Source organism: Euprymna scolopes, chromosome 8 (assembly GCF_053919585.1).
Source record: "Euprymna scolopes isolate OS-2025 chromosome 8, ASM5391958v1, whole genome shotgun sequence".
Lineage (NCBI taxonomy): Eukaryota > Metazoa > Mollusca > Cephalopoda > Sepiida > Sepiolidae > Euprymna > Euprymna scolopes.
The window spans coordinates 93,620,301-93,870,300 of NC_136489.1; the positions used below are offsets into that span (position 1 = coordinate 93,620,301).

The following is a 250,000-nucleotide window of genomic DNA, read 5'->3' on the forward strand; positions in this document are numbered from 1 at the left end:
TCTAGATTCCCAGTACTTTCTACCTATTTCGATAACTATTGCAAATGGCTGACAAATGGCCTTGCCTCCACTGGTCTGATTTTTGGTATGAACCCCAAAGTGTTATAAGAGATGTTTGATTCAGTGCATCGTATTCTAAAAGATTTGAGTATACACAAACTCTACACTTGCTCGTTTATGCATAAAATTTTCTGCCAAACTTTCACCCCATGATATGTACAGAAGTCTGCTTGTACTAAAAATGTTATCACTGATCAGCACTTTACCTGTAACTAAGACAAAACATATCAGTCAGAATTAACAAACCTTATTTTACATTGCTGATATAATTTGTGATAAAAGATTATGTTTATGTCTGTAGTGGAATGGTCTACTAACAGAAAGAATTAGAGGAAAATACACACCAGCAAAACAAATATTTGGAAAATGTTGAATTGCCAATTTCATTTAGATACAAAAAAATTCATACACGGTTTGTATCATGTAGAGTTGTAGTAACTATGGAGTGAAATTTACATTTAATAGTTTGTAAAAACATTATTGAGAAGAACTTGTCATTAAGTATTTTGATGTAGTATGTTATATACGGCATAATCACATTGATACACCGGTTCTCCTTGCATTACCAAAGTAAAGCAATGATGAGCCTAGCCAGTATCAGATAGGCGACCAGTTGGGAGTACTAGGCACTATATAGAGCAGTGGGACAGCATTACTGTCAAAGGAAAAGTAAGGCACCTCCTTCCAACCGCTTGTCTGTGGGAGGACCTTGAGCAAGGTCAAAAATCCACTTCAGCCCCTGGTCATGGAAAGCAGATGACTGACATCATATGGAAGCAATCAAGAATAATTTTGTTCATGGTTTTATATCTTGTTGTACTGGGCAGAAGATTCCTTTAGGTACAATAGTCAGAACAATCATCCAGTGTGGGTAATTCTTGAACAGAAAGAAACTGCAGCCTCCGGTTTATATAACTGCAAAGAAAGCTATAGCAATACATCAAACACTTTAGATAAATAGCATGAATGAGGTTGTGAATGATGAGCAACAATGAATCCATGAATGCTTTGAGGGAGAGAGATAGATGAAGTCATAGTCGTACCAGGCAGGGCACTACTTGAATAAATGAATACTGTTTGTTAGTCTCTGCTGCTGATGGTACTCGATTGAGAAATATCTGTATTGCTGAATGAAGACATTTTTGTGAGGATTTTGCTAATTTTTTGGTTGTCGCTGTTATGTTATAAGCCTCCTTCATTGATTTTGAATGGATTAGATGATTATTGTTGGCATTTGTTTCCCTGGTATCTTTCTAGTTAGAATTCTTTCTAGAAAGACGTTGGGTACTTACGAGAGCGACGTCTGTCGTTATGATTCAATTGGCACTTTACTTCCAGGCACCTCTCCTTGTGTTAAGAATGGCTTTTCTAAATAATGTTATTATTTAGAAAAAAAATCTTAACATGGGGAAGGATGAAGATTATTGAAATACTGACATCAAGTGTCTTAGACATTTATCTGACACTTTCATGTTGGTTTGTTCAGCCACTGCTTTCAAATGTTTATTGTCAATAATGTATGACCATCCACATCTTTATCTTCCAGTCTTCTATTACCATTATATAATTTCTGAAACCTCTTTAATATATCTAATTACTTGTGGATCTTTCTTTCCATGCTCTGTTGATATTTGTGACTGTTCAGGAAGCATTATGACAGAGTTTGAACTCTTGCAAGAAATACATTTTTTTTTCATCTAATTCAATTCAATTTCAAAATTGTATTCCAACAGAAATTATTGGAAATTAAAGAGTAATTATTAATTATAATTAAGTAATCTAATTATTAAGCATGTACAATTTTGAGGAAGATCAGAATTTATATTGGAAAAAACGTAAGAATAACATCCAAGATTAGAACTGTAGTACAAAAAATCCATATAATACAACAGTTATAGTCAAGATTATTTGCTCTTGTTTACTTCTGGTTTCTGCTCCACAGACAGGATGACAGCGAATGATCCCTTATGACTAATCCTTTCAGATAACGTAAAGGTACCCCTTTCTCCATGTTAAGAATGACTTTCTTATCTGCTTAAACATGTCTAATTATCCAGCCAAATGGACAACAGAAACCGAAAGTCACAAAGAGCAGACAATCTTAACTATAAACAATACAGCTTATTAATCCTCTCCTCAAAAACTTTAAAACAAAACTTCAGAATTTTATTCCGAAAGAAATTATTTAAAATTGATTAAAGAGTGGACATCAATTTTTAAGCATGTCACATTTTGTATAAAACAATGTAAAAATATTAACCTAAATCGACATTTTAAAAGTGAGTCAAAGCATCAGCCAGTATTTCTGAACAATCTTAATATATTTTGTAAATTTTAATTGAATAATAATTTTTTTTTTTTTAAAGGTTGGAATTATAACAACGATAGCAATTTTGCTGCATGAAATTCCACATGAAGTTGGAGATTTTGCAATTTTGCTTCGAGCCGGTTTTGATCGATGGAAAGCTGCGAAAGCTCAGGTAAAAGACACAATACTTTCTCTGATATGTTTCCTCATTTTTTACTTTTCTAGCACACGTACATCTTTTTTTTTATTCTTGCATTTTATCAAATTTTATGGTCCATAAACTCTTGAGTTTATCTTTCTATGCTACTTTTGTTAAACTTGGATTGTTTTAGCTTCTATAGCGGTAGCACAAACTTTTGTTAAACTTGGATTGTTTTAGCTTCTATAGCGGTAGCACAAAGAGTAACAATGAGGAGTAAGAGTATGACGTTTTGGAATGTTTGAGATGAGGATTGACAAAATCAGATTATCAAAAATCGGACTACTATTCACATCTTGGATGTTATTCTCTTAACATATATTAGTTGATGTAATCCTCCAATCTTCTTCAGATGTGTCTTGTTGAATTCAGGAATCTATACAGAATTTTTAATTCACAGGCATAGATTGTCCAAATAGAAGTTTTTTTTTGTTTTCTTGTTTTTTTTTTTTTAGTTAATATTGCTTGTAGAGAGGAGTGAACCTTTATTGTCACTTAAAACAATGCCTTATACTGTGTGCCAATTCTATATGATAGTCTTGTCAAGGTTGAAGGTTCAATCCTCACTGCATTTAAATACTAAGAATAAAATAAGAATTACTTAAGACTTCCGTCTCCACGAAACAAGAACAATCTACTCTCTGCAAATTAAATAAACAGTTAAGTTCAAAATTCCATATATATTCCAGAGTTTGGCAAGACACACCTGAAAAAGATTGGAGGTTACATTGGCTGAAACGTTGTGAAAATATATTTATGCATGCAGATATATCTGTTGAAAGTTTTAATCCAATAATTTTTTTAACATGAAAACTAAAATTAACACAGATGAATTTCTATAAGAATTGCTAAAGATAATTTGAATGTAATTCAATTGAGGAGAGTTTCCATGTGCTTACCTCTTTTGCTTCAAATTTAGCATGGCTGCATGTACTACTATGAGCTATGACACACCATGCTGACCATTTGAATAATCTGGTGTAGATGGTATATATACTCTCATTAATCTATATCGGCGAACAATAGAGGAAGCAGTTTGAATCCATTTATGCCTCCTATAAAGTAAACATTCAAAAACTCAAGTAATCACTAATAAAAATATTGATTACTTTTGTTAAAGTTGAAGAATAGAACTTAGTTACAATCTATATTATAATACGTTAAAGCACTTCATGTTCATACATACATTATCACCTTTTACACACATTTAAAAAAATTACATTTTTCTATTAGCAAATATGGTGATTGCTGATCTATCTGATGTTGCTATGGTAAAAAATATTCCATTTTTACTCATTTTAAAATGAATTGTTCCAAAGTCAAATTGTTGTCTTCTCAACTAAAACAGTAAAATAAAGTGGCATTCATTTTATTAATTTGAAAAATATTGGATTCTCACTCCCTATCACAAATGGTTACGTTTCCAACCCGTTTCCCTGATCAGCAAGAATAACACGCATCACTTCTAGATCTGTTTTTGACCACAGTTCCCAATGATTGTATAACAAATGCTGACAGCCCACTCGGGAATGCTGATCATGCAGTGATAATGGTCGGAATCGCCCTAAACTCTAGACCCAAAACTGAAGAGCCAGAGCTCAAAACAACGAGATAGTATAAAAAGGCTGACTGGCAAGCCATCAGAGATCTTATCAGAGATGCCCAATGGGGAAATATTTTTTCTCTTCCTGCTGAACAGTGAGCAAATGGTTCAAAATGGCAATTGAAGCATATGTTCCCATGTGGAAATTTTATAGAAAGCCCCACTCTCCCCAATGGTTTACTTCTACTTGCGCAACTGCCATTGCTCAAAGGCAGCATGCATACCGCAAATTTAACCGACATAAGTCCAGTTCAAACAGACAGAAGTATATAGAAGTTAGAAGTAACGTTAAGAAAGAAATAGCGACAGTTAAAAGAGAATTTACTGAAACTATTAAAAAATGCATCGAAGCACAAAAATTAGGAACTCGAGACTTCTAGAAAATCTACAACAGTGTAGTAAATAATGGGCAATCAACAATTCCCCCACTAACCAACAATCATGAGGTTGTTTGCTCAGCAACCGACAAGGCTAACATGCTTGCCAGTCGGTTTGCCTCAAACTCCACACTGGACCCTTCTAACCACCCCCTACCTGACTTTCCTTTGCAGACAGACGCCATGCTAGACGATCTGAAAATCACTCCTGCTCAGGTGCATGCTATCATAAAAACCTTGACACTTCAAAAGCATGTGGACCCGATTTCATCCCAGCTGTGCTATTAAAAAAGTGCTCAGCCGAAGTAGCTCCAGTTCTCTCCAAACTCTACAACAAATGCCTTAATGAATCTTGCTTTCCAGGCTGTTGGAAAACTGCTTCTGTGGTACCAGTATTCAAGAATTCTGGCAAAAGAACTGACCCATCAAATTATCGCCCCATTAGATGGGCAGAAATCAGAAGCTCATAGTATTAATGCTGGAGTCCCTTAGGGGTCCATCCTGAGACCAACTCTCTTCCTGATCTATATTAATGATCTTCCAAATCATATCCTTAGATTATTCATAGACATTTTTGCAGACGACACTACCATCTATGGTAGCACATCAAAAGTCGTAAATGACCAAGTTCTCTCTGATTCTCTCTTTTCTGATCTTCAGCATGTGATACAATGGGGAAAAAAATTGTTGGTTACTTTTAATGCATTTAAAACCAAGCTTCTATCTTTGCATCATCAACGTTCTGATCCTCATCTGGCAACAATTGAAATGAATGGCTCTAGTCTTGGGGAGGCTCCATGTTTTGACAAGCTTCTGGGCTTGACTTTTACTCCTGATTTAAAATGGAATACATACATCAAATCCGTTGCCAAAGTCGCTGGAAAAATGATGGGATCCTTCTATCAATCCAATAGATATCTACCTGCTGATGCAATTCTCTACCTATATAAGAGCCAGGTACATCCAAGGATGGAGTATTGCTGTCACATCTGGGCAGGAGCCGCTAGGAAGACCTTATCCTGCCTTGACAGAGTTCAGAATAAACTTTGTAGCCTAGTGGGGGATGCCTTTTCTCTTCCCTAAAACCTTTTTCTCACAGAAGAGATGTTGCGAGCCTGTCTCTGCTTTATTGTTATTTTCATGGCAAGTGCTCGTCTGAGCTCCAATCTATGCCCCCCCCCTTGCCAAACATTCACGAGAAACACTTGTCTGGCTGTAAACCCTATCAATAATTTCCCCCACTCTTTATCTGTGCCTAAATCTAAATGTAGATTCCATGAACAAAGTTTCTTTCTAAGAACTGTACACTTGTGGAACAAAGTTTCTTTCTAAGAACTGTACACTTGTGGAACTCTCTTCTGTTTACCTGCTTTCCAGCTGACTACTATATGGTTGTCCTCAAGTCCAATGTAAACAAGTTCTTGATGAGCTGTTCCCCTTAAGTAATCCAATTTACCAAATTTACACTTCTAACGATTATTATGATATTGTCCTTTTGACCACTGTACACTCTGTAACCCTTATCTTCAAGTGGCCTCTGGGCCTTGATAAGTGGTGATTTCTTTGTAAAAGAAAAAATAATAGTAAAAAATAAATTGTTCCCACAATGCAATTTAGTATCTATGTACTAGTTCATAAATTTCCGGTCAGAAATTTGCAATCATTTATACAATTACCAAATTTTATGACTATGCAAGGGAATTACATTTCTGAATTTCTTTTTAGATAAGAATTGATTATGCATATAATTTGGATTTTTTAGACTACTGTCTCCTTTTGAATGTTATTTTCACAGCATCTCAGACAATGTAACCTCTGGCCTCCTTCAGGTGTATCTTGTCAATCTTCTAAATCTTTCTGTTGGAATCTTTCTGCCAAACTCACAAGGACCCGTGGCATAATGGATAGAGTACTTGTTAAAATTCAATTGTAAAAGTTACCCTTCTGGAGGTTGGAGGTTCAATCCTCAGTGTGGGCAGCACTCAAAAATACAATTGCAAATTGCTTAGGACTTCTACCTGGTCATAGCTGATAGAACGAGAGCATGCTATCTCTACAAATTAAATAAAGTGTTAAGTTCAAAATTCCATACAGATTCCTGAGTTTAAAAGAAAGATTCCAGAGTTCAACAAAATACATCTGAAGAAGGTTTGAGGTTGCATTGACTGAAACATTGTGAAAATAAAACTCAAGACATGAGAACAGTAGTCTGAAGAATGCAAATAATATGAGAGGAAATTATTATTATTATTATTATTATTATTATTATTATTATTATTATTATTATTATTATTTTTTTTTTTTTGCCTTTATATTTACTGCTGCGGTTAAAAGTGTCATGAATGACTTCTAACTTTTATTGCCTGTTTCAATTTCACTTGTCTTAAACAGCTACTACATGGGCTTTGGCCATCAATATCTATGTGGGACACAGTTTTGAGCATTACCGATGACTGACAGCAGGTGACGTGGCCATACCAGTTAAGACAATGTTGTGTAATGTAATTTCTTATGGAAGCTCTTATAGCAAGGCTGGCAGTTCTGGAATCTGATGTGCTGCAGTCAAGATCATGCTATTTTGACATTTCGTAGTTTATCTTGCAGTCATAAAAGAGTACATACCAGGCATGTTTGTGCTAATACTCATTTCTGATCTCTACTCTTGAAATAATTGAAACTAAATTCTAATTGTTTTTTAATTGTTAAAATATTGCAGACATCTTGGAAGTGCCTTCTTTAGTTTAAATCAATAACATTTAAATAATTCGTGATCACAGAAACACTGTATGACTTGAGAAAAACAGGCAGACGTATGAAATTATCTAAAATGAACATTTCTAGATATAAATGTCGCTTAAATAGTGAAATTAAAACCAAATCCTCTTGTGGTAAGAGATTACATCTTTTGCATTTTCATCAATGTTTGAAGTACAAAAGAAATACAAGCATTCAATTTTAGTAAATACTAGCATGTCGCACAGCATTGCCTGGTCGTAAAATACACTAAAATATGATATTTTAATGTGTGCAGATTTCATATTTATTATTATAGAGCCAATTATCTATTGATTATTATATTGTACCCAATATATAGTAGTGATGTTAAAAAATATGACTTGAGTGTGATTAGCTAGAATCAAAATATATAACTCTTCAACGTTATTTGTAATCATTTGCACTAAGTGCATATGCATTACAAATGGTCCAAATGACTTATATTTTCTGAGATGCTAAACCAACAGTAACAATAAGAATATTGGCATGAAATATAGATTTGAATAAGTGTCACTAAGATGAGTGTCCATAAATGAATAAAAAAAAGAAGCAAAATGGAAAAACAGTGTTGAAAATAAGCCGAAGGAAACAAAGATAAAAATGGTGTGAAAGGGTTAGAATGGAGCATTAGAAAAAAAGATTAAAAAATGAGACATTGAGAAAAAGATTAAAAAATGGGACATTCAGAAAAAGATTAAAAAATGGGACATTCAGAAAAAGATTGGATATAGGACTTACAAAAACATATTAAATACGGGACATTGAAAAAGTATTAAATATGGGACATTAAAAAAGGATTAAATATGGAACATTGAGAAAAAGATTAAATATGAGACATTGAGAAAAGGACTAAAATGGGACATTGAGAAAAGAGTTAAGATAGGACACTGAGAAAAGGATTAATATGGAACATTGAAAAAAGGATTAATATGGGACATTGAGAAAAAGATTATCTTGGGACATTGAAAAAAAGATTAATATGGGACATTAAAAAAAGGATTAGTATGGGACATTGAGAAAAGGATTAATATGGGACATTGAGAAAAGTATTAAAATGGGACATTGAGAAAAGAATTAATATGGGACATTGAGAAAAGTATTAAAATGGGACACTGAGAAAAGGATTAATATGGCACGTTGAGAAAAGTATTAAAATGGGACATTGAGAAAAGTATTAATATAGGACATTGAGAAAAGTATTAAAATGGGACATTGAGAAAAGGATTAATATGGGACATTGAAAAAAGGATTAAAATGGGACATTGAGAAAAGTATTAAAATTAAACATTATGAAAGAGATTATTTTTTAATAACTAAATAAACAAGAAAATTTTTTCATTTTATTTAATTAAAAAGTATTTAGTTGAGTATAATTATTTTATGGAAGAATAAAAAGTAATTTTTACTTAATAGTTTGGATTTTATTTCAGAACGAATATTTTTATTATCCTAAAAAGTGAATCATATAGATTAATATAGAAAGTCTATGTTAGTCATATATAATTTTGATATATATTATGATAATTACAATAATATCAATTGCCTAAGTTTTAACTTACTTTACGAACATAAACCTGCTTTTATTATCTCTTTTTAAAAGTCGTACCTGTTACTATTGATTTAACCAACTTTAAGCAAAGAATCTTTTAGGAGTAGTAGCACATCTATAAAATTGGTTATATCTGTTGGTTGATGGATTAGTCCTAATTTAATTTGGCCTTGAAATTTAATTGGCTATTTCAATGAGATCAACATACATGCATCAACTGTTTGCATTCTGTTTTGTTTGTTTGTTTTACAGTAACTTGGAAAATATTCCAATTATATTAGTGTCATGGCCTTCTTGGATGGATAATATACACCTGTCCAATTATATGCATATTCTTTTAGTCCAGCTGAAGAGTTCTCATTATTGAGAAAAAGATTAGAATTAGACATTGCAAAAAAAAATCTGCTTGATTTCTCTCTTACAACCAGGTAAAAAAAAAAAAAAACACTGAGTGTGATGCTGAAAAGGATAGGTTCTGATCTAATATAATATTAAATAGGTTAATTTATGTGTCTGGTTAAGAATAAGATAATGAAAGATCAACACACTCCAGTTTCTCAGGTTCATGGCTTTGTACCTAATCATATATTCATAATAAATAAAATGACCTTGTTTTTCTATTTTCCTATTTTATAAAATTGTAACATAGATTAGATGTTCTTCCATCCCAGACTCCAAAAGAAAAAGAAAAAGAAAAGTCTCTCACTCTTATCTGAAGTTGTCTTCTGTCATCACATTACAAATTATTTTGTAAATACAAGGGTCATTCCAAAAGTAAAGCCTCCTATTTTTTTTTAACTCAAAAAGTTGAAAAGCTTTGAAGATGGAAGAGTTATCATTAAAACGAGTGACCGTTTGTGCTCCAGTATTTATTTTTCTACATTGATGCACCTTTGCCAAGAATTCAATGACAAATCTCTGCTCTGACACATATCCATGACAAGGGTTATTTTCTTAGAGTCTCATACCGTCAATATCTGCAACAGGTCATGAATGTATAAGTTCGATCATCATAATAATGCAATTTGCAGTACCCTCTGATTCATTCAGGCAGAACAAAAAATAGGAGGCATTACTTTTGGGATGCCTCTCATATTTATGTCTTTGAGTTTCTTTTTCTTTCTTTCTGATACCTATTACAGTTAATGAGTGGGAAGTGGGGTAAAAAAAAGACAACAGCAAATGTTCTTATTTGCTTCTGTGGTTTAGCTTACTTACTTCTTTCAACAATTTACAGCAAGATAAGCTGCAAGTTTTCAATCCACCTCCATAAAGGTGCTGAGCCTTGGAAAAAAAAAATGTTCGGTCACTTTGATATTGTACATTCAACAAGGCAGAAACGATCTCCTTTCTCTGTCACATACTGTAACTTTGTAATATTGTATGTTAAATTTTAACACGGACGTTGTGTATGAAAGTCTCACAAAGGAACAAAAGAAAGAAATTTGACACAAGTAATTTTTTTCCATTGAAAGAAAGTGCATTTATTAACGGTAGTTTGATCATCAACACATGCTTTTTTCTTTTTTTGTTTTTTCTTTCTATTCCTCCACTGTAACGTCACCTCATGCCACGTCTTGGTCATTTGCATATGTGAGATAGCGCTGTTGCTACTTATGTGCCTATGGCTTCGTTACAATATTTCCTCCAATGACATCATGTCCTGCAACATAGTTATAACTCTAGTCTGTTAACTTTTTTTCTTTTTTACTGGGAAATACTTTCTTTTCCTGATTTTTTTTAAATAGAAAATTTAATTGTCACAATTATAAAAGGAAGATTTATTTATTTTATTATTCATGATTAAAAAAAAAGTCAGCCAACCAGTTTCACTCTCACTAAGAGCTTTATCAAGAGATTTTTGGGGTTTTTTTTTTGCATTTTCACCCCAAACAAGGCATATTGCCACTTTGTTGTAGGGGGCTATTATCAGGGACATGGGCATCAGGGGTACTGTGTAGGGAGTTGGGCAGCAAGATGTCGGTTCACTTGAACTTCTGCATGTCAGTACAGTTGGGGAAGCAGGGACTCGGCAGGGAATTCCAAAGTTTAGCTGTCTTGGGGAAGAAACTACTGGAGTAGAAGGCTCTCTTACATCTAGGGATCTCTACTGTGAAGGGGTGGGATTTAGCTGCTTGTCGGGTTATCGGGGGCATTTACGTCGAGGAGGCACAAGTGCTTGCAGTTCGTCAGAGCATTCACCGTTAAAGTACTTGTAGAAAAGGCAGAGGGATGCAACATTTCGTCGATGGGACAGGAGCTGAAGTTTAGATGACAGTTCAGGACCTATCAGATTGGTGACTCTTTTGAACCTTGTCTAGGAGCGAGAGAATAGTGGTAGACGCACCAGCCCAAATATGACAACAATACTCCATACATGGGCGAATGGTGGCCTTATAGAGGTATACTTTCAGGCGTTAGTATCTTTCTAGCATGGTAGAGAGAGACTACCTTCTTCGCAGCAGTCTTGGTGATACTCTCGATGTAATTGTTCCAACTCATGTTTCCTGAGAGCATTAAGCCGAGGAGTTTAAAGGATGTACTCTCAGATAAAGAGCCATTGGCCATTGCTATTGGTGGTAGAGAAGGTTTCTTGTAATTATTGAAGGAAACGAGTTTTGTCTTAGCAGCATTGAATGTGACCATCCATTTATGTCTCCATTCCACTACAGATTGAAGGTCATCCTCTAGTGCTTCTGCCATTTCTTTAGATATGTGTTCATTTGTTTTCCTGTCGTGCCTGTTATAGAGTGTGGTATCATCAGCATACATACCCATCTCACAGGCAATTTTGTCAGGGAGGTAATTTATGAATATTAGGAATAACAGAGGTCCCAGGATAGACCCCTGAGGTACTCCCGCATTTATATCATATTGTTTAGATATACGACCATCAAGGACAACCTGGATTTTTCTCTTATCTAAGAAGGATTTAATTATGTCATGTATTCTTCCAGTGATACCATATGATCTGATTTTCCTGAGAAGACTTTCATGCCATACCCTGTCAAAAGCCTTAGATATATCTAGAGCTACCGCTCTACCCTCCGCCGCTTTGTCCAGTGATTGGTATATATGTTCTGAGATTATAGTTAGGATGTCTGCTGTTGAACAGGCTTGTCTAAATCCATGTTGTTGGTCAGTCAGAAGTTTAGCATCTGTAAGGTGATGTACTAGAGCTTGGTTAATTATTGTCTCAAATATTTTGGCGAAAAGTGGGGGAGGCTAATGGGGGCGATAATTTAGTGGGTGAGTTCTTTCGCCAGAATTCTTAAAAACTGGTACTACAGAAGCAGTTTTACAGCAGGCAGGAAAGCAAGATTCATTAAGAATGATGCATATTTAAAATAAAAATAGCATTATGGTATCTGGGGGATGTATGTAAGAGACTAATTATATCTAAACCTAACTGACACTCTGTGTATTTAGAAAAGGAGAGTCGTTTAAAATGAACATAGATAGTCTCCAAGATCTTTAAATAATATTAAGAGTGAGCATGACTTGGGATGGAAAATTTGTCAATATTCATTGCACATGTTGGGTTTTTTAAAACCTGACATGCACAAGTAGGTTTAGACATGATTAGTCTGTAAGATGCATCCCTCATTTTATATATATATATATATATATATATATATATATATATATATATATATATACCATAACATATACGCAGTTCCTTTTTTTTCATCCTTTAAAATATCCTTAGATACAGGGAGGATAAAACTAGTCAGCTGACTTTTTTCTTCTTTTGATATTATCATGGAGATAATAAAAAGATAGGTCTTCCCTTCATAATTAAAGAAATGCTTAAACTTTCTTTCTGCTATTTAATTTTTTTTTTTCCAGCTTCTCACTGCAACTGGTGGATTACTTGGTGCAGTCACAGCACTAATGGCCGAATCTGCTGAAGAGGCAGGTAAGCACCATGTCCTTTTCATCATTTACTATATTCTTTTTGTAAAAAAAAACAAGCTTGGATTAAATCCTGTTAATAAATACATGAAAAAACTTATTTGCTGATCATAAACAAAAATTAAAAACAATCAAGGATCCAAAAATTCACTATCTAATACATAAAGAAAAGTCCATTTTCGGCCAGAAATTTGGCTGTTAAGGGGTCAAAGTTCAACGATTTGACCTTTGAGAACTTTACCAAACTCCTCCGCCAATTTTGGATCTAGACACTTGAAATTTTAGATATAGGTTCTTTGGGCATGGATCTAACTTAATAACTTGATTTGAGCCCCAAACAATAAATGTTAAGGGGTCATAATAGGGGTCAAAGTTTTAAAAAATTGACCGCTTTTTTTTTTTTTTTTTTTTTTTTTTTTGCTCAACATACACCTCCAAACAATCGGGCAACGGCAGGCTGAAATGCTAGTATACAGTAAAAATGGCAAATTAAAAATCATGTATGTCGTTTATAAAGGGTCATCAGATGTGCTAGATCCAGCTCACTAGATGCTCATATCTAGCCTGTGAATTAAAAAAATTTCCTTTCTTCCTCCATGTGTCTAGTGTCAGTCGTAAACAGACTTTCTTTGCAAGGTCTGCAGAACACGTAACCATGAGACTAATTCTCTACAGATTATAACAGGGTCACCTGCAAATTCAATATCAATAGATTTGTGTTATGAATTGTATAATACAAACTTTGTTCATCTCATCAATATTTTCCAATCTTTTCATAGGTTTTTCATCTCTCCATTGACAAGATTTTATCTTGTTTAACACTTGTCCTTAAGTGGCTTTTGGCTTTGATAAGTGGTGATCCACCAGTAGAAAAAATTGTTTTAAGGCCGGATGCATCCATTCAATTTATTAACTATGCAATTTTAATTTTTGGTTTAATTCAATAAATTGAAATATTCAATTTTTTTTTTGTTTTTTTAAGGGATGCTCTAACGTCTTCTACTTAAACAATTTCTTTCCACAAACCAATAGACTTTAGAATTTCCTCTCTGTTTCCTACTTTCCTGACTGTAATGACATCCAGAAATTTAAATGTAATGTGGACAGACATCTTCTTGCCTGACCCCCTACATAGTGCCCCTGTAAACATGGTCTCAAATAGTAGCCTCTTGTATCCAAATGGCAATGTGCTTTGATTGGGAGGTGAATAAGAATTTTAAAAAATGAATAGAATAAAAAATAAATCATAAAATTATAAATAGATTTTATCATAAAAACAAAACTACTTATGACTATAATTTGCATATCACTAGCGAGGGTGTTTGTAGGTGTAAACAAAAAAAAATGTATCCAAACTTGCGACGCAAAGGCGGAAAAGAAAGTGAAAGAAAACATGACATTTTACCGTTACATGATGATGCAAGCAGAAGTGTAAAGCGTTCAAATTTAGTGATGTCAACCATTACGCCATAGTGGATAGCGAAATGACTGGCTTTAGGCCAGTTAAGCTTTCAGCTTTTTTTTTTTTTTTTACACAGTGATTACCACTTATCAAGGCCCGGAAGTCACTCAGGGATAAGGGTTATTGCAAGTACATTACGTTAGTGTGGAGATTTGATAAAGTGTTTACTTAAGGGGGTGGTTCATTAGGAATTTGTTAACGTTGGACTTGAACACATCCAAGTTGTAGTCGGGTGGGAAGCAGGCAGACGGAACAGAGTTCCACAGGCGTGCAGTTCTAAGAAAGAAGCTTTGTTCATGGAATCCATGTTTTGATTTAGGCACAGATAAAGAGTGGGGGAAGTTTTTCACAGTGGATTCAGCTAGGTGTTTTTCGTGAAAGATTGGCGAGGGGGGACCAGAGATTGGAGTTCTGCCATATTTGTTTACCCATGATGTTGGAGAAAACTAACTCCCCCCAAAAAGGGGGAGCTTTGGCAGTGTCTTAATGAATAGCAGTTGTTTGATATGAAGGGTTTCCACCACATTGATCAAAGCTAATTGCCTTCAAGACGTCTCGGCCAGGAAGGCTGGGCATATGGCTTTGCTTCGATCAGTTTTGCTTTATTTATATGAAAAAGACAAACAAACACTGGAAACCAGGGATTTTTTTAAAACTCGATCAAATAAAAGATAGAGATGACATCCGTTCACTAATCGGAGGTATTATGATCTAGGGAATATAAGGAAAGTTCTCCAAAATAGTAACCTTGTCAAGAACCCCCACAAAAAAAAGGCTTTCGCAGACATACACAAATGTGCATACCCATTTTGCCTTTTATATATTAGACTAGCGGAAGTGCCCGGCATTGCCCGGGTGTTTGGAGGTGTGTGTGTGTGTGGGGGGGGGGGTATATCAAAACAAAATGGGCGAAGTAATAACCCTGTTTAAATATTATAAAATAAAAAAAACGATGTTAAACTTCTTCAAAAAATCAGAAAAACAAAAAAAATAACTTGAGGGTACTTGGCATCGCCCATTTGGTAAAAGTAAAAAAAAAGTCATGGTAGGTAGGATCGAACCCGGAACCTTTAGGCAAAGGTGGAAAAGAAAGTGTGAAAAATCCTGACAAGTTACCCACTGAGCCAGAATGGCAGAGTAACAGAAAAGCGTTTCAATTTAACAATCAAACAATTAACAGGTGAGTGAATTAAATGAGATCAGACATCATGCCATAGAGTGAATGAAAAATTAAATTTTGTTGCGAGGCAGTTTTTTTGGTTTTCGTTCCTCAACTTTGGTTGTTTGTTTCCCCAAGATGGGGGGGGGGCAGCTCCATCTAAAAAGAGGAGTATCCAATTGAATAGCAATTGTCTGATATAAGGGTTTTCCCTGCATTGATCAAACCTCATTGCTTCTGGATGTTCCTGGCATGAAGGCCGGGAAAGTTATTTTCGCTTCAGATTAGTTTCGCTTTTATACGAAAAAGCCAAATGAACACAAAAGAAGCTGAAATAGCAAGAATTTTGTAAAAGTTGATGTAAATAGATCTAGATGCAACGTACATTTGCAAATCCTAGATATTACGATCTAGACGGTATATAAAAAGTTCTAAAACATAGTAACCTCAAGGAGACCCCCCCCCCTCCGAAAAAAAACCTTTGCTGGACATACAAAAAATGTGCACACACATTTTGTCTTTATATATATATATAAATTAGACTAGCCAGGGTACTCGGTGTTGCCCGGGTGTTTGGAGGTGTAAAAGAAAAAAGAAGTGTTAGTAGTCAGGCAGGCTCGAACTCATGACGCAGTGATGCGAAGGTGAAAAAGTGAAGGAAAATGTGACGTCTTACTGCTACGCTACACGGCCATAGGAAGTGAAAAGCATTCAAATTTAGCGATGGCAACCAAAAAGTTGACTTTCTAAGTGAATATGCAGGTGCAGAAATAAACGTTGGCTCACTGTTTCATTTATTTGTTTTCTCCACGGTGTTGAGGAAACCAAGCTCCACCAAAAAAGGGGAGCTCTCAAATGAATAGCAATTATATGAAAGGTATTCGTCACATTGATCAAAGCTGATTGCCTTCAACACATGCCGGCCACGAAGGCCAGCGAGTTGATTTGATTCGATTCAGTTTCACTTTATTTATATGAAAAAGACAAACAAACACTGGAAACCAGGTCGTTTTTAAAACCTCGCTTAAAATAAATGCACAGACTACGACAGGTTTTAAATAATGATTTTTCTCCAGAAGTGATCTGATGTTTTTCTGATGACCTGCATGAATGAAACATCCTGATAATTGTATGTTTATTTCCGGTTGCTGTTTGTGCTCGAAACATTTGTCATGTTACATTGAATTACTTAATCAAGAAAAAAATGAATAAACACTTGGTCATTGGAGTTTAAAATACCATTGATTTTTTTTTTTTTTTTTTTCCAAAGAAGTCACCACTTATAAGGCCCAGAGGTCACTCCAGGATAAGGGTTAATGTGTGTACAGTAGTCAATGGAACAATATCGTAGTAATCATTAGTAGTGGAAATTTTGTAAATTAGATTACTTCAGAGGACAGTTCATCAAGAACTTGTTTATATTGGACTTGAAGACGACCAAATTATAGTCAGCTGGAAAGCAGACAAACGGAAGAGAGTTCTACAGACATGCAGTTCTAAGAAAGAAGCATTGTTCACGAAATCTACGTTTAGGTTTAGGCACAGTGCTTACTTGTATATATATGTTTTGTTGTTGAATTTTAACATTTATCAATCTTTTACATTGAACAGTTCTGATAAATTTTCTATATATATATATATATATATATATATACATTTTGGTAATGTTTGTTTTTTTACTGTTTTTACAAAAAGGTGCTCAATATTTAAAACAGCTTCATTTAATCTGTTGACCGGAATAAAATCGCATAAAACATGAAACTAATTCTCACCATTCCTCTCTCCTCATACATTTTATAATGTCACTTAACTTTATGCCTGTTCATTTCAGGATATTGTTCTCCTATCTCGTTCAAATTCTGCCTCTCTTCCCTCCATTGCATATTTTGCAGGATTTTCTTGACAAGCCCTGTCGATTGTGTGATGTGCCTGTGCCACTTCAGTTTGCATCTTTTTACTTTAGTCAAAACTGTCTTAAATAGATTATTCACCTTTGTCTATTAAATTGTCTTAGATTATTCCCCTTTGTCTAATGAATTACCTCCCTTCTATTCTAAAATAGTCCCATCTGATTGGGGAAAATTATTCACTTTGACCAATCAACAAGCACCTACTTTTGGCATCATGAAAGCAAAAAAACTTTCAGTCTTTATTGAATGTGGCTTCAGCTTGACAAGATGCTAAGGAAACTTGCTTTTTTTTTTAATTTTAATTTTAAATCGGACGCATTCATAAGGTCATTTAGTTCAGACATTAAAGTGATATATTTTCTCAATAATTGTCTTTTATTTAAGCTGCAAACACACTTAATTTTACAAAGACATGCCTTGTATCATCTATAAATATAAAAGCGAAAATGTGTGTATGTGTGTTCGCTTTTTCTGTATGTCTACAAAAGGCTTTTTTCAGAGAAGCGGTCGGTCACTTCAAAACTTTTTAAAACTTTTTATATCATATATAAATCGTAATATCTCAGAGTTAACAACGAAGCTCACCTGTCTATTTAATTTGCTCGATTTCGGGAAGATAAATATTCAACATTCGTCGCTCGCTGAATGTGGGTTAGTCTTTTTCCTATAACATCTTGGGAAAATACTATCCCCACAGTCAAACTTGACCTCATTAACTCATTAAAACGGGCACCTGCCAAATCCAAGTAATTAAATAAATTCAAACATGTTTCCGTTAGCATCTCGCAGTGGGGCAATCATTAACGTCGCACTTTTTTTTTTTCACACTTTAATTTACAACTTTGCCTCAACAGTTTGGGTTTGATCCTCATACTGACTTCTTTTTTTTAACTCCACCCCACCCCCGGAGTTTCCACACACACCTCCAAACACCTGGGCAACGCCGGGTACCCCTCGCTAGTAATTTAATAGATATATTATCATTTATCATGGTTTTTTATGCTTTCTTTATGCTCTACTTAATCATGTTTTTAAAATACAGCAGATAACAATCAAATCATTCTTTTGCTACACATCATGTCAAGATTTTTTCATAGAACCCAATCACATAATGTACCCTGTTCATTATTTCTTCACTGTTTCCTGCAGCATCTAGAATTACACTGATTCTGCATTTTGTCTTAATATTCCCATTGATTTATTTTATGCCAATAAGTGTCTCAGAAAATTATCATTAAAAAGACAATATGTTGCAAGTTCTTATTGATTTCATTGGTACATATGTCACCTTGTAATCAAAAATGTGTCAAGATACTTGATTCTTGGTTCATTTTTATGATGGGGATTTCAAGAAATTCAGTAATTTCTCCCATTTATTTATTTTGTTAGCTATTCTCATGAAACTTGGTACACTTATGTAAAATTATATGATCTTTCTGATTATGCAGGGAGATTTTATGTATCTCTTGTAAATAATGAATTATAAATTAAAATGTGTAAGTTTCAAAGATTTTAAAACTAACACATTGTATCATACAGATTGTGAATCTATTCATGAATATCTCATATTATTCACTTGGTTGAACCATGACCTACTATACATATTATAGTAGGCCATGGTTGAACACACAAGAAAGATTCTTTTTGACATTATCCTTTAAAGATGATCATAGAAGAAACGTGAACCAAAGAATCACAGGTCTTTTAATAGAATAGGAATCTTATTTAAAGAAATATTTTTTAAACATAGAAAGTTATTAGAATTTTATTTTAATCTATATAAGACTTAATTATATATGTTCACTTATCAATTTCGAAATATTCTTTATCAATTTTGCTCGTTGTAACTTTGTTTCTAGTGGTTATCTATAATGTAAATCTCACCTGTCTGTTTAAATGTATGTATGCATGTTTGTATGTCTGCCTAAAACTTTCAACAGAGGCGACGGATTTTCACGAGATCGGTATCGTTTTGAAGCCCAACCCTTCGGACGACAAATATCGAAAAATTGACTAAAAACATTAATTCCTTCACCTTCAACTGGGCACCTTTCTACAGGGAGGGGTCGCTTTTTTCGCTGATATTTTTTAAAGTCTTCCCCTCTTTTTAATTGACTAGCCTTAATTTAAACATTCGTCACTTCCAGTTTGCCGATGGACACAACAGTAAAGACGTCACGTTTTTGTTTTTGTTTTTTTTCGTGTTCTTTTCCTCCTTCGCATTACAGGTTCGAGCCTGCCTGTCTGCCTGCCTACTGCAATTTTTATTTATTTATCCTTTTTTTGCTCAACACACACCTCCAAACACCCTGGAACCCATACTAGTAGAAATATAAATCAAAATTTAGTAGAATTAGTCATCTAAGTTTAAATAGCCCTTGAAATCTCAGCAATATTCAATCAAATTTAACTTCACACATTTTAATTGAATGTAGCGTATGAAATTTTAAATTTCAAAAACAGTTTGCAATTCTGTTATCCTCAGTTTTGATCATATTTTCATTTTTCTGTTGGAGTGTAAAAATATTCAATGTATAATGACACACGGAATCAACATCATTGGAATGTTTATTTTATTCTTTTAGCATCCATATAATTGTTTTTAAAAATTGCTTTACAAATAAGAGAGATCTGGCTTACTTAAGCACATGAGGCATGGGATTTTGCAGATGTCCAATGAAATACACTACTGTCTAGTAATGTTATAAGAATTAAGAAGTTTTAAGAAGAAATTCAGAAAATCTTGTTTAATTGATGTCTGATATATATTAAATTTAATGCAAATCTGAAATATTTAATTTTTCAAATGAAAGGTTGTGTGTATATTATACACCCAGTATCCCTTTAAAATACTCTAAAGAAACTGAAATTTGAGAAATATTTATTGATGTTTAATTATTGTTAAAGTTTCACAAAAATCAAAGGCATTTGAATTTTCATGAAATGCCCCCCCCACTTTGCCCCTTTACATAAAACTAAATTAAACTAAATTCAGCTTACATTACCCACCCTTATCCTTGGCAGATGTGTCTTAAAAGTAATAATGATTGGTTAATTAGTTTAGAAGTGAATCCTATCCATACAAACATATACACATTCATAACTCCTTGATTCTCCAGAGTCATAGGGTGCTGCATTGTTGAACATTGCATCAGTTGCCTTCATACATACACATATCTAACCTTACATAAATAGATATGTATGGTTGATAATTGATATTGTATTTTGATATGTTATTCCATAATACAAACTACCTTACATCAACTATCTTTTTCTCACAGTTCATGAACATATTTTTTTCTTATTTTAAATTTCTTTTCTTTTTCTTTTGTTGGATATCTAGGCCATCTGTTGCAAGAAATCATTTTGACAAAAGCGTATGCCTGGCGACAAATTTAAGAAGCAACAAAATAATTAACAAACATACCATACATAACATTTGAATAAAATTATAAACTTCACATCTTGTTTAACACCTAGGCCATGTGTAATAAGAAATCATTTCGATAAAAATTTGCACCTGTCCGATTGAAAAGTACAATAAAACATTTATCAAATGCGCCAAAAGTTATTTGAATAAAAATTATCAACCTAACACAGTCATATGCTGTGAAGAAGCAATAAATTTGATCAGTTTTCAAAAAGAAAATAAGTTAGAAGTATGATGTTTGAAAGGTCATTTTTGGCGAAAGATTACACAGTTGTAATCAAAGTCAGGTCAATTCAGTGAAACAATAATGGCTGAATAAAACGTCATTGGGGCATGGCTACAATGATAATGTCATCCCAAATAGGCATTTCAGGTGGTCACAAATTATTTATAATAACAACTAAAAAGGATATTGTTGTTGGTTGATGGTTTGGACCCAAAAAGAATCAACTCGTCAAATTCCCATGCATGCATCTCCCTCCTAACAACCAACCACTCATAACTGTCACTGACAATAAAGATATATTATTATGTTTTCATATATCAGTGTGTTTTTACTCTTTTAAACACAATAGAAATGTTACACATTTTATAACTGTGCTCTCTTTTAAAGACATTTTATCATTTTTGTCTTTTTTTTTTTTTTTTTTTTTTTTTTGCAGGGATTAAAACAGCTTGGATTTTACCATTTACTGCTGGTGGTTTTATTTATATCGCCTTAGTTACAATTGTTCCTGAACTTGTAAAAGAAGAAAAACCAAGGTAAGTATTTGTGAAAGAAAAAAAATGGTATAAATAAAATGAATAAAAGTGCAATTACATGTTTGCAAGAGTAAAACAAGCGATAAAAATTTGATAATTATGAAAACAATCTAAAAAAAAAAAAAGGAATTGAAACTAAAAATATGAATGTAAATCCACGTTAGGGTTTTTAAAAACACTTAGCCTTAACCCCAAAAAGTAAAGTTAAAAAAACTTTCTAAAATTTTTTTTAATAAATAAAAATCTTTCACTTAACGATTTAAAGAACATTATTAACCCATTCTTAACATAGAAGGGGTAGGAAGATAATTGACCCTAATCTTAATTAAAAATTAAAAACATTGCCTTCTTCTTGACAAACGGGATAGAAATTGATGCTTATCCAGAATTCCCCCTATGAAAAAAAAAAAAAAAAAACTAAGAAAAACCTGTATGATGTAATGGAATGAAAATATTATACACCAAAAGTCGTGTAAATTGATTTAGTAGTTTTATTTTTAGATAAGAAAATTAATTAATTTTTTTGGCTAAACGAACAGTTATGATCTCACGAGTCCATCTTGAAAATAGTCTGAAGGAACAAGGGAAATAACTCCAATTATGTCCAACTTGCAAGATTTTAGAAAGCCATACTTAACATGACGAGAGGGATATTGGAAACTCCAATTCGGTTTAAAATAATAATTTTTATAAAGATAAAACTATTTAATCAATTGATGTGATTTTTAGTGTACAATATTTTCTTTCTACCGCAGGTACTTACATTATCCAGATTTTTCTTTATTTTTGCTTTTCCATGGGGGAAATTTGTGTCCTGACCTCGACACATTTGGTACAAAAGTTCTCTCATGCATAGAACTGATGCAAGTCCCATTTCTCTGGACAATTGGAACTTTATTCAGTTTCACAGTAGTAGTAGTTTTTTTTTTTTGTTTTCTTTTACATATTCATAGTTGATTTTAGCAGGTGCCTCTTTATTATTATGTTAGATTATCTCCCTTTCATGTGTATCTCTTCTTTTTTACTTTGTGATTTACTCATTGTAAACACAGTAAAAATTCCATTGTTTTTCTTTGTAACAAGCGTCATCTTTTTCTTAAAATATAAAAACAAAAAAATATTATTTTGTATATTACATGAATTGCGTAGCAGTTATTGAATTTAGCAGGTGAATTTAGACTTATCTCCCTTGTTCATGTACTGTCTTTTATAATGGAAACGATATTTTCAGTCAGGTTTGAAAAAAAATCATTGTAAAATTTACACTGAATTCTATATGTTTTGTCTGATGAACTTTAAAGTATACACTGTCGCGTGATCCCTGTCTTAGGTAGAGTCATTTTGGATGCCGATAGCGTCTTTGAGTATTGTCAAGAACCACTTTGACAATCAATATAAATTGCATATAAAAGTGTTATGTTTTAGCAAAGGAAGAAAATGAAGGATATATACAAACATGCATAATAAAAGGGAAAAATAGAAGGGTCACCAGTGCAAGTAAGCAAGAGGTCTACAAATGAAAAATTAAGGAAAACAAAATTTTATAACAAAACATTTTTATATAAGAGATAAGAATATAAAAGTTACTTTTAATCATGAAAATGTTCATTTAGCCAAATTTGTGTTTGGTCAAGAAAGTTGGGTAAGTAGTCACAAATCAAAATATTCACAGTGTGAATAATATGCATATATAAGTAATATATGTATATAAGTATTTGACAACATGGCACTGTGTATGTGTGTTCGTTTACCTTGTTCTTGTTTGTAGCAGTTCGTTTCTGTTTGCCTGGCTGTCACCAATGTGTAAGAATGTGTGCACAAGAAGAAGGCCGGTATGTGAGTTATTGAGTCCTTTTTGTCTTGCCTCCTCCGGCCAAAGTAAGGGTGGGGGGGTAGAGGATACGTTTTTGTGGTTCTGTTTAATACGTCTAACTGATGAAACCTATAGGAAATTGATTTTCTTGATTAGGTCTTATAGGAGTTTCTAAGTTTGCACTCACTTATTACTTTTGCATAGACTTAGGACTTTTTGAAGTTTTAAACGATTTTCATTGGTTGAAAATATTTGGAGTTAACAGGTTCCTGTGAAAACTTACTTGCTTTTTGGAGTGGTGGCAAAGTGGGCAAATCCAAATGAAGCAGAAAAAGAAAGAGCATTGCATTTTATCATTTATTTGAATGACTTTGCAATTCAGTCGCCTCAACACTTGACAAACAATTGATCTGTAGATTTAAAGTTTGCTATGTTTTGTCTATGTAATAACTTTCCTTGTTTTTTTTTGTTTTTTTTTTTAGGAAGGTTCTATGTACATTGCAAATACCTATGTATGTAAGACTATATTATACAATAATTATATTTAACTTTCAAAACTAAAAACAATTCTTTTTTTTTTTTTTTGCTTATTGTTTTTTCACATTTTTGCAAACTATTGTTAAGTCTATTACATTAACTTTTCTACTATATCACACTAGCATGGATACCCGGCGTTGCCCACGTGGGCATGAAGTCCGGTTTGGACACAGCTGCTATACTAAGGATATTGAGCACTTTCATCAATACCCCCACAACAATTTCAAAAATAAAAGAACAGAATCGCCCCCTAAAAAGAACAACAACCTTCCCACTAGAAGAAGCTATTCTCTGGATATTGAGCACTTTTTGTTGTCTGTGCACTGGAATCCTCTTCTAAAAAAAAGAAAAATAACTGAATCAAAATAACTTTTCTTTCAATCAAAATAGCAGTGAGCACCCTGCAACCAAAAAAAAAAATAAATGAGTCATGGCAGCTGGGTTCGAACCTGAAACATGAAAGAGGAAAAGAAGGGAAAAGGTTACTTGCTAACGCGCCACGGCTGCTTATGACCTCATGACCCTGCAAAATAACGTTTTTAAACTTAGTTTCAGTTTGATATGCATGCGTGACTTGCAAAAACTGACCCCCCCCCCTTCTAAAAAATGGTCCAGTTAATCACCACAAAATTAATCTTTTTTTTTCTAATTTTCACATATTATGTATCCGAGGGATTGATCTTTCAGATGCTACTGGTTTCGACCCTGTCCAATGCGGCTGATGAAAGTTTTTAGAAGGGAGAGAACTTGAATGCCTACAAGACATTATCCTCAAGTGTCTAAGGTCTCTCTGTACAGGGGTTTGTCAGAACAATCTGGCATGAGGATATATTCCCTAGAAGTAAATCCTAACCAAATATTCAAAATCGCATGGTATTCGCTATTCACTGCCTAAATAAGATCTCCTCACTATGGCTAACTTACATTAGCTTTTACGAGGAATGGTGCATCTTCTCCAAGTGATGTTACCTTAAGTAATAACACGAAGCTGGATACTCCACCAGGCTAGATATATTCTTGTCCTGGAATCCAGTAAGACCAAGAGACCAAAATGAAAGATATAATACAATATATGAAAATAGTTAATTGGGGAGAAGAAGATTATGTTCTCCATTTCTTACTAACTCAGTGTTTGAGAGATAAAGAACATTAATGGAACATTCAAATATCTATATATCTCATAGAGTTCAAGTGTTAGCCCCAGGTAGTGGGCCCCTTGACTTCTGAGAACTTCGACTGAAGGAAAATAACACACAGATGACTTTCTTTAATATAAAAGAAGATAATGAAAGTTATAAAATAAATCTCTCTTTTTATTGAAGTTCTGGTGAAAACATGCACATTGCTTCCTATTTACTGGGAAAAGGGATGCATAATTGCAATGCATTTAGATGGTAGGCTTCTGATGGGAAAACCCCAAAATTTGATTTTTCTACTTGCGAAAGTAAATCTATTGGGTGGTGTCCTTTTCTCCTTTCTACTACCTCTTTCTCACAGAAGAGACGTAGCAAACTTATCTCTGCTCTAACGTTATTTTCATGGCAAGTGCTCAACTGAGCTTCACTCTATGGTTCTCCCCTCCATTGTAAGGCATTCACAGCAAACACTCGATTGGCAGCTACAACCACTATCAGCCTAAAACTAAATGAAAAGTCCATGAGTTTTTTTCCCTAGAACTGCTCATTTGTGGAACACAATACCATGGAGCTGCTTCCATTCCTATTTTTATTCCACCCAAATGGATCAGAGGGGATTGCAAATTGTATTGGTATGATGACTGAACTACTGAAAGTTTCATCTCTATCCGATATCGACGGTGTGAGACCCTAGAATGCTACCACTAACACGGACATGCATCAGAAGCAGAAATGCGTCATTGAATTCCTGCCAAAAGTGCATTGAGAATGGTGGTGACTATGTTGAAAAATAAATTCTGGAGCACAAAAGGTTGCTCGTTTTAATTGTATTACTTCTGTCTTCACAGCTCTTCAATTTTTTAGTTAAATAGCAGGCTTTACTTTTGGAATGACCCTCGTGTGTGTGTGTGTGTGTGTGTGTGTGTGTGTGTGTGTGAGAGAGAGAGAGAGAAAGGGGGACAGATAGAAACTCAGATTAAAATAGCTTGGTCAATGAAACTGTACATCCGGTTTTCAAAAATTCTGCGCATGCATAGATTTCCAGCATCTTTCAATCTTTGGCATTTTATGAATCGTTCTTTTTCGTATTTCATTTGTTTTACTTATATTTTAGTATTATCTATTAAGAATTCTAATATAAACAAAACGAATATACATAAATAAATAAAACCAAGGATAATAAAAAAAATCTTTCCGGTTTCAAAAGTTCGTCTGATTAAAAAAAAGAGCATGATCATTTATTTTTATTAATACCAATATTATTTTTGTAGGTTACACTAATGTCTATATTTTTCATTTTTATTTCTGTCACTAATATTTTTTTCTAATTTTACTTGACGATCAACTGTTTTTCTTTTGTAGATAGTTTTGAGAAATCGTTTTGTTCTTTTTTTTTTTTTTTTTTTTTTTCAAAATAGACATACCCCGCTTTCCAATTCGCTCTACCCTCTCAGGTTTAACTTTGTTTTACAATTTTAAAATTGGGAAATGGTTACAGATCTAGCGAAGGACGATTGCTAGAAATTTATGATTTGATAAAAAAGAACGTTGTCAGTTTTTAACGTCCCAAATTATTTCAGATGATTATTTTATTTGTATTTTCATTGCAATTTCAGATGCAAATCATTGCAGGTTAACAAATAAAGATTTACTTAATATTCTTTACAAGTCACAATAATAATAATACTAATAAGTTAGTTATCGCTAGTCAGTGTTTGGTCAGTGCAGATCACAACAATAATAATATTAATAAATTAGTTATTGCAACCCAGTGTTTAGTCGGTGCAGATCACAATATTAGTAAGTTAGTTATCATCAACTATCGTTTGGTCGGTGTAGATCACAACAATAATAATACAACTTAATCAGTCAAAATACGTTTTTATAGATTAAGTTATGGTTGAAGAAAGAATTCCCATTTTGATTGTTATAACCAATTTGAAACATCTTATTAACTCTATATCTTTTACTATCACTCTTTTACTTTGTGATTTTGTAGTTGCTAAATAAAAATTGTATTGATCGAAACAAGCACCATCACAATCAACACACTTTTGCAAACGCAAAGCAAGTGCATTTATGCCAGTAACATAAAAATATTGCATTTTAGTGGTGATATCGCTGAAGGCGTTTTTGATATCGCTTAGGTTTTTAGAAGCATTTCTCATGGAGAAAGTTGTTGAGATGCTTAAAAACGTAGTAGTCAGTAGGTGATAGGTCTAGAGAGTATGGCAGATGAGGCAGTTTCGTAGCCCAATTCGTTCAACTTCCGCAGGGTAAGTTTAGCAACATGTGGTCGGGCATTGTCATAGAGGAGAATTGTGCCTTTTCTGTTGACTAATGGTGAGTGTTGTTGTCGAAGTTTCTGATGTATTTCATCCATTTGTTGACAGTACGTCACTCCCGTAATGATTTCACCTGCATTCAAAAAAATGTAATGGATGAGATTGGTCGCAGACCACCAAACATTCAGCATGACCTTCTTTTGGTGCAACTCTGGCTTCAGGAAGTGTCGTGGATCTTCGTTGGCATCTAACCATTGAGCTGCGCATTGTCAGTTATCATAAAGAATCCATTTTTCATCACAAATCACAACCCGGTCGAGAAAAAGATTGCTCTTGTTGTATAAAAGAAACGAAAATGACACCTTATAATGGCGTTTCTTTTGGTTGTCATTCAATTTGTGAGGCACCCATTTATCAAGTTTTTCTGTCTTTCCAATCTCTCTCGATGGTTGGAAATCATCTATGTTACGCCTAATTCAGAAGCAAGTTCTTGAACAGGTTCTTAATTGATCATTGTCAACATCTGATAGCCGACCACTACACTCATCATCTTCAAAACTATAATCACTTTCACAAAATTTTTTAAACCACAATTGTGGTATTGTGAACTGTCTCAGCAGCTTTTCAGTCTAGCCTGAATTGAAATAAGAAAATTGTGCGAAATTGATTTTTTTCATCTTGTACTCAACATTCTAAAAGGAAGACATAATTGCTTTAAAACGATTGTATTTTAAACGATTAGATAGAGCGAAAAACGCTCTTTAAAATGATATATAAAGTAAAGGTATTATAACAAAACTTATTTGAAAATACATCATTTGAAATCAAAATTAAAAATTCCACAAGAACTTTCCTGTTCATCTAGTATAAGTTCACACTGGGCAATGCCAGATCGGAGCAGCTAGTTTCATATAAAATATTCGTCTGGCACCATGCGTCATCTTCTTAAAATCATTCAAACTTTAAAATGCTTTTAGTTCTCATTTTATAAGTCGATGGTGGTGTGATACAATGTGGGACTTTAGGTGCTAATAACCATTTTACTTCATTTACTGTGTTGTTCCGCCCTTTAATAGCTGTTAAATATTAATTTATTTCTGAAAATTTGTAATCAGTACACTATTCAGGAATTGCTGACATCAGGTAAACATAAATGTTGGCTTCCCTATGTTCAGATAATAACGTCTAGCATTTGAGGGCAAAAAAAAAACATTGATATGTTATCATTTTAACAATTTACTTAATAACCAATTGATTTGAAGAATTTACATGGAACTGATTTTGGTGAAATGACAGGAAACCAACTGTTTGATATTTATAAATTAGACATATAACATATAATTATAATGGAATACAAAAACGTTATTACTGTAATACTATATTAATCGGTTGTTATGATTGTGCAGTTTTTATGAAATTCAAATGCAACAGTTGCAACAATTTTAATAGCTGAAAAAATATGTATAAAATCAACAGTTCTTTTCAGGTGGATTAATAGTTTCTACAGCAATGGATCAACATGCGGTTTGCTTTTGATGAATTATTTCTAATGAATCGTTTATAAAAATCTAACATATAAAGTTTATCATATCAGATTTTTAATGTCAGATTCAAATAGCATTTAAGCTGACAAATTAAAATTTGTTTTTTGTTTAACCAATTTTCATTTGTTATTGTTGTACCATGTTATTGGCAATATAATAACATACTTCGTTACAATTTATTTTTTAAACTATTTAGTCCAGCCTAGACAACTGCTAATATGAAACATTTTTAAATTTTCATCTAAAAATAAAAATCAGTTAAAAGGATAACTTATTTTAAATTGAAGAATCTAATAGTTGTCTACCTAGTTTAAAATGTGCAAACAAATAAAAATGAGAAACGAAAATAACTTCAATGCATCCTAGGCAATGCTGGGTAAGTGCAACTAGTTGAAGATAAAAAGTTTCATTTTTATCTGGTTTACAACACTAACCTGTTTCAGATTAATTTTTAATGCCGAAACACAACTGGAAAATTTTGTTGCCTACCCAGTACTTAAAAATACTGCTGATCAGTTTTCTGCATCTCAGTAAAAATAGATCAGTCTTCTGTGCGTTATGAATAAGTTTGAATCTGGGATAAATCAAGACGTTTTCAATCATCTAAATAAAAGTAATATACTTAATGACAATCAATATGGATTTCGTTCTGCAAAATCAACTGCTCACGTATTGACTGTAAGTTCACATTAAATCAGTGAATCTAATGATGGGGGTTTTGTTTCAAGTGTGATAGCTCTTAACACATCAAAGGCCATTAACAGGATCTGACACAAAGATTTCCTTCACAAACTATGGAATATCTGGAAATGTCTTCTCAACCATCATATTCTCTCTGATTAAAAATAATTGTTGATGAGCATAAGTCTGAAACACAATGTATCGATCTCGTCTAAGCCTAACCTGCTTCCTGATTTTCATCAATGATTTTCTAAATAATATTTGTTGACATTTCTGCAAATAAGACAATTATCTGTCGCAGCATTTTGAAGAGCATTGATGATAAAGATCTTACTGATGCTCTTTCTCTTCTAACCTGGAGCGCATGATATAACGTGAGAAAAAAATGGTTTGTTACTTTTAACACTTCTAAAATGAACCTCATCTCCTTTTGCCACCAATGCTCAGATATTCATTTTGTCAACGTTTAAATGAATGAGTCACTCCTTGAAGGAGTCCTCTTGCTTTGGACTGACTTTCACTCCAGATCTGAAATCAAAAAATGACATCAAATCTCTTGCTAAAGTCACTGAGAAAGTGGTTAGATCATTATACCACTCCAGAAAGCAGCCGACTCCTGATGCAATCCTAAGAGTCAGATATGTTCTCAGATAAAGTACTTCTGTGACACCTAGCAAGGTGCTGCTCAAAGTACTCCTTCTTGCCTTAATGATCTTTTTTCTTTCCTACAACCACTTTTCAACAAGAGATGTTGCTGGTCTTTTTCTGCCCTACAGTTATTTCCATAGACGGTGGTCGACTGAGCTCGGCTGAGCTTCAGTAAAACATTCATGTCAAAAACTCTTTTAACTACCATCACAGCAAAAAAATTTCTTTCTTCCTTTTTGTACCTAGAAACAAACGGAATTTCCTTGAACAGTGTTTATTTCCAGGAATCTTTCATCGGTGGAACACACTACCATGAGGCTGCTTCCTTGCACACTACAGCTTGGTCATCTACAAGTTCAATGTCAGCAAATACTTGTTGAGCCATCCTCTCAAGTAATCAAATTTTGTCCATTCCATACTCCATTTTCAATTCTTTCATAGTATTTTTCATCATTCAACTGAAACTTTCATTAATCCTTATTGTCGAGTGGCTTTTGACTTTGATAAATGATGACTCATTAGTATAGAAAATATTTTTCGAAAACTTATTTTAAATGATTCATAAAACTCAAATTGATATCAATAACCAGGGATGGAATATGGACTCATACCTTTCTCAATGATATTTATTGAACATGATATAATTTTTTCCTATTGGATTTCAACTCAGCATTGCCGGTTTTATAATCCGGGATGACATGAGGCATCTCCTCAACCTCTCTACTTTCACAAATTATCTGCTAAGATATTCATTCAGTTTTGTATCTATCAACGTATATTCAAATTATGTACATACTATCAGTATTGTGTGTCGGTATTACATATCCCATAAAACGGTTTAATATTCAGAAGATCTGTTACACTTAAGTTTGAAATAACATTTTCCATGATTTTTTATGCTAAAGTTTAAAAGGTAAAACCGCAGTTTAGTGACCTGAACATAATGCTATGGAAAGTTGTGTAAAGGCGATAAATATTGTTTCATTTTGTTATTTTTGTTTAATATTAGTAAATGGGTAACTATTTTGACTTAAAGAGAAACTAGCAACTATTTCAGCAATATTTACGCATTTCAAGCATGTTGGACTTAATATTATAAGTGTCATACTAAATAAATTTTAACTTGAAATGGTTACTCGTTTACTAATATTTAATAAAAACAAGATAAAACAATATTGTTTGTATACAAATTTTTACCGCATTATGTTTAGGTCACTAACCTGATGTTTTGCTGTTCGAAATAATATTTTCCATGATATGTTATGCTTAAGTTTCAAATAGCATTTTCGTCAATCAATACACGGATTGAATTTTGTGATATTATTGTAAGGACATAATATTGTTTTATTTTATTAATATGTATTATATGTTATTGTTCTAGAGTTAATCTGTTGTTTTTTAAATTTTTTTCAGAGAATCCGTCAACCAAACCGTGTGTATCTGTGCTGGAATTTTATGTATGCTTTTAGTGACACTAGTATTTGAATGAAAAACCAAAAATGACTTTTTTCTGCTGCTGCCATTCTATCTGTTGATTGAACTTTGACCAGATTCTGACTGTGATATCAACTGTCGCAAGTTGAATTTATAGACAAGAGTTTAAAAAAAAAAACAGACATTTTTTTCTCTGTGTTTTTTTAAATTATTATTTAAAAAAAAAGATGGATTTGCAAAAATGGGAAGATGTGAACTCTTTTTATTCTTTTTTTTTTTCAGTTTGTCTGAGGTTGACCAATTAATAATTGATCAAAATTCAAATTTTTATACAAAGTTTATTTTTCCAACTGTGTGTATTTCTTCTAAAAATCTACTTTGTCAAAAAAAAGTTTTCTCCAAATCTCAAAAGATCTTTCTTAAATAACAGATTAGAAATGCACATAGACTGTTAACTAGTGCACCAAGGGTGGATCAGAGAATGGGAATTTAAATTTATGAAAATGTTAATTCTTTTTTTTTCTTTGAATAGTTTTCTTTTCTTTTTTATTTGCTTTCGAATCATTTTCATTTTAATCTCCAATTGACTAATTTAAGATATTTTTAAAGCAAGAAAGAAAAGAAAAAAAATCCATCCATCAAGTTAAATGATTTTGTTATTTCTTTTTAACTTTCAAAAAAGCATTGACCTAAAATAGATATTAAAAAAAAAATTTCTTATCTTACTTCTTCCTACTCCTCCTTCCCCTCGGTGTTTCGTCTCTTATAAACTATATCCCTCTATCCTTTTATCCCTAGAGATAACCAACATTCATGCCATTCAATTTTATTTGCACCTTTGAGCCATTATTCCCACCCATGACAAATGAGTAATTTATAATTACTTTCTCTCTTAATTATTTTGTCTCTTAGGAAGAAGCTTGACCGAGGGGGTAGGAGGGAGAAAAATAATTTTTAATCATGATTGATTACTCTTTCTTTCTATTGGCAATATTCTATTAAAATTAATCACAAACACAAGATTTATTTAATCTCTTTTAATAGAAATGAAAGACATTATTGTTAAAAGAAGAAAAATAGATTTTTTTTTCAGTTGTTCAGTTGAAAACTTTTGAACAAAGTGACAGTATTTAATTAATTTGTTATACCTGCAAATTAATAAAAAACAAAACAACTTGTGCATACATTTAAAAAAAAATAAGTTTAAAATATTTCAGATAAAAGGGTTTGATAAAAGGTTCATTTGTGTAAATGTTAAAAAAAAATGACAACAAAAAATGTTTTAACATATTTAATGATTTTGTGCTGTCGTCCTAAGGCTAGTCTTATTTTTCCATTATCCTTCAATTTCTCCTTGAATTTTGTTTAAATAGAGTAAGTGGCTACACAAATGTAATCATATTTTAATCATATATCCCATCATGATATCTATGTGGTTTATTTATTATGAAAAAATTGAATTCTTTTATTTTGATAGAAATCAGTTTTTGCTCCCTCGATACATTTTTTTTTTTTTTAGATTTTTATGAATGACAAAAAAGTTGTAAAAATGTTAAACTATTTTAAAATCTGTGATCGGTTGCACACAAAAAGATGAAAGAAAAACATTCTTATTTTCACATTTAGGATTTTTTTGGTTCTTCCAAAAAAATATGTTGGTTTGGAAACAAAAGTGTCAAAAAAAATTCTGATATTTGTTGATCTGTGACTATTACAGTAAGAGTTTTTACATCATAAGAAAAAAAACCTTGGGAGCAAAATATCCCAATTCTTTTATGAGTTATTTTCATGTATGTTTTAAAAAACATGCACTGTATGAATATTCTGATTTTTGATTCCAGAAGTATTTTTGGATTTTTTATCACACTTTATATCTTCAGTCCAAAAAAATAAAAATATTTAAAAAGCTGAGCAAGTGGATTTTTATTAAGTTATAATCATATTTACTCAGATCAATATTTAACTATCCTTTAGTCAATAAAAGTAGGTTCATTCTACTAAATTGTCTCCTAAGATAGTTTTCATCTAATGTTAGTAATGGAAGTTAAAATGAGGAAAACAGCAACATAGCCTTTCAGTTAGGAGCAAAGTGTAGTATATGTTCTGATTCTACATTTAATCTTTTCTGTCATTGATCGGTGAAGGAGAAATCCTTCTGGATTGAGGTAATTTCTGTTTTTTGTTTCAATCCAGGATGCCCCTTTTTTGAGGAACTGGATTTTCCCCAACATTAAAAAAAACGACTTTGCTGCCATAGAGTGGCAAGTAAATGTAACAGGTCTAGCAAACATGATTATTGTATTACTGAGAAATAAATATTTTCTTCAACATCTGTAAAGTAAAGCCAAATGCCCATAATGCATACGACAAAAAAAAAAAATCACAAGATAATTTGTAAATATTATCTAAATTTATTTTCTGTGACTTCTACAGATGAGCTTCACCCCACACACCTAAAAAATGTCAGTCATTGAATCGTTAATAACATTCACAATCATTTCTACAATCTAACATTCACAATTTCTAATATCGATGAAACCTGGTAAACATTCATAACTGAAACTTAATATATGAGTCAGTTGTAGACTGAAGTTTATTTGCATCAAATATGGTTGGATGGCAGAAAGTATTGTTGATTTTATTAATGATTCCATGACGGGGGAGTGGGGTCACTCTATATATTCAAGGAAAACGTTTGTAAAAGATAAATAGAATGAACAAATTCTCTGCATTTAGACAAAAAATTATAAATAGTAAGAATTATTTGTTCATGCTTTGAATCTTTTATAAAGATTGTGGATTTTATTGGTTCAATTTGACTAAAATTCTAATCTTAGTTGAAAGATGATTTTCATAGCAAAAATATTTACTAAAGATGAACTCACTTTCATTGATTATTTTTAAATTGTTTGCCTCTCATAAATGTTAGGGGAAAGATCTACTTGGCAGACAATTTGGATACTGAGTGATCTAAAAAAAAAATGCTAACCATGAAAACATTAATAAAATTCGCAATCCTTTCTGCAATCCAACCATATTTGGTAAGAATAAAAAACTGATTCCAGTGTGTCTCTGGCTGAATTGTCCACCAAGATTTATGCATGAATCAATAGTTTTACTCTATTGTCATTCAATATTGGGGATGCTTTGTCGTTTGTTTTATCAGTAAGAGATATTATCTTGAATGGGCTTCACATTTACTGAACCTTACTCTTCCCACCTCCATTGACTTTTATTTGTGAGATCATCTAAAAAATGATGTCTATCAAAACAATTTCTGTAATATTACTGAACTAAAAAAGTGTTACCAATGCTAAAATCAGGAGTGTACCAAGAGTAGAGTGTGTCAGAGTTATTGACAATTTTGAACATCATACCATGTGCTTATCATTGAATAATAAAACAAAGACTGTTGGACATCCATAACTGAAACTTGTGTAGACAAGTCAGGCATATACTGAAGTTTATTTTTACTAAATATGGTTGGATTTTAAAAAAAGGTTATGAATTTTATTAACGATTCTATGGGTGGCATTTTGGAGGAGTCACACCACAAAATGAACTTATAAATATTGTCCTCAACTTATGTTTAATTATTTAAAAAAGAAAACCACTTTGATTTCCTCTCACATCCTCGTTTTATTTTCGGTTATTCTTGAGCAATAAACTCTTTAAACATTTAAACCATTTGCCTTACTAAAACAAACAAATAAATCAACTCTGAATCCTCAGTTTTTTTTTAAATCTTTTATGATATTCACATATGAAATGAATCATATGAACTAATAAAAAAAGTGACCAAATGATTTTATTATTCAAATAAATTGATAACAATTAATAAATGAAATAATGAAATAATTTATTGAATATTTAATCATTGTACTATAAGAATTTCTCTACAAAATCTAGCTAAATGGTACTTTTTACTTGGGTATTAAATTATCAAAAAAGTAGTAATAATTTTATATCAATAAACAATATCTAATGTTTTCAATACTATTGAATAACATCATAGTAAATTAATAATACTGTAGCAATACTATATAGCAATTGTGAAGAATCATTTAAAACAAGTGGTTAGTAAATCAAAAACATACAAATATTTATTGATAATATTCTCAGAATTCATCTTATTTGTGCAGACAGTGTTGTTACTTGAACTGATTAGTGGTCACAATGGATGGTTAGTTAGAATTTCCTTTTTACAGCATTTTTCTTCTTTTTTTTATGTTATCTCTGGGATAATTTTGATCCTGCAAAAACTGATTCCAGTGTGTCCTAATATTATGTAAGGATTATTATAATTAAAGTAACTTTTTTTTTTTTCAATCTTGTATTTGACATAAGCTTATTTATTTACATCGTTTGTGAAACGCTATGGACGTGTATTTGATATCAGGTCTCATCCTGATTGACACCAAGTTCAAAGTTAAAACATAGCATCATGACTAATATGAAGACATCAAATAGTTATACAGCAAATGGAGAGGTAGAGGGAGGGTTACAATAAGATAGTTATATATATATATATAAATAATGAAATCAAAAGGATGTACTGTTTACCTGATATACACAAAGATAAAATTCAATCTAATATAAATAATAGTATTTATATATAGATAATTTAATCCCAACCGAATAAAAAAGCTCAATACGCAATAGAGAGTAGAGCTTATTATAAGAGAAAGAAAATGAAAGATGAGTTATATATAACTTTATTATATCATTAGAACATTAAGGAAAAGTTAAGGCGAAAATTAATTCAAAACGTCTTTAAGCCATGACATTTCGAAGCTAAATACTTCTCATTAAAAAAAGGAGATAGGCCAGAATTATGTAAATACAGAAAAAACTGGCTTATTAAAAACTATATCTATCTATCAATATATATATTTATAAAAGAGTCAAAGGTAATAAAGAAAGGAAAGAATAAAAAGATTGGAATAGTCCTGTATAACCAACTAGCCTACTCGTGTCCTGACACTGCTCAGGAAGTCATAGTAATGAAATTTCAATGCCCAAGTTCAAGCTAGAATCAATGATGAATAACAGTAAATGGTCACGATGATAGCAATGAAAGTAATGCTAATAACATCAACAGAAAAGTTTAAAAACCTACTAAAGATAATGTTAAGAAATGAAACAACAACAATATTCATACTAATATAACAGAGATAGTGATAGAAACGGGAATGATAGTGATGAATAATAGTGAGGGGGTCAGATAAGAGAAATAGAGGGTGAAAATGATAGATAGAAAGTTAATTAAAGATGAGTCCTTTGATTAGTTATTTACAAATTGTTACCGATTAGAACAATTAAAATGATTTTCTTTTTCAAACATAACCCAGTTCCAAATCTGGGGAATATTTTAGCATGTATTTTGTGTGATTAAAATATATGACACAAAAAGAAAACATTTATTAACTTGATTTTAGTATAAAGTATGGGTAATAATATACAGTGAAAATTTGATTGGATATTAATTGACATGAAAGAAATATTTTTATACTTTTCACATCATACGCCCTGAGTGCAATATGCAAATAAATGCAAATAATAGTTTTAATATTTCTTCCTTTTTTTTCTAATAAGCAATATCCTTATATCTCAGAACATTTTAAATTGTACTCATCTAAAGTAAATATAAAGTTTAGCGTCTTTACCTTATTTCTGTAATTATATAGTTATCTCCCTTTAAATTAAAAAAGAAAGAAAAAAGTGATATATATGAAGAAAGAGAATGAGGTTATTATTTTTATTGTATTTTTTATCTTTTTTAATGTAAAGTAAGCTTTAAATATAAGATTAGATTATTTTAAATCTTTTTATGGCATATTATTAAGTATTTGAAAAATTAATATCATGACTATCTAGACAGGAGATATTGAGATTTTCAGATCATTTATCCAAAGACAATATCTTAAGAATTTGATTATTGTTTTAATTTGTTTAAAAGATAAACACAAATGTAAAAGTAACTCATTTTTCATTTGAAAATTTATTCATACACCAAAGATGTTACAAGAAAATGATTCAGCAGACGTGTACAATGCCTCCCTTCCATTAAATTCTATTACTATTTTCAATTCTTTGGGATATTATCAATTAAGAAATGCTCATAGTTTTAAAAACAAAAGTTTGAAAATAAGATACTTGTTTAATATTTAGCAATAATTTTAATAAAAATAATTACCTAATTTATTGTTCAACAATGCCTTTTGAAAATTTTGAGCAAATATCTTGTCGGTTTGAAATTTCAAAAAGTATTTATAAATGAGATGTTTTGAAAGATTTTTATGCACACACACACACACACACACACACACACACACAAATATTAATACAATGTCAGGGACATATATATAATTATTCACACAATCAATGTTCATTAGCACCATGACAGTCAAAGAGTTTCTGTCTCCTTGGAGCTCTTCAATAGAACACATAAGAAAGGTGGGATTGAAGTCTGGAACTTCCTGTCTCTGACTGGTGTGGTGTGTGTGAGCTTTGATGTAATCTTTGATTCTAGGAATCTACATCAGAACGCTTTTTTAAAAGAAATCCCTAATAAATTGAAGATTTGGTCAGTCTGTAGATGTTTTATATGACTTTAAATTATTTTTATATGATTTGAATGAATGTCAGAAATAGTTGAAGAAATCAACTCCAAGTGGATCATTTTATATCACACTTTTAGAGCAAACTGACAAAACGACCAATTTTATTTTGTTTGTAATTTGAAAATTTGTTTCTTAATCAATAATAGTCCAAGTATATATATATATATATATATATATATATATATATATATATATATATATATATATATATATATAGTTTTAAACAGGGATTAGGGATTTACATGATTATCAAGAATTCTAATTTAAAAGAAGCTGGTTCTGTATTTAAAATTTACTGAATTCGAATTGTCTAAAGAAAATGAGGACTGAAGAGTGAGAGTGATCACTTTGTTAAATCCATTGTTAGTAGCCATCTTGAGAAAAAGTTCCCATTTAAACAAGATTCAAGTTTATTCGTTGATTCAAAAGAAGAAATAAGGAATTCAGTGCTTCCCAGTCATTCGGATTTATTAAATATGATTCCTCCTCGTCTGATCTTTATGGTACAAAGATCTTATCATGAGGAGCACCAATTTTGTGCTAGATTCTTTCAGAGTTGTAAATAGTCTATTTATTTTCGTGATTATAAGGCTTTATAAATAAACACACAAAAAAAGAAAAACTATTTTTTCATGTTAGTATGAATAACCCTGTATTATATTAATGATTGTAAGAAGATGAATTTTATTTTAAAACATTTTTGCCAAAAAGAAACATTTATTTTTCAAACTGATTATATCTGATTATCAAATTAAAAAGAAAAATTTGAAAATGAAAAATATTCACAGGAGAACACGTCTATCATTTGAACTGTATTAAAGTCAAAACTTCTCTTGAAAGAAATGACTTTTTTGTTTTTTTAATAAAATAAAGAAGCATAATGATTGGTGTTATTCTTTTGTATTTTCATTATCTATTTTGCATGTTTTCTACTCTAAAGCCACAATTTTCTCATGTCATAGCATGCTGCCTCTTCTTTAATTTGACCATAGCACAGCATCCTCTATCCTCTCTTAATTTGGCTATTTAGAATAACATTCTCCCTCCTCTTTAATTTAGCCCTAGCACTGCATCCTCCTTCCTCTCTAATTTCGCCATAGTGCAACATCCTCTGTACTCTCAAATTTGGTGATAGCACAACACCTTTCTACTCTCTGATTTTTTTCTTCCTCTCTAATTTGGCTATAATATAACATCCCTTTTTTCTAAAAGCTAGACTTTCTAAATTTTATTAAATTAAATTTGATAACTAAAGCTTAAGCAGTAAACTACAAGATTAACACTTCCACCAAAAAAAAAAATATGATTTTTTTGTTTCATAATTACTGTAATACATTGAAACAAGGCTGAAATCTGGAATTAAGAGATGACATGTGATGTTCACTATTTGTGTTTTATATTTCTAAACTGAATGCCATACATGAAGAAAAATAGGAAGTCTCATTTCTATTTCTGGAGCGACGTCGGTGAAGAAATCTAATAAAAACGTAACTTTTTAATAACTGTTTCATTTACAAATAAGGTTCTGTTTGCCATGTAAATGTTTTGTAAAATGGACACTGAAAGCAGAGAATTGTTCATTTTGTTTCTACATTTACCACAAAATTTTAATAAATAGGCATAATTTTATATTCATGGTTTCCAATTTATTTTGATAAACACATTTTACAACATATTTATATGGAGGAAAAAAACTTTCTTTTGATAATCTTGTAGTTTGTTGCTTAGTATTTAGTCGACAAAAGGAATCATTTAAAACATTTAGATCAGTACCAGATGGGTGACTATTTCGGAATACGAAATGCTGTGGATGACAGGATAGCAAAATCTTCCTGCAAAGACAAAAGTATAGTTGTTATAAATTGTAGCCCTACACTGGTAGGTAAAGATTGAGTCAGCTAGTATGAATTTTGAGAGCATGTCATTTAGGTGAATTTACGGTGTGGCCTTACATCAAGCAAAATGTACTTGATGTACCTGACAGGTCAGGAAATAAAATTCAAGAGTTAAACAAGTTAGATGCAGGCATTTATGACATAAGAAGTTGGATTACGTGTTCAACAGATTTGAGTTTGAAAGAGTGACTTTTTGTGCTTAGAGGAGCCACAAAACAGACATGTGACAATGATATAGAAATCTTATGAATCTTGCTCGAGTTTGTCTATCAACAAATTAATTAAATAAGAAATAATTCATTATAGTTATCTATTATATAAAGAGCAAATATTTGTGTGTTTGTATGTCTGCTAAAAACTTTTGTCATGCATATCATACAGGCACCAACATGGCATCGTTAGAAAGAGTGATCTCTTGGATAAAAAATATTGAAAAATTGTTTGAAGGGGGAGGGGTCAGATAAAAATCTTGCTTTTGACATGATTTGCAAACTGCGCATGTGCGAATTGTCGATACGTTCTTTCATTTTAAATAGCTAAATTTGCGATATTATAGCATCTGTGTTCTCATAGGCATATTGATAAAATTTCGCTTCTGGCTGATGGCTCCCAAATCCCGTTTTTCTTTTTTTTACGACCAGATAACACTGGGCACCCCCACCCCACTAGTCTATTAAATAAATCTCAAACGTCTATGTATGTCTGCTAAAAACTTGTCATTCGCACCGTACAGTGCATTGTTAGAAAGAGCGATCTCTCAGACAAAAAATTGGAAAAAATCATCCATTATTTCATGTAGAAATGTCGTTTTGTTTGAAAAGGAGGGGGTCAGATCAAACTTTGCTTTCAATGCAGTTTGCAAACTGTGCATGTGCTAACCATCGTTATGTTCTTGTGTTTTAAACAGCTAAATTTGCGGCATTATAACATGTGTCCTCTCTAAATTTGTGACATTATAACATGTGGCCCATCAATAAGGCATTCGCTTATTAACTTAAGTTATGTGAGTTTGCGGCCAGCGCAGGTCAATTTTTTTTATTTTCCTTAAAAAATTTTCCTTTCAGTTTCGCTTCTGGTTGATGCCACCCAAGTCCTGTTTTTTTATTCATTTTTTTTTTACGAGCAGGCAACGCTGGGCGCCCCACCCCTCTTCCCCACCCCTGTTATCACAATTTTATTTATTTTTTTTTTTTTACAATTTGGCAACGGTGGGCGCCCCCCCCCCCATTAATATATTACATGTTAGAAAATTAATTTACAAATAATAATTTTATGTCTCTCCCTCCTGCTTTGAAGAACATTCTCTATCTAAATGAAACCTTTAAACTGCCAGCAGTCTTCTTGTGTTTTCGGGCATAAAGTGCGTTCGTCCCAAGAAACAGAATCAAATCACTGGACAATCCAGCAAGCAAATGTACATTGGAGCAATGCTCAAAGAATGAAGATCAAGCACGTATGTAGAAAGATTTTATTTAATCAAATTGTGTTCCTTGATCGCTCACTGTCAATAACACATAAGTAGGCATTTGTTGAATGCACAAGCAGCATACACAAGTGAAAAGGCTACAGGCTCCCATGTGCATCCTCTTGTAAAACGTCCGTTTAATGTCATTGAACTTTCTTCATCACATTTGTTATTGAAATGTTACATAGCTATGAAGATGCCTTTAGCAACTATTTCAGTATGATCTGTTTATCTATTTATGTGTTGACACAACAGAACAACTGAGAGTAAGTGTAAGTTTTGTTCTCAATCATGTGGTAAAGCTCTTAGAGGGCGTGTACTATCGTTTTTAGTTTGTTTTTTTGTTAATCTCTAGTGATGCACGGATAACCATATGGCCACCCTGTGACACTCAAGTAATGTTTTAAATTGCTCCATATGCAGGTGACTCCACACAGAATTTCCAGTAAAATGAATAAATACAAAAATGCTATTTTTAACCCGATTTAAAGTGTTTCAAGTCCATGAGATTTCATCAAGATTATAAAAGAACGAAAATCCAGAAATCAAATAAACAGGATTGATAAGGTCAATATTGATCTTGTATAAAGTATTTGTGGCTTCTTCAAAAACACTTTGTTTTGTATGATTGTGGCATAATGGTAAGAGCTGAAGTTCTTCTTACATTTGGAGGGTCTCATGGAGAGACATTTAAAATCATTTTGTTATTATGGCATTGAAACATGGCCAAGACAGCAACCTCTCACTCAACTATAGTTTAAAATTTATAGTTTGATGACAAAAAGTAATGGTTACTGAACCTGTGAGGAGCATGCATTAGAGTGCTCAAGAATTGTATGCTAATGTCTAAGTCGGGCCTACCTATGGCAAAAATGAGTTCGTCCAAAGCTTATAAAAAAAGATAACAGTCATTCGACAAGTAATTCCCAAGGTTGCTCTGGTAACGTATCGTGTTGAGTCATTGCGTTCGGGATCATGTCGAATCGTCAGATGTGTTCAGATTCAAATTGATGGAGTTGTTTTTTTTTTTTTTTTTTTTTTTTTCATTTTCTTTCTTCAAAGATTGTAATGCTTGGTATGGGGCAGGCAAACCAGCTGCCAACATTGCCCTGCTTTTTATTGAAACCAACTCAAAGCTCTTTTTAGTCTCCTCGTTGTTCCCTTAAGTGCAATTGTCTGGATCACTTTTGCACTTGGTTCACTAGGAATATTAGTTAGGTAGGACTTCAGGTTCTTCTTCATAAGTCCTGTGGCACCTATAATAACTGGTATGATTGATATCTAAGATTCCAGTTTCTTTTCATATCATACATGAGACCTTGATATTTGGTCTGTTTCTTCCTTTCAGCTCTGTTCAGACCTCCATCATTAGGAACACTCACTTCAACCAAGGTTACTACACTTTCTGACTTATTCCATATAACTATGTCAGGTTTGACAGCAGCATTTTCAAGTGTTATGTCGTGTCAAATCGTCAGAGGTGTTTGGGTTCGAATTGACAGTGTTGGTCAGAATCGTGTCATGTTGAATCGACGGAGGTGTTTGGGTTTAAATTGATGGAGTTGTGTAGGATCGTGTCGGGTTGCTTGGACGAAATTGTTCGGGACCGTGTTGTCGCATGTGATGTATTATTTCTTTTTGTTCTCTTCCCTCGGGAATCATCAGAACCAAAGGTCAAATCAGTATTAGCTCACACTGGCTTCACTAAAGGTTAAAACTCAGAACTACTGGCAAACTTAATAACGATATTTCTGTCTCTTTTCTTTCGATGTGTATACGTATTCTATCTCCTTTATTTGTGCTCTTCTCCCTCTCCTCTCTCTCTCTCTCTCTCTCTCTCTCTCTCTCTCTCTCTCTCTCTCTCAGTTTTGTCACTACAAGAGAGAAAATTTTGCAGTTGGAATCTTGACTTCACAGCAGTCAGTTATATAAGCTAGTTCAAACAGTTCTCAAGTTTTATATGTTTCTTCAGAATGTAACGGACGCGTCACGCGCATCACGTTGTAACGGGACATCTCACGTGCATCACGTTGTAACGAGAACGAATGTCCCGGGCCTGCGTCGTCTAGTGGTGGACCCCTCCAGCGTGACCAGACTCGTACTGGTCCCTGGAAAACATACCTCCGCTGCTCAAGGCACGTTAAACGTGCATGACCCCAAGTCCGTGTGGCAACATTGTTCTCTTCGGCCGTCAATCTGGTTTCGTGTCAGTGTCTTCGTTGTCTGGCGTCAGGGCATACCTGAAATAAACTGCATCTTCACTTATGCCGGCAATCGAAAAACAAAGAAAAAACTCTGAGGTCATTTTCGTTTAAACCAAATAAAATAATTATTTGCAATCATTCTACATTTGTTTAAAGTCATGTTTTCGTTATCCGCGCTTCGTGATGCAGGTACTTGAGATTTCAGGTTAATTCTCTAGCTAAGAACAAGATCTTTTTAAGTTAGTCCTTACTGAGATTTCTGCCCCTGCCTCTCACCCCAGGCGGGGCGAGAGCCGATGTGTACGCTTCGCTCGCTGACCAAAGACTGCCAAAAACCCTTCTATATCTTTTTCGAGTAGGCGATCGTCGTTTATATCAAAAGCATCTTCCTTCCTTTTCTCCATTATCTTCTATTCCCCCCTCTTTCTTCTCTTGTGAATTTCTTTTTCTATCCTTCTATTTTCTTATTCTTTTCCCTTTCTCTATTGTTTTGTGAACATATCTGTCAAACTAGCTTGGTGGTCTCTGAGTTAAAACACCACGGGTCCCCGACTCCGAGTAGACATTTTGGAACCCAATTCTCGAGACTGTCCGAATCAATTACGTTAGTTAAAACTCATTCTCACCAGATCCAACTAGAAAAATAATCTCCTTTTTTTTCCGCCATTAAAACAGATATGTCTCCCGAGGATCTCATAAACACTTGTCTTAATCTTTGACACAGTATCAGCACGCCCCCCCCCCCGGCCATAAGCATTCTTATCTTCACCTAGCTGAACGGGACACGCGGCATCGTCCGGTGTCCCGTCACAAGAAGCTGAAATGCAAAAACACACTATATATTTTTATATATAAGAATATGGCTTGTTTGCTCCTTTTATACAAGCATTTAATTTCAATTGATGATCTCAGCTAAGATAATTAATTCTATGGAGAAAATTGATGACGCCAAAAACACAATCCAACACCCATCAAACTTACAGACATGAAGGTTCACTTTATTATATAAATATAACATATAATGATCTTCCACTTCCTGGCCTATACAGATCGTCTATATGGACAGTGATTACATCTATATACTATTCTGTAGCTCTTGCTTGTTTGTTGTATTTATTATAATTACATATAATTAGACACAAGGCCATTAAATTAGAGATAATAGTAATTTACTGTATCCATTTCCTTTCACAATATGTTAAATACTGTATACTTTGGGTGTGATCAACTACAAATGCAGCTTTAATAATTTTCTATACATTAGTGGTTTACTTTCAATCTTGAGAAAGAGTGAATACCCCTTGTAAGAGTGCCCAAGCAGGTAGTTTATAGTGAATTATGGGTTGCACAAACTCCAACAGCATTCTCTCCTGAACCAGCATTACTTTAGTTCGGTAACAAGAAGTCCAAAACGACTGGAAACAATGCCAGGATAAACAGAAAGAGACTGATGATATTTTAAAGTTTTCCTTCTCATAAACTAGTTGCACAACCAAGACTTGAGAGACTCTCCAACGTAAACCCCTACTACCATGTCTCCTTCTCCAACATCAGAGGTCTACGTTCCAACCTTCCAGAGGTTGAAACCCAATTACAGTAGACGGAACCGGTCTTACTCTTTCTAAGCGAAACTGGCATAGGGCCGACCACTTCCCTAGATGAGTTCATAATAAAAAGATACTCTAACTTAACATCTAAATCTGACCCCCAAGATCACCATGGACATGGGATATGCGCCTATATTAAAGATGGCTTCCTGTGTGGTAGAGATATCTCCAGAGAAGACCTTAATTTACCTTATATGTGCTTCCGGGTTGCACTTGCTTACACCACCACATTCATATTTGCCCTCTATCACCCCCACGACAGCGGGGTTACTGTCCTTAAGAGTATATCTGAGAAAATAATCCTCATCCTGTCTGCTCATCCTTCGGCTACCATTCACATTTGCGGTGACTTCAATGTCCATAATGTGGAATGGCTGACCCACTCAAATAAGACAGATGATGAGGGGAGGTTCTGTCATGATTTTGCCATTTCCTATGACCTCACTCAGATTGTTCACGAACCCACCGTGTGCCCGATACTACTGGTCAGTATGCAAGCCTCCTAGACCTTTTTTTCACAACTTCCCTTGAGCTATGTTCATGTTCCGTTCTATCTCCCCTGGGATCCTCTGATCACACAGTTGTATCAGTTAAGATAAAAATGAAATGCAATAAGTCTTCAGATGTACCTCTCCACCATACTGTATATTGATACTCTATGGCTGACTGGGATAGCTTCTGTACATTCATATCTGATCTACCTCTGCATTCCATGTTTAAAAAGGATGTATCCTCTATAGTATCAGACCTGACGGAATGGTTAATTGTAGGCATAGACCAATTCATACCATCCAAATAATTCCAACAAAAACCTAACAGCCAGCCAGGGTTCTCCCCAGAATATGCTGCTGCCATTGTGCACAGAAATCACTTTTTCCATAGCTACCAACGTAATAGATGTAGTGAGACTAAAGCTGCCTTCAGGACTGCCAGCAACCACTGTAAAAGAGTAATAAAAAATGCAAGAGAGCTATATGCTCAGTCCATCAAATCCAAAGTAGCTGAGCAGCAGCTTGGTTCCCACCAGTTTTGGCAAATAGCAAACAGGATCCTGAACAGATGCGTGCATTCTATCCCAACCATTATCAATGGACCAGAGGTCATCTACTCAGCATCAGACAAAGCCAAACTATTTGCCAAGAACTTTTCAGCTAACTCTACCCTCTGCGACGAAGGTCATCAACTCCTCGTATTTCCTCCTACAACAGACAACACACTATCCAACATACAAATATCTGTGCATGAGGTCGCCAAACGAATCAAGAACCTTGATTCCAGTAAAGCAACTGGCTCAGACAGCATTCCAATTAACGTGTTGAAAAAGCTTCGACCAGAACTTGCCCCCATACTTACAAAACTGTTTAAGTGTTGCCTTAAGGAGAAGTGCTTTCCAACACCCTGAAAAACCTTGTCACTATGCCCTGTATTTAAGAACTCAGGTGATAAGTCATCTCCCTCTCAGTACAGACCAATAAGTTTCTTGTGTGTCATGAGTAAGTTACTGGAATCCATATTAAATAAAGAAGTAGTCAACCGCCTCAGCAGAAATAACCTCCTTAGTGACAGGCAATATGGTTTCCATTCTGCTAGATCTACAGCTGATGTGCTAACAGTTATATCTCATAGGATTAGTGAATCTCTCGACAAAGGCTTCCCTTCTAGGGCAATTGCTCTTGACATATCAAAGGCCTTCGATAAAGTTTGGCATAAGGGCCTACTTCACAAGATTTCCAGCTACGGTATTACTGGAAATGTTTTCTCAATAATTAAATCATTTCTCTCTGATAGATTCATAAAAGTAGTGGTTGATGGGCAGCAATCAGAGGCCCACAGTGTTAATGCTGGAGTCCCCCAGGGGTCCATACTGGGCCCAACTCTCTTCCTGATCTACATCAATGATCTCCCAAAACGCATACTTAAATCATTCGCTGACATCTATGCTGATGACACGACCATCTACAGCAACACATCAAAGGCTGTAAATGACAAAGCTCTCTCTGATTCCCTTTCCTCTGATCTTGAGCGCGTGGTTCAGTGGGGGAAGAGATGGCTGGTTACTTTTAATGCATCTAAAACCAAGCTCCTAACTTTACATCATCAATGCTCTGTTCCTCATCTAACATCAATTGAAATGAATGGCTCTCGTCTTGGGGAGGCTTCATGTTTTGACAACCTCCTGGGTTTTACCATTACTCCTGATCTGAAATGGAACACGTATATCAAGTCTGTTACCTGAGAAAATGGTGAGATCCTTCTACAGCTCCAGAAGATATCTCACTACTGATGCAATTCTCTATCTCTATAAAAGCGATATACGTCCAAAGATGGAGTACTGCTGCCACAACTGGGCTGGAGCTTCAAAAAACAGCCTATCCTGCCTTGATAAAGTACAAAATAGACTTGGTGGCTTGGGGGGGGTGCTCTCTTCTCTTCCCTGCAACCTCTCTCCCACAGAAGAAACGTTGCAAGCCTGTCTTTGTTTTATTGTTATTTCCATGGCAAGTGCTTGTCCGAGCTCCAATCTCTTGTCCCCCCCTCGCCAATCCTTCATGATAAACACCCGTCTAGCTAAAACCACTATCAGTAATTTCCCCCACTCTTTATCTGTGCCTAAATCAAAACGTAGATTCCATGATCATAGCTTTTTCTGAGAAGTGCACACCTGTGGAATTCTCTTCCGCTTGCCTGTTTCCCATCTGGCTACAACTTGGATGTCTTCAAGTCCAACATAAACAAATTCCTGATTAATCGCCCCCTTAAGTAAGACATTTTATCAAATCTCCAATACCAACTATTACTACGATATTATCCCATTGATTATTATACACAAAATAACCCTTATCCCCGAGTGGCTTCCGGGCCTTGATAAGTGGTGATCCCCATGTAAATATATATATATATATATATATATATATATATATATATATATATATACCTTTCTCAAATGTTGTATCAAATATTAGACACTGTCAACACATGCATGGATTAACAAATTATACTGAAGTGCTTGTTTGCTCTGGCAAAATTTGAACCCACCATTCCCAGCAGCTTACAAGTTTAAACTTGTAACTATTAACCTATTACTGCCTTTATAACAACCCAGATACTGTTGTGTAGCCGTTCAGGTCTCCACTATTCTCATGGTTTGTGTTGACAGGGATAGCAATCGATGATCTCAACATCTTATGAGAGGAAGCAAATTCAATATGACATATGTTTGTCTAATCACATAGTATGCCTCATAGCATTCCGATTAAAAAACAAAAACTGAAATTTCAACAGAGTTCACTCAAAGAAACACAAGCTGCTTGTCTTGTATTTCTGGCAAAAATATATTTTATATCCATAGGAAGCTTGAATGAAGGGTGTTGACCGAAGTTCTGGATGCTAAATGCAAGTCTCCAACAAGTTCAATTTGTGACTTTTTTCTTTTGCAGTGGTAAATTATTAACATGACATAATTCTAGCTACAACTGGAATGTGTAAAGAAAAGCAGAAGAAAGGGGGGGGGGCTACATAGCTTGGCTGACTGCCTAAACTGTTAACTTCTGCAAACTCACTCCAAACTCTGGAAACTCAAAATATCTCTAAAAATTTATAATTTCACACTGTGCATTCACTTTTATACACAAGCAGTGTCACCCGGCTATGTCTGGGATAAATTCTTACATCATGGCCAGTACTCATGCTGATTGCCTCTCTCAACCTCGGTGTGAATTTTACTAATAAGTTCCCAGAGACTTGGCTAGGACTCCAACCAGATCTTGTTTATACACGTATCATAGCCTGTTCATAGACAAAAAAATAATTTCTGTTATATTTCTCAAATATTTTCCCTCGACTCATGTAAATTGTAAATGCATAATTCTTTGATTTTAGATGTATTTCCCAAAATATGCACTAATACAGGGTGGAACGATAAAATTGTTGCCCTAGAAAAGACGACATGATTCCATTTCTGTTAGTTGAAAACCAGTTTTCTTTTTTTTTGCTACAGACTATCTACAAATCCCAAGTGTGATAGGAGCCTTCTATCATGTTTGAAAGTGACACAATGTTCAATGAGTAAGATCAGAAATGCGGTGCTGTACAACTCATGCTCTCTATTGACCCAAATTATGACAACAGGACCATTGTCAGCACCCTCAAAATGCACCGCTGGACACAAATAACAGTCTAGAGTAATGAAAACAGAGTTTTTGGCCATGGTTATGGTCTTTGGTGTGGTTTCAAGTGAGGGGCACATTATGACACCTCACATCTTCGAAGTCGGCTTGAAAGTCAACACCAAAATGTACCTGAATGTGCTGAAGAGTGTGGTGATCCCCTGGTGCAATCAGGTGGCTGTTGGCAGATCCTGGATGCAGCAGCAGGACAAGGCACTGGCCCACAAGTCCAAACAGACTCAGGCTTAGCTTCAGGAGTGTTACGTCTTTGTACCCTCCTCTTACAAGCCCTTTCCTTCCTGAACCCACTGGAATACTTCGTTTGGTCATGCGTTGAGAGCATCACCAACATGACCTCCCACAATGCCAAAGCCAGCTTGATCACCGCCATCCACCAAGTATTCGCTGAGCTCCCACTGGCGCTTGTGGAAATGGTATGCTCCCAATTCTGGATTTGTATTGAGGCAGTGATTGAAGCTGAATGCGGCTACATTAAATAGATGTCAGCTCTTCTACACAATCAAGTTACCTGAATTGATTTTTTTTTCAATAAAATTTTTTTAAATATAGCCGTAGTGTTTTCTTTAGGGCGACAACTTTATCGTTCCAACTCAATTACATTTCTGAATTTTTTAGATATTGGTTATTTGTATTATTTGGATTCATCAGACTACTGTTCTCATCTTGAGTGTGATTTTCATGTTTCGATCGTTGTAAAGGTTACATCGACTGAAACGTTGTGAAAATGATACTCAAACCAGTAGTCTGATGAATCCAAATAATATGAACCACACCAATTACTTTGTAGCCTCCCCACCCAGCACATTTTCATATAACCACCACACCACTACTTTTTGTACATAGCCATTCATAAATCAACACTATTTTGAACATCAATAAGAAGTTTCCTTTTTTTACCATCTCCCTAAGGGTTAGATGTGACGCACAGCTAGTACAATGTGGTAGACATCTAGTGTTGCAATATTTTTTATTAATAATGGAGTATGCTCCCTCATAGTTGGGAGATTCAATTTATAAACGATACTGATAGGAACTGACGAATCGAATTAATTCACGTTCTGCTACCAACCAATCAGAAACCAGAATTGCTCCATAAAAATGAAGCCTTTTCTTTAGCAACTTTGCATGTGTTTTCTTCGTGTCAACACGGGAAGAATCTTTTGCTCTGTGGCTTCCAACTCAAGAACTGTCTACTAAGAACCAGGACTTGTATAGAACAACTAACCATCGGAAACTTCTGAAACTGAACATAGCTTACAACTCAAGATCCAGCTTCCTAAAGAGAGGCACTCTGAGTGCAACAAAACTAAAACTATCCCAATAGAGAACTATGATATTATTTAATTGGAATTCATTATTGAGATGAGTATTATTTATTAATCTTATTTATTGCAGACTATTATCCTCATCTTTCTTAGTTGTTTCACAACGTTTCGGCCAACTATTCCTCTGGCCTCCGTCATGACGGATAGGAACTCTGAATCTCCTGACTGCATTCACTGCAATTACTGCCTTCTGTAGTTGCTGTCGTCTCATCACTACGGAAGGCATTAATTGCAGTGAATGCAGTCAGGAGATTCAGAGTTCCTATCCATCACGGTTACCACCTGACAAAGGCCAGAGCAATAGTTGGCCAAAACGTCATGAAACAACTAAGAAAGATAAGGATAATAGCCCGCAATAAATAAAATAAATAAATAATACTCATCTCAATAATGAATTCCAATTAAATAATATATACCATTCGGTACGGATCCGACCATGGAAGATCAGATAATAAATAAACATGAATTTATAAGACCAAAAATTCAACCTTGATCGCCTTCGGGGCCCGTGGCGCAGTTGATAGAGACGTTGAATCTGTACGGTTCCAGGTGAGAATTGTCTGAAGATAGCGGTTTCAATCCTACCCAAAGCCAGCCAAAGACTTACTTGGGCAAAACATGGTGATACGACAACAACTACGGAAGGCAGTAATTGCAGTGAATGCAGTCAGGGGGTTCAGAGTTCCTATCCGTCGCGGTTACCATCTGATGAAGGCCAGAGGAATAGTTGGCCGAAACGTTGTGAAACAACTAAGAAAAGATGAGGATAATAGTCCGCAATAAATAAAATTAATAGAGAACTATGACATAAAAAAACTGAATAAGATCAATAAAGGGAAAATGATAGATATTGAGAGAAGGCGGATGATGTAAATAACTAAGGTTCATTATATAATCCCCATGCTGGCACCCTTACAAGGGTTATCCATTGTCTTTCAGGTCAAAAGGAAACTGCTAATGAATAGAAAATTGAAGAATAAAAGAAATATATTTACTTGAAAATGTTTGTTCAAAAGATATCATTCATACTTTATGACATCATCTGTTTTCTAGTTAAATACTTTCTTGTAAAAAGATTGATTATCAACTAATGTCAAAGTTAATAAATTATACATTGAACTAGACGTTTTATCAGGCCATTAAAAACAGGCAAAAGTTTGTTTGTTTGTTTTACACAAAGACGTCACCACTTATTAAGGCCTAGAGGCCACTAGAGGATAAGGGTTAAAGAGTGTGTAGTAGTCAATGGGACAATATCATAGTAATCGTTAGTAGTGTAAATTAAAGGGAAACGACTCAGCAAGAACTTGTTTACGTTGGACTTGAAGACGACCATATTGTAGTCAGCTGGAAAGCAGGCAAATGGAAGGGGGTTCCACAGGTGTGCAGTTCTAAGAAAGAAGCTTTATTCATGGAATCGTTGAATTAAAATAAGTGACTTATGTCAAACTTTTAGAGTAAATGTGGTATTGTGGTGACTAATCCCTATTAATTCTTAACTGTTCATCAGACGGATACCATAATACTTAGTTCGCTGCACCTTATCATAACAAGGGTTCATGCAAAATTTAAGCTAGATCGACTCAGTAGTTTCCAAGAAAAAAATGGAATAGACAGACAGACTAAAAGAAATATAATACAGATAAAAATAATAATTATAATACTGGACAATCCGTGACACATTGGGTCAGAATTTCTTATATATCTATCTCTAGAATCTAATGTACATACTTCTAAAACTCTATGGATCTTATTTGTCTCCGTGTGCACTGGATGACATCACAAAAGTATACTGTCAGCTTCTAAAATAAATGGAAAACATAGAGAAGGTCACTGATGACGTCATCCATTAATCTTGTTTGTTCGTTTGTTCCTGTGCAAAATGGATTTTTAGCATTTATATACATTTACATTTCTTTCCTTAACTTATTTTAAGGTGTTAAAAAGCAGTTTAAAGTTTGTTGAGTTAAAAAAAAAAAAAAAAGGAATGAATGGGTGATTATGCAGTGCACTTATGTTACCGTGCTATATTTTAAATCATATTTTCAATGTAAATTCGAGTTTTACGATATCTATTTTTTTTTTTCTTTATTGTTAGGTGAAAGTTACAAAACTCCCTCTCCTCCCATGTTAAGAATGACTGACTAAATAATAAAGTTATTATTTTAGCACGGTCACATATGTGCATACCAAAAAATAGTGGTCTCGTTAGCTGTGCCTCATAATCGCTCAAAAATCGCAAATTAAATAAAATGGTGCTAGAGACTTTAATATATATCACCGATCATACGAAAATGTAATGTTCTAACAGTATTTTGTTTAATTTTCAGTTTTTGAGCGATTATTCCGGCTCGACTACAACTTAATGAGACCACCATTTTTCTTTCGCTCGACAGGCTTTAGACTACTTTTATTTTTAAGTAAAATAACACCTTAAAATAAGTTAAAACACACAAAAAAATTGTCCAGGTAAGTAGACGAGTAACTTATCTGGTCTTTGGTAACATTTATTTGTAGTATTTTTTTTTTTTCACCAGTTTTTTGTTTTGTTGGCTATTCTAATAAATGCCCGTAGTTTAACCGCGTAAATTATTTGACAGACAAAAAATTATAAAGACAGATTTTTATTGTCAAAAAGATGTGGTTGGTGTGGCCCGTTTATAGACTTGAACCATTATTTATTTTATATAAAACACATTATTTAGACCCAAAGGCTGAAATAAAACCCGAATAAAATTCATTTATTTTTCATCATTTTTATTAGACTAAATGTACGACAATCGAAGCTTTTAAAATTTAGCCTTTATAAGGTTTGATAGAGTGGTCTTTTTTTTTAGTCTAATAAAAATGATGAAAAAATGATGAAAAAATGAATGAATTTTATTCGGGTTTTATTTCAGCCTTAGGGTCTAATAATATGTTTTATATAAAATAAATAGTTTTTATAATTTTTTGTCTGTCAAATAATTTACGCGGCTAATGACCGGTTTTAGTAAATGTACGTACGCAGGCAGAATGTACCTATTTACTATGCCTCCCCACGGGACAGAGTTAGACATCAGGGTCGTTTTTTAACGTGGAGGAAAGGTACAAAAATAAAAATTGTCTCAGTCGTCTTGTCCCGAAGGCCAAGAAGATGACTGCAGATGTATACGGCGCTTTTTTTTTTTCATTCATTAGTAGATTTTTTTTTTTTTTTTTGAGACGAAGAAAATCTTAATTATTTCCCTTTGCAATCCAAGGGGGATCACTCTGTTTAACTTTGTCACTTAGCAACCAACAGCTAACAGAATCGTAAAAGAAAATTATGTCAACAACACAGCGAATGCATTTATTTCTTTAAGGTATGTTATTGATTGATTTTTCTTTATCACGTAGTCGCCAATTTCTAGCTACTATTATAAAGATTATTACATTTCAATCATTATTGCATCGAAATGGATTCCAAAGTAAAATCGTTACTGGATGAAGTTTGTCAAACGCAAGAAAATGAAGAAAAAAATCGTCTGTTACGCTTGGTTTTACAAATATTCCACGAAATTGACAACTCCCAGTTCAGTAGCGACCTTCCCGAGTCCGTGTCGAGTGATATGTACATTAGATGTGCCCAACTGGCCATCGACATCGGCAACAATGACCTCGCTTCGCAAAGTATCACCTTATACTTTACAAAGGCTCCAGCAGCCGATCTGCAGAAGTGCAACGCCTACTTGTGTCTGGCAAAACTCTCTGCGCCAAGGAGCAACACGGATTTACCAAACTTAAAAGAAGCAGGTGAAAATATCTTACGAGCAATCAAAATGGCGCTAAAGATTCCAGTTCTAGCAGGTAAAGTCTACGAGGCATCTATACTTTTCTGGCGTTTTTGTTATTTCTTTCTCAGACCTGGTTATTATGATTATGTAGCCGAAATTCTTGCAAAAATCGTCGATGCTCTAACCGAAATCAACGACGCAAATTCAAATTGGAGAGCTTTTCTTTCTATCATGTTAGTTAAATGCTACATCAAATCAAAACAGAAATCTCTCGCAATTGCAGCAGTAACAAAAGTTTCCTCCTTCATCAAGGAATACGCCCCATCTCAGTACAGGAAGCTTGTCTATTTGATAGTCAAGCATGAGCTGAAGGATCCTGCTTTCATTCAAAGCGAAGCCAGTTCCTCTGTTGAGCTTTCTGTCTTTTATAACATATGCCAAATTAAGGAAGACTTAGAAAACAATGAGGGTAAAAAGGATTATGAAAATGAAATAAAAGCGTTATTGATAGCTTTACAAGTGCCTATATGTAATCAACTTGAAGATGACTGTTCAGTTGAGAAAAAACAAATGAACACACAAAGTAGTAAAGGTGCGCTCAAATCTCCAGTACAAAAATTGGAAATGAAAAACCCAAACAGGCCGCATTTCCTGCTGGAATTAGCCCATTTATGTTTAAAGGTGGATTTGGGTGATTTTGCCCAGAGATGTATCCATGCTGCCAAAATGTCTACATCGGACAACACGTTTCGTATCCAGCTCGAGTTCGTCAGCTCTGAACTTTTGGTTCATTCTCTTGGCAGTAAAAAAGAGTCCTACGGAAAGAAAGCTATTCAAACACGGCTAACTGCCATTAAAGACTGCCACGACAACCTTGTCAAAGCCATCAGACAAAATGACAACCCTTCAATCCAAGTTGGTTGCATCACAATATGGAATCTATCACTGCCACTTTTAATGTGGAATTTAAGAAGCCATTTGCACAAACCTCTGACTCTTGTAGCTCAGGCCCTTGAAGATATTCAATGTCTGCTCACACAGCTTCGATGCCAAGTGCATTTCGAGTTAGCTCTATGTGAAGAGGAAAACGACCATATTCGCATGGCGACCAAGCATTTGCATAAGGCTATAGCATTAGACGACTCTGGCATGTATATGGAGAAAATTAAAAGAAAGCTTTGTCGACTCACTCTGCGTTCGGAACTCTACAAGCAGCCTAAACGAAACGAGGATATAGCTGCCATGATTATTGAACAAGCGAGTACAGCAAATAACACCGGATCCGGTGAAAAGAAAAGAGCACTCTTTTTGAAGGCTGGTTTAGCTCTGGCGCCTCGCACATTCAACTTAGTTTTGGACAGCGAAAAATTATTTTACGACACTCACATCAAACTGATGCCACGAAATAGTAAGCAACTTGCCCTGTGTGTGCATCACTACAATGCCAACATTAGTAAAAGTGAAAGTCATTTGAGACGAGTTGGTGATCAAGCAGATAGCATTGAACAACTACATCTGTGGGCAGATTTAGCGAAAATCGCTAGAAAGCAGGAAGTTTGGGACATTTGTCGAACGGCCACTCAATTTTGTCTTCTCTATGACAATGATCAGTGGTTGGCATGGAGGGAAAAAGAGAAAGCGATCTCTTCCAAAAGTGTAGATACTCAGGGAAAAACTGACGAGCCTACCAATGAGAAGAAACTAAGTGACATAGAATTTGAAAAAACTTCATTGGCAGAACGAGAAAGGGTTCGCTTGTTGGCAGAAATCAATTTCATCAGGGGAGAAGCTTTGATCCAGTTACTCCGAAAGGAAAACATTGAACTGAATGACGAACCAGTTTTCCCAATGGAGATAAGCAAGCGATCTAAAAATTACACCTGTGTCAGTCCCAGTGACGACAAGAACTGGAAGATTTACACGGAATGGGTGAGTCAGTTAAATTCTAAGATTACTGCCTGTTTTCTTCGTGGTCTTGATCATGGTATCAGCTTAGAAGAGACATGGCTGATTGGAAACGCTGCTGTCTATTTGTGGAACTACAACACACACATTATTAGGCAGAGCCGCTATTCAGAAATTACAGAGACTTTAAATTCCATATTGGAAGGATTCAAAAAAGTTGGTTACAAAGGTTTCGAACAATTGTTGATTAATATCTGCACATCTTTGGCTTATGGCTTCATTACACCATGGATGCCAGCACCGGTTGATGAAACGGAAAGTTTACCTACATCTTCGGCTAAAGGAAAACCTGTTAAAGTCATTAGTAAACAGCTTGTCGTTCCCATTGCACCAGAGGCCACTCCGCACTTGAAAAAGGCCATTGACGTTTGTGAATTTGCTATGAAGATAATTAATAACAAAGAAACCAAGAAATTAATTTCGCAGTCATCAAAAATGTCTCTGTTAAAAGTCTGGGTGATCTCTAAGCAAATGGCTCAACAACAAATCGGTAAGATTTGGTGCAAAGGCGAAGACAGCAGCGTTGACGATGAAAAACTGATCACACAGATAATAGTTTATCTCGAAATGCATTCTCTCACAAAAAACGGTGTTTTGGAGTTTAAAGATTTGCCTTCACTGTCGGACATTGTGAGCATGATGGAAAAATGCTCGTGGAACGACAACTTAGTTAAGCTTCAGCTTCTCACATGTTTGGCTTATCTCCTTTTCAATCAGAAAATGCATGACCGAATTATCCATATTGTTCAGCCTGTGACCAACGCATATCTCCATGTCCTCTCTTCAGATGAAAACAGCAAGACGAAAGTGACATCCGTTTTTATTCCTTCCGAGAGTGAAAAAGTCAGTCATCTTTTCCTTGTAATGGGTCAGAGCCTTCTGGAGAGCAGCGATCAGCAGCCAATTTCACCGCTAGAAATAATGGATAGTTTTCTTAACGCTGCTAAGTTTGCAGGATTTGCTAGCAATTACGAACTCGTTATCACTGCTGCTCATTACTTCTGGAATACCATTTCCCCATTTTCCAACATTCGTTCACAGAGAAAAAATCTAAAAAATCCTTTGAAACAGATTCTCGCAGACATATCAAAAGTGGTAAATAAGTGCCAGGTTGAGCAAGCCAAGAAACAATGTATCATTAATACACCATCACTGATAAAAGTACCACAAATAACAATTTACGGTCCCATCGGAAATTTTATAGACAATGAAATTATCCTAGATAAAAATGAAGACTTGATCTTGAGAGTTTCTTTATACAATCTGCTGGTTCAATGTTATGCCGACCAAGAAAAATGGGAAAAGGGTTTAAAAGTCTTGGATACAGCTATAGCAGAATTACCCTCACGTCAGAAAATGCAGTTGTTCAGACAAAGAGTTTTGACAAAATCACGACTAGGAATAAACATGCTGTTAGATATTCAAAAGTTTAAAGTTTACAAAGAGGACGTTGTATCACGTTTATGGAGAGATGTCGCTTTGAATAGTCGGGAGTTGTCTGATCAATTGATTGCCTACCAAAGGGCGATCGAAATATTGGTCAGTGATAAATACAAATGGCAGAAAGTAGACTATTTGTTGGAATTCGGTCAATGGCTCTACACGCATCAATTCCCAATGGAAGATGTCTTTGACGTGATGGAATGGGCAGCAGATATTCTTATGGGAATGCAATTTGAGTTACCATGTATAGAATCACCTTTATCATCGCCGAAAAATTTTAACGACAGACAAAAGACCGAAGAAAACAAGAAAGATGAAAAAATATCCTCTTTTAAAGCAACACAAAGTGATTTCAGCGAAGAAACCGATGATGCTAATTTGATAGATTATGTTCCACAAGAACAAGAAATTTTGATCGGAGCTGAAACTCTTCATACAAATCTCGATGTTAAAAATCTAAATAGCATAAAACAGTTAGACTATTTGATCAAATGCCACATTCTCTTGTCAGAGGTTTACAGTCAATCGTCCGAGTTTTTCTATCGTTATTCTCTTTTGGCACGGGATTTTGTGAATCAAATCTGGCACTTGGCATTTTCATCAGCTTCAGCGATTCTGCTAAACGTTTTTCCAAAAGAAACCCCACATTTGACAAAACATCAAGAAAAATCGAAAGAGAAAGGGCGAGGCAAAAAAGAGAAGGCGAGCGATGTGAATGGCTCGCCTAAAGATAAACACAAGAAAAAGTCCATGCATTTTCTGATGTTGCCGCGAACACCTGAGGAATGGGCAACATTTGAATTTCCTGATGAATTTTTGGAAGCATTAAAGCATGATAACTTAAAATATTGTAGCATCAATAAAACCTGCTTTGAGAATGCCTGGTTGAGCGTTCATTATCTGATTAAGCTTGTGTGCAATCTCAGAAGAATCGGCCTCCCTCATTTAGCCCTTCCAGCGATTGCTCTCTGTCGTATCATTGCCACCATTCTCTTAGAAAGCAAATCCGTAATCCTTCTTACTCATTGCAAAAGTGTGAAAATATGTTCCGAACTCAATATTAAAAATGGAAATACTCTCCACGAGAATGCAGTTACCCGGATGCTTCAAAATGAAATACCTGAGATGATCAAAATGAAGGAAAGGGCAAAAAGATATATATACGAAAATAAAACACCAGACGATACTGAAGAAACTCCTTACTTTTCCGAATCAGAAAGACAGAAATTAACGGAAGCTAAATTGCATCTTGGAATTAATTTGAAAAACGGCGTTTACTACCGCATCTGGACAGATATAGCAGAAGAGTTGATTGAACAATCGCGTTACCAAAAAGCCAGAGAATTCTTGACCAAATCCTATAAGTTTGCTGATATCTTTAAAGACGAAGTTTGCAAAACAAGGATTAGTTACTTGATAGCCAGACTGGCATTTTTTGAAGTGCAGTACAAAGCTACATTTAACTTTTGTATGGAAATTCAGAAGAATCGCTGCCATAACGAATACATTTGGTATCGGACGGTATCACTTCTTTGTAAAGTGGTCACCCAGCCAGATTTCGTGAATGACTATCAGTTAAGCCAACAAATTTTGGTCGATGCCATCGAAGAATTTGATAAATGTGCCACAATGAGAGTGAATCAAGCTGCCCGTCTGAAATTTTTCAGTGCCAAACTTCAGGCCAAACTTACGGAGACAAAGGCAAAAGCCTTTCTGAAAAGAATTGAGTTTCTGTCAGCCAAAGAAGTGATCGATGAATATTGCGTGTCCTTTTATAATGACTTTCAAACTTCAATAGAATTTTTGATCAAGCATAATTTGAAATTGAATGCAGTCAAAGTTATGGAAACTCAAGCTGATATTTGGCATAAAATAGCCATCAAACTTAAAACAAATGAAGACTTACAGCAGAAATATTACATAGAATGCTTTGAGTTGCTCAAAATGGCAATATCTGAAGCACAAAGCATTCTTTACAGAATTATTGCAATAACTCCAATCGACTGGAAGATAAATTTACTAATAAAACGAAGATTTGCCAACATCCAGTTAAAATACAGTGAAGTTCTTGTTGAAATCGAAGCTCTTCATTTGGAAAAAGAAATCGAGAAAAGAAAAGAAAATGAAAAAAAAGATTTGATATTGAAAATTATAGAAGAATTGACAGCAGAAACGCCGATTTTCTTTTCCCATAAAAAAAACTGGCATGCAAGTAAATGTTGGATAGCAGACGAGATTTTATCCCAGGCCACTTGCGCTCATCATATGACAAGGGACATTCATAGTCTTTGTTCAAAAAGTCTAATGATCATCGGACATTGTTTGATGCAATTATCCTTATATTATCATCCAGATGCACCAAAAAACTGGCTTATAGCAGAAATGAATCTCACTCAACTAGGAACAGAAAATGGACAATCAGGGCGGGAAAGCACCCAGCAAACAAATGACCAACAAAATCATCTGTTTGCAGATTCAAGTCACATTTCGTCAAAAAACAAAACAATCTTAAAATCGCATAAGTTTTCTTTGAATTTCCTTTTTCAAGCTTCTGAATGTTTTCTGCAATCGTTGGACTTGGCTTGTGAACACAAGTTTATTTGTGTAGCTACATCTGCATCATTGGGTCTGGTGAATTTGATCGGCCAATATGATAACGCAGTGACCACTCAATTGTTAGCCTTATACCAGAGCTGCTGTGCCTCTACTTATATGCAAAATCTTCTGGAGCAGAACCAGAACAATCCACGACATAACCGTCTGGCAGCTTTATTACATCAACACAAGCACTTGCTTAAACAGGACTTGAAATACAACTTTTCACACAGCAACTTTTTCGGATCTCTTACGCATTGTCTGGAAACAGACTGGCAGGCTTGGAAACGTTGCCAAATAAACCCAAACCACTTAAGCCTACAAAAGGAATTCCCTTCAAATTTCTATTTCGTCATTTTACAGCATTCACCAGATAAGGACTTTCTATACGCATCATTTATGGACAAAAACAGATCGACGAAAGGTTCTGTGAATTCAAAACAACATTCAGGAACCTCGAGTTCACCTACGGCATCGGCACAACGCTCTGCAAACTTTGGTTGTCCAGTTGACAAAAAAGACCTTCTTAAACTTTTAGAAATGGCACACAATTTGAAACAAGAGTCTAAAAATAATTACATCAGGAGAAGCGTTCAGCAGAAACATCGAACACAGTGTTCTGACATGTTAGAAAATTTGAAACACTTTGCGAAGGCAGATGAAACTACATGCTGGCCGATTTTTGATGTACATGATTGGATCCAAAAGAACTTTGTAAACTTGGTCAAGGCAATGGAAAATTACCTGGCGCCGATCCTAGAGCCATTGTCTGCCGCTCTTCAGACAATCTATTCAACACAACACCATAACAAAGAACAACGGGAGTTTTTGGTTGTGTTAGCTGATACAGATCTTTTAGAACTACCACTTGAGGCGCTCATCAACTTTCGTAAGCTTGTAGAAATAGTCTCCTTGTCTCGGGGAATTTCTTTACAAATGTTTCATTGCAGGTTACAACACGAGCCAATACCTGAGGAATCAAAAGAACCAAAGAAAAAAGAAAAGAAAACTCAAGAAATACCATCACGTCTAAATCCAGCTGCAGCAAAAGCACCAACCAAAAAGGGCAAGGTTGCAACTCTGGATCGTACATTGCCCTTGTGGGCTCAACCAATAGATACAAATTCCTTCAAGTATATTGTAGATCCATTTGACGAGTGCCTTGAAGAATCCCATGACAATCCTATTCAGCTTTTCAAGAAAATGATTCTTCAATATGAGCAGTATTTCACTTCAAGGTGGTTAGGATTATTTGGCAGTGAGCACATTGTAAGTTCAGGTGAATGGGAAGTTTATCTAAATAATAGCGGGTCGTTTATATTTTATGGCCCAACTAAACTAACCACACATCTAAAACCATCAAAGTTATCTGCCTTCAACCTTACCAAGTGTATGTTGGTATATCAGTTAGATCTGAATGAGAATTATTTAAGTTTTGACCGTCAATCTCATCAGAATGTATCAAAGACAAAGCAGAATTTATTGCACGAAAGCCCTTTGCATACAGCTCTGTTGCTTAGCCTGGCAGGAGTGCGATGCATTGTGGGAAATCAGTGGACGCCTTCTTTGAAAGAGAATGCAGATCAACTACAAAGTTCAATGAAATATTTGCTAGGAGAAGGCTTATCAACAGGTGAAACTTTGCATCATATTCAAACGCCGTACATTAACAGAGAAAAACAAGAGGAAACAGCTACAGATGATGGGAAAAAGAATTCTTCTCTAAGTAAAAAACATTCTAGCAAGAAAAAGGGAGAAAAGATGGTGAAAAATACAGATATTCAGGAACCGGTTAGCACAAAGAATTTAACTGTAGAAAAACAGATGTCACCAATGCCAATCGCAGACCTTCATTACGAATGGTTTAATTTGGTCTGTTATGGTCTACCAAATTTAATCGTCACTCAAATAAATTAATTTTTTCTTTTGTAAAATCCCAATTAATCGATAATATTACAAGTCTTTTCACCTTCTAGAGAGACCAAATAATATGGAGTGCTACATTCTTAATGTTTGGTTCAGTTTTTAAAGAGTTTTCTCTTTGTTTAGCCTTGCTTCCAGGAGCAATTGTTTCCAGCCACCTCCATTGAACACTCATCTTCAGAAATTGAATACCTATTATTTTTATTCTGGACACAAATTTCAGTAGATTATATAAATGTTATATTACTCCATTAAATGAAAATTAATGGGAAAAATGAAAAATTAACAAAATTAAAAAGTTAATGTACTTCTAATGTTGCAAAATTAGAAAAGGGGAGATGAGACCTTATGAGGATTGATAAATGACAGTCAGTCTTTTTTTCCGGCAGAGAACGTCTGAGATAGTCGTGTAGTTTAGGGCTCATATCAATTTTCCCCTCATCTCTCCACCAAAAAGATCCAGCTAGGATGAAGTTAGAAATACTTTAATTATTAACAAGTACAGTTGGCGATACCCTAGACAGAGATATATAACATTAATAAACCTGTGAACTGAAAAACGTGTGTTGTTGTTGTTTTTCTTAGTTTTCATAAGAGACATAATTAAAGATGGTGAAGGATTAGAAGAAAAGTTGATTTAAGTACGCGGACTGCTGCTAGCTATGGTTATTTTGTGTTTATGACTCTGGGTGGATAAAGATGATAGTAGCCAAAGACAAATTTTTCTCTAAGTTGGTTGGTTGCATAACATAGGGTTGCCTCTAGATGATAGAAAATATATCCAGCAAGAGAAGAAAGAAAAATAAAACAACAAAAAATGTGAGAATTTTAGTCAAAATCAACAATTTATAGTGATGCTTTGCCTCCATAATTACAACTCATTGCAGTGCATTTTAATATTCAGTTTAAGCAAAACAAATTCTTAATTTAAATAGCTGGAATATATTTTTAATTTAAAATACATGGATGGATTATTGTCGAAGGTGATCTGAAGGCTTCCTCTTCATTAGTTACTACACCAAAATGTAAAGAAGACAAAGAAAAATAAAGCATGCCCCGTCGTGCAGTGGTTAGAGTATTTGGAAAAATCAGTTGTAAAAAGTGATATTCTCCTGAAGGTTAAAAGTTCAATCCTCAGTGTTGACGAATAAAAAATACAATTGCAAATTACTTAAAGCCTCTATCCAGTCATGGCTGATGGAACAAGAGCATGCAACCCCCGTGAAGTAAATAAAGGGTTCCGCTCCAAATTCTGTCCAAATTCCCGAGTTCAACAAGATACACCTGAAGAAGGTCGGAGGTTACATCGACCGAAACGTTGTGAAAAATCACACTCAAGATGAGAACAGTAAATCCAAATAATATGAAGTTTTGAACTGCAAAAACCAAGACAAAGACGAAAAATAAGGTTTTCTGTTGAGTAGTCGATCTGTACAAGTATCGGATTGTAAAAGTCTGCAGACAGATTGCAAATTCTTTCTCGTATTGGATATGAAAAATCATCTGTGGGAATGCTGAAAGATTCAATATTTTTATGGAGCAATTCTGGTTTCTGATTGGTTGCCAGCAAAACGTGGCTCTATTTTATTGGTCAGATCCTATTGCCAGTATCTATAAATAGTACCTTCCAACTATCTTTAATCATACCCTCTCAATATACCCCATTACAACTCTGTTATGATGGGATGTCTCCTAGCGGCTTCGGCTGCAGGGAGACAGGGTAGTACATGTCAAGGATTCATCACTTGACACTCAGCCCAACAGGTGAGGGGCCGAGAACCGGCCCAGCACCTGTTGGACTGAGGTACACCGCCTGGGTAATACCTAGGAGGTCCACCCTCCCAGGCCTTGCCACCGGGCTTTCCGGTGGGGCAAGTTTATTGCTTGCTGCCTGAGGCACCCCGACCGGGGAATGCCGACGGGATTACTCAGGCAATTTTTAAAATTGCAGGAGTGCCCCTCCTTTAGGGGAGCCTGCGGGTATCCCACTTTCCAGGCCTTGTGCCAAATATTGCCGATGTGGGCGGCAATTAAATATATACCCTCTAAATATATAAAAAATATTGCAACACCTTTGATCCTCACTTTCAAACGTTCAGTGTTAACAAGGGGGCTATCAAGTACTATTTTTTAGTTTTCTTTTGGTATGACTTGATTGAGGATTGAACCTTAGTCTCTCAGCCTAGTAGCAAACTCTTTAACCGTTATGCCATATATATAATTTTTACTTAAAAAAATTAATTAAAATAAGATTTCATCTTACTTAACAATGCTTCCATTGTATTGCTAATCAAATTGTATTAAAAAGAAGAAAAAAAATTGCTAAATAAATTGCAAGAATCATTAGCGGCAAAGTAATTAGATTATAGGAAAATTATTATCTGTTTTCCTTTCAAAAGAGGAAAACCTCTTCTTTTGAGATGTGCAATTAGAAAGATGAAAACTTATCAGTTTTAAAGTGTGTCAGGCAGCTATTTGCTAAAGAGAAAAACTCGTCCACACAATTGTGGATTTTTATAGTTGAAATTAATTTGCCTTCAAGTCCAATGTAAATAAGTTATTGTTGAGCCATCCCCTTAAATAATCGAATTCCACCCAATTTACACCATTAACGATTACTACACTACCACTTTACATTCATTACTCTTATCCTCGAGTGCCCTTCGAGCCTTGATAAGTGGTGACTCCCAAGTAAAAGAAAAGAATACACAGATTAACTTTAAAAAGATAGAATGAATGCAGCTGAGAGAGAACGTTGGTTTTGATAATTTTGTCAGTGTCATTACTAGTGATGGGACGATTCTAATATTTTTCCTGATTCCAATACAATTACCGATTCTGTTCTAAATTTCCGACTTCGATATAATTACCGATTCCGATTCTATTTAAATTTCCAAATATAGAGTTGTTCTTGTTGGAGGGGGGGGGGGCGGATTCCCACGAAAACCTATGTAATATGTGCATATATTTTCACAAATGTAAGAATACACTTATGGCTGTGACCTATAAAGTTAAGTTTTACTGGTAGGTTAAAATCAATAATTATTTATCATTTCATCATTAATACAAGCAATGGAAAAATTAGGTTTTAAACAAAAACAAAGAAATAAAAGCAATAAAAAGAATCGTTTTGGGCATCGGAAAACAAGCACAACATTTTTCGATTCTGATACCCCCAAAAGTTCTGATTTTTTTATTCCTGATTCCAATTCTAATTAATCGTCCCAACACTAGTTATTATGTTGTTGTATGAGCAGGAGTTCCTTCTGAAGTTTGGACCATCATTGTGATCTTATTACAGCTGTGGGAGATTCAGATTCACTTTTGTTTCCTACAGGATTTCATTTATTCACTCACACTTTTGCAAGCAACAATCTCATGTTTTCATTTACAGATCCTGTATCCAGTAGATATCTCTGAGTTTCATAATTGAATGACAGATTTCTATTTCATGATATGAAGACTTTTGGAGTGATTGTTCCTCTGATGGATTTATTTTAACATGATGTTGAGAATAGAATGTTACATTTGATGGACACTGCCACAGAGGCAGAGTGGCTTTTTTTTTAAAACATAAATTACCTTTCAGCTTCCACAACTGTAATGCAATTTCTCATTTTTTTAGCAAAAATTACCAAAAGACATTCAATTTCTTTAAACACTTAAGTTAAAATTGTAAACATTTGTTGTTGTTGTTGTTTTTTTTTTTTTTTTTCATTTTATTGAATTTAAACAAATGATTTTCAATTACATTTTTAAGTTTATTATCAAGAATTTTTTAATAAAAAAAAAGAAGGAATCTATTCTATCTATAAAATGATTTTGTTGGCTTTTTAAAGTCAAATTCAAATAGCATTTTAGTTGACAAATCAAACTTGGCTTTTAAATAACAAACTTTCATTTGTTAATGTTATTGCCTACTATTGCTAATATATTAATGTACTTCACTATAATTTATTTTAAAAATTACTTAGTTTGGTTCAGGTTATGTGATAGTAGAAAACATATTTAGCTGATCACTGTAATCTAAAAGGCAGAAAGGGGAATAACTCATGTAAAGGCAAAAGTAACGTTTTTCTTATCATAATTCATTTCTTTATTTCAAGAAAACGATTTAAAACTCAAATATTATTAATCAATTATCAACCGAAATTCCTAATTGTGCTAGCTGCAAAAAATGTACAAAAGTTTTCATTCTTTTAATTCAGATTGCCAAAAAGTCATTTAATTTATGAAAACAATAAGCTTGATTTAAAATCGTTTATCTGTTTCTTGGGGGGGGGGGGTCATTTTAATAAATTAAAATCTTAGTAAATTAAAATTCATTTTTTTTATTTTAGTAAATTTAAAATAAAAAAACGGTTTTTAGTTACAGTCTTACAATAAAAAAATATTTTTTAATGAAAAAAAATCGAACTATATTCTGTCTGTTTTCGGCGCTTTTGCAATCGTCGTCATTGGTTCATAACTCTATTTCACTAAGCGAGTCGTTCAAATTTTCATGTAAGCATTTACATGCTAATTACATAGTTACTTTATTTTATTGTTAAGAAAACACAACTTGTTTACAATATCACATCAGTTGATATTTGGCCTTGGCGATGAATGCTCTGGAAAACTCACTTTTGATTAATTGTAAGAAAAAAAATTATTTCAATTTCAATTACTTTATTTGATAATAAAGAAATTCATTGTTTTAAGCACTGATGATACATGCAATACAAAATTCAAACTTAACAGTTTTAAGACTAAAACTAGTGCAGACATTTTTTTTTTAATAAATAAATATATTTATTTATTAAAACAAATTCAATATTTCGAATTATAACAAATTATTCATCAGGAAAATCAATGAATTCCTATATTATGACACACGTCGACCGACGCTCACACAAGTCTTCAGCAACATTTAAAAACGTCCCAAGCATTATCACCGCGACGTAAAAAAAGAAGAAAAAAAAACTGGATTTTCCTGATGAAGAATTTGTTATAATTCGAAATATTGAATTTGTTTTAATAAATAATTATATTTATTTTTTTAAAAAAATGTCTGCACTAGTTTTGGTCTTAAAAACGTTGACGTTTGAATTCTGTATTCCATACTTTATTTAATGTAACAAAGTTTTAATATTACAAAAACTTTCCTATAAAATGCACTTCTGATTAATTGTAAGGGAAATTATTTGTTATTTGACTTATTGGGTTTGTTTTACTATACACATAGATTCGAAAAAGTTGTCAAAAAACAAATATATAACAAATAAATGTTATCAAAGGCAAGATAAGTTACTTTTCTACCTAACTGGAGAAATTTTTTAGTGTTTTTATTTAATGTAAAATGTTTAATCAGTTTGATAAACATGCAGTGTTTATCAGTATATTTGAAAAAGACAACTGGTGGCGAGCTTGCTGTTGGATGCGTTAAGTTTGGGAAAATGAGTTAAAACTAAAAAAAAACTATAAAAAATACTGTTTCAGACTCATATGTTACTGTGGCATAGACTGCCATAAATTCAGTGGGTTTCTAACAGTATTTTATATAATTTTTTAGTTTGGACTCATTTTCCCAAACTTAACGTATTCACCAGCAAGCTCGCCACTATTTGTCTTTTTCAAACATACTGATAAACACTGCATGTTTTTCAGACCGAACGAACATTTTACATTAAATAAAAACACTAAAAACTTTTCCAGTTAGGTAGAAAAGTAACTTATCTTGCCTTTGATAACATTTATTTGTTATATATTTGTTTTTGATAACTTTTTCGAATCTATGTGTATAGCAAAACAAACCCGTCGTCGTTGTTGTTGTATCATGTTATTGGCAATGTAATAGTGTACTTACCTACAATTTCTTTAAAAATACAATTGTACTTGGTCGGAATATTGGTATATGGATAAATTTGAACGTTAATCATTTAGAAAATAATGCTTATGGGGAAATAACTCGTGTAGTACAAAAATGTCCCTTACAAAAATGACACTAAACAGAATTAAAAAATATATAAACACATCTAACTCAATCCATTTGATATTGAGGAAAATTAGAATCGTGCATTTATTATGCAAAATTTATTAATTATGTTATACATCTTGTAAAACCTTTTGACGTCATCATGAAATATTTCAAAATAAAATAATTTATAACAAATACTTTAACACTTTTTTCTTCTTTTTTTTTTGTATAACAAAATAAAGCAATTCCCAAGAAATCTCTTTATGTATTATAGTGAGATCATATTTCTGTGTGCAAGCATTGTAATACTTTGGCAAAAAATACATACGAAAATAGTCATTAGATCTTCAATCTTAACAGCATGCCATAACGAACGTGTTTGATGTTATCTTTTTTTTTATATATATGTCAATAGATCATTAATTTAACAACAATGCCTATGTTATAACTATTCACCTTTTTTCATTACAGTTATCAGGATTATTTTATAATAATGTTCATTATATAATGAAGCCTTAAGTAAAAAATACAAAAAAAAAAAAACCCCAAAAAAATTGGATCTGTTCAAGAAAGGATGTCTTCAAAGCAACCCTATATATAATAAAAGGTTTGAAATCAATTCTCTAAAGCTGTTCTCTCCTGTGTTGGTGGGGAATGGTCCCTATCAGCAAACATTTGATTTTATTCATCAAGTATTACGTATCTGATTAAACACAATACAAATAATAACTAATCCCAACTTGAATGCAATTCACTAGGAAATGTCGCCTTTAAATCATTAACAAAGATTTTTCAAAAACTCTGAATAAAATTAGGTCAGTGCAAAAGATTTTGCTGATTTCAAATTTCGTTGTGAAAAAGTTATAAATTAACCATGGTGATATGTTCAATATTTACCATTCCAAATAACAGTAATATACTAATAAGAATATGCATAAAATAAATTACAATAGTTTAAAATACCCCTTCTACAAACCGGCAAAAGCTTTTGTACCAACCTTGTTGAATCTAAATTAATAAATGTGAAAGTTGGGATCGTATCTCACACAAACGGTAAAGTCAAAAGTCCTGTTTTTAAAGTTAATTCAACATTACACAACAGATGCAGTGTCTTTATACAGGGTGTTCAATAATTAACATTACAAAGTTTTTTTCCCCATATTTATTAAATAAATTAAACAATACAGATCACACAAATGTAAATATATACAAACTTTATTCAATGTAGCAGCCATTGTACATCAATAACCTGCTACAAACGCTTGGTGAATGCTTTACACAAGTCACAAATGATTTTTTGTAGGATTTTTGCCCTTTTCCTTACTTAATTTCTTCTTCAGAGCCTCCAAATTGACATGGTGGGAAGCTGAGACTTTACTTTCCAATAGATCAAATATCTTGATCTCACCAGTTGAGTTGAAACGTTTTAGTGCTTTCCACACCAACATTTGGTTCACATTTAAGGTCTTTGCAATGTCTCCTGCAGACTTTCCGGATCGAACAGCTCTACAATGGCAGTTCGTTTCGTTTTAATCATGGAGCATATTGTCAAAAGTAATCTTCAAGTTAAACTTTATCTGTATACACCTGAAAAAGATAAAAATTCATGAAAATTCACTAAATATAGATAATAATAGAAAATTGTAAAGGTAAATATTGAACACCCTGTATCCTGCTTGTGTATATGTGATATCAGTCGCAGTGGTTAACTAATTTGCATATTCATTTTGTGGAAAGAAGACATTTTATTTATTTAACTACTAGTTGTTATTGTGTTTTTAATTGAACGATTGCTTCATTTCTTGGACAAATATTTAGCATTTGTGTTCAATTTTTTCTCTCTTTCTTTAGAAGAACTGACTCGATTCTCATCAAGTTTCGATCTAATTTCTGAGTGAAAAATGAAAAGGCAAATTGATTTCTTTCTCTTCCATTCACATTTAAAAGATGAATAAATTTTGATCGAAATTACCAAAATGTTAATGTTTAGCTAACTGTATAAATAAATAAATAAATAAATAAATACAACTAAAATAAATAAGTTCCTATTTACAATGCCTCCCCACGGGACAGAGTAAGACACCAGGGTCGTTTTTTAACGTGGAGAAAAGGAACAAAAATAAAAATTGTCTCAGTCGTGAAGGATTTCTCCTCCACTGACAGAGAACAAGAAATTGAAGTGCAGCATCTGAAGAACAGATGGTATTTATTTGCTCCCCCACCGAGCAAATTAGGCACAAGGCCGATTTTTAATGCGAGGAGTGAAGGGAAGGGGAAGGGGAAAAAGGGGACCAGCTCCCGAGAGGTGGGAAATGGGAGCTGGTTAAAGGTCAGGCATGTGGGGTTGCCCCCACATCTGGTCTTTGCTAGTCATAGCTTGCAGCATCTGAAGAACAGATGGTATTTATTTGCTCCCCCACCGAGCAAATTAGGCACAAGGCCAATTTTTAATGTGAGGAGTGAAGGGAGGGGGAAGGGAAAAAGGGGACCAGCTCCCGAGAGGTGGGAAATGGGAGCTGGTTAAAGGTCAGGCATGTGGGGTTGCCCCCACATCTGGTATTTGCTAGTCACAGCTAGTCATAGCTTGCAGCATCTGAAGAACAGATATTACACCTTGATCTTGTCCTGAAGGCCAAGTACTATGAATGAAATGTTTTAATGCTTCAAGAATTTCCAGTAACGTATTTTGCACCATCTAAGATCATTAAATTTAAAACTTTAGGCAGTATAAAAATCAGAATGACTGATGTTTAACCCAATGGTATCACATCGACCCTGGCGTTGTCTCTCTCCACAACTACTACTACTACTACTACTACTACTACTACTACTACTACTACTACTACTGCCATCATCAACCATCTATCTTTTTCTTTCTCTCTGAGATGGCAGCACAACGTTTTCTCTATAGAATCCTTTTCATCCATTTATTTCTTCATATTTGTATCTTACTACTCAAAAACCAAAACTAAAAGAAAACAGTTAACATCATTAACGATAAAAAAAAAAAGACTTTTTTAATTACTTTCTAATCTATTTTCATTGTGGGAAATATTTTCCAGTATATTATAGGTTGGCAATTTCAATCTAAGTGAATGTTGCCTTGAGATTTTGTCCCCTTGCATTTCTCAATTCCCATCCTTAAGACTAAGTTAGAAAAACAAGTTACGAAGTAATTAGTTAATTAGATATTCGTCTCTCCTTTTATGAGTAACCTCTTTTTCTCTAAATAAAATCTTTGAAAGCTCAGCAAGTCTCCATTGTGTTTTTATGCATGAGTAGTTTGCCATATTGAGTTTAACAAAAGGCCAAAAGCCACAAGAGGATCACGCCCCACACATAGAAAAGAAACGATAAAAAAAAATGAAAACTAACACTTGTGCAACGTATGTATAAAATTCGTATTTATTTATTTCATTTGATTACTTGATTGCTCACTGGTGAGAGTGCCCATGCAGAACGTCTGTTCCAAAGAAACCAGAAACCATCCCATTCAAACCAACAGAATTCAGCAGACAGGAATTAAAACAATGGCTAAAGGAACAGTTTAACTTAAGCGCGTTCAACACATCTCCACAGCTACCTCTACAGAGAATGGAAGGTAAGCCCTTAGACATAAAATTCCTCTCAGAAGTAATGCCAACAGCAATTCACATGCCAATACATGTTCCCCATCACTGAAAGAAAAAAGTGAAACAGGACATAGACAGAGACGTCGCACTAAGGATAATATGATCGGTACCAGTAGGCACGCTGCCTACTTGGTGTTCAAGGATGGTCATGCCAAAAAAGGATGGGTCCCCAAGGCGGATGGTGGATCTACAGATGTTAAATGATGCCACTATGAGGGAAACATCTACCACTATCTCCAACCACATAGGACACTACTACATTCATTACCAAGTGGAGCCGATATAAGTACTGTCGAGCCCCTCAAGGATTTCATGGATCAGGAAAGGGTACATCCATCAGTTTGATGACATCAATATGGATATGGCTCGTGAAACCTGATGCATAGATGACAGCCTCCTATGGGACAAACCTATAGAATCTTCATTCTGGCACTACATGACTCTCTTCTAGACGAAAAGTTGATCTAAGAAGAAAAAATACAAATGCTGCAACTGAGTGTAGGTAGCAAAACGGAATGGACGTTTTATGTGTCTGCCGGATTTGGTAGAAGTTGTAGCGCAATATTGTTATGCGTGGCAGTAGCTGTTCCTGTTTGAAGGGTATATTTTGGTTAATAGCAGGGCATCACCAACTCTTGTGTTGCGCGGTTTCCTGTGTGTGATGAATGATGCAATTTCGAAGGAAATGAGCCGTCTGTGTTTGAGAGGTACATTATGGACGTTCGTGTCTGTTTGGAGTATACCAAAGAGTTTAGTGAAAGCAGAATGTTGTAGGTTATAATTCCTCATCATTTCTCTGGTCTGCTGCAATCTGTCATTGAGGAAATGAGTCTGCACGATTGTCTGGAAGCAGGTCTGCAGAGTCTAAGTACAAATGAGTCTGTACTGGTGTATAAGCATTGCATAAGAATGCAATTTACTTGTTAGAAGCTTTCCTGTGCATGCATGAAAATGTACTGGGATTGTTTAAGAATCCTAGGTGCTTGTAATGAGCTCGTTTAAAAGGTGTCGAACTTGGGAGGGGGGCGGTATCAAATTCTGCACGTACGAAAAATGGCAGTATCTCTGATGTGTCCTGTGGGCCGTGGTTGACGTATTGCACTGTATTGCAAATTTCATGTGAGATTCAGCGTGAAACGGGCGTTGATAATCACCGCTGGCAATGATGTAGGTAAAATCCTGATGGTGGGCGAATTGTCCAATGTGCTGACTTTGGGGCCACTAATCTTAAGGAGGACTGCGTGTTTGGTGCCAACTCACTGTAGTCGGAGTCAGATTCGTAGGGAAATGGTGTTTTGTTTAATTTTCGATTTTTGAGCGATTATTAGTATAAATCGCTAATTTTATTTGGACCAGTGTCGCGAGTTTGTAAGGAAGGCCTATGGATATGCATGGTTGATTTACTGACATTATATTAGATGATTGGAAAAGAAAGATGAGTTTTGTTCTTTTTTCTTTTCTTTTTGGAGTTGAGAAATCAAAGCATAAGTTGGTCTACCCCAAAATGCGGGACTTTTACTATTGCAAGCATAGTCGAATTTGATAACACTGAGTTGTTCTCCATAATGTGCTGAACAAGTGTTCTGGTCCACCGCTTGTCCTGTAGTTCTTTGATCACAGTCTGTATACTGCAGGAGTTATATAATTCACTGAATTTCGTCATCGTTATGATGCTATTCAAAATGAGCAACCCTTGTCGTGTCCTGATAGTCATCAGTTTCTGGATTCATGTGCAGAGTCACCAATGTAAGTCTCTGCGTGAGGAGCGCCGAGGTCGCATGATGAATTAATATGAAATAAACAACATTTGGTTCGCGTGTTAGAAATATTAATTTACATTCAAAAACATAAATGTGTTCTTCTTGGAGGGAAACGTTCAATAATGAAGAATTATTGTGCGGATTTGAAGAAAAATGGCATGCAGGCTTGAAATGTGTGATCGTATTTTGTTTGAGTGTTCATCAGATTCCGAACTCACATCAGGGTCACCAATTGTAGGGGGATGTGCAGAGGTTGTGTGTTGTTTTTGTAGTTGGTGTTGGCAATTGTAGGACTCACGGCAAAATTACCAATTTGTGGGTACTGATCATGGAGTCACTAACTTGTAAGAGTGTGAGTCGGCATTGTTCACCAATTCATAATTGGGATCTATCAATTTTTAGGACCGAGATTGCAGGTGCAAAAATCTCTTGTAGTCGAAAGTAGTAGAGTATCCGTGGCACTGTTAAAGGTAAATTTAGCGACATCACCGATTAATAGAAAGGTTTCATTAATACAAATCCTTACATAAAGAAAAATATATAATCCGGAAAATAACAACATTTGATAAAGAACTCAAAATCACTATATTAACATAAAATAAACAACATCTATTTACGTGTCAAGAATATGAGGTTAAATTGTTCCAACATAAGTGTTTTCTTGTATGCGGTGTTCATAATGAAGGAATAGCAAAGTAAGGATTTCATGTGAACTGCATGGGGTTTGAAATTGTAGTGAACTACTACTATGATGCTGCTACAGTATGTTTCCCTTATTTCTTTCTTTATCCCTACTCTTCTACTTTTCCCTTCCTTTCTTCTCTCAACGTCACCAAAGGTTTCAGCCAATCGGAATAGAGGACTGTCCTGGAGGGAGATACAAAGAAGAAATCTGTCTCAGATATGCGGAAACGATAGACGCATCAACATGCGACAGACCAGTTTCCCTGGGTAAAGACTTTTATCAAAGAAAATGTACCATCCTCTTTGTACCCCTATATCTTGGAAACCTTTATAAAACATCATCAATTCTAAAGTCTCGTCGCACTTAATTATAACCAATTTTTTCTTTTCCACAACCGTTCTTTTTCAGCACTCTCGTTCTCTCTCTAATGTCGGAGGTGCTCCAAAAGGGGGACCGACCGAAATGGTAACCCTTTTTCAAACGTCACCAAAGGTTTCAGCCAATCGGAATAGAGGACTGTCCTGGAGGGAGATACAAAGAAGAAATCTGTCTCAGATATGCGGAAACGATAGACGCATCAACATGCGACAGACCAGTTTCCCTGGGTAAAGACTTTTATCAAAGAAAATGTACCATCCTCTTTGTACCCCTATATCTTGGAAACCTTTATAAAACATCATCAGTTCTAAAGTCTCGTCGCACTTAATTATAACCAATTTTTTCTTTTCCACAACCGTTCTTTTTCAGCACTCTCGTTCTCTCTCTAATGTCGGAGGTGCTCCAAAAGGGGGACCGACCGAAATGGTAACCCTTTTTCAAACGTCGTTAAAATTTATGGTAACCACCATAAAATTACTGTTTTTTATAGCCAATGTCACATGTGGCTTGGAATTAATGTGATTATTTTCTGAGAAAAACATGAAAATGAAAGTTTGTGTTCATCACATAAAAACAGTAGTTCAAAATAACATTGTTTAAAAGAAAATTTAAATTCCCGTTCGATGGGTGTTGAAGAGAAAAACTGAAAAACCGATTTGATCTTTTGCAGTGTTTTTGGCGAAGCTATTTTGCATCTAATTAGACAGAGTCTGATGGATATGATGACCACGGGCAGCGGTGATGTTTACTTGTGGACTGCATCCTGGTCTGTTTGAATTTTGGCAGTTAAATCTTTATATAGAGATGTTCTTGAAAGTTTCAGCCTTTTTGCTGTATCTCTATGTGTGGAAACATAACATAGTTCCTTTGTTCCATGTGTGTGGGTTAGGGTTAGGGGTAGTCACATCGCAATGTTGTGCTCTTGCACATTCTTCATGCACATGGTCGTTGAAATCGGTGATTGCTATGAAAATGTTTCAGCCGAAGATTTGTTCCAGCCGTATGTAGCGATCGCTACATGTCAAAATAAAAAAAAAAAATTTTTTAAAGAGGAAGGTAAATTTTAAAAAGAACAGAAAATAATGAAATTGAACATTTCAGAAATAAATAAATTTATTACAAAAATCTTTTTTAAAATTCACACACAAAGAAAAAAAACAGTGGGAATTTCAAATAAAATACAATTTTTTTTTCAGTTTTCACCGTCAAAAAATATCACGTGACTTAACTTTTGCAAAGCCAGAAAATTGAAACTACTCAAATAAACCAGTACTCTATATTATTATAAACGCAAGGATGTCTAGTTTCTTAATGCCATTTTATTTTTTATTTTAAATTAAATTTCAGCGGAGATCCGAAAAAAATCCTCTTTATTTTTAATTGATGAATGATAGGCATCTCCATAGCGGTGTGTAAAACGTCAGCATTGTATGCATTAATAGTGACGTCATCATTTCATATGTTTGTGTCAATTTCTATGGATGGGCATTCGCGTTATAATAGTTAATGGAAGTAACGTTTTTTTTTTTTGCTATGGATAAAATCAATATAAGACTTACCTTTTGTAAAACAAATAGATTTTTAATAACGAACTACACAGACTAGAGATAATAAAATAAAATTAATTTTAACGTCATCTGTTGACACTTATGTAGCTAAAGATAATGTTGCTTACATTTTTGAAAAAAGGTATAAAACATAAGGATCACCCTCTACCAATTTAAATAATAAAATCAAAACAAATTTTTTTAGACCGATTTTGTATTTACAATTTTTATTATCTCAATAGTCTTATATTCTCTTATGGTAAATATAGTGCTGCACTACAACAGAACATCAACCACTCTAATTTGTTTTTTTAGTGGTATTCGAGGTCGCTAACAACAAATCTGATAATCAGACTCGTCACAAATTTACCGTTTGCATGGTATTAACCCCTAAACCCAGGGACTATTTTCCGCTATTTTACAGCTTCCATTTACGTTACACGCATGCGCATGGTAGCATAAATGATGGCTGTTAAATGTGCCTTCGCATAGCAAACTGCCTTTTCATATGGTGTACGAATCTTCCGCGGATAATTTAAAATTATATGAAAAAGAAATAAAACAAGAAGAAAAGAAAAGCACCTCCCGCTTCCTCCCCCAATATAAACAGAAAACAGGAAAATCTCCTAAAAATATTAAATGGTATTCTAATCGGTAAATGTTGGCGCGTTACTTACAGAAAAACGGTTAATTAAACTGCAGAAGCACCTGTTAAGCCACACAAGTTCTATAATTGAATCCCCCACCCACTCCAAAAAAACAACGAAAAACATTAAAATGTTTGTTGCTTATGTTTTTGTAAACTGCTCATGAAAACTTTGTTTTAGATCTTGCAACCTCTATCTCACAGAAGAGATGTTGCGAGTTTGTCTCTGCTTTATCGTTATTTTCATGGCAAATGCTCGACTGAGCTTCAATCTATGGTCCCCCTTCGCCAAAATTTCATAAGAAACACTCGTTTAGTTGAAAACACTATCAATAATTCCCCTCACTCTTTATCTGTGCCTAAACCTAAACGTAGATTCCATGAACAAAGCTTCTTTCTTAGAACTGCATGCCTGTGGAATTGTCTTCTGCTTTCCTGCTTTCCAGCTGACTACAATATGGTTGTCTCCAAGTCCGACGTAAACAAGTTCTTGATGAGCCATTCCACAAGGTAATAAATTTACCGAATTTCCATTACTAACGATTACTATATTGTCCAATTGACTACTGTACACTCTTAACCCTTATCCTCAAGTGGTCTCTGGGCTTTGATAAGTGGTTATGCCTATGTAAAAAAAAAAAAAGATCAATTAAAATGCATTAAAAACTATGTAAGCCGAAAAAAACAAAAATTCCCCCAAAAAGTGCTATAATGTATTTTTTTAAAATTTTGTTTTAGACAAATTTTTCTAATTTTAAATTGTCCGCCAATGAAAAGAAAAATAAAACTTTGAAAATTCTGTGTTCTGAAAAAAAAAAAATGTCTTTCCAGCATTATCCTCCCTCCACTTGGAGTGCTTTTCTTTTCTTCTTGCTTTATTTCTTTTTCATATAATTTTAAATTGTCCGGGGAAGATTCGTACGCCATGTGAAAAGGCAGTTTGCTATGCGAAGGCACATTTAACAACCATCGTTTGTGCTACCGCGCACACGCACGTAGCGTAAATGAAAGCTGTAAAATGATGGAAAATAGTCCCTGGGTTCAGGGGTTAATACCATGCAAAAGGTAAATTTGCGACAGGTTTGATTATCAAATTCGTTGTCAGCGAGCTCAAATACCCCTAAAAACCAAATTAGAGTGGTCAGTGTTCTGTTGTAGCGTAGTACTATATTAACCTTTTTTTATCATTGGAAACATGTTATTAAAAAAATCTATTTAAACTTTATATCGCGTAATATTTGAATTTAATATCATTTAAAGCTTTTTAAAAATAATTATTTTTTAGAATTCTGGGGATTTTTTTTTTGTTGTTGTTTTTTTTATGATTCAAATAATTGTATTACCGAGAAAAAATTATCAAGAAAAAGTGTTATTTTTTTTTTAACATAATAATATTGATTTTATTTACAACTTTAAGGTAAGTGAAATAAATAACAGAATTATATATATATATAAACTTTTTTTTTTAATTATTTGATCTTTTCTGCTTTAAAAAAATGTTGAAATTTTTATCGACCTACATTTACTTTGTTTAGTTTTCGGACCATAATTATAGGAGGGGTAGAACATCTAAAGCATATATATTTCCTCTAATATATTTAACGAAACCTGCTTTTATTATGTAAGTTTATTTAATAATGAATAAATATCGATAATTTCAGGGAGATATGACTGTTATTTGATTTTAAAAAGATGTGTGTGTTTACAGCTTCAAAAACGTCACTGCATAGCTAGCAGTGTCAGAAATCACCATTAAAAATGCATGATAAAAACTTGAATAATTAGACTTACTATCTTTCAAAGCTTATAAATACTTGAAAAATGTAATTTAAACCCTAATTTTTGTTTCAATAAAAGGAGCAAAAATCAAATTTTAAAATAATAACAGGTTTAATAGCAAAATATGCAATATTTGTTTTTTTTTAATCGGTTTTCTTTAAAAAAGATTTCAAGAAAATCAACAAATTTTAATTTACTTCGAATATAATAAATATATATAAATTCCCAAAAATCACTTAGCTATAAAAAATATTAATCAATGGGTGCTTCCAGTCTTCATTGTTTAGAATTTATCCATATTTTATATTTTATATTCTATGTACTTTTTAAATAAAATAATTTTTTAAGCAAGGATTCAAAAATACCACGATATCAGATGGTCACAACTGGAAGAAAGGGAAACAAACGTCTCCCTTTCTTCCAGTTGAGAACTTCAATGGCCTAAAAGCGCCAGAATTAATCTCCCCTTTCTATTTCTGACATGTGTTTGCTGTAAACAAAAGTAGTCAACATGGGCCACCGTACTAAAAAAAAAAATGATCATATTCACTCATAAGTAAGTTTACTTTTTATAAACAAACCCTTCAACAAATTTCCTATTTTTTTTATTCTCTTAAAGAAATACATGAGTTTTTGATTTAAAATATTTTATTTCTACTTTATCGAATTAATTTTTTTTTTAATATCTAAAATAAAACAACATTGAATGAAATAGAAAAAATTATAGTAAGTGTTTAATATTTACTTGACAATATTTAAAAAATGTGAGGTTCCACTTAAAAAAAAAATCAACGTGTTTTTTTTTTTAAATAAGGTTTTAAACTTTTGACTTTACAGGTAAATTTGCACAAAACTATTCCTTTTTTTTAAATTAGATTTTTTATTTATTAATCTTTTATCTTCAATTTACGATATATAAATCTGAGGTGAGAAAATTAATTATTTTCATTTTAATAGACATTTTAAAATGAGGGGGATGGATTAAAAAAAAACACGTTTGTCTAGAATATTGTATTCAGTTTATTGGAAAGAGCATAAAATTTCACATTAAACCTGAAAATATCTTAAAAATTGAACCAATAGAAATCTTTTTATAGATTTTTTAAATTGAAAAAAAATGTAACTCGTAAAATTCAATTCATTTCATTACGTAAAAAAATGAGCGTGCGCTGACACTTTGTAACCACTGTTTTTTAAAAAATAATATTTATCTTTTCAAAAAACTTTAATAGTTTATTTTGGAAGTATATTCCATAAAGAAATTAAACAAACCACTTTAAAAAGAGAAATTACGAGTTTTGTATATTTTATTCGCAGTTTGGGGGTTTGTATTACTGTACACATAGATTCGAAAAAGTTGTCAAAAAACAAATATATAACAAATAAATGTTATCAAAAGCAAGATAAGTTACTTTTCTACCAAACTGGATATATTTTTCGTGTTTTTATTCAATGTAACATGTTTATTCAGCTCGAAAAACATACATTGTTTACCGATGTATTGGAAAATTCAAAATGGCGCCCGACTCTCTCTCTTTAACACGGTAAGTTCGGGAAAAGGTGTTATAAATAATAAACTAGACAAAATACTATTAAAAAAAACACCGAATATGTCAATCTATGTCACGGTAATATATATTGAGCGAGTTTCTAACAGTATTTTGTCTATAGTACCTTTTCCCAAACTTAGCGTGTTAAAGAGAGAGTCGGGCGCCATTTTGAATTTTCCAATACATCGGTAAACACAGTATGTTTTTTGAACTGAATAAACATGTTATATTAAATAAAAACACTGAAAACATATCCAGTTAGGTAGAAAAGTAACTTATCTTGCCTTTGATAACATTTATTTGTTATATATTTGTTTTTTGACAACTTTTTCGAATCTATGTGTACAGTACAAACCCCAGTTTTGTGTTAAGGGTGTCAAAAATTCCTCCAACATTCTGACACACCTAGCACGTTGTTTTAAAGCGTCGTGAATGCAATCACGATTTTTGTCTCGCATTTTCATTATTTTTGCATGCTGTAAAATTAAAAAAATATTAGCAGTTCTTTTTCTTGTAAATGGTAAAAATGTTAGGATGATAATCTTAAATTAAATTACAATCACATCGTGTTACATATAGGAGGGGGTTTAAAGTGTTGGCCGCGTTGCAGTTACCTAATGAAAGAATAACGGAATCAGGATGCAGGGGGAATCGCTTATATTCTAGTTTCGTATTAAAAATATGTTTGGCCAAACTCTTATATTATATTTTTTCATTTTAATTGTTTAATTTTAAATTATTAATTTTTAATATTTTGCAAGTATAAAGTAAAATAATTACTCTATATGTTTTATTAATACGAATCTATTAGTAATGTTGAAACTCTTGATGGATTTTTTTTTTTTTTTTGGTGTTTCGAAGGAAAATCCCCCTCGCGTAAAAGTTCCATTTCCTTTTGTTGGACTCTCTTCTCTCGACTTTTTATCAACATGCCGAAGGTTAAATCGGAGAAAAAGTTTCGGAAACATCAAGAAATACAGAAACAAGGTGCGTAGAATTTAATCTCGATTGAAAAGTCTGATCGTTTTTTTTTTTATTATTTATCTTGCTTATTTTTACACTCCCCTCCTCCGCGATGATTACGTCGTAAACCTTAATGTTTACTTATGCAAAAGAAAAAGAAATATTATTTGAACTGAAAAGCGTTTTTACAAGTGAAATTTAAAAAAAAAATAATAAATTACAGACGTATTTTTTTTTTCAAAGCTTTAACGCTAAAGACAACACGAACACGTGTTTCCTTTTTATTGACACATGGCATGGCGGTACCACATTTTGGAGCTTTTTCAGAATTACTCTTGAAAAAAAAAATATCAGAAAAGTCTTTGATGTACGATGTACGAACTCGTCACGAAATGAAGATGTCATATTCCTAAAATTACGTAATGATCGGGTATATTTTACTGCCCACAGTCCTTTGAAAATGTGGTCAAAAGATTAAATCCATAACAAATAAAAGTGCTTTACCGTTTTGAAATAATAATGTTATTATTTAGAAAGCCATTCTTAACATAGGAACAGAGGATGTTTTCTAATTATTCTCTACTTTCACTTAACAGTTTAATATAAAAAATATTGTAAAACTTGAATTTGACTTGAAAATACTATTTAAAAAAAAAAAATAGCACGGTAACAAAATTGCATAAGCACCCAAATAAATGTTAACAAAGGCAAAATAAGTTACTCTTCTACCGAACGGGGTAAGTTAAGTTGGTGCTTACACATTTTTGATACTGGGCTATTTTTAAATAGTTTTTTTTTTTATGTTCAATTCAAGTTTCACGATATCTTCTTTTTTTTTTTTTAATAAATTCTTAGGTGGGAGCATAGAATATTTACAAAACACCCTCCTCTCCCATGTTAAGAATGGCTTTCAAAATAATAACGTTATTATTTCAGCCTGGTACCAAAAACGCATAAGTACCGGTAAATATTTAGTGTTTTTACTAGGCATGGCCAAAACGGAAGGAGTGAGTAACTATTTTACTATTTTTGGACGGAGTCTCTCTTTAAAAAATCTACCAAACCTCAAGTAATTATTCAATCAATACGAAATTTTCACCAATTATTAAATGAAGAATGAACTTTATAATGGTGTACTTTTTCCCCCCATATATCCGAATAAAACTGAATAAAATATATTGTATTGTGGGGAGGGTGAAGATTGTAGATAAAACAAAAAACTATGTACGCATCAGATTTTAAGGTTGAGAATCCGAATTTTGAATGTATTTAACTTTTGATCTTTTGTGTTTTGAAGTGTGAAATTCGTTGAATATGTTAATAATTATTCTTTCAGATTAGCAAAAATTTATATATATATTTTCATTATTTTTACGAAAAACGCTACTTTTAAATCCTTGAAAAATGATTTAATAATTTTCTTTTAGTGAGCCCAATATTGCTAATATACCATTAAATAGGAAATGCTTTGCAGAATCGATACCATAAAAGAAAAAAAAATCGATAAATAATTGCGCATTTGGCTAAAAAATGTGATAATTTTTTTCAGCAATTTGTCGCGACGTGATATTACCTCATCTGTGGTAGACCATAAAGCCTACAAACAGCTATTCATATTTACAAACAGTAATCTTCTTCCTCTTTTCCTTTTGGCTGTGACTTGGGCTTGATGTAGTTTAAAGTGTGAGGGACTTGCATGTACCACACTCTCTCGTCCAGAAACACTTGGTCCTGATGGCAAGACAGGGTCAAGACGATTAAACGTGATACTAGATGCAGGAGTTGTTCCCAACACATACGTCGCCGAGCATTCCCAAAATGATCACCCATCTAGTACTGGCTCACCTCATCATTGCTTAACTTCGGCAGTTATGTAGGCAACAAATATATATATATATATATATATATGTGTGTGTACGTATCGCTTATAAAAAAAAGAATTAAACCCTTATAAAGTTAATTCTCCACTTAATCGTCCAAACAAATGTTAAAAATGCATGGAAATTTATAGGTGTTAGTTTCTTCCAAACTCAGTCCGTTAAGTCGAAAGTAGCTGAGCAGCGGCTTGGTTCCCACCAGTTTTGGCAAATTGCAAACAGAATCCTGAACAGAAGCGTGTGCTCTATCCGAACTATCATCAATGGACCTGAGTTAATCTCGTCAGCATCAGACAAAGCCAAACTCTTTGCCAAGAACTTTGCAGCCAATTCTACCCTTTGCGACCAAGGCCGCCAACCCCCAATATTTCCTCCTGTATCAGAAAACACACTATGTGATATACAAATATCTGTATGTGATGTTGCCAAGCTAATCAAAAACCTTGATTCCAGTAAAGCAACCGGCCCTGACGGTATTCCAATTATAGTACTCAAAAAACTTCAACCAGAACTAGCACCCATACTTACAAAACTGTTTAAACGTTGTCTTAAGGAAAATTGCTTCCCATCACCCTGGAAAATCTTATCAGTATTTAAGAATTCAGGTGATCGTTCATCCCCCTCTCAGTACAGACCAATAAGTCTCCTGTGCATCATGAGTAAGTTGCTGGAATCTGTGTTAAATAGAGAAGTAATCAACCATCTCAGCAAAAATAACCTTCTTAGTGGGACACAATATGGTTTCCGTTCTGTTAGATCTACAGCAGATGTGCTTACAGTTATATCTCATAGGATTAGCGAATCTCTCGACAGAGGCAAACTTTCTAGGGCAATTGCTCTTGACATATCAAAGGCCTTTGATAGGGTATGGCATAAAGGTTTACTTCACAAGATCTCCAGCTATGGTATAGCTGGAAATGTCTTCTCAATTATTAAATCATTTCTCTCTGATAGGTTCATAAGAGTAGTAGTTGATGGGCAAAAATCAGAAGCTCACAGTATAAATGCTGGAGTCCCTCAGGGGTCCATCCTGGGCCCAACTCTTTTCCTGATCTACATTAATGATCTTCCAAATCACATCCTTACATCATTTGTAGACATTTTTGCTGATGACACTACCATCTATGGTAGCACATCTAAGACAGTAAACGACCAAGTTCTCTCCGATTCTCTCTCCTTTGATCTTGATCACGTTGTACAATGGGGAAAGTAGTGGCTGGTTATTTTTAATGCATCTAAAACCAAGCTTCTATCTTTACATCATCAACGTTCTGATCCCCATCTGGCATCAATTAAAATGAATGGCTCTCGTCTTGGGGAGGCCTCAAGTTTTGACAGGCTTCTGGGCTTGACCTTTACTCCTGATCTTAAATGGAATACGTACATCAAACCTGTTGCCAAGGCCGCTGGAAAAATGGTCGGATCCTTCTATAGATCCAGTAGATATCTCACTGCTGATGCAATTCTCTATCTATATAAGAGCCAGATACGTCCAAGGATGGAATACTGTTGCCACATATGGGCAGGAGCTGCTAGAAAAGACTTGTCCTGCCTTGATAGGGTTCAAAATAGACTTCGTGGCCTGGTGGGAGATGTCCTTTTCTCTTCGCTGCAACCTCTATCTCACAGAAGAGATGTTGCGAGTTTGTCTCTGCTTTATCGTTATTTTCATGGAAAGTGTTCGACTGAGCTTCAATCTATGGTCCCTCCTCGCCAAACTTTCACAAGAAACACTAGACTAGCTGAAAACATTATCAATAATTTTCCCCACTCTTTATCTGTGCCTAAACCTAAACCTAGATTCCATGATCAAAGCTTCTTTCTTAGAACTGCACGCCTGTGGAATTGTCTTCCGTTTTCCTGCTTTCCAGCTGTCTATAATATGGTTGTCTTCAAGTCCAAGGTGAACAAGTTTCTGATGAGCCGTTCCACTTAAGTTAACAAATTTACCGAATTTCCATTACTAACGATTACTATATTGTCCAATTGACTACTCTACACTCTTTAACCCTTATCCTTGAGTGGCCAATCGGCCTTGATAAGTGGTGACGCCTATGTAAAAAAAAAAAAAAAAAAAAAAACTATCATTAAATTTTGATTTTTTAATTTTGCCATGCGAAATCTATAGTGAGATAAAAGATGGAATTATTTGAAGTTCGGGTACTTATGTTATAATCTTTTTGCAAATCATCCTAAATCTTATTTAGGCAAAAAAAAAAATTGAACCAAAAATCTTAAAAAAAAAATATTTGAATGTGCTATCCATCGAAACAAAATTGGTGGGGAATGTTTTTTTTTTAATTCTATTAAAAATAGAAAAAGTTTTATATTATTCTGATTTTCATATAAAATTCAAGCTTTTATCTTTCTGGAAAAAAAGTTGCTCAAGAATAATGAATTTTAATAGATTTTAATTTGTTTTATAGGAAAGCAACTTGGTTTTTCTTCCATTTATTTTTGGCCATGTTTTTTCGTGTTTTTACTAAAATGTAAAATGGCTCGAAAAACAAGCAAGTTCAAAAGGTACGCAACCACAAGAAAAAGTGACCAATGTATTTGTTATGCTGCCATTTTTTGCTTTTCGAGCTGAATAAACATTTTACATTAAGTAAAAACACTAAAATCCTACCCAGTTAGGTAGAAGAGTAACTTATCTTGCTTTTGGTAACATTTATTATATATATATTTTTTTACCACTTTTTCAAAGGACTGTCGACAGTAAAACATACCCATTAAATTCAAGTTTCACAATATCTTTTTTTGTTAAATTGTTAGGTGGAAGTACATAATAGTTACAAAACACCCTCCCCTCCCCATGTTAGTAATACCTTTCAAAATAATGTTATTTCAGCACACGGTAACATAAGTGCATAAGTACCATTTTTTTTAACTAAGAAAATGAAAATTTACAGTTTTTAGCAGTTTTACTACTAAACTGCATTTTGACCTCAAGACTTTAAATTGAGTTGTCTCCCCTTATTTCATTGTATCACATCATTGGCATCCATTGATCATGTCTGATCTTGGTTCTGTGCTCTAAAGGGGCGGAGGCTGGTAGTGCAGTGGAAGTGCAGTTGTTTTTTGCATCAGGCTCACTTCTCCTGCCACAACTAATAAAATTTATCTTCATCTCTCCTGAGGCTGCTGATGACTTAGTGTTTCCACACATCGCACTGATCAGCAAGTGCCTCTCAGCTTCCAAGGTCTATGCCAATTTCTTTCATATCTCTTTTACATATTGTGAGAATTTTAAATTGGTTGACTTATCGAGGGTAGGTCGGTGGGAAAGAAAGGAGTGCTGGTAGCTGTGACCAACACGGCCAGTGGTCTGTTAAGCAAAGAAACTGAGTGCCTATTCCTTACAAGTTAAATAGACATTCCAGTCACGCGTGAATCTCGTTGACTGAGAGTTTGAGTAGATGAAAGGAGTGGCTGCTCTACAGTTGTTGTTGTTGTCTTTTAGACAAAGTACACTTCGACCATCGTTACTCATTTGTTACATTTACCAGGAAAGACTGCTTGTAAGCAACGTCGACATTTCGTTGCAAGACTTCAAACGTCTTTTCTTCCCCCCCCCCCTATTCGTCGGTAAGCTAATTCTGACAATATGTCTTTGAATCTAAGCTGAAGGCGACCCCTTTTTCTCTCGCCAATTATCAATTCTCTGTAGAAAGAGGTCTTTTGGATCCTATCATTTTCCATCCGGCAGACATGACCAAGCCAGCACAGTCAACACTGACATAATAGTGTGTACATATTGGGCACATCCACAGGCTTGAGGACCTCAGTGTTGGTGATGAAATCTCTGACCATATAATACTCGGGATCCTCAGATTGTGCATGTGAAAAGTGTGGAGGCCACTTTCCTGATGTGCATACAGTATGTAAGATTCACTGCCATATAGCAGCATGCTCAGGATGCAAGCCTTTATACACCACCATCTTGGTCTTGATTGTTAATTTTGTTCTTCCACAATGTGAAGGTTGCACAGCCTATGCGTAGGTCAAACTCTGGTTCCATGTCAAGACTGTTACAGTTGACCAAAATATATGAACGCTTTCACAACTTTAAGTTGGTAGTTGTTGATGGTCAAGTCTTCAAACTGATGGTCTGTTGAAAATCATCACAGGACTTGGAGAAGCGGTTGATAAGACGCTGTAGATCTTCACTGTTTTGGGCAGCCAGTGCAGCATTGTCTGTGAACAGAAGGTCCTGAATGAGGACCTTGCAGAGCTTGGTTTTGGCCCTTAGTCTGACAATGAGTTGGGAGTGAACAATCAAGAGAAATTAGATTGCAATAGGAAGAAGCTAGAAAGACTGTGGATCTGGTTTCTGGCCTAAAATGTCTCATGCATCACAGGACACAGGAGTTCTTAAGTCTATTTTATTAGCAATACACATGAAAAAATTGAAATGGCTTAAATATTTCAATAATGGCATACATAGACAGAACTTGATAAACTAAGAAAGAATCTTTTTAATTTTTTTAAAATTTCATTAAAATTAAGGAAGTTATGACTATTTTTGTGCCTTGCACGTTTGGATATTTTTTCCTCTTTTTTTTTTGTTTTCTCACAGTTTTTTACACTACTTTTTCAGTAAAAATGTAATATCTTTGTTAAATCAGAAGATTAAGCAATGAAATTTGCCATGCAAGGAATCAGAATCTCTAGAAGGTAATGGTTTCTAAATAATCTGCAGTAAATGCACATAAATATGCTGCAATTCCTTAAAGAAGTTGAATTTGAATACATTTTATGTACAAATAACTGAAATCTAAATCTAGGACTGTATAAAAATGAATAGATTGCAATATTTCTTTGGTATTATTGTAGATGATTACCTTTTGTTACCCCCCTCCCCGCCTATCTGATTACCTCTCCAAAATATTTGATTCTACCTTTGTAAGCAATTACATATGAACACCCTGACAAATTTTAATGAAAGATAAACAAAAATTGTTTTAGAATTTAATTAAAATGATTCCCCATATTTACGTTTTAGGACAGTTAACCATTTTTTTTCTTTGGAAGATAAATTCTGTGTTTTTTGGGGTTTTTTTTTTCGAAAGACAATTATGTGTGGTTTTAAGGAAGTCTTTGTGCAATTATGGAAGGATGGGGATATTGCCACCTTGACTTTGGGTCAATGATAGGACTAAGAGAAATTATGTGTGACCATCCTGAAGATTTGATAGAAACAACACAAACAATTTTAGAATTTAAAGTGAGGGTTGGTATCACATAATTTTAATGTAAAATAATTCGCCATTTTGAGACCATTCTAGAATTTTAGGATAGTTGACCAATTTATTTTTTATGGGAGATAAATCATGTGCACTTTTCTTTAAAGAAGGAGCTGTTTGTTTTGTTTTTTCTTCTTTTTTTTTAAGATATATATATATATATATAGCTTACCAAGGAATTTTATTTAGTGGGTAGTTTGCCATCCGGACTTAGCGTTATTGTTAAGGCTAAAGAAAATTTTAGGAAGAGCTCTTACCACTCATACCTAGGATTAGAGGTAGGATTAAGAGATTTTTTTTTTGTTAAAAGGGCATTTGACACCAATAGTTATGATTAGTGGTTCATAATTATTGGCTTTTGAAAATGTTATGTTATTATTAAAATTACTTTTAAATATGTAAACTTATGTAAATTAGGGTGTAAAACTTTGCAAGAATTAAAACAGACAAAAATAAATTTTATTTAAAACAAGTGAGGTCACTGACAGAAAACGTGACGTTTGGAAAAGTATCAAGTATATTTTGCCCATCTATTTAAATATCAAAAAAGACTTTTTGCTAAAGTTGACAAATCGTTCACAAATTTTGAATGAATTTGATTTTTATTTTCAACTAGCGAGTGTACCTGGTGTTGCCCGAGTGTGCGGAAGTGTAGTAAGGAACCGGGGGGAGTAATAGGGGGATGAAAACAACAGTAGGCAGTTTGGGTGGAGAGAGGTGTTAAAATAAATTGGTAATAGACAGGCAGGCTCAAACCTATAAATATAAATTAAACATAAAATAAGCACGCACTTTTTACTTATTTTCCACTTTAACATGACAACTTGGATAGGTTTTCAGGTATATTAAAAGTTAATATCGAATTTAAATATGCCGCAAACAAGTAGTTTTCTGGGTATTAAATAATTTAATTATTTGTTATCGGTGGTGGCCATCACTGTATGTGCAAGTGCACACATCAAAAATATGCATATACAGAAATAGCCACCACTGATAACAAAGAATTATATTGCTCAATATCCAGAGAACTATTTTTGTTTGTGACAACAATATGCATGCTTGTGTGTACAGAAATGGCCACCACTGATAACATAAGAAATTACACATCTGTATACAGATTTTTCTTTATTTTTGTTCTTTAATGTCCTTGTGTCTTTATTGAAAGATAAAAGCAGTAAAAAATTTTTTTTTAAATACCCCCTTCACTAGGTGGTTAGAAAGTGTATGCTCATTTTACGTTAAATTTATATAGAAAAGTGATCCTCCAGTTTGGAAAAATTTCTTCACATCATGAAAACTATTTCTCTGTGCCACTTTTAAATTACATATTTGTTTTCAGCACCCCGAAAACCTATAAAAGTCGTCATTGTAAAAGTTTTTGTGGAGTTAAAAAGAGTCTAGATATTGGCCGACATTGTTTTTATTTCTTAACTTCAGTAGAAACTGAGCACCTCCTACAATTATTTAAATATTGATTTTTTTTTTTTTTGATTTTTTAATAATCGGGTAGATTAGTTTCCATTTGATAATCTGCTGAAAACATTGTAAAAAAAAGATGAAAATAAAATAGAGAGGAGGGGAGTACTGTTCGTACATGTGAACCAAAAAAAATCATATTTCATATTTTTGGTTGTTCAAAGCAAAACACTGTTTAATTTGTCGTTAAAAAGTAATGCACATAAGTTATACATTTAAAAGGCTTATTTTCTTGTTTTTTTCAACCATATTACACAGAACATTTTTTTTATATTCATATTTTCAATTTATAAAAAACAATTTTCTAGAATAAAAGATCAACAACAAAAAGAAGCGTCTGTTTACAGCCATGTTATCGCTGCTACAAGACGATCTTGCACCCAAACTGAAATAGAAACGGTTTTTTGGGTATCATGATTTTAAATTGCTAGCTACCACAAGAGAAAACAACATACAACTATACTTTTAATGGATAAAAATAGTAAAAGATTGTTTTACTTACTAGTGGGTGTCTAAAGAAAATTTTTGGCAAAATTTTCAATACTCATCATATTGAAATGTTTTGGGTTTTTTTAACACAACAAATATTTGTATGGTCAAAAGTATTTTGGACACTCCAAACTATTAAAAGTGACATCTCTTATGGTTAGTTTCCAAATTTCATGACAAAATTCTTAATACAAACGCGGTCTGAGAATTTACAAATTGGGGAGGGGGTGGGGCTTTACAAAACCTTACCAAAAATGCTGTTTTATAATGTTCACATTTTTATCACTTTATTTGCTTAAAACTCTTAAAATATATAATGTTCATTATTATTTATTAATTCATTTGAAAGTATATTAATTTCTGAGCAAAGCAGTTGTATTTTGAGGACTAAAAGTGCTTTGGTTTTTAAAATATGACAATTTTAGCAGAACCCCCTTGAAATCTGTGATTATCTAAAACGTTTTATCATCCATGTGGATTGCTAATTTCATTAATTAGGGCTCTACATTGCGAGTGAAACAGTGACATTTGCGAGTGATTTTTCCAAGTGGCGACTAGAAATAATGAAGCACTTATCTTTTGGTAATTGTATTTCTTTCACTGACAATCTTCCAAAGCTCACTACTGAGTGAAAAATATCTTTTGAACTTTTTTTTTAAAATAAAACGAACGTTAAATTATTTAAACAATAAAAGTTTAATAGAACAATATACTCTTCTTTTTAATGAAGGCTGTTTAAAAAAAAAAAAAAAAAACATCTAAAGAAATTAGAATGTTTATACCTTCAAGTATCAACATAAAATTTGTTGTATATTTAGAATTACACTTACTAAAAAAAATACAGGAAAAAATTTTATTATGTACATAATCGTCACAGAATGAAGATGTCATATTCCAAAAATCATGTGGGTTTGACTAGTAAACGAAAATATTTAGTTGTCAAAGGTCAACTAAAGATAAATTTGTCCAAAGAGCCTTGTTAATTAAGGCAAAATTTTATTGGTTGGATGGCCTTACTAATGCAATCCCATTTAGGTGACAGGGAATAGTTTTTATATCTAGAATAATTTCCAGGTGATTGCCCACTAAGGCATCTGTCCCTTTCATTTTTTATGTTTTTCACTATTAAAAAAAGATGTTTTTCAAAGGAACCATTAAACTTATGTTCAATAACATTTTTATCGCTTCATTAAAAAAAATTGATTCAACAGCAAAAGAAAATGTCCTCAAAAGCCATGACATTGATTTGAAATATATTCATTACTAATATTTAACAAGTGATTTGAATGTTGTTTCAGGAATTGGATTTAACAAAGACATTGGACAGCATATTCTCAAGAACCCACTAGTTGTAAAGACAATGGTTGAGAAGGTAATTCAACATTTTTCCATTATTTTTTTTTTATCTTTCTCAAATTTATCTTTCACAGAACAGTTCAGGAATTTCAGCAAATTAATAAATATAAATCCACTTATTCAGCAGCTGTGGCTTTCGCTTGTGTCTGAGAATCAGGTTCTGGCATTTGTTTGCTATTATCTTCATTAATGTTGGTGTATGATATGACTTTGAAACCTTCTCTACGTCCATGGCTTTTCCGCCATAGATCCAGTCAGTAATTAATATCAAATTTGTAATTGAAATAGATTATTTCAAATAGGATGACAAAAAATTATTCACATTTTTATTAACTTTTTAAATTTTTATAAAATTAAATTTTTTTGTCAATTTTCGTATGCTTGATATCAAATACCACACGATTATTCAAGTGTTCTTGATTAATGAACTACGAATCAACTATTTGAACAAGATTTGATAATTTCTTATAATCTGGAGATGTAATGGTTCCCTGGACTGTGAACTTGGCATGCTAAGTTCAAATTCTGCTAGGGTCATTGAATAACTTGCATCAATACTCATGAATGATCCCCACCCCAAGCTTTGACAACATTAAATCACCCATAGATTGTTGATATGCTGTAAAACAAACCAAACTACATCAAGCAAATGCTATTTGTTTGCAGGATTGTCAGTCTTTTCCCAGCTTGGCTGTAGATATTATCAAAGAGTAATGTTTTCAATGAGAAATTTATTCAGAGAATATAAATAACTAGAGATTTTAGACCATTACAAATGGGCAGAAGTTATTGACCATTGATTTAGAATGATTGCTTTATGCTAAATTGATGGTTAAATATGTGCTCATGTTTGCATTAATTACGAATCCCTATTAATCTCTAACTGTGCATTGAATGGATACCATAATACTTAATCTGCTGCACCTTATCATAACAAAGGTTCATACAAAATTTCAACCTAGTCAACCCAACAGTTTCTGAGAAAAAGTGGGATGAACAGACAGACAAAGATAAATATATTATTGATTATTTGATAAGCTTATTTGGCATTAAATAATTCATAGATGATTAATACACCATAAAATAAATCAAGCCAAGCTTTGAGTGAAATCTGAAAGCAGACAAGGCTCAGAAATCTTCGTTTGGCAACTACTGTAGGATAAAATAACAACTCAATTCATGAAGAAATACTTGTTTAACATAAGCTTATCTTGTTGGATTTTCAACAAATCAAAGTTGCTTCTGAGTAGCCAAGTTTTATTTGTTATTGTTGTACCATGTTATTGGCAATATAATAACCTACTTTGCTACAATTTATTTTTTTTTAATATCTTAATCTATCTCAGACAATTGTTAATGAAATATTTAAAAAAAAAAGTAATAATCTAAATTTGTCTTGTATGAAACGTTAATCACAGAAATATACAAAGGAGAATCCAAATATTTTGATTATTGTTCTCTTTGACTATTAACATGATAAAAAATATATTTTTTTGTAAAATAATTCTTGTATTCATCCTTACAGGTTTAGAATTCTCTCTCCCTCACCTCTATTTTAATTATATAGTAGCTGAGCTACTATATAATTAAAAAAATATAAACATTTTATTTATTTATTTATTTCAGGCTGGAATACGTAACACAGACACTGTATTTGAAGTTGGACCTGGAACAGGAAATATGACTGTAAAATTATTAGAATGCAGCAAAAAGGTTGGAATCTCATTTAAAAAAAAATTTTTTTTTTCTTTTTTTTAATATCTAAATTAGAAAAATACTAATCCCAGGATGGGTAAAATTAAATCTGCCAAACAGAATGCTTCTACACCTCTTTTCTGCTCCATTACAAAGATTAAAATCCAGATATAATGATATTAAAACTTTGCGTCTAGAATCCCCATAAGAATTTTATCAAAATCGATCACATGATTTTTCTAGAAAATGGGCAAAATTTAATGAGTCTTAAGAAGTAATTGAAATTCAGGGAATTTTGTTTAAATTGAGTGGCTTATGGACCAAATTCAATACAAATCAGAAATATTTGAATTTTTAAATTATGACCCCCTAAAAATCTTCTAAAATACTTTAAAGAAGCTTAAATGTAGAAAATATTAATTGATGTCTAATACAAAAAAAAGCTGCTACTTATGTTCATGCAAAAATATGCTTCCAAACTTTAATGAAAGAAGGGTTTATCTTTAAACGATATGAGCCAGAAGAACTTTATTTAAATAATCTGAAACTTACTTGGGAGAACAGAAAAAATAAATAAATATAATGTTAAAAGTCCATATATGCTTCTAGGATAATGATTAAAAGGTTATGAAGATTTTTTGAAGCATGAAAACGATTTGTATTTTTTGAAACATGAAAATGATTTGTATTTAATATTTTTATTGTTATTTTTTATATTTCATTTTCCATACTTTTTTGTGACCAAGAGCAGAGGTCTGCTTGAAATATAAAAAATAACAATGAAAATATTAAATACAAAAAGTAACATCGTTTTTCATGCTTCAAAAAAACCCTCATAGCCTTTAAATCAATAAATATATATACATATAGATATGCATACACACACACACATCCTGCTAAAGGACTACCTCCTACACCATGGTTAAGTCTTTTAAGTGGGAGGCCAGGTCAGTCAACGCATGTAATTGAGTTTTTTTCGGGTACTAATATCTTAGGAGAAAACCAGGAAAACTGGATCTCCCCATGACTTAACGATAAGTTTACTTATTTTTTATTTTATTTTATAGAAATCATTTAATTCCTAAGCATTACAAACATGTTTTTTTATTTATTTTTGTTTTTTTTTATTTTGTACTTTTTTTTTACAAAGGAATCACCACTTATCAAGGCTCAGAGGCCACTCGAGGATACAGGTTAAAGAGTGTACAGTAGTCAAAGGGACAATATCATAGTAATCGTTAGAAGTGTAAATTTGATAAATTGGATTACTTAATGGGGAATGGCTAATCAAGAACTTGTTTGTGTTGGACTTGAAGACGACAATACTCTAGTCAGCTGAAAAGCAGGCAAATGGAAGAGAGTTCCACAGACATGTAGTTCTAAGAAGGAAGCTTTGTTCATGGAATCTACATTTAGGTTTAGGCACAGATAAAGAGTGAGGGATTATTGATGGTGTTTTCAGCTAGACGAGTGTTTCTTGTGAATGTTTGGCGCGAGGGGGGACCATAGATTGGAGCTCAGTTGAGCACTTGCCATGAAAATAACAATAAAGCAAAGACAGACTCACAACGTCTCTTCTGTGAGAAAGAGGTTGCAGGGAAGAGAAAAGAGCATTCTCCACTAGGCTACAAAATCCATTTTGAACTCTGTCACGGCAGGATAAGATCTTTCTAGCAGCTCCTGCCCAGATGTAGCAACAATACTCCATCCTTGGACGTACTTGGTTTTTATATAGGTAGAGAATTGCATCAGCAGGTAGATATCGACTGGATCGATAGAAGGATCTTACATGTTGTCTTTGTACTAAAATCTTAACTCTCCATATTTTAATCAATTTCTGTTATGTATTTTCCCTTTTGACAAATGTGACCTCAAGAAAAAAAAAGGCCTAAAAGATCATGTTTATTTCTTTCATTTTTTTTGTTTTCTTTCGTTTTCTTTTTGCCTAAATGTCTGCAATTTGAATTCCATCACCGCCAAAACGGGGAAAAATCTTTACTAGTTTGAAAATAGAAAATTATTCTGACTCCAAGTCACTGCATATATGTTCTACACTATTGACATTATCTTAACTCATTTTATAATTATACCTTAACACCATCTTTTGAATTCTTAATATACGTTAATACTGTATCTTAACCATAGTCGAACTACTTCCTCTAATTCAAATTAATATATAAAAAAAAAGCTGCTACTTATGTTTATGCAAAAATACGCTCCAAACTTTAATGAAAGGAGGATTTATTTTTAAATGATACAAGCCAGAAGAACTTTATTTAAGTAATATACTTAATATCTACAATTTCTATATGTTCGGATACACTGAGCATATTGCTATTTATATCTAATTAATCTTACTGAAATTTCCATAGCTTTTACCTTACTTCTCATTTAACCTGTATTGAAATGTACTTTTAAACATAGTTATATTGTTACTTAAATCTATATTGAATCGCTACATTTTATTTTTTGCTCTTATTGACTTAAAATTTGATCCATGACTCTAGACATTTATCTTAATTCGTAATACTACTTTGAATTGTATTTTAACATTTTATCCTATTAAATTTATATGAACAGTATTTTAATCATATATTAACTCCTCTCTTAAATCAACCAGTTGCAAATCTAGATGTTTCCACCACATGCTTTTTTACTTAGCCGCTCTTTTCCATTAACAATGAAATGGAAAGCATATTAAAATCCTTTTCAATTATTTTGAAAAGTCTAACATTTCAGTAGATATATAACCTTTAGTATTAACTCAACAAATCATAACTACCCATGCGGGGTCACAGAAATACCTGGTTTAGGACCCAGGTGCGGGGATAACCCTCTCGGTGTTGATGGACCCGTAGATCTTCTCAGGTCATCCATCTAGGAGAAGGAAAACTCTGAAGTTAAACCTGTGCTACTGACCTCATAAGTCTTGGCAATAAATAAAGGGGAAGGAGGCCTCTTTAGTCCTGGTTGACGACCTTCCTAGAATTGGTGACTCAAACAAATTACCAGTTTGCAAACCTAAACAGAAACTGCTTAAGGAGTAGATAGGACCTGACTTTCATACTCCTTTAGTCAGGCGCAGAGGTGCAATCACAGAGACTCAACAGAAACCACTAATGTTTGACCTGGTTTCCTGAATAGGGCAATTAACACCATACTCCACTCCTGCCACATTCCCATCCCCTAAAACTGGGCATATTAGGGGTGCTTGAATGCCAATCGGTTGAGGGTACTAGTTTGGCAGTTTGTCTGGCTACTGTATTCCAACTGACAGTACAAGATCCCTAACTCTTTGACAGCGCTTAGAGCAGCTACTCCATCATCGGCTGATCTACTTGTGTTGCATGTTCGGTATTCTACACAACCATTTTGTTCAGCACCTCTCACCCTAAACTGAAACTTTAAAATAAAATGACAGTTCAATCAAAAATTATGATTAAACCAGGTGTAAACTTGAACAAAACTACTTTGCCTCCTCCTTTGAGGCTTATATTCACAAACATCTGTGGGCTTAGAACTAATTTAGATGATGTTAAACCATTTCTCCTCACAAACTCCTTGAATGTTTTGGCACTAAGTGAAACTAACCTACACTCCTCCATCCCCTTTAACCACTTAAACATTATTTTAACGTTATCTCCCACTTTGGCGTAAGGACTTAGACAGAAATATGCACAGACTTGGATTCTATATTTGAAACGCCCTTCCTTTGATTAGAGAATGAAAACTGGAATCAGATGACCAGGCCTTCATGTGCTTTAGACTTAACCTGCAACATAGTCTTAGCTACTTATATTTTCTCTAAAGGTCTCCCTAAACCCAGGACTGTACCCTTGTCAACTAAGTCTCTGACAGTATAGATACACTTTCCATTGATACTAACGTGTAAGTACATGTAATTGGTGTCTTATAGTCCACCACAATAAGTAGCTTGGTTTTTCTACTTACACAGATGCAGCTGGTAGCATAACACCTGGCTTCTCTTTATCTCATTCCCTATCACAGTTATGTTTCCTACCCATCTTCCAGATCGACAAGATCAACAACCCTCATTTCTAGATCTATTTCTGACCACAGTCCCCGATGATTGTGTAACAAATGCCCATAGCTCACTGAAGAATGCTGATCACGATAATGCTGTGATAATGGCAGACATCACCCTAAACTCTTGACCCCAAAGCTGAAGAGCCATTGCTCAAAGCAACAAGATACTATAAGAATGCTGCTGACTGGGAAGCTATCAGAGATCTCATCAGAAATGCCTGTGGGGAAATATCTTTTCTCTTCCTGCAGTACAGTGTGTAAATGAGACCACTGAATGGTTCAAAGTGGCAATTGAAGCACATGTTCTCACACGGTAGTTCTATAGCAAACCCAACTCTCCCCAATGGTTTACTTCTGCTTGCCCAGCTGTCATTGCTCAAAGGCATCATGCATACTTCAGATTTATCCCACATAAGTCCAGTACAAACACACAAAAGTATATAGAAGCTAAAAGTAATTGTAAGAAAGAAATAGTGACAGCTAAGAGAGAATTTACTGAAACCACCAAAAAACACATCGTATGTGGAGACTTCAATGTTCACAACGTCGAATGGTTGACCCACTCAAACAAGACCGATGATGAGGGGAGGTTCTGTCATGATTTCTCCATTGCCTATGACCTCACTCAGATTGTTCAGGAACCTACCCGTGTGCCCGATAATGACGGCCAGTATGCGAGCCTACTAGACCTTTTTCTCACAACTTGCCCTGAACTATGTTCAGTTTCTGTTCTGTTGCCTCTTGGATCTTCCGACCACTCTGTTGTATCAATTAAGATAAAAATGAAATGTAATAAGTCCCCAGACGTACCTCTTCATCGTACAATATATCGATACACTAAGGCTGACTGGGATAGCTTCCGTACATTTATATCTGATCTACCTCTGCATTCCATGTTTAAAAAGGATGTGTCCTCTATAGTATTAGACCTAACTGAATGGTTAATTGTAGGTATTGACCATTTCATACCCTCTAAAAAGTTTCAGCAAAAACCTAACAGCCAGCCATGGTTCTCTCCAGAATGTGCTGCTGCCATTGCGCACAGAAATCACTTTTTCCACTGCTTCAAACGTAATAGATGTATGGAAACTAAAGCCGTTTTCAGGACTGCCAGCAACCATTGTAAGAAAGTAATAAGGAACGCAAGAGTGTTGTATGCTCAATCTGTTAAGTCCAAAGTAGCTGAGCAGAGGCTTGGTTCCCACCAGTTTTGGCAAATAGCAAACAGAATCCTGAATAGAAGCGTGTGCTCCATCCCAACTATTATCAATGGACCTGAGGTAATCTCGTCAGCATCAGACAAAGCCAAACTCTTTGTCAAGAACTTTGCAGCTAATTCTACCCTTTGCGACCAAGACCGCCAACCTCCAATATTTCCTCCTGTATCAGAAAACACGCTATGTGATATACGTATATCTGTACGTGATGTTGCGAAGCTAATCAAAAACCTTGATTCGAGTAAAGCAACTGGCCCTGATGGTATTCCAATTATAGTACTCAAAAAACTTCAACTTGAATTAGCGCCCATACTTACAAAACTGTTTAAACGTTGTCTTAAGGAGAATAGTTTCCCATCTCCCTGGAAAATCTCATCAGTATGCCCTGTATTTAAGAATTCAGGTGATCGCTCATCCCCCTCTCAGTACAGGCCAATAAGTCTCCTCTGCGTCATGAGTAAGTTGCTAGAATCTGTGTTAAATACAGAAGTAATCAAACATCTCAACAAAAATAACCTTCTTAGTGACACTCAATATGGTTTCCGTTCTGCTAGATCTACAGCAGATGTCCTTACAGTTATATCGCATAGGATTAGCAAATCTCTCGACGGTGGCAATCTTTCTAGGGCAATTGCTCTTGACATATCTAAAGCCTTTGATAGGGTATGGCATAAAGGTTTACTTCATAAGATCGCTAGCTATGGTATAGCTGGAAAAGTCTTCTCAATTATTAAATCATTTCTTTCTGATAGGTTCATAAGAGTAGTAGTTGAGGGGCAAAAATCAGAAGCTCACAGTATTAATGCCGGTGTCCCTCAGGGATCCATCCTGGGCCCAACTCTTTTCCTGATCTACATTAATGATCTTCCAAATCATATCCTTACATCATTTGTAGACATTTATGCTGACGACACTACCATTTATGGTACCACATCTAAGACAGTAAACGACCAAGTTCTCTCCAATTCTCTCTCCTCTGATCTTGAGCACGTAGTACAATGGGGAAAGGAGTGGCTGGTTACTTTTAATGCATCTAAAACCAAGCTTCTCTCTTTACATCATCAACATTCTAATTCACATTTGTCATCAATTGAAATGAATGGCCTCGTCTGGAGGCCTCAAGTTTTGACAAGCTTCTGGGCTTGACCATTACTCCTGATCTTAAATGGAACACGTATATCAAATCTGTTGCCAAGGCCGCTGGAAAAATGGTGGGATCTTTCTATCGATCCAGTAGATATCTCACTGCTGATGCTATTCTCTACCTATATAAGAGCCAGGTACGTCCAAGGATGGAATACTGTTGCCACATCTGGGCAGGTGCTGCTAGAAAGGACTTGTCCTGCCTTGATAGAGTTCAAAATAGACTTCGTAGCCTCGTAGGAGATGTCCTTTTCTCCTCCTTGCAACCTCTATCTCACAGAAGAGATGTTGCGAGTTTGTCTCTGATGTATCGTTATTTTCATGGAAAGTGTTCAACTGAGCTTCAATCTATGGTCCCCCCTCGCCAAACTTTCACAAGAAACACTCGTCTAGCTGTAAACACTATCAATAATTTCCCCCACTCTTTATCTGTGCCTAAACTTAAACGTAGATTCCATGAACAAAGCTTCTTTCTTAGAACTGCACGCCTGTGGAATTGTCTTCCGTTTTCCTGCTTTCCGGCTGACTACAATATGGTTGTGTTCAAGTCTAAAGTAAATAAGTTCTTGATGAGCCGTTCCATATAAGTTATTAAATTTACCAAATTTTCATTACTAATGATTACTATATTGAACAATTTCTACTGTACACTCTTTAACCCTTATCCTTGAGTGGCCTCTGGGCCTTGATAATGTGGTGATGCCTTTGTAAAAAAAAAAAAAAAAAAAAAAAGCACAGAAATTAGGAACTCAGGATTTCTGGAAAATCTACAACAGTGTAGTAAATAATTGGCAATCAACAATTTTCCTATTATCCAACAATCATGAGGTTGCTTGCATGGCAATCAAGAAGGCTAACATGCTTGCCAGTCAGTAAGTCTACTTTGGACCCAATAAACCATTTCCTTTGTGGACAGAAACCACACTAGATCTGAAAATTACCATTATATCATGCACTGGATAAAGCAGAGGAGGGGAGGACAGTAGCCCTAAATATATCTAAGGCTTTTGACAGGGTAAGGCATGATGATTTTCTCAGGAAAATCAGATCATATGGTATTACCAGAAGAACACTTAACATAATTAAATCCTTATTAAATAAGAGAAAAATCCAGGTTATTCTTGATGGTTGTACGTCAAAACAGTATGATATACATGCGGGTGTACCTCAAGGGTTGACTCTCGGTTCTTTATTATTCTTAGTATTCGTAAACGACCTCCCTGATAAAGTTGTTTATGAGGTGGGTATATTTGCTGATGACACCACGCTCTATAACAGGCACATGAGGAAAACGAATGAGCACATATCTAAGGCAATGGCGGAAACCCTAGTGGAAGACCTCCAGTTTGTAGTAGAATGGGGTCAAAAATGCTTGATAACGTTCAATGTTGCCAAGACTAAGCTTGTTTCCGTTAATAATTACAAGAAATCTTCTAAACCACTAATAGCTGTGGCTAATGATGCATTGTCTGAAAATACTTTTTTCAAACTCCTTGGCTTAACATTCACAGAAAACATGAGTTGGAACTAATACATCGAGGGCATTGCGCAACTGCTGCAAGGAAGGTGGGCTCTCTCTACCGTGCTAGGAAGTTACTTATGCCTGAAAGTATTCTGTACTTTTACAAGGCCACAATTTACCCATGTATTGAGTATTGTTGTCATATTTGGGCTCGTGCATCTGCTACTAGTCTTGCTCCTGGACAGGGTTCAAAAGAGTCCTCAACTTGATAGGTCCCATCGATGAATTGTTGCATCCCTCTGCCTGTTTTACAAGTATTTTAATGGTAGATGCCTTGAGCTATAAGCCTTTGTACCCTCTTGACTGAAGTACCTCTGACAAATCCGACAAGCAGCAAAATCCCACCCCTATACAGTAGAGATCCTCCGATGCCAGAAAGCCTTGTACTCTAATAGTTTCTTTCCCAGAACTGCTGACTTTGGAATTCCCTTCCAGGTTCCTGCTTTCCCAATTGTATTGACATGCAGAAGTTCAAGTATAATGTAAACAGACATCTTGCTGCTCATCTCCCTAGTAGCCCCTACATCAAATTAGCAGTATGCCTTGTCTGGGGTGAAAATGCAATAAAAAAAATACTTATTGTTAAAATTTCACAAAAATCAGGTGTCTAAATTTTTGTGACTAGCTTCCATCCTCTCTTTTTGCCTCTTTTTTATAAATTAAATAAAATTAGATATAGTCTGCATTACCAACCCTTCTTGACCGAAATTAGTATATTTCGTCTGGTATATATCTGATACAGGGCTTGTAGAACATGCTGATCTGCAGAGGCCAATAGAGTACTGAAAAAGGGGAAAAGTGAAAGGATTAAATAAGTCCTACTTTTGTTGACTGTGTTTCCCTCTTCTGTTGTTTTCATAAATCTTAATATCACAGGTAAAGAAAACCTAGAAATGTTTTTGTTGGTCTCGAATTAAAATTGGTTTTGCACCAATTATGTAATCAAATTGACTGATAAATTCTGTTGGATGCAGGTTAGATCTCATATCTCATCTGATGATCATCTTTTTCTTGTTTTTCAGGTTGTTGCTTGTGAACTTGATCCACGATTAGCAGCAGAATTACAGAAACGCTTGCAAGGAACGTTAGTAATTTTTCTGAAATTGTTTTTTTCTTTTTTTCTGATTTCCACAAATCTTATTTACTTTTCTATTTCTGAATTTTTTTCTTTTGTCCATGTTTTATCTTGACCAGAAAATTCTTAGTTGGTCCCCCGACAAAAGGAGGGTGGACTTGTAAATTCACCCTTGTCCGTTCATCTGTCCGCACTTTTCTCAATAACTATGTCTTGGAATTTTTTGAAAATTTGCACAAACATTAAACATGATATGAGTAAAAAAGTAACAGAACGAATTTTCCGGGAAAACTCTGGTTGCCCCCCACCCGCCTTTTCGGGTTAAAATGGCTAAAATTGACACTTTTGTGCTTATTAAAAAAAATTGATGCCTTGGATTTTTATAAAACTTTCTGAAAAGTTGTAACTAACTGATTTCTATATAATTTTGTTTGTCTATACTTCGCGATAACTCTTGGGTGTGCCCCAGGGGCTCTTTTTAGGGCTAATAAAAACACTCCATTTTTAGGACTATTTTGCCATATTTGTCCAAAATTTTTGTGTATGTCTATTTAGCAATTTTGCATGGTGCTGAACTCAAATTTAAATATGTTAAGGCCTTGGAGACTTTTAGGGTTAAATGGGGAGGGGGGGATCAAATGATGGACTTAGTCATTTCTATTTTTGATGAGATAAGTCAATCTACTTTTTTTAAAACCAACTCAAGAATGGGAAGAGAGGTTATGACTCATTCCCCACATCGTTAAAACAATTTGGGTGCTTCTTGATTATTAGAGCAAAAATCGAAATATTGAATTTCAAGTTGTCATGTCGCAATAATGAACATATCCCAAAATTATGAAAAACGATGAGGTAGAAAATAAATTATTAATGAAAACTTTTGAAGATAATTAGCAAAAATTGAGTTTTACTGAATTGGTCTAAGATTTTCAAAATTTCCAGAAAATGATTACATCCCTTGTTACAATTGGAATTCAAATTTTCGGTGATTATCTTCAGAAAACTGTTTTCATCAATTAATTTTCTGCCTTATTTTTCATAATTAGTTTGGAGCCAAATAATTTTTGCAAAATTTTTCATGGTTTGGATATTCCAGCATGTATTTTTTTTCTTCCTGAGTTGAGGGTTTGAGTTTTTTAGGATGATTGAAAAGTGGTTGCTTTCACAAGTATCCATATGGACTCTCCAGTCAGTCCAGAAAGAAAGGTGGTAAGGTCACTTATGGTTAGATCTATGGCTGAGTATGAGTCTGTTGCAGAGTGAAGGTATGTGCTTGATTTGCAGTTAAATAGATGTACATTTTTTTTAATTATTTTTTCTATAATTTGACCTTTAACATTAATTTCAGTGCTTCCTCAAATTTTCTTGTGACAATTAAAGTCTCCCATTAAAATAAATGATTTTGGGAATTGTTGGTTTAAGTCATCTAACTCTGATTTATTAATATTGTAGTTTGGTAGTGTGTGTGTGTGTGTATATATATATATACTAGCATGGGTGCCCGGCGTTGCCCGGGTGTTTGGAGGTGTATGCTGAGCAAAAAAAAGGGGGTAATTTTTTAAACTTTGACCCCTATTATGACCCCTGAAAATTTATTGTTTTGGGCTCAAATCAAGTTATTAAGTTAGATCCATGTCCACGGAAGCTATATCTAAAATTTCAAGTGTGTAGACCCAAAATTGTCGGAGAAGTTTGGTAGAGTTCTCAAAGCTCAAATCGTTGAACTTTGACCCCTTAATCGCCAAATTTCTGGCTAAAAACCGATCACATAGATTTTTCCAAATCTCAGTACCCTGTATATCAAATTTCGAGTCTGTAGACTAAAAATTGACAGAGTTATTTCGTAGGGAAATGTACACAGACACACACACACACACACACACACACTTTCACTTTTATAGATATATAGATTTAAAATTTGAGTCTGACAGAATGACAAAATTATATTGCAAACCGATATATTAAACAAACGAACTTCAAAGAGACAAATGAACACATAAGTAAAAACAATTTGTATTAGAAAACATTTATTATTCCACGTCTTTTTTTACAGACCTGACGACTGAGGTTCGCTCTTAATAAAAATTGTTTTTTATAGTCTTAATTTTGACTTCCTTTTTCATAAAAAACTAAAAAAAAATCAAGAAAGAAAAGAAATTTAATTTTATTTTTTCATTAATTTCTTTCTGTGCAAAGCAATTCTTTCAAACTTACTCTGTTTCCAAAATGTTTTTATTTTATTCCCCTCCCCCTTCATTCATTTTCCTCCGCATCCTGGCAAGTATTAAAATAAACCATTTATAATATTTATTTATGGATTTATTTACTTATCATTTCTTTTGTATCGGTAAATGAATTCCATTAAAAAAAAAAACTGTAAAAGTCACGTTAAAGGTGATTAAGTTGGAAAGTAAGTAAAAATTTACCCTTTTTACTTTTATACGATTTCTGATCACTTTGAAAAAGGTGTGTGTGTGTTTTAAAAATGTTTTTTAACTGCTAAAATCTCATTTATATATATATATATATATATATATATATATATATATATATATATATATATATATAACAACGTGAGTATTCATATCGTGGGTTTGTATTACTGTACACATAGATTCGAAAAAATAGTCAAAAACAAATATATAAATAAATGTTATCAAAGGCAAGATAAGTTACTTTTCTACCTAACTGGATATATTTTTTGTGTTTTTATTCAATGTAATATATTTATTCAGCTCGAAAAACATACAGTGTTTACCGATGTGTTGGAAAATTCAAGATGGCGTCTCACACCCTCTTTAACACCGTAAGTTTGGGAAAAGGTGTTATCAATAAAAAACTATACAAAATACTATTAAAAACCCGCCAAATATATGTCAACCTATGTCACGGTAACATATATTGAGCGAGTTTTTAACAGTATTTTAACAGGGCACATCGTATAAACTGACTCATTAATTGTCCTGAAGTAAAAACTATATAGTTTTTAAACTTTTAAAACTGTACATTATAAAAAGAAAACTGTTCGAGTGATTTTTTTTTTATTTACATGGGTGTCACCACTTATCAAGGCCCAGAGGCCACTCAAGGATAAGGGTTAATAAGTATACATTAGTCATTGTGATTTTAGCATAGTAAACAGTGGGAATTTTGTAACTTGGATTACTTGTAAAAGAAAACTGTTCGAATGATTGAAAATGAAAACAAAATAACAATGTAAATATATTGATAAGAAAAAAACAAAAACAAACGAAGTTTCCGTTTCAGGAACCCGAGTTTAATTTTATGTCGTAATCATTCAACTCGTTAGCGGTTTTATTCAGCGATTAGGGATAACCATACAACATATCTAATTACCAAAGCGATTTTTTTTAAATTTTTTTTTTTATTAAAACTAAACCTGTTTAGTTTTAATGAACCAATTTTTTTAAAGCCAACACTTTAGTTATTTTGAGAGCGTGCAACTGCACCCGAAAGGTTGATTAGGAAACTCCAAATCCTTTTATGACTCGAAAAAAAAAAAAAAGGGCTTTTTATCGGCTTAAATGATAAACTAATGTTAAATATTAGTATTTAATATAATGAGATATCAATCTACACAATTTGCCATCGATTCTGAAATAAAATGAAATCCTGACATTGTGATCATTTTTGCAGGTGTTATGTGCCAAATATTGAAATAAGAATGTTTAAATTCAATTATTGTAATTTAAGTCTTTAATTTTAAAGTCGATTTTATTTATAAAATATCTTTTTAGAAATCAATCTCAAAAACAATCTGAACAATAAATCTCTTTTGTTATGGCTAAGTTTTTGTCAAGGGTAGAAATTATAATAGACAAGTATTCATCCATGATGACATTTTACCGATTTCCTGGTTTACAGGTATTCTTGCTAAATTTCTTCGAAAGAATTGACATAAACAATACTTCAACTAAATACGTATATTTCATGCAATAATGACTTTTGTTTCTTCTGACTTTTCCTAAACTAAACATAAAACATCGGTTAGCGTTAGTTTAACATTCTGTAAAAGTACCTTCCGTTTTTTTTTTTTTTTTTTTTTTTGTACTTCTGCAGAGAAGGTAAAAAACCGATAAAAACTGGATATATTTTTCGTGTTTTTATTCAATTTAACATGTTTATTCAGCTCGAAAAGAATACAGTGTTTACCGATGTGTTGGAAAATTCAAGATGGCGTCTCACACATTCTTTAACACCGTAAGTTTGGGAAAAGGTGTTATAAATAAAAAACTATACAAAATACTATTAAAAACCCGCCGAATATATGTCAACCTATGCCACGGTAACATATATTAAGCGAGTTTTTAACAGTATTTTAACCGGTTTTTTTATTTATTACACCTTTTTCCAAACTTACCGTGTTAAAGAGAGAATCGGCCGCCATCTTGAATTTTCCAATACATCGGTAAACACTGTATGCTTTTCGAGCTGAATAAACATGTTAAATTGAATAAAAACACGAAAAATATATCCAGTTTGGTAGAAAAGTAATTTATCTTGCCTTTGATAACATTTATTTGTTATATATTTGTTTTTTGGCAACTTATTCGAATCTATGTGTACAGTAATACAAACCCGAAATGAATTTAAGACCACGAGTGAAATGAGAAAATGAAGAAAATCACATTTACTGTGTGTGTTTACTGTAAGTCAGCGGGTTTGGTTGCCATAACAACGTGACGGTAGTGAACGTGTGTGTGTGCGTGTGTGCGCGTTTCGTGTAGTTTAGTTTCGTATAATAGTTTCGTATTTTTTTAATTTGTAAATAACAAGTTATTAAAAAATTAAACCCTTCCAAGATGGACAATAAATAAAGCCATAATATTTTATGGTAAAGGTAAGAGCGTAGAAACGATTGTTTTTTAGGAGATGTGATTATTGGATTAACCAATCAGAAATCGTCTGTGGCACACACATCTCTGTTTTTATAGATATAATATAGGTCGAGGTAATTAGTTAAAGAGATTTAATATAATGTGATATATAGATAGATAGATTAAATGTTAAATAGATTTTGTAAATAGTACAGTTGAAATGATTAGAATATTTCCAATATGTAATAAGGTCGAGGTAATTAGTTAAAGAGATTTAATATACTGTGATATGCAAATGAGCATAAGTCATTCGATATGGGGGTGGTTTGTAGAATAGTATATAAAGAAATTAGGCAAAGATTCTTATGTCTCCTATAACAGAAACATCCTAAAATGGGTTCTAATGTTTCTCTACCAGGAGAGATCTACCCTCTTACCTCCTTTATATTTCGTTGATGATGGAGATCTGTACACACAGACAGAAACACACGAACCCTATTACTTTATAAAAATATAGATAGATATATATATAGAGAGAGAGAGGTAGTGAAACAAACCGAGGTATGTATTCATCAACGTTTCATCTTTATTTCAAGACTTCCTCTGGATGAAATAAAGACAAAACGTTGATGAACACAACTTGTTTTTTGTTTTTTTTTTCCATTTCTCTATTTCGACAGAATACTATTTCCATCATTCTTATCATATATATATATATATATATATATATATATATGAAGCAGATTGTGATTGTTTTGTGTAAAGTTGCTCACACAGCAATTGTCTGTAAATTAATTTTTAATTTGATTTGATTTGTGGTATCTTGTTATTCATGATTATGGATGCACCTCCTGATGCTTTATTAAGGTTAGGTTTTATGTGGTTGTATGAAGTATGTTTTACATTTAGTGTATTGTTTTCATCAAGGAATGTTTCTTGTAAGCAAATGATTGCTGGACTAAAGTTTTGATAAATATTTGGAATTCATTATGTTTTTTTTTTTACACCTCGGATGTTCCATTGTATGATTTTATTAATCATATTTTGATTTCAATTTTTGTGAGGGTCTTTATTTAACGTTAGGCGTGTTTGAGGGTTTTGTTTCTCTGCATCCATTACTTGTAGACTTCTGAATCTGTTTTGTTTTGGGCTCAGGTTGGATTGTGTTCTTGTTTTTAATGTTTATTGGTTCTTTTTATTCAGAGATTTACCAGCATACACGTTGTCACCTGTGCATCATAACATTGGTGCATAGGTGAATGACTATGCAACCATGTGTGGGTCTATGGAACTTGTGCCATCAATTTACCCTCAGCCAGCACCTTTTAACATCCACTTGTATATATCTGGTGATAATTTGTTCCTATTTAGAATGGGATATTTTTAAGGATATAAATATGGGTTTGGTAAGAATGATTCATGGGTATGTTTGGGAGTGGACATTAGGCTTGTCTTGACAAGCCGATTGATCAGATCGAGCCACTCCAACTGCCTGTGCAGGGCTCTACAAATTTATTTTTAGTTGACCTTTGACAACTAAATATTTTCGTTTACTAGCCAAATAAAAAAAATTACTAGCAAAACCCACGTAATTTTTGGAATATGACATCTTCGTTCTGTGACAAGTATGTACATCATAAAGATTTTTCTGTATTTTATTTTTAATAAGTGTAATTTTAAATATGCAGCAAATTTTATATTGAGACTTGAAAGTATAAACATTCGAAGTTCTTCAGATGTTTTTTAAATAGCCTTCATTAAAAAAGAGTATATTGTTCTATTACACCTTTTATTGTTTAAATAATTTGACTTTAAAAAAAAAATAAATAAAGGTCGAAAAGACATTTTTCACTCAGTAATGAACTTTGGAAGATTGTCGGTGAAAAAGACATAATCACAAAGACAAGCATTTTATTATTTCTAGTCACTACTTGGAAAGATCATTTGCAAATGCGACTCTTTCACTCGCTACATAAAACACTGCTGTGTATCCCAAGTAAGGGCCAAAAGGTAGTGTTGGGAAATGAAGGTGCTCAACCCTGCCCTCCGAATCGTTTAACCACCAAGATCTCATCCCTAGACATTACGTGTTGCCATCCACGGCCAACAGGTGGCCCCATTGAAAGCCTTTTACTGTCTGCAGGAGAATAGTTAGCATATTTTACAGCCCCACTGACAGGGCAAACATTAAAATAAATATTATTGATGATTTTTTTTTTTTTTTGTAGACCTCTCTACAACAAAATGCATTTGATTATTGGCAATGTTCTCAAAACAGATCTACCCTATTTTGATATTTGTGTGGCAAATCTTCCTTATCAGGTAAGTTTATACTGTTGGCATTATCAACTGATTATTTTTCTACATACATATATTTCCTGATTCCGATACAATTATTGATTTTTTTTTTTTTTTTTTTTTTTTTTTTTTTTTCAATACAACTGTCATAAGACCCTCCCCCATGACTAGGGAATCTAAACTAGAATCAGATGACCAAGCCTTCATATGCTTTAAACTAACTTTACAATATATAATGTTAGCTACCTATATTTTCTTTATCGCTCTCCCTTGACCCTGGACTGTACTCTAATTAACCATATCTCTGACAGCATAGATGTAGCACTCTTCTTTGATATTAGCATCCAAATACATATAATTTGCTTGACTTCTCTAACTACACAAACGCAGCTGGCAACATCATCCATAACTTTTCTATATCTTTTTCCTTGACACAGACAGTAACATTCCCAACCCATCTCCCAGATCATTAGAACCAGCAAGCCTCACTTCTGGATCTATTTCTGACAACAGTTTCTGAGGATTGTGTAACAAATGCTCATTGCCCACTTGGGAATGCTGATCATGCTGTGATAATGGTAAACATCACTCTAAACTCTTGTCCCCAATTTGAAGAGCCATTGCTCAAAACGACAAGGTACTACAATAAGTCTGACTGGGATGCCATTAAAGATCACATCAGAGATGTCCCATGGGGAAATATCTTTCCTGCAGAATAGTATGCAAATAAGACCACTGAATGGTTCAAAGTAGCAACTGAAGCACATGTTCCCACACTGAAATTCTATAGCAAACCCAACTCTCTCCAATGGTTTACTTCTATTTGCTCAGCTGCTATGGCTCAGGGGCAACATGCATACTGCAGATTGATCCGGCATAAGCCCAGTACAAACAGACAAAAGTTTATAGAAGCTAGAAGTAATTTAAGAAAGAAGTAGCAACAGCCGAGAGAGAATATACTGAAACCACTAGAAAACGCATTGAAGCGCAGAAATTAGAATTTCTAGAAAATCTACAATAGTGTAGTAAATAATGGGCGATCAACAATTCTCCCACTATCCAACAATAATGAGGTTAGTACAACAACCAAGAAGGCTAACATGCTTACCCGTCAGTTTGCCTCAAAATCTACTTTGAACCCAACAAACCACTCCCTCCATGATTTTCCTCTGCGGACAGAAACCACACTAGATAATCTGAAAATCACCCTCTCTCAAGTCCATGATATCATAAAAAACCTAGACACCTTAAAAGCATGTGGACCTGATCTCATCCTGGCTGTATTATTAGAAAATGCTCTGCTGTGGTTGCTCCAGTTCTCTTTAAACTCTTCAACAAATTCTTTAACGAATTATGCTTTCCTGATTACTGGAAAACTGCTTTTGTGGTATAGTTTACAAGAATTCTGGCGAAAAAAATTGACCCATTAAATTATCGCCCCCATTAGCCTCCTCCCTCTTTTCGCCAAACTATTTGAGTTCATGGTTAATCAAACTCTAGTTCGCCACCTTACAGTTGCTAAACTTCTGTCTGACCAACAATATGGATCTAGGCAAGTCCATTCTACTGCAGATATTCTAATTGTAATCTCTGAATGTACATACCATGCACTGGATAAGGTAAAGGAGGGAAGGGCAGTAGCTCTAAATATATCTAAGGCTTTAACAAAGTATGGCACAATGGTCTTCTCATGAAGATCAAATACTATTATTACAGAACGAATACTCAACGTAATTAAATCTTTCTTTAATAAGAGAAGAATCCAGGTTGTCCTCGATGGTCGCACGTCTAACCAATGTGATATGGGTGTACCTCAGGGATCGATTCTTGGACCTGTTTTAATCCTGATAATCATAAATGAGGTCCCTGAGAAAATAGTCTCCGAGATGAGTATATCCAAGGTAATGGCGGAAACCCTAGAGGAAGTCCTCCAGTCTGTAGTGGAATGGGGTCAAAAATGCATGGTAATGTTTAATGCTGCCAAGACAACTCATTTTTTTTAATAATTACAAGAAACCTTCTCAATCACCAATAGTTATGGCTAATGATACATTACTTGAAAGTACTTCATTCAAACTCCTCGGCTTGATGTTCACAGGGAACAGGAGTTTGAACAGATACATTGAGAGCATTGCCAAGGCTGCTGAGAGGAAGGTGGGCTCTCTCTACCGTGCTAGAAAGTTACTTATGCCTGAAAGTATTCTGTACATCTACAAGGCTACCATTCGCCCATCTATGGAGTATTGTTGTCACATTTAGACTGGTGCATCTGCTACTAGTCTCTCACTCCTGAACAGGGTTCAAAAGAGAGTCGCCAACCTGATAGGTTCTGAACTGTCATCTAAGCTTCAACATCTTTCTCATCAACGAAAAGTTTCATCTATCTGCCTGTTTTACAAGTATTTTAATGGTGGATGCTCTGATGAACTACTCTTTCGACGTAAATTTTCCCAACAAATCCACAAGCAGCAAAGTCCCACCCTCTACACAGTAGAGATCCCTAGATGTAAGAAGGCCTTGTACTCTAATAGTTTCTTTGCCAGAACTGCTAGACTTTGGAATTCCCTTCCGGGGACCTGCTTGCCCAACTGTATTGACATGCAGAAGTTCAAGTGTAATATGAACAGACATCTTGCTGCTCAACTCCCTCTTCATGTCCCTGATAGTAGCCCCATACATCAAAGTGACACGATGCCTTGTTTTGGATGAAAATGTAATAATAAAAAAATAAATTATTAGTCCCAATTCTGAAATTGTCTAAAAAGTAGAATTTTATCATTCTTATGGGAAGTAGATTTTCCTATTAATCTACTCAAGACATTTTTATTGGTGTTATTTTTATGTGCCTTTTTTTTTTTTTTTTTTTTTTTTTTCTAAATTACTTATGGTCTATAAATGTTAGTTTTATCAATAGTTTAATATCAACAAATATTTATCATCTTATCATTAGTAAACACAATGGAAAATTAAGTTAAGAAAAAAATAAAGAATTGTTTTTGGAATTGGAAATTGTGATAAAAAATTTTCCAATATCTCAAAAAGTTTTTATTGTTCCTATTCCAGATTCTGATTAATCATCCAAACCCAAGTAACAATACTCCCCACCCCAATCCCCACAACAACAACAAAAAAATGTCACCTGTGAAAATAAAATTCACACAAACCTTACTTTCATGATTTTGGTAGTGATGGTTATTTTCAGTTTTAGAAATAGTCTGGAGATTATTTTAATAAACATTATTTTTGAGAATAACACATCAGATAAACATTTGAGACTATGTAGTCAAGTGAATGTGACACCATTCAGAATGACATCTACTGATGAGATGATGACCAAATTATCCCCCCCACCTGCATAGCATTAAATGGAGATAAAACAAAGACTGTTGGTTATTTATGACCAAAACTTTCTGCACTCTAACCATATTTGGTGTGATTAAACTAGTCAATGCCTGACTTATCCATCAAGTGTCATTTTTGAATGTCCAGCAGTCTTTGTTTTATTGCTGTTGGATGATAAACACACCTAGATATGATGTGTAATAACTCTGTCACACTCCTCTCCTCACACTTCCCTGATTTTGGCTGTGATGGTGTTCCTCAGTTCATGAATAATATGGAGATTGTTTGATAGACATTATTGTTGAGATAACCCCCACTAGTAAAAATCAAGGGTGGGGTGGAATTATGGTACAGTGAGTGTGAAACTTATTAAAGATCACATCTATAGATGAAATGATCCTCCCCCCTTATCATTGAGCTGTGATAAAACAAAATCTGTTGGAAAAACATAATTGAGTCCAAAAGAGGATTATGAATTTGGTTAACGATTTCATTGAGCGGAGGAACACTCTGCTTGTTGGAGTGCGGATCATCCTGCAGTTTGTTATTTGTTGTTTTATGAAAACCGCTTGCAATCGTAACAAAGGACATACGTCGTGATTTGACTTTCAAACATGTGTATTTAAAAACAATGTCAATAGTTCAGATCAGAGTATAATTCAAAAGCTAAATAAAAAATGAGAGTAAATATTAGACAACCAGGGAAAAATATCAAAACAAAAATGTCCGTACCAATGTTATCGTCAACAACCTTCAATAATGGGCACCATCGCCTTTTCTCTTTCTATTCTTTCTCTTTCGTCATCACAGGTTTATGTTGTAACAAAATGGAGTTCTCTTTTTCTAACTTAATTTCCCTTTCTCCCAATTAAAGATCTGTTTCAATTGAAAATGCTCATCATCCATACATATGTATGACATTTTTTTTTTTTTTTTTTTTATTCAATTTTCACCCCAAACAAGGCACAGTGCCACTTTGAAGCAGGGGGCTACTATTAGGGAATTAATTAGCGGGGTCATTATGAAGGGAGAAGAGTAGAAAGATGTTTGTTAACATTACACTTGAACTTCTGCATATCATTGCAGTTGGGAAAGCAGAATCCCGGAAGGGAGTTCCAAAGACCCGCAGTTCTGGGGAAGAAACTATTGGAGTAAAAGGCTTTCTTGCACCTAGGGATCTCCACTGTAAAGGGATGAGACTTAGTAGCTTGTCGGGTTTGTCGGGGGTAGTTACGTCGGGGAGGTACAAGTGTTTGCAGTTCGTCAGAGCATTCACCATTAAAGTATTTGTAGAACAGGCAGAGGGATGCAACATCTCGTCGATGGGACAGAGGTTGAAGCCCAGATGACAGTTCAGGACCTATCAGGTTTGCGACTCTTTTTTGAACCCTGTCCAGGAGCGAGAGACAAGCAGCAGATGCACCAGCCCAGATGTGACAACAGTACTCCATACATGGGCGAATGGTTGCCTTATAGAGGTATAGGATACTGGCAGGCGTAAGTAGTTTTCTAGCACGGTAGAGGGAGCCAACCTTCCTTGCAGCAGCCTTGGCAATGCTCTCAATGTATCTATTCCAGTTCATATTCCCTGTAAACGTTAGGCCGAGGAGTTTAAAAGAAGTACTTTCAGGCAATGTGTTCTTGGCCATTGCTATTGGTGGTAGAGAAGGTTTCTTGTAGTTATTGAAGGAAACAAGCTTAGTCTTAGCAGCATTGAATGAGACCAACCATTTTTGTCCCCATTCCACTACGGATTGGAGGTCATCCTCTAGTGTTTCTGCCATTTTCTTGGATATGTGTTCATTTGTTTTCCCCTCATATCTGTTATAGAGAGTGGTGTCATCGGCAAATATACCCATCTCCGAAACAATATTATCAGGGAGGTCGTTTATGAATATCAGGAACAATAGAGGTCCAAGGATAGACCCCTGAGGCACTCCCGCATTTATGTCATATTGTTTGGATGTACGTCCGTCGAGGACAACTTTGATTTTTCTATTACTTAAGAAGGATTTAATTACGTTATGAGTTCTTCCAGTGATTCCATATGATCTAATTTTCCTTAGAAGACCATCGTGCCATACCCTGTCAAAAGCCTTAGATATATCAAGGGCCACCGCTCTACCCTCCCCTGTTTTATCCAATGAACGGTATATACGTTCAGAAACTACAGTTAAGATATCTGCTGTTGAACGGGCTTGCCTGAATCCATATTGTTTGTCAGTCAAGAGTTTAGCAGCTGTTAGGTGCTGAACTAGGGCTTTATTAACTAAGGACTCAAATATTTTGGCGAAAAGCGGGAGGAGGCTAATGGGGCGATAATTTAGTGGGTCAGTTCTTTCACCAGAATTCTTGAAGACTGGTACCACAGAGGCGGTTTTCCAGCAGTCGGGAAAACAAGATTCGTTAAGGCATTTATTGTAAAGTTTGGACAGAACTGGAGCAACCTCGGCAGAGCATTTTTTTAATAGCACAGCCGGGATGAGATCTGGTCCACATGCTTTAGAGGTGTCTAGGTTTTTTATAATAGCATGTACCTGAGAAGGGGTGATTTTCAAGTCGTCAAGTGTGGCGTCTGTTCGCAGAGGAAAATCAGGGAGTGAGTGGTGTACCGAGTTCAGTGTGGAGTTTGAGGCAAACCGACTGGCAAGCAGATTAGCCTTGTCAGTTGCCGTGCAAGCAACCTCATGATTGTTTGTTAGTGGGGGAATAATTGACTGTCCATTATTAACTACGCTGTTGTAGATTTTCCAAAAATCCCGGGTTCCTAATTTCTGTGCTTCGATGCGCTTTCTGGTGGTTTCAGAGTAATCTGACTTAGCTGTGTCTATCACTCTCTTACAATTATTTCTAGCTTCTAAATAATCACATTGACACACTATTTCCCATTAGATCATCAAAGTTAAGCAATGTTGAGTCTGGTCAGTACTAAAATGGGTGGCCATTTGGGAATTCCAGGTGTTGTATGTGCTCTCTGCTTATCTCGGCATTGTTTCCAGTTGTCCTGGATTTCTCTTTGCCACTGAACTCAAACAGTGCCGATTCAGGAGATGTGGTTAAGAGATTCTGCAACCCTTGCCTCACAATTACATGTGTACCTACCCTTAGAAAGGTTTCCATTGATGCTTGAGACTGGACAAAGGCATCACCGATCATCCATAAACCGTTTTATAATCATCATTTTATAAACCGTTTTATAATCATCAGAAATATCAATTCTCTTTTTCTACTGACAATGATAAATTTTTTACATATTTTTTGTATATATTAAAATATAAAACCTTCATTCTTTTGTCTTTTTCTTTTCTCTCCAGATATCTTCACCTTTTGTATTCAAATTATTATTACACCGGCCATTTTTTAGGTGAGTTTTTACATTATTTCATGATCTATTGTAAATGTTTTCTTTTAAATTGTCTAATAATATATAGTTCTAATACTGTGCGTCTATTTCTAAAACAAATCTCTTTTTATTTATTAAATTGAAAATATTCCAATATAGCATATGAAATAGCAAGAGAAAAAAATGTGTGTGTGTATATATATATATATATATATATATATACTAATCCTTAATTTATTAAGCTCAATGTTTATTAAGCTTGACGTTCAGTGTGCTTATTTACAACCAGGTTTTGTTCATTTCTCATTATTTGGTCAGAGTTCGATTCTAGCAAGGTCGCCCCAACTTCGTGGCCTTTTCAATTTGGTGTATGAATCAATAACTGGTTTTACAAACGTATACTCTTCTAGTTATAGTAATTGCTGGAGAATGTTCCAAAATCACATAATTTAGAACACTTAGTTTTTTGGAACCTTCTGGAACCAATAAAAAAAAGAATACTTTTTTTTCAGTTATATTTTAAGTCTCCAGAAATGCTTAAAAGGATATTTTCATTTCCTTTTTTATGTTATCTTATGTATTATTTATATTTATTTTTGTATTATATTTTATATTTCATTTGATTATATAATATTTCAAGTATTGTTATATTATTATAATATTTAATTATATTAATAAATATTTTCATTATATATTATTTATTATTTTTGGTTAATGATATTATTTTGTGTAAGAAATTGTAATTCATATTTTAAGAGGAAAAGATGTCCTCATATGACAATGATGTTGACCATCCTACAATTTATTCCTTTAATTACGTTGACATTCATAATTCTTGACAGCAGCTTTTTGTAGAGCAAAATCATTCACTTAATTATTATATCAATCAATGAATCTATTCTGCCCTTAACTTGTGAGAAGAAATAGCAAGTATCAATCCATTAAAAGAAAAGAAAATGCATTTCAGTATGACTACAAAATTCGAAAATTGGAAGAGAATTTGCAATTACCTTTTATTTTATCTTTTATTACGCTATTTTTTGTCCTATATTTATGTAGGTTGATTTCTGCCAGAGTGCTAGAGCCTTCTTTTTTTTTTCTTTTTTTTTTCTTTTTTTTAATGGTAAATTCTTCAGACAAGTCATGAAGCCACTTGATGTAAGGATCTAAAAAGAACAAAAGATGATTATTATAAAGGACAGCAGATGCCTATTGGCCTTAATCTTTAAAAGACCAAAGCTATAGATAGGAGATAAATAATCCAGCAAGTTTGTAGTTCTTTGAAAGAAGCTATTGGAATAGAAAACTGCATTGCAATCAACAACAAAAAAAAAAAAAATGGCAAACCGATGGACACCATTAGACCAACAAGATAAATGAGCTGGAAAAAAGAAAGTAGTAAATAGATCAGACAATTCTGAAGAACACATGTCACAACAACATCTACAGGCTGAGACTAGCAACACTATATCTGTAAGAGAAAGGTTGCAGAGGAGGAGAAAAGATGAGGCCAATCAAAGCACAGATACGTTTCTACACTACACCAGGAAACCTCGAATGGAACAGAAGCCCACCAACCCAAAGATGACGGCAACACTCCGCACATGGTCTGACAGTTAATTTGTAAAAACAGAACTGTCTTGTGTGCGAGAAAATGTCTAGAGTCATAGCAAGAACCAGCCATCACAAGAAACAAAGAGCAATGAATTCAAAACATAAGAAAGAAAGACCTGATAAGAAAGAAAGACTAGGAAGCTTCAGAGTCAATTTCTCTTCAAGAACCGAGCCATTCATGAGAATCCCAGGAGGAAAAGGGACATGCCTACAATCAAAATATGCAAAACGAGTTTTCACAGAACAAACAAAATTAGTGATTTCATACCCCAATCTACAACTGAACCCAAGCCAACCTCCACTGCACACCTCAACCGAAGGAAATGGGTGAAAAGCAACACCAGAACAGAGTGGCATCATCAGCACAGATGACAATTTTCAATTAATACTTTCTGGAAGATCACTAACATAGAGAAGAAACGCTGTTGGGTCCAGAATGGAGCCTCAAGGAACATTGGTATTATCAGAAAAAAGACACCAGCCATAATTACTTGCAAACCTCAAACAGAAAGGAAAGACCCAACAATATCAAGAACCTTATCACCAATACCATAACCCTGAAGTTTGTAGAAACTCAAAGCATCTTCAAAATGTCAAGTGCAATGGTCCTTCCCTCTTCTGAATTATTGATAAATTGACAGATCCACTTACAATAGTTAAAAGATCAACTGTTGAATGAAAACCATACTGAACATCATTAAAGAGGTTGAGACTTTCCAGGAAATGAACAAGTCTGCCGTTGACCAAACTTTCAAAAACTTTGCTAATAACAGAGAGGAGGCTAACAGGACAATATTTACTTGGGTCAGACCAATCACCAGCATTTTGTGACAAAAGGGCAGCATAGAACTTCTTCCAACAAGAGAAACAGAATTCAATAATTTTGAGAGGATAGAAGAAAGTTCAGGAGCACAACATTTGAGAATAATAGGAGTTAAATCAGGACTGAAATTAAATCAAGACCAGAAAATACTCTAGAAACCATCTTTGGAGTGATAATTACTAGTGATGGGGCGATTTCAATATTTTTCCCAATGCCGATACAATTACCAGTTCTTTATAAATCTCAAAACATTTAACTATGGAGTTGTTATCCCCCCCCCCCCCGATTACTGTAAAAACACACATTAAATGTGCGGATATTTTCTCAAATATAAAAAATACACTTGTGGGAGGGTGATTTATAGATTTTAGTTTTATTAGTAGTTTAAAGGCAATAAATATTTACTATTCTAACATTACTACCAACAGTGAAAGATTTGATTTTAAACAAAATTGTTCTGGGGTAACTGACATCCCTATTCCTGTCTTCACATGGACTCTCCCATCGCTGTGAAAGGCAGCCATTTTGGACTCTCTAATCAGAGATTCCATGCCAGCCTAATCGTTGACATGACTTTACAGACTCTCCTGTTTGATATTGTGAACCCATAAAATAAGGTCACAACATCTGGCGACGTAGGAATGAAAAAACCTCACAAGGACCCTTTCCTTTGGACTAATAATCAAAAACGTCTATTTTCCTATTTTTCTGACTCAACTTTAAATTTTTCTACCAGCTTTGAAAAGTTCAACAAGTTTACTTCTTTTTTTCAACAACAAGAAAAAAAAAAGAAAGTTATCGCCAAACCAAAACTGTGAGTAGAAAAAAATGTATATTGCTGTCCTAATCAATTTCTTGTTTTAAAACGAAATAGATTACATTCTATGCTGGAAAAAAAAAAGTTATTGGTGAACTTGAATTTACGCTTTTGTATTTTTGAACACACGTGTGGTTAGCTGGCAAGCAACCATTTTTTTTTCTCTGTTACGGTGAACGAGAAAAATAAAAACAGAAACAGAAAAGTCATTAAACCGACTCTACATAGGACACTTGCATCTAACCCACAATTATTTATTGAAACAAGTTCTACCAACGTGCCAATGTGGATATGTACTGACCATAAAAGCATATTCGAGGATTGTAAAAATACAACTCTATAAAAGGAAAATATTTCAGCAACAACAACAACAAAAGGAAATTAGAAAAATACTGAAAGTCGAAACTAAAAAAGTTTATGGACTTCAAAAAAAAAAAAAAAAAACGGTAACTTTAAAAGATTTTTTTTTTCTCTCTCTGATATTTCTTAAATACTTTTGATGTTGGCAAAATTCTCTGACTTCAACAAATAGTACAGTTATTCACTATATTTTTTTTTTCCTTTCATGGAAATTAAACAAAAACTTTTTAAGTGTCTTATTACATTTTCTACTAAGATACAACACGGAACTTTTTTTTTTCTTTTCCTTCTGTCCCTCCTCATGTGTGAATATTTATTTCATATATCATCTTCATAAAATTGTTTTTTTTCTTGGTGAAATTTCTCAGACCTAGAAATTCGGAGACTAGTTATTTTTCAACATGGAAGAACTTTCAAAACAAATAGCTGCTATGATACGGTTGCAGCAAACTCAGTTCTCCGAAATACAAAAGCAAAGAGAATAAGAAAGAAAGCAAATGGAGGAGGAAAAACGACAAAGAGAAGCAGAAAGGTTCGAAGAAAGAGAAGAAAGAAAACGAAGAGAAGAAGAAAGAGAAGAAGAAAGAAAACAATTTAATGCCCAAATACTTGAAATGCAAGAACAAGCAAAGAGAAAGTTGGAAATATTATCTAAGGTTATATCTAAAAAAGACAGTAGAGAGTCAAACAAGGATGTTTTTTCCCAAACTGCAATCTGGAATCTGGTCAGCGTTGGAAACTTTTCAGTACCGGCCTGATGAAGAATTAACTTTTGAAGCCTATTTCCGCAGATTCAACGACGTGTTCAGAATTGATTGTAAAACTTGTAGCAAGCAGATGAAGGTTCGTCTCTTCCTACAAAAATTGGGAGCCATGGAACATAGTAAGTTCGTGGACTATATACTGCCAAAACAGACGAACGAATTGTCATTTGACGAGGCTGTAAAATCCTTAATGGAGTTATACTGCCCAAAAACTAGTTTATTCCATAAGAGATGGAAATGTATAAACCTGACTCGCAAAGAAGACAAAGACTACACAACATTTGCGCCAGTCGTGAACAGGCATTGTGATAATTTTAAATTATCTTTGTTAACGCCGACAATTTCAAGGTCTTGATTTTTATTCAAGGTTTAGTCTCAACCAAGGACGCTGAAATCAGACGCAGGGCATTGAACACAATCGAAAAGGAACCGGACATTACCCTTCAAAAATTGGCTGAGGAATGCCAAAGAATTATTTCTGAGAAACAGGACTCCAGAAATATAGAAGAGGCAAATGTATCATACATCAAGAAAGTACAAAATAAAAAACCGTTCTTCCCAAAAAGTCAAGTGAAAACCAAACGCAATACTCAGGAAACATACCAAAATAAGCCTGATTTACCACGTTACCCATGCCGAGGATGTGGAGAACTCCACTGGCAGAAAGATTGTCCTTACCGGTCCCGTAAATGCGATCTATGCAGACGCAATGGCCACAAAGCCTCGCATTGCAGAGTAAAAGGACCTCGCAAAAGTTACGTCAAAACGACGAGAATTCTAGGGAAAGATGAAAATGTACGGAAGTACGTAATAGTCAAAATCGGGTACAAAAACGTAAAGCTTCAACTTGACAGTGGCTCAGATTTGTCCATAATAAACTATAATACTTGGTGTAAAATTGGCAAACCAAAAATGAGACAAACCAACAGAGTGGCTCACTCGGTAACGGGAGAACGCATTAGGTTTGAAGGCGAAGTCACTACAAATGTAACATTGAAGGGCAAAACTTTAACACTAAAAATGTTTGTGTTAAAGAAATCAAATAAGCTTTTCGGGACAGACTGGATTCAACAATTTGAACTCTGGGACTCGCCCATGAGCGATTTTTGTCAGAAAATAGACAGCCCTACAGCCGAAGCAAAAAAACTTAAGGAAGACTTGATGGAGTCATTTCCTAATGTTTTTTTCGGGCAAATTAGGCTGCTGCACAAAAATGAAGGCGAAGTTCGAATTAAAAGATAACATCACCCCGGTTTTTAAAAAGAAACACAGCATACCATTTGCCTCCATACAATAAATTGACAAGGAGCTAGATAGACTCGTCAAGGCAGGAATACTGACCCAAGTCGACTACAGTGAGTGGGCTGCCCCCACTGTATACGTAAAGAAAAAATCAATGGATATTAGAGTCTGCGCAGACTTCTCGACAGGGTTGAATGCAGCACTAAGGGATCACCACTACCCTCTACCTAGCCCCGAGGAAGTATTTACGAAACTCAATGGAGGAAGAATTTTCTCAAAACTAGATTTAAGCGAAGCATATCTACAAATTCCCGTGGAAGAAGAAAGCTCCAGACTCTTGTGTATTACCACCCACAGGGGACTGTTCAAGTTTAATAGGTTAGCTTTCGAGATCAAGGTCGCCCCGGTTATCTTTCAGCAAATAATCGACACTATGTTGAGCGGCTTTGATTTTTCTATAGGATACCTAGATGACATTCTAGTAAAAAGTGAATCTATAGAAGAACATAAAAGACATGTTTTTCGGGTATTTGAAAAAATAAGTGAGTATGGCTTCACACTGAAAGACACCAAATGCGAATTTTTCCTCAACCAAATTAAATACCTTGGTCAGATAATAGACAAGAATGGTAGACGGCCTGATCCTGAAAGGTCCACAGCGATAAGAAATATGCCTGAGCCACATGACTTAACAACTTTGCAAAGTTTCTTAGGCTTAGCCAACTATTATCAAGCTTTTATTCCAAACCTGCATACTTTACGTGCACCCATAAACGAGCTACTTAGGAAGGACAAAGTTTGGGATTGGACCACAGAATGCCAGACTGCATTCGAAAAGCTAAAAAACGTGCTCACATCAGAACTGTTCCTGACCCATTATAATCCGAAACTGGACATAATCGTCGCTAGTGACGCTAGCGCATATGGAATCGGCGCATGCATCCTACATAAAATGCCTGATGGTTCAACGAAACCAATAGCACATGCGTCTAGAACCCTACTACCGGCAGAAAAGAATTATTCCCAAATAGAGAAAGAATCTCTAAGTATTATTTTCGCTGTGACTAAATTCAATAGATTTTTACATGGAAGACATTTTAAGCTTCAAACGGACCATAAGCCACTCATCGCTATCTTTGGTTCAAGAAAAGGATTGCCTACACATACGGCAAACAGACTGCAAAGATGGGGAACAATCCTACTCAATTACGACTTCAAAATGGAGTTTCTACCATCAAAGAAGTTAGGACATGCTGACGGCCTATCCCGGTTGGTACCAAAAACTGGAGAACCGCTTGAGGATTCTGTTATCGCATCACTTCAATCAGAGAAGGACTACAGTTTGATTCTATGTAACACAGTGAAAGAACTTCCGGTTACCCTAGACGACAAGAAAAGAAGCCGAGAGTGACGATTTTATAAAAGAAACCAAAGCAAAACTGGAATCGGATGAACAAGTAGCAGAAGCTTTCTCAGTGTGCGACCAGGTTCTACTATACAGAGATAGAGTAGTTATTCCAGCGACCCTACATAAAAAAATCCTCAAGGATTTTCACACAGGACACCCTGGCGCCACCAGAATGAAGAGCCTCATGCGTTCATACGTGTACTGGAAAAGCATGGACAAAGACATTGAAGAAAAAGTGAAATCATGCAGAGGATGTGCTCTAGCTGCGAAAGCACCACCTATTCAATTCAGTCCATGGCCCAAAACCGACTATCCATGGTCACGAATACATGTGGACTATGCAGGACCACTTGATGGACACTACTACCTTATAATAGTGGACAGTTTTTCCAAGTGGCCTGAAGTTTTTAGATGTAAGAGCCCAACTACGGACTTCACCATAAAACCTCTTCATGAGTTATTTGCACGATTCGGAGTGGTCGACTGTTTAGTGTCAGATAACGGCACTCAGTTTACGTCCGGGGACTTTAAAGAGTTCATTAGAGACTTCCAAGTGGACCACATTACAACTCCGACATACCACCCCAGGTCAAACGGCCAGGCGGAAAGATTTGTGGACACACTGAAGAGAGCTTTGAAGAAGGCTAAGGACATGCCATCCGAAAAAGCCCTACAACAATTTCTTCAGGTGTACCGCATAACGCCCAACGAAAACACACCATCCCAGATGTCTCCAGCGGAAGTAATGTTTGCAAGGAAAATACGGCCAGTTATTACCAAAGCAGGTAAAACACACTTGTGGGAGGGTGATTTATAGATTTTAGTTTTATTAGTAGTTTAAAGGCAATAAATATTTACTATTCTAACATTACTACCAACAGTGAAAGATTTGATTTTAAACAAAATTGTTCTGGGGTAACTGACACCCCTATTCCTGTCTTCACATGGACTCTCCCATCGCTGTGAAAGGCAGCCATTTTGGACTCTCTAATCAGAGATTCCATGCCAGCCTAATCGTTGACATGACTTTACAGACTCTCCTGTTTGATATTGTGAACCCATAAAATAAGGCCACAACAAAAATCAAATAAAAAAAAAAAAGACAGTTTTTGGCATCAGAGTAAAGGCACACATTTTCTGATTCCAAGTAATCATCCCAACACTAATAATTACATAGTGAAGAGATTGGTCAGTTTTCCAAGAAAAATTGGGAAGGACAGCACCCAAATCATCAAGAAAATTGTCCCCAAAAAGACTAGCAAAGTGATCAACCTTATTTGACTGAATTTTATTTCTCTTACTCTCCTTTTCTCTTTTTCTTTCCCTGTTTTTCTCTTTTTCTTCTCTCCACCTTGTCTTGCCTTCCTTTCCACTCTTATGACAGTTCTCTCTGAAATCTTAAACTGTTAATTTTACTATGAAGAACAAACTTTCAAACGATTCATGATTGGGTTAGAGATTTTGTTACATCAAAGAATAACTTCTTATCTCCTTCATTCCACATAAACATTTGATGTTTTCTTCTTAATTTTGATTTTCTAGTTTACCAAGATTGATATTTCACTAATTAAACAGTTCTTCAATTATTTTCAATGTGTTTTTACTATGTATTACTTACACATAAGGTGCAGAAACATATGTAATTTGATTTGTTTCATTCTTTTTTCCTGCATCCTCTCTCTCACAGACATGGTGTTGCTAGTCTCAGACGTTTCTATAAATACTATTGTGGCATGTATTCTTCAGAGTTATCTGATCTAATCCCTGCTTTCTTTGTTCCAGCTTGTTTAACATGCTGATCTAGTGGTCTCCATCAGTTCGCTGTTTTGATACTCCATTGTAATACAGCTTCCTATTCCAGTAGCTTCTCTCTAAAAACTCCCCCTTGCCAAGCATTCAGGAGAAACACTCGTCTGGCTGAAAACACTATCAATACTTGCTTTCCAGCTGACTACAATATGGCCGTCTTCAAGTCCAATGTAAACAAGTTCTTGATGAGCCGTTCCCCTTAAGTAATCCAATTTACCAAATTTACACTTCTAACGATTACTATAGTGTCCTTTTGACCACTGTGCACTCTTTAACCCTTATCCTCGAGTGGCTTCTGGGCCTTGATAAGTGGTGATTCCCTTGTAAAAAAAAAAAAATAAAAATAAAAAATTAACAAAAAAAAACCAAAAAAAAACCTCTCTTCCTGCTGACTGTTTTCCTCCTGCCTATGGCCTTAGTCTAATAGAAACCTTCCGTTGTTGCAATAATCATCTTTTATTCTTGTTTGCTTCTTACATCAAGTGGCTTCATTTGGTATATGTTTGTTGTACGGCATTCACTCTAGGCAGGATGGACTGGCTTCCTCTAAAAGAGGAAGTGTCAAGGGAATATTAAATTCACAGGCAACTCCCAGTTACCTGTATAAATGGCTTCATGCCTTTTCTAGAGTTTTCTTTTTTTGTTTGTTTTTGTTTTTTTATCACAAAAAAGGCTTGTTTAGATTTTCAATGAGTTTGTGGTATGTTTATCAGCAGTCCTGTTTCATATTGGCTACTCACATCTTATACTATTTGAGAAAAGGAGAGAGCTTGAATGCCTACTAGACACTATCCCCGAGTGTTTAAGGTCTCTTTGTTATGGGAGTTTGTCAGGACAACTTGGCATGATACTTTTCATAAAAAGTAAACTTTGATCAAATATTCAAAATCACATTATTCACAGCCCAAATAAGATTTCCTCGGTATGGCTAACCCACACTGGCTTTTACAAGGTATGGTGCACCTTTTTCAAGTGATGTTAACTCGAGAGTAACAGCACGGAGCTGAATACTTTACCAGACTAGATGAATTATTCTCCTGGAATCCAGTAAGACCAAGAGACTACAAGAAAGACATATACTATAATATACTAAAATGGTCAACTGGGGAGAGGAAAATTATGTTCTGAACTTCTTTACTAGCTTAGTGTTTGAGAGATAATCAACTTTTATGGAACATTCGAATAGCTATGTGTCTCATAGAGTTCAAGTGTAGGAGTCCCCTTGATTTCTGAGAAATTCCACTGAAGGAAAAACAAATGGAAAAAACAAAAGCAAAGAATAAAAAGAACATGTTCGGCCATGACAAATGAATATTCAGTTATATAACCATACTTATTTAGTCATTTTTGTCACATATCCAAATTTTATTTTATTTCTTTTTCTTATTTTTCTCTTTCAGATCTGCCGTGCTTATGTTTCAAAAAGAATTTGGTGATCGTCTAGTGGCAACACCCGGCAGCAAATTATATTGTCGTCTATCAGTTAACACACAACTTCTTGCTAATGTTCAACATTTGATGAAGGTAATTGTTTCGCTTCGTTCATTTTTAAGTTTGAGTGATCTTCTCTTGTTTCTTTTTATTTAGAGCTTTGTCTTTTTGTTTCTGATGTTTACAAATCTATTATTAAAGAAGATTTGGTATTTGTCTGTCTGGAGCTGATGCTGGACTATTACTTTTATTAATGTACTATCTTTTAATGCTACATTCATGAGAGGATGCTGTAGAATTTTGTGTCGCCATGATAATATCCTCCCAGGCATTACCGTTTCCATTTGTATGTGTGTGGGGGGTGGTAATATCTTTGTTATATCATCTTCCCAGGTATTGGGGGGGGGGGAGTAGTAGCTGTTATATTATTCTCCCAGGCATTGCCTTCACCTTTTTGGGTGGGGATAGTGTAGTATCTGCTCTGTTTTCATAAAACCATCTTTTCAGACATACCTTCTCTTTAGAACAGAGTAGCATATATCCACAGAATCAACACTTCCATATATATATATATATATATATATATACTAGCATGGGTGCCCGGCGTTGCCCAGGTATTTGGAGATTATGTTGAGCAAAAAAAAAAGTGGTCAATTTTTTTTAACTTTGACCCCTATTATGACCCCTTAAAATTTTTTGGGCTCTAATTTGAGTTATTAAGTTAGATCCATGTACAATGAAGCTATATCTAAAATTTCAAGTGTTTAGACAGAAAATTGTCAGAGGAGTTTGGTAGAGTTCTCAAAGGTCAAATCATTGAAATTTGACCCTTTAATCGCCAAATTTCTGGCCGAAAACCGATCACATCAATTTTCCCAAATCTCAGTATGCTGTATATCAAATTTCGAGTCTGTACAGTTATTGCATAGGGAAATGTACACACACACACACACACACAGACAGACATTTTCACTTTTATAGATATATAAATAGATATACAGGGTGACCAAAAAAAACGAGCCCCAACTCTAATTAGGCCCCGTTTCTTAGTGTTTTGTCTGAATGAAATGAAACTTTGGTCATAACTAGTTTATTATATTCAAAACATCACATCAAAACACTAGGGTCTTTGGCCTTTTTTTCTCCATTCTACAGCATATGTTCCAGATGGCCTCCATTTAGCTTTTGTTTTTTTTTGGTCACCCTGTATATGGAGGTGTATAAGAAGACTGTAGCAATGCAGGGAACCGGCTGTTGTATTGGTCTGGCATGTTATTCAGTTATACAACCATACTTATTAACTTTGTATATCCTTTTTTTTTTTCTAGATAATCATAATACAAAATACAAATCAGTATATATGAACTTACTATTTGATATAACCAGTACGGTGGAGGTCTTAATGTTTCGAGAATATCATCTCCTTTGCAAAAGAGAAGATACCAATATATATATATATATATATATATTCATCCACATATAGTACTGTTTTGCTGTATCACAACTCATCAGTGCAGCTAAACAGGCAACTACCTTAAGCCAGGATCGAAACCCGACCACCCAAACGAGAGTCAAGGCTTCTTTGTGCTATTCGGCTGCTGCTGTGCAGTTAGTGAATTAATGATGTTTTGATATGTTTAAATGCCTAATCTGATTTCTTTACACAAAGAGCATTGCTTAATATACTAATGGCAGTTTGTATATCACTTCTCAATATGCTCAACCCAAGATAGGGAGCATTATAGTCATCCACATACAGTACTGTTTTGCTCATCTGTGCGGCTAGACAGGCAACAATGTTAGCAATGTTATGTTAAATTCCAGTGATTAAGTCTTTATTAATATTTTTTCTTACCCAAATTCAAAAACAATTCAGCATAACTTGATTATTTCATACACAGAAATAAGCATATAATTACCAGGATTTTTAATTTTTCATTTATGTAGCTCATCAGAAGACAAAGAATCTTATTTGGAAGAAAATCCTTGAGCAAAAAAATAACCAAAGAAATCTTTTACATGCATCTTACATAAAACCAAGTTCTCCAAGAGAAACAAGGATTTCTTCATAGTCGGTCAGCAATATTGAATTCACGATTCAGAGTTATGAACAATACATTTAACATTTCTAACAATGCAATACTAATATTTAATGAGTGTATTAAAGCAATTTGTTTTCAAATATCAAAAATCTATTATATTGCTATGTTTAGATGAGACAAACTTATTTCAAATGCAGACATAGAAATTATGTGCCTAAATACTAGCAAAAACATGCGATCAGAGGAAGCATATATTATTTACCATAATATTTCATAATAATTGGCTACAATCATCTCAGTCATTGGATCATGGTGGAACACTGAAGCATCGAAAGGCAATAGTCACTGTTTGGTGTTATACAGGAGCATGAATCCACCACAACTAATGGTGACAACAGAGAAATATTGTTAACATCACCAAGATGTGTCTGCCAATGATCAACAGGAAAGTCCCAATCCTGCCTTACCACACATCTTGCATATCAGTTTGTCAAAGATTAACAAATTGAACTATAAAATTCTGTCTGATTCACCAAACGTTTTGCCCAGAGATTACCATTTCTTCTAGTTCTTGTGGGAGAAAGACTTCACAAAATTGTGCATAAAAATGTCTTTCAAAAGTTTGAGTTCCAAACGTCAGAAATTTATACAACTGGAAAATAAATTTGTCTGTGACACGGGTATATTGATTATATATTTTTTATTTTAATTACTAATGTTTAATTTAAACTTATTCAAAGTTAAGTCAATTATTTTCTTACACAATGTAACAATATTAAGTTGATATATACTGTGTATATATATTTTTTTATTTTTTTTTACACAGGTTGGGAAAAATAATTTTCGTCCTCCTCCAAAAGTAGAATCTTGCGTTGTAAGGATAGAACCTAAAAATCCTCCACCACCAATCAATTTTCAGGTTTGTTAAAAAAAAATAATTCTTTTTCTTTTTATTATTATGGTTTTAAAATGTTTCTTGTTATGTATCCAATTAGATTAAAAAACAACAAAAACTTATCAACAGACAAAAAAAAAGCATTTGTTTCTAATCTTTAAAAAAAAAAAAATTTCATGAAAATTAAATTAATTGTGAATTATTCTAAATCAAATAAATTTGATTTTTCTTTAAAAAAAATCTGTTTGTTATTTTAAAGATGAATGGTTTTCAATGAATTTGCAAAAATAATCCATCTGCACAGTGCAAAAGTTTAAAAGATTAACAGATGTTTAATCATAACGGTAAAATAAATGATAAAAAAATCATGCAAATGATGACATTTGATAAATCAGAAATAAATTTAATATTCAAATCTCTCTCTCTCTCTCTCTCTCTCTCTTTACTGACTAACTTTATTCCTATCCATTTTTTTTTTTTTTTTTTTTACATGGAGGTCACCACTTATCAAGGCCCGAAGGCCACCACTTATCAAGGCCCGAAGGCCACTTAGGGATAAGGGTTATTACGTGTACAGTAATCAATGAGATAGTATTATAGTAATCATTAGTATTGGGGGTTTTGATAGAGTGTCTTCCTTAAGGGGGCGGTTTGTCAGGAGTTTGTTTATGTTGGACTTGAAGACATCCAAGTTGTAGTCAGGTGGGAAACAGGCAAGCGGCAGAGAGTTCCACTGGCGTGCAGTTCTAAGAAAGAAGCTTTGCTCATGGAATCTATGTTTGGATTTAGGCACAGATAAAGAGTGGGGAAAATTATTGACAGTAGTTTCAGCCAGACGGGTGTTTCTCGTGAAAGATTGGCGAGGGGGGATGAGGGATTGGAGCTCAGACGAGCATCTGCCATGGAAATAACAATAAAACAAAGACAGGCTCGCAACGTCTCTTCTGTGGGAGAGAGGTTGCAGGGAAGAGAAAAGGGCATCCCCCACTAAACCACAAAGTCTATTTTGTACTCTGTCAAGGCAGGATAGGCTGTTTTTAGCGGCTCCTGCCCAGATGAATGAATGAATGAATGAAAGAATGTTTGCTAATGGATCGGGAGACCAAGGTTCAATTCTCACATACCAGAGACATAAAAAAAACAGTATAACACTTTTTTCCAATTCTCGATTTTATTCTGCCATTTCCTTTTCATCCTCGTCAACTTTTCCATCGAACATGTTACTTCTTTCTTCTAAGATAACTACAACTTAAATGTACACTTTATAATACATTGACCATAGTCAAGGGCAACTCAAAGCCTAACTTTTTGTTTGCTATTACACTGAGATAGGTGAAGACACCACTCCTTCCCCTCTTTCACTTATCCTTCATCCTCATCTTGTAATGATATAATTTTGAGACAGAAAGAAAGATTATAAATTATCTTAAACGCTTTACAATACAAAAATTCCCTCCCCCCTCCCCTCTATGCAGTTTGCTATTTCAATATTGTTCTTCTTCTTCCAGGAATGGGATGCCATGATCAAAATCTGTTTTTCAAGAAAGAATAAAACACTTGGTGGTGCATTTAGGTAAGTCAACACTAAATACAAATTTTATCTTTCAAAACTGTTGTTTTTATTTTTATTTTTCTCTCAAACAACTGAAATGTGTTATAAAAAATAATGAAAATTGAACTGAGTTGCTGGTGTTTGGGATTTAATCTCCAACTGCAAAGCACAGAATGTGAAAATTGAACATTTTCAAGTGTTTGTCTAAAGAATGGGAACAAATACATTGAAGACATTACCAAGATGTTTGCAAAGAGGACGGGCTTTCTCTACTGTGCTAGAAAAGTACTCACCTGACAATCTCTACAAAGCTACCGTTTGCCCATGCATGAGGTATATATGCCACACCTGGGTTGGTACACTAGTCTCTCCTTCTTAGACAAAGTTCAAAAAAGAATCTAATAGGTTCTGCATTATCAACCAAGCTCCACCCCCTGTTCAATCCCCAGAATGTTGCATTCCTGTGCCTATTTTACAAGTACTTTAATGGAATGTGCTCTGATGAATGCTCCGTTGACATAAATACCTCGACTAACCCTTTCAGAAAACACTATTCTTGAAAAAACATTAATCTTTAAAGGAAATCTCATAGATGTCATGTCATGACCTTCACCCTGGATTGGTTGGCTCAGCTCTTTCCAATAAGTTCATTACATCCCAAATACTGGCTGACCAAACATGGCGATTCAAGGCTGCTTCCATTATGAGTGTAAGCCATTTGCGGTTCCAGCTACAGACCCTGAAAAGGTGAGGACCCAGAATCAGTTCAATATCCTGCTTCACTATCCTGAACCAGGTTTTGAGTTGGTCACCGCAATGTTTCTTCCAGCCTTATTACAGTGCTGGATCGATGACTTCACAAATAAAGTCACCTGGGTTTCATTTGAAGAGCATGGCTGAACCAACAAAGGCATCTGGCACGGAGAGAGTTTTGGAGGGAGTTGATCTTACAGTAAGTGCAAATTGTACTGTTGTAGACAAACTTGCCAGAGGATATGGATGATGCGACATAGGCAGTGATGGTTGAATAACTCTAGTTTGCATAGGTCTCTTGCCTGTACGGGCCAAATAAAAGAGAATGGTGCGGACGAAGGCTTGGTAGATTCTGACTTTGGTGTTTAGCCTTATTTTGAGATGAGAGCTGCAATAAAACTCACAGTAGGTGTTGTGAGCTGATGCAGTTGAGAATGTCTTCCTCCCTTTGACGTTTTTCGGTGGTGATCTCATAGATCCAACATTACTCTTTCAAAATAAGACATTTCTCTTGAATTGGTAATCTTTGTTTTTAATATGATTAGCCATCGCCTTCTATCTACTCTTATAGATACCAGAACATAAAGTCACCAGCTGATTGATTGGGTCGAGTCTCTCTGATATCCTGCTTAGCTAAAGTAAGGGTCAAAGTGGAAGAATAGCTCAGCCACTAGGATATCACGTCCTAAGGCACCCATAGCCTACAGGTAGACCCATTTTCGGGTAGGGAGCAGGTACTCCTTTGCACAGGCTTATAGTCAGTGGTGAATTCATGGTTCGCTGATATTGACTATAAATAAAAAAAATAAATAAAAAAAAATTTTTTTAATGACTATGAATGTATAAAAGAAATGGAAACTTGGTTTTCATAGCCAAATTATTTTGAAACAAGAAATTAAGATTTTGTTTTTTGTTTTTTTTTTAGCATTTTAAAAAGCTCTTCATTAAAAAATGAATATTTGTGATTTAAAAAAAAAAAAAAAAGCTAAAGTAAAGATTCAGAGGTACAGTTTATGAGATATAATTTTCTTTTTTCAGGTTGAATTCAGTTCTTGAAGTGCTTGAAAAGAATTACAAATTATACAGTTCAATGAAGAACAAGGTTAGTAATTTCATTTTTTAATTTGTTGTTTCAAATTTTTTTTTTAATGTAAGCAATTGTTTTCAATTAACATAATTAAACGAATGTTGCTTATATCTTGCAGGGGTACCACCTGACATTACTCCAAAATAAAATTTTTCAATTAAATCTTTTCTATCAACACATTACTTAACACACTTTTACCCCCCCCCCCCTTCTCTCTCAACTAGATCAATATAATAAAAAGGAAGACATCACCAGCTGACATTGTTTGACCTAATTTCAATGTTGTGTTTGGAACAATTATCAGTGAGAACGAAATTAATTTTCCTACACCTCCCATTTGTTTATTTATTTTTACCATGATCTGTTTAGGGTTACAAAAACCTTATATCATATTCCCTGAATGCATCTTGGATAGTTTTTAAGTTTTAACTTTTAAGTTTCATCTGTATAATATTCTGCTTGTTCTTTCCTTAGTTAATCCGTATGATAGGCTTTGAAAAAGGCCAAATACAAGTTTTGAAGGCCAAACGGCTTTAAAAAAAATCAATTTCGTAACTCTGGACAAGAATAAGTGATCCCCCCTTTGATGTAGCTTTGTTTTTGAATATTATTATAATAATATATGATCATTGTTGTTATGGTGTGAGAAAGGAACTCAAACTGCACGCCTGTGGAACTCTGTTCCGTCTGCCTGCTTCCCACCGGACTACAACTTGGATGTGTTCAAGTCCAACGTTAACAAATTCCTAATGAACCGCCCCCTTAAGTAAACACTTCATCAAATCTCCTCACTAACGTAATGTACTTGCAATAACCCTTATCCCTGAGTGGCTTCCGGGCCTTGATAAGTGGTGATCACTGTAAAAAAAAAAAAAAAAAAAAAAAAAAAAAAAAAAAAAAAAGTAATTTCAACATGCAGCGGTTCTCACCAAAAACAGAAATCAATGAAACATTACATAAAAAATGGGAACATTCGAAAGAAACATGGTAAAAACAAAAAAAAAAAAAAAAACATTGTTTGCCAAGAGATGCTGGACTGAAGGAGTAAATTAAACATTGCCTTTTACAATATAATTTTATTATTTGTATTGAATTATGTAGCACAATAATTGAGTATTAATTTGTCATTTGGTTCAGTCCTATATTTAAAATCTAATATATAAAAGGTTATCTGTCTCCATATTTTCAAACTCTATTTCTTCCAAAACTAAAAATCACAGAGCGGCGCCTCAAATGATTGGATTTTTTTATGGATCATACTTTTATGTTTCTTTAGCCGGTTAAAATAGTTTTTAGGGAGTCAAAAATGGGTCAAAATTGAAAAAAAAAATTGCATACATTTTGTACATTCTCATCTTAGTTTATTTTTAATCAGTTCATATGAGTGTCATGTCGGTATGCATTGCTGTGTGTTATTGGTTTTTCTGTCCAGGAAAACAAGTAATTTTTCGCACTATCTAGAAAAATATCAGTTTCACCAACACTGTTACAATATTTTTGAGTATAATGAGGTATGATCCCGCACAGTCAGGAGATTCTGTTTATAAACGATGCTGCTAGGAACTGACGAATCAAATTAATTCACGTTCTGCTACCAACCAATCAGAAACCAGAATTGCTCCATAAATATTAAACCTTTCTGTAGCAATTTCGCATATGTTTTCTTTGTGTCAACACGGGAAGAATCTTTTGCTCTGTAGATTCCAACTCGAGAACTGTCTACTGCGAACCAGTCACCTCCCATGACTTGTGTAGAACAACAAACCATCGGAAACTGTTCCGAAACTAAACATGGCTTACACTTCTAGAAAAACATTTGTTGATTAAATATATTTCTCAATTTGTAGAATTTCCACGGATTCTGCTTGTAATTTAATATCTTAAAATAGTGTGTAACACATACTTGAATTGTCTTTAATAAGCATGTGCTAATTTCCAACAAAGTTTAGTTTCACTCCATCCAAAAAAAAAAAAACATACACACTGAATACAAAGTTAATTGTAGTTGTCTTCAGTTCATCTTTTTAAAAGGAAATACTGTGTTCCATTTTCTGAAAATTGTGGAGTCTGGAGTACCATGATCACTTTAATAGGAACATCGGTGCAACTAACCTATAATAGCGAAATTCGAAATTTTTAATATCAATAGTTTTAAGGCAAACCAATGGTCTCTACAACGTAGAAAAAATTAACAAAAATAAAATATTTACCTTAAAAAACACCGAAGAGTTCCAAAGGGAGGTAAATAGCATCATTTTTGGTCCCCCTGACAAAAGGAGAGTGGATCTGTAAATTCGCCCTTTTCCGTTTGTCTGTCTGCACTTTTGCCAATAACTACGCCTTGAAATATTTTGAAATTGTGCACAAACATTTAACATACAAGTAAAAAGGTAACAGAACAGATTTTCCGGGAAAACTCTGATTAGGGACTATTTGACCATATTTGCCAAAATTTTCTGTGTATGTCGATTTAGCAGTTTTGCATGGTACTGAACTTAAATTTAAATATGTAAAGGCCTTGGGGACTTTTCGGGCTAAATGGAGGAGGGGGGGAGGCAAATGATGGACTTTGGCATCTTTTTTTTGCATGGTGCAGAACCCAAATTTACATATATTAAGGCCTAAAACTGCACCGTTTGGTCATTTTCACCAGGATTTAACATACATTGGGGCTAAATGTTGAACTTAAAAACAAGTGAAGCATGCACAGTGAACGAGGCATAAAAAAAAAATTACTTTTTTTTTATGCCTCGTTCACTGTGCACTCATGGGGGACTATGCATGCTTCACTTCTTTTTTAATAAATTGTGCATTTTCCCTTGTTATATCACATATTCCAAAAGAAATATTGACGACTCTTTATCTCTTTTATTAATTTTAGACGATTGAGAAAGATTTCAATGTAAAAGAAAAAATAACACAGATTTTAATGACATCCGGATTTGAATTAAAACGAGCACGAAATTTGGATATGGATGATTTTTTAAGGTTTGTGAATTTTTTTTTTTTTTTCTGAATAAAGTGGAGGTGGTGTCTTTATTTATTTCTCCCTCTCACCTGTACTGTCATCCTTCCTAATTCAATATCCCCTTCATTCCTCCTGATTTTAAAAATGAATTCTTGTCCACTTTGCATTCAAGTAATCTTTTTGTTAAATTTAAAATTTGATTTTCTTTTATCTTATAATGTAATAAAAGCTCTTACATTTTTATTTTGCAGTTTGTTGCTAGCATTTAACAAAGAAGGATTCCACTTCAGCTGATTTCTGTGATAAATAAACCATTTAAAAAATTTTTTAAATGAGGTATTTTTTTTCTTATTCTTTAATATTGTTGTATCTGTTTGTTCTTTTTCTCCTAGACTGAATTGCATTACTAAAAGATAATAAGGAAGGGACAAGATCAATTCATAACGTTGTTCTCATGTGGACACTGTACGTATTGTATCATTAATAGCATAGAGATCGGCTCAGTAGCTTCTGAGAAAAACTGAAATGAACAGACTGACAAAGAGAAATATAATATAGATTCTAAAAAATATTTTCAAATTGATCAATTCAAAATAAAATTCCTAATGTATTTTTCTCTCAATATAAAACAAACAAGTTCTTTATTGGTAACAGTGAATTTTATTTTATTTGCTCATTATCAGACAATGCAAATATCCACTTGTTCTCTATTATTTCCACTGCAACTGTGACAATGCATGAAGGATGAAACAAAAACAGTAAAAATGAGAAGGGGGGGAAAAAACTGAGATGCAAACAAGACAAACCTTTACTTTTTTTAACTAAGGAAATTCCTGCGGCCCCACTTGCCTGACAAAAAGCTAATAAGGCCGATAATAATTCTCATCTATAAATAAGGGTGTTGAATTGTACCCTTTTGAAAAAAAAAAATCTTTAGCGATGCTGGGGAAGGGGAGTAACATTTAGAGTTCCAAATAACTGAAACTCTTTAGTGTTTTTCAACAATAACAAATTTCAAAGTGGTGAGAGCGGCCAGTGCTGCAAGTTAACATAACAAGAGGAAATAATTGGAAGTTTTGGTGCTTGTGCATTATAATTGGATATTAAAAAAAAATGCATTTTAAGTAAACACTATTACATACTGATGTGTCATATGAAAATTGTTAAAATCTAAGAAAAATGATCACATAGATCTGCTAAAACAATAAAACAATCACTATATTCTCAATCTGCCATTTTCTAATTTTGAATTGCAGAAGTTAACTAAATACAAGGGAGATAAATCACTTTGTCATACAGAAATTGGCCACAGTAGAAACTGATAAAACTGCATTTGATAATTTTTTTTTCTTGTAATTCTTTTTCTACTCCATTGTATTGTAATTTTTACTAATTTCAATACGACACGTAATAGGGTTTGTTTTTTTTTAAATTTAAAATGCATTATTTTGATATCCATTTCTTTATTACATGCACACAAGATATGATAAATAGTGAAAAAAAATAATAATCTGCAGACGAGTTTTGTTTCTTCCAGAAGATCAAGTTTATATAAGACATTTATTACACTGATACTTCACTGCATCTGACATGTTTCCATAATTTAATTAATTTGTAAAGTTGACATTAAATAGGTACAATTCCATATCATTGGAAAATTAGATATAATTTGTTAGTGCTTATTTAGAATTACACTTAGTTAAAAAAGAAATAAATAAATACAGAAAAATCTTTATAATGTACATACTCATCACGAAACTAAGATGTCATATTCCAAAAATCATGTAAATTGATCCAAGTAGGGTTTTTTGTTTGTTTGTTTTTTTAAATCAAATTTCATAAGTTTTGCCAAAATTCAAGGGCGATAATTCAATTAGAGTTTTTGTATTCAAAATAAAACTTAATCACTAAAAAAAAAAAAAAAAAATTAAAATTTGATCAATTGACATAATTTTTGGAATATGATGTCTTTCTTCCGTGACTAGTATATACATAAAGTTTTTTTTTTTATATAATCAAGTGTAATTCTAAATAAATACCAGTTTGCATATACTATAATAGGGGTGTGATAGAATCATTATACAATAGGTTTGAGGGATGTGTACTTTTAAATAAATCGTCTTAATATTCAATATCTTAGCCAATCCTCTCAGCATTTTTTCTTTTCTACACAAATTATGATTCACATCATTCTATTTTTAAAAAGTTTGGAGTGATTAAACACAATTATCTTTGAAGAATTTCTGAAAGAAATTAAATACATCTGCAGAAAATCTCAGCTATTTTGTCACTAAATATCTTTTTGATATAAGCCAATAATAACATTGTTGATACTTTCGTATTCATATTGAATTAGTAAAATAATGTAGATGATGCTCACTTATGTGTAAATACCAATGTTAAAGATTTTGCAATTTCTTTTACATTTAATCAATTATGCAGTTTTTTTTTTACTATTAATACACGACAAATCCTCCTGCTGTTTTGGGGTTTGTTTTTTGTTTTTTGTTTTTTTACAAAATTTAAAAAAAAATTTTTTTTCTCTGTTAAATTTAGGAATGTATAAAAGAAAATTGTTTACTTTTTAAAATCATGTTTACAAAAAAATAATGAAATGTAAATATATCGACAACTTGTTTACCCCCTCCCCCATGTCATCTCTGACCCTCAGTCTGGAAAAAAAGTTCCAGTCCGTCTAAATTAAAATCGGTTACTTCTTGTTTTTGACATAACCAAGTCATTTGAGCAACCTGGGATTAAGCACAAATAGAATAGAAATTCAACAAAAGCAGTTATAAATTTGTTGTGCATAATTAGTAACACCCACCAACTGTTATGCATCAACTTGAATATTTCTATGATCTGCATCTCTAAAACTGTTAGAAAAATCTTTAAATTGAATTCTACACTGAAGAGAATTATTTTATGCAACACATTTCATTATCATTGGTTTTATATCAACAATCTTTTTTCTTTTTTTTTTTTTTAACAGCGTGAAAAGAAACAATGTTATGTATATATATCAAGAAAAACATGACAATAAAAGTTTTTTTGTTTTAAATCTCATTAATTTTATAATTTGATTGCAAAACTGACAAGTTTTGTTTTCACAATCAGAATAAGTCAACAATTGAACAGCAAAAGAATGAAATAAAAAAGATTGTCTGAACTTTAAAAATTCAAATGAGCTTGTTTTGAGTAACAACTTCAAATTTGTCTGTGAAAAAAAAAATTTTTATGAATACATTCGAATCCACCACTTAATACAGTTTGATGGGAAAAGAAGTTTCATAAAAGCGTCGGCAACATTGATTCTAGAAGATTCACAAACAAAATAAGATCCATCAATCCAAATGTAGAAAACAGTTACTTTGGCACAAGGCCACATTGGAAACGACTGACTCATCTCTGACAACTAAACATTAATACATCCACAAGACTAAATCACATATCATTATTGCAGAGTCAAGAGTTGGTGATAAATGGATTTGACAGATCTTATTAGAACCTCAATATATTTTGTTTAAGAATATAATTTTATGCATACATTTTTTATTATTAGTAAAAGCAACTAATGATAATCAACAACTTCTACAGAAGTGTTTTTTTTTTTTTTAAATTTTAGGTAACCAGCAGATGACACAACAGTAATAATTTCAGAGGCTTCCCCAAAATTCCCCCCATATTAAACAAAAGTAAAGAAAAAATCTGTATGGTGTATGTTATACCAAAAATCACAAATTGATCAATTAGTTTTATTTCATAAAAAGAATTAAATTTTGTGGCTAAACAAACAGCGACAATATCATGAAATCTTGAGAACAAAGGCAATAATTAAAACTCAGATTCAGTTAAAAAAACATCTTTATAAAATTATCTGATCAATTCATATGATTTTTGGAATACAATATTTTCTGCCATGGGTTATTTGCATCATAAAGATTTTTATTTATTTTTGTTAATATCAGGGAAATTCTGGACAAGTACCAAATTTCAATGATAATATTTGTATAAAAGAAAATAAGGCTTAGCAGAATTGAGTATTACAGGTGTTTATTATGAGATATAATCTAAACAAGTCAAGAAGGAATGATATTACGGGGCTTCAAAAAGCAAGAAATTGCCTAGTGTTAGGAATGAATATGAAATGAATGTATAAAAAACACTATCTGTTGCAGGATTGGCTTTAAAAGGGAGCTTTGCAATAAAGACAATATATCATAAAAGCTAACAGTTGTCTTTGCTTACATTTTTTTTTTTTTTTAAGATCTAATTCTACGAAACAGATTTCTAAGTTCATTAATACACGATTCCTCAAAATTCAGTCTAAGTCTTTGACTATATTCAAAGTTTTTTTTATTAAAAAGCATATACCTGGCTTCTTGCCATAAAGATTTCTAAATTACAATGAATAGGGAAAAAAGATCTCTTCAAATTTTAATTCGTGAAATGTCCAAGTTTTCAAATGTCAATGTCTTAGATGAAGTTTAGCAAACAGAGCAAAATAAGATGAGCCGTGAGAAAATTGTTTTCAAATTTATGTACAAAACAGAAACGGCAAACATTCAACTCTTTTAGATGTATCAGAAAACTAAATTGTTTGGAAGCATAAATTACTCCAAATTCACGGACACAATTTTGCTGACTCTGTTTAAAATGTTTGTGTTTTTAGCAACAAAGAAGAAGAAACAGATTCAATATTAAATTGCAGCAGCACCGACAAGTATTCGTTGGCCAGATTGCTTGTATGGGTCATGATCTATTGGCTTTTTGGTTAAAAGATTGGAAGGATAAATGCAGGTGCCAGAGGTAAGGGGGGGGGGTAATTTAGGTCTCAATTTAAATTCAACAAAACAAACAAGGAGCATAAGCTGGATTTTCGAAAGTATGAAAGAATGATGGCGAATAGGAAGGGACTACCCAAAATTGCAGGAAGCTTTAAAATTAACTGGTCCATAAAAATTATGGTGTTTATTTAGAATTGCACTTAATTAAGAAGCAAAAATACTGAAAAATCTTTATGATGTACGTACCAGTCACAAAATGAAGATGTCATATTCCAAAAATCACGTAAACTGATCAAGTATTTTTCTTTATAAGAAAATCGAATTTAATGATTTTTTTTTTTTTTTTAGTGATTAATAATTTTTTGCAGCTATAGCAAATTTGAATCCCTTGTGTGTTGTCGAAAGCTCTACGGTCTTGCTGGTCATAAAATTTAATTTTCTTAAAAAAAAAAAATACTTGATTAATTTACACGATTTTTGGAATATGACATTCTGTGACAGGTATGCACATCATAAAGATTTTTTTTTATTAAGTGGAATTCTAAATAAGAATTTAAATTAATTTTTTAGAAAATTAAAGTTTTCCTTATTTGTTTTTATAAAGAAATTTTACATCTTTAAATTTCTGATAATTTTATTTTCATGTATGCATATATAGAAAGAAAAACCTAAATCATGTGTAAGTTCATCAATGTTTCATCTTCATTTAAGAGACTTCCTCAGGATTATTGAGTTGAAGAAAATAAAAAGGTGCATACTAATGTGTATGAGACTTGAAAAAGGGTTTTTGTCCCCTCTTTCGGACGGGACATATCTTTAGAGTTGAATATGTAATGCATTTGTTTTTAATATAGTTTCTTCCAATTAATTGTCCTGCGGAAGTTTCTTAAAGACAAAATGTTGACGAATTCATAAATGATTTAGGTTTTATTTTTTATTTATTTTTTTTTTTTTTAATCATTATACATATATATATGAACTAAAAGGAAGGAGAGAGAGAAGTGGTCATTTTAAAAAGTAGAAGAAAGCCAAAGTTTATAAATTTTCAATCAGTATTAATTGAAAATAATGGATATGGTACATACTAACGTGATATTACAAAAATTCCATCATGTATACGTGCAAATTCCTTTTCTTTTTTGCTAGGCTAACAGTCATATGTTTAGATATGTATTTTCTTACTTTAGGTTTCTGGGGTGGGGTGGGGGGGTGCATGATATGCAGATACATAAAGCATGATTTAAGGAGAACGCTCAGTGATTAAAAGTGCAAGGCATGTGTAACTTGAAGGCAGAGAAAGATCATAGAAAAAAATTAACTGGAAGATGGGGGGGGGCATGTCTCAAATATAAATTTCCTTTCAGTATAACAAATGAAAAAGAAAATTTAAATAAAAAAAATGAAAGAATTAACATTGCAAATCCTTTCTTGCATTCTTTTGATTCTCTGAGAGGCACATTATTAAAATTCCTAAGCAATGGAAAAAGATAAAGGATGGGAGGGCAATGTAGCAAACATGAATGAAACAAAACTTTTATTCTGGTTTTAAACAGCAGCAATCGCTCGGAGTGGATTGTCTCAAGTCTTCATCATAAGATTTTATTTTTACTGGCAGATTTTAGTTAGATTTGAAAAACTTAACAGAAGTCAGACTGTGTTTATATATTCCTTACAAAGTCTATCATTGTCAAATTAGTAAATCTTGAACTTTGTACGCACTATTAAATTTTAAATATTTTTGTTATGACTAATAATGGAGTTTGATTTTATAGCCATAAACAAGCATGATAAAAATAAGTTGTTATTGAATTTTCTAAATATATTATGCAGTTTAAATCAACAGGTGATGACAATTATAGTCATTAAATAGGATTGCATTACTTAATAAATTGAATTTAAAATAAAAAAAGTGGGTTACGATTGGATGAGTATGTACAACAAAACTGATTTTTTTTTTTTTTTTTTTTTTTTTAAATTAAAAATAAATGAAGAGATTGGTCTGACAGATCTGAACAGCAGTTATTAATGATAAAACAGAATTTGAAGAAACATACCTCTGTTGAAAAAGAAAATCCAGATGTAATATGTAGATTGCCTTCTTTTAAAATAAAGTAATAATAAAAATAGATCAACATTTTTATAATCCTAAAGATTGTTCAATTTGACGCTTCTGTGAAGGGACCATTTTTTATAAATCTGAGAGGTGAAAATGTTAAAAATAATTTAAAAAAAAACAAAACAAAGTGGACGGAAAGTGCTGTCTGAAAAAAGAAGGGGGAAATAAAAAAACAAATTAAAAGGTTGTGTAACAAAAAAAAAAAAAAAAAAAAAATACACTACAAAAATTGGACGGATGATTCCCCCCCCCCCTCCTCCAAACAATCTATAATAATAGATTTGTTCTTTGTTAGTAAGACTTATCTATTATTCCCTTTTATTAATAATGTACTCACCCAGATGCAAAGAAATGTATTTATTTGTAGTTAGATTTTTTTTTTAATTTTATTTTCGAACTTGATAATTCTATATATTTAAAATGATTGGAGGTCTTATTATTTAGAGATAACATCTCTTTTTCAAAAGAAAAAGGACCAAAGAATGTCCCTAAAAAAAGGAAAGACATTGAAATATCGTAAGGCGGAAATCAATTTCCGCCTTACGATATTTCAATGTTGTCCTTTTTTTTTTTTTTTTTTTAGGGACATTCTTTGGTCCCTTTTCCAGCAATACTTCAAGCAAACTACCTGTCCTATTATATATATATATATATATATATATATATATATATCTCAAGTTAGGAATATCCAAAAGTAAAAACTATTGAATTTCAATGAGGTTGTTGAAGTGCTCATTAAAAAAGCAAGATATTATTTTATTCAATTTAAGCAAACAAAATTGCCATAAGTCACTACAATAAATCTACTGTTTCAGTCTTAAGACATCGTCAGGGGGCAATATACTTCTGATCTTATTCAAGGTCAGTCATTTAATGAAAATGAAAATCAAGTATGAAAAAATAGATTCTATTTTTTTATTTTTATATTCAGTTTTCATTAAATGACTGACCTTGAGTAAGATCAGCGATATATTATCACCTGATGATGTCTTAAGATTGAACCAGTAGATTTATCGTAGTGACTTATTCAATTTAGGTAAACAAAATTACCATAAAATTATATATATCTTTAAGAAACAAAAAACACCATATGATATTATGTGTAAATAATTTAGATAAAAATATTTAAATTAAATAATCTTAGAAACATGAAAATAAAATTCAAGAAGCTGATGAAAATACAATCCCAATCTCGAATCAGCAACATAAGCAATTAGTCAGCTTAATTTTTGGTAGAAAGAAAAGAAAACCGCTTCTTTACAAATACAGCCACATGGGGGGGAGGAAAAAAAAAAAAAAGGTACATTTTCTTAATAGTTCAATTTCGAAGATGATTACTCCAATACTCATAAATTGCATTTTAAAGAATACTTGTGTTTTGTTTTGTTTTTTTTTGTTTTTCATTTAAATTTTAAATGCTACATAATATTACGAATGTTAACCAATTTGTTTTTACTGAATTTTGATATTTGGGATTTATGTTTCTGGATTTTTGAGATGAGGATTGATTATTCATATTTATTGAATTCTTCAGATTATTGTTCGCACTCAAGATGAGAACAGTACTCCAAATAATACAAATATGGGAATCAATTTTTCTTACTTAGGTTTCAGAATTCAATTTTTTGTTTCAACAATAGTTTGTCCCTTCTCTAATCTCAGAAATTAAAAAAAAACATTTACTTTAAAATAACGTAAAAAGAAAAAAAATATTTGTATATATGTGACCATTAAAAACAAATGAGGGTTAAAATCAATTTAGAGAATTCCAAAAACTATCTTCACAACATATATATAAAAAAAAAAAACAATCAAAATAGTGGTTGTATCTTAGCTGCTACTGTAGTCTAACAATGCCAAACAACATGGCTGAAACTTGTAATAATATCAGGAATAAAAAAAAAAATTTTTAATTCAAATAAAAAAATTGAAATATACTAAAAATTTTAGGTTTTATTAGAGTATCCACCTCAAAAATTGAACTTACAACAAAAAAAAAAAAGCAATTTTTTGAGTATTATGGTACAAAGAATTGTTCATATTAATTGTGAAGAGCACAAAGCAGTTACAATGAAGGCAATGAGCATGAGAGCACAAACAGCCAGCACAGGTGAAAAAGAGCGCGCAGTAAATGTCAATAAAATGATTTGGGGGAGGAGACCTCTGACTTTGTGTTTTTCTTTTTTTTTTTCTTTTTTTTTCTTTCCTGCAACTTTATCAGCCAATCATGGATAGAAATTAAAAAAAAAAAATTCAGTCCAGGTTGATTGACCCAGATTAGCAGACAGCTTGTGTGGATGCCAAACACATACATACCCACACAAATAAATACAAATGTTCACAATCAACAACAATGAATAAAAAGAAAAATACATTTTAAGGAAACTTGAATGATAAAAAATATAAGACAACAGTTACAATTAAGATGCAGTGTTTTGACCAATAGAAATCCTGTTGCCAACAATTCCAGTTCTTTCAAAAAAAACAATATCTTGATATACTTTATCATTTGTACTCCATGACAAAACAAATATCTTCCAAGCTTTTACTTACATTTTTTTGTTAAAAAATAATTCACCATTAAACAACTTGAAGACATTGTTGAAAGTATCTGGAAACTCTAAATTGGTCAAAATATTAAAACGTTTTTTTTTGTTTTGTTTTTTTTCAATAAAATATTTTTTCCTTTTTTTGCAACATTAGTTAATCAGGTTTCAAATGCAATCAAAACACTGAAGACTAAAAAGTACAAAATTTAGAAAAACTATACAGACATTTTATATCTATTTATATATAAATTTCATAAAATATAAGAATATAAATTAATAAAACCAAACTTAACCAAATATTTCCATTTTTTTTTTTTTTGCTTTTCTGACTATAAGTTAAATCTTGCTACTAACTGCAAGTAAAAAAAAAAAAAAAAAAAAAAAAAAAAAACGGATATCAATATTAATGTTAATATTGATATTCAGACTAGTTTCCTAATTTTGTATGTTATGTTTACATGTTTTGCTAGAGAAGATCAAACGGCGAAAACATTGTGAATATAAAAATACAAAATGGAAGTCTGAATATAATTAAAGATGCCATGTTATAACATTTTATATTTTTCATCAGTCAATTTTGGCGATTATCCCTAAGTTTCGCATGCTTTTTTTCTTTTTTTTTTTTACTTTCAGTTTCTGTTGACCATTCTGCTTCATGGTGAATAACCTGAAAAAATCCTTTCAGATTGTTTACCAGTTTTAAAAAAAGTGAACGAACTTGGCTACTTTTCAGAAGAAACTATTTTAAAACTGGTAAACATTAATTAGAAGGGACTTTTTAGGGCATGCATTGAGAAGCACAGAAACTGGAGGAAGAAAAAAAAAAAAAAATGCAGAATTTGGGGATAACCATTTTGGCTTCAATACTGACAAAACATGTAACCAGTTCTTTTGGTTTTTTTGGTTTTTGTTTTTTTTTATAATTAACTTTAACCAATTAATATTAACATTTTGAAAATAAAATCATCTGCACCCATTACAAATAATTGTATAAAAGGAAGCAGAAAAAAAATAAACAGATAAAAAAAATAAAAAATATAATGGTTCATCCCCATCCACTTTTTAAAATCAACTACAGATGAACAAAGGCGCCATCAGTGTATAGACCAATATAAATCGGACATTCATAAGAGGTCAAAGTCATATGAAGAGGGTCAATTGTGACTCATAGCGGGTATTTTTTTTTTTATGATATATGTTCTTTCTTTTCAACCTTTCACTTGATAAAAAAAAAAATTTTTCTTTTTAACCGAACTAGGATTATTTTAATATTCTTTGATTTCTTTTCCATGACTTTGAAATGAGTGGATTCAGGAAAGGGGAAAAATGTTAATGCCTAAATAAAAGGAGGTAGGATTTAAATATAATAATAATCCATTAGCGTGTTACAAGAAACATAATTTCATTTTTATCATAGGCAGTTGAGGCAATGACTTTTCCTTCATCATGTACAAAACAACTGCCGACAATTTGGCTATCAACGTGATACTGGCTACCAGCTACTGAGATCTGGAAAAAGAAATAGAAAACGATTTTAATACAGTAGAAAATTCAGGCAATTTATAAAGCTGCCGATCATGGAAGAACGCAAGAAAAAAATCTGTATAGGCATTTAAAATAGTTTTATGTTGCTTTTATTAAATATTAATTTATATTATTAATACTAATTATTACATGAGGAATCACTTAAGAGTTAAAATTCAATTTTCGTTGTTAGGTAAACACATTTTTATGCCTAAAACATTTTTTCTTGCATACTTTCAAGATCGTGATGCTTATAAATTGCCAAAATACATTATCAGATGTACAAAATCTATGTTAGCAAGGTACGACGCCCCCCCCCTTCCCACTAACCTAGCATATCAATTCACCATCAGAGGATGATACTGTAAACAAACCAATGCTTTTCTTTGTTTGTTTGTTTTTTTTTTTTTTTTTTTTTTTTTCCTCTCCAAGTTTTGGATCCAATGGATTTTAAACCTAACCCTAAAATGAGAACCAACTAAAAGAATACTTTCTTCAGGAACACAGACATTTACTTCTAGTTTAATCATGGACAATTAATACACACTTTTATAACTTTTTTCATAACAGATTTTCATTAAAAAAAGGTTTTATTGTTAGAAAAAAAAAGATGGGGTATTTACCCAACGTTTGTTTCTGTTTTTTTTTTTTTTTATTAAAAATGTGCATATAACAAAATATGCTTCTAAATAAAAGTATTTGTAACTTTGCTATTGAACTTGTAAGCAATAATAATATGCAAAACTTTTTGTAATTAGAACTATTCAGTGTTAGTTTTTTTTTGACAACTATCTGATTATTTCTTTTTATAATAAAGCCTTTGCAAAATCTAAAAGGACTTTTTTTCTATTGAAATCGCTTCAGACAAAGTAGGAAGCCAATTGATGCAAGGAGCTTAAAAACTGTATTGTTTTGAATAAATTTTCAATAATATTAATGAATATCTTCCATATTTCACTCTAATTGATTTTAAATGATTTATTTTTACTAAAAACAAAACCTTCAAAAATTCCTAATTTTCTTCTATTTGGACCTTTTTTTTTCATTTAATACTAATGTATCACCAACTATAAGGCCCAAAGGCAATTTGAGGATAAGAGTTAACGAAATTGTCAGTTAACTTACACATCTATTTGTATGCTTCAGTATCTCCATCTTTTTTTTTTAATTTAATTTTAAGACCATTTTTCTTTCTCATAATTTTTATAAAGAATTTTTCATAATGCATTCAGTTGGAAAAATAATGAAATAAAACTGTAATTAGTCTGAGAATGGCTTTGTTGCTGTCTGGCTACAGTATGTTTCTGTTCAGTCCTAGAAGTTTTATCTTTCTAGGCTTAACCTTCTCTCTGAGAGGAGTTACTGTATTGTTAATTGCATGCGGTATCCCTACTGAGGAATGCCAATGAAACTGCTCAAGATTTATTTATTTTTTTTTTTTAACTAGAGTGCTTATTTTCAAAACCACAACTGACCTTATGTTTAACTTCATGCAGAGGAGGTAAATAATATAAATACCATGATAGTAATCAAAAAGCAAGAAATTGTTTCCTTTTTATAGGCAAGTTGCTTAAGTTGACAAAGGGAGGCAATTTCTCCATATGAGAATTTGATTTAAACATACTTGTTTTTATATGTATTCAAGAATAGAATTTTTCAAGGAATCATCTCTAATTTCAAAATTTTCAAAAACCGGTATAGACCTTGATTTTTGCCACTTTAGCCGAATTCCTGTATAACTAGTTTGTATTCTTAGTTAACACTCAGATAAAAAAAAATTTTTTTTTTAAAAATGCTTATTTCATTAGTCAATAAACATGGAGAAATGCCATGCCGAAAAGTATCAACGTCTGATTTTGCTTGTCTGTTTGTTTCACGGTATAGCCACCATTTTCAAGATATTTTATGCCAAACACAGTTAAATGCCTTTGTTGATTTTAAGGCAAATACAGAGTTTTTTGTGTTTTTTTTTTTTTTTTTTTTTTTTGAAACAAGTTCAATTTTAAATAATTCTTACAACTCAGATTGTTATTTTACATATAACTGGGAGAAAAGGATCATACCTTTCTCAGCGATATTGATGCATAAGTAAATGCAAAAGTGAAATCATGGAGAAAAAAACAAAGGCAACTCCAAGAACACAAAACCATCTACATAACCAGTAACTTTTCTTCTTTCTTTTCCAAGATGCTGACCAACATGCCTGATGAAGGTCGAAGGCTACACCGACCAAAACTTTGCACAAATAACACCCAAGATGAGAACAATAGTCTGATCAAAACAAGTAATACAAACAATCAGTCCTCATCTAAAAAATTCAGAACTGTTATATGTTTATTTGTTTAGTTGTTTTTTTTATTTGAAAATTAAAAGTCTATTTGAATTTATATAATAAATGTTTATGAAAGTATAAAAATAAAATTATTCAAATTAAAAAACAGAAAAACGTAATAAAAAAAAAAAAAAAAAAAAAAGTACATGAACAGGAGAGATATAGGTGTGAGAGAAAAAAAGCGAAGCAAGTGATTTGCCTTGTCATCACTTCCAGTAATGCTACACTGGGAATTAGGAAGTTACGTTAGCCGACTATAACCGTAAACATTTCAGTTAGAAATAGATTTTATTTTGTTGAATCTTGTGAAAAGTAACAGAAAAGACATATAGACATTATTATGCATTACTAAACGACTCATCATCCATTGGGCCAACAGTGATACATTGTGCATTGAACAGATAAATATCTCTACAAAGCCCATACATGGAGTATTGTTGTCACATCTGGGCTGGTGCGTCTATCACTAATCTCTACCTCTCAAACAAAATCCGAAAAAGAGCCTCAAAAGTCCTGCACAATCATCAAGAAATAACTCCTGTCCAATTGCTGCAATGTTGCATCTTTGTGCCTGTTTTACAAATATTTTAATAAAATGTTCTGATGACCTCATAGTACTTGTGCCTCCTTTAAAGCAAATACCCTCTCCAAACCTGACAAGCAGCTAAATCTCACCCCTCCTTCTACTTTAATAGTTTCTTCCCTCAAACTGTTAGACTGTGGAATTTCCTTCCTGGTTTCCTGCTTTTCCACATTTTATCAGCATACAGAAATGTAAATGTAATGTGAACAGACATCTTGCTACTCACTTCCTTACATAATGCCCCTGTAGATATGATCTCAAATAGTCACCCCTTACATTCATGTGACAATATGTTTTGTTTGGGGTAAATCAGGAGTTTAAAAAAATAAAATACTAAAAACAAAAGAAAAAGTAAAGTGTTAGACAGGTTCAATAGTATCGAATATCCTGGTTTTTTTTTTTTTTTAAGTTATAGTGTAAAACTGATCCTACCCTTGTTTTAGGTCTCCTACAATTTGCATTACGGCTTCAAATAGAATTCTGAGAAGATCACCTTTTCTTGTATTGATCATACAAATATGTTGACAAGTCAATGTTGTCGAGTTGAGCTCAAGTAAGTCCTCTTTTATGGTTCTTGTCGAGGTCTTCAGCTGCACATAAATACACTTGCATCATTTCGGTAGAGAAATAAGGTGGAATGTACTTCGCAAATTTATTCCTCTTCTGGAGGATAGGCTGAATTCCTTAACCATCATAGATGTTGCTGCAACAAGATGGACAACAGACGTCAAATTGGAGTGTTGGCTGAGAACAGCAGTTAGGACATGATTAACCCACTGAAAACACAGAACGTGTTAAAGGCAGTCATTGTTAAATAATTCCACCTTCCGCTGATCAACCACTTCATTGGCCATGTTTCATAAAAAAGGATCAACTGTATGATATTTTCAGTGTTAATAAAAATTATAAGCACAATATGAAATTTAAATTTTCAGTTTTTACCCAGAATTCCCTTCAAAAGAAAAATCTTCATTATGTACATACTCATGACAAAACAAAAATATGACATTCCAAAAATCACATAAATTGATCAAGTACTTTTATTTCAATAAGAAAATCAAATTTTATAAAAAAACAAAAAGGGAAATAATTCAATAATTCAAACTTGCTAGATTTATGTTGTAATGTCATTGATCAATATACGTAATTTTTGGAATATAATATTTTTGTTTTGTCATGAGTACATAAATCATAGATTTTTTTTTTTAATATTAGAGGGAATTTTGGACAAGAACCCAATTCTCTTTGATTAATGCAACACGGGTGATAATAAAACAATGCTGAGGCAAGAGACGGATAGAATTTTTTTTGTTGTTTTTACCTGTGGGAAAGGGTCCTTACTTAAATGCCACAACCTCACGAAGGAATCTTCACCAGCAGACAAGACCTGAAAAAGATTACATGTTAAAGATAAACATTTTATGTAGATTTGCTCAGATGAATAAAAAAGAAATTTAAAAAAAAAAAAAAGTCTTGAAATCTTTCCGACAGAAAAGTTTTAAACTAAAGTATAATGAACTCACTTTTATTATATTTATAAAGATGGCATTGTAGGTGTCATAAAATTGATAAATATGGACAACATAAAACATTTAAAATATTATATTACAGGTGCAACATTGATTTATGAGCAACTGATGGTCCAGTAATCTCTTTTTATTCAAACAAAATCACAAGAGAAAACATATTTCCTTTCTTGCCTAATTTACTGGGTGACCAACAGATGACTATATGTCTAGTGTACCATCAATTTGTTTACACTGTACCTGTTAATTGTAGTCTCCCTTCATTTTGAGATTAGACCCTTTTCCCTACATTTAACTCTAGGCAAATTTAAGCTACTGTCATGTTATCAAATGTAAACATTGCTCTATTTCTATCACAGAAAAAGTTAAAGTTTCTAGCAATCCCTGATAGTTTAGAGACATGGTAGGTGCATAATTAATCGGTTAGGAATGTGTTGATGAATTATTACAATAAAATCAGATGATCCGGCAAAACAGTTTATCCAACAAAACTCTGGAATCAAGGATGCCAGGAAATTGGTATTGCAGCTGTATTTGAAAATATTTCTGAGATGAAGCATAGTTATTGATATGTTTCAGGCTGTTTTCCTAGGTTGTTTGCTACATATTTTTTTTTAATACTAAAATATAAAACTATAAAATAAAAATAAAAAATAATAAATTAGATAAAAACTTGCCCAAAAAATATTCAAATTTTGAAAATGGTAAATCAGTTACTCGTATTCACACTGAAAATTGAACTGGAAAAAATAGGTAGTTTTGTTACAATCCATTTTGTACTATAAAAGCATGATAGGGTACGACATGACTTGGAGCAGAGGGAATGTGAAAACGAAACAACTGTAGTATAATTAAAAGAAAAAAAAGAATCTTGAAAAAAATAAACTACAAACAAGGATTTCCAATAATGTGCGTGTCGCTCTCCACACACATGAAAGGAGAAATTAAATGCTTCTTAGTTACTATCCTCGGTTATCTAAGGTCTCTCTGTACAGGGGTTTGTCAGCACATTGTGAATGTTCAATTTTTTCTGCACAGAAGAATTTAATGACACATCTCTGCTTCTGATGAATGTCTATGACAGATTACTTTCTTAGAGTCTCGTACTGTCAATGTCTTCAGCAAAGAGATGAAACTTTCATGTTATGAATGTATAAGTCCAGTCAACATAACAATGCAAAATTTACAGTTACATCTGATCCGTGCGAAAAAAAAAAGAAAAAAGGAGGTATTACTTTTGGAATGTCCCTTATATTTAGCCAATATCGATCATCATTGAATAACTTGTTTTTTTTTTGTAAGAAAAAATGGATGCAAAAATATTCAATAGTTGTTCTTGGCTTCTAATGTTTACTAGAAAATTCAAGAAAAGTTGAGACATCAAACATGTACGGATACTTCAGCTAATTATATATTTTACATAATCACTTGTAGCATGAGAAATATTGTACAAGATAATTAATAAAAGTGTATAGTAAAATATTTTGATTGCAAAAATGCATATGAAATACAAAAATAAAAATACATAAAATATTGAAACCAACCAGCCCAGTTTTAGGGGCAATGTCCACTGCGTTGATCCACCGTGTATGTGCAGCAACTTCTGCAGCTAGGGCCCCAGTTTTGGCACAGAAAACTCTCAAGTGTCCAGAGCCATAACCACCAACAACACATTCATTCCATAAACCAAGGCTGCTACAAGGGCTCCTAGGAAGACGAAAAAAAAAAAAGTTTTTATATCAGATAATTGAATTATTTTTATTTTATTTTCCAACTTGTAAAAATTCTCATGCAAAAACTTGATTGATTTATCCTTTCAAAGCAATTCATTTTAATTTAACCCACTAATTTTTTATAAAATGATAAAATTTTACAAATTATCCCATACAGTTTGAAATTTGAGAGCAAAAGATTTAATATTTTGCTTTTTTTTTTTTTAAATAAAAATACAAGCAATCATCTATTTTTTTAACATTTTTTTGTCCTAAACAAATACAATTGTTTTTTTAAAGTCAAATCATATATTTTTTCTCTAACTTGAATTCTGTCTTAAAGATAGACACTTTGGAAGAGCACATAAAAACAATGATTCAGAAACAATTAAAAATCTTTTTAAATAAATCTTTTAAATGGATTAAAAGATTGAAATAATAGTCATCCTAGTTTAAGAAATGGACCAATAAAAGGAAAGTCAGCTATCAATATCATCACCATCTGATAGATCATACACATTGCAAACTAAAAGGGGAAGAAACAATCACATCCAAAAGTAGAATTTACCCTCAAGTAACATTTATATATCAGATCAGTAGTTTCAACAATTGCAAAACAATAACTTTTCAATCTAGTCACCAACGGGATCACCTGACTGATCACATGAGAAATGGTCAGTCGATAGATCAAACACCATATAAAAAAAAAATCAATTTGTAAATCCACACATTTTAGTAAACGTGGGAGAGCTTTTCAAAAATGAAAACCATTGTACTTAAATGTGAATTTATCGGATGATGAAAAGTATGCATTTCATTGGTTGATTAATTTAATGAAATGCAACAATACACTTTACGGTTTTAGATTTAAATGTGATGCCATTTACAAATTAGACTAAATGTCATGTAGAGTATGGAAAGATAGGGTCATTTTGATCCCTCAGAAGATAGCCAGAATCAACTTTTGGTTATGAGATGGATCAAATATTGAAGTCAAATAAAAGGCATAGTTAAAGATCAAATTGTTTTGTTGTTGTCACTTCCATTCTTCTATGTGTAAGTATTGTTCTGTTGTCAACTCCAAACAAGGATCGAAAGAGAAACAAATAATATCTATACATCACTCACATTATGCGAATATGCATTAAAAAAGAATGACTTACTGATAACCAGGAATTCGGAATAGAGATTGAAAGACATCATTGCTTGACACTTTCCACAAGAAGATATCACCATCCATATCAGAACTTGCCATTAAGTTATCACTTGCCGCTAAACAAGAGATTCCTTTCTTGTGTTCTGAAAAAAAAATAAATAAGAAAAAAAAAACTATCAATAAAAAAAGAAAACGACTGCAGATTTAACCAAGAATATTTTTGAAGAATTTGTTCATTTTTGTATTATTTGGACTACTGCTCTCATCTTAAGTGTTATTCTCACAATATTTCAGCTGATGTAACCTTTGGCTTTCTTCAGCTATATCTTGTTGAACTTGAGAATCTGTACAGAATTAAGAACGGAACCCTTTATTTAATCCATGGGGTTAGCATGTTCTTGTCCTATCGGTCATAACTGGGTAGAAGTTTCAAGTAATTTGCAATTGTATTTTTAGTACCGCCTGCACTGAGAATTGAACCTTTAACCTCCAGAAGTGTTACATCGGTCGATACGATGCGAGAAAAACCCTCAAGATGAGAGTAGTAGTCCAAATAATACAAATTATCAATCCTCATCTCAAAAACTCAGAAACATAATCATTCTATTTTGTTTGTTCATTTTTGTTATGAAGTAATACCACCCATCATGACAATAACAAATGAAATCTAAAAAGGACTATAAATATGTGTTGCATTTATTATTTGTGATATATGAAAGCACGAATAAAAAAATATATATTTTATTTCCTTACTTTGTGTTTGATTGCATTTCTTATATTAAATGTTGAAATACAATACAACAGTTTCATGGTAAATCAACACTTTTCAGATTAAATCGGCCCATTTGACATAATGGTTAGAGTATTTGTTAATGGACTGGGAGATCGGATTTCAATCTTCGATTGAGTCATACCAAAGATTTAAAAAATATGATACCTCATGCCCCCTTGCTAAATACTAAGCATTATAAGGTAAGAATCAAAAGGTAAGTGGAGTATTCTTGGAAAAGGAGTGGCATCTTCCTCTATACCTTGGAGCCTTTGGGTTGCCCTCAATTATGATTGACCACTTTACATTTTGAATGCTGAAGCAATTGTTTTTTTTTGTAAAAAAGTTCATGATTAGTTGGACTCAATTAATTGGGTGCAGGTTCATAATTTCTTAGTAGTATTAGTACATAAATGATCACAGTAGATCTGATAAAATTTGAAATTGACATAGTTGAAGCCATGACTGTATCCATCAGACTATCCATACACTCTATGGAAGAATTTTTGGTAGCAAAAATATTTAATGCAAACAAGAAAATAAAAACATAGCTGCCTGAAAAGATACTCAAAATGTTATAGAAATTTCAAAGATAAAACAAAAAGAATTTACTAAAAAAAAAAAAAAGAATAAAAAGCTGACGCCATTGACAAACTGAGTGTGCCAAGTTTGAATTCAGTCAATTCTATGGCAGCACTTTCATAATGTATATTAGCAAACTTTGTGTCGTCCATCCTGCAAATACCTGATTCTAGAAAGAATCAGAGAAACCAATGCAAACTATAGAATCAAGCCAGTTAAAAAATGTTGTACCATGATTTATATGAATTTATCTTGCTAGCTTTAAAAATAAAATACTTGGCTTGTACTATTTTATAATCATATCATAATGAACAAAAAATTAATAAATTAAAGCCTTTTTTTCTTCATATATTTATTACAAACTAGCTGGACCCGTGAAAATTTCAGTTTTCTTTTCTTTTTTTTTCACATACACATTATCCCATTACATATCCGTACCTTGAAACATTTACATTAACCCTTTACTGCCCTGGCCGACGAATTCACCCTGTGTACTATTTTTTTTTAAATAGTAAATGAAGAGTACGGTAGGTAAAATGTATGTAAATATGTATATACCAAAATCATGATATTAGTGCTCCAAATATTCTCAATAAATATTCTCATCGGGGACAAAAATTGAACATTTATTTGTTTTTTTTCATTGTTTATTTTTCTTTACATTTGTTTGAGAGAGAGAGGGAGAGAGGGAGCGATAGATAGATAGACACACAGAGTGTGAGAGAGGGATAGAGAGAGAGAGAGGGAGAGAGAGAGAGAAACACAGTTTTCGTTAATTAAAAATATTCTCGCAACTACGAATGATTGTGTTAGATATAAACAAAGCCAAGAGGATAGAGAGGGAGGGGGAGAGAGGGGGGAGATAGAGGAGTGAGAGGGGGAGAGAGAGAGGAGGAGATAGATGGGGGAGGGAAGAGAAAAAAAAGAAAAAGTAGTTTGGCCATCAGAGTTTCTGTTTGGCTTTTTTTTTTCAAGTTCGGCCCTTTTCTGTACGCACGCTCAAGGCAGAGAGAGAGAGAGATAGATAGATAAATAGATAGAAAGAGAGAGAGAGAGAGAAACGCGGTCTTCGTTAATTAAAAATATTTTAAAATCTGTTTACACAGTTACTTACTAAATGTTTATATTTGAAAGTCAACAACTTCGATATAGTCAATTTTCCTTTAATTTTCAATTTGGCTTTTTGTTAGCCTTTTTTACTTCAAAAATGTGTCTGCGCTTTTAAATTTGGCCTTCTTTGCTTTTTTTTCTGAAAAATTTGGCTTCAAATAATTATAATAATAATAATGAGAGAGAGAGAGAGAGACAGCAGACAGAGAGAGAGGGGGAGAAAGAGAGACCGCTGTATGCTACTACTAAATTTTCATTTGTGTATGTGCTTATACATTTGTTTAATGATATAGAGGGAGACAGAGACAGAGACAGAGCGAGCGAGAGAGAAAGAGCGAATGATGGTTTCACAATATATTTTTACTCCTACTACATTTAACGTTTTTCTTTTTTTCTCTCTCTCCCTTGAGCGTTCTCTTTTTTTCTCTGCCTGCCTTCAGCATTTTACATTAGCTTTCGTTTGATGTGTATTCCGCTAATCCAGGAACGAAACATGAAATATTTTTCTAAAAATATATGTTTACTCCTACAACATTAAATTTCATGAAAAAAAACCTCCCACTCTCTCCTCTAGGCGTTGTTTATATTTAAGAGAGAGACAGACAGAGAGAGAATGATGGTTTCGCAATATATTTGTACTACTACTACAGTAAATTTCATGAAAAAAAGTTTTAATAGGAGAAAGGTATATATTTGCATGTGTGGTTAAATTATCTCCACCGGCACGGTTTTCGGCGGATCTAGGTGGACTCGTGTAAATTTCACGGTTTTTTGTTTCTTTTGTTTTTCTCTCTCCCTTGAGCGTTCACTTTTTTTCTCTCTCTGCCTTGAGGGTTCCATTTTTTCTCTCTCTGCCAGGGTTGGCAGACGATAATTATTCGAAGCCAAATTTTTTCAGAAAAAAAAGCCAAAAAGGCCAAATCCAAAAGCGCAGGCACATTTTTTTTAAGTAAAAAAGGCCAACAGAAAGCCAAATTGAAAACTACAGAAAAATTGACTATATTGAAGTTGTTGACTTTCAAATATAAACATTTAGTAAATAACTGTGGAAACAGATTTTAAAATATTTTTAATTAACGAAGACTCTCTTTCTCTCTCTCTCTCTCTTTCTCTCTCTCTGTCTATCTATCTATCTATCTATCTCTTGCTCTCTCTCTCTCTGCCTTGAGCGTTCGTTCAGAAAAGGGACAAATTTGGAAAAAAAAAAAAAGCCAAACAGAAATTCTGATGGCCAAACTACTTTTAAAATGAAGCCAACCTGGCAACCCTGATCTCTGCCTTGAGCGTTCGTTTAATGTGTAATCCGCTATTCCAGAATAAAATCTTCTCAACCAATCAAATTTGCCGGAAAGTGTGACACACATAGATAGATAGATAGTTACAAGCGTATTAATATATAGATAATCAAATCAAACTTTTTATATAATAAACAAAGGCAAGAATTCTAATCAAAATGGGAAATAATCCAACATCAATAGCATTTCATGAATGTAACAAGAAACATTAAAGAATAGTTAACTAAAAAAAACTGAAAAAAAAAAAAAAATGGGGAGGCAAATAATAAAATGACTCCTCCCATAACCAATATGTGAGTATCAGAAATTTCCTTCAGATATCCTGCTGACTTGGCAGGCAGAGAGTAGGATCAAGGCATTTTTTTAAAATTTTTACTTGAAGGTCACCACTTATCATGGCTTTGAGGCCACTCAAGGATAAGGGTTTAATGTTAGGTAGTTGGGGAGACAAAAATCAATCACGATGAAGCTAGATTATCCAAGTAGATCACTGAACAAGAATCTATTCACATTATATTTGAAGACGATTATGCTATAGTCAACCAAGAAGCAGATAAACAGTATTGTGTTCCACAGGGGACAGCTCTAGGGAAGAAACTCTTCTCATAGAATTTATGTTTAGTTTTGGACACAGATAGTGTGAGGAAAGTTGTTGAGAGCTGTTTCAAGTAGGCGAGTATTTCTTGTGAACATCCCATGTGGAGAAACCATAGATTGGAGCTCAGACGAACACCTACCATAAAAAATAGAGTAGCGACAGATTCAAGTCTCTCCTGCAAGAAAGAAGGAGTAGGGAAGTGAAAAGTTCAAAGATGATTTTGCACTCTGACAAGACAGGAAAGGAAGAATAGTAGCAGTGGAGGTATTCGTAAAGCCAAAATTCACGCTGATCCCTGGTGTGGCATGTCATAAACAGACTTTGGCTGTTAAGAAAGTTGTATGTGGTTTTGTCCTCACTAATATTCATGGTGATTGTAACACAAATCTGTCAAAAAGGCCTGCATATTTTGATTGTTTTAAAATTTATTTCACATTTTAATAAAATATGGAATAAATAAATTTTTCTCTTAAATTGACCATTTGAAGTGTGAATATTCCAATAGTAATAAACTTTTATTTAAGACGCGATAACATTACAAGTTTTAGCCATGTTATTTGTACTACACTCTACCAGCTTAAAAAGAAAATGGTCACTTATATTGATATTTGGATGCTTTGTGGATATAATCTTCAGGTTTCCTCTCATTTGGGAAATAATTATATAATATTGGAAATTAAAAAAAATTATGATAAAAACAAATGAGAATAGTTAAAGTTATTCAAAAATTATTTGGATCTTAATAAAATATGGAATATATAAATAAGGATCTGTATGGATCAGGGGAATCAGTGAAAATAAATAGATAATTGAAAGGGTAAAATTCCCTGTAGAGAAAATCATGGAATTTGTTTTTAAAGAAAGAAAAACAATTTTAGAAAGTTTTTATTCAATATTTGATGTTAAAATGATTGTTTTTTTTTTTGTTTTTTGTTTTTTTGTTCACTTTGTGATTTTAAATTTTCATAAAATTATTCAAGTGAACCTGTATTGGACTACTATTTCCCTTAATGCTTCATTAACACTTTTCACATACACAATGGCTACAAAATCAAGATGCTTGTATAAAAAAACATTTTTTTGTCATTAAAGTTTATTCTTTATAATCAAAGAATTCTGAAATGCCATATAATGATTCTGATAAATAAAAAGTGTGAACGTGTGCTGCGCAGCATCTTTTGCTGATGCATGTGAATGGCAGACATGCAGTTGCTGGATGGTTGATCAAGGGAAAAGGTGAGGGTCATATAGAATTGACGATGTCTCTGGCCAGAATCAGACCACCCAAGTGATATTCTTTGTTTGAAGAAAATAAGATTCATTGAAGAGTCCCGCTAGGATCAGCTTTGTGACAGAAAATGTCCAGAGACCGTGAGAGTTGAACTTTGGAGAGAAAGGGCAGTTGGTTTTCAGGAGAGCTACCAAGCAGTTGAACCAATGTGCTTCTCTGGACTGGGTGGGTTCTTTTGGTGCTCTCAGTAGAGAACCACGTTAATGGGTCTTATGTATTTTGATTTGGTCAGGCAAGGATCTGATGCTGGACGTCTCTCATTCAACTAAGTAGATGGGTATCAATTGTAATCTTCAAAAGTAATAAACATTTATTATTTGCTTATAAGCTGGACTTGTGGTTTTGCTTGGTATAAGGACTCTTTATTGTAGCATTAACAGTCAAACAGCAGGTGAGACAATCATGGTCAGTGAACATACAAAGGAGATGTTATATATTTAAGAATAACTAAAACAAGATACTTACCAGAAAGTTTACCCGAGAAGGCAATCGTCTTTCCTTTTAGTGGAACTTTGAAATAAAGAATGTCTCCAGTATGGTTGCCTGAATAAATAAGATAAAATAAAATGAAAACAAATACAATTTGATCAATACTTTACAAGCAAATCTTTTTCTTTTAATACAAAAATGAATTATAACCGTTTAATAATACTGCAGGTTAGGAATAGTTGCTTCCCTTTATATGTAGAACTGATTGTTTTTGAAAGTCACTAATAAATTCCTCTTATTACAGGTATCGTGCAACTTGTTACCGGTCACTTTCTACCTAAACTGTAAGTCAGTTAAGAGGTGGAACATTATCTTTGTTGACTACCTGCACAACAAAAAATAAATGCCTGCCGATTAACCTGATAGGCAGCAAAATCCCACCCCTTCACTATATAGGTTCTTAGATGCTAGAAAGTTTTCTACTCTAATAGTTTCTTCTCTTAAACTGCTAGACTTTGGAATTCTCTCTCTTTTCTGCTTCTCCTGACTGCACTAATGCGCAGAAATTTAAATGTAATGAGAATAGACATCTCACTGCTCAACTGCCTAACATAGTGCCTTTGTAGGCAAGACCTCATATAGTGGCCCCTTACATCCAATGTTTAGAGTGGAATAAAATTTTTAAAAATTACTTGTCCAAATCTAGGCAGGTTATTTTATTTGCCTTCGATATTTAATTAAGTGAATTTAATATCTATTTATATAAAGTTAGGTATGTGTATATTTTTTTTCGCATATGACTGAAAATTGAATCTTGATCCCTCAACCTATTAGTGAACACTTTTATTATGTCATATGGGTCAGTAAAATCATCATTTTTCCCAAAATATTTGACTAGAAAGAATTTTGAAAACCAATGCCAAGAGAGTGGAGCAGGTAAAAATAAATCATACCATGCTGATTCATACAATTTGTTTTTTATATATCAGGAAGCAAAGAACTAATTCTAATATAGAAAATGAGAATGTAATTATTAATGCATTTAAAATTGCACAAAAAACAATATAAATAAATAACGAAAACTTAACCAAAACAATTATTTATGTATTAATACATATTGTAGATAATTGGAAACCATTTTTAAATATGTGGCACATGATTTTAATAATCTGGGTTACACTATAGGTTATTTTGTTTTACAATATCAACATTTATCAAATTATTTAATGCCAAATCCAATAATTTTGCTGTTTTAAGCTGTTTATATCTTCAACTATTTATTTATGATGTTTAGTTCAGTTGTTTTGTATAGAAAAATTGTTGTTTTTGGTTTTGCAGAACACGATTGAGTTTGGGAAAGGGGAAAAAAATCAATAGCATCCATATTTGGCACATTTAAGCCAGGAAAGTCATATCTTCAGACAGCTTGATTTTGTAGCACCAGTTACACAATAGTTAAACCAGTAATGAACAAAATTTGTTGGTAACATAGTATCACTATTTATTTATAATAGTATTCAACCAATATTTAAAGATTCAAAATGTAATGGAAGATTAATTCAAATAATAAGCTGAACATGCAGGGTCCCCCTCCACGAGTGAATAATTTACTTTCACCATGACTAATGTTTGTGCAAAAAACGATTTTGGAGCAATTTTACCACAATAGTGCCCCTTAGTGGTAGCAATGAGTTATCCTGCAAAATTGGTTCTGGCAAAAATTTACTTTTACCATGATTAATGTTTGTGCAAAATTTCATAAAAAATCCAAGGTGCTGTTAGTGAGAAAAGTGCAAACAAATGAATGGATGAACAGACAAACAGGAATGAATTAATAGGTCCAATCTCTCCTTTGTCAGGGGACCAATAATCTAGAAAAAATATTTGAGTTTTTTGAAACTGATGTGTTTATCCCACAAAATACAAAACATACAAATGAAACAATTGATGCTACAAAACAAAAAAATTTTTACTAAATTAAAAATATAAAATAAAAAAACTCACCAACACAGACAAAATTGGACCCAACTGCAGCAATTCCTCTTGCATACATACTTGTACCTTAGAAAAAAAAAAGTACAAACATTTAGTTATCATAGAATTCATATCAACATTATTAACACAGTTTAAAAATGGAGGGTTCCTCAAATAAGTTTTTCATCAGTTATTCTTACATTTGAAGATGAATTTATTTGATAGGTTTATTTAAATTAACTTTTTCATAAAGTTAACAAAATAGAGAATCAGACTGGTTTTAATCAAATTATGAAGAACATTTATTTTCCAAGAATAAAATAGCAACTGAAAAATCAAAATAGACATTTAATGAGAATAGAATTAAGTTTGACAGATCAAAGAAAATCCCTTTTTTTTTCTTTTAAGCAACCCCAAATTGTAGACATATTCAGATATTGTCACAATCAACATCGAATTTTAAACAGCTTTACTGTTTAAGTTTTTAAGTATTAAGATTTATTGAAAATAAAAAACGATCATGGAGACAGAAAGGCCTCTCATTTATACAAGTTATTAAAATGGTCATTTTTTTTTTCAATATTAAGAATCAGAAAAGCATTTTAATTGCTTAATTAAAATTTAAGTATCAGGTCGGTGCAAAATTTTTTGTCAATTTAAAATTTAACATGAAAATGAAAAACTGTTTTTGAAAATTTTTATTCAAATCAATAACGAGTTTTGCTGTAGATAACTTGTTATAACAATCAGTTTATAAATGACTTGCTTGTAAAAATCTGTTGTGAAATATCAATCTAATTCATGTTCAATCTCCTCTTGTGATGTTAACCTAAGGCCATTTAAATGGCTTTGTAATTCTCAAAATAAGTGATAATCTGAGAGAGCTAGGTCATGAGAATATGCAGGATGAAGTAAGATCTCCCATCCAAATTCTCCTAGGATATCTTTGCTCAGTAGTGCTATGCGAGGACGAGCATTATCATGATGGAAGATGATTTCCTTTTTATTGATTAAAACAGGTCATTTTCGAATCAACATGGGTGAAAATATTGAAGAAAAATATGAAGGCTACTTTAATAATCAAAAAGAAAAAAATTAATCATAGTGATATGACAACATACATAAAATAAATTACAATGGTTTAAAATGTTCCTTCTACAAACTAGCAAAAATTTTTCACCAATCTCTCTCTCTCTATATATATATATATATATATATATATATATATATATATATATATAGAGAGAGAGAGAGAGAGAGAGAGATAAGGGTTTTTAGAGACAGTAAACTTTAAATTAAAATAAATTACAGAAAAATATTTTTATTATGCAGATATGATTAATTTTTGACATGATTTCAATAAAATTTTCGCTGTATGGCCCCAGCATCTCACGCATATATGGTATAATCTAGGTCTAATTTTTACAAACTATGCATTAAATTAGGTTGTATTTTGGCAATAGCATGTTGAATGCCGTCTTTCAAGTGATCTATTGTGTCTAGTTTATCAGATTAGACATGTGAATTTACGTATCCTGAACAAAAATAATATAATGGGGTTAAATCGCACAAACGAGGTGGCCAGTTTACAGGTCCATTTTGTGAACTTATTCGTTCATCAAATGTAAATAAAATAAATTTGTACAATTTGCAAACGCTGCACAGGTATCAGTCTCTTCGTGATGAATTGCCAAACTAAGCTAAACTTAAAATAACCGATGTTGTTAACTTAGCAATTAAAGACAATAGAGTTGTCAATTTAAAGTTTGCCGCCTAAAAAAAACATCCTTTATATGGAGAAAGAGAGCTAGAGTGATTACGTTTAGAATAAGCGAAAGAATACGTTTGAGTTTAAGGAATCAATAACAGTAGTTTTTTTTTTTTAATTGACTTTTTCATTTCATTAATTTAAAATGGTGAAGAGGAATCATCATAGAAAAATGAAAAATGATAAAAATCTTACTTACATGCAGTATCCTCAGGAGAAGATAAGTTGTGCCAAAAGAGTAAAGTGCCATCTGGCTCAAAGAACTTAAAAAAAAAATAAAATAAAATAAATATATATATATGATGTATAAATAAAAAAATAAATGCATTATACAAATAAACATCTATGTTGAATTTTCTTTTTTTTTTCTTTTTTTTTTTCAGCTCACAACTTGTATATTTTTGTCATTTTTTTTTTTTTGTATTTTGTTATGGTTCATTGTTATGTGTAATGCATCTGAAGGTTGAGGTATCTGTTGGAGTTGCCTTGTTTTTTGGGTTTTTTTAATAAGTGGAGTTCAAGCTTATGCAATGATAGGACAATCAACCATTGGTTGATTTAGCTACATTGTCACCCATATAAAAGACCTTAGTTAGGAACCCCTTCATTTCTGAGAACTTCAATTTGAATTAAAATAAAACAAAAAAAAATGGCATTGCTGAGGAGAGAACTAGAATGCCTATCCTCAAACATCTACAGTCTCTCTGTACAAGGTCTGTCATGACAATCTGGCATGAGGATGATGAGGATGGTTCCTCCTACCAATAAACTGACTAAATATGCAAAATAACATAATATTTGAAGCCTAAATAAGATCACATCAGTATGACTACTCCATATTGGCTTATTAAAAGCAGAAAAAAAAAAATTAAAACTATTCTTAACTTTCATTGTACTTAGCTGGCACAAGAGGCTTTTCTCATCCTCGCTCACTCCTTTGCATGAGCAGCCATCATATTTTTTTTTGCATCTTCTTTTAATCTTCTTCCCAAGTGACAACAAACTCATGTGAACAAAATAATTTCACTGCCACAAAAAAAAAAAAAATCATCTTTTTATGCTGTCACCTGGAACCGTGATAGCACATAAATTTGCATTTATCTTCTTATTTTCCTATTATGTTTTGTATCAGACGGATTCCAGGTTCAAGTGTCAGCGCTTCTGTACAGAGGGTACACACCAACCATGGGTGCATATTGCTCTGACTCGCCACACCATTATTACACTTATATGAAGGATGGTGCATATTCAAGTAATGTTGTCTAACAGTAAAAGCTGAATACTCCACCAGACTAGATGAATTCTTGTTCTGGAATCTTCAAAATTTGCGAGATAAAGGCAAATATAATGGACACACTAATATCTATGTAGCTCGTATCATCAAGTGTTAGCCCCAAAAAGGGATCCTTTGATTTCTGAGAACTTTGATTCAAGTAAAATGAAAGAAAAAAAAGATATGACTGAGAAGTAGTTTTTTTTGTCTCTTTTTGGTCTAATCGTTTAAGGAGAGAGAGAGAGAGAGAGGAAGAAAAAAAGGGAAGGGAGAGAGTGAGAGGTGGAAAAAGATGGAAGGAAGAGAGAAGAAGAAAAAGAGGGGAGAAGGAGAGGGGGAAAGGGAGAAGAAGGAGAGGAAAAGGGAGGAGGATGAGGAGCAGGAAATGTAAAGAGAAGTTGAGAGAGAAGAAAGGGAAGGAGGAGGAGAGAGGAAAAGGGAGGAGGAGGAAGAGAGAGGAAAAGGGAGGAGGAGGAAGAGAGAGGAAAAGGGAGGAGGAGGAAGAGAGAGGAAAAGGGAGGAGGAGGAAAAGGGAGGTGGAGGAGGGGGAAGAGAGATGAAAAGGGAGGAGGAGGGAGGAAGAGAGAGGAAAAGGGAGGAAGGGGAGGAGGAGAGAGGAAAAGGGAGGAGGAGGAGGAGGAAGAGAGGAAAAGGGAGGAGGAGGAGGAGAAGGAAGAGAGAGAAAAAGGGAGGAGGAGGAGGAGGAAGAGAGGAACAGGGAGGAGGAGGAGGAGGAGGAGGAGGAGGAAGAGAGGAAAAGGGAGGGGGAGGAGGAGGAGGAGGAAGAGAGGAAAAGGGAGCAGAAGGAAGAGAGAGGAAAAGGGAGCAGAAGGAAGAGAGAGGAAAAGGGATCAGAAGGAAGAGAGAGGAAAAGGGAGCAGAAGGAAGAGAGAGGAAAAGGGAGCAGAAGGAAGAGAGAGGAAAAGGGAGCAGAAGGAAGAGAGAGGAAAAGGGAGCAGAAGGAAGAGAGAGGAAAAGGAGGATAGGAGAGAAGAGGAAAAGGGATGATCAGAGAGTAGGAAAAGAAGGCGAGAATAAAAGGGAGAGGGAAAGAGAAAGAGATAGATGGATGGATCTATCTATCTATAGATAGATAGATAGGAAGATTCAGAAAGAAAGAAGGGGAGAGAGAGGTAGGGTATTTGTCTTTGATTTCAATAGACAGAGTTGAGGGCTTGAAGTAACTGACAACAATTGTTTATTGTGCATTTTTAAAACACTCAAGGATTTTATCATTGTAATTAATATTTTTCCTTTGTTACTTTTAGTCAATACAAAATTAAACAGTGTTTGCTGCTGTAAAATTATTAGACCCTCTTTTTCACTTAAGAAATAAAGAAAAGAAATAGATAATTTAAGTCACCTGAATTCCTCTTTGAGCAGCAACAACCAAGAGTGTGCGTTGAATTCCCAACATAACCCATTTGGCCTGCAAATGAAAAAAATAAATATTCACATTAAGAAAACAATTGAGTGAATTAAGCCTTCAGCAAATTTAGTTCACTGAATGATTTTCATGAAAGTTAATCGATAACAAAATTAAGATTTAAAAACTTTTTATCAAAAAAATATTAAATACAAATAGGATAGGCTGCATGATTAAATCACTTGAACATCAAATTCTCAGGTTATCAATAGCAAAAAAAAAAAAATATTTACTCTTCAATTTTTGAAGGAACGTTTGGTTGTTTTGCTTTACAGCATATCGACTATTTAATGCTTAATCCAATAATTTTGGTAAAAGTTTTATGTTTCAAGTTCTTAAAAAATCTCCAAATATTTATAGATGAATTAGTTTTGTATGTATATGTTTTGAAAATAAATAATTTGCAAACGATACATTTGATTTAAGCCGAGATGGCAGTCGAGCATACACAACACTATGCCTCTGGGTGGGAGTGAACCTGGGACTAATAATATGTGAAAGATCAGTTCACAACACACAAAGCTACCAAATTAAAACTTTACTACCGGATATATTTTGAAGGTTACATCCAGAACAAAGTTGGCTTGAATAGTCGTTGATCAGGTTAGGAAGTAAGGTCAATAAAAATTTAAAACAAGGAAAAAAAAAAAAAAAAAATGAAAGGGTTGGGAAGAATATTTTTTGATTTGCCCAAGCATGTTCAAGACAATATAATGTTGCGATCAGAGACTATTTAGGAGGATTTTTTGGCTAAAGAAAAATAAAACAAGCCAAGCATGTGGGGTCCCCCTCCACAAGTAAAAAATTTACTTTCACCTTGACTAATGTTTGTGCAAAATTAAAAAAAAAAATCCAAGGTATAGTTATTGAGAAAAGTGTGAACAAATGAACGGGAGTGAATTACTAAGTTCAATCCCTCCTTTGGTGAGTGTCCAAAAAACAGTTGAAAAATTAAGTAGAGGGGATTTTGATTGATATGGTTAGAAAGTAAGGCAGGTATATTTTTCTTTCTTTAAATACAAAAAAAATCATACTGAAGTATGCCCAAGGTAGTTTAATCTTCCATGGATTATTTAGAATTTTATTGATAATAATAAAAAAAAGAAAAAAAAACAAAGAAAAAAGAAAGAAAAGTGGAAATCAAGGCATGAGGGTGTGGAGCAAGTTAATCTAAATGGATAACTATTATAAAAAACTTTGTATTATTTGGATTCATCATACTACTGTTCTCATCTTGAGTGTCATTTTCACAACGTTTCGGTCAATGTAAACTCTGATCTTCTTCAGTTGCATCTTGTCGAACTCAGAAATTTGAACGGAATTTCAAATAGAACCCTTTATTAACTTCATGGGGGTAGCATGCTCTCGTTCCATCACTCATGACTGGATAGAGGTTCTAAGTTATTCGCAATTGTATTTTTCCGTCGGCCACACTAAGAATTGAACTTTCAACTTGCATGAAAATATTACTTTTACAATTGATTTTTCCAAGTAGTCTTACCACTGTGCTACAGGTCCTCATGGACAGTTCTAGTACAAATTTTATATGATTTTAGCACAGAGTCAGAAATGTATTATAAAAAAACAAAAAAGTAAATCACTTTTCTTAAATTGTTCTATAATACAAAATTTGGTGCTTAATTGAGAATTTTAGTTTTTTAATTTTGTGGGTGGGTACACAAATATTTCATGCACATAAACTACAAAATAAATAAAATCTTTAGAACACAACGCATATAATGGCCAGTCAGTAATTATGGTCAAATGATTTAAGTATGAGAGCAGAATAAGCTGAATCAAACTAATTATGTCAGCAGATGTAAAGAACATGTTTAACATGACACAGCTGTCACCACACAAAATCCACGTTTTTAGTAAATGTAAGAAAAATGTTTTTAACTTTGTCTAAGGATAAATTTTTGTCCATACAAAAAATTAAATTCAAAAACAATTTATATCTATTTCTTATAGAAAATATTCGTAATTTTTCTTCGTTGAATAACACAAAATTTATTTTTTTTATATGCCAATTAATTTTGCAACAAATGAACACTTTTTGGGGGGAGGGGGGGGGACAGGTGCCATAGATTGAGATCCTACGCCAATAAGTAGAGATTATGTTAACTAGTAAGGATTAGCTCCCTACACAAAAACCACTAGAAGTCAGGTATCGAATATTACAGAGAAATTACATCACATATTCGAGGGGCAGGATGGAGTTTCTAGATAGTTTAAGTCACGGAAGTAGACAGACAAGACATGCCTGACAATGTAAAAATCTAAGTGAATATTTTTTCTTGTTAGTCAACCATTTTAAAGCTAAAAAATTAAGTAAGAATGAATTAATTTTAACATCTTTTTTAGTCTCTCCAGTTGTGAACAAACATCTCTACAATAAAACCTTTAAAATCATAACAAATCTATTGCTCTATGCATAAATTTTATTCATCTAAGTTAAACAGCTGATCAACGGTCACTAGATGATACAGCCATACAGGGAATGGCCCAGATTGGAAAAGCGACAACCACACACGTATGTGAAAATACTTTTATTAATTAACTGGCAGTTCAGCCCAGCTTTGCTCGGGCCCTATATACAGTTCATAACTTTGTCTATATGTGTGTGTATGTATATATATATATATATATATATATATATATATATATATATATAGCTCGCGATTTGTTTACAAACAAACGTTTGAGCCCTCTACGAGTAGCGGACGAATGTTTATTTAAATAATCGTTCGGACAGGTTAATTTCGGCCACCGATTCCGTAGTCAAGGGGGTAGGACTGCCGACTGTCATCACGACGGTTCTAGGTTCGATCCTCGGCTTGGGAGAGGTGTTAGTCTAGCGGCACTGATGAGTTGTGATACAACGAAACAGGTCTGTATGTCGATGACTAAAATATATTTTATAAAGCTCCCCTCTTTGGTAGAGCACTCTCGTAAATTATCTTACTCGCTACTTAATTTAGCTGAAATAATGCGAAGCTCGCGATTTGTTTACAAACAAACGTTTGAGCCCTCTACGAGTAGCGGACGAATGTTTATTTAAATAATCGTTCGGACAGGTTAATTTCGGCCACCGATTCCGTAGTCAAGGGGGTAGGACTGCCGACTGTCATCACGACGGTTCTAGGTTCGATCCTCGGCTTGGGAGAGGTGTTAGTCTAGCGGCACTGATGAGTTGTGATACAACGAAACAGGTCTGTATGTCGATGACTAAAATATATTTTATATATATATATATATATATTAAAAAGTTTGACTCATGTCTAGGTAACCTACATCTAAAATTTCAAGTGTTTAGACTCAAAATTGGCGGAGGAGTTTGATAGAGTCTGCAAAAGTCAACTCTTTCAACTTTGACATCTTGGCAGCCAAATTTTCGCCCAAAAACTAATTAAAAAGCTTGCTGCATGTCTGAATACCCTTTATGTAAAATTTCAAATGTTTAGCTGAATAGTTTACCAGAGACTGCAAAGGTCAAATCTTTTGAACTTTGACCACTGGGCAGCTAAATTTTTGGCCAAAAACCGATTAAAAAGTTTGCCCTATGTCTGAATACACTTTATGTAAAATTTTAAACGTTTAGATCAAAAATTGACTCAGTAATTTGGTAGAGACCATAGAGGTCAAACATTTTTTAATTTTGACCCCATAACATTTGTTTTTGGCTCAAATCAAATTAAAAAGTTTGATCCATGTCCAAGTAACCTACATCTAAAATTTCAAGTGTTTAGACCCAAAATTGGCGGAGGAGTTTGGTAGAGTTTTCAAAGGTCAAATTGTGGTACTTTGACCCCTTGACAGCCAAATTTTTGGCCAAAAACCGATTAAAAAGATTTTTACAAATTTCAATACCCCTTATGTTAAATCTCGAGTCTGTAGACTGAAAATTGACAGTAGTTCGGTAGGGAAACGTACACACACAGACGGACACACAATTTCACTTTTATAGATATATAGATCTGTCTTTCTTGATCATTCAATGGCAACAACACCACAAGTGCAGTGAGTAAGCATTTGTATGAAAAGACTATTAAACGGTTTGTTCAAGTTTGTTCATTCAACCTTTTGTTTATGAAAAAGTTACATAGGGTCGGATGTTTGAATATTTATTTCTACACTTATTTGAATGGATGACATCGTCCTTTTGTGATGCTTTGCCATTATGCATAGGAACAAATAGACAAAAACAAAGATGAGGCCTAGAGAACTTTAGTGGTATATTGATATTGTTATTGGCTTGCCTTTCCATCTGACTTTGTAACGCTAAGAGGGGGTAATCAGGCAAACCTAGGTTTCCTTACCACCTGCCCAGGCCTGCATCTGGAAAATCAAAAGTAACTTCGAATTGTATAGCCACAGCAGATGCTGCAGTGCATCAGATGATACAGCATGCCATTGTCTTATTAGACATAAGGTTGTAAAGAAAAAAAATGCAATAAAATAATATTGTTTTTAAGTAAATTCAAATGCTTTTTAACTTTTTATTGAAAAATTTTTTTTTTAGACAAACTAAATTTGAAAAAGCATATTTTTACCACTTCGAAAGGTGTGAGGTTCAAGTAACATCAGAGATGATGTCATGCTAAACCCATGCCTTTCATGCTTGCATAATTAAAGTATTGAAATTACACTTCTCAAAAGACAAACGTGTCTGCATTAAATCAGCTGCGCTGCCATATTTTATAATCTCCTGGATTAAAAATGTTTGAGATATCAGAACAGATTTTAAAAATTTAGATATTCTTTAAATTCTTGAGAGCACTTTAAATAGGACATATTACATGTTTCTGAATTTTTAAGATGGAGATTGATTATTAGTATTCTTTGGATTATTCAAACTAATGTTCTCATCTTCAGTGTTATTTTCATGTTTCAGTCGATGTAACCTTCAATTTTCTTCAGGTGCATCTCGTAAAACTAGGGAATCTTTCTGTCGAACTTGGTTTTCTGCCTGCTATCCTAGAGGATTAAAAAATAAAGGTTCTGGTGTGCAGATTCCCAAGTTTAAGAGAAAGATTCCCGAGTTTGACAAAATACACTTGAAGAAGGTCAGAGGTTACATCAACCAAAACATTGTGAAAATAACATTTAAGATGAGTACAGTAGTTTGAATAATCCGAATAATGGGACACAATACAGTTTATTTAGATTAAATTTTATTATTCTTAAGAGTTTTATCCTTCATATGATGACTGGTTTTAACAATAGGAAGGTTAATATTAGTTTTGGTCATATTTTGCATTCATCATATAATATTCATCTTACCATAATATTGATTTGGTGTCAGTGACCAATTTAAAATTTTAGGAATCAGTCGGGTTACCGATACCACCACCCTGTGTATAAATACATCATTAACTTACAATGTTTACTATACTAGATAACGTAATTTTTAGGAATAAAAAAAATTTATATTTATTGTAAACATATAACTGTTTATCTGAAAGCTGAAATAGAGCAATGTAAGAATTTTTCCATTAATGTTGTAAGATAATGCTGCTGTTTAGGTCATTATTGAAAAATGTCTTCATTTTAACAATCATCCTAACAGGAATAAGTACTTTTTTTGACAGAAGATGAGTCTAATACCTAGAAGATTTTATTTAATTTATAAATAGAACTTTGATGGATATTATAAGAGGATATCCCTCCCCACAAACAGAAAAGAAAGAAATGCAGAAATGCCACTGATAAAAACATTAGTAAAATCTTTAATAATTGAGCAATTGCTTTATTATTTAAGGTTTCTGAAAAAAAAAAGAATCATTGAGAGGAAGATTAGGGTAGTTTCAAAAATGCCTTGGACAGATCAAGAAAAGAAAAAGAAAAATCAATGGTGACCGCAAGCTTGCTACAAACTAAAAATTTTCATGTTGTAAAAAAAAAAAAAAGAAAAAAAAAAGAAAAATCAAAAAAGCAAATGTGCTAAATCTTAGTAGGGCAACGCTGACGATGTGGTAGTCGATGATTATCATGATTGTTATAATAATTGTAAAAATAGAATGTTATCATAGCAAAATAAATATTTACAGATAAAATTATTTATGTTTAAACGTTTTAATAGAAAAGAATGTTGGAGCACAAACAATTTAAAAATAGGTTGACCTCTAGAGTTTGATGTAGCCTTATGTAGAAAAAGTGACATAAACTTTAGGTAGAGCTTGAAAAAGACACTTATGATTTGATTAGTCAAGGATCAGGAGTGAGAGAGAAGAGCAAACACAGTGGCAAGCGTGATTTGACATATTACCTCTTCGTTGGTGAGCTACATACCACCCAATCAACCCCTTTACAAATAATGTCTCTCTCTCTCTCTCTTTGTCAATGAACTAGAAGTTTAATTGTAAACAAAACTTATATTTAGCAATTCGTCTCCATGTTGATTTTAAGAATAGCAATAAAAGAATTGTCAGTGTGTGTATATTACATTAGCTATATATACATTCAACAACGCAACACATGTACAGGTGGGTCTACAAATTCAAGGCATGTCTATGAAACAAAGTTGAAAGCAAAGAGCAACAGAGCCACATCCCATTCCCTATCTCAGAGGGTTACATTCCCGACACGTTTCCCCAGACCAGCAAGACCAACATGCCTCACTTTTTTTTAAGGAGTAAATAGGCTCTGTCTATCGCCCGGCTTCCATACTCCTTCTTTGCCTATTAGTCAAGCGCAGAGACACTATCTCAGTGATTCGACAGAAACACCCAGCGGTAGATCTTGTTTCCTGGCTAGGGCAATGAACGCCGTTCTTCCCCATTCCCAGCACGCCCCACCCCTAAAACTGAACATCTGGGAGTGCTTGAGTATAAGATATGCCTGAGCGATTAGATTGGGTTGACCTTCTTCTAAAGGGTTGAGGGTACCGGATTGACAGTTCCTGGCTGCTGTTCCCGACTGGTAGTACAGGAGCCCTAACTCTTTGGTAGCGCTTAGAGCGGCTGCTCCATCAACAGTTGAATAATATCGGGTTGTTTGTAGTGCCATGACGCGCATGGAAAGGGACCCTGCACTCATCCCCGGTGGGCTTTCCTGAGGCCACAATCCTAATTGGAGAAAGGTCAGCTGATGGTCTACTTGTGATGCATGTCTGAAGCTCCGCATAACCTCTTGTTTAGCTCCCCCTTACCGAAACTCTTAAAAAAAAATATGACGACAGTGCAATCTAAAAATAAGCTTAAACCAGGATTAGGGACAAACAAATTCAACTTGCCTCCTCCCTTGAGGCTCTCATTCACAAATATCCGTGGGCTTAGAACTAATTTAGCTGATGTTGAAGCATTTCTCTTAACAAATACCCCGGATATCTTAGCACTAAGTGAGACTAACCTACACTCCTCCATTCCCTCTAACCACTTTAACATGCCTGGATATCTCCCACTCTGCCGTAAGGACTCTGACAGACATATGCACGGACTTGGAGTTTACATTCGTAATACCCTTCCCTTGACTAGAGAAACAAACCTAGAAACAGATGATCAAGCCTTTATGTGCTTTAGACTAAACATGCAACACAATATTAGCTACTATTATTTTCTCTACCGCTCTCCCTCGACTCAGGACTGCTCCATAATAAACAAAGTATCTGACAGCATAGACACGGCACTGTCCCTCTACACTAGCACACAAATACATGTGTTTGGTGACTTTAATGTCCACCACAAAAACTGGCTTGGATTCTCTACTCACACAGATGCAGCGGGCAGCACAACCCATAGCTTCGCTATATCTCACTCCCTATCACAAATTGTTACGTTTCCAACCCGTTTCTCTGACCAGGAAGAACAACACGCATCACTTCTAGATCTGTTTTTGACCACAGTTCCCGATGACTGCATAACGAAGGCCCACAGCCCACTCGGGAACGCTGATCATGCAGTGATAATGGTTGAAATCGCCCTAAACTCTAGACCCAAAACTGAAGAGCCAGTGCTCAAAACAACGAGATATTATAATAAGGCTGACTGGGAAGCCATCAGGGAACTAATTAGAGATGCTCCATGGAAAAATATTTTCTCTCTCCCTGCTGAACAATGTGCAAACGAGACCACTGACTGGTTCAAAACTGCAATCGAAGCGCATGTTTCCATGCGGAAATTTTATAGTAAGCCCCACTCTCCCCAATGGTTTACGTCGACTTGTGCAACTGCCATTGCTCAAAAGCAGCATGCATACCGTAGGTTTAACGGACATAAGTCCAGTTCAAACAGACTGAAGTATATAGAAGCTAGAAATAACGTTAAGAAAGAAATAGCGACAGCTAAGAGAGAATTTACGGAAACCACTAAAAAGCGCATCGAAGCACAAAAACTAGGAACTCGAGACTTCTGGAAAATCTACAACAGTGTAGTAAATAATGGGCAATCAACAATTCCCCCACTAACCAACAATCACGAGGTTGTCTCCTCAGCAACCGACAAGGCTAACATGCTTGCCAGTCGGTTTGCCTCAAACTCCACACTGGACCCTTCCAACCACCCCCTACCTCAATTTCCTATGCGGACAGACGCCACACTAGACGATCTGAAAACCACCCCTGCTCAGGTGCATGCTATCATAAAAAACCTTGACACCTCAAAAGCATGTGGACCCGATCTTATCCCAGCTGTGCTATTAAAAAAGTGCTCAGCCGAAGTAGCTCCAGTTCTCTCCAAACTCTACAACAAATGCCTTAATGAAGCTTGCTTTCCGGGCTGTTGGAAAACTGCTTCTGTTGTACCAGTATTCAAGAATTCTGGCGAAAGGACAGATCCATCAAATTATCGCCCCATTAGCCTCCTCCCACTTTTTGCCAAAATATTTGAGACCATAATTAACCATGCTCTAGTCCATCATCTTACAGATGCTAAACTACTGACTGACAAACAATATGGATTTAGACAAGCCCGTTCCACGGCAGACATCCTAACTGTGATCTCTGAACGTATATACCATTCACTGGACAAAGCGGGGGAGGGCAGAGCGGTAGCTCTAGATATATCTAAGGCTTTTGACAGGGTATGGCATGAGGGTCTCCTCAGTAAAATCAGATCATACGGTATCACTGGTAGAATACTTAACATAATTAAATCCTTCTTAGATAAGAGAAAAATCCAGGTTGTCCTCGACGGTCGTACATCTAAACTATATGATATAAATGCGGGGGTGCCCCAGGGTTCTATCCTTGGACCTCTATTGTTCCTGATATTCATAAATGACCTCCCCGACAACATTGCCTCTGAGATGGGTATATATGCTGATGACACGACACTCTATGGCAGACACGACAGGAAGACGAATGAACACATTTCTAAAGAAATGGCAGAAACACTAGAGGAAGACCTCCAATCTGTAGTGGAATGGGGACAAAAGTGGTTGGTCGCGTTCAATGCTGCCAAGACTAAACTAGTTTCATTCAATAATTACAAGAAACCCTCTCTACCACCCATAGCAATGGCCAACGACTCTTTATCTGAGAGTCCATCTTTCAAACTCTTTGGCCTAACGTTCACAGGAAACATGAGTTGGAACAATTACATTGAAGGCATTGCCAGAGCCGCTGCAAGAAAGGTGGGCTCTCTCTACCGTGCTAGAAAACTACTAACACCCGAAAGTATCCTGTACCTCTATAAGGCCACCATTCGCCCATGTATGGAGTATTGCTGCCACATCTGGGCTGGTGCATCTGCTACTAGTCTCTCGCTCCTTGACAATGTTCAAAAGAGAGTCGCAAACCTGATAGGCCCTGAACTGGCATCTAAGCTTCAGCCTCTGTCCCATCGACGAAATGTTGCATCCCTCTGCCTTTTCTACAAGTATTTTAGTGGTGAATGCTCTGACGAACTGCAATCACTTGTGCCCCCACGACGTGAGCACCCTCGACAAACCCGACAGGCTGCTAAATCCCACCCCCACACTGTAGAGATCCCTAGATGTAAAAGATCTTTTTACTCCAATAGTTTCTTCCCCAGAACCGCTAGACTCTGGAATTCCATTCCAGGTCCCTGCTTCCCCAACAGTACTGACGTGCAGAAGTTCAAGTGTAACGTGAACCGACACCTTTCTGCCCAAATCCCTACATAGTACCCCAGTAGTTGTTGCCCATGATAGTAGCCCCCTACACCAAAGTGGCAATTTGCCTTGTTTGGGGTGAAAATGTAATAAAAAAAAAAAAAAAAAAACTTCTAGATCTATTTATGACAACAGTTCCCGATGATTGTACAACAAATGCCCACAGCCCACTCGGGAATGCTGATCACACCGTGATAATGGTAGAAATCACCCTAAATTCTTGCCCTAAAACCCACTACTCAAAACAACGAGGTATTACAAAAAGGCTGACTGGGAAGCTATCAGGGAACTCATCAGAGATGCCCCATGGCAAAATATCTTTTCTCTCCCAGCTAAACAGTGTGCAAATAAGACCACTGAATGGTTCAAAACTGCAATTGAGACACATTTTTTTCCACACAGAAATTCTATAGCAAGCCCCACTCTCCTTAGTGGTTTATCTCTGCTTGTGCAGCTGCTATTGCTCAAAGGCAGCACACGTTCCGCAGATTCAACCGACATAAGTCCACTTCAAACAGACAAAAGTATATAGTAGCCAGAAATAATTGTAAGAGAGTAATAGCGACAGCTAAGACAGATTACATTAAAACCACCAGGAAACGCATCGGAAGCACAGAAATTAGGAACCCGTGATTTTTGGAAAATCTACAACAGTGTAGTAAATAATGGGCAGTCATGAGATTGCTTGCACGGCAACCGACAAAGCTAATCTGCGTGCCAGTCAGTTTGCCTCAAACTCCACACTGGACCTGGCACACCACTCCCTCCTTGACTTTCCATTGCGGACAGATGCCACACTAGACGATTTGAAAATCACCCGTTCTTAGGTGCATGGTATCATAAAAAACCTAGACACCTCAAAAGCATGTGAACCAGATCTTATCCCAGCTGTGCTAATAAAAAAATGCTCTCCAGTTCTCTCCAAACTTTACAATAAATGTCTTAACGAATCTTGCTTTCCCGAGTGCTGGAAAACCGCTTCTGTTGTACAAGTCTTCAAGTGAAAGAACTGACCCATTAAATTATCGCCCGATTAGCCTCCTCCCACTTTTCGCCAAAATATTTGAGTCCTTAGTTAATGAAGCCCTAGTCCAACACCTAACAGCTGCTAAACTCCTGACCGACAAACAATATGGATTTAGGCAAGCCCGTTCAACCGCAGATATCTTGACTGTAGTCTCTGAACGTATATACCGTTCACTGGACAAAACAGGGGAGGGTAGAGCGGTAGCTCTTGATATATCTAAGGCTTTTGACAGGGTATGGCACGATGGTCTCCCAAGGAAAATTAGATCATATGGTATCACTGGAAGAATACATAATGTAATTAAATCTTTCTTAAGTACCTATTTACTATGCCTCCCCACGGGACAGAGTTAGACACCAGGGTCATTTTTTTTAACGTGGAGAAAAGGTACAAAAATAAAAATTGTCTCAGTCGTGAAGGATTTCTCCTCCACCGAAAGAGAACAAGAAATGGAAGTACAGCATCTGAAGAACAGATACTACACTTTGATCTTGACCAAAAGGCCAAGTAATTAAATCTTTCTTAAGTAAGAGAAAAATCCAAGTTGTCCTCGATGGTCGTACATCTAAACAATATGATATAAATGCGGGAGTACCTCAGCGGTCTATCACAAGAACACATTGCCTGAAAGTACTTCCTTTAAACTCCTCGGCCTAACGTTTACAGGGAACATGAACTGGAATATATACATTGAAAGCATTGCCAAGGCTGCTGTAAGAAGGTGGGCTCTCTCTACCGTGCCAGAAAATTACTTACACCTGAAAGTATCCTGTACCTATATAAGGCCACTATTCGCCCATGTATAGAGTATTGCTGTCACATTTGGGCTGGTGCATCTGTTGCTGTCTCTCACTCCTGGACAGGGTTCAAAAGAGAGTCGCCAACCTGATAGGTCCTGAACTGTCATCTAGGCTTCAGCCTCTGTCCCATCGACGAAATGTTGCATCCCTCTGCCTGTTCTACAACTACTTTAATGGTGAATGCTCTGACGAGCTGCAGGCACTTGTACTTCCTCGACGTGACTACCTCCGACTAACCCAACAAGCAACTAAGCCCTACCCCTTTACAGTAGAGATCCCTAGGTCTAAGAAAGCCTTTTACTCGAATAGTTTCTTCCCCAGAACTGCAAGTCTTTGGAACTCCCTTCCGGGATACTGCTTTCCCAACTGTACTGATATGCAGAAGTTCAAGTTTAATGTGAACAAACATCTTTCTACTCATCTCCCTTCATAATGCCCCCACAGATTATGTCCCCAATAGTAGCCCCCTACTTCAAAGTAGCACTTGCCTTGTTTGGGGTGAAGATTGAATAAAAAAAAAAAAGACAAGAGTGTGTTAGAGTTATGGACAATTTTGTACATCGTATCCACATATGCTTGCTACACAGATTACGCATTTTGAGCACATAATAGTAATTAAAAAAACTGTTAACATTCATAATTGAAACGATGGACAAGTTAAGCATAGAGTAAAGTTTATTTGTGGCAAATATGACCGGATTGCAAAAGCGATGGTGATTTTTATTAACAATTCCATGAGTGATATGTGGGAGGGGGTCATCATATACCCCTTTGGGTGAGAGTGGATATGGAGTAATCTATAATATAAATTTATGTATGCCTCACTCAAACTTGAAAAATACTCAATAAACCCCTAAAGTTGATTTTTTTTTAATCTACATAACCCTAGAAAAAAATATTTAAAATTTAAAGAAATAAAAATAGAAATATAAAATAAAATATATAAATCATTTCTTGAAGGGTCAAATAGACATTTATATCATTTAATGTTACTAAAAAGTAAACATGATTTTTAATATTATCATGTAAAGGGAAGTAATTGTGATTTTTCACAAAGTTATTTCCCTTATGACAACTAGAGTTACAGGTCAAGAAGAAAGAGGGTGTGAGGAGAGAGAGAAAGAGAGAAATGATTTGGATCACTTTACCAATCCAGCAGGTATCTCACTGCCGAGGCAATCCTCTATCTGTATAAGAGCAAGGTATGCCCTAAAATGGAGTACTGTTGCCACATTTGGGCAGGAGCTGCTTGGTGCACCCTATGCTACCTTGATAGAGTTCAAAAAGAGCTTAAAAACCTAATAGGTGATGCCCTTTTCTCTTCCCTGTAAACTCTTTCCCACAGAAGAGACATTGCAAGCCTATCTCTGCTCTATTGTTATTTTCATGGCAAGTACTCAATTGAACTCCAATCTATGGTCCTCCCTTGCCAAACTTTCACAAAAAACACTAGACTAGCTACAACCACTATATATGATTTCTCCCACTATCTGTGCCTAAATCTAAAAGTAAATTCCATGAACAAAGCTTCTTTCCCAGAACTGCCTACCTGTTGAATACAACATGGTAGCGTTCAAATCCAATGTAAACAAGTTCATGCTGAGCCGTCCTCAAAAATAATAAAATTCTACCCAATTTACACCATTAACAATTATTACACTACCAACTTACATTTATTAACGCTTATCCTCAAGTGGCCTTTGGGGCTTGATAAGTGGTGACTCAAGTATAAAAAAAAAGTTATGGTACACTTTTGTTTTGGGCAATGCCAAGTAGTTCTGCTAACTGTAACTAATGGTTGATTAAATGCTCTTCAAAACCCTAAATGTGTGGCCTAATTACCAAATGAAGTTGTAATGCTGTGCCTAAGACAGAAACAGTAATCTGAATTGACAAGTGTAATAATTGTAAGAGATTTAATTTCAGATAAATACCATCTGTTGCTAAATATTATGATTGATATCTATATAGTTTTGATGTCATAGATATCATGTTTTAAGTAAGAGATAATTGAACAATAAATTTTAAAAACTCAATTTTATTTTGTATCTTTACGTAGCTCTTATTTTGATTAATAATCCCATTTCAACTTTTAATGAAATATAATTATTACATTTAGCTTTATCATTTCCTGTGGGAATGAAATATGAGCACTTATACTTTCATAATACTACTATATATATATATATATATATATATATATATATATAAATTCTTTTTATATAGTTCAGATAGATTCTGAGGAGAATCAATTTCCAAAGCTTAATATCAATATTCAAACACTTTAAAAGTAATTAAAAAAATTTTTTTTTTTATTATAATAGAGACCAAAAAATAAATGAATAAAATTAGAGCAAAGTTATATAATGCTTTAAATTATTGCCAGTTTCAGAGCAACCAGAAATATGCAATAAGATTTTTTTTTTTTTTGCTCAGTAACTTACATTAAATCACAGTATAACATTTGGCATTTCACTTATAATAGCATTTTTATTTAACTTCAATTTTTAGACTTCAATACTGATGATTAGCATTTTTTTTTTCTAGGATTTCTTGTGCTATGGAATTCTTTTTAAATCTATATCTACATTGTTATGAATGATCAATGACCAAACACATTTTTTCACTTGGGAGGTTACCACTTATCAAGACCTGGAGGCCGCTCTAGGATAAGAGTTATGTTTGGTAGATGGTGAGACATGATCAGTTATGGTCGAACTTGGGTAGGGTACACATAGAGGATGGCTCAATAGAAATGTAATCGTATTAGATTTGAAGATGACCACGTTATAGTCAGTCGGGAAGCAAACACGGTATTGGGTTCTACAGACGGACAGTCCTGGGAAAGAAAGTCTACTCATGGAATTTTCGTTTAGTTTTAGGGACCGATAGGGTGTGAGGGAAGTTGTTGACAGTTGTCGTAGCTAGGCGAGTATTTGTTGCGAATGTTTTATTGCATACTGAAATTATCTCAGTGCAAATAACACTAAGAATTTAGTCCTATTGAAAAAAAAAAAAAATCTTTCTTGGGGGTCAAAATATTTACATATGAGCAACACAATATCGACAGATAACAAACAACACCTTAGACTAAATGCAATTTATTTAAATAATAAATGAAAAATAAAAAATGGAAAGGGAACAAAAAAAAAATTTTTTTTAAATGACAGTGGTCAAAACGTCCTCTTGTCGATACAACGCATGAAAGTCTTTTCCTTTCTTTCCTCAACTTGCAACAAATCCTCGTATATTCGATATTATCTTCCACCATTCATTCTCATTTTAAACTGCCCAACAAAAAACTCAACTTAATGCTTATGCTTTAGAATTCGTCCCTTGTAACAGTTACCAATTGTGTACATATGCAAATTAATGGCATACGTTCACCAATGAGTGACCTACGAAATTACGCTTGTCTTGTCTTCTTTCCTACATTTTCTGTTATCATTTTACAGGCTAAGCAAACACGAGGTCGTTTACGAGAATGATAATTTCTATTATACCCCCTCCTGATATCACTACCACATAAATAGCAGGGAAATGGTGATCGCCTTCGACATGTACTTCTACGATCTGCCTGCTTCCCACCGGACTACAACTTGGATATCTTCAAGTCCAACGTTAACAAATTCCTAATGAACCGCCCCCTTAAGTAAACACTTCATCAAATCTCCACACTAACATAATGTACTTGCAATAACCCTTATCCCTGAGTGGCTTCCGGGCCTTGATAAGTGGTGATCACTGTGTAAAAAAAAAAAAAAAAAAAAAAAAGAAAGACGTCATTTACTCATTCCCATCTTCCTCATTACTACCGTCATCGCCTAGCACGTTCCAGAATTCACTCTTCTGGTTCTGTAGACAGCATTGCTGAGCTCATTCAAAAGGGCAGTAAAGGATCAGGATTATCCTCGAATTGCAGGTTTTCTTCCTCATCGTCCTCTAAGGTAAAAGAGGCACAACAAGGGCAGAAATCTTTCACATGATGTGGGACGCCATCGATCCACAAAGTCTGAGTACTTATTATTTTTTCTATTTGTCCACTGCCAAACCTTGTAGTGCACCAAGCATTTGGGGGTTTTACCCAAACACAATCTCCCACTTTATATGGTGCGTCGACAACTCTAACCACTGATGGTGTGACATCTATCCCTTTTATATGCTGTTCGTAGCAGCAAATCCTATCGGCTGGTGCAGTTGATGGTGTTGCATCATTCTTAAGTGTCACATACCAGTACACAGCTTCTAGAATCAAACACTGCAATTTTTTTGCTATGGTGTTACTTTCAGGAAAATACATCGATAACACACTCTAACTCCCCATTCAGTTGTGAATTTTTGAAATCGAAATGTAGAGTCATTATCAGTCAAGATTTTAAGTTCGAGACCATATTCAAAAAAGATGGATCTTAATTGTCACACAATGCTCGATATATCCTGTCATCAACAGACACCATATCGTGAAATGCGTCAGGCCACAGTCTGTTAAAATCAAGAAATGTTTGCCATCATAATGAGTTATATCCATACCTATCCAACACCAGTTTTCCTCCACCAAGCTTCCCTTTTTGCCATCAGGATGGTGCTGGATCATTTCACTGACACTCTTCGCACGAGTATATAGCTGCCTTGCTCGATGCCTCGTAGTTCCAGGACACACTCTTCAGACAAAATATGTAGTTCAACAAATTCTAGGATGTCCACTCTTCTGATGTATTTCACGGATCTGATCTGGTATTAATTAGGTCTGCACATGTCAGTTGTGGAGGATTAGATCCATGCCATTATATCAATCCATCTCTTTGGCACTCGAGTCAGCTTATCAGCCATATTCTGCTCCGATGGAACTAAAGTAAAGTCAACCTACAAACTTTATTTGTCAACTAGACGCTTTATTATTGTTAGTTTCCTTCGTATCAACATTTCACTTGCAGCTTTAGTCCTAACTCATGCTTTTCCAGTTAAGGTGTCAGTCAACAAGTGGTAAAGACACAATGAGTCAGTGTGGAGATGTACGACCTTGGCTTGCCACTGCAGCACAAGATTAAGGCCTTTCAGCATGGCATCAATTCTGCCAAATTGATATTCTGGGCATCACTTTTCAGACAAAGCCAGCACACATCTTTTACAACGTTACCCAATCGTTCCAACACTAGACCTGTAGCAAAAGAACTTGCGTCAACCTATGCATTCAGTTTGTGTCCTGATACATTCCACTCTCCGCGGGCAAGATCGTTTCTACATAATTTAGTCAACGTTTTGGCCATTATTTGCTGAAGAGAATCGTCATTGATTATGTCATTCCATCCTTTTGTTACCGCAGTTGCTAATCCTTTTAGTACTCCTGTTGCCACTGGGAGCCATCCACAGACAGAAATATCCTACTAATTTACCACAAATAGAAAACATGATGCGCCACGTTAACACACGAGGTAACGCTGGAATCGGACTCCCTCGCTTTCATCGTAAAGTATTACATTTTTCCCAGACCTCAAGGCATAACACGAGCGTCCCATCCTTTAAGCGCTTAAGGTCCTTGCTTATTAAACCGAAAGATTCCAGTTTCATTTGAACACAATCTGCAGACATTATATCTTCATTAATGTACATGTAATCAATGTAAGCTGAAGTAACAGTTTTAATGATTGCTGTCATTATTAAGGGTGCTACATTTAAGCCAAAACCTAAGCATGTCAAACAGAATCGTTAGTTAGGCTCTCATTAAATCTAGAAGTGCTACATTACTCCCTTTCCAATGCCACTCTCGTAGTTTAGCAGCGCACACATCTGTATTTCCGGTAAAAGCATCAACATGCTGATTCAATTCTCAATAATCTATCGTGGGTCCAATTTTGTGTTTAGTAGGTTGCTCAATAGCCATGAGCAGAATTAATCCTTTGGGTGATCCTAGACGTTCTTGTAGATAGGGTATTAACCAACCGTTATCAATCCACGTCCGAAGTTCTTCTTTATATGCAGCTCAATTCTTGACAGAAACTGCATACACTGGAATGGTATTGCACAACCGATCTGGCGATTCGACCATAGTCCATTTCTATCTCGCAGTCCAGGCTCTTTCTTTGTCATCAAACATAGAAAAGAAGTCCTTTTCCTCAATAGAAATAGCTGCACAGACTTCTTTCCCTCTACCAAGCATTATACCTTCAGCTGCTGTAATCATGACACATCCTAGAGCTCCTATTGCATTATTTCCAAGTAATAAGTTGTATCGAATTGGTTTTCCTGCATCACCAGGATGTCAACTTCAGCTATGTCACCTTTCTCAGTGTAGATTATGAGTCCCTATACCACAACATACTTGGGATAAACTATTAATAGTCATGACCTTCACGTGTCACTTCCTCCATGTTAGACAGCAATTTGCACTAACTATAAACCGGGAACATCCCGTGTCTATAAGTGCTGAACACTGCACATCGTCCATTTTGACACCGACAACAGGCAATTCTACCTTCATTGTTTGGCAAGGCACAGTGGTGGCAACTGTACTTTGCCCCAGATTTTGTTTCCTGAACAGTTGCAAAATATGTAACCCAACTCATTGCAGCGATAACATCGTAGTGTTCTGTGTGCTCATGGATAAACATTCATCATACCACTTCGACTCTAGCACACCTTAACAAAATAGTTAGGGCTCCCACATTTATAGCAGACAGAGCTCTCACGCTTAGCGTTAGCTAGGAGAGAATCCACACGGTCTCCATAACATTTATATGCTGCACGACTAGTGCCGGCTGCTGCTGTAATTGGTTCTGGTTTCTTAAACATGTTTCGCATTCAGGCCAATAACTTGTCCGTTGTTAATCTATTAATACGTGATGATGCTCGCAAAAGTCTGCTGACATTCTCAGATATGACCCACCAGAAAGGCACAGCTTAACATTTTGTCACCGACACCACCAACCGATAATTTCCATAAATCAACTAAGTAAACGTCCACCGTTTCATTGGGATGAAGTCACCGGGTAGTGAACTGTTGCCATGCAACAAAAGGATCCGTACCAAATGTTGTATATAAGCTTTGCTTAATTTCTTCCCAGTCAGGTTCATCCCTGAGTTGTTGGTACACTGCATAGGCCCCTCTGGTTAACCTCAATGGAATGATTGTTGCTGGCTACTTTATTTTGCATAATTTACAAATATGCTCAGCTTTCTCAACCCATTTGGCAACAGACGGCCCAGCAGTAATTCTGATATTAACTGAATGTCAAATCTGTCCGTTTATTTATTTATTTTTTCTAAAAGTCACCACTTATCAAAGTCACTTGAAAATAAAATAAATAAAAACTCCGAAATAGCTTGAAAAATGGAAAGGGAACAAAAAAAATTAAATTAAAGAAAAAAAAAAATGGCAGTGTCAAAACGTCCTCTTGTCAATACAACATACGAAAGTCTTTTTTCCTTTCTTTCCTCAACTTGCAACAAATCCTTGTATATTCGATATTATCTTCCACCATTCATTCTCATTCTAAACTGCCCAACAAAAAACTCAACTTAATGCTTATGCTTTAGAATTCGTCCCTTGTAACAGTTACCAATTGTGTACATATGCAAATTAATGGCATACGTTCACCAATGAGTGACCTACAAAATTACGCTTGTCTTTTCTTCTTCTTTCCTACATTTTCTGTTATCATTTTACAGCTAAGCAAACACAAGGTCATTTGCGAGAGTGATGATTTCTATTACAAGAAATAATAACATGAAAATAAACAAGGTTTTGTAATAAGTGTGCGTGACCATGTATGTGTGGTTTTTGTTAAGAAAACTTAGCTGGTCTGACTTGGAAGTCTGTATCTCTTCTGTTCCTTTTATATTTTATTTTTATTGCTCTCCTACTCCCTCTTTTTTTTGGGGGGGGGGTAGAGGTTACATCTGCTGTGTCAAGATTACTTCTCTTAATTTTATTGTTATCTGTTTCACACATAGTGCCTCATCTTTCCAACATGAATTATCACAGTGTATGTTTTTTTTTTTCTTTCAAAAATGATTCATGAACATGAATGTTTTCTCAGTGCCAATCTATTGTTTTCCGGTGGTCTGTGAATTTTCTCTGGTAGTGCATAGATTAAATAATGCAAAACTTTCTCTAGGGGTTAAATTTCTTTGCGACAAACAAACCAGAGTTTTTCCTTGACTTTCTATCAGAATGGTTATGATATTCTTAGTTGCCATTGTGTCAAGATTTAGGATGCTCAGTATTTACATCCCCCCATATTTTATTTTGGACTACATCAAATATGACAAAGCTGTATTTTTCAGAACATTTTATTTAAGGTATGTTTACCTAACAAGATGGCCCTGGAACTAATGCAGCTATTGATCATTCAGCATTCATAGCATTTATGTGAGCCTTAATTCAGACAGTTGATCATTGTGTTCCGTATTTGGGGTTGTTGGTAGTCTTATTTTTATTTTTTCAGATAATATTGTCTTTTTGAAGAATTACCTATTTAGCATTTATAATGAGGGGGACAATCAAGCAAAGACTATTAGAATTATTCGGTGGAGGGCAAGGTTTTAGGGATAGAATAGAAGATATACACTGATTGAGGATGTGGGAGTTACATAAAATAAAAAAATAAAAAAGAAAAAGCAGTATTCACCCTAGGCGAGTTGAACCTGTTTCCTTGAAAGGATTATTAAATTCACTAAGGGTTCCCAATTGCATGCATATCCCGATCAAGGAAGATGGCATTAGTCTTTTGCAATTCTTTCAAGGTGTTGACGTCTAACATACAATGCCTGGAATTCCCAAATGGTCACTTATTTGGTACTCACCAGGCTCAGCATTTCTTAACTTTGGTGATTTAACAAGAACTGATGCATTAATGTGATTATGCTGTATGAGAGTTATATAGAGTTCTGCCCTTAACCATTATTCTCAACGTCTATTTTACTGTTACCTCATCACCTAAACTTCAAAGAAAATACCATCACCCGTATTTCACAAATTCCCCTATGCCAACTGTAAAAGGCCTTCTTATTCAGGCTATCTTGCTTCTCAAGCTCCTTTCTCTTTCTTCCACTCCCACCTACTTTATCACACTGTTTACAATCAAAATTAAATAAAAAATATTTCACTTAGCCGATATGTTCTCATCTCCTATCCCACGTACTTTGAATTTTGAATTCCTAATTCCTTCCACATTTGCCATATATATAATACCTCTGTTACTTTACATTCTTTGATAAAGTCTGAGCATGCACCAAAAATGTGTTGAATACAAATCATGTCACTGTGTTAATTTTCTTTTTTTTTGTTTGTCTTTTGCTTATCAAATTTTTTCCCATTTTTGTAAAACTATACATTTTGTTGAATGTTGATCCTCTACAAATACCTTGTGTGATATATATTAGTCTTGGAAGTTTTTCAACCTTTAAAACTATAAAAATTCCATTGAGAAAAGTTCTTTTGCTTCTTAGTGAATTAATTACTTGCAATCATTGTCTTTGTCTTGCAATTAGTTGACTCCCAAATCTGACTAAGATTTGCTCTTGTCTAACTGTTGAGCCCAGAAGAGAAATAAACTCAGATACAGTAATAACCAAACTGGCCTTTTCAGGGTAAAATTCCAACTCAAACTACTTAATGCAATTTAACTTCTACTCTTTGCCGCGGTTTGCTCATGAAGACACATCTCAAATTTCCACTCTAGTTCCTGCTCCGACTTCAGATCTTTCCTTCAGTTCCTATTCTAATTCCAACACCTGTTCCTGCTCTTCCAATTCCACTACCCCTCGACATCAGCACAGCTCCCATCATCATGAAAATCCAGTTCTAAACCATGTTTACATGGTCCAGACCAACCAGAGGCACCTCATTATACCATAGGGACATTGAAATTTAAAGCTTCCAAGACATCCTCTCTGCAGATCAGTTCTAGTTGCAAGTTTTTTAATGATAGCATTACTGTCCTGCCTGCCTTCAGTGATATCTCTTTGTCACTGGGTTTTCTTTCTTAAGGTGTAAGGCTGATCATCTCCCACGATCTGCCCTGCAACACTAATTTCACATTTTTTTTATCAAATAATTCTGCTTCACAATATTATTTTTTAATTAATATTTGTGTTTAAATGTTCATTTCTTTCAGGGATGAACTTGATTTTCAACAAGTTTCAATTTATTTCCAAGTTGTAAGTGAAAAGGCAAATTGATTGCTTTCTTTTTTCATTCCCTTTATTTACGATCACATTTTAAAAATAAATTTGTATTGCAGTTACTAAAATGTTTATATAAATAAATGAAAAATATTTTGTTCAGTGTTTACAAAGTTATGAAGGAAATGTTTATTTTAAATTAATGTTTCAAGTAGTGAAGTTTGTGAAGCAATAGAGATCTGATAAAACCAGATCATATATATAATAAACATGGTTATTCCCCTTATTATCAATCAATTTAATTCAATAGACTAAATCTCTACAATAATTCAAAGAATAAGCATTCTCCAAAACATGTCATCTTTAGAGGTGGTGGCAAAATACTCACTCACTGTTCTGTTCACTTCCTACCCTAGTTTACACCATCACCAAATATTTCATAGGGTTCAATTCTTACACATTTCCAGGATTATTTCATTTTTTTTTTTTTTTTTTTCCTTTTATTAACAGTCATCTACTACTCATTAAAATAACTGTAGTTCCCTAGAGTCTCGGTTTCCTTTGCTTCCATCAATTTGATTGGTTATTCTGATTTGCTCCACGGTTTATCAGTAGGAATTTCCAAACACTTTCAAAATTCCAAGATGGTTTTCTTCCTTCATATAAACAATACCAAAAACATTCAGTCTTAAATACTGTACAGTTCAGACTTCTATTTTACCATCTTTGAATATACAACCATACATAAAAAAAAAAAATGTATTCACGAATACATTCCATTGAAACTTTTTGCCAGTCCGTTTTAATAAGATCTACAGAGTCCCAGAAACAATGAATCAAATTTTTCTCTTTCATAACATTATAACAGCATTTTCATTTCAGTTATTGACATTCGTACAAAACATATGCTGAGTCAGCCAGTTTTGGCTATAGTGGATAACTTTTTTTTTAATGTTTACATATTTAAAGCAGGTATTTTTCTAGACAGAAGGTCTATTTTGATATATTTTAACTAGAAAATAATTCTTCATATTAAATAGCTAACAAAAATTACTGCCTACACAGATCCCCACCCCCCTTCAAATTAAAAAACGCCAGAATTTTAGTGACTTTGCCTTTTTTTTTTTTTTTTTTAGATCGGTTTATAGATTTTTCTTACATTGGTATAGACAGAGAGAGAGAGAAACAGACAATTGCTTTCCTTAAGGGGAGATTGGGGGGGGGGGGCACATTTCTTTTTTTAAACATTAAGATTTTCTTTATATTATCAGAGGTTCATTTAAGTTAACCACTTCCTAAAACCAAAACACCTGTCTTGAAGGATTTCTCCCTTGAAAGACACCAAAAACAGAAGCTTTAGGATTAATCAGTGTGCTTTTTAACATTTTTTTCATCAGAGGTTCATTTATTAAATTATCGACCACTTAAAATATCTCAGTCTAGAAAAATTTCTCCTTCATTGAAATACACCAGAACCAATGCTTTTAGGATGGGTTAACATGCTTTTTAACATTTTTTTTTTTTGGGGGGGGGGTACATTTAACTTATTGATCACATCCGAAAAACACCAAAATTACCTCAGTCTAAAAGAATTTCTTTTTTGAAAGACACCAGAACCAATGGTTTTAGGATTGATTATATTTCTTCATACACATTTTTTATTCATTACTTAAAAAAAAAAATAAATAAATAAAAAATAACAAACATTAACTCCCCTGCATTTTTTTATGTACATTTTTTTCCTTACATGGACTATCAACCTGTTTGTACAGGTTCTATTCCAGATTATTACCAATCACTTCATAAAATTAGCAATACACATGGCCGTTAAAACGCTTTAGATAATCACAGATTTCAAGGGGTTTCTGCTAAAATAGTCATATTTTAAAAACCAAAGCACTTTAAGTCTTCAAAATACCACCGTTTTGTTCAGAAATGAATATACTTTCAAATGAATTAGTAAATAATAACATATATTATATATTTTAGAGTTTTAAGCAAATAAAGTGATAAACATTTGAACATCATAAAACAGCATTTTCGGTAAGTTTTTGTAACGACCCCCCCGATTTCTAAACATTCGTACCATGTTTCTGTAAAGAATTTCTTAATGAAATTTGGAAATTAGCTAAAAGAGATGTCATTTTTAATAATTTCGAGTGTCCGAAATTCATTTGACCACTCGTTTTTTTTTTGTTGTGTTAAAAAAAAAAAAAGATTTCAAAATGGTGAGTATTGAAAATTTTGAAAAAAAATTTCTTCAGACACTCACTATTAAATAAAACAATCTTTTTACTATGTTTATTCATCAAAAAGATGATTGGACAGTGTTTTCTCTAGTGGTACGTAGCAATTTAAAAACATAATATCCAAAAAAATCGTTATGAATTTGAATCAAGACTTCTGTAGTATTAGTGATAGTAGCTGTATCAGCAGCAGCAGCGATAACATGGCGTAAACAGACTTTGTTTTTGTTGTTTATTTTTATTCCAACTCAATTTTTTTTTAATTGAAAATCTGGTTATAAAAAAAAAAATTCTTACATGTTAGAGCTATTTTGTTATCAACCATACAAACATTTTAAAAAATTGGATAGTAGTAAATTTTAAAATATTTTAACAAACGAAAATGTGAAATATGATGTTTTGGTTCGCGTGTATGATTACGAACGGTAACACACTTCTAATTTTCGTCCCTTAAAAAATGTTTTCAGTGAATTATTATCAAATGGAAATTAATCTACCCGATTATTAAAAAAAAATTTTTTTTCTTAATAATCAATATTTAAATATTTGTAGGAGGTGCTCAGTTAAAAAATAACAACGGTAGGAAAGGACATGAAATGTAATTAAAAATCAAAATAACATTAATTCAAATTTTTTTAACAATTTGTCAGCTTTAGTAAAAACTTGCTTCTATTTTTATATTTAAATAAAATTTAAATACTTGATATTTTTCCAAGCATCATGTTTTCTATTAGAGGGACGTCACTTTTTTAAATAACATTTATTTTTGTCTGTATGTCATAATTCTTGTAAAGTTTCACAATGGGTATCAAACACCCTCTTAAAAAAAAACAAAAAAAAAAAACCACTTAATTCTATGTCTAATCCTAGGTACGAGTGGCAAGCCTCCGCCTAAAACCTTTGCCTTAACAATAACACTAAGTACAAGTGGCAGAGCTCCCCACTAAACAAACTTCCCCTGTGAGCTCATATAAACGTTAAAAAAAATAAAAAAAAAAAAAAAAAAAAAAAAAGCATAAAAACGTTTGAAGAAAAGTGCACATGATTAATCTCCCTCCCCCCGCAAAAAAAAATAAATTGGTCAACTGTCCTAAAACGTTAGGATCGTCTTGAAATGGTGAATTATTTTACATTTATGTGAAACCAACCCCCACTCTAAATTCTAAAATTGTTTTTGTTTTGTTTCTATCAAGTCTTCAGGATGTTCACACATAATTTTCCTTAGCCCTATCATTAACCCAAAGTCAGAGTGGCAACCTCCCTACCTTCTCATAATTGCACAAAGACCCTATTAAAACCACGCATAATCGCCTTTTAGAAAAAAAAAAACACCCAGGATTTATCTATCATAGGAAAAGGGGGGGGGAGTAACTGCCCTAAAGTGCTCGAATGATTTAAAATGGGAAATCATTTTACATTAAATTCTAAAATAATTTTTGTTTACCTTTTATTAAAGTTTTTCAAGTTGTTCACATGCAATTTTCTATAAAGGTAGAATTACATATTTTGGAGAGGTGGTTAGATGGGGAGGGGTAACAATAATACCAAAGAAATATTGCAATATATTCATTTTTAACCAATCCTAGATTTCGATTTCAGTTTTTGGCACATAAAATGCATTACAACTAAACTTTGAGTTCTCTAACTTCTTTTCTTTTAATGAATACATGGCATTTTTAAGCAATCGCAGCATATTTATGTGAATTTACTGCAAATTATTTGGAAACCATTAATTTCTGGAGATTTTCAGTAGCATATTCAGATTCCTTGCACAAAAATACACTTATATATGGCAAATTTCATTGCTTAGTCTTGTGTTTTAACAAAGATATAGCATTTTTACTAAAAAAGTAGTGCAAAAAATATGACAAAATGCATATGGTCTTAAAGAGGGGAAAATATCCAAACACGCAGGGCATAAAAATAGTCATAACTTCAAGATTTAAAAAATTTCAAAAGATTCTTTCTCAGCTGGTCAAGCTCTTTCTATATATATTCCAATATTGAAATATTTTAAGCCATTTAAATTTTTTCATGTGTATTGCTAATAAAATGAAATTACCTCAGTCTATAACGATTTCTCCATGAAGATTTTTTTTTAATATGTTAACTAACATGGCCTTCGGGACAAGATCAAAGTGTAGTATCTGTTCTTCAGATGCTGCACTTCAATTTCTTGTTCTCTGTCAGTGGAGGAGAAATCCTTCACGACTGAGACAATTTTTATTTTTGTTCCTTTTCTCCACATTAAAAAAACGACCCTGGTGTCTAACTGTCCCATGGGGAGGCATTGTAAGTAGGAACTAACATGCTTTTTAACTTTTTTATTGTTTCAGAAAAATCTGAAGAAGGCCGCATACTATTCTACAATCTCAGATTATGGGAGGAGAAAGGGTGGACAAAACAAGGACTAGTACAATGCAACTGAGAAACTAGATCCTCTCATTGAGTTCAAGAGGAAGGCTCTTCAGGAATACAAGGATAATCTAAATAAAAACTATTAGCCCTTCGAACATCTTGCAACAAGGTGAATTCAGCATGTCGCAACTGTAAATGAGTACTGAAATAAACTATGCAACTTCATCTAACAAGCTTCAAATACTGGAAACACCAAGGCAATGTCTGACGGCATTAAGAAAGCAATCAATCCAAGTGCCATAAAAACTGCTCCTCCGAAGGAGAAATTCTTACATACAAATTCTTACATACAAGTGCCATAAAAACTGCTTCTCCGAAGGAGAAATTCTTACATACAAATCCAAACAACTTGACAGATGGATCGAACACTATTCAGAAACAGAAAACAAAGTAAGCCAGACTGCTCTTGATAGCATCGCACACTACACACAATTACCAGAACTGGACATACCACCCACCATCAAGGATGTCTCCAAGGCAATTGACACACTCCTACGATACTGATTCCATTTCAGGCGAACTGATCAAGAGCGACAAGGCCTCTCTCCTTAAGCCATTATACCAACTCTTGCTAAGTTGTTGAAAAGGCGCTGTTCCTCAGGAAATGAGAAACACAGTCACCCTGTACAAGAATAAAGGGGACTGCAGCAACTGCAATAATTATAGGGGTATCTTGCTACTGAGCATTGTTGGCAAACTGTTTTCTCACATTATTCTGAAGAGACTGCAAGTTCTTTCTGAGAGAATATACCCTGAATGAATGTGGCTTTTGCTCCCAACATTCCACCATTGACATGGCCTTCTCACTGCACCAACTTCAGAAGTGCAGAGAACACAACAGGCTACTGTACCTTGCCTTCATTGACTTTACTAAGACATTCGGCCTAGTCAGCAGAGATTGCCTATTCAAGATACTGCCTCTCATTGGCTGCCCTCTAAAACATCTGAGCCTCGCAGAGTCATTTCATGATATGTTGAGCACTGTGCAAAAAATGGTGTCAAACAGAGATGTGTGCTTGCCCCTACGCTATTTTGCATTTTCTTTGCCCTTCTTCTGAGACATGCATTCAATTTGTCAGAAGAGAGTTTACATTTGTTCCAGATCAGATGGTCGCCTCTTCAGCATCAACTTTAGTCCAGGATCAAAGTCCAACAAGTTACCATCAGGGGCCTACTGTTTGCTGATGATGCGGTGGTAGCATCTCACACTGAAGAAGGACTTCAAAAACTCATGGACAGGTTTTCCAATGTTTGCAAAGAATTCAGAGAAAACCCAAGTCATGAGTTAAAGAACCCCATCATCATTATAAATGGGCAGTGCTTAGATGTAGTCCAATTCCAATATCTCGGGTTTACAGCCTCAGACAATCTATCTCTAGATGTACAACTCAACAAGCGCATCAGAAAGGCATCCACTACTCTTGCAAAATTGACAATTCGGGTGTGGGAAACTAAACATCTTACCATCTCCACAAAAGTCAACGTTTACAACGTTAAGTGTTATCAGCACCCTTCTATATGTCAGCGAAGCATGGACAACCTACAGCCACTAAGAACGGAAACTGAACACATTTTACATGCATAGTCAATTTTTTTTTTTTTTTTTTTTTTTTACATAGGCATCACCACATTATCAAGGCCCAGAGGCCACTCAAGGATAAGGGTTAAAGAGTGTACAGTAGAAATTGGACAATATAGTAATCATTAGTAATGAAAATTTGGTAAATTTGATAACTTATATGGAACGGCTCATCAAGAACTTATTTACGTTAGACTTGAAGAAAACCATATTGTAGTCAGCCGGAAAGCAGGAAAACGGAAGACAATTCCACAGGCGTGCAGTTCTAAGAAAGAAGCTTTGTTCATGGAATCTACGTTTAGGTACAGATAAAGAGTGGGGGGAATTATTGATAGTGTTTACAGCTAGACGAGTGTTTCTTGTGAAAGTTTGGCGAGGGGGGACCATAGATTGAAGCTCAGTCGAACACTTTCCATGAAAATAACGATACATCAGAGACAAACTCGCAACATCTCTTCTGTGAGATAGAGGCTGCAAGGAAGAGAAAAGGACATCTTCTACGAGGCTACAAAGTCTATTTTGAACTCTATCAAGGCAGGCCAAGTCCTTTCTAGCAGCTCCTGCCCAGATGTGACAACAGTATTCCATCCTTGGACGTACCTGGCTCTTATATAGATAGAGAATAGCATCAGCAGTGAGATATCTACCGGATCGATAGAAAGATCCCACCATTTTTCCAGCGGCCTTGGCAACAGATTTGATGTACGTGTTCCATTTAAGATCAGAAGTAATGGTCAAGCCAAGAAGCTTGTCAAAACTTGAGGCCTCCTGAAGACGAGAGCCATTCATTTCAATTGATGCCAGATGTGGATCAGAATGTAGATGATGTAAAGAGAGACGCTTGGTTTTAGATGCATTAAAAGTAACCAGCCACTCCTTACCCCATTGTACTACGTGCTCAAGATCAGAGGAGAGAGAATTGGAGAGAACTTGGTCATTTACTGTCTTAGATGTGCTACCATAAATGGTAGTGTCGTCAGCATAAATGTCTACGAATGATGTAAGGATGTGATTTGGAAGATCATTAATGTAGATCAGGAAAAGAGTTGGGCCCAGGATGGACCCCTGAGGGACACCGGCATTAATACTGTGAGCTTCTGATTTTTGCCCCTCAACTACTACTCTTATGAACCTATCAGAAAGAAATGATTTAATAATTGAGAAGACATTTCCAGCAATACCATAGCTAGAGATCTTATGAAGTAAACCTTTATGCCATACCCTATCAAAGGCCTTAGATATGTCAAGAGCAATTGCCCTAGAAAGGTTGCCTCCGTCGAGAGATTTGCTAATCCTATGAGATATAACTGTAAGCACATCTGCTGTAGATCTAGCAGAACGGAAACCATATTGAGTGTCACTAAGAAGGTTATTTTTGTTGAGATGGTTGATTACTTCTGTATTTAACACAGATTCCAGCAACTTACTCATGACGCACAGGAGACTTATTGGCCTGTACTGAGAGGGGGATGAGCGATCATCTGAATTCTTAAATACAGGGCATACTGATGAAATTTTCCAGGGAGATGGGAAACTATTCTCCTTAAGACAACGTTTAAATAGTTTGTAAGTATGGGCGCTAGTTCAGGTTGGTTTTTTGAGTACTATAATTGGAATACCGTCAGGGCCAGTTGCTTTACTGGAATCAAGGTTTTTGATTAGCTTGGCAACATCACGTACAGATATACGTATATCACATAGCGTGTTTTCTGATACAGGAGGAAATATTGGGGGTTGGTGGCCTTGATCGCAAAGGGTAGAATTAGCTGCAAAGTTCTTGACAAAGAGTTTGGCTTTGTCTGATGCTGACGAGATTACCTCAGGTCCATTGATAATAGTTGGGATGGAGCACACGCTTCTGTTCAGGATTCTGTTTGCTATTTGCCAAAACTGGTGGGAACCAAGCCGCTGTTCAGCTACTTTGGACTTAACAGATTGAGCATACAACTCTCTTGCATTCTTTATTACTTTCTTACAATGGTTGCTGGCAGTCCTGAAAGCGGCTTTAGTTTTCATACATTTCAAACAGTGGAAAAAGTGATTTCTGTGCGCAATGGCAGCAGCACATTCTGGAGAGAACCATGGCTGGCTGTTAGGTTTTTGCTGAAACTTTTTCGAGGGTATGAAACGGTCAATACCTACAATTAACCATTCGGTCAGGTCTAATACTATAGAGGACACATCCTTTTTAAACATGGAATGCAGAGGTAGATCAGATATAAATGTACGGAAGCTATCCCAGTCAGCCTTAGTGTATCGATATACTGTACGATGGAAAGGTACGTCTGGGGACTTATTACATTTCATTTTTATCTTAATTGATACAACAGAGTGGTCGGAAGATCCAAGAGGCGACAGATCAGAAACTGAACATAGTTCAGGCCAAGTTGTGAGAAAAAGGTCTAGTAGGCTCGCATACTGGCCGTCATTGTCGGGCACACGGGTGGGTTCCTGAACAATCTGAGTGAGGTCATAGGCAATGGAGAAATCATGACAGAACCTCCCCTCATCATCGGTCTTGTTCGAGTGGGTCAACCATTCGACGTTGTGAACATTGAAGTCACCACATACGTGAATGTTAGCTGAAGGATAAGCAGATAGGACTTGGTCAATTTTCTCAGATATGCTTTGAAAGATAGTAACTCCGCTGTTATGGGGGCGATAGAGAGTAAATATAAATGCCGTAGTGTGAGCTAAAGCAACCCGGAAGCACATATAGAGTAAGTTAGGATCTTCCCTGGAGATGTCTCTCCCACATGGAAAGCTATCTTTAATATAGGCACATATTCCATGCCCATGGCGATCTTGGGGGTCAGATTTAGAAGTTAGAGTATCCTTTAATTGCGAACTCTTCTAGGAAAATAACCTGTCTAATGCCAGTTTCACTTAAAAATAAAAGGTCTGGTTTAGTCTCTTGTAATTGGGTTTCAACCTCTGGAAGGTTAGAACGAAGACCCCTGATGTTGGAGAAGGAGACATGGTAGAAGGGGTCTACGTTGGAAGTTGGAGAACCGGGTTTAATCGTGTATTTTTTCTTGAAACTTGTCATGATGAAATTTTGGAATTTGTGGACTAGGTCATCAGATTTACTTAGAGTAGGACAGAGAGGGGAAACTAAGAGAGAAAAAAAAACGAAGAATTTTTTTTTTTTTTAATTTGTAGCTAATGATAAGGTAAAGCCGTAACAATTACCCACTAGTATGGCATCGAGAGGCCCCACCAGAAGCTACTGCATGGTCCAGAATCCATTCACCAAATGGCAATACAGCAGCCCCAGTACTTTGCACCTGCTGATAGGACAGCCTCCTTAGTGGTTAATCCAAGGTTCGGGTCCCTGACTATCAGGCGGATAACGTCAGCACAGACAAAACGTTTACCTCCAGCACCCTTACTAGTGACATGGCTACAAGGATAGACATAGAAACAGAAAATTTCCGCCATCTCTGCCAACTGTTCGCGCAAAATACTGCCAACCTAGAAAACAGCTTTTTCTCCCTTTGTCAGAAAAATCACTCATTAAAAAATGAGGACTGAGGGACAAATAAGAAGAAGCGAGAGTAACAGGAGCTGCCGATAACGCATCCACAATGCGTTTTCTACTCTCCATTAAAAAAAAAAAAAAAAAAAAATATTAAGTATTCTACTTAATAAAAGTCCAACAGACGTGTTTAAGGGAAAGTATGGCGATAGATTCCCATAGTCTGCGGAGAATATTTTTAATTTCTTGGGACAAAGCTACCAACAATGCTGAGCTCACAAGGGCTGGTATTCCATCCATGTTCACTCTCCTTTCCCAAAGACACTGACACTGATTAGGCCAGGAGCACCGCATGGACAATGGGTGAATCCCAAAAGACATTCTCTACAGTGAACTCACAACTGGCAAAAGGAAAATTGGTCATTCTCATCTCCGCTTTGTCGACGTGTGCAAACACAACATGAAAGCATGTGATATTGACCAGACCAGCTGGGAACGCAAAACTAAAGTCTGCAACATCTGGTAACCGAAAGTCTGACCACTGGGGAAAGGGCCATCACAGAACGGGCGGAGACCAAAAGACTATTCAGGAAGGTCAGTAAACAAAATTCAGCAGACCACCAATACGATGCGCTGACCTACACCTGCAATGTCTGCAACCGATAATGTAGATCAAAGATTATCTTCTTCAGTCACAGTCTACAGGCGCAACCCCATAGTCTTCTAGACTGACGAATGCCAACAGCAATTGTTTCAGGATTGTTTAAAATACTGTTTCGCAAACATTTTTTTAGTCTTTACTTTCAATTATGGAGAAGGGAGCACATTTTTTATAGTCTTAACTTACTGAGCATTTCATAAAACAATACAAAATTAGCTCAGTCTATGATAATACGCTAGATAATTATAGTATAATTTGATTTTGAGTGGGGTGGAGTCTTTTAACGAATCTATTCTGGCTTTGTGCCATCTTTATACTAGACGTCGGAGCACGGGTCCTGCTAGTTATGAAATAAAATCGTTTCGTCTATTAGCGTTATCTCCCTTAGAACAAATGCAGAAAACGTCCTAAATTAACGTATTATGAAATTAAAATCAACAACAAATGTTGTAGAGAAAGTCACGACAGACAACCGTATCAATGATAAACATAGATGCCCATTGTTTATATAAGATAGTAAAAATTGACGAATTACCCGAAAGAAAAGAAATATATAAGAAATAGCAACGATGGGTCATGGGATTGTTTTCTTTGTGTTGCTAACGATGTGAAAGCAAAACAAAAACACTACACATAATAATATAGAATTTATCAGAGAAAGAAAATGGTTGGGGTTTTATTTCGATGTGGTCTCAAAATCGTCTCTAATTTTAATACAACAGTTGCATCAAGTAAAGTTACCAATGTATTTTTTTTTTTTTTTTTTTTTGCAGATAAAAAAAAACATTTTTTTTTTTTTTGTAAAAGGAATATTTTGGTATTATGAGGAACTAATCAAAAGATTTCATGGAGAATGCCGAAACATTTTCCGAAATAGCCTTAAAGTTTACAATTTGAAAACTACAACAAAAAAAGTAAAATGACAGGCGATAATAAATATGTGAAGGATTAAATTAGGGTTAAAAAATAATAAAATTGAGAAGAAAAAAAAAAAAGTGGTTTTCAAATCGTGAACTGTTTTCGCCATTTTTAGAACTGATTCTGAATTCGGTGCTAATGCAGAGCCCCTCCTCCGCTCTATATTTTTAAATCGTATTTCCAAGTTTAATTAAAGTTTTATTGGGTTTTTTTATTCAATTGTAACGTTAAAGTACAGAATAGGTACAAAACACCCACCCTTCCCCATGTTAAGATGGCTTTTTAAATAATAACGTTAGTATTCCAGCACAGGCGGGTCGGGGTCACTCTCTGTATGTCATGAGTACCCTGAATTCTGTCAAAGTACCGAAAATCTTCCAAATATTCATTAAATATCAAATATTTGCGCGAGAAAGGTACGCCTCCCCAATTCCTACCCGACTAAAAGTAAAACTTTTATTCAATTAACTGTATACAATAAGTATTGGTCTTCTACTTCTTCGATTATTTTATGTGCAGTTTTAAATAATTTAACTTTAAAACCTAAAAATGGAAAAGTCGTATGGAATGCCGTTAGAATAAAAATGTGTTGTCTGTTAGCGTTCTGCCCTCGGTCGGTCTGTGAAGGATAAATCTTTCTAGACTGGGGCAATTTTAATTGTCGTCGCAATCGAGAGCTGAGTGAATCTAATCTTCCCCTATAGTAAAATAAAGGGGGGGGGGATCGGGGTCGACATGCAGACAAACCAAAACTGTTGCTTCAATTTATTTGGGGAAAAAAAAAATCACAAGATCGAACTTGTTTATGTGTACAGTATTATTACTGCTTAGTTAATTTACCTCCCCCCCCCCGCCTATTAATAATCGATGCTAAATCCGATTTTTTTTCTTTTTTTCTAATTGAACTGTGGAAACTTTCTCCACTGAAAGGTAGAGGTTAACAAGGATTTTGCAACAATGGTTTGTTGCGACCTGTGACTAGGTAAAAATTGTAGAACCTTGTCGGTGGGTCTGGTAATAAGGGTAACGATTCAGTTTCCTTCAACTCCAATCCCAAACTGAAATCACAACCAAAATTAACTCCATCCCTCTTATAATCCAGTTAGCCAATCAAATAAGTTAAACGTAACAACTACCAATATAAAAAGAGTCATCACCCCAGTAGTACCCCACACAAAACGTTTTTGCTGCCACTCTTTCTGAGAGTCGCAGGTAAGTGCTTCAAGTTTTTTCAACAGAACATAATATGTAACTTTACGGGTCGTGCTGAAATCCATTCTTAACATGAGGAGGAGGGAGTAACTATTCTGTAATTACACCTAGCAATTTACGAAAAAGATACCATAAAATTTGAACTTGAAAAAAAAAAAAAGAAAAAGCACGGTCCGTATTCTGTATAAGTACGAACTTTAGAAACCAAGAAAAATATTTGCATAAAAAAATTTTTAGAAAAAAGGAATACTTACAAGACAATTATTATTGCAACGAAAAAAAAAAAAATAATAATTGGGTATGTAATATCATTTTTAATTGGATTGGGGAGGGGTAGTAGACATAGCGTGGATCGAATGAATGAACGAATCGTTCGTTCATTGAACGATGCCAAATTAAATTAGCATACATAGCTTAATATGAATAAAACAAAGAAAAGAGGGAAGCAAATTTAACAATAAACTAATGAAATCTAGTTATTATCGAGTGGATTGTCGTCACAATAAAAAGAAAGAACATGCATTTTAATGTGACAATGTTTCTTTCATGTGTAATTTATTTGCTAATGGATTCGTTCGTTCCATTTATTCGAGCTTGTAATGAATGGGCACCCAGAGAATTACAGTACATTGACGGATGATCCAGAGTCGGTCCCGGAAATGATCTATTAAGCGATTTACGATTTTGAAAGCCGCGGAGGAAAAAAATATATATATATATATCAGAGTAAGTATGCTAGGTTAGGATTAAAAGAAAGTTTTATAAAATTATAAAAAATGTAAACTTCTTCCGTCATTTGCGAAACTGATTTGTGATTTTTCGTCAAAGTATTACCCTTGCTAGTTTGAATGACTAGCCATTTCAAATACTACCAGTTTATTATTCTTAGAATTAAATAGTAGTTTTTTGTTTTTTTGTTTTGTTTTTTTTTTAAATATTGCATTGGATTTTAACTGGATGCAGTTCAAATATTTTTCACCGGTTTTCTCCTCTCATTTTTAGTGTTCATTTTTTTCCTGTTTTAAAAAAGTACTTCTGCAGTTTACAGATCCTGCTGAAATATTTAGAAACTCATTCTTAACATGGGAGGGAGGGGGCTTTGTTAACTGTTCTGTACTTCAACCTAACCTTTTTAATAAAAACATTAAATTTAACTTGAAAATCCTATCTAAAAAAAAATCCGATCTTTAAACTGCAGAAGTACGAACAAAAAAAAAACTAATTTAAAATAAAACTATGAATGAATGAATTTTTTTTTTTTTTTTTTTTTTTTTTTTTTTTTCAAAAAAAAAAAAATCATGTGCACTCGAGTGGGAAATGATACCTGCATGACGGTCTGCATCGAACTACCCGGGACTGAAGGATCTTTAAAATAAATCTGTTTGCTCGTCACCGTTGAGCCATCAAGGGAGGCGGTGATAATATCGACGAGAGTCTTGTGTACAATTCCATAACGGACTGAACTTTCAGCCAGCATCAACTGAACAGTTAAATTGTTGCTGAGCAAAGAAGCGCTGTTCTTAGATTTTATGGACTTTTCTTTTTTATACAATTCGGTGCTCATCTTTCAGGTGTCAGCAGACGATAGAATTAGCACTAATAAAATATGCAAGCAATTTAAAAGCACGGAGTACACTTTCACTATAGGGCTGTGTTATTATTAATGATGATGATGATAAGTGCAATACCAGCCTGGAACATTCCTGGTCTTCTTTCTAACACGCTATCTACCGTCTCTACGTCGGACTCCCGCTGACAAGGGCCGCTTAGAAACATAACATTATTCATGATTATTTGAGAGAGGAGGGGGAGGAAGGTATTTCTCTTTATTATTATTATTATTATTTAAGCTGGAGAAAGAATAAAATCTTATTAAAGCATTTAATTAAGTTCTACACTTCTTTTTATAGTCTAAATAAATTTTATTAATCAAAATCATTATTTTTCGAAGTTTTTTTTTACGTTTTAAAGGAAAAAAAAAAATAATTGTAAGTTGCTTAGCGCTTAAGCGACACAATCATAAAATCATAAAATGTGACACTTCTGTTTGAAATTAATTTTTAAATTAGATTCTATTCTTTTTGTTTAATTCAAAATCTTACTAGTTTAAATTCTTTATTTCATAACCTGTGTTTCTTATATATATATATATATATATATATATATATATATATATATATATATATATATATATATATATATATATCGAGGTACAGTAAAAGGTGTGATTTCGTTACATTATTTATTTTTTTGATTAATAGTCGTAATAATCGATGTCGAAAAACAAAAACATTTTTTCAAAACAGCAATTTAGATTTTTTAAAAAATGCATACAAGGAAGTTGTTCTAATAGTTAGAAAAAGTTTGAAGCTGTTATGAAAATAGGCTTTGTTTTTATTTTTACCGGAACAAAAATAACAATATTTTTGTTAAACTTAATTATTTTTACGTTTTTTTTTGTTTTTTTTTTTGTTTTTTTGTTGTTGTTTTTTTTATAATTTTTTTAGAAGCACTACATATTTCAGAATTGTTAGATAAGGATTAATAATTTGGATTAATATTCTCATCTTAGCTGTTCTATTCACAACGTTTCGACCGATGTAATATCCGAACTTTTTCAGGTGTATGTATTTTTTCGAAATTGTGAACCTTTTTGTCGAACTCGAGAACCTGGGCCGAATTTTGAACTGAAATAAGAGTTTAGTTCGATAGGTGATATAAGTACCTATATTCGACCCTAAGGTTTCCAAGTTTGAAAAGATAAGAAGGTCAGGTTACACGAGCCAAAATTATTATATTAAATTATTATACCAACCAAGAGGAAAATAAATCCGAATAATACGTACTTTATTACAAGTTATAACAATATGCAACAATTGAAATATTTTTTAAAAAATTTTATTTTAATATATTATTATTATTATTATTATTATTATTATTATTATTATTATTATTATTATGCTACTCATGATGTTTATTTTTTATTTTCGGTACATATACAAAAAATAATCCTTTCTAAAATAAAGTTATTTAGAAAGCCATTCTTATCAAGGAGAGTGGGGGATAACTATTCTGTACTTTCACCTCACAATTTAATAGAAAAAATGACACTGCAAAAATTTAATTTAATTTGAAACACGACTTGCATATATACCTTGTTTTCAAACTAAATACAGACCGAATTGAATAAAAAGTTCACATTACTGGAAATGAGACGTTTAGTGATGTTATGTGCAACTTTCGCTTTCACTTTTGAAAAAGAATTTCGGTCTTATTTATTTATTTATTCATTGATATTTTAGGTCAAACAAAATACATGCCCGCTTTTTCCCTATTGTTTAGATCTCATGATCAACCCCTCCCTTATCAAAACCACATGACGGATTTTTAGCACATGATTTTTCTTGACGCCGTTTTTGTTTTCTTTGTTCCACAACAAAAATAACAATTCACGTGGATTAAAAAAAAAAAAAAAAAAAAAAAAAAAACTAATTGTAAAATAAGAATTGTCTTCATTATTTCATTTATTTTTATTTTATTATTTTATTTTATTTATTTATTTATTTATTTTTTTATTGTTTCTGGCTTGACAATTTACTTCGTAACTCCATGCTTGTTAGCGGAGTGACACTCCGCCGGAGTGTCGGTTCGCGTTTTGAAAGACACCATTTGGGATGTGTATGTTTTTAGTGTCCCAAACTCTATTTTCAAAAGACTTCGATTATGTGTAGTTTCAAATAATTTGATAACTTTAAAACTTACTAAATGAGAATCAAAATGTGAGGCTTGTTTGTGTTCTGTCCTCGATCGAGAAAGGAGAGATCTTTCTAGATTGGGGAAATTTAAATCGTTGTCCCAATCTAAAGTACTTCTTTGAGTGGGGGGGGCTGAATTTCCTCCACATTAAAAAAAAACAACCTTGTATGAAACTCTTCCCTCGTAGGTGAGGGAACTAAATAGGGACATCTTCTGAGAGAAAAAAATTGGGGGTGCTAAAAAATGTATGCGACTTTAGACTTGTGGGTGTGATAGTATTCAAAATAAAATATACTTCCTTGATTTCCCGCCCCCCCCCTCCAACAGAAGAAATATGTGAAATGTTGAAGAATATCCTATATACTTCTATAGCCCAAACATTTAACTAATCTTGAATTAACCCTAACCCAAGTTTTAGATTTTGTGCAGCAAAAAGTCGGTTTGGTTAATGGTTTGGTTCGGTTCAAATTTTGTAGAAGCACCAAATAGTCTACTAAATTGGAAACAAAGAAAACCTCCTTATAATGCTAGAACTGAAATGAACCTCTAAATAAAGTGTATGCTTTTACTACGTCTACTAAGCAAACACAATGCACGCGACTGAAATTGAACAACGGTAAACGCCAAACGAGGAACTCACGTGTATTCTGAGATTGTACACCGCGTTTCTTTCTCTTCATAATTATTGAACAGAGAAAATTTTACTAACGAGTATTCATTTTGAATGGAGTGACTTTTTTCTTAATATATTTTTCTCTTATTATTAAACTAAAATTTTATGATATATAATTTTTCAGTCGCTCTAATTATTTAGAGTGAAATAAAAGTGATTTTGGTGACGAAATTGATTTTTAAAGGTCCCGTGATACTCACGTCGTTCTCATTCTCATTATTTTTGGCTATTCTGTATTGCCACTCGGACTTAAGGTTAAGGAATGATATCTAGGGGGGGTTCTTTAATAACTTTTATGTTGACATTTTTATGCTAAATTATTATCAAAAGTTTCATCAATTTATAAGAAGTTAACAATCAATTTCAATGATTTTAAGCATTACTTCGAAACAAACTAAACCATGTTTTAGTAAAGAAAATAATATTAACAATATACATTAAGTTATAGCAGGTTTCATTTTACGCGTGAAATGCTGACATGACAACTCGCCCGGATAAAATATAGTCGCCATCTTTATAAATAAGCCTAAAAAAATGGCTAAGGAATTTGCTTGTTAGCATTCTTGAAATCAGTCCCAAAAGGGTAAAATAATGTTTTTCTGTGCTTTTGTATTTACTATTATTTTTCCTTTTTAATAATAATCCCCGGTCTTAACTAGAAAATTATGAACTTGAATATTATTGTTCTTCCATATGTAGATACTCTCTCTTTTTTGAATAATGATAGCGACTGGTGAATTTTTATTTCAGCATTTCACGCATACGATGAAACTTGTTATAACTTAGTTATAATGTCTTTTTTTATTATTTATTTATTGATTTATTTTTCAAAAAACATGGTTAAAGTAAAAAATAAACTATTTTTGAATAATTCCGAAATCTAATTAATTCTAAATAATTGGAGTGACTGAAAATGCCTGAATTTTGGGATCGTTAACAAAATTCCTTATTTTGGATTGCAGGTATACCGATGCTATGTAAGGATCTGGGTGTGACACAAAAAATTTGTGTGTCATCAGCATAAGAGCTTGGGAACACAGTCAAGTTGTCACAATTACAATGAGATGTTGCACTGTCCATTGATGTCAGTAGGTCGTTGATGAAGATCAAAAATAACGTTGCCGCAATAACACTTCCCTGCAGTACACCAGCTGAGACAGGACCAGAGTTCCTTGCAGCTGATCAGATAGATAGTTGCAAATCTAAGAAAAGAGCCTGCCTCAGACACCAAATGCTTTAGGGCTGAGTGAGGAATAGTTCTAAATGCATTAAAAACTTCAAAAAATGCCAAAATTGTGCAGTTCTTAGCCTCACATTTTGAGACCAAGTGCTGATAAAGACAGGCTGCTTGTTCCGTGGCAGAATGCTATTTTAGAAAACTGAATTGAGACAGATTGCTGAGCTTATTTTCTATGAGATGTGAATTTCATAATGAACATGAGCTTAGAAAAATTAGACAAGAGCTAAATAACTTAAATTTGATACCGTTACATAATTGTAGAATGGAACCACAGTGAGGATCTTCCATAGAAGAGGCATGCGACCAGAGACAAACAAGTTAAACAGATGAGCAAGGCACTTCGATAATGAGCAAGCACACCAAGTGAGCAGAATATTGAAAATATTATCTGGACCCATACACTTTCCAATATCAAGTTTGTTTCTCAAAAACAATATCTGACATTAACCAAATATCATTAAGGGCACACCTGTCGATGCTGGCAAAGCATAGTGCACTGTTTGAGGGAGTTGTGCCTGCATAATGCTGATTAAGAAGTGTTGTTTTATCAAAAGATGTGTTAATGGTAACAGTTTCGTCAGACAGGTCAGAAATGGCATCAGCACCGAAGAAAACTTATAGTTTTTTGGGGGTGCAACTCGCCAATAACTGTGTGATGAGACTATCAACAATCTTGTTGGCATGATGACGATGACTGTCTGTCTTAATACACTTTATTTCAGAAGACAGCTGGTTTTGTGCGTTTTGAAACAGTTGTAGACTATACTTGGAAGCTTGCGACCAATATCAAGTCCAGGCATATTTTTTAATCGGGGACAAGCATCAGAATTCTTGTAGTATCAGAAGGCCGGCATGTGAGGCATTAACATGTCAATATTCTTCTTTTTTTTTTTTTCATGAAAGATTGGCGAGGGGAGACCAGGGATTGGAGCTCAGATGAGCACTTGCCATGGAAGTAACAATAAAACAAAGACAGGCTAGCAACGTCTCTCCTGTGGGAGAGAGGTTGCAGGGAAGAGAAAAGGGCATCCCCTCCACTAAGCCACGAAGCCTATTTTGTACTCTGTCAAGGCAGGATAGGCTGTTTTTAGCAATATCTGTGTAAAATGACATATCCAAGAATATCTACTCTTCATCCCTTTGAGCTCTTCATATTTTTAATCTTTTGCATTTTTATTTTTAACCCTAATAATGTTTTCGTTTAAAAACCTCTGCTTGTAGCAGCTTATTAATAAAAAAAAAAAATTTAACTAGTTTCTTTTTTTTTTTTTTTTTTTTTTTTTTTTTTTTTAAGTCTTTTCTATAAAAAGATATCTGGGATTTTATAAAAAGGAGAACATAAACATGTTACTTTGAAGTAGTGGAGCACCGATGAAAAAGAAAAAATCCAAATGTAAATTACCTAGAATTGTTGAAATCGGTACCAAAAACTGCCAAAACAGGCTGCCATCTGAATCCACCAATTATGACTTAGTTTTCATCTTCTTAATGAAACTGTCAAAGGTTCACCATTGCTCTTTCAACAAGCCAAAAAATGCAAGTGCAATTTAGTTGATGCTAATGATGATAGGTTGGTAAAGGAATTGTCAAGTTGATATATAGTGGCAACATGTTGACCTTTCCTCTCCTCCCTGACACTGTTAAATAGCCAAGAAATAAATTTTCTAAACTCGCCAGACATGAAAAAAGAAAAAAGCCTCCAAAAATAGGTATTATCCTGTTTTGCTTTTTTATCAAGTCGTCACGGAAATTCCACGGCTAATTCAAGAGAATGAATTTTATTTTTTATTTGTTTTATATTTCTTTATATATTTCTTTTTTTTTTTACTATTAATTAAATTTTTATTACTTACTTAAGGGAAATCATTCAATATACACGGTTGTTGTCCCTTTTCTTCAAGAGCTGTCACTCAAATTTAACTGTCAGTGCATATCTGTGAGTACACATCTATTTTTTTTTTCTTATGTGCAAGAACTGAACATTCTTTTGGTTGTTAATAATCCTTACAACACACAAATATTTGATGTCATTCATTATCATTGTTTCTTTGTTGATTCAGCAATGATTATCAAATTATTAGTATACAAGTGTTCCTATGGGCATCCTGTACAGAATTCCACAAATATATTATTTAAATTCATAAAATACTTGTTGATTGGTCAGTGTTGTGGTTTCATGTTCCTTTAAGGGTGGCATGGATTTGCTAAAAGATAAAACCAATCACTGTTACATTATTTATTTTCTAGATCAAGTTTTATTTCAATGTTTCGTGTGTATAATGAAACATGGTATAACTTAGTGTTTTTTTTTTATTATAATTTTACTAAAACATGGTGCAAGTAAAAAATAAATCTATATATATAAAAATGTAAATTTGGTTCGTTAAAAGTGAATAAAACCATATTTCTACGTTACCAATTTATTTGAAATTTTCAGACAACCCATCTTTAGAGTCAAGGGATGTTTTTATGTCATTAAAATAAATTTACCTCGCGAATTATTAAAATATTAAATAAAATATAAATATTTTTTGAAGTCGTTTCTGCGAGAAGACTTGTCCGGTTTTATTTCTGGTAACTTCCGTTTCAACTACTCTCGAATTACCAGATAAGTAAAAATAATAAAAAACTTACTTATGCAGAGAGTGATCTGTGCTGAAATAATAACGTTATTATTTAAAAAGCCATTCTTAACATGGGGAAGGGAGGGTGTTTTGTACCTATTCTGTACTTTAACCTTACAATTGAATAAAAACATATAAAACTTTAATTAAACGTGGAAATACGATTTTAAAAAAATAGCGCGGATCACTCTCTGCATTAGCACACACACAAAAAAAAATAATCCCATATTTTAAAAATTTAAATTCATTTATGTACTTACCAATTTTTTAATTTTAAATTCCTTCATTTATGTTACGGCTTTTCACTCATGAAACATTACGTTTTAATTGTTTAGTTTCTTTTCACGGCATTGTTTACATAAAAGTTTGTTTTAACTTTTTCTAAACTGTTTCATTTTTACGACATGCCTCAACGTATTATAAACACCCTAACCTCCCCATGTTAAAAAAAAAAAAAACGCCCTTCCATAAACCTCGAAAGCCGTTCTTAATATGGGGAGATTGGGGGGGTGTTCATTCCGAAAGCCGTTTTAACATGGGGAAGTTAGGGTGTTTATAATATGCTGGGGCGAGTCGTAAAATTAACGAAGTTGCTATCTATTATTTATTGCAAAAATTGCTTGAAATTTATTTATTTGACAAAAAAAAAATTACATTTTGGTACTCCTTGGGCGTTGAGTTCCATGGCGACCTGCAGAAAAAAATAATAGTCGCTCCCTTATTCCCCTACCCCACCCCGCACGTAACATATTTTATTTACTGACGTTGCCGTAACTAAACGATTATTTGTCACATTTACAAACATTTATTTATTTATTTTGAAAAAAGTTTTACTTTTTATGAATATTAAAAGAAAAATGGGTACTCATGCAGAGAGTGATCCATGCTGAAATAATAACGTTATTATTTAAAAAGCCATTCTTAACATGGGGAGGGGAGGGTGTTTTGTACCTATTCTGTACTTTAACCTTGCAATTGAATAAAAAAAAAAACATACAATAAAACTTTAATTAAACGTGGAAATACGATTTTAAAAAAATAGCGCGGATCACTCTCTGCATTAGCACCGAAAAATGTTACTACACATTTATTGATAATTTCTTACTTTTACAAAGATTTAATTTTAAATTTCTTTTTAAATGACGACTTTTATCGACTTTTTTTTTAAATACCCCCCCCCAATGGTGTTTATTCCGAAATCCGTTGTTAACATGGAGAGGTTGAGGGTGTTTATTCTGAAAGCCGTTCTTAACATTTGTGGAGGTGGACCTAATGTAAAAAAATAAATAAATTTAAAAAAAAGACTAAATCATTTACTGATAACTTCTCACTTTTATAAATATTTTTTAATTTACATGCGCGGATGAACAAATTGTTGAATAGTGCGAAAACAAAACGTTTTTGTAATAAACTTCGGGATAATTTTTTGGGTAAATATTTATATTTAGGTCCACCTCCACAATTTTCTTTTTTAAATGACGACTTTTATTGATAAATAAATTTACTTCTCCGCAACTTTTATTGATAAATAAATCTACTTCTCTGCCACGGGCACTGAACCCCTTTTTTTTTTTTTTTTTAAAATAGTATTTTCGGGTGGGTATGCTGACAACAAATATCAGTTAAATTTTGCAAATAGTGTTGTTTATTCTGGAAGCTGTTCTTAAGATGAGGAGGTTGGGGGGGGTGATTATAAGGTGGACCTAATCTAAAAAAAAAAAGTTTTTTATGCGCACATAAGCAACTATTTTTTTATTAACTTTTTTTTTTTACTTTTTTATTTACAAATTAGTAAATTTCAATAAATAGAATAATAAATCATTTATCATTAATATGTGTTTTTGGTTTTGTGTTGAATGAAACTTTTTTTTTTTTTATTACAACAATAATGAACCAATTTAAATCTTCCTGCATGCGTTTAAGGGTTACGAAATTATCAATAAATCGTTTAGTTACAACGCCAACGTCAATAAATAAAAAAAATGTTACGTGCGCATGCATTAGCCTTGACTGGGGGGGGGGCTAAGGGAGCGACCATTAAATAATTATCATGGTCGCCATGGAACTCAACGCCCAAGGAGTACCTAAAGTGGCACTTATGTTATCGTGCTATTTTTTAAAATAGTATTTTGATGTTAAATTCAAATTTTACAATATGTTTTTCTTTTATCAATTTGTTAAGTGAAAGTACAGATAACCCGGTCGGTTTCTAATGTGAGGAAAATCTAGCTTTCCCCCCCCCTCCAAAAAAAAGGGGTACTCTGGATAATAACCAAACATTAAAATTGCCTCAGTCTCAAAAGATTTCTTCTCTACTGAACGAGGAAACAAACGGTGAAGTGTAGTTCACCTTCTGTTTCTCTCCCCTCTCTTTTCCTCTCTTAATATCTCTCTCTATCCATCTCTCCCTTTCCCTCTTTCAATCTATCTTTCTCTCTATATCACCCTCTCCATCTCTCTTTGAGCCCCTTTCTCTCTCTAACTCCCTCTATCTCTCTCCTTTCCTCTGTCTCATCCCTCTCTGTTTCTAACTCTCCCCCTCTCTCTGTTTATCAATCAATCCCTTTATCTCGCTATCTCCTTCTCTTTCTCTATTTTCCTCTCACTTTCTCTTTTCTATCTATATATCTTCCTCTCTATCTGTCCATCTCTAATCCCTCATCCTATTTTAGTCTCCTAAATTAATTACAGTGAATAAGGCATTGTCAAAACATGGATAAATCCTATTTTAGTCACCTAATTTACTGACTGTGAGAATAGAAGTTATTTGGAAATTACTGCTACCTTGAACAGCACCAGAAGTAACTGGTAAAACCTTTCTAATTAAATTGATTTTGGCAGCCATTTGGTAACAAAATGACATAGCCTTAGCCCTTGCTGCATGAGGAATACCTGCGACCTTGCTGCCAAGTAGTGTTATATAGCCCAGGACCCCTAGGCTGGGAACGATCGTAATTAGTACGTTCCCCGCTGCAACAAAACCCCAGTAGCCGTCTTTTAGTGATCGTCTAGTTGTTTAATTTCTGGTTGTTATAGTAACGGCTAAGACGACACAGAGTTATTTCCCCCTTGACTGTGCATTTTCTCTCTGTAGCTGTCATTTCTTGTCATAACAGCGTTCCCAACGCACAAAGAATTAACATGCATACCAAGGTTAGACGTAACTCAGCACAACAAATCAAGATGTAAGACACACTGGCTTTTCATATAAAAATATATTTTGTTTTCAAATTATATTTTTCGTTTTACACAAAGATCGTCAATAGTTCAAACTTTAACAGTGTGGCTTACTGTTCATTTCAGTGATGGAGAGGGGTGTGTGGAAACGCTATATTCTCGACAGTCGCACGCTTCCTAACTCTTTCTTTTTCTTCTTCTTCTCTCTTCTCTCCTCCTCCTTCTGCTTCTTCTTCCAAACATCACCGCTTATATTGGCATTTCTGTCGCTTGGTTTTTTTTCCAATCCACGCGATCTGTCAATCAACTGATCGATAATAGAACACGCATTCTTTAGTCACGTTTTGACAATTTCTTTGCCGCTTCCTGACCCAGAATTATCGTGCGATTTATCTTCAGCTGACCGACACGTGAATTTATCACTCATGCTAAATCTATACATTCCAGAGTTACGAGGAATGTCACGTTTCCTTGTTTTGTAAACAAAAAAAATCGTCGTCCGATTTCTCTGTTTACGACGTAAGCACTTTCTCTTTTCGACTGGTGGACAATCGATTATTCGATGCCCACTCTTTTAAATCTTTTATTAAAGAAGTTTTTTTCCTTTTCAGTTATGTATCGGATGGTTCCAGCCATCCATTACATAACAGTAGAAGAATTATTTATTCTACTTTAAAACATTCAATTTTTCAAAAATCTCATGTTCGATATCTCCAAAACATCCAATATGGGGAAAAATATTGCAGAAATGCAAACTTATTGTTTAGGATGAATGCACAATGGTACGCAAAAAAATCACTTGAGGCTCTTGGTCGATCCTTGCAAGATTTGCGTGGCAATGTTAGACCATTTGGGAATGCAGTAATATTGCTTGCAGGAGATTTCAGACAAATGTTACCTGTTATTCTTCAATCAACAACAGCAGATGAAAAAAATGCTTGCCTCAAATACTCTACTTTTTTGTTCCACGTGAAGACATTAAACTTAACTCAAAATATGCATGTCCAGTTGCAGACTGTTCGATCCGCACAAAAACCTTTGCATCACTTGTGGGAAATTGGTTACGAAAAAGTGCCAGCTGATCAGAGTTAAGGGCAAAATTCTTTGATTTTTAACTTCTGTAATTTCTGTAATTTTATTTCATCAAAAGAATAGTTAGTTTAAAAGGTTTTTGCAGATATTCAAATTATAAGAATTCCACTTGACTGAGTGAATGAGCTATTCTTGCAGGTCAATACAAAGATGCCCATGAACTTAACGCTAATTTTCAATGTAAAATTCCAAGTGAGGTAGTCAAATACAAATCCATCGACACTGTTGTGAAAGCAGATAAAGTGGTTAATTATCCAACAGCTATATTTGCCAGGGATGCCACCGCATGTATTGCAACTGAAATTTGGTGTACTAATTATCATGTTGTGAAATATAAACCAATCCAACCTTTGCAATGGCACATAGCTTGCAGTAAAAAAAAATTAACAAACAATATCATAGAAACAACAATCTTAACAGGGCCTTTCACAGATGAATATATCTTCATTCCATGCATTCCTATGATTCCACCGGATACATCATTACACTTTAGGAAATTGCACTTTCCAATTTTATTGTCATTTGCAATAACCATCAACAAAGCATAGGGAACAATCTTTACAATTGTGGGCCTTACAGTTACACACTGACTGTTTTTTCACATGGACAATTTATGTTACGTATTCAAGAGTCACCAAACCAGAAAATCTCTATATCAGCTAAGAAAATGGAACAACAAAAACTGTGTACCCATGCAAAATGGAAAATCAAACCTATAAGAAACATGCTTTTTCTCATTTTGGAACTTTTTCCATAGCGCCAATTTGAGCCACAGCAACGCGTGGCAGGGTACAGCTAGTTTATAAATAATGTCAAAACCAATTAACTCTAAATAATTTTAGTGATTGGAAATAAGATTTTGATTTGATCTGCTTGGCAGTCCTAAATATATAATTCTTGGCAGAACATGCATCAACTAACCTCGGTTTCCTGCTTTGTACAATGATGAATAGCAGAAGATTCAATACAGAATCATGATGGACAACAACCTTTACAACCTTTGACGGAATTCAATACAGAATCATGATGGACAACAACCTACCTGTGTCTGGCCATGGCCTAGCTGTGTCTGGCCATGGGCTAGCTAATCAGTAAAGAATTTGTTGACCTTTCTCTTAGCATTGCTGTACACAGATTGGACAAGATGCATAATTTACTCATCAACATTAAGTTTTTTTATTGACTATCAAAGCACAGTTCGAGGAACACGGTTGAATGTTTTTCAGGTCAAACAAAAGGCAAAGAATAACTTGTTTCTTCTGAGATATTTTCTTGCAATTGCCTCAGCGTATGACTGTGCCAACCTCTTGCCAACCTAGAAAAGCAAAGTGCACATGTGTCGTCATTTTCTCTTCTATCCATCTTTTTATCCTGGCCATGTCAGTTCTAGCATTGGCAATTACTAAGCAGGCGTAAAATACATTTTACAATTTATATTCAAAGTAAGTAACGATGCAGGCACATATATACATTGTTTAAAGTTGACCTTCTAAATATTGGTGTGCATGTCTTTAGGATCCCATCATTAGTGTCACTACATTTTAGCTTTATTCCTACCTTTCAAGTGCAGGATATCAGCTGAGACTTTAGTGAAGTTTCTAATCTATCTCCCCATCAGGATTAGTCACTGCCATCCACCTGGATTTATCTGCTGTTGCGACCATTTACTGCTTTCCTACCCATTGATCTTCTCAAACCCATCTGCTTGTGTTCTCAAACCACCCACGTCATTCTCCTTGAACTAGTCTGCCCATTTAACTCACTTTCTTTAAATTTTTTAATTGTTTTTATTCAATTTTCACCCCAAACAAGGCGCATTGCCACTTTGAAGTAGGGGGCTACTATCAGGGATATAAGTCGCAGGGATATTATGAAGGGAGATTAGTAGTAAGATGTCTGTTCACATTACACTTGAACTTCTGCATATCAGTACAGTTGGGAAAGCAGAATCCCGAAGGGAGTTCCAAAGTCTAACAATTCTGGGGAAGAAACTATTGGAGTAGAAGGCTTTCTTATACCTAGAGATCTTTACTCTGTAGGAGTGCGATTTAGCTGCTTGTCGGGTTTGTCGGGTGTATTTACATCGAGAGGGTACAAGTGCTTGTAATTCGTCAGAGCACTCACCGTTAAAATACTAGTAAAACAGGCAGAGGGATGCAACATTTCGTTGATGGGACAGAGGCTGAAGCTTAGATGACAGTTCAGGTCCTATCAGGTTGGCGACTCTCTTTTGAACACTGTCCAGGAGCAAGAGACTAGTAGCAGTTTTGGTAGTGTTTCTCTAACATATCTACTTTTAACTGGAAATCAGATACATCCGCCCAACCCTTCCCAGTTACTCTCAGCTGACCTCGTCCAGAAATAAATACTTCCTTCTGGATTTTCTATCTCGACCCTTACCTCAACTAATAGTTCATGTCGTCCCATTTGTCTGTAAAATACAATCAATCCGTCGCTCCCATACCGTCAACTACTTCTGCATTGTGATTTACGTTCACATTACTCTGGTATTGCCATCTACTTTCATATTGCCATTCACTTCCGGACCACTTATTGTCATTTTATTTTGTATTATTATTAATTTTCACTCGTCTCAGCTGAGGAGGGGGGGGCAGTTCATTGTATCAAATTAGAATGAAAATAGCATCCATTGTGCCATGACCAGGCATAAAGCCAAATTGCATGTCATGATTGCAATATTTTCCAAATGTACTCATTCTCTTCACTACCTTTATGTACTTCAACCATCATGAAGAACTCCTTAAACCCTTGGAGTCCACAAAGACTCGGCACTTTCTCCACTGCTCTTCAATTTTGATAGTTTATTCAACCATTAAATCATTTCTCTCCGATAGGCTCATAAGAGTAGTGGTAGATGGTCAAAAATCGGAGGCCTGCAATATAAATGCTGGAGTCCCTCAGGGGTCAATCCTGGGCCCAACTCTCTTCCTGATCTACATCAATGACCTCCCTAAACACATACTTAAATCATTCGTTGACATCTATGCTGATGACATGAGCATCTATGGCAACACATCAAAGGCTGTAAATGACGAAGTTCTATCTGATTCTCTTTCCTCTGATCTCGAGCGCGTGGTTCAGTGGGGGAAGATGTGGCTAGTTACCTTTAATGCATCCAAAACCAAACTCCTATCCTTACATCATCAACGCTCTGATCCCCAGCTGGCATCAATTGTGATGGATGGCTCTCGTCTGGGTGAGGCCCCGTGTTTTGACAAGCTTCTGGGTTTGACCTTTACTCCTGATCTGAAATGGAACACGTACATCAAGTCTGTTGCCAAGGTCGCTGGAAAGATGGTGGGATCCTTCTACCGCTCCAGAAGATATCTCACTACTGATGCAATTCTCTATCTATATAAAAGCCAAGTACGGCCAAGGATGGAATACTGTTGCCATATCTGGGCAGGAGCTGCCAAAAACAGCCTATCATGCCTTGACAGAGTACAAAATAGACTTCGTGGTTTAGTGGGGGATGCCCTTTTCTCTACCCTGCAACCCCTCTCCCACAGAAGAGACGTTGCAAGCCTATCCTTGTTTTATCGTTATTTTCATGGCAGGTGCTCGTCTGAACTGCAATCCCTGGTCCCCCCTCGCCAATCTTTCACGAAAAACACCCGTCTAGCTGAATCCACTGTGAAAAATTTCCCCCACTCTATATCTGTGCCTAAATCAAAACGCGGATTTCATGAACAAAGCTTCTTTCTTAGAACTGCACGCCTGTGGAACTCTGTTCCGTCTGCCTGCTTCCCTCCGGACTACAACTTGGATGTCTTCAAGTCTAATGTTAACAAATTCCTAATGAACCGCCCCCTTAAGTAAACACATCAAATCTCCTCACTAACGTAATGTACTTGCAATAAGCCTTATCCCTGAGTGGCTTCCGGGCCTTGATAAGTGGTGATCTCTGTAAAAAAAAAAAAAAAAAAAAAAAAAAAAACAATGAATTGTTCAAATTGCCCAATAAAATACGCAAATATTGTGTCTTCACGTGCCACTAAAGAAATCCTCCATGACTGAGGCATTCATTTCATGATCGTCTCCAAAGGTGAATTCTTGTTGGAATTGAAGTTGGATACAATAAGACACCAAGTCTCGTTGATTAATTCATAAACAAAGGTTTTATTCAAAGGGTAGCACATAAACTTGTGTGCAAGAGAAAGACGAAGTCTTGACAAGGAATTAAAAATAAAAAATTATACAAAATACTGTTAGAAACTCATGCAATAAATGTTACCATGACATTTATTGCATGAGTTTCTAACAGTATTTTGTATAATTTTTTATTTTTAAGTCCTTGTCAAGATTTCAGAGATTTTTTTCTTGTACTCGTGTAACACTCGACACTATTTGCTTTTTGAACTGATTATACATTTTACATTAAATAAAAACACCTAAAACTTATCCAGCTATATAGAAGAGTAACTTATATTGCCTTTGGTAGCATTTATTTGTTTTTTGAATCTCTGTGTATTGTAAAACAAACCCGAATATTTTAGTAATATATCTATATAAATAACGAGTGCAAACACTGTCAAAGCATAATTTTTTTGTCATGAGTTTGACTGTTAGTCATCCATCAGAGATATGTAGAAATGAAATTGTTATTTTTACTTTACAAGTTACAAGTTTAAATGTGTGTGTGTTTTTTTTAATAGCTTTTAGTTATGAGTTATAGTAAAGTTGTAAAATAGCGAAAAAGTAATCACAGATAATTATAAAGTATCATCTGCAATTGCATCGAACATGTCAATACAATTCAAAACATTTGATTTTTCACAAATGATGGAATACATTTTTCATGGCTTTCCAACTTTCCCACAACTTATAATCAATACAGCATAATCATGCTGACACAGCGGTTCCCGTTAGATCATGAAAATTAAGCAACATTGAGCCTGGTCAGAACTAAATGGATTACTATTTGGGAATACCAGGTGCTGTATGAGCTCTCCACTTACCTCGGCATCATTTCCAGTCATCCTGTATATTTCCTTACCACTGGAATCAGGCAGTGCCGATTCAGGAGAGGTGGGGTTTGGGATTGCACAACTCTTGTTCGATGATTACACAAACACTCTTACAAGGGGTATCCATTGTCTCTCGAGATAGAACAGAGACCATTAATTATAATTAAAAGTTCTTAAAAAAATAATTGTCATTTTTTTTGACACAAAATATTAATACTTAAAGTTAGCTGATTCGGTTGTAACAGAAAGTATTTCATCCCTGACACAATCCTTTATCTGTATGAGAGCCTAAGATGAAGGACTCCTGTCATATCTGAGCAGGTACCACTCGAACGATTCTCTCCTGTCTTGACAGAGTAAAAAAACCGCTTCTGCAATCTAATGGGGAATAATCTCTTGTCCCTTCAGCCTCTTTCAAACAGAAAAAATGTTGCTAGTCTCACTCTACCACACCGTTATGTCCATGGTAGGCACTGGGCTGAGATACAGTTCCTGGTACCCCACCCTCTTCCTGTAAAACAATCACAGCAAGAACTTGTCTAGCTACAACCACAGCAAAAAACTTTCCTTTTTCTTTCTATTCACTAAAAACCAAACAAGACTTTCATGAGCAAAGCTTTTTTCCTAGAATATCCCATTTGGGGCAAAAGATACTCTATGTTTGTTTCCAAATCGACTATAGCATGGTTGTCTTCAAGTCTAATGTGAACAAATACTTGTTGAGCTGTCCCCTCGGATTATTAATTTACCTCATATATATATATATATATATATATATATATACTAGTTGTAGTTGGTCGCCCAGTGTTGCTCACTCGTACAATACGCTTAAACATGATATTTTAATTTATGCAGATTCCGTATGTATTATTATAGAATCAATCCTCGATTGAATATTATATATTACGAGGAATTTTCTCGTTGACTAATTGCCCAGTTGACTAATTCACAAAAATACAATGATGATAATGTTTTTCAAATTCCCTCTGTTTGGTTACAATATCATGTTAAATGATATTTGGACTTGACAAGGAATGCTTTGGAAAAGTCACTTCTGTCTGATTAATTTTTAATTTTAAAATGTGCAAACGAAGAATTGATTTGTTGCGATTTTAAATGGTACCTCTTCTTTTATTATAAATTGAACTCATTAATACGAAAAAACTAAAATAAAATGGTGAGGTACACCCAGGCTTGAACAGACGATCATTCGATCTGTATTCTGTATACCACTGAGCTATATCTCCAGATGGCAATAAATCTGTTTTTTAAGAAGAAATGATTTGCTGAAATCTTATCATTTCCCTTGACCGGTGTAGCATAAAATTTTCTCTTGCAAAAATTTTTCTTTTTATCTATAAGAGAGAAATCGCTAATTTGAAACAATAAAATGTTCAAAAAAGAAACATGCTATATTTTAAATTCCTACCCTACATAAAAATATTATGAATGTACAAAATATTCCGTGTTTCTCACTATATATTTTAGGAATTATATTGAAACAGTTGGCTCCCCAGAAGGTTTTCAAATTCTATCAGCTAGTATTATCTGTTTTTCAGAGAGGGTATATTTTGTTTTGCAAGAAACAAATCATAAAATCAAACAGTGTTTAATATAATTAAAATTAAATTGAAATATATTACAAATTTAACATCACAGTAATGGCATACTTAAATATTTAATATAGCTGAATAAATTATCATGCAGTATTGCAGAAGTGCCAGATTTTCATATCACATTTTAAATGGAAAGAAAACAGCAGTTTAAGAGTTTATCTGTTAAATATTTACACACACATACATCTACTATTTTATTTATATAGAAGATTACTTTAAAAAAGAAAAAAAAACAGAAACGCAAGAACTTGACATTATCCCAAGTAAACATTTCTATCAAAACTTGTACTTAGAATTTAATCCCGGTCATACAAGATTTCCTTCAGAAAAATATGAATTTTTTAAAATAGAATCTTATCTTTGGTCATGAGAGATTTCCGGCAAAAAAAAGTAGTTGTTGTCAAAAATATATTTATCGTCTTAAAAAATTGTAAAAAAATCTGCAAGAAATTAAAAAAAAGAAAATTTTATTATCTCAGCTTCTAAATAAGCATTTTGTATTTCCGCTTTATGCAAATTTTATATTCATTAATACAAAGACATGATTCCAAAAGTTAAAAAAAAATGACTTGATGCCATCAGTTAGAATCAAAACCAAAACCTTTAACGTTCCAGTCGCATTCACTACCAATGTTGTTATTGAGAGAAAGAAAGTAGAATCTTAATATTAGACGATTTGAAGAAATGAATTAAATTTGACCATGCGCAGAAAGAAATAAAAACATGTTGGCCAGTTGAAATGAACATTTCGCATTTCAACTTACTGATATATGTTCATACGCGTTACTCATCCATACAAAGATTTTACTCATTATAAACCATCCTTGGTATGTGATTACTATTTCCTGTTAATTTCAGTGCAATGTGATCAGTAGTTTAAGAGTTTATCAGTTAAATATTTAACGCATGCATACATCTACTGCTTTATTTATATAGATAAGTGTTGTATAATTAACATTGTTAAAAATTAATTATTTATTATCAATCTCTGTCTATCTATCTATTTACCTATCTATTCAACAATATTCTTAAAATAGTTTATATTGGAAGTTATTTACTGTGTATAGAATAAAGTGTAGCAATGGATTTGAGCTGAGATGTTTACATGAATTAGCTAGGTTAAATATAAACAAAATAACCTTGGGTAGGCAGACGTGGAAAGGTCACACATAAGGGATACGAGTGCTTTTTAAATGATGACGTAACAGAACTGATGTCAGGAGGTCGGGAAGTTTAGTCAGTCGAGAGTTGGAGTTTGATCATGAGAGTGAACAGATGGGAGAGTTAGAGCTTGGTCACGGGAGTGAACAGCTGGCCAGGAAGCGAGGCTGGGTAGAATAAGCATGTAGACGAAATGCAGACCCTGTGAAGACCATTTGAGACAACTGAAATAAATTTATATTTTAAAAATATAAAGTGTTGTTCTGTGGTTTCACAAAAGAAGAAAGAACAGATGTCTCAATTGGATGGTGTTGGTCATTTCATGTTTCATCACAAAGCTCAGCAGTGAAGATAAAAGAATTCTTGAGGAAAGAAAGGTATGAAACATATTATTCTTTTTATAAAAAAATGATACCTTATGTAATATGAACTGTAATATATACCCGTGTGATACCTCTCTGATACAACATGACTCAGTGTATACGTCAATATCATATCCTCTGACTAAACAATAATACATACAATTTATACGTTTATAACTTGGTTAATATCTCCCACCTCTCATACAATACAACATAAGGAAAAGAAATCAAGACTGTAAATTAAAAATTTACAAGGAAATTTATTGTTTGACAAAATACTCACAAAAAAATTTTTATTAAGAAATTATTAATCCGTTAAGTTTCAAAGAATGCTATTCTCCTCTTGAGCGGAAAGAAAGATATTAGCAAATTACTAGTATACCTGAGCTAAGAATTTGTTGGTTATGGCATTAGATTAAACAGCACTTCGTGCTACTTAGTCATAAAGTGCTGTTTCATCCGATGCCATATATACAGTTTTGGTCAAAATCATAAGACCACTTAAGAAAGTAAGTGTTTATGCATATTATCGAATTTTTAATCAAACAAATGTTTGAAACCATTGCCAAAAGGGAAAATATGATGGAAAAAAAAAAATGAAATCTGCTTCATTCGAAACCTTAACCCTGATCTAATAATTATTTTTTAAAAAACAAACATTTTCACCTGGTCAAAATGATAAGACCACTTTAATAAAATCGGCTAGTTTTGAAAAAATGAATACGAAAAGCTTTCTATGTTATTAAAAGCAACTTGTTAGTGGATAAAAAAACATCTTACTAAATTATAAATGGCAAAAGGAAAACCATTATCAGAATCTGAGAGAGGAAGGATCTTTGAGCTTAATAGGGGTGGACTCTCCCATAGATCCTTTGCAAATGAAGTGAATCGTAGCAAAACGGTCATCGCAAATTTTTTAAGCAATCCAGATCAATATGGGCACAAAAAAAGTCCAGGTCGATCAAAAAAAAAAATAACCCCATCACTGGATTGCCGTATCAGAAGAAGTTTAAAAAAAAACTCCAGTATGAGCTCAAGTCGATTGAAAAGCTAAACAGCAGCAGAATGTAGTCCTAAAACCATCATCTGAAAATGAAGGGTTTCAATCATTTAAAGCGACTGCAAAAACCACGTCTTCTTGAACAGCACAAAACTAATCGACTTAAATATGCTGCCAAATACCAGACTTTGGATGAAGAGATGTGGGAAAATGTAATTTTCTCCGATGAGAAAAAGTTTAATCTAGATGGTCCAGATGAATTTCAACACTATTGACATGATAAAAATTTGCCCAAAGAGATTTTTTCAACTCAAAATAGTGGAGGAGGGTCTTTAATGATCTGGGGTGTTTTCTCGTCAGCTGGGACCCTAAAGTTGCAAGTAGTGAAAGGCCGGAAAACATCATTGAAGTACATTTCAATGCTTGAAAATGCTTCTATCAGGACTTAAGGTCCACGTCTGTGTGGAAGAAATTGGATTTTCCAGCAAGATAATGCTGCGATACACACTTCTCGACAAGCACGAGAATACTTTTCTTCAAATAATATATCATCCAGCATGTTCTTCAGACCTCAATCACATTGAAAATCTTTGGGGATGGATGGCAAAAGAAGTGTTCAAGGATGGAACCCAGTATGATTCGATAAAGGAACTTTCTGATTCAGTTTTCAGTACATGGGATAAAATTCCTTCGCAACTGATAAAAAACTTAGTCGCAAGCATGCCAAAGAGAATTTTTGAAGTAATTCCTAATAATGGACGCTATACTAAATACTGAGACCCTTTTTAGTAATTTATAATTGCCTTTTGTTAGATAAATTATCAGTGTTGTATATAAAGCTGAATGTCTGCGTGTGTGTCTGGTCACGAATAGGCTCCTATATGGTTGACTATTATAGAAAACTGATCACATATAATGATAGAAGATGTCTTGAGACACAGGAATGTTTGATCTGGCATAATGATGATTCATTAAAATTGTGGGGTCTGTGTATGCGCCTGGTCCACAAAGTATGGAAATAAAAAATTTAAAAATTAAAAAAAAACGTTTAAAAGTGTTTTTGATATAGATGTACATAATAATACTTTGATAATTATGTTTTAACTTAAATAGGGATGGTATAATAAAATTGTGGGGTTCGTGTTTGTACCTGGCCTCCATAGAATGGAAATATGCACAAACTTTAATAAAGACTTTTCATATCTATCTGCATAAGTATACTTTGATAATTATGTTTCAGTTTGAAGAAATATGGTATAATAAAATTATAGAGTGTATATTCGCGCCTGACCTCCATAGAATGGAAATATGTCACAAAGTTTAACAAAGTTTTTTAATATAGATCCACAGAATATTGTGATAAGTGTTTCAGTTTGAACAGGTATGGTATAATAAATTATGGGGTTTATCTATTCTATTTTTAATTTCATGATATTTTGCTTTGGTTTTGATACCCCCAAATTCGAAGCTATCTCTTTACAACCCTTCCTTTTCATAACCTATCATACTTTCATAAATCAGAGTCCATTTTCTGTAGGCTATTTTTGAACCCAGTCAACGATGGGTACTTTTGCTAGTATATATATATATAACGTCAAAGAATGAGAGTTCATATAGAAATGTTGTTTTAATTTGAATAAAATAAAATATGCATAAAGTGCACTTTGAAAGCCAAATACAACGTAATATTAGAAAATAAACAAATATTTTACTTGTTTGAAATTTATCAAATTCCTCTGTTCAAGGAAGGCTGGTATAACACACCCCTTTAAAAATATCTCGTTTGGGATTAATAATGTTTTTGTTTTGGGTTCACCCTAATCAATTCTGTTGATTTCCGTTTTTGGTCTTCTGTTCTCCAGAGCTGTTTCTGGTAAGGGCACCTGAAAAGTATCAAACACTGTGTCCATGATGTCCTCCTCAGGCGATCTGGTCACCTCAATGTTCGAGTATCTTTTCCGAATTTGGTTAGTGTGACGTTTGTGCACAAAGTCTGGTCCCTTAATCATGTAGACCATGTTGCCTATTTGTTTCTCAACAATGCCGGACTCCCAGAAAGTCTTATTATTTTTGTGAATCTTGTAGAAGACTATTTTGCCAACTTTATGCCGTCTTTTTTGTTATCGGTTTTTGGAGGTTTGGCCTATCCTGGTTTGGTAACAAGTTGTGAAAAATCGATCTAATCTTGCGTCCGAACATAACCTCAGCAGGTGTCTTCGACATTTCGATGTTTGCATTCGAACTGACTCTGTAGACTTGTAAAAACTGTTGGATTGACATCCGTCGGCGACCCACTAGCTTTTTTCAGAGCTCTCTTGAATGTGTCAACGAATTTCTCTGCTTGTCCATTACTTCTTGGGTGGTATGGCGGAATGGTTATATGCTCAATTAGATGATCCTCGCAAAAATGTTTAAATTCAGTAAACGTAAATTGCGTTCCATTGTCTGTAACAATGCAGTCTACTACTCCAAACCTAGCGAATAGTTCATACAGGAAGTTGATAGCTACCTCGGATGTGGGATTCTTACATTTTAATACTTCCGACCATTTAGATAGGCTGTTTACAACAATGAGATAGTAGAACCCATCTAGCAGTCCTGCAAAATCTAAATGAATCCTAGACCAAGGTCGGTCCAGTTTTGCCCACAATCCGAATTAAGTCGGAGGATCTTTCATAGCTAATGCACATCCTCTATACTCCCTTATTTTTCCTTCTATATCCTTATCCATGTTTGGCCAATAAATGAAAGTGCGCATAAGGCTTTTCATTCTTGATATACCTGGATGTCCTACATGGAATTCCTTGAGCATTCTTTTCTGTAATGTCACAACAATTAAGAGCCTGTCGCTATATAACAGGACGTTATCGCAAATTGAATAAATTTCTTCACCTAGTTCGTTATTGTTGATCCTTTCTTTCGTGTGTATAATAAATTTGCCCACCTCTGCCTTATTTCTAATCTCATCAAGCATTACTGAAAGTTCTCTTATTGTGTCACATAACGTATTTTTTACTTCAACTTCTGCTTGAATGGCTGCTATTACCGTATCCTCCAATGGTGCTGTCTGCTTAGGTATTAACCTCGATAACCCGTTTGCATGACCAAATTTTTTAGATGGTACATACTTCATTTGAAAATTGTAATTCAGAAGTATGGTACCCCATCTTTGGAGTCTATGTTGTGGTAATCCCTTTTTCGGTCCCATCCAAAATCGTTAATAATGGTTTGTAACAGAAATTGCCTACTGTGCAGGAAACAATGAAATTTCTTTACCGCCAATATAATGCTTAGGGCCTCTTTTTCAATTTGTGAATAGTTCTTTTCGGCTGGCAAAAGTGATCGGGATGAATGTGCTATGGGTTTCACTTTTTCATCATCCATTTTGTGTAAAATGCATGCTCCTATGCCATAGGAGCTGGCATTGCTTGCAACTATAATTTCACGCTTGGGATTATAATGTGCCAGAAACAAGTCAGACGTTAAAGTCTTTTTAATTTCCCAAAATGCTTCTTCACACTCTTGCATCCAGACCCATTTTAGGTCTTTCCTTAACAGTTCATTTAAAGGTGACCTGGAACAGGTGATTTGGCACAAATACATTGTAGTAATTTGCCAAACCTAAGAAACTTTGTAAAGACGCAATATTTTCTGGAGGTGGCATATTCTTTATTGCACTCGATCTATCTGGATCCGGTGTTCTTCCATGTTTATCGATAATTTGCCCCAACTATTTTATTTTCTCCATGAAAAATGTACATTTCCTTGTTTTACTTTAAATCCATAATCCTGGATCCTTTTGAATACTTGGTTTACATGAGCTTTGTGTTGTTCTTTGCTAGCGCTTTTCATTAGCACATCGTCCAGGTACCCTACTGCAGAATCCAACCCATTTAACATAATGTCCATAATTTGCTGAAAAATCGCAGGGGCGACTTTGACGCCAAAAGGAAGTCTGTTAAACTTGTAAAATCTCTTATGGGTATTAATACATAGCAGTTTTGAACACTCCTCATCAACTGGAATTTGTAAGTACGCGTCACTGAGGTCGATTTAAAAAAAATATTTCCCTCCACTCAGTTTCGCAAATATCTCTTCAGGGCTCAGAAGAGGATAATGGCGATCTTTTAATGCCCTGTTTAAGCCTGTCGCGAAGTCGGCGAAAACCCGAATCTCCTTACTCTTCTTTTTGATGTAAACCATTGGTGCAGCCCACTCACTGTGATCAATTTTTCCGATGACACCCATGTTTTTGAGTCTTTCTAATTCACCATCAATCTGTTCTATAGCGGCGTATGGAACATTTCTTTTCTTTCTGGACACTGGCTGTTCATTTACTTTTATGTCAAATTTTGCTACCGCTTTTGTACACCTTCCCAAACCGCCTGAAAATACGCCTGGAAAATTCTCTTTTAACTCCCTATTAAGATTTTATGCCTCCACATTCAAATCCTCAACCTTTTGGCAAAATGAGCTTAAAGGCAGATCCCATAGTCTAAACTTTTCGAACAGATCAGTTCCAAAAAGGTGGTTTGATTTTTGCATGACAAAAATTCTTGCTTTTTCGGCCCTGTTCTGGAAAAAAATATTCGTCAATAATTCTCCTTCAAAGGTAATTTTTTCGCCACTGACACTTCTCGCCGTTTTATGTGATTTAATCATAGTGGGTCTCCCAAGCCTCTTCCATGTCTGTACATTAATAATGGAAATGTCAGACCCACTATCAACCTGTAGCCTTATTTTCTTTTTAAACATTTTGACCTGTACATATTTTCGGATATTTTGTTCCTCAGGTTCAATTTTTGTAAGTGTAATGGATGTCTTTCTACTCAATTTTTTTCGACAATGCAATACTTTATGCCCTTTCTGGTAGCACTTGTCACATTGTTTGAATTTGTAGGGACACTCATTGTACCAATGTTTATTTCCACACCTCCAACATGGTCCAGGGGGATCTTTTCCCTGTTTCTTCCTCTGGTTATTTTTTGAAGTTGAATTTTCTTTTTGATGGATCTTTTTAATATGTGACACTCCGCTTTCCTCCATGTCACGACTCTCTTGTTTCAAGGCAATAAACTGTTCACAGTTTTCCGCTATGTTTTGTAGTTCTAAATTCGGTTCGTTTTCAAGCTTATTGAAAACACAACGCCTGATTTCAGCGTCTTTATTTAAGACCAGCCCTTGCACAAATATTAAACATTTAAAATTATCTGATGATAATTCCTCCAGTTTAAATTCGTCGCAATGCTTGTTCACTATACTTGCATAAGTATAGTGAACGTCTTCCTCTCTTCTAGTAACATTCATACATTTATATCGCCTATGGGAAAGAGCCGTTTTTGCAGAAAACAATTCTGTAAGTAGTGTAACTGTTTCTTGGAAGCTCAACTCACTGGTCTTTTTTGGGGAGAATAAAATCCATGAACTTTGTATGCTCAGCTGTTCCCTATTTCCTTAGCAAAAGCTTAACTTTTTTTGCATCTGACCAGATACTACAATCCTCATATTGTCTATAGTACTGGACGAAAGTGACATCGTCTTCTGGGTTATAATTGAAATTTTCAATTGCGGCCCACACAGCTGTTTGAGAAAATGTGTTATGATTATCGTCTGCTTTAGTTAACTGTCACCTCCAGAATTTTTCTTTGTTCCTCCTGTGTTTTCATCAATATTTCCTCGAAGCGTTTCTGTTTTTGAAGCATTTTTTCTTCTCTTTCTACTTGTTGTTGAATTTGCTACTTATGCAATGCAAGATTTTGCTCTGCCTGGAATTGGAACAATTCCAACAGTGAATCTTTGAATTTCGCATCCATCATAGGAATTCAGTTTACAATTTACGCTTGTATTAAAGAAATATTCCTTAGTAAAAAAAAATAAAAAAATCTACCAAGTTTTCTTTCCCAATTCTTTTGTTTGAAGAACAACAGTTTAGCAGTCCTTTTGTAACTTAATTTGTTGAACGCTATATTTCTAGTCTTACTATAAACAATCCAGCGAAATAACATTTGTTTAGCATTTTTTTTATTTGCACGCGTTTTTACATAACAAAAATAAAATCCGTCGCCTTAAATATCCGACGAGTTCGTATGGGAAACTTTTAGTTTTTTTGTTTTTTTTACCTTCTTTGCCTTTTGCAAAAATGACTTGATTCTTTACATGTTCATGTTTGCTAGCACAAATGATATATGCGAATAATTATTTTTCATGGTCTGTCTCTTTTTCTCTTGACAAAGTCAAGCATGTTTTTGTTTTTTTTCAAATCCCAGATGTTATCCAAATAATAAAATTACACAGTATTTGCTAGTTGGTTTTGGACATTTAACTTTGCAGAAGAAAATTCTTACTATAGGAAAAATGGCTTCTGATGAAGAAAAAATGAACCCTTTTTCCCTTTCTAAAACACTTGGTAAGTGTGTTCACTTATTAAATAATTGACAACATTCGCGTTTTTCGCTGTAGATTTTGGTAGCAAGTTTTTTTCCATTGCCAAATTACTATTGTAGTAATCAATTCGCTGTTAACCCTTGCGTATCCAAATATCTGTTGAAATGACGAAGGTGTTCTGCCCTAAAGATTTTACGAATCTTTATTTCAATCACTTTTGGTGATTCTCTGCAGTGATGGTCATTTCGATTCCTTGTCACCAATCTGTTGTGTCATGGAACAACAATGAAAATAAGAACAATCAAGTCGAGGTTCGGTAAAGGAACGAGTGTATTAACAATAATGTACAAAGATAGGAAAGCATGTATATCTGCTGGGCACTCGGTTAGCAGTTGAAGTGCAGTTGCATCTCTCTCACTGGTGTTGGAATTACTAGCGCTATTTATAGTGCTAATCGGTGCAAATTCCTCTGTTCAAGGAAGGCCGGTATAACATATATATACATTGTTGTGGAATTTCTCTGGAAGCGATATGGGAATCTTCTGAAGAATTGCAAGAGCGAAAGGTGCTGTTAAATGCATGCTTATTCCTGGTTGTCTGTTTCTGCATAAAACAATTGGCAAGAATTAGATTTATTTTTTTGAAATTCTTCAAATAAAAATATGAATAAAAACTTGGTCATTGGAATTTAAAACTCACTCATAGAAACTAAATGACAATATAAAATAGAGTTATGCAGCTGTTGAAAGTAAATAAAAGGTCCACTTTTTACTATATATATATATTAGTGATGGGACTATTCCAATATTTTTCCTGATTCCGATACAATTTTGATTCCGTGCTAAATTCTCAATTCTGATATAATTACCGATTCCAATTCCTTATAAATCTCTAATTATTTAACTAAGATTAAGATTAAAATTAAGATTGTTATTTGTCCCGATTTTTGTAAAAACCCATGGATCGTAAACATGGTCCAACATCCAAAATATATGTAACCAAACAGACAAAACGATAATACAAAAATAAAACACATATTTGCTCTGCAATAGTATTGAGAACTCTCTTCAGGTTTTTACTAATTACCAGTTTTACTATATATATATATATATATATATATATATATATATATATATATATATATATATACTGGATAAATTCTGCAATACCACATGGGTAGTTTTGATTAGTTGACAGTACTAAAGGTTATATATCTACTGAAGTTACACTCCTCAAAATAATTGAAAAGGATTTTACTATGCTTTCCATTTCATTATTAATGTAAAAGAGGGGGTCAGTAAAAAAAAAAAAGGCATGCGGTAAAAGCATTTAGATTTGCAATTGGTTGATTTAAGAGAGGAATAATTATATGGTAAAGATATTGTTCAGATATTAATTTAAGAATAGGATACAATCTTAAAGTATGATTCAAAGTGGTATTAAGAATTAAGATAAAATTAGATGCACAAACTCTGGATATTCAAATCGTTAAGAGGGAAAATGAAATATATCTATTCGATATAATTTAAGTAACACTATAACTATGATTAAAAGTACATTTCAGTGATGCCATAATAAATTTAGACACCTCGAAGGCATGTGACTCCTATCTTATTCCTGCTATACTATTAATAAAATACTCCGCTGAGGTTGCTCTGGTTCTCTCCAAGATCTACAATAAACGCCTTAACAAATCTTGCTTTCCTGACTGTTAGAAAATAGCTTCTATTGTATCAGTTTACAAGAATTCTGGCAAAAGAACTGACCCACTCAATTATCACCCTGTTAGCCTCCTCCCTCTCTTTGCCAAAATTTTTGAGTCTTTAATCAATCAAGCACTAATCCGCCACCTCAAAGACAAACTTTTATCTGACCAACAGTATGGATTTAGACAAGCCTGTTCTACTGCAAATATCCTAACTGTATTCTCCAAATGTATATACCAAGCACTGGATAAGACAGGTGAAGCTAGGTCAGTATCCTTAAACATTTCTAAGGCATTTGGCAGGATTTGGCACGGTGGTCTTCTCATGAAAATCAAATCGTATGGTATTGCTGGATGTATACTCAACATAATCAAATCCTTCTTAAATAAGAGAAAAATCCAGGTTGTCCGCAATAGTCGTACATCAAAATAACATGATATAAATGTGGGTGTGCCACAGGGGTCAATCCTTGGACTTTTATTATTCCTAATATTCATAAATGACTTTCCTGATAAAATTTTCTCTGAGATGGGGATATTTGTTGATGACACCACGCTCTATAACAGATGAGGGTAAAATGAATGAACATATATCTAAGGAAGTTGCTAAGACTCTTGGGGAAGATCTTCTACCTGTAGTGAAATAAGGCCGTAACTGATTGGTAACGTTCAATACTGACAAAACTAAGCTTGTCTCCTTTAATAATTACAAGAAACCTTCTCAACCACTGATTGCCAGGGCTAATGATACACTGCCTGAAAGTACTTCCCTCAAACTCCTAGGGTTAACATTCACAGACAACATGAATTGGAACAAATACATCAAGAGAATTGCCAAAGCTGGTGCGAGGAAGGTGGGCTCTCTCTACTGCGCTAAAAGGCTACTCATACCAGAGTATCTTGTATCTCTACAAGGCCACGATTCGCTCATGCATGAAGTATTGTTGCCACATCTGAGCTGATGCATCTGCCACTAGTCTCTCGCTTTTAGACAGGGTTAAAAAAAAAAAAAGTCGCCAGCCTAATAGGTCCTGAATTATCAACTAAACTCCAACCTCTGTCTTATCACCAAAACATGGTACCCTTGTGCCTGTTTTCAATAGCAAGTGCTCTGACAAACTCTGAGCACTAGTACCCTCATGATGACAATACCCTCGACAAACTCAATAAGCAGCAAAATCCCACCCCTACACTGTAAAGATCCCTAGATGCTGTAAAGTCTTCTACTCAAATAGCTTTTTACCTCAGACTGCTGCACTTTGGAATTCCCTCCCAGGCCATTACTTTCCTGACTGTACTGACATGCAGAAGTGTAGTATTGGGAATCTCAGCTTAAATGCTATATAAGTAGTTTCAGAAATAGAAAGTTATGTAAGTATATTTACATTTCCCATCAGCGAGTTGGCAGGACCACAAAAGGTTAGGTCTGACAGGTATCAACCTAGAGAGAATGCACTGGAAATTAGGGGTGACATGCATCAGAAATTAGGGGTGACACGGGAATTGTAGTCATAGGCTTCCGGTTGACGACCACATGGGCAGAGAGTGGTTTTGTGCAGCAGAGGAATGCAGACGAGAGATTTTGGGTGTCCGACAACCAGGGTTCGAGATGATAGGCTTACCTTGAAATAAAAGATTGAAGCTTCAAATCCATCTTGTTGTTTATCGATGCATCTGTCTGCAGTGACCACTTCCCAATGAGATGGCAGTCCAGCGTCCAAGAAGATATCATCTGCTGGTCAAGGCAACCAAGTATGTATGCATTATACATGACACATACACGTCTTGAAGACTTTCAAGGAAAGAAACGGTGTAAGGATAAGAACACACCCCCACACACACATATAACAGTGAACTGCACGTAACATGCATAAGAGCATACACACACACAAGTACCCGTAACAGTGAAAAGAACTGAACAGAACAGTAAGAGTAAAAAGTAAACGATTAGTAAAGTAAACGAACAAATAAATAAATAATAAATAGAAGGACGTAAAAAAGTTTTCATTTAACAGAAGTTCAAGTGTAACGTGAACAGACATCTCACTGCTCAACTCCATAATAGTATCCCTGCAAATCTGGTCCCAAACAGTAGGCTCTCACGATTAAGTGGCCCTGTGCCTTGTTTGAGGGTGAAACTTCAAAAAGAAAAAATAAATAAATAAAAAAAGGAATAGAACAGTTTTGCACCATTTTTATGTCCCTCTACAAAAATTAAAATCAAGGTATTAAACCTTATGTTTAGAATCCTTATTCTGATTTTGATCAAAATCCGTTACATGAGAAAATGTTTAAAGTTTAAGATACGAGATATTCTGATCCGTGGAAAAAAACAATTTGCTTTTTAGCCGAAAAAAAAAACAAAACAAATGCTAACGGGGTGAAAATCGAAAAATTAGAACCACGCGTGCGCAAATATACATTGATAGGCTTAAGTATGTTAATTTGTAAAGTTTTATGTGTATGTATGTTTAGGTCAAATGGTAGTAAATACTGCTAGAAAGCTAAATGTTTTAGTTTTGATTCTCGCTGATGCCACCAAAGTCTCTCTCTCTCTCTCTCTCTCTATATATATATATATATATATATATATATATATATATATATAATAGTTTTTGTTGTTGATTTTATATATATATTAATATAAAATTGGTTAAGAAATTCCAACGAAAGAAAGATGTATATTTAAATAAGGGGGTAGTCACCAACAATGTGTATTTTTTAACATTATTTTATTATTCCGTGTCTTGGTTTTTCATTGAGAATTATGTTTGGATCATTGTAATAATGTTTTTAAATCATTGAAATCGTTCTGTGAAGTGTCCTCATCAGAAATTATTTTCAAATGTGTTGGAGATGTAAAAATGGTATTTTCGTAGTTCATTTGAAGTGTTTCCAAGGGGTGGATGTGTGTAAGTGTCTACTTTTTATTGGAATGTTCAATTTTTATTACTCTTTTATTGGGCTTGGTCACTCCTGCGTTGTTTCTCTCTCTCGCTCTCTCTTTCTGCTTGTTTTTTTTCTTTTCCTTTAGGGTAGTGTGTGTGTGTGTGTGTGTGTGTGTGTGTGTGTGTTCTTTGGTTTGAGAATGTGTGTACTGTTTTATAGTATTATGAGGTTATTTGCTTTCCTAGGAAGGTGACTGTGATCCAAGGTCGTTACTAATGTGTATGTGTGAGAAGGGGGGGGGGAGAAGAACCATCTCGTCTGAAATAAGGGTAAGGGTGCTTTCATTCTATTCTGATATTTATTTTTTGGATTCTTGGATTTTAGTATTTTGATTTTTCGTTTCAGTCTTTTTGGGTATTCTTTGTATTATGTTTGTTTAGATAGAGGGGTGTATTTAAAAATATGTATAGGGGATTTTTTAATGTTTCTATTTATTTGTCTCCCCAGGATCGGTTCCTAGTGTGGGGAAGATCTTGTTCCCCAGAGGGGAGGGGCCAATTGGAGGGGTATAGGTATGGGAGGGGGGTGATAGAAGGGATGATAGTTGTCTCAGTCATGAGGGGTTTCTCCTCCACTGACTGAGGAGGGAGCGAGGTGTTGGAACAGATATTATACTATGGTTCTAGGTGTTTCCTTGTGTTGTTGGTTTCGAGGTTAAGAAGGGTTGGTATTGTTCAGTGTGTTGTATTAGAGATAGGGGTGTTATGTCTGTGTGTGGTTGTATGCGCGCGTGTGTGTTTTAATGTGTCAGTTCTGATTTATGTGTGGGTGTGTATATGTATATATATATGGATGTGCATGTGAGTGTGCCTTGCATTTAATGTTTTTGTGTGTTGATATTAGGCTCTGTTCAGTTCAGGAGTGAATCTTGTGATGAAGTTTTTTTCCTGTGTAAGTAAATAAAAATAATTGTCTGTTTGGAAGATTGGCATTATTTTGAAGCTGTTTCCACTGCATGTGTGTACGTGTTTTGAAACATAGAGGTGTCTGTTATCTGCAATTTTGATGTTGCTCTTATGTAAGGCCACTCTATTGCTGAAATTTTTGGTCATGCCTATGTAGGATTTGTTGCATGCTGTGCATCTTAGTGCATATACTACATTTCTGGAGGTGCAATTTAGATCCTTTTTTATTTTTAATGTTTGTGCTGGGTTTTTGAATGTGTATGTGTTACCTTCTATTATTATGTCAGATACTCCTCATCGCGGTTTGTTGCATTTTGTAACCCCTTTTGTAGTGTGTGGAACGAGTTTTAAGGAAGTTAGGATGTGTTTTAAGTTTTTGGGTTGGCGTTTGCTTTTTATTATTTTTATTGTTTTAAGTATGTTGTTTAGTTTGTCGTTCTGATTGAGGAGGATAAGGTTTTTTGTTATCTGTGTGAATAGTTCTGGGTTGTTTGTGCTGTGTGTAGAGACGTATGCTAAAATTTGTTCTTTGTTGTGTTCTTTTGGGATTCTTAGTTGGTCTATTGGAATTTTTTCAGCCAGTTCAATACCTTTCTGTATTAGTGGTAGTGGATATCCTCTTTTCCGTAGTATTATATGTAGTTCATTCAGTCTAGTTGAACGGAGGTGTCTGTCTGTTATTATGGTGCAGACTTTATGTGCTAGGGAGTAGGGTATTGATTTTAGACAGTTTTTAGGGTGGTGGCTTTTGAAGTGGAGGTATTGTTGAGTGTCTGTGGGTTTGTGGTAGATGTCTGTGATTATGTTGTTGTTTTTGATTGTTACTAGGATGTCTAGGAAAGGTAGTTGTGGGGTTTTGTTCTAGTGTGAAGTTTATTTTTGGGTGTAGATTTTGTAGCAAAGTGTGGAGTTCTTTGATATCCCCCCATGTGGTCCTCCAGAGGATAAAGCAGTCGTCTAGGTATCTTTTCCAAGATTTTATGAAGAGTGTTTTTATATTGTGCCCGTACTTTTGCTCTATCCTTTCATAAAGGGTCTCTTCTAGGAAGGCGAGTGTAAGGGTGGCATATGTCGGTGCCATTTTAGTAACTATTGCTGTGCCTAGTATTTGGATGTAGTTGTCTTTATTGAATTGGAAGGAGTTGTTATTGAGGATTATGTCGATGCTATCAATCACGAATTGTTTATTGAATCTGGGGTGTAAAGCTTGTGTATGTTTGTCAATCCAATATGCGATAGCTTCTTTTCCTATATATATATAACTTTGTCTGTCTGAGAAACGGTCTCTACCAAACTTTTCTGCCAGTTTTTGGTCTATAGACTTGAAACTTGATATATAAGGGAATTGGACCTGTAGAACAAATTCGATTTGGTTTTTAGCCCGTAAAAATAGCTGCTAAGAGATCAAAATTAGAACTTGTTAAGCGTAAGTCGACTAAACATGTTATTTCTATGCATGCACAAATATATATTTAAATAATTGTATGTGTATAGATTTATGTCAGATGTTAACAAATAAGGTTGGAGAATTGTATGTTGTGGTCTCAATTCTGGCTGATGGCACCCAAGATATTTTTTGTTTTTAACTTTTGAAATCACTACTATGTATTGAGTACGATATACTATCAATAGAGAATTGGTTCTCTAATAAGAAATTTAAAATCTGCATGAATTAAAATATCATAAAAAAAAAGAAGCATATTTTATAACCAGGCAACGCGAGGTGGAAGGTACAATACAATAATCAATTGAGAATTGGCTTTATAATAATAAATACAAAATGTACATCAATTAAAATATTATATTTAAGTGTATTTTGTGACTGGGCAACGTTGAGTAGCCAGTTTGTCTCTACTAAACTACTCTGTCGATTTTTAGTCTACAAACTTGAAACTTGATATATAAGGAATTCTGACCTGTGGAACAAATTCGATCTGGCTTTTAGTCGTTAAAAATAGCTGCCAAGGGGTCAAAATTGGAACTTGTCAGACTTAAGTTGATTAAACATGGATCTTCTATGCGTGTGAATATACATTTATACGTTTAACATTATTTTAAAAGTTTTGATATGTACATGGACTTAACTCAGATGGTAACAAATAACACTAGTTTTGATTCGAGCTGATGGCACCCAAGTCATAGTTTTTATTTTTACTTTTGAGATCACTATTATATATTGGGTAAAATATGATAATCAATAAAGAATTGGTACTCTAATAATAAATATGAAATCTGCATAAATTAAAATATATTTAAGTGTATTTTTTGACTGGGCAATGCCAGACAGTCTGCTAGTATAAATATCTTCTCTAAAAACATACTCGAGTCACATATGATAGAGATGTGGTAGAGTTGAGGAAATTAGATGATTTATGAGTTCTAAAATTTAAAATCATAGAGATTTTCAAGATAACCACAATAACCTTTTTGTTGAATGTGTTGTTGTTGTTGTTGTTGGGCATCATCTACTTCGTATGAATTAGATGATTTTTTTTGGTATTTGTTTCCTCGATATCTTTCTCGTTAAAACTATTTCTAGAATGATATTGCATACTTAAGAGACGGGCCACGTAAAGGTTACCAACTGACCAAAAGTTGAAAAACATTACTTCCCCTTAAAATGGCAAGTGCTCGACTGAACTCCAATCTATGGTCCTGCCCCTTGCCAAACTTTCATAAAAAACATTAGACTAGCTACAATCACTATAGTTTCTCCCACTCTCTATCTGTGCCTAAATCTAAATTCAGATTCCATGAACAAAGCTTCTTTCCCAGAACTGCCCGCCTGTGGAGCACTGCTCAGCAGACCTGCTTCCCGATTGTGTACAACATAGTAGCCTTCAAATCCAATGTAAAGTTCTTGTTAAACCGTCCCCATAAATAATCAAATACTACCCAATCTAAACCATTAACAACTAATACACTAGCACCTTACATTCATTAACCCTTATCCTTGAGTGGTCTTTGTGTTTTGATAAGTGGTGGCTCCCAAGTAAAAAATATAAATTTCCCTCGGTTTCTTAACATGACAAATTATGAATGGCAAGCCAATCAATGTATGCTGCTTTCTTGAAAAAACTGAAAACCAGATGTTTTTAGTTTTGACCATTTAAAAAAGTTTTCTTTCTTCACTTCGACACCGTTCAACTTTCTTACACTTAAGTAAATCCTTCTGTTGTATTAAAAGAAATTTTGTTTTTTCCTCCATGTGACGTTTTCATTTACTAATAATATATAGAAGTATATTTCACATTTGTATAACGGTGGATGAAACGTTGTGAGAATAATACCTAAGATGAAGCCAGTAGTCTGAATAATTCAAATAATCTAAATTGTCAATCATAAAATCTTAAAAATACCGAAATATATATAATTTGATTTCCGACAACATTTTGAATAAAGGATAAAAAATAAAAGTGAAGAAACCTTAGTAGTATTGCACTTAGAGGAGAAGTGGCTCTAGTGTTGGCTCTAATTTTCTAAATAAAGTTATTTCAAGAAAAGCAAAGGTTTTCTAATTAACTTGTACGATTTACTTTGTTGTCATTTTCATAAAAATTATTTTTTTCTTTTCGAAACTAAATGGAAGCAAGTTATTAATTGAATTAAGTCAATTCACAAGCCCCATTTTATGCAAACCAGCTACAGAAAGCGATTCGTTATAATTGCTTTTATAACAAACACAGCACAATCACCTGACAACAAAAACAAACATCTTTTCAAGGTTAAACAGGAAGGGCGAGATTAGACCTGTGTTAAACTTATTCTTTTGTTAAAAATGAAACCAAATTATACACATGTGTCTGCCTAGTTGTAATACTTAAAACAAAATAAGATGTGCAAAGTAACTCAGTTAATATGGAATTTTTTACAGACTTAAAATATAAACAATTTTGGCATTTGTATATCTAATATATAAAGTAAAGCCAGTCTTATTCTTGACTTTAGACCTAAATTGCACTACAGCTGACAAATTGTCTAGCCAATTTTTATTTGTAATCGTTATACTATGTTTTCTCAGAAAAAAAAAATCTTGACTTCAGTTTCTTTTAAAAAATTCTCATTCCGGTCTGGAAGATTGGTAAAATGGACATGTTTTCCAATAATGACATAAAAAGCAAAAAATCAGCTTATGTCATTAATAAAAAGGTTTTCATCATTGCTCTATCTAAAAAAACAATGTCTGTTTTTTTGTTAAGCTATTTCAGCTTAACAAAAGTGAATGAATAATTTTTACCCCCCCCCTTAGATTTGCGGGAAGTTTACTCATAATTATCCTGTTTAGAATTGGAGTTATGACTTATTGATATTGAAAACTAACAAATGAGTCAGTTAATATCGAAGGAACAAATGGATGAATCAAAAAGGAACGAAAAGAGAGAATTACAAGCAAATAGAGGTTTAATTTCGATCAATTTGACTTTTTTAATTTTAAGTTGTTCGACTTTTTTTTTTTCTATTTGAGGTTAAAGGGGTGTAGTATCCAGTGGGATGCGTCGGCCGGGGAGGGGGGGGGCGACGAGCTGAGAGATGAGTGACAATGGCCTCAATTATCAATCTGATCAATCATATTCAAACTATCTCTATTTTTTTATAATGTTTTTCTGCACTTAAATTTATACTTGAGTCTCTGAAGAATACCATCAAGAAGTTGACCATTGGCATCACGAAGGCATCCACCAAAGTACAGCACGTCACTGAGAGTATTTATGTTGAGAATTCAAATCCTGAAAGGGGTATAAAAAAAATCAACATTTATTAATTAACATAACAATAAGTCTTTGGTGAATAATGAAGACAATGAAAAGGAATCTCATTTTAACATGTAATAAACAACTTTATTTGTTATCTTCGTTAGTAGCGTTTGTAGATGAGAGAAACGGGTTAGTAGGTTGAAGTGTTCTTGCATGAAGATAGAATTAATATCATTCCAGCTGGTTGAAGAAGAGAACAGTTCAGTTCTGTTTACATGTGTTTACGGCAAGTAGTCATTGAGACAGAAGAAGCCGATTTATGGAGAAAGAAAGGGCAAAGACTTAAGTGTGTTCATGTGTTGTTGTGGGTGTGTGTGAGTTGTATCGACGAGAGCAGTTCTTTAACATGATAAATAAAGTTCATGTGGATTCCGCATGTGGAAATAAATGTGAGTTTGAAGAGAGCCATTGCTACCTTGTTATACTCACATTCTGCCTGGGGGCTAACATATATATACTATATATATACTATATATGCATATACTATATAACATATATATACTATATATACTATATAACATACTGTATATACTATATATATATATATATATATATATATATATATATATATATACTATATGTATACTATATAACATATATACTATATAACATATTATATACTCTGTCACGTGATAGAGAGCTGGCTTGTGATTGGACAAGCCAAGGAGAAAATGGATTTCAAATCTCGAGTCATGAGAAGTAGCTTCTACCTGTGATTGTAGTGAGTGTCGGCTGCTACAAGTCTCTAAGTGGGTGATTACTTCAATCCTAGATAGAAACAATTGTTTGATAGAAACAATTGTTTGTCTCTCTGTCACATAATTAGTTGGCTCATTGAATAGTGATAACTTGTTTTAAAGGTGATCATAGTGGTGATGTAGGAGCTAAAGTTTCCCTATCTTCTTATCTATCTGGTGCTATCAGATCAGGCTGTCTGAAGATATCGGTTTCTTGACTTAAATGCACTAAACATCGATGTTATTGATTTTTTTTCCTTTCCCTTTGCAAAACACAATCATGTTCTGCAAAGACAAAAATACAAAATAATCAAACTAAACACTATGATTAAATATTTGAAGATCTTAAGAACTTGAAGCATAAAAACTTTTATCAAAATGAAAAGAGTTGATATGCCATCAAATAAAACAAGCAAACTAAACATAACGAATAAATATTTAAAGATATAAACCTTGAAAGATAAAAACTTTTGTTTGCCAGAATTATGTGATTCTGCATTAAATTACCTGGAAAAGGTTGATTTGACATGCCGTAAAACAAAACACCCAACACGACTAACCTTCTTCTTTGCTAGTAGCTGCAATAATATCTAAAAAAAAAAAAAATAATCATACCAATATATTTGCTCAATGGCGTCATGATATTTGATATTTAATTCTTTTACATATTATATACACCTCCCCTTGCCTGATCTTCAGAGGGATAACGAATCCAACATTTAAGGGAAAAAAGTGTTTGAACACAATCAGCTCACAGACCAAAGAAACAGATCTTCATTTTTTCTTCACCACATCTTATTTTAGACTTCCTGTTCGTGACGTCATATCCTGACAAGTAATTTTAACTTTTGGAATTTTCCAATTTCTGCTTCATTTTAACCTTATACAGAAAATACTGTTTTTAAGATCATTTCCACTCACTCACTCGCACATAATCTTGTGCAAAGAATGCTATAAATTCCACCTCATCAATTGACCTCAGAATTCCTGCTTTTATGGACAGATATAAATATTTTATTTATAATTAATTTAAAGGTAGGTAGTATAACATGCATTGATGTATAAATTTTGAATTAACTGAGTTCAAGTTCTCTTGCATTAAATATCAGCAAATAGCGTTGTTGCTAGGGTGTTACACTCCGCCAAATCTATGAGCATCTACACAATAATTACAATATAATAATAGTGTATTGTAACATAATCATGTACAATAATGGATCATGCCAATTCATATATATAAACTATAAAAATTTCAAATAAATACACTGAGTCTAACATAGTTATCTATCTAAGTCAGACCCAAATACCAACACATTTGACATATCGATACTTGATTCAGACTAGCCTATTTTTCGCCTGCTCCACCATTTTATTGGTAAAATATATTTTATTTCGCTTCCTTTTATTTATTTTTTTCAAAATTATTTACTCTGATTAAAAATTCTGTTAGAGTGGAGACATTTTTCTCTTACTAACTAAAACAAAACTGTGGTCTTAAACTCTTTATAAAAAAATAAATTTCAATATTTTCTATTTATTTCTACTATGAAACGATTTACTTATTAAAATTAATTGTTTATCACAATGCTAGGTAAATGTTTTTCATTCTAAGGACAGATCATATGTGTAGAATATTTTTAAGAATGCAAAGGGATTTTCTTCATTCATGAAGGCCAGATCACAAATACTATCTTGGACTGTTACAAATACCAAACAATTATTTCAATGTAAAAATTCTTTGCATTTTAAAAGATGTTTTCGTTTTATAAGGTTTTCTTTTTATCTCATATTTCTTCCTATACATTTATTCGATTTCACTTAAAAAAAAAACAACAATATTTTCTTTTTTAAACACATTATATTCTTAAACATTAAAGGGAAGTAATCATGTAATAAGTTCTTTACCTTGGGTTCCGCAAAAATCAATATCTAAAAACATTAAAGGGAAGTTATTGCATTCAATTATACTGAGTTGTCTTCCTTAAGCTATTTCAAAGTCAATATATAAATATATTAATTAATTATGCCATTTCAACCGTATCTATGCATGTAAACGTTTGTGTTTCTCGTCTCCATATTTGTTACTGATGCAATGAATATGAATACACCTGGGTTCTTTCTCTACAAGAATATGATTGACTGGTTAAGCCATAAATACAGACTTGTAAAGTAGCCTGGAAGGGACGTCAAAAGATATGTTGAAAGCCTAACGCTTACAAACATTACTAACTATAACCATCAACATCAATTCATTAAAGCAATTTAATCGATGGTATTACTTGATTACAGTGGCTAAAACCACTCAGTTACTTCAAACAAATATATCCCTTCTGCAGTTACAAATCAGTGACAAATTCCTATTTCAAAAAATAATTTGTTTACGTAATTAAAATCACCAAAATTAATTCTTGTTTCTTTGTAAACATGTCAGCCATTTTTTTTTTTTTTACTCTTGATCAATGCTGTTAGGTTCAGCTTGTGTTATATGAATTTAACACAATATAATTACATCTTAAATAAATTAATGACGTTTTTCACATCATGAGATTTTTTTCTTGATAAAAATAAAACAAATAATTTAAATGTCCAAAAAATTAATACACGGGGGGGGGGGGCAGTGATTCAGTGGTTACGACACAGACTGACGACCTGGGTTTCCCAAGTTCGAATCCAGTTCACTCCACAAAAATCACTTTCACTTTAAGATGTTGGCAATTTTCATGTGGTCCCTCCCGTAGTCTCTGATATCTTTCTAGAAAGAATTCTGACTAGAAATATATCAGGAAAACCAATGCCAACAATAGAATCTTCAAATTCATAATGATAATGATAATGATGATGATGATTCCATACATTCTCTATAAAAAGTTAATTCTTTATTCATGGGACTGACACTTCAAGGAAGTACTGAACAAAGCAAAGCCACCCACCCAAGTAATCATTAGGAACCTTCCACACTTCTCGCTATCAACATTAACGAATTTATGGAGGATGTGATTCGTTTGGTCATTAAAACCATAAAAAGGAACTGTTATAAGAATTAAGAAATGGTAACATTGCCGATTATGACAAGTAGAGAAGGTGGCTTTCGCTCTATACCAGAGAAGCTTTATTGTCAAATGATTCTGAACTGTATATTTGACATGGTTGCCCAGAGCTATGTAAACGACAAGATGGATTTTGGCCAAAAGTTCTTGTGTAGAACATTTTTGCACAGTACTGTACATTTGAGAAACATGTCGAATTTTACAAGCCTTTTGCGATCAATTTTTAGATTTTTCCAAGGCATTCAACAAAATTTGTTGGCCATCACTTTGAAACATCTTGCATCGATATTGTAATGAAATCTTAAAATCTAGAACCCGTTTCTGTTGACGACATATGTACTGAACTTACCAAGGGCATCTGAGGGTCCGTTTATCTGCAAATTGCATTCAAAATTATAGCTGAAAAAGAGAATTTTATATTATATTTTTTCCTATGCTTAGCAAATGTATTCACTGCTCAATTACGGTCTTTTATTCTATCTTCTCTTTCTATATATAAAAGGTATTTTGTGTGTGTGTGTGTGAGAGAGAGAGTTTGTTACTTATGAACTCTGAAACAGCTAGGCCAAGATTTTTAAATTTCACACAACTGTACTTTATGAGTCTGGAAGTGTTCTTAGATAAGTTTTATATCAAAATGGCTCCGATAAGTATCGAAAATCAATAATAAGAAAAAATTCAATTAAAGAAAGAACGGGTCAAATGTTTACCAAAATTAACATGACAAGTGCATTTCAGAAGTTTTATAATTGCACAAGCAGAAGGACCCGGCATATAAAATCAATAGTAGGTTTTTGATAAAACACAAACGCATTCAAAATGACTGTTTCTGTTTAGATTACAACTGGGCCATAATATTTTAAACTTTATTTAAAGTCATTATATAAAAATAATTTTATAAAATTAACAGTAGGTTTTCTACAGTGCAATATAGACTACAATGTATTGTGGACTAAGTTACTGCGGGGAGGCATATAAACTTCCTTCCAATAAACAGTGGTGAGTCCTTGACTAGAGTAGGCAATCAATCAATCAATTTGATTGAAAAATGGATGATTTTACTTATTTAAATAACATTAAAAGTATTGGAAGTGTGAAACATTTGTTGATTCTCATTCTATACCGGGCAACATGGGGTCTCCCTGTTAGCAAATAAATAAATAAAGGCACAATGCTGACCAAAACAGATATAGTTTAGAATTTGAATGCAGCAATAAAATTGAAACAGGATGTTATCAAATCGCCACCATGTTTCAACTAATTAGTCATTCGTGAATCCTGCTGTAAACAGCATTTTGAAAAGCAACAAAATGGATATCTCAATGCTTGAACGAACAGTTCAACTTTCAAATCAAATTTGAATTATCCACCGGCAACTAGCCTTAAAAAACAAAATTCTGCATTGAAAAAATAATTGACAACAAAAAATTTGAATTGTCAGCAATGCAATATCAACTCAACGATTCTACAACAAACCTTGGGCCTTGATAAGTGGTGACCCCCATGTAAAAAAAAAAAAAAAAAAAAAATCCTTTGGATTTTAAACGGGCAAAACAATGAAAAAAAAAAAAAAAAAAAAATCCGGATCAAAAAATTCCGATGTCCAAAGATTTTAAGAAAATTCAAATTTCAAAATATGATCTATCCGACAAGTTATGAAAAAACAAACTTGAATTTCACCTAGATCCCCTTGCCATTACCACCTGATGAAGGCTAGAGGAACAGTTCAATTGGTATGTTGACTCATCTTCTTTCAATGGTTGTTTTCAACTCATTCATTGTAGCTCGTTTTGTGGTGTGAATCCTGCCCCCCACATCGCCCTCAAAAAAGAGAAAAATCCAGGGGGACTCAAATCCGGTGAGCATGGAGAGTACTCGATACTTTCTCTTCGTCCTAACTATGTTTCGCAGGTGACTATCAAGATATGCTCTTACGCCATGATGATAGTGGAGAACTGCTCCTTTCTGCTGGAAGTGCCATTCTTTATTCCTAAAGATCTCTTGGGAATGTGGCATAGCATATTCATATAGCAAGTTGAGATAATTTAAAGAGTGTATACATTTTATTGGGACACTCTATATATATTAAAAGATTAATTAAGTTCAAGTATAATGTTAATATGGACTAAAACACAATATTTTTCCAAAAGTGCTGAATACGTGTGTAGAGCTTTATATAAATAAAATATAAACATTGTAAAGAGTTTAGCTGGATGAATCAATGGTATAATATTCCTGATGAAACATGAAAATGTTGAAACATTGATCGATCTGTGGAGACTCCTTGCAATATCTATATATCTATAAAAGTGAACGTGTCTGTCTGCCTGTGTACATTTTCCTTCGCAGTAACTCTGTTAATTTTCAGTATACAGACTCAAAATTTGACATACAGCGTACTGAGATTTGGGAAAATCGATGTGATTGGGTTTCGGCCAAAAATTTGGCTGTAAAGAGGTCAAAGTTCAACGATTTGACCTTCGAGAACTCTACCAAACTCCTCTGAAAATTTTCGGTATAAACACTTGAAATTTTAGATATAAGTTTCTTGGACATGGATCTAACTTAATAATGTAATTTGAGACCAAAACAATAAATGTTAAGGGGTCATAATAGGGGTCAAAGTTAAAAAAAATTGACCCTTTTTTTTTTCTCAGCATACACCTCGACACACCCGGACAACGCCGGGCACCCATGCTAGTATATCAATAAAAGTGAACGTGTCTGTGTGGGGTCTGTCTGTCTATGTGTCTGTGTGCATTTCTCTATGCAATAAGTCTGTCAATTTTATGTCTATAAACTCGAAATTTGATATACAGGGTACTGAGATTTGGGAAAATCGATATGATCGGTGTTCGGCCAGAAATTTGGCGATTAAGGGGTCAAAGTTCAACGATTTGACTTTTGAGAACTCTACCAAACTCCTCCGACAATTTTCGGTCTAAACACTTGAAATTTTAGATAAAGGTTCATTGGACATGGATCTAACTTAATAGCTTAATTTGAGCCCAAAACAATAAATTTTAAGGGGTCATAATAGGAGTCTAAGTTAAAAAATTGACCACTTTTTATTTTTTATTTTTTTGTTCAACATGCATCTCAAAATACCCGAGAAAAGCCGGGCACCCATGCTAGTACATCTATAAAAGTGAACGTGTCTGTCTGTGTGTCTGTGTACATTTCCCTACGCAATAACTCTGTCAATTTTTAGTCTACAGACTCGAAATTTGATATACAGGGTACTGAGATTTGGGAAAATCGATTTGATTGGTTTTCGGCCAGAAATTTGGCTGCGAAAGGGTTAAAGTTCAACGATTTGATCTTTAACCAAACTCCTCCGATAATTTTCGGTCTAGATATAGGTTCCTTGGACATGGATCTAACTTAATAATGTAATTTGAGCCCAAAACAATAAATTTTAAGGGGTCATAATAGGGGTTAAATTTTTTAAAAATTGCCCGTTTTTTTTTTTTTTTTTTTTTCTCAGCATACACCTCCAAACACCCGGGCAACGCCAGGCCGAAATGCTAGTATATCTATAAAAGTGAACGTGTCTGTGTATCTGTCTATCTGTGTATCTGTCTGTGTATCTACAGTTCCCTACGCAATAAGTCTGTCAATTTTTAGTCTACAGATTCGAAATTTGATATACAGGGTACTGAGATTTGGGAAAATCGATGTGATCAGTTTTCGGCCAGAAATTTGGCGAGTAAGGGGTCAAAGTTAAACGATTTGACCTTTGAGAACACTACAAAACTCCTCCAACAATTTGGGCTCTAAACACTTGAAATTTTAGATATGTTCCTTGGAAATGGATCTAACTTAATAACTTGATTGGAGCCCCAAAACATTAAATTTTAAGGGGTCATAATAGGGGTCAAAGTTTTAAAAATTTGACCGCTTTTTTTTTTTTGCTCAACATACACCTTCAAATACCCGGGCAACGCCGGGCACCCATGCTAGTATATATATATATATATATATATATATATATGAGGAAAGCAGTCAAGACTTTAAATTAAAATTTACAAGGAAATTTATTGTTTGACAGAATACTCCAAAAACAAATTTTAATTTCCTTGTAAATTTTAAATGACAGTCTTGATTTCCTTTCCTTATGACAAGCTCTCCTTTCTGTTGTGTTTGTATTGAGCTTTATTATTAGTTTGGGATTACTATATGAATATTAATGTTTATATTAAATTTAAGTTTACACTTGCTTTTATCTGGTAAACTTTTCATTTCTATTACCTGAATTTATATATATATATATATATATATATATATATATATATATATACACACACACACTCCTATATATGCATATATATATATATATATATATATATATATATATATATATATATATATATATATATTTATACATACACACACACACACACACACATGTATATACTAGCAAAAGTCCCCGTCGTTGAGTGGGTTCAAAAACAGCCTACAGAAAATGGACTGATTTATGAAAGTATGATAGGTTATGAAAAAGAAGGGTTGTAAAGAGATAGCTTCGAATTTGGGGGTATCAAAACCAAAGCAGAATATGATGAAAGTAAAAATAAAATAGATAAACCCCATAATTTATTATAACATACTTGTTCACACTGAAACACTTATCACAATATTCTGTGGATCTATATTAAAAAACCTTGTTAAACTTTGTGACATATTTCCATTTTATGGAGGTCAGGCACGAACGAACACCCCATAATTTTATTATACCATATTTCTTCAAACTGAAACATAATTATCAAAATATACTTATGCAGATATATATGAAAAGTCTTTATTAAAGTTTGTTCCTATTTCCATTCTATGGAGGCCAGGCGCGAATGCAGACCCCACAAGTTTATTATACCATCCCTATTTAAGTTAAAACATACTTATCAAAGTATTATTATGTACATCTATATCAAAAACACGTGTAAATGTTCTTTCTTAATTTTTAAATTTTTTATTTCCATACTTTGTGGATCAGGCGTGTACGCAGACCCCACAATTTTAATGAATCATCATTATGCCAGATCAAACATACCCATTCCTGTGTCTCGATACATCTTCTATCATTATATGTGATCAGTTTTCTATAATAGTCAACCATATAGGAGCCTATTCGTGACCAGACACAAACACAGACGTTCAGCTTTATATTATATGTATGTATATATAAATTTTTTTTTTTTTTTTTTTTTTGTGTATTGATTTTCATATTAAAACCCCTTTTTTATTTATTTAAAAAGAAATTACAACTTTGCTATATATTGGTCATGGAATCGCGCTTATCTGCAAAAGATCTTGCTAATTTGCATATTCTTTTAAACATTCATTTTAATTAATTCCCTATTAGTTTTTTTGTTTTTTTTATAGGATGATCGTCTTTAGTTAATAATTACGTATAATTATATTCATGCAGATATTCTACATGATTTATACTTGTGTAATATTTTCGTACAAAGGTTATAGTAAACACAAAACTCTTTCTATACATATTTGGTTAAAAAAACTACCTAACCAAACTCCTCTATCAGTTTTGGTCTACAAACATGAAACTTAATATTTGAACCAATGCGAAACTTTATATTTGGGTTCTAGCTGGATAAAATCGGTGCAAAATGTGAAAATCAAAAAAATGGAATTTGCCAGGTCGAACGGTAGCATTACGAATATGTATGCATAACGTAATAGCGATTGGTTTATGTTTTAATTTTTAACTTTGCAGCAAACATATCTTCATAGCTCAGGCATTAACATCAAAGGAAAAAGTAAACCGTAAGCTAAACGTTTTGGTTTCGATTCTCGGTAGTGGTGTACGAGTCATTTATTTTTAAAAATTTTTTAAATCATTATTATGTATTAAATCCAATATAAACTACATCTCAATATATAATATTTTGATTGCAGAAATTTCCCCCTGGACCAAAGTACTGTAGGTTTGCAACAACAGATGCTACATAAAAATTCAATACATCTACCCTGATAGCCACTATCTTATGTAGCTTACGACCACCATTTCCACCACATTCACTCATGATACTAAAATGCTCCATTACATCTGATGAGTTACACCATCACAATGGCCACATCTACAGCGGAAGAAGTTTCTATTATTTTCTCTCAATATTTAGTGTTCCCACCACTACCAGTTGAGACCGGGTCAAATTCTATATTTTCTTATGATATTATGCGTGCACCACCATTAACTGGTTATTACATATAAACACATAACATAATCTTTCCATTTCCTGATTCAAAAATTTAAAATTCTCCCTTCTCAAATTCAGCCCATTTTGATTGGCTGATACCTGACTATTTACATATTCCGGAATCCACTTCTACAATAAATAAACAAACACTACAGAAATCATACACTATGGCGCCGCTCTCTACATCGTGTTAAAAAAATTAACTAAATTAAATTAAACATATTAACCGATTGTTGTCACTCTCTACTAATTACAATCGTGCTGAAAAAAAAACCCCAAAA

General features: G+C 33.9%; 4 protein-coding genes and 1 long non-coding RNA gene across 9 annotated transcripts in view; 3 read left to right on the plus strand and 2 right to left on the minus strand.

Annotated features, from left to right (window-relative positions):
- LOC145283638 (zinc transporter ZIP13-like) overlaps positions 1-33,498 on the plus strand; it is a 215,771-nt gene extending 182,273 nt beyond the window's left edge. The window contains exons 6-9 of the mRNA XM_080132597.1: positions 2,427-2,540; positions 12,721-12,790; positions 21,410-21,509; positions 31,567-33,498. Of these exons, the coding sequence (XP_079988723.1) occupies positions 2,427-2,540; positions 12,721-12,790; positions 21,410-21,509; positions 31,567-31,642 (360 nt within the window). The 3' untranslated portion in view covers positions 31,643-33,498. The remainder of the gene's footprint in view (positions 1-2,426; positions 2,541-12,720; positions 12,791-21,409; positions 21,510-31,566) is intronic.
- Positions 33,499-52,974: 19,476 nt separating this feature from the next.
- Positions 52,975-138,511, plus strand: LOC145283641 (putative dimethyladenosine transferase). Of its 5 annotated transcripts, none has more exons than XM_080132608.1 (13): positions 52,975-53,362; positions 81,369-81,494; positions 91,857-91,930; positions 93,541-93,627; positions 102,561-102,622; positions 109,680-109,773; positions 116,406-116,455; positions 126,672-126,795; positions 129,571-129,663; positions 131,148-131,212; positions 132,983-133,046; positions 135,913-136,019; positions 136,251-138,511. In XM_080132608.1, the coding sequence occupies exons 2-13, from the start codon at positions 81,437-81,439 to the stop codon at positions 136,291-136,293; spliced, it is 921 nt and encodes a 306-aa protein (XP_079988734.1). In that variant the 5' UTR covers positions 52,975-53,362; positions 81,369-81,436; the 3' UTR covers positions 136,294-138,511. The 5 variants fall into 5 exon arrangements, with proteins under 5 accessions (XP_079988734.1, XP_079988733.1, XP_079988732.1 ...); XM_080132607.1 differs by lacking the exon at positions 52,975-53,362 and adding an exon at positions 54,164-54,237; XM_080132606.1 differs by lacking the exon at positions 52,975-53,362 and adding an exon at positions 54,261-54,721.
- LOC145283639 (cilia- and flagella-associated protein 46-like) lies at positions 54,744-63,134 on the plus strand. Its single transcript, XM_080132598.1, has one exon. The coding sequence runs from the start codon at positions 54,880-54,882 to the stop codon at positions 62,566-62,568; it is 7,689 nt and encodes a 2,562-aa protein (XP_079988724.1). The 5' UTR covers positions 54,744-54,879; the 3' UTR covers positions 62,569-63,134.
- Positions 136,637-203,169, minus strand: LOC145283643 (WD repeat-containing protein 54-like). Its single transcript, XM_080132611.1, has 9 exons — positions 202,656-203,169; positions 166,737-166,802; positions 164,300-164,363; positions 162,363-162,419; positions 160,395-160,472; positions 154,292-154,427; positions 152,961-153,123; positions 151,212-151,277; positions 136,637-146,960 (listed from the first exon to the last, which is right to left on the minus strand). Exons 1-9 carry the CDS (start codon positions 202,893-202,895, stop codon positions 146,829-146,831), a joined length of 1,002 nt encoding a protein of 333 aa, XP_079988737.1. The 5' UTR covers positions 202,896-203,169; the 3' UTR covers positions 136,637-146,828.
- A 36,177-nt stretch (positions 203,170-239,346) lies between these two features.
- Positions 239,347-247,735, minus strand: LOC145283645 (uncharacterized). The gene is made up of 2 exons (XR_013868679.1): positions 240,962-247,735; positions 239,347-239,690 (listed from the first exon to the last, which is right to left on the minus strand). It is a non-coding gene; the product is annotated as an uncharacterized LOC145283645 (long non-coding RNA).
- Between the last annotated feature and the right edge of the window lie 2,265 nt (positions 247,736-250,000).

Bases quoted from the DNA above. Each gene is read 5' to 3' on its own strand.
- LOC145283641 (XM_080132606.1), top strand. From the start codon at position 54,331: ATGGATTCCAAAGTAAAATCGTTACTGGATGAAGTTTGTCAAACGCAA. The intron at 116,456-126,671 runs GTGAGTTTTTAC...TTTCTCTTTCAG, and splicing joins TTACACCGGCCATTTTTTAG to ATCTGCCGTGCTTATGTTTC. The intron at 129,664-131,147 runs GTTTGTTAAAAA...TTCTTCTTCCAG, and splicing joins CACCACCAATCAATTTTCAG to GAATGGGATGCCATGATCAA.
- LOC145283639 (XM_080132598.1), top strand. From the start codon at position 54,880: ATGTTAGTTAAATGCTACATCAAATCAAAACAGAAATCTCTCGCAATT.
- LOC145283643 (XM_080132611.1), bottom strand. From the start codon at position 202,895: ATGAGCACCGAATTGTATAAAAAAGAAAAGTCCATAAAATCTAAGAAC. The intron at 160,473-162,362 runs GTGAGTTTTTTT...TTATTTATTCAG, and splicing joins GTCCAATTTTGTCTGTGTTG to GCAACCATACTGGAGACATT. The intron at 151,278-152,960 runs GTTGGTTTCAAT...AATCTTTTTCAG, and splicing joins TTGCCCCTAAAACTGGGCTG to GTCTTGTCTGCTGGTGAAGA.